Source organism: Schistocerca piceifrons, chromosome 5 (genome assembly GCF_021461385.2).
Source record: "Schistocerca piceifrons isolate TAMUIC-IGC-003096 chromosome 5, iqSchPice1.1, whole genome shotgun sequence".
NCBI classification, from domain to species: Eukaryota; Metazoa; Arthropoda; class Insecta; order Orthoptera; family Acrididae; genus Schistocerca; species Schistocerca piceifrons.
This window is the reverse complement of record NC_060142.1, coordinates 55,767,671-56,056,028: the sequence shown is the minus strand read 5'-3', so window position 1 is coordinate 56,056,028 and position 288,358 is coordinate 55,767,671. Positions and strand designations below refer to the sequence as shown.

At 43.8% G+C, this 288,358-nt stretch overlaps 1 protein-coding gene and 1 pseudogene across 1 annotated transcript; both read left to right on the top strand.

The window, feature by feature from the left end:
- The first annotated feature begins 73,739 nt into the window (after window positions 1–73,739).
- Window positions 73,740–268,586, top strand: LOC124798731. Its single transcript, XM_047262258.1, has 3 exons — window positions 73,740–74,127; window positions 213,685–213,818; window positions 268,482–268,586. Exons 1-3 carry the CDS (start codon window positions 73,740–73,742, stop codon window positions 268,491–268,493), a joined length of 534 nt encoding a protein of 177 aa, XP_047118214.1. The 3' UTR covers window positions 268,494–268,586.
- On the top strand, window positions 264,929–265,045 carry LOC124799450 (annotated as a pseudogene).
- Window positions 268,587–288,358: the final 19,772 nt, after the last annotated feature.

Here is a 288,358-nt window from a genome sequence, read left to right as displayed (position 1 = left end):
TGCTACTTGGACACCATTTGCAGGCATTTATAGACTTCAAGTTCCCAAACAACAATGGGATTTTTATGGATCACAATGCGCCATGTCGCTGGGCCATAATTGTTCACAGTTGATTTGAAGAAAATTCGAGTGAATGACTTGGCCACCTAGATTACCCGACGTGAATCCCACTGAACGTTTGTGGGCCATAATCGAGAGGCCAGTTTGCGCACAAAATCCTGCACCAGCAACATTTTCGCAATTATGGACGGCTATACACACAGCATGGCTCAGTATTTCCGCAGGGGACTTCCAAGGACTTGTTGAGTCTATGCGACGTCGAGTTGTTGCACTATGCCGGGCAAAAGGAGATCCAATACGATACGAGGTGCATTCAAGTTCTAAGGCCTCCGATTTTTTTTCTCCGGACTGGAAGGACATAGAAACATGCGCATTGTTTTAAAATGAGGCCACGTTCATTGTCAATACGTCCCAGAGATGGCAGCACCGTACGGCAGATGGAATTTTACCGCCTGTGGCGAGAATGAGAACTGTTTTAAATACTTAAAATGGCGACGTTTTCCTTACTTGAACAGCGTGCAGTCATTCGTTTTCTGAATTTGCGTGGTGTGAAACCAATTGAAATTCATCGACAGTTGAAGGAGACATGTGGTGATGGAGTTATAGATGTGTCGAAAGTGCGTTCGTGGGTGTGACAGTTTAATGAAGGCAGAGCATCGTGTGACAACAAACCGAAACAACCTCGATCTCGCACAAGCCGGTCTGACGACATGATCGAGAAAGTTGAGAGAATTGTTTTGGGGGATCGCCGAATGAATGTTGAACAGATCACCTCCAGAGTTGGCATTTCTGTGGCTTCTGTGCACACAATCCTGCATGACGACCTGAAAATGCGAAAAATGTCATCCAGGTGGGTGCCACGAATGCTGACGGACGACCACATGGCTGCCCATGTGGCATGTTGCCAAGCAATGTTGACGCGCAACGACAGCATGAATGGGACTTTCTTTTCGTCGGTTGTGTCAATGGATGAGACGTGGATGCCATTTTTCAATCCAGAAACAAAGCGCCAGTCAGCTCAATGGAAGCACACAGATTCACCGCCACCAAAAAAATTTCGGGTAACCGTCAGTGCTGAAAAAATGATGGTGCTCATGTTCTGGGACAGCGAGGGCGTAACCCTTACCCATTGCGTTCCAAAGGGCACTACGGTAACAGGTGCATCCTACGAAAATGTTTTGAACAACAAATTCCTTCCTGCACTGCAACAAAATCGTCCGGGAAGGGCTGCGCGTGTGCTGTTTCACCAAGACAACGCACCCGCACATCGAGCTAACGTTACGCAACAGTTTCTTCGTGATAACAACTTTGAAGTGATTCCTCATGCTCCCTACTCACCTGACCTGGCTCCTAGTGACTTTTGGCTTTTTCCAACAATGAAAGACACTCTCCGTGGCCGCACACTCACCAGCCGTGCTGCTGTTGCCTCAGCGATTTTCCAGTGGTCAAAACAGACTCCTAAAGAAGCCTTCGCCGCTGCCATGGAATCATGGCGTCAAGATTGTGCAAAATGTGTACGTCTGCAGGGCGATTACGTCGAGAAGTAACGCCAGTTTCATCGATTTCGGGTGAGTAGTTAATTAGAAAAAAAAATCGGAGGCCTTAGAACTTGAATGCACCTCGTATTAGGAGGTATCCCATGATTCTTGTGACCTCAGTGTGTTTGTCTGGCATGCGCTTTTATACGGAGGTGAAATGTCGACGATAAACAGTATAAGCAAGAACAGGATAGAAGCTTCTGGTGTGTGGTCCTACAGACGAATGCTGAAGATGAGGTGGGATTGATTGTATAACTAATGAAGGGTCATTTAATGAACACGCAGTTCATGTGTTGACGTAGATACAGTGTCACATGAGCTAACGTCATAAAGGTTAAGGTAACTGTAAAAGTTACGACAGTGATAGTAGTCACGATAAAAAAAAGTTAAAACAGCGGTAGCGAACAAAGTAAGTATCTTAACACATCTGATCTACGGGGAAAGAGGACGACAACACTGGGAAATTACGACAAGCTCTACGAAACGTGATACGTAAGACGCTACCATCAGAAAGTAATAGGTTATGCCAGACGGCATAATAACAAGGAAAACGCTGAGAATGACACATAAACTGATGAAATGTGTGTGGGCAGAAGAAAAATAAATTAATTGTGCCTTGCATAAATTCGGTGTAACATTACTTGATAGGTCTCTGTATCTCAGCTGTTCATTACTGTATCACACCAAGAGGTACATCTTGTGCCATGATATCTCAGTCAGACTATTATATGCATCACACCTATTTAAAAAATTGAATAAATCTCCACCCTTCGCCGTTGGTAGTTTAATGAAGACATTTCAGGAAACCAATCTGGCAATGTCAAACATCATCCAATTTTATGCACTGCTTGTTACGTTCACAGACTTGGAGAAGCTCCTGGATAGTCAAAACACTGCAAGAGTAGTTTTTTCTTCTTCGCAAAGCATAATCTACTGTAATCACACTGGATCATTTCTCCGAGATTTCATTTTATTTGCATCAATTGCACAACTCCTATCAAGTGCATATGGCTCAACTTGACCGTATTTTCTGAAAACGCATTCCAATTACATTTGCGAGTTTTACAACGATGACTGCAAAGTTCGGAAAAGGACTGAACAACTTGCATGAGTAGTAGCAAAAAATGTAGAACTTTCTAGAGGAGAGTAAGGTACGGGCAAGCAGCACAGTTTGGGGTCTGACACATGCGAAAATGCGCAATTTCACCGAGGAAACTTACGGTATGTGCACATGATGCGTGTTAGACAGAACGACGGTCTGTGTGCGGCACTGTAAAACGCAGCACTTTCCATTTTGTTGCCAGCCGCGGTCACCGTGTGTTGACGAGAAACGACGTATTGGAGCCTGGATGGAGCATGTCGCATGACACATGGTGTCTAAGATTGAGAAAGGACTTCGTTTACTGCAGATTACTGTAGTGCACGCCAGCTGAAGGACATCAAAAATGGTGACGACTAAGGTAATAAGTTAAGGTACGAAAAGCTGGGGCGTCTCTGCAAGAAATATGGTTGTAATGCGATGGAAGAAAAGACGAAAATCAATAAATTATCGACACCTTCCGTTGTGAATGTTGTGGGTTGGCAGGAGAGCCAACCCAGGACTACTAGAGGAAGCCGAAAGGCACGCGTTTTAGCTCACGCAGGCTGGCGTGAGGTCTGGAACAGGACAAGGAATTTAGACTTTAGAAAAAAACGGACGTAGCTGCTGGAATACTTAACTTTAATCCATAAATGATGAGCGTCGCTCTTGACTGTACATGATTCAGTATCAATAGTAACTGAACATGGCGCCTTGCTAGGTCGTAGCAAATGACGTAGCTGAAGGCTATGCTAACTATCGTCTCGGCAAATGAGAGCGTATTTTGTCAGTGAACCATCGCTAGCAAAGTCGGCTGTACAACTGGGGCGAGTGCAAGTAAGTCTCTCTAGACCTGCCGTGTGGCGGCGCTCGGTCTGCAATCACTGATAGTGGCGACACGCGGGTCCGACGTATACTAACGGACCGCGGCCGATTTAAAGGCTACCACCTAGCAAGTGTGGTGTCTGGCGGTGACACCACAGTGAACGTATAAACTAAAGAAAGACGGAACATCCCCCAAGAAAAGAGGAGGATGATTTGCATACGATCACACATGCAACAGTTTGGAATGTCACTATTTTCCTGATTGCTTGTACAAATTAGTGAAGAACATGCAAGCGTTATAATTTTACATACTTTGGAAACGTTTTTAAAAACTATGTTCCGAGATCTGGGAGTTCTACCGTACCTTCGTGAAGAATAACTGACACCTGTATCTAAAAATCCCAAAGTCACTTATAGTCGGTTTTGCCTCACTATAGTTAGGGCCTGTTTTTCCTACCATTGACATGATCTTATACAGCAATTTCATTAACGAAGTTAAATTGTCACTCAGCAATTTCCTAAAAGAAAATAATTGCGGGGTTCCGGACAAATAATTCTCATCGACTTCATTGTGTATTGTTTCTTTTTATTTTGCATTTGTTGCGACCAAGAACGCAGTACCGTCTGCAAAGACATGTTGCACTATTCCGATATTGCATCAATGGAGACGCGTGGTACAAAAACAGGCAGCTTATAGCATGCATCAGGCAACACATTTTCCTGACGAATAGCGACTTTGTATCACGAACCAAGAGGGAACAATAAGACTGAAAGACCAAACACGAAGTGCTCGCATGAAAAAAGATGTAAGACAGGGATGTAGTCTTTTCCTCTTGGTGTTCAATCTATACATGCAAGAAGCTATGACGGAAATAAAGAAAGGCTCAAGAGTGAATGAAAGGATATCAATGATAAGATATGCTGATGACATTGGTATCCTCAGTGGAAGTGAAAACGAATTACTGGATCTGTTGAATGGAATGTACAGTCCAATGAGTACAGAATACGGATTGAGAGTGAATCGAAGAACGACTCAAGTAATGAGAAGTAGCAGAAATGAGAACAGCGAGAAACTTTACAACAGAGTTGTGGATCACGCATACGCAAAGTTGAGGGATTCTGGTACCTAGACGGAAGAAGACAAACTTGAGGAATTCTGGTCAGTAGGCAGCAAAATAACCCATGATGGACGGAGCAAGGAGGGCATTATAAGCAGACTAGCACTGGAAGAAAGGACATTTCTGGCTACGAGAAATCTGTTAGTAAAGAACATAGCCCTTAATTTGAGGAAGAAATATCTGAGAATGTACGTTTGGAGCACAGGTAGTGACACATGGACTGTGGGAAATCAGAAACAGAAGAGAATAGAAGCATTTGAGATGTGGTGGAACAGAAGAATGTTGAAAATTAGGTGGACTGATAAGGTAAGGAACGAGGAGGTTCTCGCAGAACAGGCCGGGCAAGGCATATATGGAGAACACTGATAAGAAGAATGGACAGGATATGTATTAAGAGATCGGGGAATAGCCTCTGTGTTGTTAGAGGGATTTGCAGAGGGTAAAAACTGTAGAGGAAGGCGGAGATTGTAATACATCCAGCAAATAATTCAGCGCGTCGGTTGTGAATGCTACTCCGAGACGAAAAGGCTGGCTCAGGGGATGAATTTGTGGCGGGCCGCACAAAACAGCCAGAAGACTGACGAAAAAAAAATAAAAAATAATTATGTCGCACACCAAAACTTGGCACGGTACGCAACAAGTAAGATGCTAATTGTGGCTACGAGCGGCGCCTAGTGCCGACTCGGTAGAGTTCTGCCGTAAGACAAGTAACTGGCTGCAGTGACGAGTACAGCGTTACATTAAGTTGCAGGCTGTCGGAAGATGGTGTCTGTTGAGCTCCAACGACCGTCTGCAGAGCGGGGTCGTCGACTGGAGTGGAGAGCCGGGCTGCAACACAAAGGGAGAAGCAGGAGCGGCGAACGGAGGAGGAGGTAGAGAGGCAGAGAAGCAGGCAGCTGGTTAGAGTGTGTGCACAGGCCGCTGTTCCAACACGGGGTCAGGTCGCCACCTGCGGCCATAAAAAACCAAGTGGCGAGCCAACTGCTGCTGCTGCCGCCGCCGCTATACATTGAGCACACACAGGCGCGTGCCGCGGTCTCTGTGTTTGCCATGTTGTAGCCGGCGGGGCGCGCCGTCTTCCCGGTTAGGCCGTCCTCGCACGACGCGTGTATCGTAACACGGAGCACACCAAACGTGATATCCGTCGCGGTTGGTACACGCTCTGAAACGAATTCTGACGGAACGTGGTCCTCATCATGATCTGCGACAGTAGCGCTCTCCAGCGGCATCTGGCGCGCTATGAGAGCTATCTACTGCCTGTCGAATCTCTGGAACAGTTCTGAAGCGAATGCCACGAAGTGATTCCTTCATCTTCGGAATCAAATGTACAGTATTACAGTCCGTTTTTGGAGCATCACCTGCGACCAGCTCTGCGAAAGAAGAGGCGACACTTTCTGCGCAACCCATCCATCATTTTGCACGACAGTACGCGGGCGCATACAGCGCAAGCTGTGGCTGCTCTGTTCGGTCGATGGGACTGGGAAGTACTGTACCATCCACCATACTCCCCAGACTTAAGTTCTTGTGACTTTGATTTGATTCCGAAGATGAAGGAAACACTTCGTGCATGCGCTTCAAAACTGTTCCAGAAATTCTACAGGCAGTAGACCGCTCCATTCGCACCATCAACGGAACAGGCTCTGCTAAGGGTATACCATGCCTTCCACATCGCTGACAACGTGTTCTACACAACGCTGGTGACTACTTCGAAGGACAGTAACAGGTGCAAACATGTAACTCTTTTCTATCGCTTGTGAATAAATAGTTGCCACTATTTAAGTTTCAACCCTCGTATCTTTCCCTGTAGCTTACACCTATTTTCCTGACAATTTCGAACATTTTGCGCCATTTTACACTGCTGAACTCTTTCTCTAGGTCGACAAATCCGTCGAGCATGTCTCGATTTTTCTTAAATGTTATCAAATGCAGCTACAGAACCCCCACTGTGGTAGCTTCACCTTTACTAAAAGGAGACTGTTCGTCATCTGACAGATCCTCAACTTTCTTTTCAATTCGTCTGTAAATTATTCTTGTTAGCAACTTGAATGCATCAGATGTTAAGGTGATAGCGAGATAGTCCTCGCACTTATTTGACCTTGCCATTTTCAGGATTGTGTATATGAAATTTTTCTGCAAGTGTGGTACTCACAGATTCTACATCTGCATCTACATTGATACTCTGTAAATCACGTTTAAGTGCCTGGCAGAGGGCTCATCGAACCACCTTCACAATTCTCTATTACTCCAATCTCTTATAGCGCGCGGAAAGAATGCCTATTGCAGGCAGCGCATGAGCAATACATCGAAATTACATCTGCTCGGACCTCTTACATAACCCTCCAATGGGGGGGGGGGGGGCAAAAATTTGGCAGCGATGGTTAGTCAATTGGACTTGCCATGAGCAACAAATTTTTCTAAAATCTACTTAATTAAGTTTACAGTCACAGAGTATATATATATATATATATATATATATATATATATATATATATATATATATACACTCCTGGAAATGGAAAAAAGAACACATTGACACCGGTGTGTCAGACCCACCATACTTGCTCCGGACACTGCGAGAGGGCTGTACAAGCAATGATCACACGCACGGCACAGCGGACACACCAGGAACCGCGGTGTTGGCCGTCGAATGGCGCTAGCTCCGCAGCATTTGTGCACCGCCGCCGTCAGTGTCAGCCAGTTTGCCGTGGCATACGGAGCTCCATCGCAGTCTTTAACACTGGTATCATGCCGCGACAGCGTGGACGTGAACCGTATGTGCAGTTGACGGACTTTGAGCGAGGGCGTATAGTGGGCATGCGGGAGGCCGGGTGGACGTACCGCCGAATTGCTCAACACGTGGGGCGTGAGGTCTCCACAGTACATCGATGTTGTCGCCAGTGGTCGGCGGAAGGTGCACGTGCCCGTCAACCTGGGACCGGACCGCAGCGACGCACGGATGCACGCCAAGACCGTAGGATCCTACGCAGTGCCGTAGGGGACAGCACCGCCACTTCCCAGCAAATTAGGGACACTGTTGCTCCTGGGGTATCGGCGAGGACCATTCGCAACCGTCTCCATGAAGCTGGGCTACGGTCCCGCACACCGTTAGGCCGTCTTCCGCTCACGCCCCAACATCGTGCAGCCCGCCTCCAGTGGTGTCGCGACAGGCGTGAATGGAGGGACGAATGGAGACGTGTCGTCTTCAGCGATGAGAGTCGCTTCTGCCTTGGTGCCAATGATGGTCGTATGCGTGTTTGGCGCCGTGCAGGTGAGTGCCACAATCAGGACTGCATACGACCGAGGCACACAGGGCCAACACCCGGCATCATGGTGTGGGGAGCGATCTCCTACACTGGCCGTACACCACTGGTGATCGTCGAGGGGACACTGAATAGTGCACGGTACATCCAAACCGTCATCGAACCCATCGTTCTACCATTCCTAGACCGGCAAGGGAACTTGCTGTTCCAACAGGACAATGCACGTCCGCATGTATTCCGTGCCACCCAACGTGCTCTAGAAGGTGTAAGTCAACTACCCTGGCCAGCAAGATCTCCGGATCAGTCCCCCATTGAGCATGTTTGGGACTGGATGAAGCGTCGTCTCACGCGGTCTGCACGTCCAGCACGAACGCTGGTCCAACTGAGGCGCCAGGTGGAAATGGCATGGCAAGCCGTTCCACAGGACTACATCCAGCATCTCTACGATCGTCTCCATGGGAGAATAGCAGCCTGCATTGCTGCGAAAGGTGGATATACACTGTACTAGTGCCGACATTGTGCATGCTTTGTTGCCTGTGTCTATGTGCCTGTGGTTCTGTCAGTGTGATCATGTGATGTATCTGACCCCAGGAATGTGTCAATAAAGTTTCCCCTTCCTGGAACAATGAATTCACGGTGTTCTTATTTCAATTTCCAGGAGTGTATAAGTGCAGAACATGAAATGACATAGAGTGCACATGCACTGAGTGCAGAACATATCAAGCAATGACAAAATATATACGCAATGAGTACAAAACACATTAACAAATGGCATAAACTGCACACGCACTGTATATATTTTTTTACCATTTTACAAGAACTAGGAAAGGAAAGGGAAGGATTGCATCATGGTTCTAGCACAGTAGGTTGCACGTAGCTGCACTGAAAGTTCGTATCTTTCTACAGAAGCACAACACCAAGTGAGACAATCTGAAGTTCTCTTCCCTGAAGTATGAATCACTGAAATGTCATACACTGAAATGTCGTATTAATATTCAATGTTATCATTTTGGTAGTACATTAGGTACACCAAACAGTGGGACCATAATAACATCTCCATCGTTCAAGATGGTGGACAGCATGATGTGTCAACACCACACTCTTGTAAGGTACACCAACGTAGAATTAGTGCAAAAACCAAATATAGTGCTCCATGATCATGAGGATAGACAGGACAAACGGATATTGCAATAATTTATGGTAATTAGGTCAGAAGGTGAAGGACATTAAGTCTTATGCTAGTCATCATAGAGAATTACACTAGTCTATTAACCGATTTGAGTAATTGTTGGCACTCATTGCCTAGTTACTAAACATTTCTGTACTATGTATGGTGTATTACAGAACATTATTCATACATCATCTGATTACAGTGAACATTGGCACTCATTGGCCAGTTACAAACCATTTTTATGCATTATTCAAAAGTGATCATTCAAAGCAAGAGTTAATTAATGGCATAGCATTTACATAATTCATCTAGTTATAGTAATCATTGGCATTCATTGGCCAGTTACAAACCATTTTTATGCATTGTTCAGAAGTCATCATTCAAAACAAGAGTTAATTAATGGCATAGCATTAACATAATTCATCTAGTTATAGTAATCATTGGCATTCATTGGCCAGTTACAAAACATTTTTATGCATTGTTCAGAAGTCATCATTCAAAACAGGAGTCAATGAGTGTAGCATCAAGCTACTGGTATTCATATATAATAGCATGTAAGTGACATAAGACAAATTTAAAATATAAGAAACAGTGGCATTCATTGGCCAGTTACAAAGTATTCATAAAATTTTATAAAAGATTATTCAGTACTATTCAGAAGTCATCATTCAAAATGAGAGTTACATTATTGGCATAGCATTTATAGAGTATAACAAAAATATTATTTACAGAAATTATTGGCGTAGTATTTATGCATTATTACAAAACATCATTCAGTATTACTCAGAACTCATCATTCAAGTGACATAGGACATATTTAAAATGTAACACACTACAACTATTACTCAAGGTCTGTGGTTAGAAAACATCATTCAGTATTACTCAGAACTCATCATTCAAGTGACATACGACATATTTAAAATGTAACACACTGCAACTATTACTCATGGTCCATGGTCCAATAATACATAGATATAATGGATTCAATACATCTGACAAATTTGCATTATATTTAGTACTATAAATATCTCTTAAACTAGTAGCATTATTTGGGACTGGTAATACATTTTTTTTGTGCCAGCAATGCATTGCGTTGGGATTGATAATTAATTGCTGGGGCATTAAAATATTTGCTTTTGACTTATTGCTGCAAATAAGGATTAGTAACGTCATTCGTCATGAGTCAGCTGTAGCAAGGCTATGAAACACGTAGAGTATATGTGATCACATTCATGAATGACACACACAAATGGGTAATAAAAATGCAAGTACTAGAACAGGTTTAATAACTAACTGCTTATAGCTCATTACTTTCATGCATAGCTTCTCCTGAAAAAAATACAAAATGGATTATTAAGCTGAAAGAAGAAACGCATATTACGCTGAAAAGTAGTGAACTTTGAATTAACAGGTAATGAAACATGTACTCAATATGTATGTACTCTAGCTGTCCTTTCCAAAACATTCAGTCATTATACCATGTGATATAAGACATACTGTCAAAACGAACTGCAACAAATACTTAAATAACTACATAGCATTTCTTAACTAACAGTAAATATATAAACTTCATCATTATTCTCATCTGCAAAGAAAAACTTAAAAGTGGTGCATTAAGTGGCCATATAAAATTCATCACTATCATCACCTGCAAAGAAAAACTTCATTATTCATGTCACCATATTCTTCATATAACTATTCATCATCATTTATTATCATCTGCAAAAATACACTTCATTATTCATTATTCATATCACCATTTACTTCATACAACTATTCATAGTATAGAGTTTCTTATTTCTAGCATACTTCATCACTAAAACTAAGATGTGTAGTTCTGTCTAACAGCCTGCATCAATCGCCTCGTATTCTGAAAGATAAAATTAGTTAAGACTGCTATCATACGATGTGTATAGTATTTTCTTGTTAAAGCTTGTTAATTCTGATCCGTATACTCTTCATGACGAGGTATTGCATTTTATTTCGTTCATTCCGAAGGTGAAATTCCCATTTCATAGTAATCCACTGTGGTTTGTTTAATTTATTTCTTTTACACGTTATTGCTTTCTGAAAATGATGAATAAGGATTAATATCTTGCACTTAAATCATATACCCATTAAATAAAAACTGGTTTCTAGTGATATAATGAAGCATACAGCATAGCATGACAGAAAACGTATTATGTCAAAAACATAGATAGTGTTCAGGTGCAAAAATGTACACACAGTCTCATAATGCAATAGCCAAGAGTGTAGAATAGTCAAGATATTGAGATATCATAAGGAAAAATGTTAAAGTCAACTGGTGTTTGTTATATCTTAAAGATTTCGTAGTGCATACAAACAAAACAGGAAAACAATCATACGTAGACGAAAAATGGAAAATGTGCACGGTCTGATATATAACGACAAGAAATGACTTTCTTTGTGTTCAGCTTGTATGTTGTGTAGTTGACAGAGGCGATAGTTGAAGACTTTAATGGAGAAAGATTTTGATAAAATTAATATGTCACTAGATAGAATTGCATAATTGGTCATAAAATATGTAAGTTTATCTGGAAAAATGTGTATGGTCTGATGTGTAACGACAAGAAAAGCGACCTGCTAACCTTACCTTGCTGGGCACTTGCCAAGAAAAAATATGATAATCATCAGTAAGTAGTCGCATGACTACAAGTGCGTCATTGGTCATATAAAAATCAGAAAATGTCATTACAGTGTGATAAATCATAAAGTATGTTCATTCAATAAAGGGTTTAATAAATTGGAACATGGTGATTGCCTTTACTTTTTCTGGTTCTCAGAGTTTCGACGTGTACTACATTGGGGTGAGGAATGCTGCGAATTCTGTATGGACCTGCATATAGAAGCTCAAATTTACTGCATCTACTCTTTCCTCTGTTGGATAAATAATGTGTGCGTACTAATACCTTCTGTCCAATGTGAAAGTCACGGCGTGTACAAACCTGTTTTTGCTGTCTTCCCCGGCGCTCTGCGGCACGTTTGATGTTGTTCAGCGCAATGTCAATTATTTCATGGTGACGTAGTCGACGAGATGTAGGAAAGGATACTAATTCTTTAATTTTGTTAGGTGGTTCAACATTTTTCAATATAACAGTCGGAGATAGCATAGTAGATTCATTTGGTATTGAGTTAATCAGCCAGCCGCGGTGGTCTCGCGGTTAAGGCGCTCAGTCCGGAACCGCGCGACTGCTACGGTCGCAGGTTCGAATCCTGCCTCGGGCATGGATGTGTGTGATGTCCTTAGGTTTAAGTAGTTCTAAGTTCTAGGGGACTGATGACCACAGAAGTTAAGTCCCATAGTGCTCAGAGCCATTTGAACCATTTTTTTGAGTTAATCACATCCTGGAATGACAGTATGTGTGTGTCCCAATCAAAATGTTTTTTATGGCAGTATATTCTACTTAGTTTACCAATTTCTTTCATTAGACGTTCACAAGGGTTCGAAGAAGCGTGATACTTGGATATATAGATCGGAGAAATGTTTCTTGTTCATAACATACGTGTCCATATAGCAGATCGAAACTGTGGTCCATTGTCGGAAATTACTTTCAATACATGCCCTACATGAAATAGAAAATGTTTTGCAAATGCTTTCGAAACAGTTCCAGCAGCAGCCCTGCGCAACGGAGTGAAGGCAACAAACCCTGAAGTGAGTTCAACAGCGACAAAGATGTAGCAAAAACCTCTATTAGATCCGGGAATCGGACCAAAAATGTCTACAGCGGCCATGTGTCTCAACTTAACAGGTACAATGGGATGTAACGGAGGAATATGTGAAGTCGTGTCTGACTTAGCTTTCTGGCAGATTTTACATGACACTAAAACTCGTCGAATACGTTTCTCCATGTTGGCAAAATAACTTCTGTCTCAGTATAAGAAAACATTTTCTGGCTTCGTAATGTGCGTAACTTAAATGAGTGTACCAAATTAATTTGTTAACAAGCTCGTCAGGAATGCGTAGTAACCAACTGTTGCTGTCAGGGTGAGAGCGGCGAAACAGAATACTATTGCATACAGTGTAATGATTTCTAATGGTAACATTATTCCTATCTTGCCAAAGGTGTTTAATTTCTTTCCATACGTTGTCTTTACTCTGCTCTTATGCGATGTCTCGTAATGACGACGAAATGAAATTTTCGAATGCAACTTGTTGAATATACATGACGCTAAAATTTGCTTGGCAGAAGTTGGTTGCGATCTCTTGCTGATTGTTGCTGAGAGAACGGGATAGTGCGTCTGCTACAATATTTTGTGTGCCGGGAATGTGAACAATTGTAAAATTAAATTCCTGTAAATAAAGTTTCCATCTGCTTAATCTGTCATGTATAAATTTTGCTGAAAGTAAAAACTGTATCGCTCTATGATCTGTGTAAACGGTCGTATGTCTTCCATAAAGAAAATGCCGAAATCTCGTAAATGCCCATACAACACATAATGTTTCAAGTTCTGTGACAGAATAATTTCGTTCAGCAGGTGACAGAATGCGACTCGCAAAGCGATGTTTTTAATTACTGTAGAACCATCTTCTTCAATTTCCTGAAAATGTGTACGCATAAAGCAGTGTTAGAACTGTCGGTGGCAATGGAAAAATTTCTAGTAAGATCTGGATGTGATAAAAGTGGTGCATTCAACAAAGCTTGTTTCAGATTGACAAATTCAGACTGTGCTTGGCTATCCCAGGACCAAATAGTGTTTTTACCCGTCAACTGACATAATCTAGGGGTGTCTAAAGGAGAGTAATGAATAAATTTACGAAAAAAGTTAATTAATCCCAGAAAGCTGCGTAGTTGTTTCTTCGTCGTAGGAACAGTAATGTCACGTAAAGCTTGAAGTTTTTCCAGGTCAGGCGCAATGCCTTCTGCTGAAATTACATGCCCAAGAAATTTTATAGAAGTTTTGCCAAAGTGCGATCTGCTAAGATTAACTGCGAGTCCTTGTGCACGAAAAGTTTGCAACAGTTGTTCAAGAATCAAATTGTGTTCAGACCAGTTAGCTTCTGCAATAAGAATGTCATCTACATACGTTGTGATTCTGTCTTTTAATTCTGTCGGAAGTATAGTATTCAAACCGCGAATAAATGCTGCTGAAGAAATAGTTAAACCGAACGGTAATTTACAAAATTGATAACAGTCACCAAAACAGAGAAAAGCTGTGTACTTTCTGCAGTTCGGATGGAACTGAATTTGCAAAAATCCCGATTTAAAATCTAACGTGGAATAAATAGCAGTACCATGAAATTTCTGTAGAAATTCTTCTAGTGTCTGTGGGCGATCTGTTTCATTAATAATAATGTCATTGATGTGACGCGAATCAAGTACGAGGCGAAGTGAACCATCCCTTTTCTTAACAATATGGAGCGGGTTTATGTACGGACTAACTGCCGGTTCAATAATTCCTTGGTCAAGCATAGCTTGCAATTCTTTCTTAACTTGTTCTGTGTGAAAATATGGAATGGGATAATGTTTGGCTTTAAATGTGTCGTGCTGTTTAACTTGAAATTCATACTTAAAACCGGACATAGTACCAGGGATGTTGTCAAAAACTGGAGCTTGATGTAAAAGAATTCTGCGTAGCTCTGACCGTTCGTCGTCTGTATTTGCACTGCTCTGTTTAATTTTATCAGAAATCAATTGTATAACGTCATAGTCGGCTTCGTCTGGAGAATTATAGTTGTGTACGTACGTATCTGTGAACAATGTCAAATGACAGTCTATGTAACGCGATATAGAAATGACCTCTGTACGATTAATTGTTTGTTCTTCTGCAGATAAAGAGTGCTGAAATTCTAATGCCAGTTGTACATTTTCATCCTTTAACATTAAATAGGAATTTTGAAAGTCAATAATTGCGTCGTGTTGTACCAGAAAATTCGTACCTAAAATAACGTCTGTTGTCAATAAGGGAACAATCCAAAAATTTGAGTGAAACGTATGACCTACAATACAAAACGATAAGTGTGTCTGTAATTTTACATCTACTCCTTTACCAGATACTGCTCCTTTTACTTTAGTTTTTCCTAATGGTAACGTAGGATAGGTATTCTTTTTGTTACATTCGTTGAAAGTTTCCTCGTTTATAACTGACATAGGTGATCCAGAATCGATTACTGCTGAAAATTTGGATGATCCAATCTTTACTTCAATGACAGGGTGTGAAATGTTTTTTTGAATAACTGATCTTTCCTGCAAAAGAGTGTCTCGGATGTCGTCAAAAGTAATAACATTTTCGTGAACAAGATTCTCTGTGTCAAAAGTATTGCTTGCGTTGCTGGAACATGCAACCTGTACTGTATCTAGTCAAATTCTTTCTGACGTGCTGTTATTTGCGGGAGGATGCTGTGGCATTTCCACTATTTGTACTGTTCTGTTATTTCTTCCTGACGTATTACGTTCGGGATGATATCTACTGTCTGGTTCATTCATGATAATCTGTTGTTGCGGATGATTTTGCTGCTGGTAAGACCGACTGTTATTAAACGTACGCTGAAAATTGTGCTCATTACTTTTACGTCTGTCATGATAGTCATTTCTATACGGTGCATTGCGATATGAGTTGAAATGGTGTGTTTTCGGTACGTAGTTATTTCCTTGTCGCTGTGCGTTACTATTTGGCGAAGCTGACGCTATACGTGTAGGCGGCGAAACATTAAAGCTTGGTTGACCTTGCAGACTACATTATTGGTTAGGTATGCTAACCGACTGGTTTTGTTGATGTTGTTGGGAAAAACCTCTATTGTTACCAAAATGCGTTTGCTGTTGCTGATAATTTTACACATACTGATGATTAAATTTTTGTCTGGTATTAAAGTTCTCGTGGTTGTCATTTCTGGAGCGTCTAATGAAAACTGTCACTTTCGGAAAACTCTTCATATCAGATTTCTTTACTCATTCTTAATCCTAGATAGACCGATAGTTGAAGAGCTGTTTTGATAGATATAAAGGATAGTAGAAGAGAAGGCAGCAGTGGAGAAAACTAAAGATGAAATAGCACTACTACGGCTCGGGGCCCTGTGCAGGCTACGGCACATATTCATTGAAGTGTAACGAATCCCCTGAGGTCGATTGCGCGCTACAAATAAATTTTAGTTTCTGCGTTACAGGCAATGCCGGTGAAAATTCAAAAGCAAGTTGTTGTATCCAATCCAATTCTAGTTTCTGCGTTACAGGCCAAGTTGATGAAAATACAAAAGCAAATTGTCGTATCCAGTCCAAAGCGTGAATCTGTGTTCTGTCATTATTAAGCACTTTAAATTTCCTAACAGATAGAAAGTGTTTGTAATAGAAATTATCGTCTCTGTATGTCTGAGCAGGTTCAGGATTGCATGATAATCTATTTGTCTGTGACTGTTCGGAATCTAAGTCACGCAGTCCCTGTAAATTACTTAAGTTATACTGGCTGTGTGAGTGTGACAAATGTTCAGAACGTGGCGTATGCTGTGACGTGTTAGTGACTGAAACATTTTTCATTTCTGTCACTTTAAAACGTTCGTCAATTTGGCTGATCTGTTGTTCAAATTTCTTATCGACTTCCGTATCCAGAGTGCGTGAAACTTCTGCTGACATTAATTTAAACTCGTCACATACCTGTGTTGCGTTTTCTGAACATTGTTCAGTGACTGCACTAATTTCATCTCTAAGTAATTTCGTTGTGGCTACACGTGTACTACTTAATTCTTGTGCAACAGATCTAATTTCTTCACTACTGTTCCTAGCACAAGTCTTAGTATCCTCACGCAATTGTTCTTTACAATCATGACGTTGCACGGTAACGGCTGTAATCTGTTCACTAAGTTGTTTGTTCTGTTCGTTAAGGTTGTCGTGTTTTTCATTCGACTGTTTGAATCTCTCATTAAGTTGTTTCTTCGATTCATTAAGTTGTTTGTAATTGTTGTCTAGTTTTTCGCTCAGTTGTTTGAAATAGTTGTCTTGTTTTTCATTAAATTGTTTGTGCAGATTGTCTATTTTTTCATTGATTTGTAGTAATAATGCGATAACTTGATCCCAGCCACAATTAGCGGCTCTATTCCCTGTACTGTGTGATGGTGTATCTGCATGTGTCACGTTTTGTGTAACCATTTGGTTACTGTCTGATTCCCAAAAAGGTTTGCCAATCGGATGTGCACTGTTGGTCATTACACCGGAATCAAATAAATCTGACGTATTCTGACTACATTGTTCATCATCGTGAGAAAAATTTATCTGTTCACTATTCAAATTTTGCAAACCGGGTGTGTCAAACTGCGCAACGTTCATTGTATCGGAACGTGCCCCGTCATCAATTGTTACATTTACTATGGACATAATTGAATTTGTTTGCCATCATTAGGATTTAACTCAATACTAGTGATTGGCGGGCATTGATTATCTGTAATTAGGGGATTATCATTAATACACTGAGTGTCGCAAGTATTATCGGTCAAATTATTCGAGTCGGCTATTTCACTCATTTCACATCGCGATGTACTGTAAACAGTTTTTCGCGGCATTTTTCACGAATCAAAATTAAGCACAAAAATGAAACAAAGACGAAGTAAAAAATGGAACAAACACAATTACAACAAAGAGCAATAACTTGCTGATGATCTGTGAAAAAAGTAACAAATTAGTAAATGCGTTGCGCCAGATGCAAACTACATTTAAGTAAATAAGAGCAGATATATGACTACTTTTCAGAGATTCACAAAGAAAATACGATCCTGGCAGGATCGCCAAGTGTAACCCTCCCACAAAATAAAAATAAACAATATGAGTAATGATTCTAATTTACGGTAACCTCAAAACAAAATTCTTTCACAGTGTAACCTCCCCACAAAATTCATTTACATTTATAACCTCCCTACAAAATTTTTTTCACATTAACCTCCACACAAAATTCTTTCTGATTTAATATAAGCTCAAAATTCATTCACGTTTAGCGTAACCTCACAACAGAAAAATTCCTAAACCTCTCAACAGTAAAAATTATAATTGTGTCGTTCACATTCAGTATAACATCCCAATAAAAAATAAATTCAGTAACCTGGTAATAAAACAATGTAACTAACCTCTCAATTAAATTGTCGCTCACTTATGACTTTTCAATAATTCACTGTCAATTTAACCTGGTAAATTTTGGACGACAGCAGTGCTGCGTCATGGCCCTGAAAGATCATTCTGAATAAAAAAAGGAAAAATTCTTACCTCAACGAAGTCGCCTGATATATCTGCTCTTACAATAAATTTTTCCGGCACAGCTCTGAGCATTGCTGGCCGACCTATCTGTCATTTATGAAAGGGAGCAACTGATTTTTCTATTGCAATAATCGGGATGATCATGGATGGGAGAAATTAGTACATTCTTTAAATTGAAATGAATGGTTGTTAAAAGTTACTTTTTATGAGGAAGATTATTATTACGAGAGTTTTAAAACATTTACATGCGACTTGAGATAACATTACTAGATATGCGCGAGGCTGCTTTTTACCTTATACAATAATACTCAGGCTCCGGCATCGCTGCACCGCGACCGGCCCAGCCAACACGATACACCAGACCAGACCAGACCAGGCCAGAGCAGACTCCAGACTAGCAACGACTTACTGCTACAGCTACACAGTTCCTACTGCACTGCTCTCTGGTCAGAGATTCTCTTATACCTTGCCTATTGCAGGCAGCGCATGAGCAATACGTCGAAATTACATCTGCTCGGACCTCTTACAACGTAACTGCTTCGCCGGGGAACGACGTTTCGATAGTTTTCCTAAAGGTTATCTTCCCCTGACTATGACGAGTAGGAAACACGTTGAATCGTTGCCTCTAGGCCAAGACTTACGGCAGATGTTCCGAGAAAATTGAAGCTGGAATCTCATTTTCCGGCTTCTCTTGTAATTCTGAGTTTGCTGCTATTCTGAGGAAGTAAGAGTAAAGTAATCAAAGGCTACCAACCTTCACACCTTTCTCGGAAACGGTAAGACTGTGCAAAACGTAAAAGAGGTATCAAAAAGATTAATAAATGCAAGCAAAACCTGAAGTTAACAAGCAATCGGTAATAGGGCGAAAAACTTCCCGTTTTGTAACAAAATAGGGCGGAAAACTTCCCGTTTTGTAACAAAATGTATCCCTTGGAGAGTGCAGTCTGCTGCTCACCTGGAGACGCGCAGCGCTCTGGCGGAACCTGCACTGGGAACGCCGTTAATGTCCCTGAATGTGATCCTGCGCGGGATGACCTGGTTGTAACCCGAGGAAGCGGACTGAGGGTTAATTTCAGCAGGTAAACGGTTGGCCAGACCTGACCAGTAGCACAGGTATCGAGTTACGCAGGCTCCACCGATGTTCCCCGCAGAGTGACCTTGGACCAGGCGTCGCCTCCCATAAATGACGGAAGACCTACTTTTGCACTGAGGTTTAACTTATCCGTGGGATTTGCTCAGAGGACATTTCTGATCCTGCGTCAGTTCAACAAACGTGCTGAAAAAGTAATCGGTAGGGAATGTTCTGGTAGTAGCGGACACGTCAGCTTTATCGAAACTGTGATATTTTATGTAGGTTACGAGGGATCATTCCTCACACTCACCAACACTGTCGCTCAGCGGACTTGTAAAACTCTATGTCATAATAATGTATATTTCTTTTCAGTTTCTGCACCATTAGCCCTTTGGTCGTTTAAACTTTTGGAGAGTAGTGTCGTCATGAAATTGTAATCAAAAATGGTTCAAATGGCTCTGAGCACTAGGTCATCAGTCCCATAGAACTGAGAACTACTTAAACCTAACTAGCCTAAGGGCATCACACAAATCCATGCCAGAGGCAGGATTCGAACTTGCGACCATATCGATCGCGCGGTTCCAGACTGAAGCGCCTAGAACCGCTCCGCCTCACTGGCAGGCAAATTGTAATCAGTAGATAACTGTTTTTTGTGGTAAACGTTTTAATTAAATCGTAAATGGTTATCAACCTGTCCCTAAGCTGACGTAGCTTGTCAAAGAATCTGTCAACTTGTTCCTGCTGAAGCCTGTTGCTCGCTACACTGGACTCGCATTCGGGAGGACGATGATTCAATCCCGCGCCCGGCCTTCCTGATTTAGGTTTCCGTGATTTCCCTAAATCGCTCCAGGCAAATACCGGGATGGTTCCTTTGAAAGGGCACGGCCGACTCCCTTCCTCGTCCTTCTCTAATCCGATGAGACCGATGACCTCGCTGTTTGGTCTCTTCCCCCAATCAACCCAACCAACCCTTGTTGCTCGCTGCAAACTCTTGGATGCGGCAGTACTCCGCCTTAAGTCTTCTTGTCTTTCATGCAATCATTACAAATCTCTTTAACCACTTTCATATTTGTCTTAATGAACAGAAGACTTATTTTCAGCTGTACTGCATATCTGTACATTAGATTTAAGAACCCATCTTTACTGAAAGGTGTTAGTTAGTGATTTGTAACACGATTGGCCGTCCGCTATGGCCGAGTGGTTCTAGGCACTTCAGTCAGGAACCGCGCTGCTGCTACGGTCGCAGGTTCGAATCCTGCCCCGGGCACGGATGTGTGTGATGTCCTTAGGTTAATTCGGTTTAAGTACTTCTAAGTCTAGGGGACTGATGACTTCAGATGTTAAGTCCCATAGTGCTTGGAGCCATTTGATTATTAACACGATTGCATAATAATGTTTTCTGTCCATCAGCGAATATATTTGAAAGAAACTTATTACATCCTAGAACGGATTTCATGGCCACCTTCGTATTTTCTCGTAATTACCTACTGTACTTCTTGGAACTGAATACACAAATGGGAAAAAAAGCAACTCCAAAAAGTAATTAATGCAGAGTAGTAAAAGTTCGGGAATACATTTGTTAAGATAACATATTTAAGTGCCTCACATTGCAAGATCACAGGTTAATGTAAGCGCGAGCCATTGCAAGTGTGAAATGAAGATACATTAATAACGGTGTAACCACCAAAATGTTGAATGTAAGCTTGCAAATGTGCATGCATTGTGCTGTATAGGTGCCTGATGTCAGTTCGTGGGATAGAGCTCCATGCATGTTGCACTCGTTGTGTCGATACAGGGACGGTTAATGCTGTTAGTTGATGACACTGAAGACGTCGTCCGATTATGTCCCCTGTGGCTCCATTTGAGACAGTTCTAGTGATCGAGCAGGTCTAGGCAACATGTCAACACTCTGCAGGGCACGCTGGGTTACAACAACGGTATGTGAGCGAGCGTTGTCCTATTGAAAAACACCCCTCAGAATGTTGTTCGTGAATAGCAGCACAAAGGGTCGAATCACCAGAGTGACGTACAAATTCGCAGTGACGATGCGTGGGGTAAGCACGACGGTGCTCCTGCTGTCGTAACAAATCGCACCCCAGACCGTAGCTTCCGGTGTACGTCCAGTGTGTCCAGCACGCAGGCAGGTTGGTACAGGCCCTCAACTGATCTCCTTTAAGTGGCTCCGGAACGCCCTATACTTGCAACGTTAAAATAACGCTTATAAATTACATCTTTCCTCACAAAGTATTTGAGGTAGGAAGTTGAACTTTTTACAGATTATTTGTTGGAATATGGGCTACAACTTAACACAGGGATTTTACAAAATTTTAGTTCAGTTATTAAAGATGATTTTTTTCAATTGTAATGAAAATTCACAACATTTTTTTGCAATTTTTTATTTATATATTCAAAAATATACAGTTTTTTGGAAAAAGGCTGTGTTAAATTATGCAGAAGGTACTGTGTAACATTTACTGAAAGTTTGAAACAAATATGTTTGGAAGATCCTTAGAAAACATGTAATTAGTATGAGAAAATAAAAGTTTTGGGAATCGAGCGACAAAGATTGGATTAACTTTTTAGTGCATTCCAGGTCCATAGGATGGATTATCTTCATCCTCTGCAAACTCCTCCTCCAGCTTCCTCTTGTTCCTCCTCCTGTTTACTCTTGCTTGTATTTCTAGACTTTTTACAGCCCTGTCTGCAGCCCGAAGGCGTTCCTTGTCTAAAGCAAGCATCGCTCGTTGTTGTGTTCGTAGATTTTGCTACCATTTTCTTCAGTTGCAGTTACTGCAACACTGTTCCAAAAGGTGGTCATGCATGAACACTTATCACATTTCAGTTGTATTTCACTAGCAAGTCCTACGTGCTTTATTATGGAGAGTTCCAGACCAACTTCACTACAATGAATACATCTTACACAGTTTGAAAAAATTCCTTTGAGAACCGACATATCAAATATTTCATTCACATCCGATTCGCCCATAAAACATTCATAGTTTTCACTCATTGAACCAAGCTTCTTCTGTGAAGTATTTTCTTTCCCACTTTGACTGCTATGGGCAGGTGTACTTGAGAGGTTAGGTTCACTCACTTGGTTATCGTCTTTATTGTTTACAGTAATAACACATACCTTTGGCTTTCCAACATTTCTCCTTTTCTTAAAAGCCTTCAGAGGATTTCTAATAACTTTACTTTTACTCATTATTATACTTCAACAAAACAGAGACTCAAGAAACAGAATTAATTACGAATACACTCCTGGAAATTGAAATAAGAACACCGTGAATTCATTGTCCCAGGAAGGGGAAACTTTATTGACACATTCCTGGGGTCAGATACATCACATGATCACACTGACAGAACCACAGGCACATAGACACAGGCAACAGAGCATGCACAATGTCGGCACTAGTACAGTGTATATCCACCTTTCGCAGCAATGCAGGCTGCTATTCTCCCATGGAGAGATGCTGGATGTAGTCCTGTGGAACGGCTTGCCATGCCATTTCCACCTGGCGCCTCAGTTGGACCAGCGTTCGTGCTGGACGTGCAGACCGCGTGAGACGACGCTTCATCCAGTCCCAAACATGCTCAATGGGGGACAGATCCGGAGATCTTGCTGGCCAGGGTAGTTGACTTACACCTTCTAGAGCACGTTGGGTGGCACGGGATACATGCGGACGTGCATTGTCCTGTTGGAACAGCAAGTTCCCTTTCCGGTCTAGGAATGGTAGAACGATGGGTTCGATGACGGTTTGGATGTACCGTGCACTATTCAGTGTCCCCTCGACGATCACCAGTGGTGTACGGCCAGTGTAGGAGATCGCTCCCCACACCATGATGCCGGGTGTTGGCCCTGTGTGCCTCGGTCGTATGCAGTCCTGATTGTGGCGCTCACCTGCACGGCGCCAAACACGCATACGACCATCATTGGCACCAAGGCAGAAGCGACTCTCATCGCTGAAGACGACACGTCTCCATTTGTCCCTCCATTCACGCCTGTCGCGACACCACTGGAGGCGGGCTGCACGATGTTGGGGCGTGAGCGGAAGACGGCCTAATGGTGTGCGGGACCGTAGCCCAGCTTCATGGAGACGGTTGCGAATGGTCCTCGCCGATACCCCAGGAGCAACAGTGTCCCTAATTTGCTGGGAAGTGGCGGTGCGGTCCCCTACGGCACTGCGTAGGATCCTACGGTCTTGGCGTGCATCCGTGCGTCGCTGCGGTCCGGTTCCAGGTCGACGGGTACGGTCACCTTCCGCCGACCACTGGCGACAACATCGATGTACTATGGAGACCTCACGCCCCACGTGTTGAGCAATTCGGCGGTACGTCCACCCGGCCTCCCGCATGCCCACTATACGCCCTTGCTGAAAGTCCGTCAACTGCACATACGGTTCACGTCCACGCTGTCGCGGCATGTTACCAGTGTTAAAGACTGCGATGGAGCTCCGTATGCCACGGCAAACTGGCTGACACTGACGGCGGCGGTGCACAAATGCTGCGCAGCTAGCGCCATTCAACGGCCAACACCGCGGTTCCTGGTGTGTCCGCTGTGCCGTGCGTGTGATCATTGCTTGTACAGCCCTCTCGCAGTGTCCGGAGCAAGTATGGTGGGTCTGACACACCGGTGTCAATGTGTTCTTTTTTCCATTTCCAGGAGTGTATTTTCGAGATAACGACAGAGTAAATAAACATGAAACAATCGACAATCACACCAGCGATATATATTGAACCATCACAGGTTAGCCACAACACATACTTTATCTCACATCACTAAAATGTACCTGATGAACACGGACGTTAATAATAACACCATTTGACAGCAGTTTAACAGCGCCACAATGGGTCACGCCCATGTAGAACACATTTCAAAAACAATTTAAAAATAGTTGTAGTCTTCGGAATTGAGTAAATTATATATCTATTAAAAGGTAATAGTCTGCAGATTCAGAAAACGCAAAAAAGTAAAAATTGAACTTTTCATGATTTTGAGCCTTTCCGGAGCCCCTTAACCAACATGAGGCCATCACTGGCAACAGATTTCGTCAGAACACACAACAGACCTCCACCCTGCCCTCCAGTGAGTTGTTGCTTGACACGACTGAAGTGGAAACTGGCGTTGGTTTGAGTTCAGTGGAATGCATGCTGCTGGGCGTCTGGCTCGGACTGTCCTTGAAGTAACCGCTTTGGTAACAGTTTTACGTCACCGTGGTGCCAAAGCCGCTCAGATTACTGCTGCAGATGCAGTACGATGCGCCAGAGGCATACGCCAAACACTATGGTCTTCCCTCTCGGTGGTGCCACGTAACAGTCTGGAGACCGGTCTTTTTGCCACCGTACCTTCGCGTGACCATCACCGACAGCAGTCAGGTACGGTGGCCACATTCCTGCCAAGTGTTTCTGCAGTATCGCGGAAGGAACATCACCATTACAGCGTGTATTTAAAGCAAATCTGATTTTCACCCTCATCGTGGCGTTACTCTTATGCGACTGGAGCGAAATATGAGTAGATATCATCTCTCACATGAAGAAACACGTTTACCAGCTTCCGTTTATTTCGCACAATTCCTCGATGATGCGATTTTTTTCCTTGAATGTATTTCTCACCCGCTTCCCTGGCTATCAGTCAAGCAGTATATTGCTCCCTCCTACGTATATCTCGCGAAGAGACCACGAGGATAAAATCAGAGAGATTAGAGCCCACACAGAGGCATACCGACAATCCTTCTTTCCACGAACAATACGAGACTGGAATAGAAGGGAGAACCGATAGAGGTACTCAAGGTACCCTCCGCCACACACCGTCACGTGGCTTGCGGAGTATGGATGTAGATGTAGATGTATCATTTAAAAAAGTCCGACTTTTTCTACGCCTCCTTCATACTGTTTTCATCCTATTATGTCCTGACTTCTCCATCTTTGCCTGTTAGAGAAAGAACCGTAAAATAGTACTCTTTTACACTATCTGTTTTCTCCGGTGCTACCAGGTCGGACATACACGAACGTACCGCTGCGACAGTTTAACATTATCATTGTTATTATTATAATTTCTTGGCCTATACATTGTTACTGCTTACAACAACAAACTGTAGTAGAACCTTCAGGGATGTTTGACAAGTAAGGTGTGTACTTTAACACAGCTGCGACGAACCCATGCTTTTGGTAGAACTAACAATTATTTATTATTAAGCTATCATGTTACATTTGCGCTTACGAAACACATTACTAATAATTCAAAGATTTTGTGCACTTGCTTATTTTACTCCATATTCGTGTACTTCCTTTGATGAATAAGTATTTCATTTACTAATGCTGCATTAACCCAAGAGATAATCCAGAGGACGAATGCGAGTGTAAGAATGTCGAATACGCTGACATCACTGCATTCAGGAAAACACAGTGACAGATATTTCTAAGTGCAAAACATACTGAACTGAGCAGCCTGTTAAGCTCTCTACTGCTGATCCCGTTTTAGCTTGTTGTCTAGATGAACCAAGGAATTTTACTTGGTAGTTTAGAGGAATCTGTAGAAGGTAAAAACTGTACATTGAGACAGAGACTGGAATGATGTTGTTGTTGTTGTTGTTGTTGTTGTGGTCTTCAGTCCAGAGACTGGTTTAATACAGCTCTCCATGCTACTCTATCCTGTGCAAGCTTCTTCGTCTCCCAGTACCTATTGCAACCTACATCCTTCTGAATCTGATAGTGTAGTCATCTCTTGGTCTCCCTCTTCGATTTTTACCCTCCACGCTGCCCTCCAATACTAAACTGGTGATACCATGATGCCCCAGAATATGTCCTACCAACCGAGCACTTCTTCTAGTCAAGTTGTGCCATGCGGTTAAAGGCGCTGCAGTCTGGAACCGCAAGATCGCTACGGTCGCAGGTTCGAATCCTGCCTCGGGCATGGATGTTTGTGATATCCTTAGGTTAGTTAGGTTTAACTAGTTCTAAGTTCTAGGGGACTAATGACCTCAGCAGTTGAGTCCCATAGTGCTCAGAGCCATTTGAACCAAGTTGTGCCACAAACTTCTCTTCTCCCCAATCCTATTCAATACCTCCTCATTAGTTATGTGATCTACCCATCTAATCTTCAGCATTCTTCTGTAGTACCACATTTTGAAAGCTTCTATTCTCTTCTTGTCTAGACTATTTATCTTCCACGTTTCACTTCCATACGTGGCTACACTTAGTTTCATTACATTGCACAGCAATGGCTGTAATCTGTTCATTAATCTGAAGTTTTCATTAGAGTCTTTGATCTACCTGTCGTGTTTTTCATTCGACTGTTTGAAATTTTCATTAAGTTGTTTGTTCGAGTCATTAAGTTGTAGCAATATTACCATAATCTGATCAACGCCAAATTTAGCGGCTCTGTTCTCTGTGCTGTGTGATAGTGTATCTGTCTTTGATACGTGTTCTGTAACCATTTGGTCATTGTCTGATTCCTGAAAAAGTTTGCTGATGGGTTGTGCACTGTTGGTCACTACATTGGAATTAAATAAATCTGACATATTTTTAGTAAATTGTTCATCTTCATAACTAACATTTATCTGCTCACTGTGTAAATTTTACACATCTGATGTGTCAAACTGGGCAGCGTCATCAATTGTTGTTAAATTTACAGTGGACATAATTAAATTTGTTTGCTTATCTTTTAAGTTTGAATTGTAACTGGTGGTTGGCACACACTGATTTTCTAAAGTTGCAAGATTAGAACTATGACACCGAGTAGCTCTAATATTGTCAGTCATACTGTTCAGGTCGGTGTTTTCACTCATTACACTTCGCGATGTACTGTTTGTAGTTTTTCGTGAAATTTTTAACAAAATAAAGGTGGACACAAAATTAAAACAAGACAAAGCAGATACAAAGTGGAGTAAATACAATGACAGCAAAGAACAATATTTGCCGATGATCTGTGAAAAAGGAATGACAAATCAGTAAATGCGTTGCGTCAAATGCAAATTACATTTAACACTTGATAAATAAGAGCAAATATACATAGCTGACTACTTCTATGAAAATTCTCAGAATACAATCCTGGCAGGATGTCGACAAGTGTTACCTCCCAACAGAAAAATAATTATAATATTCATATTTAGTGTAAGCTGCCAACAGAAAAATCTCGTTTAAGTTCGCAATAGAAAAATTTCTTTCCAATAATAAAATTTCAAGTTTTAATGTGACTTTCCATTAAAGACTGGCTCCATAGCGAGATTAATAAGTTTTGATGTCAGCAGCGCTGCTTCATGGCCCTGTGAAATCATCCTGAATAAACTGAAAATTTCTTACCTCACAAAGATGTCGCTGAATAACGCTGTCTATATATCTACTCCTATAAGAAATTTTTGGCACAGCCCAGTGCATTGCTGGCCATCTGCTCAATTACATCTGCTCAAGTGCGCTAGCGAATAGCAATGAACCCCTTACAATACCATTGTACGATTCCTAATTAACGGGGATAGGTATTTCTTCGCAAACTTTCCGCGCTGGACGACAAAAGACTAAAATATGGATGGTCGGTGTTCGGAAGAACCTGTAGAGAGGGAGAATATTCCATGGTTTCGAGAATATGATTCGCCTTCTGTAATTACGAGTGAGGGGAGCCGAGCTTTGCTGCGAAGCCAGCAGTGTTAGACGGTCGCTCAGTATCAGCTCTTGTTGGTACATATGGACTTGCTGCCTTTGCTCTCAGGAGGTTTTATACACTCCTGGAAATTGAAATAAGAACACCGTGAATTCATTGTCCCAGGAAGGGGAAACTTTATTGACACATTCCTGGGGTCAGATACATCACATGATCACACTGACAGAACCACAGGCACATAGACACAGGCAACAGAGCATGCACAATGTCGGCACTAGTACAGTGTATATCCACCTTTCGCAGCAATGCAGGCTGCTATTCTCCCATGGAGAGATGCTGGATGTAGTCCTGTGGAACGGCTTGCCATGCCATTTCCACCTGGCGCCTCAGTTGGACCAGCGTTCGTGCTGGACGTGCAGACCGCGTGAGACGACGCTTCATCCAGTCCCAAACATGCTCAATGGGGGACAGATCCGGAGATCTTGCTGGCCAGGGTAGTTGACTTACACCTTCTAGAGCACGTTGGGTGGCACGGGATACATGCGGACGTGCATTGTCCTGTTGGAACAGCAAGTTCCCTTTCCGGTCTAGGAATGGTAGAACGATGGGTTCGATGACGGTTTGGATGTACCGTGCACTATTCAGTGTCCCCTCGACGATCACCAGTGGTGTACGGCCAGTGTAGGAGATCGCTCCCCACACCATGATGCCGGGTGTTGGCCCTGTGTGCCTCGGTCGTATGCAGTCCTGATTGTGGCGCTCACCTGCACGGCGCCAAACACGCATACGACCATCATTGGCACCAAGGCAGAAGCGACTCTCATCGCTGAAGACGACACGTCTCCATTTGTCCCTCCATTCACGCCTGTCGCGACACCACTGGAGGCGGGCTGCACGATGTTGGGGCGTGAGCGGAAGACGGCCTAATGGTGTGCGGGACCGTAGCCCAGCTTCATGGAGACGGTTGCGAATGGTCCTCGCCGATACCCCAGGAGCAACAGTGTCCCTAATTTGCTGGGAAGTGGCGGTGCGGTCCCCTACGGCACTGCGTAGGATCCTACGGTCTTGGCGTGCATCCGTGCGTCGCTGCGGTCCGGTTCCAGGTCGACGGGTACGGTCACCTTCCGCCGACCACTGGCGACAACATCGATGTACTATGGAGACCTCACGCCCCACGTGTTGAGCAATTCGGCGGTACGTCCACCCGGCCTCCCGCATGCCCACTATACGCCCTCGCTCAAAGTCCGTCAACTGCACATACGGTTCACGTCCACGCTGTCGCGGCATGCTACCAGTGTTAAAGACTGCGATGGAGCTCCGTATGCCACGGAAAACTGGCTGACACTGACGGCGGCGGTGCACAAATGCTGCACAGCTAGCGCCATTCGACGGCCAACACCGCGGTTCCTGGTATGTCTGCTGTGCCGTGCGTGTGATCATTGCTTGTACAGCCCTCTCGCAGTGTCCGGAGCAAGTATGGTGGGTCTGACACACCGGTGTCAATGTGTTCTTTTTTCCATTTCCAGGAGTGTAGTTAGAACTGTTAGGCACTGCACTGTTGCGAACTTATGCGATTCTAGACTTCGCCTCCGGGAAGGGAGTCGTCGTTGAGTACGCAGCGTTCAGTGACTGAGAGCACTTCTGTCTATACTCACGTTGAGACGTTATCTGAATTCTGTCCTTGTGCCTGTGAGTTCGCGTTTCTTGTCTGTAGAACACAGAGAGGAGAAGACAGTATTACATTATACTAGTCAGAGGACCGCCTTCTGCCGTCCTAGAGTTTGCATGAACTTTTATTTTGTAGCTGGAGTTCTTCCATCGTCGCAGATGTCTACAAGAACCATCACTCCAACGCACCGGACACAGTACATACGCTGATATTGCTAATTACTTTGACTTATTAGGGCTATAAACCTAACAGCTGTGATCACATAAGTTTTATTTCCACTGAGGTTGCACACCACTGTAGATCATCTTTGAAAGTAGTGTCTCCTAGTGTTTGGTACGTAGATGATGTCAACCATCTCGCATTATTTATATTAGATCGTGTAACCATAAAAAGGGGCAGATTTTGGCAATTGATTCATTTGTATCTCTTTATGTGCATTGGACATTGATATATAAACATTTGTAATATATAGAGGAGTTTTAATCTATGATAAATATATAAGCAGAAACAGCATTTACCATTTTGTAGTTAGTAGTTCCCTTAATCATTCATTTATGTTTATGTTGTAATTTATATGTTAAAGAGCAAGAAGGAGGAGATAATATCACCATTAAGAAATCCTATCTGCTTCAGGAGGCAGTCAGACAGGGCGAAATCTCCTTTTCGCGTTCAGTATTTTCCGTTGCGCACATTCATTTTACACCCGCCTGGAGTAGCACCTTGGAATCTCAGTAGAGTGTGGATTTAGTGTCGCAGGTTACAGCTCATCACTGGTTAGCTGCAACAATGAGAATCGAGCTGTAAAAGTTGGGGCATTTTTATTTGTTGGCTATCGTGATGACGTTATCCTCCAGTTGGGATGACCAAATGTGCTCCAGTTTTCTGAGCACATCACCGCTCTACATCACACTCTGATGTTGCAGCTCTTCCTCTCCGTCCTTTAGCCTATTTATGGCTGCTACGTGGGCAGCGAATAGTAATGAACCCCTTACAGCAGGGCTTCCCAGCGTGTGGTCCGCGGACCCCTTAGGGGTCCGCCGGCTCTTTCTAGGGGGTCCGTGGCCACCTTTCACCAAATCGTGTAAAATAATGAGTAAAATTATTGAATAAAAATGTGAAGATCAAATTCATCACTATTTTTTGTGTGAAAAACGTGTACTTTTACTTCAGGTCGTGTTTCAAGCAGCCTTTGCGGTTCCTAAGTGAGAACGCATACACAGTTTAGTGCCGGAGAATGCGGCTTCTCTGATCGACTGTTTTGCAACAATACGGGGGTCGTTTGTGCGCCGGCTCACGGCGCTAGATGCGCTGAAACCCATTACGCATGCGCGGAGCGACCTTTGTCGGCCAATCACAGTGCTCGCTGGCACGTATGCGGCCCCAGGCATCATTAAATGTTAAACTTGTTTTGTCAGTGCACTACCTGTTTCATAAGTCGATTTTTGACCAGTTTATTACTTCTAACATGGATCAGTGGTTGAAGTTTGGTTCATTGAAGAAGGGTGCGGTTTCTCCATCGCCTTCACAACAAGGGAAGTTTCCAGTTGAAATGAATGAGGAGGGAGGACGACCAAAGGAAGAACAATCACAAGAAGCTCCACAGCCGGATTTATTATGCGAAAAATCTGCAAGTACTCCATTGGTTGTAACATCCTGTGGAAGTGGAATAACCAATAAGCGTTAAGTACAACGAAAGCTATTTAGAAATGGGCTTTATGTCCTTCCGAACAGTTCAATGGTTCCAGTTAAATTGCGCCGTCATTTTGAAGGTACTCATCCGGATTTTCGGGCTAAAGACATCGATTTTTTCAAAAGGAAGAGTGCTGAAGTAGCTGCTTCTCGGGCAAAAACAATTAATGAAAATTCATTAAAAGCTTCTTTCTTGGTTAGTTATCGAGTGGCAAAAACAGGCAAAGCTCATACCATTGCAGAAAATCTCATAAAGCCGTGTGTTAATGATATTGTTTCTTGCATGCAAGACGAAAAGGCAGTAAAGCTTGTATCTTCGGTGCCATTATCAAACAATACTGTCAAGAGACGCATTGTTGACATGTCAAATGATGTGAAAGACACTCTTGTTTCTCGCATCCAACACAGTTCATTTTCTCTGCAGATAGAAGAATCCACTGATGTTGCTGGATTAGCGATTTTATTGGCTTTTGTCCGTTATGAATATTCTGGATGTTTTGAGGAGGACCTCTTATTGTGCAGACCACTACCGGCCAACACAACAGGTGCTGAAATATTCCGTCTATTGGATGATTTTTTAAGGACTGACGAAGTTTCTTGGTTTAATTGCATAGATGTGTGCACAGATGGTCCAAAAGCTATGACGGGTCCTACAGTCGGAGCAATAACGAAAATAAAAGAAAACGCCAAGAATTGCAGTAATAGTCATTGTGCTCTCCACAGATACGCTTTAGCTACGAAAAAAATACCTATTTCGTTCAAGAAAGTTTTAGACGAATCCATTCAAATCATTAACTACCTAAAATCAAGGCGGTTGAAGTCAAGACTTTTCACAATATTGTGTGAAGATATGGGAAGCCTTCATCCTTCCCTGCTTCTCCACACAGAAGTGAGGTGGCTCTCGCGTGGGAATGCACTCTCTCGGTTGTACGAATTAAGATTGGAAGTCTTAGCTTTGCTTTTGGAGCGTAACGCCAAATTAGCAGACCTTATTGACGAAAATTGGCAGTGTATACTTGCCTATTTGTCAGATATTTTCTCCAAAATGAACGAAATGAATATTTCACTGCAAGGGCAAAGTGAAACAAAGGTCACTGCTATCGACAAAGTTCGAGCATTCGAGAGGAAAATCAATTTTTGGGCAGAGAGTGTCGAGGAGGGAGAGGTCGAGTGTTTTCCTCTTCTCAAGGAGTTTTTGAAAAACAAAACATTGGCGCTTGCGAAGAATTTGTTTCATCAAATCCTGGAACATCTCCGAAGGTTGATGTCATTGTTGGAGCATTATTTCCCAACAGCTGAAGATGAGAAGCTGCAGAAATACGAATGGATGGTCAACCCATTCACTGTATCAAAATGCCGAACATTCTATCATCAAATAAATATGAGTTGTTGATAGAAATTGCCACAGACCCTACCTTGAAATCAAGTTTTGACATTGACAGATACTCACACATTTGGATCCGTTTGGCTAGCAAGAAATATTACCCCTTGTTGAAGAGGCAAAACGTGTACTTCTTCCGTTTTGCCACAACATACATGTATGAATCTGGATTCTCGATTTATGCTGCCCACAAAACTAAGTACCGAAGCTGTCCAGATGCGGAACCAGACATCCGCCTCCATTTGTCAAGAATTGAACCCAACTTTTAAAAACTGTGTCAGCAGAAGCACCCTCACCCATCACATTAGGATTCCATTATTATTCCTACAGACTCCTCTATAGTAAAGAAGAAAGCATTTTTCTTTGTAGACGCTCAGTGAACGTACCTGAACTGTGTAGGAATTTTGTTTCTATCTTCTATCATTTTCAAAATAATTGTTAATTGAATTCTGTTGGCATTGATATTTTTGTTACGAAAATTAAAATGATCTCTAAAGCTAATTTCTTTCCTTTATAATATATTCCGTCCTCTCAGTTAAAAATATGGCCTGCCTATACTTCAATTACAATTACTTGCTATTACTCTGACACTATATTGTGGCAAATGGCTGCGAGCGTAAACAAATGAGGACTTTCCACGTGCAACCTTGTAAAAAGTAAACCTCCTCTGCCAGAATTGTTTCCTTTGAGAAAAAAAATTCTTACGTTCTGTGAAGTGAATTGCCGTCTTATATAGAAGTAAGAGAGTCTGTTTGTTTGTTTTCTTAATTTGTTTACAGTCGAGGCTGACTGCCACGAAATAGTGTCCAATTATTAGTTGGAGTTGTCAGCTGTGGCTAAACTGTTGCCACGCCGCCTGCCAGTTGCCAGCTACCAACTGACAGTACATTGTAGCAATGCCGCCTGCTAGCTGCCGTTCAGTAGCTACGCAAAGGTGGAAAAATAACTAGACTTTCCGAGCTATTTACATGGGAACGAAAATCGATTGTGGAAATGGAAAACGGTTTTATAAAAGCAAATTTCCAGAATCGATTTTGAAGTGTTTACCTGACCAACTAAAAGCGGAATTGGGACATCGGCTTACGAAATCCAGGTTTGGAAACGCATGTAAACTGGGTGAATGTATTGGTTCAAATGGCTCTGAGCACTATGGGATTTAACATCTGTGGTCATCAGTCCCCTAGAACTTAGAACTACTTAAACCTAACTAACCTAAGGACATCACACACATCCATGCCCGAGGCAGGATTCGAACCTGCGACTGTAGCAGTCGCGCGGCTCCGGACTGCGCGCCTAGAACCGCTAGACCACCGCGGCCGGCGGTGAATGTATTCCCACACATTGCACAAACGATGTCACAATAGACCTTTAAAGGCAATTCCTTGGCCTCTTTTCTTTCGTGATGTGTTTGTATCCCAAATCATGGGTCTGCCTCTTTTCTTCACAGCCGCGCGGAATGGCCGCGCAGTCTAAGGCGCCATGTCGTCGTGGATTGCGCGGCCTCTCCCGCCGGAGGTTCGAGTCCTCCCTCCGGCATGTGTGTGTGTGTGTGTGTGTGTGTGTGTGTGTGTGTGTGTGTGTGTGTGTGTGTGTGTGTGTGTGTGTGGGTTGTCCTTAGCGGAAGTTAAACTTAGGTTAATGGTGTGTAAGACTAGGGACTGATGACCCCAGCAGTTAAGACCACACAATCACACGACTGTTACGAAATATGCATGATCCTTACACAACAGTAGCCAAACAGTGGAAGTGAACAGACCACAAGTGGCAGGTTGTCAACAACGAACACCTCTTGGAGGAAGGCAGCTCCAACGTGTGAAATGTCAATTACAAAGTAATTTTAATCAAGCTATAGTGTGTTGAACAAAGGAAGTAAATCCACTAGTAAGTGATACAGTGGGAATTCAAATTGGATCGTTAATTTCAAGTTGTTTTCATTCATCTCTAAACCAAAGACTATTCATACTTCAGAGTGGGGGGGGGGTCATTAAGAAGCTTTCATTTCCCATGGGTTTCGCTCTGAAATTTAAAGTTACTGTGCTCCTGACTGACTAGGGGTCTGCCATGGATTTTCGACTGAAGAAGGGGTCCGCCAGCTAAATCTTCGGAAATAACGCAACGCTTCCTTGTTCCTCTCTGCTGCGTCCAAGATTTTCTGGTTGTCCATCTGGCCTAGCTACAATACCGTTCGGCCGCCGCTGTGTTGTGCTTCAGCGATCAGTTGCCCGACTGTCCATTTTGGGCTACTTCCTGTTTTTAGCAGGACCAACACACCTGTGCGGGATTTTCCACCCAGGGCCTGTGTTACACCTGTCTTTCCATTTCCAGTGGCGTTCCAACCTCTGCTAGTATAGGCAATCATTCATTACGCCGTTTTGATAACAAAGACAATCCCTCACCTTTCATGCAATAAGCGCTAAAAACTATTTACTAGGTGTACGTGACAATGTCAGTCTTATATATATAGGAAGATGGTATCTGTTCTTTCGGACATGTCATCACCATCAGTACCATGCAGCTCGTTAGAATGAAATTACAATGAAATGAATACCCCTAGCTGGATACAGGTGTTGATATAAGTCAATACGGATAGTTGAAAATGTGTGCCCCGACCGTGACTCGAACCCTGGATCTCCTGCTTACATGGCAGACGCTCTATCCTTCTGAGGCACTGAGGACACAGAGGATAGTGCGACTGCAGGGACTTATCTCTGGCACCCCTCCCTTGAGACTCATATTCCCAACTTGTTGTCCCGCACTATATTCATAGTGCCCCTGCCCATTATACTCATTACTCGCGGCGTTTTGCCGATTCCCGTAAGAGTTCGGGCACTGTTTGTGCATCCGCACGGACAAAGATGGTCAAATGGCCGTTGAGCCTTATGAATATAGTGCAGGACAATAAGCTGGGAATATGGGTCTCACGGGAGGCGTGCCAAAGATAAGTCCCTGCAGTCGCACTACCCTCTGTGACCTCAGAAGGATACAGCGTCTGCCATGTAAGCAGGAGATCATGGGTTCGGGTCCCAGTCGGGGCACACATTTTCAACTGTCCCCGTTGACATATATCAACGCCTGTATGCAGCTAGGGGTATTCATTTCATTGTAATGCCAGTCTTCTTTGAATATTAATACATACGATGTACAACCTATCAAATGATACCTAATTCCGGTTGTAAATCACGCAAAGTATATAGATGAGTGCTTGAAAGGTGCGAAATTATAGCCACGTTACAAGACGACTAAGACATACGGTCCTACCGCCAAATAGATGTGATGGACTCTGTTGCCTCATCGTCACCTCCGCTGATGGAAAGATTTTGGTTTGCTTCCAACATCAGGCCCATGCAGATCTCAGTGTTGGTCCCTGGCGACCTAATGTACGACCATCGTCCTGGAGATCGGGTAGTGCAGTAATTGCTGTCCCCTGCCCCCCCCCCCCCCCTTCTAATCTCCAGCTACTAGCAGACTCCAGTGTACAGATCGTTGTCTTGCAGGCGGCATTCTTGATGGCTAAAGCTACTTTATGAAGAGCTGCTGAGTGTCTTTCCCTGAGCATGAGAATACCTTGGAAATTGGTTGGCAGAGCTACGGGCCACTGGGTGGTGCCAGCTGTGTTTGCGTCACTACGGGTCGACAGCCGCTCCTGACACGTCAGTCGCTCAGCAGCTACGTGAGCTGCTGCTACCATACTCTGTGGGGCACACCCGTGACAGAAAATACCAGGCTGATGATTGCTCTGTTGGTTCACCTGGCTGCTCGCGGTCTGAGGAGTATCGAACAGTACTTGTGGTCAATAACGGTGTAAACCGACAGTAATGTTACTCTAACTCTTCCAGGTGTCTGACAGATCCTCACCAGCACATTTCACATGGCAAATGAGGCAGAGGCCGTTTTCCTGGCCCACTATAATACTTAAACTCACAGTTAAATTATTCGATGAAAATTGCAAAACGATATGAACAAGGTTTTTACAGTTATACACTCCTGGAAATGGAAAAAAGAACACATTGACACCGGTGTGTCAGACCCACCATACTTGCTCCGCACACCGCGAGAGGGCTGTACAAACAATGATCACACGCACGGCACAGCGGACACACCAGGAACCGCGGTGTTGGCCGTCGAATGGCGCTAGCTGCGCAGCATTTGTGCACCGCCGCCGTCAGTGTCAGCCAGTTTGCCGTGGCATACGGAGCTCCATCGCAGTCTTTAACACTGGTAGCATGCCGCGACAGCGTGGACGTGAACCGTATGTGCAGTTGACGGACTTTGAGCGAGGGCGTATAGTGGGCATGCGGGAGGCCGGGTGGACGTACCGCCGAATTGCTCAACACGTGGGGCGTGAGGTCTCCACAGTACATCGATGTTGTCGCCAGTGGTCGGCGGAAGGTGCACGTGCCCGTCGACCTGGGACCGGACCGCAGCGACGCACGGATGCACGCCAAGACCGTAGGATCCTACGCAGTGCCGTAGGGGACCGCACCGCTACTTCCCAGCAAATTAGGGACACTGTTGCTCCTGGGGTATCGGCGAGGACCATTCGCAACCGTCTCCATGAAGCTGGGCTACGGTCCCGCACACCGTTAGGCCGTCTTCCACTCACGCCCCAACATCGTGCAGCCCGCCTCCAGTGGTGTCGCGACAGGCGTGAATGGAGGGACGAATGGAGAAGTGTCTTCTTCAGCGATGAGAGTCGCTTCTGCCTTGGTGCCAATGATGGTCGTATGCGTGTTTGGCGCCGTGCAGGTGAGCGCCACAATCAGGACTGCATACGACCGAGGCACACAGGGCCAACACCCGGCATCATGGTGTGGCGAGCGATCTCCTACACTAGCCGTACACCACTGGTGATCGTCGAGGGGACACTGAATAGTGCACGGTACATCCAAACCGTCATCGAACCCATCGTTCTACCACTCCTAGACCGGCAAGGGAACTTGCTGTTCCAACAGGACAATGCACGTCCGCATGTATCCCGTGCCACCCAACGTGCTCTAGAAGGTGTAAGTCAACTACCCTGGCCAGCAAGATCTCCGGATCTGTCCCCCATTGAGCATGTTTGGGACTGGATGAAACGTCGTCTCACGCGGTCTGCACGTCCAGCACGAACGCTGGTCCAACTGAGGCGCCAGGTCGAAGTGGCATGGCAAGCCGTTCCACAGGACTACATCCAGCATCTCTACGATCGTCTCCATGGGAGAATAGCAGCCTGCATTGCTGCGAAAGGTGGATATACACTGTACTAGTGCCGACATTGTGCATGCTCTGTTGCCTGTGTCTATGTGCCTGTGGTTCTGTCAGTGTGATCATGTGATGTATCTGACCCCAGGAATGTGTCAATAAAGTTTCCCCTTCCTGGGACAATGAATTCACGGTGTTCTTATTTCAATTTCCAGGAGTGTATTTTACTGCGTGGAGAGGCTTCAGTCCTGTCTTAAAACTTCACATTATTTGAAGTGCTACCCCCAAAAGATAACATATGTTGTTGTTGTTGTGGTCTTCAGTCCTGAGACTGGTTTGATGCAGCTCTCCATGCTACTCTATCCTGTGCAAGCTTCTTCATCTCCCAGTACCTACTGCAACCTACATCCTTCTGAATCTGCTTAGTGTATTCATCTCTTGGTCTCCCTCTACGATTTTTACCCTCCACGCTGCCCTCCAATACTAAATTGGTGATCCCTTGATGCCTCAGAACATGTCCTACCAACCGATCCCTTCTTCTGGTCAAGTTGTGCCACAAACTTCTCTTCTCCCCAATCCTATTCAATACTTCCTCATTAGTTATGTGATCTACCCATCTAATCTTCAGCATTCTTCTGTAGCACCACATTTCGAAAGCTTCTATTCTCTTCTTGTCCAAACTATTTATCGTCCATGTTTCACTTCCATACATGGCTAAACTCCATACGAATACTTTCAGAAATGACTTCCTGACACTTAAATCAATACTGGATGTTAAATTTCTCTTCTTCAGAAACGCTTTCCTTGCCATTGCCAGCCTACATTTTATATCCTCTCTACTTCGACCATCATCAGTTATTTTACTCCCCAAATAGCAAAACTCCTTTACTACTTTAAGTGTCTCATTTCCTAATCTGATTCCCTCACCATCACCCGACTTAATTCGACTACATTCCATTATCCTTGTTTTGCTTTTGTTGATGTTCATCTTATATTGTCCTTTCAAGACACTGTCCATTCCGTTCAACTGCTCTTCCAAGTCCTTTGCTGTCTCTGACAGAATTACAATGTCATCGGCGAACCTCAAAGTTTTTATTTCTTCTCCATGAATTTTAATACCTACTCCGAATTTTTCTTTTGTTTCCTTTACTGCTTGCTCAATATACAGATTGAACAACATCGGGGAGAGGCTACAACCCTGTCTTACTCCCTTCCCAACCACTGCTTCCCTTTCATGTCCCTCGACTCTTATAACTGCCATCTGGTTTCTGTACAAATTGTAAATAGCCTTTCGCTCCCTGTATTTTACCCCTGCCACCTTTAGAATTTGAAAGAGAGTATTCCAGTCAACATTGTCAAAAGCTTTCTCTAAGTCTACAAATGCTAGAAACGTAGGTTTGCCTTTCCTTAATCTTTCTTCTAAGATAAGTCGTAAGGTCAGTATTGCCTCACGTGTTCCAGTGTTTCTACGGAATCCAAACTGATCTTCCCCGAGGTTGGCTTCTACTAGTTTTTCCATTCGTCTGTAAAGAATTCGTGTTAGTATTTTGCAGCTGTGACTTATTAAGCTGATAGTTCGGTAATTTTCACATCTGTCAACACCTGCTTTCTTTGGGATTGGAATTATTATATTCTTCTTGAAGTCTGAGGGTATTTCGCCTGTTTCATACATCTTGCTCACCAGATATTAAATTATATTTTTATCCTTATTGGTCTTTCATTTGTTGTCCTTGTAGTCACGTTGCTGAGACATGCACTTTGCACAGAAAGTTTGTATTGGGTGGCGTAATTATTGCAAAAAATAACAGTTCAAACGAGACTGCAGAAAAACATAGTCCCTAATATGAACAAAAGCGAAGATCATCTAGTGCTCACTTGGCAAACGGACATCTGATAAAAACTCTCCTACAAATAATATCAAGATTGCCCAGTGCTTCCCTGGCACACTGGCATCAGATAAAAACTCTCACAACATCTGTAAGAAACTTCTAGCCAATACCACAGCACGTTCATTTGCTACTGGCAGTGTGCCATATTCATAAATAATAGTCTGCAGCACGTCCTTGTGACTCAAATCATCTAAGAAAAAATCTGCAAGTGTTCCAGATACAATATACCCCAGCCATACACCTCATTTATCAATGAATTCAGCCCTACCCTTCAAAACTCTGTACAAAAAGAAGAAACTATGGTCTCCAGAAAAATTTAACTATTGTTAATATAACACAGCTTGGCACAAATGACATTTCTACAATTTCAAAATTAAATAGAACGATACATAAATTTTTATTAGCTTTTCTGACACACTCTGGTGTGGATAGAAAGAAAAAGTATATATAGATGGGTCTCACTGACATTTCTCGTTGAACATTGCCATTGCACTTAACCTATAACATTTGAGAAAACAGACATGTACGTGTGTTCATTACGAGATTATCAAGCCATGCGGACTACTGGATGATAAAAACAGAAGAAACAACTGACAGACACAACAATGACACTTGTTCTGAGAGAAAATGTGTTTTTTCTGATCTTATCTCTTACTTTATAGAATTGTGAGGCACATCTGATTCCAACGTCCTACACAAGATTCAAATATAAAATTAAGACAATGTTTATCTACATGATCTATGACTTCAAGAGTCCCTATCAACATGTTTCTTCAGCAGCACAAAATTTAATCTTCTTGTGTAAGCACATCAAAGTATACATTTTTTTCAACACAAGCAGCTTAGTAGTAATAATTACACAGTGCCAAATGAAACCTAATAACTGACAAAGATACTGGAGCAGGTGTGCCTATTTGCAGCATCCTACACTTTTACAATCTATTATACATGGAATATGAACCTAAATGCTTATAAGATAGTTTTATCATTATGGTAGGACATGCCACAACTTTGACATTGCACAACTTGGCTAGAAAAGTCATCTTTGATCCCTTCATATGTCAACATTATTTAAGGTGTAAACCTTGCTCTTGTTTACACCTATTTCTTGCTCATGTGTAAGTCTGCCGATTCCTGCATGGGGCTGAATCCCGAATCTCAAACCTTTCCGCCCCTTCGTTCTCCTTCTCTCTTCGTTATTCTTACACAGAATCTGGCAGATGGAAACTGTTGCCATCCTTTCGTTGCCTCTAATGGGGACAGTTGCTCCTGCGGTTTTGGAATCTGTTTCTGCCTTTTCTCTCTACAAAAGCTCCATATGTGCACTCACTCCACTTCAGTTTTCGTGCTGGTTTCTTCCTGGATCAAATTTCTAATTTCTGTCACAAGGCTGCTTATTTGTTAAGGCCTTGATTGGTGCCATCTTTATTGATTCATGTGGCAGTTGATTCAGTACCAGTTTTAAATCCTTAGCAAACACATCTCAGAGGTTACACCGTTTGTTACAGAAAATGCAATAGCTCTTCCTACTTCACACATTACTCAAGCTACTGGGTAGGCCTGTGTATGGTATTTTGTAATGTATAGATACTGATTATGCTTAAAAGCTCATCTAAAAATACCAAATAGACTGTGAAATTAGTTTCTCATAAAGATGGGGATTAGATAATATCTATTCAGACTCTGTTTTGTTCCACAGTCCGCCTGTACTTCCATGATCTTCACTCCGAAACCAGCAAACGTCTTGCAATATCTGATTTCTGGCAGAGCTCATGCAATCACTCCGCCAATCGTGCGACTGCCCATGAATTCCAGTTTACGCTGAATCGGCCAGTTCGGCAAACTATCTCTTAACAGACCGATCCACATCTTTATGTGTGTATCTCCACCCACTGAGTAGGTGACAAACTTGTGTAAATAGAAAAGGTTTTGTCATCGAAATATTTTCCCCACAGTCGACTTAGAATAGATTACAAAATAATCACAATAGCTCCGTTTTGTACTGACGAAACTGTTGCCATCTCACTGCATGGCTGCAGTATTTCTTCTATAGCTGACAATATCTCACCATGATTTGCGGTATCTGGCTGTCCATTTTTTGTTCATCAACGTGTCTTCTAAGTGTGAAAAGCCCCTTGAATTCGGAGAAGTGAAATGTTTGAGTTATCTCTGCCACAGTATGCTACTCCAGTAGCTGAACCTTCAATGAAAGGGGACTTTATTTCCTCTGTATTCTCTTCTGTTAGTTAGATTCAGCCTGCTCAGACATAGACACATTGCTCTCAACAATTTCGTTTATGTCCTCCAATTTTTCATTGAGTAAATCTAACTTGAGGTCGAAGCTTTTGCGCAGTGCTTCCATATGACATGCTTTCCCTTCAGTGTCTGCTTTTCTACCTCTTATCTCTGCTTTTCTGTCTCTTTCTTCTGCTTTCTTTTTGTCTGCAATTGTTTACATATCTTTCTCCTGTGCTTCCCATCTATCACCCTCTACTGTCTGTAGTTTCTTCAACATGTGTATTACCCAACAAAGGATGTCACCCATGGTTTCACAATTTGGGCTGTACTGTGCCACAGTAGTTTCAATCTCGCAACCTGAGCTACTCTCAATCTACTGTGAAATTACAGCTGTTTGCTGGGTATCAGGCAATGTAAAGGACACTGATGCTTCTCCCTCACAAAAATCCGACCTAACCTCCCATAATTCCACAGATTTTCCTTATTAGTAATCTTTCTCGCTTCCCTCGAACTGGTGCTATTAGTCCTACACATAAAACAACTAAAAAAATTTGATAACAAATACTATGAAGTGTCGGTACACTAAAAAATTTATAATCAACAAAGACAAATCCTAAACCAGGATAAAAAAATTCACGCAAAAAATTGATGCGCAACACAAAACACAAGAATTAGAAGGAAGGTCAGCGTTGGTCGTAATATTGATGGTTTATTGATAGCAAGATCGATTTTCAATCACATAGTGGTCATCTTCAGTGCTGTAGTGTACAAATTAAACTCATAGGCACTGGTATCAAGTTATTATCAGTAACCAAAGCTAAAAAACGATCACAATAACTTATTATCATTTCTTAGCTTTGGTTGCTGATAAAAACATGATACCAGTGCCCATGAGTTTAATTTGTACCCCACGGCACTGAAAGGGGACCACTATGTGATTGAAAATCGACTTTGCTATCAATAAACCATCAATATTACGGCCAACGCTGACCTTCCTTTTAATTTCATGTATATAGCCGTTGTGCACACAGCACTCCATGGAGTGGCCAATCAATAGACACAATAAATACACCACCCAAATACCGGGTGATCAAAAAGTCAGTATAAATTTGAAAACTTAATAAACCACGGAATAATGTAGATAGAGAGGTAAAAATTGTCACACATGCTTTGAATGACATGGGGTTTTATTAGAACAAAAAAAACCGAAGTATTGCTAGACGCATGAAAGATCTCTTGCGCTCGTCGTTTGGTGATGATCGTGTGCTCAGCCGCCACTTTCGTCATACTTGGCCTCCCAGGTCCCCAGACCTCAGTCCGTGCGATTATTGGCTTCGGGGTTACCTGAAGTCGCAAGTGTATCGTGATCGACCGACATCTGTAGAGATGCTGAAAGACAACATCCGACGTCAATGCCTCACTCCGGACATGCTTTACAGTGCTGTTCACAACATTATTCCTCGACTACAGCTATTGTTGAGGAATGATGGTGGACATATTGAGCATTTCCTGAAAAGAATATCATCTTTGCTTTGTCTTACTTTGTAATGAGAATTATTGCTTTTCTGATCAGATGAAGCACCATCTGTCGGACATTTTTTGAACGTTTGTATTTTTTTGGTTCTAATAAAACCCCACGTCATTCCAAGCATTTGTGTCAATTTGTACCTCTCTATCTACATTATTCCGTGATTTATTCAGTTTTCAAATTTATGCTGACTTTTTGATCACCTGGTACATAAACACAGAAAATATTGAAACGTCCCCTTTGAACAATTTATACAAGACTGAGCTTAACCTGACACACAATATTTTTAGCGCAACGCAATCTGACTTTCAAAAATCCCTACAAAAAAAATGGCCCTGACTAACATTAACCTATGCGTTTCACAAATCGCTTACCTCACAAAAATCTTGGTTACTCGAACTACTGCAATACAGCAAGCGCCACTACTGCCAGCTAAATAAAAGATTCAAACTATGGAAGGCACTAACTACTGATAGGGATAGTTAGCAAATGAAAGATATTAATAGAGAACAAACAATGTATTTACCTTAATATCATATATATATATATATATATATATATATATATATACAGCAGTTCATAACAAATTTCAAAACTCCGCCATCTCTCTCCCCACATCCACCGCTGCTGGCGGATCACCTCCAACTGCGCAACGCTACGCGCTGTTCACATCCAGCTGCCGCTGCCCAACACTACAATGGCAGACAACAATGCAAACTAGCCACAGACTGCACACAGCACACCCAGTGATTTTCATACAGAGCGCTATGTAACATTGCCAATAAGAAAACATAAACAGCCTACTTACATAGCCCCCATGCTCCCCACAAAAAATTTTACAAATTGTTTTGGGCAGTGGCCAATAATGATTTGATAAAATTTTTCATAATTACAATAACAAAGATATCAAATGCACACACTTATTGATACATTGTTGGTCAAACGCTAAAATTTTCTCACAGTCCATAAAGACAGTCCTGAGCATTCATCACAGTAAAATTGCAGCGTTTTTCTCAAAGTCTGAGCAGTAAAAGAAAATGCACATGGAAGTGGTGGATTTCCATGCAGTCTTGAAGAAGTAGTGTTGTCCTTAGAAACGGAAAGACAGTGCTGACTCTTGACATGCAGACAGGTAATGGGCCACAACAGAGCAAACCCACCGCAGAGTCAGTCGAAGTTTTGAAGAATATTGGTAGGTAGGTCATCACAGAGTAGACCCACTGTAGTCCTGGTAGAGATTACAGTATTGATGGGCCATCAGAGGTGCAGACCCACTGCAGTCCTTGTAGAAATAATGGTATTGGTGGGCCATCAAAGATGCAGACCCACTGTAGTCCTTGTAGAGACGGCCAGCAACCATCTGTTGCGACTGTGCAGGTACACAATCACCATCAAAGAGTCTTGCGGACAATATTGCAAGTCCATAAACCACCACTCGTGCACTCACAAAAAATTTTTTTTGAAATGTCCTTAGAACCAGCAATGCTGTTATCCAGTCCCTTGCTGAATTTTTAACACACGTGCAAACACTAACAGTCCCAACTTCTCACATACTGTGCATATATTATGACCAACAGAAACGTGTGCAGTGAAATGTAACTTACAAGTTAATTAATTTGATGAACTGGTGTCAAGTACAATTTTATAACATAAGAACACAATAACAAAGGTACAAAACACATCATTAAAAACATGATAATACAGATAAAATTTGTAGTAATAGGGGCTTTACAAAAGAATAGAAATAAACATATACATCAGTGTTACAGGAATTATGACATAAGTAAATACATAAAAGATCAGAATAATTTTTGAAACATCAACTTCACACATGAGCAGTAAAACAGAACAGAATTAATAATGTCTAACATCTTTACAAAGTAAATAACATATTATTAGAAAAATTCTACAACATAACTCTTATTAGCTAAACACATAAAGACAGGAAAAACAGAAATATACAAGAGTACACAAACACATAGGGGGATAACACAAGGAAAGGACAGGGTTTCTTTTACTGCAGTATTTTGCAAACAAAACTTTTTTTACTTCTCGGAGATCTCCCTTCATTTGTCATTATTCCCAAAAAGTCCTATCTATACCTGCTTTCTGTATTCTATTCATATTTCTTTCAAAATAATTATTTCTCAGTGTACAATACTCATTTTGGCCCAAGTCTTTTTCATATAACTTCTCAATGCATTTTTTCCCTATTGTCCATAGTCAGTTTCTTATATAGTCTACCCCCTCTTAAGCTAACTTAAATCTACTGAGCTCAGACGCTAAACTAAGGGACGAGGCAATGCAGCAGCACAAAACAATTAACACAAACAGCAATGACAAAAAAATTCAAATTTTCAAAGCAAGTAGCATTATAGAAATTAGCAAAGCAATTGCAATATTACAACTAATATAAGGCAATGTGCAGCAAACAAGAAAAATAAATCTGGCTTAGCAGAGTAACACAAATTAAAATTCAGTAGCACTATGCCTGGCAAACAGCAGCAGTAAATGCTATAACGTATACCTAAGCATGACAAAGCTCAAGCAGAAAAAATAGTACACTAAAGATAACAATGGAGACAAGGGAAATGTATAATCACATCTTAATGTCTATGTAATTAAAGTGGTGCACCACAACAACTTATTGTAAAAAAATATTACCATGTACTTGAAAAGAATATTATGTATGCAGTTACTGTTACTAGTCCCTTCTTATTGTTCTTTCCTTTCCAAGTGCTCCTTTTTTGAAGAATGTGGATCACAAAATTATTATTTAATAGATCTGTTGACAGAAAGTGTTCACATTAGCAAATGCATTTAATTTTATTTTATGAAACCAATGCTGCAAGACAGCTGGAAACCAGATATCAAATGAAATAAGCAACTATGTACAAAGTAAAGCATAAAATAATCATTCAGTAGTCATGAGGCATTTCATAAGTTAGTAGAAATTCTCTCAATTCTCGTAGATAGACACTTGTCCTAATCAGGTGTGCAGATGTAAGAATGTTTCCAAGTTATGAGCGTGTCGTATTTGCGATGCTTTCTACAAAGGAATGTCAATAGCGAGGATAATGGCCTCCATTTTTTTTTACCTGTGCCTCTGAAATGGCACACACACTAATGGCTTTTTCTCCAGGCGTCTAACACAGCTGGGTGCCCACGACGCATTACGTGCAGGTGGTCACTTAACTTTCTTACTACTAAAACATGTTTTACTTTCCAGAATAATACAGAAAACTGTGCAGATATAAAACAGAAACACTGCAAAAGCAACATTGTAAATTGTCACTCATTAGTAGCATCGTGATAAAATCGTGTAGCTGTCACATAAACCAGCCACTGTGTCATCTGGTATCTCACTGAAAGTACTTTAAATCTAGAATGTTTTTTCGAGTAAACCAAAATGTTGCATTTAAATCTCATTAGCAGTACTGGTAAATGTTCTAAGTATGTGAGCCTTATAGTTGTTACGTAATCGTACAACTAACAAGCAAGAATGTACAAATAACAACATTGCGTTGTCTGTTCACTATAACAATGCATTCGTAATTTCTGTTTAAATAAGTTCTCTTGGTTCTTGATTGGATATTTAACTTCAAACATTGTTGTATGTTAACAGATTCTAAGTCTGACAAAGCATACTAGCAATGTAAAGTGAAAAGTTATATGTCAAAAACAAAGTTAAAAAGCAGATTATCTTTCAATAAACGGTTTTACATGTGAAATGTGGTGTAAACCTTTACTCTTCCTAGTACGCAGAGTTTCAACTTCAATGCAATTATCATGTGGTATACGTCGGATTCTATAAGGTCCATTGTAAACTAGAAAGAATTTGTGACTCAAGTGTTTCTTCTTATGTGACAATGAATGAGCTTCAATGAGAACTTTCTGACCAATATACAATTTCTTTGCATTTGCTTTACCGTGTAGTTTTCTCCTTTTGTCTGCTGCAGATTTTATATTTTTAAGAGCCAAATCAATTATGTCTTTGTGTCGAAGTTTACGTGTATTCGGGAAAGGTACAAGCTCTCTGATTCTGTTCGGTGGTTCTTCATTCTTTAGTACAAGAGTAGGTGGTAAAGCAGTGGAGTCATGAGGCATTTCATTGAGCACGTTTTGAAATAAGTGTAAATATCTGTCCCAATGCTGATGCTTTCTGTGACAATAAAGTCTGCAATGCTTATTGATTTCTTTCATAATCCGTTCAGATGGGTTACAATGTGGTGAGTACAATGAAATAAAAACAGGTTTGATTTTACGATTCCGAAGCATGCGTGACCAAACAGCAGATCTGAATTGAGGTCCGTTATCTGAAATGACTTTGCTAACGTGTCCAACTACACCTAAGAAATTTTTAACAAAGGCGTTGGATACGGACCGTCCAGTGGCTTTACGTAACGGTGTGAAAGAAACAAATTTTGAAGTAAGTTCAACAGCGACTAGAACGTACGGAAACCCAGTAGATGTTCTGACAAGCGGTCCCAAGAGATCAACAGCAGCAAATTCTTTTAATTTAGAAGGAATGATAGGAAACAGCGGAGCACGATGGGAGATAGTAGATGGTTTCGCCTTTTGACAAAGTTTACAAATAGACAAGACTCTTCGAATTCTCTTTTCCATATTGTTAAAATAACAAGTCGTTCGAAGAATATGATAACATTTTCGTGGGCCAAAATGTGCATAGCTGAAATGAATGTACCAAATGAGCTTATTAACAAAATCGTCTGGAATGCAAAGTACCCATAGCTTGTCATCAACAGTGCAGCGTTTGAAGAGTATGTTGTTTCTAACCAGGTAATAATGCCGAATCTGAGTGTATGTCTTTTCATGCCATTTACTTTTGATGTCTTTCCAAATCGGATCTTTATCTTGTTCATGAGCAATGTCCTTTAAAGATGTGGTGATGAATTTTTCAAAGGCGACTTTCTGAATGTAAAGAATACTAAAATTTAGTTCGAGGTTGCCTTCTGTGTTACTTTTCTCAAGACCAGCCGGTGCGCGTGACAGTGCGTCTGCAACAATGTTCTCCTTGCCGGGAATGTAGACTATTGTGAAGCGGAATTCTTGCAGAAACAATGCCCAACGTTTTAACGTGTCATGATTTAATTTTGAAGACATAAGAAATTGTAATGCACGATGATCACTGTATACTTTTACGTGCTTACCAGAAAGAAAGAAACGGATTTTGTTAAATGCCCAAACGATAGCTAAAGCTTCTAATTCAGTAACGGAATAATTTTTTTCAGATTTTGTTAGCACTCGGCTAGCAAAAGCAATGGTTTTCTGAACAGTAATGTCATTTTCTATGGCTTCTTGAAATAAATGGGCACCAAGGCCGACTTTAGAAGAATCCGTGCTAAGGCAGAAATCTTGTGACAGATCTGAATGAGCTAGTATTGGCGCGTTAAGTAGCGATTCTTTCAAAGAATTGAATTCCAACTGTGCTTGTTCGTCCCAGTTCCAAATAATATTTTTTCCAGTGAGAGAACAAAGTTTTGGTGTAACAAGAATTAGCATGTTCAGAAAACGACGGTAAAAATTTACGAGACCTAGAAAACTGCGGACTTGTCTTTTTGTGGATGAAACTGGAATGGCTCTGATTGCTTCTAACTTTTCAGGATCCGGCTGAATACCTTCAGAAGAAATAATATGTCCCAAAAACCTCACCTTTGACCTACCGAATTCAGACTTTTCCAAGTTAACTGTAATTCCAGATTCTGCAAAAATACGTAACAAACTGTTGAGGATGCGATTATGTTGTTCCCATGAAGCTTCTGCTATTAGAATATCGTCCACATATAAGGTGATGTGACGTTTTAAGAACTCAGGTAATATGGAATTTAGCCCACGAATGAATGCTGCCGAAGAAATGTTCAAACCAAAAGGAAGTTTCCGAAACTGATAACAAACGCCGAAACAAAGGAAAGCTGTGTATTTTCTACATTCTGGATGAAGTTCGATCTGATAAAAGCTGGATCTGAGATCAATGGAAGACAACACTTTTACACCATTAAAATTTTGAAGAAGTTCTTCCAACGTTTGCGGCCTGTCTGTTTCAGGAATAATGATAGTATTGATTTGTCTCGAATCTAAGACAAGCCTGATCGATCCATTTTTCTTCTCAAGAACATGTAATGGATTGTTTGTATGAGCTTACTGCAGACTCAACAATGCCCTCGTCATGCATTGATTGTACTTCTGTTCTAACACGGTCCCCATAACGTGCTGGAATTACGTATGGCCTAACACAAAATTTAGTATGCTCACGAACACGAAATTGGTATTGAAATCCCTTGATTGTTCCTGTTTTGTGAGTAAAAACTGTGGAATGTTCTTGTAAAATCTCAAAAAGGTCCTGCCTATCAGTGTCATTACAATTCTCAATTGTTTGAATTTTATTCTGAATTAACTCATTAATTTCAAATATGCCGTCGATATCATCCCTGTCAGTACTTGCAGAGTGATTGTTAGTGTCTAGTTCCGTAGAAAATTCCGAACTGTTGTCCAACAGAAGGTAAAGCCGATTAATTTCTTCGTCATGGTTTGAGAGCCAATCTTCAAATTTCAAAACTATTGACTTACCTTCCTTCTCTAAACTTATTTCAGCATCGTGAAAGTTTAAGATTGCTTTGTATTCATTCAAAAAGTCTACTCCCAATATAATTTCCGTCGACGATAATGGAACAATAAGAAAGTTCATAGAGAAGCTGTGGCTTTGACAAAAGAATTCTAAGTTGGTTTGTTGGCGTACATCTACACTTTTTCCAAAGATTGCACCTTGTAATTTAATCTTACGTAACGGAAGTGTGGGGCAATCGTTCGATTTGTTGCATTTGCTAAAAGCTGTTTCACTAATTACTGAAATGGGACTGCTAGAGTCAAGTACTGCCGTAAATTTTACGTCATTTACAGTAATGTGAATCACAGGATATGCAATGTTGTTATGTTTTACGTCGTGTTCCTGGAGTAAGATGTCTCTAATGTCTTCCATTTTTACGTAATTACTAGCTACGGCAGCTGCGTCGTCAGTTTCATAAGTACGTTTTGTGGCTGCCAGCGGTGTGAGTCATTGCCTATTGTCTCTTTGTTGGCGCGCGTCGTTATTGGGATTTGGAGACCTAACTTCTACAAATTCACCGTGACGAGAGGGCCCTGCCCTGTTTAAATCCCGCCAGTTCTGATGCAATTCAGGTCTGTCGTTACGATCACATCGTCTGTCGTCATGTCGGTAGTTCCTGTAGTTTCTTTCTTGTCGGTTAAGTGGTGGAGAATTTCTCCCTGAATCGTAACTGCGCGCTGGACCGTTGCGTCTAAAGTTATTCTGTCTCCCGTAATAATAATTATTTCGGTTCCCATATTGTCTGTTTCTATGATTGTCGTTGTGATAGTCACTACTGCGGAGAGGTTATCTTTCCCTGTAATTATTACTACTCTGCCAACGGTTGTCATACGGGTGGTGTCTGTTTTGGTCACGATTTACGTTATAAGAATAGCCTTGTCGTGTATTATTTCTGTCATCGCGGAATTGTGACAGATGTGACCTGTAAATGTTGTGCTCCTGTTTTCGCGTTCCGCGATTGTCAGTGTCAATTTCCAGTTCTTGTAACAGTCCCTGAAAAGCTTCAATGTCGTCTTTGCAACGTCCTGCTAAAATAATATGCCGTAAATGTTCAGGTAATTTGATTAAGCAAATGCGGATGAGTTCTGAGGGGCTGTATGGGTTTGAAAGATACTGATTCTTATGCAAAATGTCTTCAAAATATTTCATAAGACTGGAAAATTCAGATTGTTCGAAACGTTTCATCATTATGATGCTATGTTTTACTCGGTCTTGTGTAGCTTGAGACCAATACGCTGAGAGGAAGGCATGACAAAATTCTCCTTCTCTGTGACAATCGTGAATGACCGACCGCATTCTTACAGCTGGTTCATTCTCCAAGTAGCCACACATAAATGCTAACCTGTGCTCCAATGACCAGTTGGGAGGAAAACAATGAGAGAATTGATGGAGCCACGCTTGTGGATGAATGTCGTTGGCAGAATTCTTAAACGTTTTGAATTTACGTGTAGTAATGAACAGCTTATAGTCAAAATCATCATGTCGGCGAGTCGCATATCGGTCATTGTTAGGTCGTGTCGGCCGTTCCATCTCAAAATTCGGTGCACATTGCCAATTTCTTTCATAACTTCCGAAATGCCCTGTGTTATTATTTTGCGGCTTTTCCGTATTTCTAAGTCCCTCTTCCCGTGTTGGAGCGCGAGTGTCCTCTGAAATACGTAATTCTTGTATTACCTGTGTCAGCTGATCTTGTACTTCCCGGATTTCTCTTTAGTGTTGCATATTAATTTGATTCAGATTTTGTTTCAGTTTCCTAATTTGTTCGCTCTCTTCCGTGTCATTAAAGACTACCGGTTTTGTGTCATTCAGATTATCATCTACCTTCGTAGATAAATTATTTAGCTGATCTGAAAGTTCAACTACTTTCTTTAATAATGAACTAATTTCCACCATGTGTCTTTCTGAACCAATTTTCAGAGTATCTACTGTGTCCTTTAAGTTTTCTTGAGTTTTTGCAAGTTGCGTAACCGAATCGGTAGATGCAACTGAGTCAATTTTAGCTTGCAGGGTCTCATGATTTTGATGAACAATAGTTTGCAGTTCTTTTATGGCTGCTTCGTGATTCTGTAATGCATTTTCATGCCGCGAAAAAATAGGTTGAAAATGCTCACAAATTTGTGTTTTTACGTCATTACAGACTTTTTGACATTTCGATTCAATGTTCTGTAACTCAGTAGTTAAATCTTCACGTGTTTGTTCAAGTGTGGTGTCTAACGTTTGAAGATTTTGTTCCATTGTGTCTAACTTTTTAAGATTTTGTTCCACTGTGTCTAACTGTTGCTGTGTTTGTCTCTGGTGTTGTTCCATTGTGTCTAACTTTTGAAGATTTTGTTCCATTGTGTCTAATTTTTGTAGCCTTTGTCCCATTTGTTGCATTAACTGTAATAACAATGCACTGGTGTCTGAAACATGTTCCTCAGTGCTTTTCGGCAGTGAAGTTGCACCGGCAACATTCACATTTTGACAAGCAGAAAATGTTTCTTGACTCATTTGAGAAAACGGTGAGAACCCAAAACCTGAGTCTACAGTATTTGCAATATTGTGTTCTGTCATTCCCGATTCCTGAGGCGAGCTGTTGCCGACCGATCGATCGATAATTCTTCCCTGTTCACTACCTGTTTCACTGTCTACACCATTATTTGACGCCCGCTCCATTTCCCTATGCACAGTTACCAAATTACTACTTTGAATGTCTGTTAATTCATTACAGAGCGGTGGTGGTAAGCTACACTCGTCGTCACTATTATTTCTCAGTTTACTTTGGAGCATAGTGTTACGTTTTCACACGCCATTATTGTCACAATATTTCACACGATAACACAGAAAAGCACAATTTGAAGAGTAAAAATAAGAGAACACATTAACATAGCACTTAAAATAATATCTCGTTAATTGCAAGCGCAGCAGCGAAATACTTGGTGCAAATCTACATGCATGTCACAACTGTTTTACTGTACAACAATGAAAGGCTGCAACTATAAAGGAGATTCTCACTACAATTACGCGCTGGCAATAAACAGAAGCTACAGTAATTACACAAACTACAAGAAAAAATCAGAAGATTCCAGTGAGGTATCCTCGGCTAAGGGTCGACATATGAAACGTCCCCTTTGAACAATTTATACAAGACTGAGCTTAACCTGACACACAATATTTTTAGCGCAACCCAATCTGACTTTCAAAAATCCCTACAAAAAAAATGGCCCTGACTAACATTAACCTATGCGTTTCACAAATCGCGTACCTCACAAAAATCTTGGTTACTCGAACTACTGCAATACAGCGAGCGCCACTACTGCCAGCTAAATAAAGGATTCAAACTATGGAAGGCACTAACTACTGATAGGGATAGTTAGCAAATGAAAGATATTAATAGAGAACAAACAATGTATTTAACTTAATATCATATATATATATATATATATATATATATATATATATATATATATATATATATATATATATATATATAGCAGTTCATGACAAATTTCAAAACTCCGCCATCTCTCTCCCCAGATCCACCACTGCTGGCGGCTCACCTCCGACTGCGCAACACTACGCGCTGTTAACATCCAGCTGCCGCTGCCCAACACTACAATGGCAGACAACAATGCAAACTAGCCACAGACTGCACACAGCACACCCAGTGATTTTCATACAGAGCGCTATGTAACATTGCCAATAAGAAAACATAAACAGCCTACTTACAATATAATGAGAAAAATAAAACACAATATAGTCAACACCTGCAGTGACTGCACTAAAGCTGCAGTAAATTAGCAAACAAACTGAGTAAAAATAATTGTTTGCTACAACATCTGTACCCTAAGATCCACCACAATGTGATTTTCTAACTACAAGACACAGAGGAACCAGAGGAAAGTATGCTGGAAAAGGGTCACCATGAAATTAATCTGTATTATTAGTAACTGAGTTGTGCTTTTGAATAAAAAGATGTGAGCACCACCCATTCATTACCACACATACCAGCTATGAATATTCTGCAGCATTTCACTAATTTGGCCACTGCACACCATGGAAACAACACATTGAAACAAGACATTACTGTTTTCCTGATTATATTTGTTAAATAAGTGTTGCCTGATCATGGGGGAATTGTAGAAAGCAGGGTTCATAAATGGAAGAGAATTTTACGTTTACGAAGTTTTTATATTTATTTATTTGAATAACCCTTTTGAAGGGTATGTTAGTCGACCTTGTTTTTATTTATTTGTATTTAATTTTTCATTGTTCCTATTCTTTCTCTATACTTTGAGTGTGTCACTGCTTTTCTTCCTGGGTCCACTTTCTTCCTTTAGGAGACCTCTTTCCTTCCTAAAAATTTGCCTTTTGTATTGCTTCTCTAAAAAGTACTCTATTATCTATTACGTCCATTCTAATTCCTTTGTTTTTCATATCTTCGTCGATTACAACGAACCATGTCGGTCTGGATTTGTCGATATCTAGTAAATTGAAGATCTGCTTGGTTTGTTTGTTATTATTCATTCGGTATATGTGGCTACAGAACTGTAGTCTTCTTTTCCTCATACATCAGGTAGCTTTTCCTTTTTCAAACAAAACTCTCTATGTAATCTTAATTTGTATTGAACACTAGTAATACTTCTAGGTACCAGTATTTTCCTTATAATTCTACCTTCAACTTTTTCCAGTTTTCCAGGATCCCTACAACTTGCTTAAGTTTTCCTGCTGTATACAGTGTCTCAGGCCTTAACACTGTTTGATAGTGTCTTAGTTTTGTGTTTTGGTACAAAGATGTTATATTTGTTTTTTTTTGTCATTTGGAAAGCTGTTTCCATTTTATTTAGTCTATTTTCTATGGCTATCTTTTCTTTTGTGTTGTTTGTTATTTATTCTTATAGGTATTTGAAATAGCTTGTTTTAGATATTGTGCTGTTATGAATTATAACATTTGGAAGGGCATCACTGATATTTGTAATAAATGTGATTTTTCAATAGATATTCTTAGACCTATTGCGTCTGCTTGTTCTGTAGTTCTGTGATTTGTTCTTTGCACTATCCAGTGAGTCAAAGTAATGTCTGCAAATGGTAGACGATCTATGCTGATTTTATTTGGGTTTCTTCCTAGTGCAACACAGTGATGAAAGATTTTCTCCATTTTATTATTACTTTCTCTAATATGCAGTTAAAAAGTGGGAGTGATAAACCATCTCCCTGTCTTACTCCTAATTTTATTTCCAAAAATTTTGACAGTTCCCCATACATTTTGTTTTTGATGCTGTGTTTGTTAAACGTCCTGTAATTATTGTTTTATTGTCGAGTCTGAATTCGTTTAAAAAGTTGATCAGTGCAATTGTATCAATTGTGTCACTTGCTTTTTTTTTAAATCTATGGAAGTTATCACATATTTGTTCTAATTTAAAATCAATATGGACTCTTCCTGCAATGCTACGCTTGAAAAAGAAAAATGCAGAAAACTAACATGAAAAACTGAAGTGCTTGAAAAACGTTTGGGAGTTTGATTGACATCATTAGGGAGATTGAAAGTAGAATAAAATTATAGCTTCTTATCTAAACAACTTGCATTTTCAGACCAACAAGAGAAAGTAACCCAAGGAACTCCCCACACAACGTGTACAAAGAACCAGTTAAAGGTAAACTGTTCAGAATATGGACTCTGAAATATGAAACTAACACCGCATGTTATTGCCAATAGCGATACATACGTATTCAAACTGCACAGTCAGCATAGAACGAAAGTCAGAAAGCGAATCCTTGGAATTATAAGTTCTCTGTTCTCAATCTAAACTCTGCTGAAAGGGTGACACCATGTTATAGCAATGTGATGAATGTGAAAGTCGAAGGTGAAAGTGAAAATAGAGGGAAGAACTGGAAAAGTTTCACTGATATAACAAACAAATATGCATAAACAATTTATTGGTTTGGTGACAAGTTTGAACGGTCTTTTACTGTTGGTTGATTTAACACACACGGTGGCTAGTAGGGGAGTCAGTATACATTACTGGCTCGACACAAATTATTTTGAGATAATATAAAATTTCCCACGGTTTATGGGAAATGAAAAAGGTGAGATTCTTGTTGACATACGTATTGAATAGATACTTGCCACATCTCAAGTGGGTTGGTGACTAATCGTCCCTGTACGCAGAATGACCAGTCATCCAACCCCCTCCCCCCCCCCCCTCTTCTGGTGAGTCAGGCTGCCCTGACACCACTCCCTTGTTGGCTGATTTTACAGCAGTCGGGTCTGTGGCCTGGGTGTGTCAGTTTGACAGTGAACCGCCACCTGCTAGTCCTACCCGCTATCTGCTAGCCCATACTTTGTCCATGCAGACAGATAGGGACTGTATAACAGTGGCCATAGCTGACACACAGTAAAATGGTCAGTGAGCCAGTCAGCACACCAGACAGGCTGCAAATGGGTGGCTTAAGGTGCACTTGCAGCCATATATAAGGGAGTAACGCCTGGGAACCTCTGCTTCAGAGTGCGGTGAGCAGGATTTGGGAACCTTCCCAGACTTCCTCCCAAGACTTCGCATTTAGAAGTGGTAGAAATCTTACACTTTCAATTGACTGCACTGGCGGTCAGGGTGTTAATAACGTACCCTGCTGCTTAGCTGACGTTGCTAAGGCGCGCTTGAGTGTGCCGCTCAACTTGGAGGTAAGCTGGTTCGAAACCAGGTAGTGGATGAAGCTTTCACTGGCGTTACTCAGCTCGCAAGGGGAGGAGAGGTTCTGATGCATAATTCTTGATCACCAGTATTAGCGCCAATGTCCTGGATTAAATTACAGATCTCCCCACAGTGTACCATGAAGTGGAGGCATGCGATACTCTTGATGCCAATCCATCTGTCGGATGGAGACGTTAAGATCATGGTCCCCTTGTGCTACTCAAGAGGAGTAAGCTACATGCAGCACCAGGTTTTAAGCTCAGCCTTCTCACATCACCATCATTATCATAAAACACAAACATGACCTACACTCTACAAATACACAAACGACACACTCTCACATATCCACGTGGAAAGATATCAATGCGTAGAAGAATACTCTTTCCAAAAGTTGGGTGAACGTAACCCATGGGATAGCCCAGCCAACATTGCAATACGACAATTACATATACATTAATAACTGTCATAAATGAAGCAAAATGTTGTGTGAAAGATGTGAATGAACCTTCTCATTTTTGCTACCATGTATGTTGTTAGTCCATTGCGACATGCTAAAATTAAAAGGGTCTACTACACAATAGAATTAAGTAATGTATGTGTCTCTGTGTGACTTGTATAAACAAAATGCTATTGTGTAACATAGAGGACATAGTGTGGACTGACATTATTATGACAAACTTAGATTTTTTCCAATGTGCGACTGCTTTATTTGTTTAAAATGCGAAGTTTTAGATTAAGTGTATTATTTATTTATTTTATTGCCGTTATGCACTTCAGAGGTTAAAGCTCCATCATCAGCTGGATTAAAATAATTTAATGTCATGTATGTTGTGTACATACGACTTTTGGATCATAAGCTTAACAATCCACAGCTCTCTCATAATTTAACTCTGCCACATCTCTCTACCCCCTTCCCTCTTACACACACACACACACCCACACACACACACCCACACACACACACACACACACACACACACACACACAAATTCACACACTACCAATTTTATCTTATTACTAGCCTTTACCCCATGGCTTCGCCTTCATAGGTGTTCGACTCATGTTCTGTACACATCAACTCCTCTTCTCTCTCTGTTTACAATGCCCCCTCACCCTTCTCTCTATCCACCTCATCCTCCACATCCATCTGTCCATCTGTTGTTGTAATCTTCGGTCCAAAGATTGATTTGATGCAGCTCTCCGTGTTACTCTATCTTGTGCAAGCCTCTTCATCTCCGAGTAAGTACTGCAACCTACATCCTTCTGAATCTGTTTAGTGTATTCATCTATTGGTCTCTCTCTATGATTTTTACCATCCACGCTTCCCTCAAGTACTAAATTGGTGATTCCTTGATGCCTCAGAATGTGTCCTACCAATCGATCCCTTCTTCTAGTCAAAGTGTGCCACAAATTCCTCTTCTACCCAATTCTATTCTGTACCTCCTCAATTAGTAACGTGATCTACCCATTCAATCTTCAGCATTATTTCGTAGCACCACATTTCAAAAGCTTCTATTCTGTTCTTGTCAAAACTGTTTGTTGTTCATGTTTCACACCCACGTGTGGCTACACTCCATACAAATACTTTCAGAAAAAACTTCCTGACACTTAAATCTATACTTGATATTAACAAATTTCTCTTCTTCAGAAACGCTGTCCTTGCCATCGCCAGTCTACCTTTTATATCCTCTCTACTTCGACCATCATCAGTTATTTTGCTACCCAAATAGCAAAACTAGTTTAAGCGTCTCATTTCCTTATCTAATTCCCTCAGCATCACTTGATTTAATTCGACTACATTCCATTATCATCGTTTTGCTTTTGTTGATGTTCATCTTATATCCTCCTTTCAAGACACTGTCCATTCTGTTCAACTGTTCTTCCAAGTCCTTTGCTGTCTCTGACAGAATTACAATGTCATCGGCAAACCTCAAGGCTTTAGTTCCTACAACAAATTTTTCTTTGGATTCCTTTACTGCTTGTTCACTGTACGGATGAATAACATCGGGGATAGGCTACAACCTTGTCTCTCTCCATTCTCAACCATTGCTTCACATTCATGCCCCTCGACTCGTATAACTACTGTCTAGTTTCTGTACAAATTGTACATAGCATTTCACTACCTGTATTTTACCCCTGTCAAATTCAGAATTTGAAAAAGAGTATTGCAGTCAACATTGTCAAAAGCTTTCTGTAACTCTACAGATACTATAAATGTAGGTTTGCCTTTGCTTAACGTATGTTCTAAGTTGTAAAGTCAGTATTGTCCCGCGTGTTCCTACGTTTGTATGGAATCCAAACTGATCTTCCCTGAGATCGACTTCTACCAGTTCTTCCATTCGTATGTAAAGGATTCGTATTAGTATTTTGCAACTGTGACTTATTAAATCTGTCAACACCTGCTTTCTTGGGAATATGAATTATTATATACTTCTTGCGGTCTGAGGTTACTGCGCCTCTTTCATACATCTTGCCCACTAGATGGAAGAGTCCGATCGTGGGTGGCTCTCCCAAGGCTATCAGTAGTTCTAACGGAATGCCGTCTACTTCTGGGGACTTGTTTCTACTTAGGGCTTTCAGTACTCTGTCAAATCCTTCATGCAGTATCATGTCTCCCATCTCATCTTCATGTACGTCTTCTTCCATATTGTACCCAAGTACATCGCCATTGCGTAGACCCTCTGTATACTCCCCTCCACCTTTCGGCTTTTCCTTTTTTGCTTAGGATTGGTTTACTATCTGAGCTCTTGACAGTGATATATGCTTCTTGATTCTTACATTTGTTCTCTAGCCATTCCCACTTAGCCGTTTTGCACTTCCTGTCGAACTCATTTTGAGATGTTTTTATTCCTTTTCGCCTGCTTCGTTTATTGCATTTTTATATTTTCTCCTTCCATCAGTTAAATTCAAAAATGGGTGCAAATGGCTCTGAGCACTATGGGACTTAACTGCTGAGGTCATCAGTCCCCTAGAACTTAGAACTACTTAAACCTAACCAACCTAAGGACATCACACACATCCATTCCTGAGGCAGGATTCGAACCTGTTCCCTCCTGTCCTTCTGTCTCTACACGTTCCATCCTCTCCTTCCCTCTTTCTTTGCCCATCCTCTGCTCTACACATCTGAAGCCTCCTTCAGCTGTGCTCATCTGCATGTGCAAAACAGATCCTTCGAGCAGGCTGGTATTACTGCCATAGCACACATTTTGGACAGCATACGTTATCAGCTCTGTGAAAACTGTGCTTTGCCTCAGTATATAGGCTGCCCCAGAAAGCAGTTCGATAAGATATCCTAATACTTCCCCAATGCAACATGTCTGTCATACATGGCAGCCTAAATGCAGGGGGTTGGGAAACTATTTTTTGCACCTGTTGTGTGAGCTATCCTGCAAAGCAGGTCGATAAGGTGGGCCTATACTATTCCCACACAACATCCCTATCATGCAGATCAGTCTACACACCAGGGGCTGGAAAAACAGGCTCTTGCCTGCATCTCCACTCCTACAGGAGCTAGGTGGCTGTAAACTGTGTAATGTTGATGCTAATGAAGTTTGTTGCTTGTGTACTGAATTTGTATTAAACTGATTCAGGGCCAGGGGTTAGGAGGAGTCTGAGTATATATATATATATATATATATATATATATATATATATATATATATATAAAAAATGTTTGTGTGTATAATGTTATATGTTTTTATTGACAGTGGGAAACTTACATATAACATTATATTACACATACTTGGCAAACCTTAGCTGCTAATATACTGCATTCGCTTAGTTAGGTGTATACAAAGTTTATGATATAATCCTGATAGGATTGTCCATTTAAATGTTTCATTTTTTTGTTATCTGCATTACCGTTCACTTTACAATAAAAAAGCCATATAATCTTGAGCCATGCATTAATGTAGTGTTTTGTTTTTCTTTATCTGAAAACAGACAGTGCCACGTGTTCCCAAAAAGTGTTCCTTATTAACTGACACAAAAACTTCATTGTGGATGGAGGGTTAACCCTGCTGTAATGCGTAATACTTCATTTGAATATTTTTAGGGAACCATTTGTGTTATAATCTGGAATCCCAACTTCACTGCTTGTGTCTATGGTTGATTGATTTGTCCTGCAGATGTGTCTAGCGAATCATAAAAAGACAGCGGCGTCATTTACAAAGACAACTGTAACGTATCGTGGTTATTAATAAAAGAAGTAAAATGATAACTGTTTTGATTTTCTTCGATCATAAGCAGGCATTGATTTACAGAGAGATTCAGAGTGAAGGGAAGATGGGCATTGATGGGTCAGGTGTAGGTCAAAGGGGGAAGTGTCATAAGAGTCATTGCCCCACTAGTCCTCCACTCCCAAAAAACACATTTTCGTAGAATGGTTCAACACAAGACACTTTCCAGTTGTGCCCAAGTGGATGGGTTTACTGCCTGACAGCTAACATTCCAGCCACATGTTGGCGCACATTACCAGACTAACTGTACGTATAGTCAAACAAAAAATTCGACACAGTTCGTAAGTCCTCAGATACTGTAGAACCAGGATACCAAAGGCTGAGGAAGTCAAGGCAGAAAGGGAAAGACCTCCGCTCGCTAAGAGAAAAAAAGCAATAGAAAGCCTGACTTGCTGAAATGAGAGAAAGAAACTGCATTTACAAGCTAGCATCGACACAGTCTGCAGGCCCATGTTTACGGTCGTAGTGCTAAGTGAACTACTGCTAATTGTGACTGCGACCTTCAATTTTATATTGTCGAAGTTTTTACATACAGTTTTTGAATTAATTATATGATGCACGTGTTTCTGAACTGCAATTTCTTGGATGTTACGTTAAAGTGATGTACTAAGCACTAATGTAAACAGTTAATTAGTACTATATTCAAATATTTCATTACAGTTAAAAATCGTAGGAATATGTGGTATGTTTAAAGTACACTTTTTCAATGTGTGTGGGGGGTAAGGGGGGTTAAAATTATTATTATTTATTGTTTTCACTTGAAAAGAAAGACTGAATAATTCACTCAGTATACAAAGCTAAGACGAACTGTTTCCACTGCTTCATTCGGTTGCTCCTACTGACTGGTTTCACTCGGAACAAATGAACTAATAATGGTCCAACCGATATGTGAAACTATAAACGACTGAATCGCTTTTTGTCGCGCTGTTGTTCCCATAGACCGGTTTAATTCAGGAGAATAGGTGCATAGAGGAGTAGCTGTAGATTATGTAAATTATATAACTTTATTGTAATAACAGCAGACCAGACTGCCTCGCCATAGCTCCTCCAGTTAATGAATGAATGCGCAGCTAAGCTTTAGACTCGCAGGCTCTGGAGGAAAGGTCGAGTGGTTACACTGTTCAAGTCTGTTGCCAAACGACTATAAAAGCTTTCGTCCAATATCATTGTTGTGACACTGCACCAAGATCTTCGAACGTTTTATTCTTAACCGATTTAACAACATAACTAAAGGAAATTTCGTTCCTCAGCGAACTGGATTTCGATCTGGAAAATCACACTGTAGTCAGATACTGAATGTCTATAATACGTTGAAGATAGTTTCGAACAGGGTTAGAGACGAGGCAATGGGATCTGTGCATTGTATGGAAATATTTATTTAAATTACACACTTTTCAAAATTTTTCTGTAATGCTTTGGGTAACTATTTTTAGTTCTGATTTTAAACGAAATTAATCATCCCACAAATTTCATTTGTTTTATTTGGTCATAATCGGCATAATTTTCGCACTTTGCAATATTTTGGCTACGAAATTTCTGACAAAATGTAGTTATCCTTGAAAGCAAGAACTATTATAATTCTTCGAAATCGCCGGCCAGAGTGGCCGTGCGGTTCTAGGCGCTACAGTCTGGAGCTGAGTGACGGTCGCAGGTTCGAATCCTGCCTCGGGCATGGATGTGTGTGATGTCCTTAGGTTAGTTAGTTTTAATTAGTTCTAAGCTATAGGCGACTGATGACCTCAGAAGTAAAGTCGCATAGTGCTCAGAGCCATTTTCTTCGAAATCAAACTCGATTTTTTATTAAAAAAACGATCATATGAAAGAAAATATAAGATGTTTATTATTTTAGTAATGTGGCGTAATGTCGCAATTTTTAGAAAACTCTGTTCCAAAATTATATAAAATAATGAGTCTACAACTTTGCTTCCGCCGTTTTTTCTCGAAGTTCGGGACTTTATTGTGAAAAACTTACAAAATAATTATGATTCATAGTATTGCCCATCGTTGGCCACTACATTCTCCCATCTTTCGGATAGCATACGAATCCCGTGGCGAAAGCATTCGGCGTCTTTTCTGGGTATACATGAATCAATTCAATTTTGCGCTTGTTCATATGATAGGAAGTGCTGGTCAACCAGACTGTATGCCACTGATCGAAAAACGGGTAGTCAGAGAGAGCAATGTATGGAAAATACAGCGGGAGGGATAGTACTTCTCATTTCAACGTTTCCATGTATATTTTGACGAGTTTTGCGACATGGGATCGAGCACTGACCTGTTGCAAAATTACCCTTATGTGTCTATCACTGTATTGTGGCCGTTTGTCTTTCATTGCTGGGCTCGAACGCATCAATTGCTTTCGATAATGATGTCCTGTGACTGTCTTCGTCTAGGTATTTCAGTAGCTACGAACACGTTCTGTCTTCCACCGCCATGCCTGTCTTTGACATGAAAATCACCGTTCTTAAGGCGCTGAAAACACTCTGCACGTTCTTCCATTAATAGTTCCCTCACCACTGGTCTTACACAGCGTTTTAAGAGCCACAGCCGCAGATTTCTTCATGTTAAAGCAGAAAATTAAAACTACCCGCAAATGGCGAGAAATGGGTACGCAAGTTGACATACTTAATCGAGAATAACCTTATGATGCAATCACAAGTCGACTAATATTTTTATGGCATTTACGGATGCCTAAGCTTATTTTATTACACCTATGACCAAACGCCTGAACCCCATTTGCCGCTACTGCCGTCTATTGCAAAACGGCGGAAGCAATGTTGTAGACCTAATACATAATTACTTCTATTTTTATGAATTTTATTAACCTCAGGAGGGGGTCTTTTCTTTGTAACTGTTCGCTACCCATGCAGGAAACTATGTACAGAAGTTAATTCGCCCAACTACCTGTTCTAGGGTTGCTGTAGTATACCGTGTTGTTTGTCACACGCGCCAAAAATGGTTAATGTAGTGTCACTGCAAGGCACCACACTTGCAAGGAGGCTTCATATCGGCCGCGGTCCGTCAGTACACATCGGACCAGCGAGTCACCACTGTCGACGCAAGCAGACAGAGCGCCGCCACTCGGCTGGTCTTACGAGACAAGCTAGCGCACTGGCCAGTTCTACAGCCGACTTTTATAGGAATGGTTCAGTTGTTACAGCTTCAGAGATCTCATTTGCAGAGACCCTAGTTAGCATAGCCTTCAGCTAAGTCAGTAGCTACGACCAAGCCAGGTGCCACATACAATTTATGCATTGACAATTGATCTATATGTGTGAAGCAATCAGAATTGTAAAGAAGTTGTTGTGACGTAACAAGACTGTTACGCCACACTGAAGTAGCCGAAAGAAAGGCACGCGTACACACACGCCGACGGGCGTGAATTCTGGAACAAGATAACTATTGAATGGTAGCAAGAAAAGTACGTAGCTGCTTTATACTTAACTTTATTAGTTGATGACTACAGCGTTCTTCTTGAGACATTTATACTATAATTCTCAAACTATGTAAGGCTAATGGCGCCTTGCTAGGTCGTAGCCATGGACTTAGCAGAAGGCTATTCTAACTGGCTCTCGGCAAATGAGAGGAAGGCTTCGTCCGTATTGTCGCTAGCAATGTCGTCGTACAACTGGGGCGAGTGCTATATCGTATCTCGAGACCTGCCTTGTGGTGGCGCTCGGTCTGCGATCACACAGTGGCGACACGCGGGTCCGACATGTACTAAATGGACCGCGGCCGATTTAAGCTACCACCTAGCAAGTGTGGTGTCTGGCGGTGACACCACAGAAGTATTCGCCAGTTCAGTCTATAACTGCACTTGTAAATATTATTGTACAAAGTCAAGATCGACGTTCACCACTGGTGGTGAATTAAAGCTCAGTATTTAACTGTATTCCTGTCTACTAACTTTCTAATCACTTAAGATGTTCCAGATACATCCCGTCAAGTATATTTCATTGATCCTGACGTCAGCTTACGTGATCAACGCGTGCAGTTAATGGCCACACCTCGTGACAGACTAAGAGTCAAATTACGTGACTCAGCCGGGTCACCCTTTCTCCATGAGGACCATAGTTGCGCCTCATACATAACAGTTAGTTTTTATCACGGGCTCGAGTGGCACAGTCTTTGTTTGGACGTGGAATTGTAAATGTCTTTATGCTACGGACTGGACGTGCACCAAGCATGCGTTACGTATATTGGGAAGTGTAATTTGTAGTGAAAATGCAATCGGAATACTTTACGAACTTGTTGACTGAGCACAGTGATCATTATGACATTTCTGTATGCTCAAAAGCAGACTCTCTTTAGCGAAGTGCAGAAAACTGATGCATAAATTTCAGTGTTTTGTCATGCCTGGATGGGAAATAAAAGAAAATGTGATGAACGTGTGAATAAGAGTCTTCACCAATGTTAGACGGCCCAGGACCTTTACATAAACCCATGGACAAGAGGAAGTTTAGAGTCACAACTACATTCACGAAGTAAGGTGAGCACTATAATTTTTGCTCAATACATCATACAATTTAGAACCGTTTTTTAACGTTGCTGTTCGTCATACTTTATAACTACGCATTTACATAGCTCTACGACTAGCTGAAAGAATGCAGTTACTTATCGTGTAATTTCGTAACAGTGACTTGTAAATGGACACTGGGAGCAGTAGTGGTATAATGTCTCGACCTCTACATTTTAACCTGCAAGTTGGCTTCCACCTCCGGCAATTCAAATGTTTTAGAGTTTCGTAAGCAGAATGAAGATTGTTTGGTTCTGTTGGACACTCAACTGCGCGGTCATCAGCTCCCATACAGAGTCCCAATTTTTCACACAGTCCTATTTCTTTACGCAGTCCAATTTAGCCACTGTCACGAATGATGATGATGATGAAATGATGAGGACGACACAAACACCCAGTCCCTGGGCAGAGACTGAAGAACGTGATCTCAGACTGGTCTTGGGAGTGGCTTAACAGAGGATGTGGACCGATTGAATTTTGGGAAATGTTACTTGCATATCGCGATTTGGTTGATTACTGAGTGACTGATTCCAAAAAACTTGGCCTTCTTTCCTGGATGACTGCAGGTTCCGCACATACAAAAGGTAAGAATATACGTTGCAAATTATTAATGATATAACGCCAGTGGTGGATCAGTGCCACATGAAATGTTGCCTATTCCCTGTTCTAGGAATATTTAAACATACATGTGGATTGGGGGATATACAACAGCACTTAAGTAACTCAAAATAGGATAGTATAATTTTCAGTGCGATAGGGTCGGCGGCTGCGATGAATCTTTTGAGCGATTTCGTGATGCCTTCACCTGCCGTCTCTTTATTTTATGTGTGATTGCACAATTTCAGCCCTAGGCAGTTTTTAGGTATCTTATCATTATACATTGGGTATATTACTGACACTTGTGATTAGACATAGGACCTAGTGATATCGGTACTTGTACTAGGCTCATTATAAGTAACTTCAATGATGGTTCTTTAGTAGTATATTATGCCTTGTACTTCGTCACTCCTATAACTGCATGTAATGGTCACAAAATAAATCAGAAAGGTTTTTTGCTGTTTTAGGAGCACGTAACTTTCGAGCAGTTGTTGCAAATCTGTTATATATAAGGTCGATACTGTAACGTGCTTTACACAACGAAGATTATAATTACTTTACAGATATTTGTTAAGTGGCGTAAACAGGCCTTTGTTCTCAATTATAATTAACTATCGTTCATCACTGGTGTAAATATGACCGTATGTAATTACTTAAAAGTAACTTGTAAATATCCTAGACAACTTTTTACTACTTCTACAACAAAATATTAAAGAATCATATAATGTCGATAACAAAAATAACTGTAATGCGAAAGATCACTCTACCATAAAACCATCTTTACTCGCTTTTCATACTTTTTCGTACTGTTTCATTAGAGTACTGTGATCGATTTTATGTATAAGATATTTGTAACAACTATACAAAAGATGATATGCTTCCACGATAACAGAACAAGTATTTACAAGTTACTGTAAAGAAATTAGATACAGTCATATTTTTACACAGTGATGAACGATAATGAAATGTAATTGAGAACAAAGGTACATGTAGATTAATTAAAAAATTTATGTAAAATAATTTTAATCTTCCTCGTGCTAAGTACATTAAAATACCAACCGTATATACACTGAAACACCAAAGAAACTTGTATAGGCATACGTGTTCAAATACACAGATATGTAAACAAGCAGAATACGGCGCTGCGGTCGGCAACGCACAATCAGACAAGTGTCTGGCGCAGTTGTTAAATCGGTTACTGCCATTACAATGTCAGGTTATCAAGATTTAAGTGAGTCTTAACGTAGTGACATAGTCGGGGCACGAGCAACGGGACAGAGCACCTCCGAGGCAACGATGAAGTTGGGATTTTCCCGTACGACCATTTCATGAGTGTACAGTGAATATCAGGGATGTGGTAAAACATCAAATCTCCAACATCGCTGCGGTCAGCAAAAGATCCTGCAAAAACAGGACTAACGACGACTGAAGAGAATCGTTCAACGTGACGGAAGTGCAATGGTTCGGCAAATTGTTGCAGATTTCAATGCTGAGCCATCAACAAGTGTCAGCGTGCGAACCGTTCAACGAAACATCATCGGTATGGGCTTTCGGAGCCGAAGACCCACTCGTGTACCATTGAACACGACACAAAGCTTTAGGCCTCGCCTGGGCCCGTCAGCACCGATATTGGACTGTTGATGACTGGAAGCATGTTGCCTGATCGGACGAGTCTCGTTTCAAATTGTATCGAGCGGATGGACGTGTACGGGTATGGGGACAACCCCATGAAACCAGGTACCCTGCATGTCAGCAGGGGACTGTTCAAGCTGGTGGAGCCTCTGTAATGGTATGAGGGGCGTGCAGTTGGAGTGATGTGGGACCTCTGATACGTCTAGATACGACTTTGACAGGTGACACATAGGTAAGCATCCTGTTTGATCACCTGCATCCATTCATAACCATTGTGCATTCCGACGGATTTGGGCAGTTGCAGCAGGGCAATGCGTCGCCCCACACGACAGAATTGTTACAGAGTGGCTCCAGGAACACTCCTCTTTGTCTAAACACTCCCTCTGGGTTCCAGACTCCCCAGACATGAGCATTATTGAGCATTTTCTTGGATACCTTGCATTGTGCTGGTCTCCACCCCCTCGTACTCTTACGGCTTTATGGACAACCCTGCAGGATTGATGGTGTCAGTTCTGTCCAGCACAAATTCAGACATTAATCAAGTCCATGTCACGTCGTGCTGCGGCACTTCTGCGTGATCGTGGGGGCCCTACACGATGTTAGGCAGCTGTGTCTCTTTGGCTCTTCAGAGTATAAGAGATTGTTGGAAAGTAATGTGCTTCTAAATCAGCGAGAAACCTTTCTAATTTATTTTATGACCATTAAATACTGTCAGAGGAGCAAGGGCATACATGGCATAGTATAATACTAAAGAATCATCCATAAAGTAAGTTACAATGCGCCTAGTGGAAATACAGATATGAATTGTTCCCATGTCAAAATCACAAGTGTCACTAATATCCGGTGTATAATGCTTCCATTTTAGATACTCCAAAACTGCCTAAGACTGATATCGTACGATCGTACATGAAATAAAGAGAATGGCAGCTGAAGGCATTACGAAATCATTGAGAAAATAGGTTAGTATATTGTGAAATAACTGCAACTAGGGTCTACGAAGATTAGAAGTCAAAAACTGAAAGCAGAAACACAAGTGCGAACAGCCAGGCTCCTCCCAGCTGCTGATAGAACTTTGGAAGCTGCACCCTCTGTTATTACGCAGATAACACAAATATGAACATTGACTCTTTGATGTGAATGTTTACCCAAATCTTTACAAAAAATATGGTTTTTTAGGTTCGAAAATGGTTCAAATGGCTCTGAGAACTATGGGACTTTACTTCTGAGGTCATCAGTCCCCTAGAACTTAGAACTACTTAAACCTAACTAACCTAAGGACATCACACACATCCATGCCCGAGGCAGGATTCGAACCTGCAACCGTAGCGGTCGCACGGTTCCAGAATGTAGTGCCTGGAACCGCTCGGCCACTCTGGCCGGCAGGTTTTTTAGATTTTTTTTTTTTTTGGGGGGGGGGGGGGGGGGGTCATCAGTCTACCGACTGGTTTGATGCGGCCAGCCACGAATTCCTTTCCTGTGCTAACCTCTTCATCTCAGAGTAGAACTTGCAACCTACTGTAACGTTGTTGCTTTAATTTGTGGTGTAAGTGGTGTTGATAGCCAATAAAAGCGGGTTAAAAGCTGTGAGCTGTCTGGGGAAGTTAACCTTGCATTACTGAGCAACTGTTTCACCAGGTATCCAGTCTAGCTTACCAAATTCCCAACCAGACTAACATTAATTATAATCTTTTAATAGTCATACGACAACGGTGATATATATAAGAGAATTTAAGTAAAAAGAAATAAATCAGTTTATATTTGGAAATTTATTTTAACATTGATCATTGAAATTTCAGCATATTAAACTTGAGTTATAACTAAGCTGGTTCCTTATATAGGACTGTGAAAATGTGAGTTTGTAATCTTACGGAACACATCAAATATGGACCCAAGATTGGGAGACTGCATACAACACTGCATTCATAAAATAACACACGAAGAACATTGAAACATATGCAAAAGGAAATTAACCACAACCAACCGATTCAATTTTCACCCAAAGAAATTACGTTCGTAGCACAATCCTGTCCGTCATGAAATTACCACACACTGGTATACTAAATTCATACTAACTCTCTGTGAAATCTTCCCGAAAAGAATAGCTGAGGGCTATTTGATGCTTACACCACATGCTTCACATGGTCAACTTGGTTTACACAAAGGGTGTAACTCCACAATAATTTTGATAATTAAAATAAATTACATCGAAACGCAATTTACTAAAGAAAAACCTCGAACTGTTTACTATCGTCTTACTATTAACCTGATGGGTCAAACAACTGTATAAGCACGTGGTACTGATCTCACAAAGTACACCCCACGTGGGTTGAACATAAAGAAAAGTTGCTATATTGAAAAATAATGTCAAGACGAGACGTTATAATCTCACGCACATTCGCATTGAAGATTGATGATGCTAGTTAGAGTTACTGATCAACACGTGGTTCTACTTTACTCATAAAGTAGTGACAAAGCAACTACCGAAATATATTCTGAACTTCACACTCGAATTACACAGCGTTGCAATTTAAGATAACATTAGATATTTTAGAGTTAAACCTGAAATAAAGGTGATTAAATTTGCAGTTAGGCTGAACTTAAGAAATCCATTGTCCTACGGACTTAGCAGACACGCGCTTAGCTGGAGATCTTACCACTTCAGACGCTCGCCACGGACAGACTGACCTGGTCCCTTCCTGAGGGTGGCTCACAAATAACGCCACAGTAAATTTCGAAGAGGAATTTATGCCGTAAATGACAACAGATTTAAGAAATTAACATGAAAGGAATCCAACAGAGACCTTTCACAACGTCCTCAATCTCTGTCTTCCTCTACAGTTTTTGCCCTCTACAGCTCCCTCTAGTACCATGGAAGTCATTCTCTCATGTCTTAGCAGATGTCCTATCATCCTGTCCCTTCTCCTTATCAGTGTTTTCCACATATTCCTTTCCTCTCCGATTCTGCGTAGAACCTCCTCATTCCTTACCTTATCAGTCCACCTAATTTTCAAGATTCGTCTATAGCACCACATCTCAAATGCTTCGATTCTCTTCTGTTCCGGTTTTCCCACAGTCCATGTTTCACTACCATACAATGCTGTACTCCAGACGTACATCCTCAGAAATTTCTTCCTCAAATTAAGGCCGGTATTTGATATTAGTAGACTTCTCTTGGCCAGAAATGCCTTTTTTGCCATAGCGAGTCTGCTTTTCATGTCCTCCTTGCTCCGTCCGTCATTGGTTATTTTACTGCCTAGGTAGCAGAATTCCTTAACTTCATTGACTTCGTGACCATCAATCCTGATGTTAAGTTTCTCGCTGTTCTCATTTCTACTACTTCTCATTACCTTCGTCTTTCTCCGATTTACTCTCAAACCATACTGTGTACTCATTAGACTGTTCATTCCGTTCAGCAGATCATTTAATTTTTCTTCACTTTCACTCAGGATAGCAATGTCATCAGCGATTCGTATCATTGATATCCTTTCACCTTGTATTTTAATTCCACTCCTGAACCTTTCTTTTATTTCCATCATTGCTTGCTCGATGTACAGATTCAAGAGTAGGGGCGAAAGGCTACAGCCTTGTCTTACACCCTTCTTAATACGAGCACTTCGTTCTTGATCGTCCACTCTTATTATTCCCTCTTGGTTGTTGTACATATTGTATATGACCCGCGTCTCCCTATAGCTTACCCCTACTTTTTTCAGAATCTCGAACAGCTTGCACCATTTTATATTGTCGAACGCTTTTTCCAGGTCGACAAATCCTATGAAAGTGTCTTGATTTTTCTTTAGCCTTGCTTCCATTATTAGCCGTAACGTCAGAATTGCCTCTCTCGTCCCTTTACTTTTCCTGAAGCCAAACTGATCGTCAATTAGCGCATTCTCAATTTCCTTTTCCATTCTTCTGTATATTATTCTTGTAAGCAGCTTCGATGCATGAGCTGTTAAGCTGATTGTGCGATAATTCTCGCACTTGTCAGCTCTTGCCGTCTTCGGAATTGTGTGGATGATGCTTTTCCGAAAGTCAGATGGTATGTCGTCAGACTCGTATATTCTACACACCAACGTGAATAGTCGTTTTGTTGCCACTTCCCCCAATGATTTTAGAAATTCTGATGGAATGTTATCTATCCCTCTGCCTTATTTGACCGTAAGTCCTCCAAAGCTCTTTTAAATTCCGATTCTAATACTGGATCCCTTATCTCTTCTAAATCGACTCCTGTTTCTTCTTCTATCACATCAGACAAATCTTCACCCTCATAGAGGCTTTCAATGTATTCTTTCCACCTATCTGCTCTCTCCTCTGCATTTAACAGTGGAATTTCAGTTGCACTCTTAATGTTACCACAGTTGCTTTTAATGTCACCAAAAGTTGTTTTGACTTTCCTGTATGCTGAGTCTGTCCTTCCGACAATCATATCTATTTCTATGTCTTCACATTTTTCCTGCAGCCATTTCGTCTTAGCTTCCCTGCACTTCCTATTTATTTCATTCCTCAGCGACTTGTATTTCTGTATTCCTGATTTTCCCGGAACATGTTTGTACTTCCTCCTTTCATCAATCAACTGAAGTATTTCTTCTGTTACCCATGGTTTCTTCGCAGGTACCTTCTTTGTACCTATGTTTTCCTCCCCAACTTCTGTGATGGCCCTTTTTAGAGATGTCTATTCCTCTTCAACTGTACTGCCTACTGCGCTATTCCTTATTGCTGTATCTATAGCGTTAGACAACTTCAAACGTATCTCGTCATTCCTTAGTACTTCCGTATCCCACTTCTTTGCGTATTGATTCTTCCTAACTAATGTCTTGAACTTCAGCCTAGTCTTCATCACTACTATATTGTGATCTGAGTCTATATCTGCTCCTGGGTACGCCTTACAATCCAGTATCTGATTTCGGAATCTCTGTCTGACCATGATGTAATCTAATTGAAATCTTCCCGTATCTCCCGGCCTTTTCCAAGTATACCTCCTCCTCTTGTGATTCTTGAACAGGGTATTCGCTATTACTAGCTGAAACTTGTTACAGAACTCAGTTAGTCTTTCTCCTCTTTCATTCCTTGTCCCAAGCCCATATTCTCCCGTAACCTTTTCTTCTACTCCTTCCCCTACAACTGCATTCCAGTCGCCCATGACTATTAGATTTTCGTCCCCCTTTACATACTGCATTACCCTTTCAATATCCTCATACACTTTCTCTATCTGTTCATCTTTAGCTTGCGACGTCGGCATGTATACCTGAACTATCGTTGTCGGTGTTGGTCTGCTGTCGATTCTGATTAGAACAACCCGGTCACTGAACTGTTCACAGTAACACACCCTCTGCCCTAGCTTCCTATTCATAACGAATCCTACACCTGTTATACCATTTTCTGCTGCTGTTGATATTACCCGATACTCATCTGACCAGAAATCCTTGTCTTCCTTCCACTTCACTTCACTGACTCCTACTATATCTAGATTGAGCCTTTGCATTTCCCTTTTCAGATTTTCTAGTTTCCCTATCACGTTCAAGCTTCTGACATTCCGCGGCCCGACTCGTAGAACGTTATCCTTTCGTAGATTATTCAATCTTTTTCTCATGGTAACCTCCCCCTTGGCAGTCCCCTCCCGGAGATCCGAATGGGGGACTATTCCGGAATTTTTTGCCAATGGAGAGATCATCATTACACTTCTTCAATTACAGGCCACATGTCCTGTGGATACACGTTACGTGTCTTTAATGCAGCGGTTTCAATTGCCTTCTGCATCCTCATGTCGTTGATCATTGCTGATTTTAGATACGTAAACACAAACGCTGCACGCGCACTCCGTTCTTCACGTCTTACGGCTGTGTCACTACTGTGTGATCCCCACACTACTGAACTCTGGGTCCGAGGTGGGACAGGTGACGGCTGTTAAGGTTGTGGTCCGGGAGTGCACCGGGAGGACGGACGGGGTGTTTCGGTGCGCGCGGCAGTAGCCGCTGGATGAGGGGGTGGGGGCGGTGGTGGTGGTGGGGGGTGAGCGCTGGGCAGGTGTTGCGCTGCGCCGAGGGGCTGCTGCTGCGGCGGCGGTGGCGTTACATAATTGCGGTGCGGGAGGCTGCGGCGGAGCCCCGCGCTGCCCCCGAGACGTGGCAACGGCGCGCCGGGCGGCCGGCCGCGGGAGGCGGAGCGCGCTGTCACGCCCGCAGCACAACTCAATCGCGGCGCCGACGCCGGCCCGGCAACACGCGTCTCTCAGTCCGTCTGTGCGAGCGAGTGCGCGGAGCGTCGTGTCGCGTAGCGCGAGTGAGCGAGCCAGTGTCCGCCCGAGTGCCAGTGGGACGCCGCCTCCGGCCGACGCGACCACAGCCGGCTTCGCCCCACCTCGCAGGTCAGTACCACGCTCTGTTTACCTCTGCTCAGACGCTCTCCGGCGCACGTTCGTCCGCGCGCCTCCGGAACAGGAATTTGTAAAACAGCCGTCAGCCACTACATCTGCAACGACTAAGTGCCTGACAGAAGGCTCATCGAAACACCTTCAAGCTTCTTCTCTACTGTCCCATAATCGAACAGCGCGCGGGAAAACTAAACACTTAAATCTTTCCGTGACACCTCTGATTTCTCTTATTTCATTACGATGATAGTTCCTCCCTATGTAAGCGGGCGCCAGCAAAATATTTTCAAACTCCGAGGACAAATTTCACGAGAAGGTCCGGCAGGAACGAAAATCTCCTTTGCTTTAATGACTACCTCCCCAATTTGCGTATCATACCCGTGGCAATCCTTCCCCTATTTTGCGATACTAAAAAAAAAAAAAAAAAAAAAAAAAAATGAGCTGCCCTTCTTTGAACTTTTTCCGTCAATCCTACCTTACGCGGATCCCACATCGCACAGCAGTACTCAAGGTTCAAATGGCTCTAAGCACTATGGCACGTAACATCTGAGGTCATCAGTCCCCTAGACTTAGAACTACTTAAACCTAACTAACCTAAGCACATCACACACATCCATGCCCGAGGCAGGAATTGAACCTGCGACAGCAGCAGCAGCACGGTTCCGGACTGAAGCGCCTAGAACCGCTCGGCCACAGCGGCCGGCAGTGCTCAAGGAGAGGGCGCACAAGTGCAGTATAATCAGTCTGTGTAGTAAACCTGTTGCATCTTCTAAGTGCTCTGCCAGTAAATCGCTGTCTTTGGTTTGCTATCCCCGTAGCATTACCTAAGTGACCGTTGCAGTTTACGTTATCTGTAATTATAATCGCTAAGTATTTGGTTGAATTTACAGCATTTAGATTTGTGTGCTTTATCCTGTAACCGCAACTTAACGGATTCCCTTTAGTATTCGTGTTGCCGACTTCACGCTTTTCATTACTTAGAGTCAATAGACGCTTTTTGCGCCACGCAGATATCTCGTCTGAATCGTTTTACAGTTTGTTTGATCATCTGATTACTTTATATCACAGGAAATGATAGCATCATCTGCAAACAATCCAAGAGGGCTGTTCAGATTCGCCGGCCGGGGTGGCCGAGCGGTTCTAGGTGCTACAGTCTGGAACCGCGCGACCGCTACGGTCGCAGGTTCGAATCCTGCCTCGGGCATGGATGTGTGTGAGGTCCTTAGGTTAGTTAGGTCTAAGTAGTTCTAAGTTCTAGGGGACTGATGACCTCAGAAGTTAAGTCCCGTACTGCTCAGAACCATTTGAACCATTTGCTCAGATTCTCTCCTAAAACGCGTGTCTAGATTAGGAACTGCAGAGGGGTTCTAACATTTTCTTTGGGAACGTCAGATATTACTTCTGTTTCGCTCTATGAGTTTCCGCCACTTACTATGACCTGTGACTTTCGTCACCTGATATCAAGGATGCAGTCGCACAGCTGAGACGATACTCGATAGGCTAGCAATTTGGTCAGAAGTCACTTGTGAGGAGCGGTGTCACAAGCCTTCTGGAAATCTAAAAATATGGAAACAATTTGACATCTCCAGTCGATTCCACTCACTACTTCGTGAGGATAAAGAGCTAGTTGTGTTTCACAAGAACGACGTTTTGTCAATCCGTGTTGGCTGGTTGTCAGTACTATATTTTAATCTGTTGTTGTTGTTCTTGTTTTTCTTGTCGTTGTCGTCTTCATTCGGAAGAATATTTCATGCAGCTCTCGAAGCTACTATATCCTGTGGAAGCCTCTTCATCTTCGAATGACTACTGCAACCCATACACATATTAACCTGTTACTGTACTCGTCGTCTCCCTCCGCAATTTTTACCCCGCACGCTTCCCTCCAATACTAAATTGATAAACTCTTGAGGTCGTGTGTCTAGGGCCTTCCGTTGGGTAGACCGTTCGTCGGGTGCAAGTCTTTGGATTTGACGCCACTTCGGGGACCTGCGCGTCGATGGGGAGGAAATTATGATGACTAGGACAACACCCAGTCCCTGAGCGGAGAAAATCTCCGACCCAGCTGGGAATCGAGCCCGGGTCACTCCGTAAGTGGTTCAAATGGCTCTAAGTACTATGGGACTTAACATCTGAGGTCATCAGTCCCCTAAACTTAGAACTACTTAAACGTAACTAACCTAAGGACATAGCACATATCCATGCCCGAGGCAGGATTCGAACCTGCGACCGTAGCAGCCGCGTGGTTCCGGACTAGAAGCGCCTAGAACCGCTCGACCACCGCGGCCGGCTACTTCGTAAGTAGGCTTTCGTGTAATATTTGGGGTGTATCTTCAAGACTCAGGTCTTTCAGCATTTCCGTTACGGCCTCTAGTAAATCAGACAAACTTTGACGATTCGCACTCCCCTTCTTCATATACATTCAACATCCCCTATTAGTCCTCTTTGGTATGGGTCCCACATACGTGACCAGTATTCTGGGACAGGTCGCACAGCTGTTTCGTTAGCAATCATCTTTTTAGTGCCTTACAAGTGAACTGCTCTCCCATGTGTGTTCATTGCAGTTGATTTCCACACAAATTGTTACACAAGATATTTTTATCGGTCTAATTGTGATTGACTAATACTGTTATAGCATACTGCAGTTCTGTGTTTTGTGAACGCACGATTTGAGGTTTCTAAACGTTTAAAGAGGGTGTCAAGCCTTAACACAACTTAGAATCTTATCAAGATGTGACTAAATATTTGTGCAACTTTTTTAGACAGTAATTCGTTATGGACAACTGCATCATCTGTAAAAGGCTGAGGTAACTATTAATATTGTCCACCAAATCATTAACATACAATCCGAACTGCAAGGGATACGTTTGAAGTTAATTTTACATCTTTAAGTGACCCTCCATGTCTAGGTAACATTTTCCGCCCTCCCTTCAAATAAATCCTCAGTCCAGTCACAAATTTCGTTTGATAGAAATAAGTTCCCACTTTTCCACATGTGCATTTATACTCCGCAAACCATTATGGAGTGCATGGCAGAGGGTGTTCCTATCAATAGAAGCGCTGGCAGCGCTGGAGGGAGGATTTTTCTCACTAGAAACTGCTGATTAGGAATCGGAATTTGTAAAACAACTACCTAGCACGACACTAACATAACACGTAAATATTTTGATTGTCCTACACTATTACCGGTTTTGAATTTAAACACTTTATAATTGAGTTCCTTGTACTTTTTTGTGCTAAGCTTATGAGAAGCACTGTACATCCGACATACGTCCATAGAAGTTGCGCCACGAAACTGGTTGGAAATACACCTAATGAGGTGGCGAAGTCTCTTATTCGAAAGGATAACAATAACGCTTCCCACTTCCATTCTGCAAATGTGCAGCACAATGCAGTTAGGTAACAACTACGAAAATTGCTCCCTATTGTAAAGCACGGAATGTTTTTCCGCCAATTTCCTATTTTAAAATATTTAGTTCGAAGTAATTCATCAGCTGCTTACTAGCCATCTGTTCCTGATGAACAGATGTTGTAGATCCAGATGTGTGATCTTTGTCAGCTGCAGTTCTTATGGGATTACAACTCAAAACAGACCGAATACATCGGAATTTTTAGGAACAAATATTCAGTAAGTTTTAGACATTGTTTAACGCTGTGGTTTTGTTGAAAGTAAAGGATGGCTTAGGCACACACAGAAGTGAGGCATTATCATCTTGATACATTTATTCTTCCGTTTGGCAGCTTATAAACTCCTGCAGGCTCTCCAAATGGTGACATTTGCAGGAGCATTTACTTTGTGATTCCTCTGTAGTTTGCCGCCAAAGCCGTGGCACTGCCGAAAACTATTTAGAGGAGTACATCCAAGAGCAAGAATTATTTTTAGTCACAGAATCGTTATTAATTCTAGTTATGGTGTTGTATAATCGCGTTTTTTGAAAATTCGGTAGTTCAGCGGGAACGTAATTTGACACCGTCGATTTGTGGATGAAACACTTGTAGTTTACTGGTAGTGTACATACAGAAGCAACATTATCGAGATAATGAGGGACGAGCCATTATAATTAAGGCACTGAACTTGCAATAACCCATCTCGCCTTTTATATTTTCCGTTGCTACCCCACCTGTCTTAAACCAAATGAAATGCTTCAATTGTTGCTTTGAAAAGTACACGGAAGATTTCCTTAGCTGTCCTCGCTCTTCACGGGTTTCTGCTCCGTGTCTAATAATTAACCTCGTAATCGGCGACAAAATACCATTGTCATCGTTCCTTCAGTATTGTGATCTGAGATACTTGCAAAATAAATCGCCCTCTATTTTCCCGATAAACTTTCCCTGCTATCTCTCCTGTAGTGCTGGAGAAACTAGATGTAATTTGTTACAGTCGTTCTTTTCTCTCTAACTTCGCTTATCACTGGCTACATAAATCAGTCCAAAGCTCGGAGGAAGGCAATGCCAAACCGCATCCAATAGCACCATGCCTAGAAAGGGTTGTTCATTAAGGTTGATAACATCTTTTTTTTTTTTTTTTTCTTTACCAACAACTGAACAAGAAGATCGGTGCAAGCTTCAAATTATTGTTGCACAAATAATAAGACTTTTCCTGACAGTGAATCATGACAGATCATTTGTCGTAAGTCCGAATATTCCGATGCAGTTGCCGGTAATAGGATAGGAATTTGAAGAGTCAGATGAATACAATTTTTATGAAAGCGTACAGCTCAATAGAATTCTTTCTTTTTTTAAAATCAGACATAACAAGTCTGTGATTTTTAAAAATACAAGTCATGCTTAACTGAAATTAAAGCTGCTATTAGCTGTACTGCGTCTCATACTTACGAATATATGTAACCGTTGCGGGTTTAGAAACGGATACTTCAATCGACTGATTTCAGTACGCGTTTCTTAGTTTTATACGATTTATTATATTATTGATACTGTTATGTGCGTTCGTACTATGAGTACAACGCCACAGAAGTAGGAATTTTGCTGAAGTGAAGTTTTTGCATTGTTTCTGGATTGTTATGTTCCTTTGTACAAACTGACATTTTACCTTATTATGGTTTTCCTGTAGCTATATTATGTGTCTAGGCCGCAGTGTCACCATGCTGTAAATATGCACGTCGAAACTGCAATTACTTAGTGTAAATACGTAACTTTGTTGCATCTATATCGACTAAGCGTGTGTTAGTTTTAGCGCAGGTACTAACGGGCTACACAGATGCTGTAAGCGATAATATGAACGTGGTTGTACTCCGCCGAAACCGGTCATGAAGCTATTATGGCACAAACAAATAAAAAAATCTATTACGAAAGTAGTATCTCATTTTGCATATTGTGGAAAAAAAGACAACAAAACTAGTAATGACGGAAGGGAGGAAAGGACCACGTAAAGTGCACTCCCGTTCTTTTACAATGTGCTGCAGCAGTGAATCTCGTTCTTTAATAGTGACATTTTTACTATTATTATTACCATTATTATCATTATTACCGCATGTGGCTCAGTGGTCGAATGCAAGTCATTTCAATTGGACTCCACTTCGGTGGCTTGCGTATCCGCTAACAAACCCCAGCTATCCAACCGGGGAAAGGGGACGTACAGTAAAACGTGGAGTCCGAACCAAGTGTGGTTCCTGGTGACTTTTTACGTCTTTGAGAGCTGAAGGTTCTTTTAAAGGCACACAAGAAATTTCCGTGGTCCGGCCAGGATTCGATCCCATGACCTCTCGGTTTCATGCCACACCTTGACACAAGGTCCGAAGTGTTGACGCTTAAAAGTGTCGCTACGTACAACAGGAAATGGAAACGTTACGCAGTGAGAGGTTCAGGGTAGACGAGTGACGACCCCGTCTCCTTGCATATTTAGGACTTCCCACAGATTCACGCTAATGAGAATCTCAGGTTTGCTATATTAGTTTTACTGTTGCTGCTGTCAATTTCCACCTGCACATATAGCGGTGCAAGGCAGAAAGATGGCATGCAGTTGAGCGGTACAAGTTTTCGATGAGGCTGACCGTGAAACGGTGGTTTAGAGATACGTCCGCTTTGCTTGCAGGAGAAACTACACGACGCTCTGCCGTATGAAAATACTTAGAGTATTCAGAAGAGTAGCTTCAGTGTCGTTAACATCGATCTTTTTTTGCCGCGGCGGAATGAAACGTTATTACTGACTAGAAACCCGTGGAGGATAGCTGGTCAGTGCCACATCGCCAGACATTAAAGTCCTTTACCCTTCCCGCACCTGCAATTCACATCATGATGATGTGATGTATTCTTTAGAAACATTTTCCTCGCCGCACTGTCAATTGCTTGAACATGAACAGGTACAACGGTCCACTAGTCACTTCTTAATTCTCATTTTTCAGGAACAGAAAAATTTTAAAAAGTGGAAGACCTTTGACATATACTCCTTTCAAAACGCTTCAGCCATCTGAAGAGCTCAAGAAGCTGGTAGCTTTTATTCGGATTGACAGTGACCACGAGAAACTTGTTGATCAATGTTTTGAAATATCACTTTAGAGATTGGAAACTCTGTACATTGTGAATACCACAGCGTTTGAGAAAATGGCAGATAGCGCCCAGGATCCATTTGATGCACAAAAACGTGTAAAAAATTCAAAATTGCCGAATCTCGTTGTGTGAATATTGTTGTTACAGTTAACGAAAACTGGCTTTTGTTAATGTGATATTCGAACCAAGTAAGGAGGTAAGATAAAGGTGTAATATCCTGTTAACGAACAGTTATGAGAGGGCGGACTGGACTAGCACGCGTTAGGAAATGAACTGTGGCCTGTCAACTGCGGTATGCGGTTGAAATGGGTAAAGAAAGATATTTATGCGAATCGCCCTGACTGGGTATTGAAACCTCACTTCTACTGATTAGTGTGCCAGACTCCCAATCACCGTGTCACCATGCTCAGTACTGTCAAATCGTAGAGCAAGAAGTGGTAGGACAAACTTAACTTCTGCAAGTAAAAACTGCCAGTCTGTCCAGAAAAGAATGATGGCTGTTTCCTGCACTGTGCGTAGAATGACGAAACATGTAAGTCTGGCTCTAAAAAGAAACAGTCGCTAAAAAGTGATAGTGAAACAACGTCTGCCTCAAGTCGTTGGTGAGTAGCAAACTATTCGAGATCGAGACCAGAAAATCGATTTTTCATCACACAAAAAACCGCACTGTCAAGAAGTCTGTATTGTTCTGTTTCTTAATTTTTACGACACAATCACACGAGCATTTGACAAAGCCATCACCAGTTTTGACAAGCCATTGGTCATCTTTAGATTGTCAAAAGATAAAATGAGGAGACAAAAAATCATTATACAAGCTGCCAATTACTATGTGTGTAATGATAAAGAGGAATGAAATCAGACCTAATTTTATAAATCTGATAATGACTCTTTTTGTGCTCTTTTTATGCATTCGCGGTCTGACGATTATGAGACGCGTATGTGATTGTGTCGCAAAAGATATAGAAACAGTAAAATAACTTAATCAGCTGCCCCCACACAGTATGTCACTATTTTGCGAAAGTCTATATTGACTGGATGAAGTGAGCTTCAGTCTTTGAAGTGCTCTACATCTGTCTCATGTGCCTTGGTCCGATCCAATTTGCAGAAAATCGAAATTTAGGGATTGGTGGTTTAAAAATCGTCCAGACAAAGAATTAAAAGCCGGGACGCCGAAAAAAATCATAATTTCCAATCATTAGATGATATATTACGATCAAAACTACTGTTCTGTTTATCAAATGTACAAAATTTAGGTTCGTAATGCAAAAATATTTTGCAAACAAAAACTGGATTTCACATGATCCTCCTGACATTTGTGACATCAGCTTGTCTACAGAAAAATCGTTAACAAGAGAAAGCGAGCATTGCAAGGGTATTTTATTTTTAATTATACTATGCATTTGGACCCTGTAGGCCCATCATCATGTGCAAATCGTCTTAATATATAATTTAGTTCTGCTCTCGAGGTGACATCCACGATCCTTTTACGAGCACGTTAGACATTATATTTCATATTTAGTGAATCAACTGCAGAGCACGTTAGACATTACATTTCATATTTAGTGAATCAACTCCAGAATATATGATGAAAAACACTGGAAAAAATAGTAGAAAACTTATCAAACAGTTAAGGAAGAACTTTTTCTTAAGGTTTCCACACCAACAGACGTTGGTTTACTCTTTGTCATCGCTCATCACGTCGCTCCAGGGACACATTTGTTTATAGGTTTTGAAAACGCTTCACAGATGCAGCTTAACATGATATCGTCAAAGACGAAGTTCACCACGTAGTGTCAGAGATCTGAGTATTAACTAAATTTACCTATGCGAGGAATACATTTAAAATAAATCTTTAAAACTGATAAAATAATTATCGCTGGTGCGTGTATAAAGTATCTGGCTCCTGTTATCCCGTCCACTGTGTAGGGAAAACAGGCAAAATATCAAAACCCGCTTTCAGCAACACAGAAATGATTTCAGTCTCAGCTGCTTTGGCAAATCGCTTGTTATGGAGCATATGATGGGAATCAAACGCATTATGAATAAGAAAGAACGCAATTTCGCCGTACCACACAGTGAAGTCAATGGGAAGACCCTAAATCTGTTGGAGCAACTGAAAATATACGGCCATAAAATCAGAAAGCCTGAATCGATGTTAAATCAACATACAAATTTCTCTAGCCACAGTTGCTTTAGTAATTTTAAAGATTTATTTTAAATTTTTGCCTTGCATAAGTTAATTTAGTTAATACTCAGATCTGTGACACTACGAGATGAAGTCCATCTTTGATTATATCACGTTAAAATACATCTGCGAAGTATTTTTAAAATCTATAAACAAATGTACGCCTTAGTGACGTGGTGTGTCATGAGAGAGGTAAACCAACTCTGCTGGTGTGGAAAGGTTAATATCTTTCCTTAATTGTTCGGTAAGTTTTCCACAATTTTGTTTCCACTGATTCTCACCATATTTTTAGCAGTTGATTCGCGAAGTACGAAACTTAACATCTAACCTTTTCATAAAAGGAACATACATTTCACATCGCTCAAGAGCAGAACTAAATAATATATTAAGACGATTCGCAGCTGATGATGGGCCCACATATTCGAAATGCATCGTGTAATTAAATGAAACACGAAAAATCGTGACTGACGCCGTTTTTATTCGTACTTCCTGTGCACTGAATGCAGTAATATTCCTGAGCTGCAAAATATGGATCTAATTAAATAGGATGGTTTGCTTTGCTTTCTTAAGTAAACTAAGACAGGACGATAGTTTAGACTTGTTAGTGCAATTGCTTAATGTACCCTATTAGCATACAGCTTCATTCAAATTGTTTCTGTTCACTGTTTTCGAAATATAACTCTACGTATTCCTATAAATTACTTGCCAGTCGTATTTCCTCTTGCTAAATGAATTGAGAACGTCGACAGGAGCTGTGCACACATCTAAATTCACCCGCCTCCCGTGTTTTGATTTGTCACAGAGGCGAGAGGGGGCAGAAGTTGAAACACCGATCAGAAACCACCGGTGAGACGGTACTAATACAACATGCAAGTCTCGCGGCTGGGTGTTTTCGAAACGTACAGCAGAGGCATGCCCTTAGTTCATCAGCGGATGTGACCTCTTAGTTCAGCGTATTCTATCTTTCTTGGTTACCACCATCGACTCGTTCAGAAACTCATAACTGAACTTTAATGTACAAGACCATTTTAAAGGTGAATTTCAAATTGTCGTCAGTGCCCAAAGTTTGGAACTTTTGGAGTCCCGGGTAAGGCTTACTCGGGAAGGGTCGTGAAAACCTTAAAAATCGAGACATCGTGCGATAATAGGGACATCGATCAAAATTAGGCTAGGCCCAAGTGAAAACCCTGTTGGAAGAACCTACGGCTGGGGTGCTCTTTCATGCGCAAAAGAAAGAAGTTTGATGTCTGGTTTCGAAGCGAGAAGTGATGTCTTGGTGGAGTGGAGCTTATTTCGAAAAACGGAAATAAAGTGGCCTGTATCGTAAAACTTCTTTAGCGCCGTTTTTGTGGGCGGGCATCAACTTGTTTCCGAAGGACGAAGTTCATTACCCTCAGACTGCTGCACAATTTCCCTCGGAAACTGCAGAGTAAATTGAAGCTGCTTCAGTAAATGTGATGTTACATCGTCATAAAAGTGACACACACGCACACATACACACACACACACACACACACACACACACACACACACTACACACGCGGGAGAAAAGAGAGAGGCATTAAATTACACGCTCGCTGCGTTCAGAACCAGAAAAACCGGAGCAACTTTTGCCGATGACAAGTTCTAGTATTAACCAGTCACTTAGCTGTGCAGCAGATAATTCATCAGTCAGCTCCAGTGTACCCATAATTTCCGATAAATTTTTCTCTCATTATTTACTTTCTAATGTTTCCACATTTTGTACCATCGGACGATGTGATTTTATTTACGGACAACAACGCGTAAAAGCTTAGGATTTTTTTGCGTGAGAATCCAGCATCCATAGAACACTAAAATAAGTGCTGGAAAGGATTTTAGTAGAAGACGGTGAAGACACAAATGATTTAAATTGTAAAGTTCGGGAAGTGGCGAGTATTCTCGTGTTAAGAAGGGCGACTGCAGATGCAGAAAGCCTGGTTATGCGCCAAGTCTCTGCGAAGCCTAAATACCCCAACGACGTGCGCATACATCCTAAGTACGCGGCTCCTAAGTAGCTGACAAGCTGGCAAGTTTTAGTCTCATTGTCCTCTGAGAAATAAATGTTACGGCTATTTACACAGCTTTGTTCTTCTTGTTTCTTCATTTACAATTTACGTCTGAAGCGTAAAGTGCTAATAATTTGGAGTGAACACACACTGAAGTTGTCTGAGACCTTACCAAAGAGTTCGTGTTCAGTCGTTGTCATAAATAAAGGTTGAGGAAAGTTGTTAGATGCGCATCTTATTTCGTAAGTCTGTTTCAAAATAACCATCTCATCCGTAAATGCTTTAAAAGTCAAATATCCAGCACCAAGGTTGTAGTTTAATTATTCAGAATTGTTCAAATGCCTCAGTCTATATGCTCTGATAATCTGTAATTGCCGGCCGATGTGGCCGAGCGGCTTTAGGCGCTTCAGTCCGGAACCACGCTGCTGCTACGGTCGCAGGTGCGAATCCTGCCTTGGGCATGGATGTGTGTGATGTCCTTAGGATAGTTAGGTTTAAATAGTTGTAAGTGCAGGGGTCGGTTGACCTCAGATGTTAAGTCCCATAGTGCTTAGAGCCATTTGAACCATTCTGCAATTATTGACAAATCTGATTATGATTACCTTCATAGCACTGCGGCCTATCTCTCCTTCAAAACAAAAAAAAATCTTTGTAATCTCCCCCCCCCCCCTTCCTTCCTTATTCCATATATTGTCCATATTAGTCTTTTATGAAGATTTCAGAGGAGCGAAGATTACAATAAACTTTCTAGTTTACTTAGCTAGTCGTGTAGAGTTGGCTCCAGTTCTTCTTGTCTAGGGGTCTGATTCTTGAAGCTGAAAATGTCACATTGCAGGTTCTCATGTTTAGATTGATCGAAGTAAATTTGAAGATTGTTGTTGCAGAATTTTTGTTTGTACGTAAATATATTTTCTCACATTTCAATATACCATACAGTGGTTTGATTTTCACATTAACAAAGCCGAAATTTCATTACTCGCACAAAATACAAAAATACGTCCGATCACATCAGCACCATGCTTACGACTCTCACATTCTGTGGAAATAACCATATTCCAAAGGGTTTACAATTTTTCTTAACAAATGAATTTCAACTATTTTCTGTTAAATTATTACTTCAAATGGTTCTGAGCACTATGGGGCTCAACTTCTGAGGTCATCAGTCCCTTAGAACTCAGAACTACTTAAACCTAACTAACCTAGGGACACCACACACACCCATGCCCGAGGCAGGATTCGAACCTGCGATTGTAGCGGTCTCGCGGCTGCAGACTGTAGCGCCTAGAACCGCTCGGTCACTCCGGCCGGCTAAATTATTACTTTAGATTAATATTTCATAAATGAATCCAGAAATAAACATAGTAACCAGTATTACTATTGCGTAATTAATAATAGAAATTTTAAGTGAGCCAGTAGTTCGTAATTTAAAATGTTTCTGACATTAAATGAAACAATAAGTTTACTGTTACCAGGTACTGGTAACAGTAAACTTGTTGTTTCATTTAATGTCAATAACAGTCACGGTAAAGTCTAATCTAAAATGTTCGCATTTGAAGTTAAAATGTTTCTAGAAAGATAATTTTAACTGTACATTCAGCACTAGTACTTATCGATTGTAACTACGAGACTGAAATATTTTATAAAGTAATTCATTTTCATGATCTTTAGCTTGAGATATACCGTTTATAAAATTATATGAAAATTTTCAGAGTAGCAACTGAGATAATAGTGACTTGTCCAAAATCGGAAAAATAATATTGGTATCAAAAACTACTGTTGAGAAAAAATTTATGCTAGAGGAGGATGTCCCGTTACCGCTTGTCTGTCGTAGAAGTTTCGCCCTTTTTATTTATGAACCTTCATCAGAAGTGATTTCGTGCGGTCCCTTTTTTGGATTCTATGCCGCGAAAGCATTGTTGTCCGAGTAAACCCTAAATTAGAAGTTTCAAATGTGCACACAAATTTTCACAGTGGGACATTGTTCTTATTGCAGTCTATTGTCCGAAATCTGTCTCCACGCAGCTCTCAAACAAGGAACTCCTTTAGTGTGAGGTCGCAAGTTCAGTCTCTAGTAAGTGATGTGTTAACACTTACAAGAAAAATATTAGCTGCTAATGACTCATCATGGGCATCAGGAGGACGAGAGAAAATGTGTGTTCGGTAAGAGCAGAAATCAATTTTCTGTGGGATGTATGAATTACATTTCACAAAATGGACATCGCCTACAGACAAGAAATGTTGAAAGCAAACCATTAACTTGCCCCATGACCACGCAGTGGTCCCAAACGTGCGCACTGTCAAGATCGAAGGCGAACTCGTTGGGAGTTACAAACCGCGCGGAACGTTCAGGTAAATATCCACTGTTACAGAATGCATATAGAATCATATTGATGTAACGGGACGAGGAGAACTGATTAAATGTGATGGCATGCAACCGAATGCGAAAGTCTGTCGTGGAGCTTATGCTGAAACTGGCTGTCTTTTTAAGGCGTAGCTGCAGAATGTGCCGTAGTATGTTTTGCAGGCGCTGGAAAAACGAACATTCAGAGGCCGAATTCGTTCAGTGGTTGCAGATGGTGTGAACTGCAATGTCACACACTTTTCGGGAGGAATAGTTTGCTGTAAAGGAGTAATATTTTTGTACGCAGACTGGGAATCAAGTAGAGAAGTTATTTTGACCAGCTATTGACCAAAAGCAGTGCTCATAACACAGTAATTCTCTTACACTCATTTTCCCGCTCTTGCTTGCTGTAACGTAAATATTCCATACTGCCCTTGCAAGATGAGTCACATGAGAAAGAATCGTAGGGGGGCAGAGCACCTCTAACTTCTCGCAGTACAATAAAAACTCGCCAGCCAATTTACCATCCACATTAACAGCTGTCATAATTGCAAACGAATGCCTTAAGGCAATGATGTTCGTTGATCTTGATACAACTTTCTTGGTACCTGTAATTTCCAGGATTGCTTTCATATGCATATTCTCTTCAAATCCCGATTGGTCGGAGCTGAAAACAAATTCCTTGCTGAACGACGGCAGAAGTTTGTTTATCTCACCTACAAATTTTGGGGCCGATTGCCCAATTTTCTGTGCATAGTCAAGTTGACGATTTGTTCGAAATTTTGCTATCTTACGTCTTCCAATTCCTTAGCACTGTTTGTAGTTATACAACTACCCACTGTTTCCCTTGAAATCACTGCAATCAATTTCATATGCGTAACGTAGTAGATCACGCCAATATTTCATCTGCTATTTCTTCCCCAGTCAGCGAAATTCCTCGGGTTCCTTTCTGAGGAAACGTCAATTTCGCCAACTGTTGCTGTGAATATTTTGCAGTGTTTACTTTGTTTATCGTTGCAATTGCTCTGCTTTCTATCAACACCACTAGCACAGCAGCATCGTTGTGAGTTATTCGTCGAATAAGGAGTTCAGCTACGCTCCATAGTCATGCTACGCTCACAGCTGGATGCCTCCAGTCCAGTCCCGTCCCCTGTTGTCATTAGCAGCCAATATTATGGTTGCGCGGTAGGCAGTACGTGGCGTGTCGAATGACGTAAACTGCGTTCGCTTTTTTCGGTTTCACACTCAAAGGATTCCTTGTAAGATAGTGTATCGTGTCCAAACTTCTTCATTTCTGCATAATTGTTGCAACTTACACATCAAATGGCTCTGAGCACTATGGGCTTAGCATCTGTGGTCATCAGTCCCCTAGAACTTAGAACTACTTAAACCTAACTAACCTAAGGACATCACACACAGCCATGCCTGAGGCAGGATTCGAACCTGCGACCGTAGCAGTCGCGCGGTAACTTACACATCCATTTGAATCTGCTTCCGTAGTCCAACGTTGGTCTACCTCTTTAATTCCCCCCCCCCCCCCCCCCCCACACACACACACACACTAACTTTTATTACGAACTTGACTATACCTTGGATCCCTCGGAATTTGTTCTATGATCTCATCCCTTATCTTACTATCTCCCATATTAGTTATCAGATGTATCCATCTAATCTTCTGCATTCCAAAAGAGTCGGTTCTCTTCTTGTTTGTAACGTTTATGATCCACGTTTTACTCTCGTATTTCACACTGTAATGTTACAACAACAGAATACAGTTGTGGCGCGACACAGATGTGAAGAAGGGAGCTCTCATCAGCGTCACTGATGATGCTCCGGCAAGGAAAGAAGCGAAACGCATATGGAAAACTGGCAAAGAGCGTTCCTTTCGATTAGCCCAAGTGACAATGCTCGGTTACTAACTTAGGGGCTAAGGAACGATAGAAGACATACCGTCAGTCAAAAGACTTTCGAGACTGGATGAATAAAAATCAGAGGAACGTTAAAAGGTGTTTTAATACTTCACGTGTCCTACATAGTCTAATCTCACTTGTGTACAATGTACAGAATGTTCACACTACCACGTGAAAGTGCGAGAAAAGTCCTTCTTTGGGAAGTTGTTCAATTCGCTTGTCACAGTGGCTTCAGTGTCTGTTATATCGTCAGAGCGTTAATCCTTCACGTGAGTTTCTGCACGTGAGCGGTAAGTTCATATAAATAACACCAAGCCTCGTCACACGTGACAAGTCTCTTCCAGAGAAGACCGGCACGCATTTTGAGTTTCTATGAAGTCGCAGCACATGTCCACTTCTCGTAGTTTTAGACTGAAAGTCAAGGTGTGCGGGACAACCTTTGCACACGCCTTTCTCTTCTTCGAAACATTCTGGAGAACGTCTTGAATGCTTGATTCAGAGATGTTGCTTCACAGCGATTTGTGACGCAATAACGTTGACACACTATGTTCGTACGTTCGCTACCTCCCAACACTATCTGCTCATAACTGAATGGTAGAATGCAGATTTGTTGTTTGTAGCTGTTAGTTGAAGCTACCGTCGTAGTTCCCGCGCTGACGCAGCTCATATGGCAAGAATAAAATCCGCCTCGAAAGTTTTTAGACGGGCGGTTTAAACATTTCTCCTAAGTTCGCATTTAACATTTTTTATGACAAAAATCTTTTTGCCTAAAGATACCAGCTCAAACGACTAATTTGTTTTGCTTCTTGTATTACAGTTACATGACATTGCATTGAAATGACACTCATTCCAGTATTTGAGCGTTTGTGTTCATATATTCATGTTAATGGTATATTTTAACAAGTAGTGACAGAATACCGTTAACAGCAGGTCTGCCTAGAATTCATTTACTATTAACAGCTGCTACCAGCGATCACATTTTTTCCAACTAATGATTGAGAGAAAACAACAGCACGAAAAACTGACATTAACTAGTCGCTCTTGAACGCTTCCCTGAAAAAAAAAAAACTTGAATTCTTTGTAAATTTTTCAAGTTGATGCTTAAGAGACTGCGTCGGACTTCGACTATGTTGGTAATAGAGGCACATCAATACTTCCAGATGTAACATAAAAGCGGAACATTTCACGTTGTTCTACCACTGTATTAAACCAAAGATAAACACGTCTTTAACCTGAATTAATAATTAGAAAGACAGAACAATATTTTTATTTAAGTAAAGAAAAAAATTAAGACACTAAATTTGTTTCAGATTAAACTTCCGTTACTTTTACACAAAGACTTTTTGAACATTCTAACATTATCAGTTCATTTTTCTGTTCACTTCCGTAATTTTTTAAAATGTCAGTCGAGGGTGAAGACGAAACAATAGTCAAGAAACAATATTACAATATATTCAGACACAATATTACAATACATTCAATTTTGAATCTTTTCAGTATAACTTCCGTGAGTAGTAGGTTGCTCAGTGAACAGTTTGTAATTTTCGTTTACAAGTCATGATTTATGCTCTCTTCGGTGCTGCTCCCCGTTAGTGCTAACCATACTTTCGCTCGTGTCATGATATGAAGCTTTTATTGGCCGTCAAATGCTTCTTTAGGAACTCCACACCAAAACATAGCTGCATCCAAATAAAGAGAAAAGAGAATTTTAATTAAATTATCATACCATCTCTTATCCAAGCTAACTTCATTTCATTTCCACTGTACCATCTTTCGTATAATGTTCGAAGACATCGCCGGCCGTTGTGGCCGAGCGGTTCTAGGCGCTTCAGTCGGGAATCGCGCTGCTGCTACGGTCGCAGGTTCGAACCCTGCCTCGGGCGTGGATGTGTGTGATGTCCTTAGGCTGGCTCTGAGCACTATGGGACTCAACTGCTGAGGTAATTAGTCCCCTAGAACTTAGAACTAGTTAAACCTAACTAACCTAAGGACATCACAAACATCCATGCCCGTGGCAGGATTCGAGCCTGCGACCGTAGCGGTCTTGCGGTTCCAGGCTGCAGCGCCGTTAACCGCACGGCCACTTCGGCCGGCGATGTCCTTAGGTTGGTTAGGTTTAAGTAGTTCCAAGTCTAGGGGATTGATAACCTCAGATGTGCAGATTTGAACCATTTTTTTATTTTTTCAAAAACATCCTTTCGGAACTCGTTCCTTTTCGCAATGAACTTCACTAGAGGAAAAAAAAAAAAAAAATACGTGCGTTTCCTTATGAAACTTTTTATAGTACGTCAAGACAAAGCGTACTCTGTAAAATGAAAGTATTAAAGAGCAGACGTACTAAGCCGAGAAACGCTTGCACTTGAAAGTACTTAAAAGAAGAAAAGTTAATTTTTTACACAAAGGAACACGTAAAAAAGAATAGGGATGGTTGTTAATTAGCACTGGATGCGCCTTATAGCAAAAGAAGACACTTCAGAGAACACAAATAGTGAAGTATGTTTTAGCGACTAGTTCAAACATTTGTTTTACGACCCATCGAGACGTATAGCTTCCTCGTGTGTAGATACAGGCTCTGCGTTGTAATGCGCGTGTCGCATTTTATCATTCCTTACGCGTACCCTCCGTGCTGGAGCAACAGACCTCTGTAAACACACCACTAAATTACGCCGGCTTTATCGCGGCACTTTAGAAGCTGACGCTGCTGCGTCTCCTCGACGTCCCAATTTATTTCCACTCTTCAAGTGTGAGGAAGCGAAAACAGCAGCGCCGGCGTGTGTCATTACCTACTCCCTCCCGACTTACGCCCTTGTCTGCTGTGATGCCAACTAAACTTCATTTTGATTTCTTTTTTATTGCAGTTGAGAATGGCGCAGGCGGGTAATGCGGCTGTTATCGTTCCTATAAAATGAGCTCGAATTGCTGGGTTCACTCCCGTAAGAGGAACAGTGACTGATACTTGGCAAGTACGTCACTGCCAGACGTAATAATGAATGTATAGAATTCCATCCATCTGTCCGACAAGTGACGGTAGTAAGTGTAGAATAAAAGATGCGATATTGTTTGATTTCAGGATCTTCCTGCCACTACTCCAAACACTCACAACTGTCAAGCATCCGTAGGGTGCGATTTGAAGCGAAACGACTAATATAACAGACAGTTCCTTCTTTTCCTTTCACAATAACACTCTTTCTAACTTTTTATTGTAACAACGTTGGATTTGAATACGTTTTTAACTAACGTGGTCCACACTGAGTTATTCTGGAGCTTACCGTTGTTTACAAAATGTGTTGGGAAGCGTGGGCGCGTCTCTCTTTACACCCTTTACAGCTTCCACAAGGAGAAGACGAATTAGGAATTACATCTTTATCTGCATTTTTCATTTATTTTGAAGCAAATGCAAATGAGATAGCAGCAAAGATAAAATTCCTCAAGCGGACGCCTAATCGATACCTGATGAGGAAATAAAGACGAAAAGTTACATCAAATCACGAAACAGAACGAAGGGATATTCCTCACACTCTTCTTAAAGGGGTAGCCTTCTCTGAACGCATGAAAAATAATTGATTTTAGGAATTTTTTTCAAGTAAAATAAAAACTACGGTTAACTCTGATGACATACTTTCATTCCTCATACTTTTGTCTTTAAGAAGTCATTTTTGTGTCCACATCTGAGGCTCCCTGTAACCGCTGCGTCAGCTGAAAGGGCCCCTTGGACAAAATAATTGTGTACACGTGATTTTCAATATATTTTCTATCAGTGTGTTGAGACTGGGCGCTGATGACCGCGCAGTGGAACGCCCCACAAACCAAACATCATCATCAGAAGGATAAGATAATTGAAAAATATTAATTTGTAAGAAAATGGTGACGTGTTGAAACACATGTCCTTTTCTTCGCCCACAAAATCGAGACAAAAGCGTGCACCGAAAATCGGCTTTTGAGTTGTCGCAAAACATACCTCCAGTCAGCGATTCTTGGACAATACAGGAATTCTTCCAGATCTAAAACGAGGTCCCCCCCCCCCCCAACTTCTTTGTGGTCGTGATGGCTTTGCGGATCTCTCTGACAGCACCTACCATCTGTTGCTCTGCTCATTCGATACGCTTTTCGTACGCTTTTGTGTAGAAGTTGAAACGGACTGCCCCCGTATCAAGCTAGGGCACGTTCATAATTTCCACAATGCCTGTTAGGGCGTCGTTGAAATTTCGTGTCTACTATTTTATTCCCGCCGTTAGTGGTTTTCGGAGACACTTTTTTTCAAAAATTGCTATGTATGTCGGTAACGGAGTTTCTGGCGAACTAGAGGAGAACGCTGCAATAAAGCAGACATCGCTGAGAACATAAGCCAAAAACGATTATGGAAAAAGATGTTTTGAAATTTTCGAAGAGGACTACCCCCTTAATCGACTCGTGGAAACCAAGTAAATCTTAAATTTTGCATGGGCGAAGGCGAGTGTAGCGCCTTAACCACGACGTGACCACGTCCGCTGGTGTAGTATAGTGGCTTGCGAAAAGCAAGGATAAATAACGTGTATTTTGTTGTGATTACATTTCAAGTAGTCTGCAGGTAGTGTTTGGTACCATCAGACCAAAACAACAAAGGACAGTAGGTATTTTCTTTAGTTTAAAAAAATGATTTGATTGTGTGGACCATAGAATAGTTTGGCATTGGCGAAAGCTCATCTTTGCTTTCCTTTATACCTGTAAAGCAGGAAACAGAAAGTTTCTTCCAGTCTCGACAAAGAGGACAGGGAAGAGATTATGACGGATCATGCAAAGAGTATGTCTGCGTGTGGGGATGGGGAGAGAGGGGGTGGGGGGATACGGCAGGGTCCTGTTCTGGACCCGTTGCTTTTCTTGCATACCTCAATGATCTGCCACCGAACATGACTGATGAGTCATTACAGAAAAAGGCGTTTTTAGTTGCGACGGGATCTTCTCATGAAATTTCAATCACCAGTTTTCTCCTTCGGTTCCGAAAACATTGTGTTGGCACCAACCTACATGGGGAGAAATAATCATCACGACAAAATAAGAGAAATCAGGGTTCGCACAGAAAAATTTAAGTACTGGTTTTTCCCGCGTGCCGTTCGAGAGTGGAACGGTAGAGAAACAGCTTGAAGGTGGTACGTTGAACTCTCTGCCAAGCACTTTATTATGAATAGCAAAGAAACGACACAGATGTAGATGAGTCAAAAACTTTTCTCTTTGCAGTATTATTGCGAAAGATATGAAACGTAATGTAAGTGTTGTAGCTAATAAGGTAGTCATTAACATAAGGCGTGGCTCACAGAGATCAGATTAACGATTAACTGCAACAAAACGCAATGCTTGCCGTTTGTGGCACGGAACTCTCGGAAAAGCGAAACTTTACTGTCTGAAAATAGCCAGTCAGTGAAGTCGGCCATATTAAACTGATAGGACTGAGGGTAAATGGGAGCCTTTCATAAACGTATTACGTTCAAGATATTGTGTAGAAACTGATTGTTGGAAGTTAGCTTCACTGTAAGAATGGTCTCCACTGTGTGCGACACTGAAACGCGAAAGCTTGTTCACGTTGATTGCTCTCACTCTGTTATCTCGTATGGTGTTAAACTTTGGGCAAATTTATGCTCTCGCCCAGGATATCCTCAGCCCAGAAGAGGATGGTCAGCATGAACTGCGGTGTCAGTTCGTGGACTTCGCATAGGCAATTGTTGAGGCATGTCGGAATTTCAACTCTGCGATGCGTGTTCCATCACGAGATTTGTTATTGACAATACTGAATCGTTTAGAAGAAACTGCAACATTTGTTCACTGAAAAGCAAACAGAATATGATATGCACTTGGATAATATTTGCTTATGCATGATACAGAAAAGTTTGCACTATTCAGCGGGTTTCATTTTTAATAGGCTTCCAACGGAACTGAATACAACAAACACCAGGTCTTCAAATCTGATTTAAAACGTCGAAACCTTTTCTCTGTATTGTTTCGTTTATTAGCATAATCTGTCACAAGTATTTCGTGTATGATTAATTTTTTAAGTTTTTTGTTTATAAATATGCCAATCGGCATTATGAATGCTTTGGCCCGCACAGGCCCACAAAACGTGATAGATAAAACAAAAAAGTACTTCGACATATGTCACATTAATTAATTTTGTAATAAAAATGGTATTTGAGTGAGAGTTACTAGATAATAACCATCCGCTCATATGCTTTTTCTGGCGCTATAGTAAGGAGATTACGCATTTAGTGTTTTAATAACGCTTATAATTACCCAAAAAAGACGAATTACCAAAAATTTACAATGGAATTATAACGCGGCAAGGAAACTGACTTTAGACCTATTGACGCTGCAGTCTCTACGGATGAATAGTTAAACAGACGATTGTACGAGTATGTGTCTAACGACTATAATTTTCGTTATGTTTGTCTGCTGTGACAATACGTAATTAATTTCAAGATTGTATTACTTCACACACACGCTCGCCTACGTAGCCGGGATCACTAACGCACGGTTTTGAGGTGACACTCGATTCGGAGGCACCCAGTTCGTATCCTAGCCGTGTAAGAACTTTTCACCATGTATATTCGGCAGGCAACGGGAAGAGGCTCGAAGTTTCTGCTCACCAGACTTCCCAAATTCCCAAGATTTGAAATCTCTCCACCATCTTCCATGGACTTAGGGCGAGTGACACTGTTGTCGGTGTTCTTTCTGTCTGTTCGGCTGTCAGATTTGGGTATTTCGAGATTTCTCTAAATCGATTAAGACGAATTCCGTTATGGTCCTCGTGAAAAAGATGCGAACGATTTCTTTCTCCTTGTTAAAATTATTTGTCACATGTGAACATACGTTTCTTTCTCCATTGTCCCCTATCAGAACTTTTGCTCCGAGAAAGAAGTAAAACTGTGTGGTTCGTTCCAGCGGCCAGCTTTGTTCCAGCGCAGTTGACTCACTCGAGGTATTTATCCGAAAACTTCTAATTTTTGTCTGTGGTGGAATAACAGGCGACGGAAGAAACTCACGCACAAATCACATTGCACAGTTTTCTGTGGACATATCTACAAGCATTGTCGATTCTGTAACTGACAATTCGTCGTCACGGCACGTTCTCATTTACCATGGGAGTGGCTGCGACGCGGGCCTTGCCACGTTCTCAGAAAGCAACTGCGAAATTACTGCCCGTGCCGGCGCATAAGTGTACGTCGATATACACTGGCGTCGTCTTCTAGGAATCGCCTGACGTGCCCACTTCTCGTGTCGAAAACGAGTCAGTGCGCTGCTAACGTCTTCTGCGTATCGTTTTCAATCGGGGAAAGAGGGGGCCGGAAGGCCTCTCGTTACATCAGTTGCGCAGAACCTAGTGTCTTGTTCAGTTGGGTATACATGTGTGGGTGGGTTGTTATGACACTGGACTATCATTTCGGAATGCTGCTATCAACATGATTTGAAAAAAAAAAATATCTAACACACACTGTAGCTGAAAAATGAAGTAAAACTAATGTAGGGCTCCTGTCACCAATGGCCTGGACATCGACATTTTACTCTGTAACCTTCCTTTCTTTCCGGACATTTCACCCACTCCGTGGTATTGTCAGTGCTTTGCATCGTTTATTCTGAAAATAATTTAAATGGAAGCAAATGACCTGCTGGGTTAGCCGAGAGCTCTAATGAGCCGCTTTCCGGACTCGGGTAGGCGCGCCGGTCCCCGATCGAAACCGCCCGGCGGATTAACGACGAGGGCCGCTCTGTCGGCCAGCCTGGATGTGGTTTTTAGGCCGTTTTCCACATCCCGCTAGGTGAATACCGGGCTGGTCCCCATGTCCCGCCTCAGTTACCCGACTCGCAGACATTTGAAAACGTCCGCACCATTTCATGGCTTACACTAGACGCAGGCAGCTGAGGTACACTATTTCCGTTCTGGGGGATACAGGGTGGCGACAGGAAGGGCATCTGGCCACCCTCTGACGCTGTTGTTGTTGTGGTCTTCAGCCCAGAGACTGGTTTGATGCAGCTCTCCACGCTACTCTGTCCTGTGCAAGCTTCTTCATCTCCCAGTACCTACTGCAACCTACAGCCTTCTGAATCTGCTTAGTGTATTCATCTCTTGGTCTCCCTCTACGATTTTTACCCTCCACGCTGCCCTCCAATACTCGATTGGTGATCTCTTGATGCCTCAGAACATGTCCTACCAACCCAACCGATCCCTTCTTCTAGTCAAGTTGTGCCACAAACTCCTCTTCTCCCCAATTCTATTCAATACTTCCTCATTAGTTATGTGATCTACCCATCTAATCTTCAGCATTCTTTTGTAGCACCACGTTTCAAAAGCTTCTATTCTCTTCTTGTCCAAACTATTTATCGTCCATGTTTCACTTCCATATATGGCTACACTCCATACAAATACTTTCACAAACGACTTCCTGACACTTAAATCTATACTCGATCTTAACAAATTTCTATTCTTCAGAAATGCTTTCCTTGCCATTGCCAGTCTACATTTTATATCCTGTCTACCTCGACCATCATCGGTTATTTTGCTCCCCAAATAGCAGAACTCCTTTACTACTTTAAGTGTCTCATTTCCTAACCTAATTCCCTCAGGATCACTCGACTTAATTCGACTACATTCCATTATCCTCGTTTTGCTTTTATTGATGTTCATCTTATATCCTCCTTTCAAGACACAGTCCATTTGGTTCAACTGTTCTTCCAAGTCCTTCGCTGTCTCTGACAGAATTACAATGTCATCGGCGAACCTCAAAGTTTTTATTTCTTCTCCATGGATTTTAATACCTACTCTGAATTTTTCTTTTGTTTCCTTTAGTGCTTGCTCAATATACAGATTGAATAACATCAGGGATAGGCTACAACCCCGTCTCACTCCCTTCCGAACCACTGCTTCCCTCTCATGTCCCTCGACTCTTATAACTGCCATCTGGTATCTGTACAAATTGTAAATACCCTTTCGCTCCCTGTATTTTACCCCTGCCACCTTCAGAATTTCAAAGAGAGTAAACATTGCCAAATCCTTACTAACATGGCCGATCCCTCATTGAAGTGGGACAAAGGTCCCAGAAAACGGTGATGATGATTTTAAATGGAAGTAAATCCTAAAATGAAGAGCGGCGTTGTAGTAGGTTCAAAAGAACTGCGTACAACGACAATAATGACGAATAGACGCTATACATTACAAGCTTTTTCATTGTTGTAGAGGTATATTCTCACAAAAAATAAAGGTATTGACATAATATTCCGAGTAAATATTACTCCGTAACGAGCCACTGGAGAGCACGGGCCGGCCGGAGTGGCCGAGCGATTCTAGGCGCTACAGTCTGGAACTGCGAGACCGCTACGGTCGCAGGTTCGAATCCTGCCTCGGGCATGGACGTGTGTGATGTCCTTAGGTTAGTTAGGTTTAAGTAGTTCTAAATTCTAGAGGACTGATGACCTCAGAAATTAAGTCCCATAGTGCTCAGAGCCATTTTCAGAGCACGGGGCCTTTATACAAAATAACTCGGAACTGCGCAGTTTCCGAAATTTTGTCAGAACAATTCGGTTTCACACTGCATATCGGTGTACATACTTGGATGAGCCAAATCAGTATGATCGCCCCCTTCGTAGTGTGTTGGTCCACCTTTGGAATGCAGTATAGCAGCGCTTTTGCGAGACACGAATTCCAGATATGTTCAGACAGGTTCAGGTCAGGCAAATTTGCTGGCCAAGGCATCATCATGAGTTCACTATCGTGCTCCTCAGGCCACTGTAGCACGTCTCTAGCTTTATGACATGGCCAGTTATCCTCCTGCAACATGTCATTGTCGTCAGGGTAGATATTAAGCATGAAGTGATACAGGTGGTCCATAGTAATGTTCACGTGGTTCTCACCTACTACAGTGAATATCGACCAAAGCAGAACACTACCTCCCCCTGCAAGCGTCCATGGCACTGTGCATTTTTCAAACAGCTGTTCGCGTCCTAGATGATGACGCATCTGGGCACAACCATTGACCTGGTGTAACAAGTAATAACTGATCCACTCACCAGGCATTGACCAGTTTCGGTGGTCCCGCGCCTACTGCAACCGTAACTGACGGTGTACCGTTGGCTAAACGTAGAAACACGCTGGGGTGGTCTGCTGCAGAGCTGGGCCATGCCTCTGACGTGAAAGAAGACAGAGAGCGTGGTTTTGATCCTGGAATTGCTCAGGCGTGCCTTCTTGGGACGGGTCGACGACGGGGTGTGCCACTCTGAACTCTGCCTTTTTGTCTCAGGGTCCTACTCAAAAATCCACGACTCATCACCAGTGATAACTGAGTTTAAAAAATGAGGATCATTTTCACACATTTTCAACATTTCTCGGCATCGAAGCACTCGCATTGTGCTTGAGTTCGTCGGTCGACACTTTTGGGACGAGTTTGGCACAGACCTTTCTCATGTTTAAATCTTCGGAAAACGGTTGTTTTTGACAAGTTTGGAGTTTCTGCTATCGATTGATGGCTCAGCCGTCTGTCAGAGTTGAAATAATCGCGCACACGCTTCACATTTTCGTCGACTCGTGCGGTTGATGGCCGTCCACTGCCAGGTTCGTCGGTGATCTCTTCTCGGCCCTCCATTAACGACTTGTGCCATCGGAGTTCTGTCTCACTCAATGCCCAGGCGTATCAAGGCCGTTATTACGGTCAGAGGTGGTTGTTGTGGGTACTGATTTCTCAGGGTCTATGCACCCAAATTGCGTGAAAATGTAATCACATGTCCGTTCTAGTATAATATACACTCCTGGAAATGGAAAAAAGAACACATTGACACCGGTGTGTCAGACCCACCATACTTGCTCCGGACACTGCGAGAGGGCTGTACAAGTAATGATCACGCGCACGGCACGGCGTACACACCAGGAACCGCGGTGTTGGCCGTCGAAAGGCGCTAGCTGCGCAGCATTTGTGCACCGCCGCCGTCAGTGTCAGCCAGTTTGCCGTGGCATATGGAGCTCCATCGCAGTCTTTAACACTGGTAGCATGCCGCGACAGCGTGGACGTGAACCGTATGTGCAGTTGACGGACTTTGAGCGAGGGCGTATAGTGGGCATGCGGGAGGCCGGGTGGACGTACCGCCGAATTGCTCAACACGTGGGGCGTGAGGTCTCCACAGTACATCGATGTTGTCGCCAGTGGTCGGCGGAAGGTGCACGTGCCCGTCGACCTGGGACCGGGCCGCAGCGACGCACGGATGCACGCCGAGACCGTAGGATCCTACGCAGTGCCGTAGGGGACCGCACCGCCACTTCCCAGCAAATTAGGGACACTGTTGCTCCTGGGGTATCGGCGAGGACCATTCGCAACCGTCTCCATGAAGCTGGGCTACGGTCCCGCACACCGTTAGGCCGTCTTCCGCTCACGCCCCAACATCGTGCAGCCCACCTCCAGTGGTGTAGCGACAGGCGTGAATGGAGGGACGAATGGAGACGTATCGTCTTCAGCGATGAGAGTCGCTTCTGACTTGGTGCCAATGATGGTCGTATGCGTGTTTGGCGCCGTGCAGGTGAACGCCACAATCAGGACTGCATACGACCGAGGCACACAGTGCCAACACCCGGCATCATGGTGTGGGGAGCGATCTCCTACACTGGCCGTACACCACTGGTGATCGTCGAAGGGACACTGAATAGTGCACGGTACATCCAAACCGTCATCGAACCCATCGTTCTACCATTCCTAGACCGGCAAGGGAACTTGCTGTTCCAACAGGACAATGCACGTCCGCATGTATCCCGTGCCACCCAACGTGCTCTAGAAGGTGTAAGTCAACTACCGTGGCCAGCAAGATCTCCGGATCTGTCCTCCATTGAGCATGTTTGGGACTGGATGAAGCGTCGTCTCACGCGGTCTGCACGTCCAGCACGAACGCTGGTCCAGCTGAGGCGCCAGGTGGAAATGGCATGGCGTGCCGTTCCACAGGACTACATCCAGCATCTCTACGATCGTCTCCATGGGAGAATAGCAGCCTGCATTGCTGCGAAAGGTGGATATACACTGTACTAGTGCCGACATTGTGCATGCTCTGTTGCCTGTGTCTACGTGCCTGTGGTTCTGTCAGTGTGATCATGTGATGTATCTGACCCCAGGAATGTGTCAATAAAGTTTCCCCTTCCTGGGACAATGAATTCACGGTGTTCTTATTTCAATTTCCAGGAGTGTATTTGTACAATGAATATCCGTTTATCATCAGCATTTCTTCTTGGTGTAGCAATTTTAATGGCCAGTAGTGTAGGAATGAGAACAGCGAGTAACTTAATATCAGAATTGATGGTCACGAAGTAGACGAAGATAAGGAATTCTGCTACCTGCGCAGCAAAATAACCAATGACGGACGGAGCAAGGAGGACATCAAAAGCAGACTAGATTTGGCAAAAAAGGCATTCCTGGACAAGAGAAGTCTACTGATATCGAATATCGGCCTTAATTTGCGGAAGAAATTTCTAAGAACATACGTCTGAAGTACAGCATTGCATGGTAGTGAAACATGGACTGTGGGAAACCGGAACCAAAGAGAATCGAAGCATTTGAGATGTGGTGCTACAGACGAATGTTGAAAATTAGGTGGACTGATAAGGTAAGGAATGAGGAGCTTCTACGAAGACTCTGAGAGGAATGGAATATGTGGAAAACACTGATAAGGAGAAGGGACAGAATGGTAGGACATCTGTTAAGAAATAAGGGAATGAGTTCCATGGTACTAGAAGGAACTGTAGAGGGAAAAAACTGTAGATGAAGACAGAGATTGGAATACATCCAGCAAATAATTGGGGACGTAGGTGCTACTCTGAGATGAAGTATTTCATTTCTACAGGGGACTTCCAACGACCTGTGGATTCCATGCCACTTCGAGCTGCCTCATTACGCCGGACAAAGGGAAGCCCGACACGAAATTAGGAGGTCTCTCATGAATTTTGTCACCTCTGTGGTACTATTGTCAACACTGAGTACATCTGTTTACAGATAAGACGCACAGTTCCTACGGTCTATATCTGCACTGTTGTCCATTCGTTTTATGTGCATTATAGGTACAAATATAAATATGGGTGAGATATCAAACGAAATGCAATTATTGTGTAACGACCTACCGGAGATCACCTTACACAAAAATACTCAGAATTTATTCCTGAACAGCCTCGGCAGTTTTCTTGGTGGAATTCGGATTTGCCCTGAATACATAAATACAAAAATAACTCAAAACTTTTATTCAGTATGGTTGTGGAACCCCGTGACTTTGATAACTAAATGTTTCCAGAAATAACTGCAACGTGTAAGTTTTTGTGATGACAAAATATTTATTTCGCCATCGCCATTTCAAGGCGGCTGGCGACTGATCATCAGATGGTACACAGTTCTTAGTTACTGTTCATAGCATCGTGGAGGTCACTGCGTACTTATAGCAATACAGAAAAATCGAAAAAAATAAGCACTGGATTGGCGAGGCGTCTGAAATTACTCACATTATAACGTTGAGTTAATGGCGTTACAGGTACTTGAATCCATGAGGTTAATAGTTCACTACGGAAACATTGGTTATGTTCTCCAGTTCTGTTGATTGTACAGCATTACACAAACTTTGGCACGGGTAACAAATTCCATATTCTATGCAAGATGTAAATTAACTTGTGTGTGACACAGGCTAATAATAAAAGATTTTGTATAACTTCGGGACTAGGCGTCGCTGGAAAAAAATAACATTTATATACGTTACAAAATTTGGTCAGTTACAGACCGCTTAGAACCTAAGACTATGGTACAATTTTTCCTTCTTCTTAGTTTCTCAAAATATCTACATGCGTTGACTGAAGGCCTACCTCTGTTCATTTGACATCACACATCTAGGTTGTGGTTTTTGTCGTTGGATAGGAAACTTTGCAGTAGTTATAGGAAGCCTGAAATTTTTCCTGTCTTGTGTGGTGTCTTCTGCGACATTAAGTTTTCTCAAAGCCCTTCTTGTCTCCTTCAACCATTCCATGGAGTTTTTTAATTTGGAAATGGAATTAAAAATTTTCTTCGTTAGTCTGTTGTCATTTACGGTGTAAATATTTCTGTAAAACTTTAATTTTTTCTTCCTTATAGTGTCTTTGATTGTTTCTGTGTTTCTGAATAGATCTTCAGTTCTCAGTTTCGTCCAATTGTAATTTGTTTTGCAGTCACAAAATTTTATGAGTATTTTCCTTTCTTTCTTTTACATATGTTACAAAGTGTACAAATTGCAAATTGTAGGATTCAAAATGCCATTTGATCTAAATTTCTCGGTAATGAAATTACATTTAGTCGGTTTTTTCCTTGGTTATTACATATTGATTACGAACTAGACAGCAGAGCTGTATCATGGTACTCGCTTCGCTTAGCAATGTGAGTGCTTGTTGTGGGTGGGTTCTGTTTCTCTCTCTCACACACCCACACACACACACACACACACACACACACACACACACACACACACACACATACATATATATATATATATATGCGAAGACACAAACACGTGTTTGTGTGTGTGCCGGGCGGTGTGGCCGAGCGGTTCTAGGCGCTTCAGTCTGGAACCGCGCGACCGCTACGGTCGCAGGTTCGAATCCAAATCCTGCCTTGGGCATGGATGTGTGTGATGTCCTTAGGTTAGTTAGGTTTAAGTAGTTCTTAGTTCTAGGGGACTGCTGACCTCAGATGTTGTCCCATAGTGCTCAGAGCCATTTGAACCATCTTTTTGTTTGTGTGTGTGTGTGTGTGTTTGTGTGTGTCTTCGTATGTAGGCGAGAGAGAGAGAGAGAGAAATGTTGTGTGACTGGGACAGTTGTGTGTGTGTGTGGGGGGGGGGGGGGGGGAGGGCGTATCTTGGGGTATGTAGTGTCAGAGTGAGTGCTTAATTTTGCAAGGTTAAAAGTTCTTTAGAATTCTGAAGAAAAAGTTCCTTTGCTAAGCCAATTTGCTCATTTTGGATGATGTGGGGTGATTTACAGTTATGGATGAAAATGGCTAATTGTTGCAGAAGGTCCATGTTTGTTTCTGAAAACTTTGAACAATAATTTCACTAGAGTACATGTTCAGCATTAAAATACACAGTGAAGATAAAATAACTTCGACAGTATGGTCTCGTTCTAACGTCCGTATCCTCTTTCTGCTCGCTCGTTTGTCGTTCCGTGGCTTAGACGCTCTGGGCTTACCCCGGAATACGAGGTGAGCGGTACGGACGGTTTTCCTGTCGGAGCAGATGTCAGTGCGTTCGCCTCTCTTTCTTTCGCCGCTCTCTTCGTTTCCGGTCTGTAACAGTTGGCGCGCGCGACAAAAAGCGCGCGGTCTTCCGCGGCTGCGTCATGAAGCGCCAATCTGGCGCGCCCGGCCCCATCCGGCAGGTAGGCTGTGTATTCAGCAGGCCGGCGCGGACCTACCCGTAAATCTGGCCGACACTTTTACGGCGGCGATCCATTAGGCTCCCCACCCCCACCTCACCCCTGAAGGCCGCCCCTCCCCCCCCTCCACCAGCTCTGTCCCGGCGACGCCCCCGCCTCGGGACTGCCGCCAGCGTCCCGCGTGGGCGCGTAGCTGTGTGTCGCTGCTACTCGTGCGGTTGTCCCCTCGTTACCCGCTACGGGATACCGCTCTATCTGCGACGCGCGCCAGTGTCCCAACATCGCGGCAAAGCGGTTGGCAGGTGGAGTGGGCTACCATAAAAGAAGGCGACGTGGCGGCTATTCAGTACACTGAACGTGGCAGCCGACATGTGTGCTGCAGTACACCGCAAGATTTTATGCTGCGGTATTTTACACTGACATGACAAAGGTCATGGGATAGTGGCAGTATCGCGTACACGAGGTATAAAAAGACAGTCCATTGGCGGAGGTGTCAGATGATTCATGTGAAAAAGTTTCCGGTGTGATTATGGCGCCGGCCAGTGTAGCCGAGTGGTTCTAGGCGGTTCAGTCCGGAACCGCGCGACCGCTACGGTCGCAGGTTCGAATCCTGCTTCGGGCATGGATGTGTGTGATGTCCTTAGGTTAGGTAGGTTTAAGTAGTTCTACGTTCTAGAGGACTAATGACGTCAGATGTTAAGTCCCATAGCCGGCCGGGGTGGCCGAGTGGTTCTAGCGCTACAGTCTGCAACCGCGAGACCGCTACGGTAGTAGGTTCGAATCCTGCCTCGGGCATGGATGTGTGAGATGTCCTTAGGTTAGTTAGGTTTAAGTAGTTCTAAGTTTTAGGGGACTGCTGACCTTAGAAGTTAAGTCCCATAGTGCTCAGAGCGAGCCTTTTGATTATGGCTACACGATGGGAATTTAACAGACTTTGATCGCGGAATGGGGCACGCCATTTCGGAAATCGGTAGGTAATTCAACATTCCGAAATCCACAGTGTCAAGACCGTGCCGAGAATATCAAAGTCCAGGCATTACTTCTCAACACGGACAACACAGTGGCCGACGGTTCTGACTTAATAACCAAAAGGAGCGGCGTTTGCGTGGAGTTGTTAGTGTTGACAAGCAACACTGCGTCATAGAAATCAACGTGGGATGTACGACGAACGTTTCCGTCAGGACATTGTGGCGAAATTTGGCGTTATTAGGCTGTGGCAACAGACGACAGACGCGACTCTCTTTGCCAACATAACGACGTCGCCTGTTGCTCCACTCCTGGACTCGTGACCATATCGCACCGTAGACGACTGGAAAACCGTGGCCTGCTCGGGTGAGTCCCGATTCCGGTCGGTAAAAGCTGATGGCAGGGTTCGAGTGGGATACAGACCACACGGAGCCCCAGGTTGTCAACAAGGCACTCAGCAAGCTGGTGGTGGCTCCCTAATGGTATGGGCTGTGTTTGCGTGGAGCAAACTTGGTCTTCTGGTCCAAGTGAACAGATCATTCACTGCATATTGTTATATTCGGCTACTTGGAGACCACTTTAGCCATTCGAGGACTTCGTGTTCCCAAACAAAGGCGGAATTTTTATGGATGAGTATGCACTATGTCACCGGACAACTCGAGCAAATGATATGGTTACCCACTGTACTTTTATGAGGTTTAATCGACAGGTCAGTTCGTGCACAAAATCCTGCACTGTGCAACACTTTCGGAATTATGGACAGCTATTGAGGCTGCTGAGGCAATTAGATTAGGAAATGAGACACTTAAAGTGGTAAACGTATATTGCTATTTGGGGAGCAAAATAACTGATGATGGTTGAAGTAGAGAGGATATAAAATGTAGACTGGGAGTGGCAAGGAAAGCGTTTCTGAAGAAGAGAAATTTGTTAACATCGAGTATAGATTTAAGTGTCAGGAAGTCGTTTCTGAAAGTATTTGTACGGAGTGTAGCCATGTATGGAAGTGAAACATGGACGATAAACAGTTTGGACAAGAGGAGAATAGAAGCTTTCGAAATGTGGTGCTACAGAAGAACACTGAAGATTAGACGAGTAGATCACATAACTAATGAGGAGGTATTGAACTGAATTGGGGAGGGAGGAGTATGTGGCACAACTTGACAAGAAGAAGGGGCTGGTTGATAGGACATGTTCTGAGGCATCAGGGGATCACAAATTTAGCATTGGAGGGCAGCGTGGAGGGTAAAAATCGTAGAGGGAGCCCAAGAGATGAATACACTAAGCAGATTCTGAAGGATGTAGGTTGCAGTAAGTACTGGGAGATGAAGAAGCTTGCACAGAATAGAGTGGCATGGAGAGCTGCATCAAACCAGTCTCAGGACTGAAGACCACAACAACAACAACAACATAGAGACTGCATCGCTCAATATTTCTGCAGGGGACTTCTAACGACTTGTTGAGTCTATGCCACCTCGAATTGCTGCACTGCAGCGGGTGAAAGGAGGTCCGACACAGAATTGGGAGGTATCATATGATTTTTGTTACCTCCGAGTGATTTGCGTTAGAGCACAGATATACTGCGATTATTAACCCTTTTCTCGAATTCTATTTCGATATTTGCCCAGTAACTGCCTTATTAGCCGATTTCGCAAACTCCTGCCTGTACTGTGGCTCTTGAGTCGGTGGTAAGTTAGTTCGAATCCTGGTGATGAAAAATTTTCATTGCCTGTATTTGGCCTGGAAGGGAAGGGGGGATGGTGTTATATAGTTCCTGATTGCGCCAGTGGCATGAATTAATTCCAAAACTATGTATGGGAATGTGACAGTGTTGATGGTGATCCGTTCACCGGATAGGGGACTTCAGCTCGGTGGGCGCTTTCGTGTCATTCGAGAGGAACGGGCTGTGCGCCAGCCCTCTGCGTTTCCTTCATGTATAATAACACAAACCCGACCTTACACTCTACCAGCAGTCGTCCACAGCCTTTCACACGACACAGATACTCACTTGGCCATAACAGGACGGAGGGAGGCATCGGCAAACCACATCTACCTGGCCTAGAACCACTGAGCAGGATTCCTGCATTTACTCCCCTACCATCATTTCCTGAGTATCGCACTACCTTTATTTTGATTTGGCCAGTAATGACGTTTTCTATGCGTCCAGAGGTTGTTATCTTATCAACGGGCGGTCTGTACTGGAACAGCGTGTAGCTCAGAATACTTCAAATATGTCGCTCCGATTTGGATGCTGTAATGCTCCCAGTTCTGTAAGACCTATGCGTCCGGAAACCAATACCTGCTGAAGTGTGAGTCGCTGAAGATCTGCAGTTCACAGACTATTTTATTTGCAGCTGAGGCGGAATTCACAAGAGATGGGATAATTAATTACCACATTACGCAGGTGAGACCAGACACGAGATTTTTCTTAAAAGGCATCATAGTCGCCGTTGACTGTTGTGTCAGAATGCAACTTTTGCAGTTTACTTGAAAATGGCCATAAGGCCGAAATTGCGATAGTAACAGTAAATATTTTATACAGTCAACGGCGACTATGATGTCTTTTAAGAAACATTATATGACTGTGAATCCCAACCATGAGAAGTTAATCAGATACGAGATTCTTTGGCAATCATCGAGGTGCTTCGATATCAATTTATGGGCAGTAAATGTTGCTGACCGACTCACAGGGTCATACGCTTCATTAAATGGATGAACAGGTGTTGTGTATCACCGAATACACGTGATAAATTACGAGTGCTGTTGGAGAACGTCACCTTTGAAGATGACAACGATTGTGGTTTATGCACAAAGGGGCACCAACCCATTTTTTATAGATCCTGCGACAGTACATCACCCCAACATTTTCATGAGCGATGGATTCGTCGAGGAAGCTTGGTGTCGTGCACTCACCATTCTTCGGATCTAAATCCGTTGGATTTGTAGCTATGGGGATATTTAAAGACAGGTGTATGGCAAACCCATCGGCAAAGTGCAGACGTTACAGGAGCGCGTGATCAATGCTTGTGTTGAAAACCGAATGAAGCCAGGTGTATTTGAAAGAGTGCGCGCTTCACTGAAAAGAAGGGATGCAGATTTACTTATAGCATACATTTGTACGTATCATATTTTAGTGACTGGACAGATTGGGACGTATTTCAATGGGTATTAGTTTCCAGATATATAATTACATGAAATTACTTTACTTTTTACCAATACTACCTTCTGTAGGAACATGTGACAGTTTCTTAAAACATCACATTGTACAACGGTCAGCCAGAACTTTATGACTACCTACGTAAAACCTTTGGCACAGATAACAGGGGCGACGCGTCGTGGGATGGAAGCTTTGAGGCCTTGGTAGGTCGCTGGAGGGAGCTCGCGCCACATCTGCTTACTCAGTCCACGTAATTCCCGTAAATTCCGGGGAGGGCGGTGAGCTCTGACGCCACATTCAATCACATCCCAGATGTTTCCTATCGGATTCAGATCTGCTGAGTTGGGGGGCCAGCACATCAATTGGAATTCGCCACTGTGTTCCTTGAACCACTCCATCTCACTCCTGGCCTTCTGAAATAGCGCATTATCTTTCCGAAAAATGCCACTGCTGTCGGGAAACATGACCGTCATGAAGGGCTGTACGTGGTTTGCAACCAGTGTACGTCACTCCCTGCCCACCATGGTGCCTTGCACGGGCTCCACTGGACACATGGATGGCCACGTGAATGTTCCCCAGAGCATAATGGAGCCGCCACCAGCTTGTCTCAGTACCGCAGTACAGGTGCCACGCTGCTGTTCCCCTGGAAGACGACGGATTCGCACCGTTCCATCGGCATGATGAAGAATGTATCGGGATTCATTTGCCATGCAACGCTCTGCGACTGGGCCAACATCCAGTGCCGATGGTCACGTGCCAATTTCAGTCGTAGTTGCCGACGACGTGGTGTTAACATTGGCACATGCATGGGTAGTCGTTTGCGGAGGCCCATCGTTACGAGTGTTCCGTTCACTGTATGTTCAGATGCACTTGTGCTCTGCCCAGCATTCAGCTCTGATGTTAGTTTCTCCACATTCGGCTGCCTGTCCTGCTTTGCCAACTTGCGTAGCCTACGACGTCCAACATCAGTAATACACTCCTGGAAATTGAAATAAGAACACCGTGAATTCATTGTCCCAGGAAGGGGAAACTTTATTGACACATTCCTGGGGTGAGATACATCACATGATCACACTGACAGAACCACAGGCACATAGACACAGGCAACAGAGCATGCACAATGTCGGCACTAGTACAGTGTATATCCACCTTTCGCAGCAATGCAGGCTGCTATTCTCCCATGGAGACGATCGTAGAGATGCTGGATGTAGTCCTGTGGAACGGCTTGCCATGCCATTTCCACCTGGCGCCTCAGTTGGACCAGCGTTCGTGCTGGACGTGCAGACCGCGTGAGACGATGCTTCACCCAGTCCCAAACATGCTCAATGGAGGACAGATCCGGAGATCTTGCTGGCCAGGGTAGTTGACTTACACCTTCTAGAGCACGTTGGGTGGCACGGGATACATGCGGACGTGCATTGTCCTGTTGGAACAGCAAGTTCCCTTGCCGGTCTAGGAATGGTAGAACGATGGGTTCGATGACGGTTTGGATGTACCGTGCACTATTCAGTGTCCCCTCGACGATCACCAGTGGTGTACGGCCAGTGTAGGAGATCGCTCCCCACACCACGATGCCGGGTGTTGGCCCTGTGTGCCTCGGTCGTATGCAGTCCTGATTGTGGCGCTCACCTGCACGGCGCCAAACACGCATACGACCATCATTGGCACCAAGGCAGAAGCGACTCTCATCGCTGAAGACGACACGTCTCCATTCGTCCCTCCATTCACGCCTGTCGCGACACCACTGGAGGCGGGCTGCACGATGTTGGGGCGTGAGCGGAAGACGGCCTAACGGTGTGCGGGACCGTAGCCCAGCTTCATGGAGACGGTTGCGAATGGTCCTCGCCGATACCCCAGGAGCAACAGTGTCCCTAATTTGCTGGGAAGTGGCGGTGCGGTCCCCTACGGCACTGCGTAGGATCCTACGGTCTTGGCGTGCATCCGTGCGTCGCTGCGGTCCGGTCCCAGGTCGACGTTCACGTGCACCTTCCGCCGACCACTGGCGACAACATCGATGTACTGTGGAGACCTCACGCCCCACGTGTTGAGCAATTCGGCGGTACGTCCACCCGGCCTCCCGCATGCCCACTATACGCCCTCGCTCAAAGTCCGTCAACTGCACATACGGTTCACGTCCACGCTGTCGCGGCATGCTACCAGTGTTAAAGACTGCGATGGAGCTCCGTATGCCACGGCAAACTGGCTGACACTGACGGCGGCGGTGCACAAATGCTGCGCAGCTAGCGCCATTCGACGGCCAACACCGCGGTTCCTGGTGTGTCCGCTGTGCCGTGCGTGTGATCATTGCTTGTACAGCCCTCTCGCAGTGTCCGGAGCAAGTATGGTGGGTCTGACACACCGGTATCAATGTGTTCTTTTTTCCATTTCCAGGAGTGTAGATGGTGGCGCCATACCTCAACGACGTCTCGATGTGGTTTCACGTGTTGAAGATACTCACCACAGCACTCCTCGAACAATCGAAATGCTAGTGCCGAGCTTCGGGCCATCACAATCTGGCCTCGGTTACACTCAGATAGTTCGCATGCCTTCCCCATTCTGCACACGGACAGCACGCTCACTGATACTTATATACACAGTGCGTGTGCATGACTAGCAGTCATTCCTCGTCAGGTGACGCTGCTATCACCTGGACGGGTTTATGTCGAGAGTAGGTCGGTGGCCATAATGTTCTGGTTGATCAGTGTATACGTGGTGCAACAAAATTCACGCACTCGGACACCACATTGCTATTCCTTGTATTCTTACATAATGAAAATGTCTGTACCAAAATTTCGTTCCTTGTATGTTTTCGATAGGAAATTGACTTCAGAGCAAGAGAATATGGTAACACTGTAAAGAAGTCTATTATAACAAAGTCTTCATTCAGTGTTGTGTTGCTGTTCTGCCAGCTAATGCAGTGGCCTGAGTTTTGTGTTAGAAAACTCGAGTTCGACGCTTCCATCCCCGGCCAGCGTGCTGTGAAATGCGTCGTGCAAATACGTGTCAGTGAAACGTGACCGAAGCAGAAAAATTATCTTATGAATAATGAACCATCTTGAACGAACCCTTCCCATCCACGATGTTTTCCACCATAAATGGAAGTGGTAGAGCCTATTTCGAAACGTTGATACACGCTGATGTTTACTCCCTAGAAGTCTAAAAGAGAGGGCTTCTGTGATTTTAGCCGTGGCACGCATCAGCTACGCAATGTATCGCGCTGCCCGTTTTACTAAGAATATTCCAAAACGTCCCTGTGTCTCCAGTAATTCTAAGCGGCCTTTTTTTTTTAGCGATGGGCGCTACAGCTCATTTTTTCGCCCTTAATGCCGCGTGCCGGTACAGAGCAGTCGGTTCCTTTCGTTCTTTGCCAGGTGCCGCACGCACCAGTTACGTGCTATTTTCGGCTTGCAATTTTTTGTTCGAACGATCTTCAGAGCGCCTGTATTCAAACGTGACCGTCCTCGACTCTCTTTTTTTACTACTATTTTTCTTTACAGTAATAGCGCCTCTTGACGGTCTTAATTTACTTGGCACAAATGTTCCAGGTTGCCACACATGAAACGAGTTATCTCACACATTCGCGCGTCATAGTAGTCCTGCCTTTGCTTAAGCTCTGTCTTTCACAGCATGTTCGACAAAAGGCTGATTTCACAACTGCATACATGTGCGTCTGGTTATTTTTCTCTGAGAATTACTACATATGTATCGATGCAGTCCGCACATATGACTAATTCTGAAACATTACATTAAAAACTTGCTTCACATGAGTGATATTGTCCTCGATTCTTCGTAACCTACTTGGGAGAAGTAGAACGCCTCCACTCCTTTAACCGAGATACGTAATTCACGTTTTGGAAAGATTTGCAGGGTAACATCGACTACCACTATGAGAAGAACTCTCTATACTTCTTTTTCCTGTAGTTCTCTTACTTTGTACAACTCGCATCTTGTACATTGTTCTCCAGAGGTACACGACGATGAACCAGAACGTTACGACCACATGATTAATAACGTTTGGTCCAGCTTCGGAATGCAAGACAGCAGCGGTTCTACTTAGCATGGATTCCACAAGTCGTCGGTGGGGTTCTAGAGATACATTAGACGAGATGTCTACTCACGGGTCACGCACTTCCCGTGAACTACGCGATGCTGGTCAGTGGGCGCGGAGCTGGCGCTCGATAGCGTCCCAGATGAGTTCCGTCGCTTTCAGATCACGTGGATCTGGTGTCCGAGACATGAACATGACATCACTATGATGCTCCTCAAACCGCCGTACCACGATTCTGGCCCTGTCACACGGACAGATATCTTGCTGCAAGGTGCGATGAAGAGATGTGGGTGCCCCTCTAGAATTTTGACATAGCTACAGTTGCCATGATGTCTTCAATTACTACAACTGCTCCCGTGGAAGCCCAGGTGAATGTCCTCCGTACTGGCCCCATCGGCCTATGTCTGTTGCGCAGTGCATGCTTCAAGCAACCGTTCTTCTGGATGACGGCATATCCGGATACGACGATTGACCCGGTGTAACAGGAAACGTGAGTCATCCGACCATGACCGAGTGCACTGCACTCGCATTTGGGAGAACGGCGGTTCAAACCTGCGTCCGGCTATTCTGATTTAGATTTTCCTTGATTTCCCCTAACTCACTTATCGCAATTGCCATGATGGTACCTTTGAAAGGGCACGGCCGACTTCCTTCTTCATTCTTCCCCAATCCGATGGGACCGATGACCTCGCTGTTTGATCCCCCCTCCCCCCAACCAACCAACCAACCAACCGTCGGACCAGGTGAATCGTTTCCACTGATCCACGTTCCAGTCTCCATAACTGATCGTATTGTTGGGACAACGGGGGAACGCTTAGGGGGTGTCCGCTGCAGAGAGCCCATGTTCAACGCCACAGGTCGCCGCCTACCCTGCTTTACACAACGGTTAAGCCTCCTAAATCCAGTCCTTCAGGCACTTCCTGTAGATGCTCACGGCATTAGCACGCTTTGCTGTTTCCCATGTACCGGGGCACAACAGTCTGCCCTTCGTCACTTGTCTCAGTGGGTTCTCACATTTGTGGCCGGAACAGTCACAGAATGGTTCAAATGGCTCTGAGCACTATGGGACTTAACATCTATGGTCATCAGTCCCCTAGAACTTAGAACTACTTAAACCTAACTAAACTAAGGACATCACACACATCCATGAACCGTCACAAGAATGGTACTAAATTCGTCCGTTCTCCGCTGATCAGAAAATGTTTGAAACGCTTTTAGGGATGTTGCAGGGCAGATTGCATTGAGAAAAAAATGATACGTTGTGCCGTTCTCTAGTTATTTAGCACTAAAGTTAGCGAATCAGGTCGCCGCTCGCGCAAATTCGAGTTTCAGCTAATCTAACAAAGTACTCGTCGGGGAACACCGCCCCGGACGGTCCGCTTGCATGTGAGCGCTCGACGCCCCGATTAGCTAATTTCATTGCTAAATAACTCGGAAATCGATTTTTTTACTAACATTTAGGTCTCAGTACAACGTGCCCTGCAACATCCCTACAAGATTGTCAGACATTTTCTGATTACCCTATGGTTTATCGTTAGTGTTCGCAACGCCACAAATCTGCATTCACTTTCGTGTAGTAAAAGAGATAATAAATTAAAACGCCATGTCTGACATTGAAGTTTTACTGCATGAGCAGCTACATTGTAGTAAGCGATCAACTTTTTTGCTCTCATGGTGTTGTGAGAGGTGTCAGCGAGAATAAAATTTCGAAAAGTTTTGAAATTACGTGTAAATTAAGTTGGAAGTCGGATAGTGCTGTCGTTCTGAAAAACTGGATGAATGTAGTCTGGATAAGTTGCGCGCAGTAACGTCTCCTGCCTCAAGACGTATACACTGCTTCAAACTTTAATACTTGAATCTCTGTATTAAACCTTTAACGCAAAAGCACACTTGTTGATGAACTGCTTATGGCAGTAGTTAAATAATTATCTGAAATAGAGAAAACGGAATTTCTATTTCCCCTGGAAGCCGTTAGACAAGCAATCTGCGACAGGGCTGGGTGAACGTTACAGCCATTTAGTAGCATACATGTGCCGCATGCCCCTCTTGAGACCATAATGTGCCTCATTACTGTCTCTCTGGTAACCATTACATTCGTAACCAACTTATGTGATAACACTGCACGCCACTTCTCTGGCAGTCTCTGTCGTAATGTAGCCACTCTACCTCTTGTAACACCAGATAATTGTGGAATATGTGCTCATTGGAACAGTCTTTCTTGTTGGATGACGTCTCTTACAATTGTTTAAAAGCATGCATTAGACAAAAAAAAACAAAAAAAAAACATTGGAAGCAGTTTCCTTAACATCCTCAGCGTCGGCTAGCTGTTGTACTTATATGATTGAGAAATTGTTACTCCGGAATCCCCCGATATGTATATTGCGTACTGTCCAGAGTTCCGGTGTCGAAGATGTGAACTAGGTATGCATGATGTTACACTGTATGAGAAATCTGAATGGGAAATCGGCGTCCTTATTTGTTTATGTTGGAACATATTGTTCGTGGATGTTTAATTACTATTAACATAAAAAACAAACCAGTTATGGTAGTTAGTCGTTGATATTTGGTTACATTTGTGACTAAAGCGTTTGAAATCGGCGACAATTCATTAATTACATGGAGATTACCGTATAAAATATTAACTTTTGTTAAGTGGAGTACGATTTGACTCCTTCGTCTCCGAATGTATACGATGTTGCGATGTCGTCAGATTCTAAGGCTTAATAACAGGAAATGGTTCAAATGGCTCCGAGCACTATGGGACTTAACAGCTATGGTCATCAGTCCCCTAGAACTTAGAACTACTTAAACCTAACTAACCTAAGGACATCACACAACACCCAGTCATCACGAGGCAGAGAAAATCCCTGACCCCGCCGGGAATCGAACAATAGGAAATGGGTTCGTACATGTAAGAGGCGATATTGCAGTCCGTTGTAGCAGATGTCGATTGTGAAACTGCTTTTTATGGATCGCTTGTTGTATGTCGTAGTACAGCAATACCATTGAGACGCAGTTCATCTGTGATGATGCTGCTGGACTGTCCAATTGGAGTTTTTATAGCGTGAGTAATGGGTTAATATTTCATGGAAATACATCTAGATTTCTGAAAGTATTTGTATGGAGTGTAGCCAGGTATGGAAGTGAAACATCGACGATAAATTGTTTCGACAAGAAGAGAATAGAAGCTTTTGAAATGTGGTGCTACAGAAGAATGCTGAAGATTAGATGGGTAGATCACATAACTAATGAGGAGGTATTGAATAGAATTGGGAAGAGGAGGAGTTTGTGCCACAACTTGACTAGAAGAAGGGATCGGTTGGTAGGACATGTTCTGAGGCATCAAGGGATCACCAATTTAGTACTGGAGGGCAGCGCGGAGGGTAAAAGTCGTAGAGGGAGACCAATAGATGAATACACTAAGCAAATTCAGAAGGATGTAGGCTGCAGTACGTACTGGGAGAGTAGCATGGAGAGCTGCATCAAACCAGTCTCAGGACTGAAGACCACAACAACAACAACAACATCTAGATTTGGGTGATTGTGTAGTTTTGAATATATTCGGTCACAATAAACTATTTTTTGAACAGTCAGAAGTGACCTGTTTTGTACGGTAAGGATGTGTGGCAGAGAATAGCGATAATAATAAGCGTAAGAATAAGAAAGCTGGAAGTATATAGTGGGAAATTTCGTAGTCATACTAGTAGCTGGACAACAAGGCTTAGCAAAATTTGTATTTTTGGAACCGCAGAGGAAAGTGGTTTCTTTTTTGAATGTTGAGCTTACAGTATTTGTAGCAGGACCTTGCTCTTTAGGTATTGTGGCATGTAGCTTGTGGCAGAACCAACGCCCGTCCTGCGTCGTTCTCCGCCTGAGATTAATCACACTACTGAGCCAAAAAACTGTGACCCCCGCCCGGCGCGAGACTGAATGCCGCCTGGTGGAATATTGGACAGGCGACGCAATAAGTAAAGAATGTAAGCGGAGCAAAGACGAAAGGGGAACCATTCTATCGACGCCAAACACCACAAATGGTAACACTGCTCAGCCAAAAAGGAAGCTACACTGGCTCGTTCGTCGCGTAGTGTAGAAAGGATTGCCGTGGTTGCTGAGGATCGTGGGCAGTCATCGGCAACTGGACTACTCAAAAGGGACCGAAGAAAGCTTTCAGATATCGAGGGAGGGGACACGGAAATCAGTGCAGTCGTTGTCGTAAAGCTCAAACGGAGAGATTTTTTGACGTGTAAAAGGGCGTCATCATAGGCTATCGGGCGAAAGGTCGAAGCATTTACGAAACGGCGAAGTCAGCAAACTGTTCGCGTGCGTGTGTGGATAAAGTCCGTGCAAGGCAAAATGGCGCTATCCAAAACTGGCGGCTAAGTCTGTAAACAGTTCACGTACCTGTGTGGTTAAAGTCCGTGCAAGGCAAAATGGCGCTATCCAAAACTGGCGGCTAAGTCTGTAAACAGTTCACGTACCTGTGTGGTTAAAGTTCGTGCAAGGCAAAATGGCGCTATCCAAAACTGGCGGCTAAGTCTGTAAACAGTTCACGTACCTGTGTGGATAAAGTCCGTGCAAGGCAAAATGGCGCTATCCAAAACTGGCGGCTAAGTCTGTAAACAGTTCACGTACCTGTGTGGTTAAAGTCGTGCAAGGCAAAACGGCGCTATCCAAAACTGGCGCCGGGGAAACTGTGGTGCACCATGGGCCGTACATGGCAAGGGTGAATGACAGCTGCGTAGATGTGTACGGGTGAACAGAAGTTGAACACATGAGCAGCTGAATGCCTAGATGAACATAGCGCCTACCAACGGTACGTCTTCGACCGTTTAGCGAACGTTGCTCCGTATGGGCCTTCTCAACAGGCGCCTGGAACATGCATTTATGTTTAATGCTGTTCGTCGGTGACGAAGGCTGGAATCGGTACGCCAGTACCGCAACTGCATGTCCATTGAGTCGCCTTTCAGACGAACTGCGTTTTATGCTACATCGGACACATGGCCGATGTCTTGTACGGCGGGAAACGTCTGAAAGCAAACAACCTGCAACAGTTTTTTGAAGGGTACAGATCAGAGGAAGGAGCGTTATGGTGTGGGAAATGTGTTCGTGGCATTCTCGGGAGTTCTCGTCATTCTGGAAGGTCCAATGGATGAACACAAGTATGCATCTATCGTTGGGGGGTCATGTCCACTAGCACATGCAGTTTTTTTGTTCTCGCCGTGACGGCTACTACCAGCAGGACAACGCAACATGTACGCGGCTCGCAGTGCGTGTTTCGAGAAGCGCAAGGATGAGTTAACCGTACTGCCCTGGCCACCAAAATCCCCAGATTTAAACCCAATCGAAAATCTGTGGGACCACCTCTTGTGGAAAGAAATACAGTAACACTATACTCGACTCCGTGGCGTACCAACAACGGTAGTTGTGAAAAACAAAACCTCTTCAAACAGGTTTGGACCTGCTAGTTGATAGGTCTCTATTTGCCAGAATGATAGTTGGAATCTCAGGTACTGAAGGCCTGCCATCTTATAGAAATAATGAGTGAGAAATGCAGTATCTAACCGTAGCAGTCGTGGTTAAAATGTATAAATACTTACAAGGGAACCTCCCCATCGCACCCCCCTCAGATTTAGTTATAAGTTGGCGCAGTGGATAGGCCTTGAAAGACTGAACACAGATCAATCGAGAAAACAGGAAGAAGTTGTGTGGAACTATGAAAAAATAAGCAAAATATACAAACTGAGTAGTCCATGTGCAAGATAGGCAGCATCAAGGAGAATATGAGCTCAGGAGCGCCGTGGTCCCGTGGTTAGCGTGAGCAGCTCCAGAACGAGAGGTCCTTGGTTCATGTCTTCCCTCGACTGAAGAGTTTTCTTCCTTTATTTTCGCAAAGTTATGATCTGTCCGTTCGTTCATTGACGTCTCTGTTCACTGTAATAAGTTAGTATCTGTGTTTTGCGACCGCATCGCAAAACCGTGTGATTAGTAGACGAAAGGACGTGCCTCTCCAATGGGAACCGAAAACATTTGATCGCAAGGTCATAGGTCAACCGATTCCTCCACAGGATAACACGTCTGATATATACTATACGGCATGTGCGTCACATGACAGGAATATGTTGTCGACCACCTAACTTGTACACTTGGCGAATGGGTAAAAAGATTCTTCTACCTTGCCCGATTTAGGTTTTCTTGTGGATGTGATAGTCACTCCCCAAAAAGTGATGAAAACATAAGAGTTTGCCACATAAACTGCAACAAATGAATTGTCTGAAAATAAAAAAAATTAAACTTTTCGCTCGAGGGAAGACTTGAACCAAGGACCTTTCGTACCGGAGCTGCTCACGCTAACCACATGACCACGGCGCTCCTGACTTACTGTTAACTTTGATGCTGCCTATCTTGTGGATGGACTAATCAGTTTGTATATTTTGCTTATTTTTTCATAGTTCGACACAACTTCTTCCTGTTTTCTCGATTGTTCTGAGTTCAGTTTTTCAAGGCCTATCCACTGTGCCAACTTATAACTAAATCTGAGGGGGGTGCGATGGGGAGGTTCCCTTGTTAGCGCATTAGAGCCGCGCGGGATTAGCCGAACGGTCAGGGGCGCTGCAGTCACGGCCTGTGCGGCTGGTCCCGGCGGAGGTTCGAGTCCTCCCTCTGGCATGGGTGTCTTTGTTTGTCCTTAGGATAATTTAGGTTAAGTAGTGTGTAAGCTTAGGAACTGATGTCCTTAGCAGTCAAATCCCATAAGATTTAAAAAAGAAAAAAATTAGCGCATTAGAACACTTCCAGCTATAGGATAACGAATCAAAATACCGCATTGCTACAAGTAGCACACAGAAGGCGCTACATTGTTAGACGTTTGTGTAGCTGTGCCGGTGTCCGGAGTGGGGACGGGACATCTCGTGGCGTCGGATAGGCGGCCTCGTTTCCACTCGGGACGCGGCGAGTGCGCGCGGACAGCGCTTGTCATAACACGGCGCTGGCTGGCGGGCGTAAACCGCCACCCAGCTGCCCAAACAGTCGGCCGGCCCAGTTCCTGGGTGGCCGCAGCCGTATACACTCTGGGCCTCGATGGCTGGATGGCTGGTTAGCTAGTCCGGTCATTATCCCGACAGCCGGCGGTGACTTGCGGCTCCAGAAGCTGCAAGACATCCCAGGCATAAGGTGTGGGCGCACTCGCTGTAGCGTTGTGCGGAAGCGAATGACATCGTTCGCTTACTGGCAAAAAGTGCGCCGGTTTCGATGTATCACATTATGAGTGTTTATTTTTCAAAACACATTAACAAATGCAGAAACACCATCACACCTTTCTCCTTAAAAAGTTATGTCTGGCATATGACTTGTCCCGCAACGGCCTTGCCGCAGTGGATACACCGGTTCCCGTCAGATCACCGAAGATAAGCGCCGTTGGGCGTGGCCGGCACTTGGATGGGTGACCATCCAGCCGCCATGCGCTGTTGCCGTTTTTCGGGGTGTACTCAGCCTCGTGATGCCAATTGAGGAGCTACTCGACCGAATAGTAGCGGCTTCGGTCAAGTGTACCATCATAACGACTGGGAGAGCGGTGTGCTGACCCCACGCCGCTCCTACCCGCATCCTCCTCTGAGGATGACACGGCGGTCGGATGTTCCCGGTAGGCCACTCGTGGCCTGAAGACGGAGTGCTGATATGACCTTCTCAACTTCGCTGGCATTCAAGAACACCGTCAGAGAAATTCACTATGACTATTCCACTTGCATTACGCCACCAACAGGTCCAATTTCCTCCTTTAATTCGTGGATTTTTCAGGGTTTATTGACATTCATTAATGATTGAAGATAACCTCAAAGAAAAAAAATCGTAATGTTTTTTTTTTTTGTGTACGACTTTGCACAAAACAGTAGGAGTGGTGGGCTACAGAAGCAGAAATGAGTAGCAAACGTGTTAACACAAGAAAGAATAGATTTACTCTTATATCTCCAGACGTATGAAGACTCATTACAAATGATGCAACAAGAAATAGAGTCCAGGCTGTACAATAGCAACTAGGATGAGACTCGCTGTCCTGAGTACAAGTATGCTGTCGACTATGCGGCGTCCGTGTAGCAGCACTTACTGAGGTGGCTGCAAGCGGGAGTGGGCTGGGTCCAGGGTGTATACGGCCCGGGACATCCGGGAAAAACCCGGGAATTTTTTCATCCGGGACAAATCCAGGAAAAACCCGGGAATTTCTTAGAATTCCGGGATTTTTCATTGTTTTAGATTTCAGTTAAAGTTTTGTAGGTTTGACGTGTAAGATCTGATACTTTGACAAAGAACTTAAGTCCACTACTGCTGAATAATACTGCAGCAATGAAACATAGATCAGGGAATAACACCAAAATAAAAGTTTAGTTGCATAGAAAATGGGTAATTTACACAATGCACAGACCACTTTGCCGACACCGTAAAGTGTCAAAGGCTTTAGGCCGAAGATTATGCAGTACGTCAGTAACAACTAACGTGCATTCAATATGCGTGACGTCACAATTGTTTACATTTCTAACAGATCACCAGTAAATATTACGAATAGTGGCTTGAGATGCGTTACTTTCAAAGGAAATTTCCACGCAAGATGATTTATGTTACGTGTGAGAATGTGCAGTGAATTTCTTAAATCACAGGGCGTTATAACTCTCATTCAAAACGTAACACTTTGAGGATCAGCCATTTGAAAAATGTCGGGCCCAGAAGATAAGTCATTTATGCCACTATTTAAAATTTTACCGGCACATTTGTATTTGATATGACTTAACGTGTAACATACGCTAAAAAAAGACCGAGCTTCAAGTTAGTTTTCATATTTAATGTTGTTCTTACATAGATAAAAAATTATGCGATCGATGGCAAAAAGTGTAATTGACCTCCAAAAAAATTGTGCATAATGTGTTACTGAGTAATGTCACAAGTCTTTTCATGCCAGAACACCTCGACTTCTCTACGCAACTGATAATCATTTTGGCACGATTTTAATTGTTAGTAGGCCTACGGACTTCCTATCATTGTAGGACTAATAACAGTGGATGCCAATAGACGATGCAATTCTCGTTCGTACATACACATCTACTTACGAATTAACCGCTGTAGAAACGCACTTTCCTACCTTCGTAACGTACGCGCCGCGGCCTGTCTTTCTCGTAGGCCTCGTGCTCTGATTAACTGCCGTCATTCGCTAGCGAGATCACGTGACATGAGCTATGACTGGCTGACAAGAGTGCATCGCTCAACGCAATCTCTATTTTAGAGTTTTGAAGCTACCGTGCTGTAATTTGTGGAATTTGTGTGTATACTTTCTCAATACGAAAATAAACTCTGTGCATATTGTCTTGCATCAAACATCTTTCCAAACGTTATTGTTTTTTCTGGATTTCGTCTTCTTAAGTGCTGGGACGTCCTCCGCCGGTATAAGACCTTTACGATTCAAAGGACTGATAGGTTTTACAGCTCCCAGGGAAAGTATACTGTTGCTTAACACGGATGTATTTTCACCCGCTTTATACGTAATTTCATCCGGGAGAAATCGTGTTTTTAACCGGGAAATCCGGGAAAAATCCGGGAATTTTTTTTTCTTGTCCACGTAGACACCCTGTGGGTCGCTGCCACTGGTCTCGTATACAGCGGCAGCAGAGGACGCTCGATGTACAGAGCTGTTGGAGTTGTGGCTCAGCGGGCGCGCACCTTGCCTGATTGCCACGCGAAATATCGTCGAATGACGTCGACGTCATCCTATTGCAATCCCGAAGCCTCACGGACGCCTCGCGCGAGACAAAGTGGGAGGAGATGAAGGATGACGTGGGATTGAGGCTGCCAGTTCCGGCAGCGGCGTCAGCCTCCTCGCCCGTTTATTGCCCAGGTGTCTATCAGTGACTGCCAATAGGCTGACGAGGCTGGCTGGCGGCGACGTGGCAGCCGGAAGCGCGAGCGACCAACGTGCCCGGCGGCTGCAATCCGCCGGCTGACGCGTATGGATGGCCGCGGGCCGTCCTTGCGCCGACAGGGCAGGCGGGTGGGGTAGGAGCAGCGGCGCTGACGCATTCCGCGCACGGCCGGAAGCGGGCGGCGGCGTCGCGACCGCAAATCATCGCCAGCGCCGCTGCTTCCTGCTGCTCCCGCCCCCGCCTTCTCCTCTCCTCTCCTCTCCTCTCCTCTCCCGTGCTCTCCTCTCCTCTCCTCTCCCGTGCTCTCCTGCCCTGTCACAATCTAGTACTTACAGCCGTGTCACTCTCTGCTGCCAAACTTGTTACCGTCTGTCAGACGCAGCGACATTAGCGCTCCAAGCGGCGAGAAGGCAGTCACACGTGTTATAAGGATCGTTGTGCTGGCAGAAGAGCCAACACCGTGTTACTAGAGGAGGCCGAAATGCACGCATTTTAGCTCACGCAGGCTGGCGTGAGGAGGGAAGGACTATACTGACATGAGGTCTGGAACATGCCAAGGAATTAGAATTCAGAAAGCGGACGTACTTAGTTTGATACTTAACTTTAATCCATTAATGATGAACGTCGCTCTTGACGGTACATTAGTCACAATTTTATCCGTTCAGAAGACATACTAACTAAATATGGCCCCTTGCTAGGTCCTAGCAAATGACGTAGCTGAAGGCTATGCTAACCTGTCGTCTCTGCAAATGAGAGCGTCTGCAGACAGTGACCCATCGCTAGCAAAGTCGGCTGTACAACTGGGGCGAGTGCTAGCGAGTCTCTCTAGATCTAGACCTGCCGTGTGGCGGCGCTCGGTCTGCAATCAGTGATAGTGGCGACACGCGGGTCCGACGTATACTAACGGACCGCGGCCGATTTAAAGGCTACCACCTAGCAAGTGTGGTGTCTGGCGGTGACACCACAAGGATAGTGCTTGGTTTTCATCCCCTTTTCACGATATACCGAAGCGCCAAAGAAACTGGTACAGACATGATGCATATTCAAATGCAGAGATATGAAAACAGGCAGAGTACGGTGCTGCGGTCGGCAACACCTATATAAGAATATAAGAAAAGTGTGTGGCGCAGTTGTTAGATCGGTTACTGCTGCTACAATGCCAGGTTATAAATATGAAGCCGGACGAAGTGACCGAGCGGTTCTAACCGCTGCAGTCTGGAACCGCGAGACCGCTACGGTCGCAGGTTCGAATCCTCCCTCGGGCATGTATGTGTGTGATGTCCTTAGGTTAGTCAGATTTAAATTTAAGTCTAGGGCACCGATGACCTCAGATGTTAAGTCCCATAGTGCTTAGAGCCATTTATAAATATTTAAGTGAGTTTGAACGTGGTGTTATAGTCTGCGCACAAGGTAGTGATGAAATGGGGATTTTTCACCTGGATCCATTCATGTCCATTATGCATTCCGACGGACTTGGGCAGTTCCAGCAGGACAACGCGACACCCCACACGTCCAGCATTCCTACAGAGTGTCTCCAGGAACAGTCTTCCGTGGTTAAACTCTTCCTCTGGCCACCAAACACCCCAAACGCGAACATTATTGAGCATATCTGGGATGCCTTGCTCTTCTTCCTACTGCCATGGACTTTGTTTAAATCAAGACCTATTTTCTTAGCGTCTTCCATTAGGACACTCCCCATTTTCTCCAGGTCTTCCACGTTCTTCCCTATCAGCACAATATCATCCACTGAAGCCAGGACATTTGTCTCTTTTTCTATGCTGACTCCTGCACTTTCACATGTTACTCCCCTCAGGTTTTTGTTGAGGGCCAAATTGAACAGGGTTGGTGACATGCTCGTAATATCTCCCCCTGTATTGCTACCTGCACCAGCATTGCACTCAGTCCTCAGACCTGCCACAAATCGCCACCCATCCTATTTTACAGAGCTTCTAACTTCCACGTTTTGTGATTGGGCGTAGGCGTGCAACATCTTGCCGCGTATTCGTGATTTCGCCTTCCACCTAAGAACATCACACACGTCCATGCCCGAGACAGAATTCGAACCTGCGACCGTAGCAGTCGCGTGGTTCCAGACTGTAGCGCCTAGAACCGGTCGGTCACAACGGCCGGCGCTTATTCACTTCCTACGAGGCGAAAAACTTCTCCTGTGCATCCCAAAATTATCTGTACTAAGCATCCTTAGGACAAAACATGGTTCAAATGGCTCTGAGTACTACGCGACTTAACTTCTGAAGTCATCAGTCGCCTAGAACTTAGAACTAATTAAACCTAACTAACCTAAGGACATCACACACATCCATGCCCGAGGCAGGATTCGAACCTGCGACCGTAGCAGTCGCTCGGTTCCTGACTGTAGCGCCTAGAATCGCACGGCCACTCCGGCCGGCATCCTGAGGACATTTTCTCCCTCTGACTCCAATGAAGGTAACTTAGCAGATCTCATCCCACATTGTCTACGTCCTGACTGCGTCATGCAGGCCATATCTTCGTTCGAAGTTGATTATAGCACCTGCCCTGGGACGGGACACAAGCATAGAAGGCTGTTAAAGCGCACTCTAAAATTTAAACTGTGACACGCTGACAGTATGAACAAAATTACGTGTGGCACTGTAAGCAGACCCGTGCTGGTTCACAACATGTGAGTACGAACCATATGGCGAACCCGAAAACAGTAGTCCACTGCACTGACACAGGAATAAAAACTTCATCCACAGTATACACAGAAGCGAATCGCTCGTGTAGCCAGCGTGTGATTGTATTACGACATCGGTGAAAAGAGACAAGAGCATACTAACCACCAGACCATATCAATACCATTGGTAGGACAGAACATTTAACAGGGTGGCTGGCAAAGTACAGCGAAAACTTGCAATGATTTAACGTGCTTCATTACGTCATTAACGCTAGAGTAACAACAGCGTAACTGGTACGTAAGTGCCGGCCGTGGTGGCCGTGCGGTTCTAGGCGCTCAGTCCGGAACCGCGTGACTGCTACGGTCGCAGGTTCGAATCCTGTCTCGGGCATGGATGTGTGTGATGTCCTTAGGTTAGTTAGGTTTAAGTAGTTCTAAGTTCTAGGGGACTGATGACCACAGATGTTAAGTCCCATAGTGCTCAGAGCCATTTGAACCATTTGGTACGTAAGTGGGTCCTATTTTCAGTGGCGTCGCAACTTGTGCTCACTACACACGACAGCCAGTCGCCGAGCGCGCTGAGCAGGCGTTTGCTCACGTTAGGCTGAAGTTTGTGACGATCGGAGTACAGTGCGGTGGCGTGCCAGCGGACGCACATACCTGTCCGTATGTCGAACCTCTCATCTCCTGTCGGACGCAATCCTGACGGCGTCGTAAAGCCCTTCCTGTTTAAAAATAAAAGGAGAAGTGAGGGCTGCTCGCGTGTAGCGCCTTTTATTGTCCGCGAGGCGATAGCGTCAAGTAAACACCCTCGACGACCACTCGACGTTTCTTGCCGGACGCAATAAAGACTTGTGGCCATTACACTGAAGCGCCGCCGACAAAACTGACGAGTATTTATATTTCCTGGAACACGGTTACAAAATTGGTAGTTAGCCCAATTAAATTAATTTGGGTACTGGAAGCTAAATGCCGGCTGTTGAGTGTTCCGGTAACTGCCGTTTTTAATTGCCTTGCCGATCGTAAACAGCTTTCCTGACTGCTACTAACCTCTCATTTATTACGCTGGAATGCATCGTTCTTTATTTCCGCGCCAGGTGTGCTCGTGAGCCGTGAAATTTACATCCCCAACGTAGGCTTCGTCTTACATTTTCTTCTTTGGCTGTTAATTTTGATTCGCTTGTACGATCTTGGTTCTGAGTAAACGCTGTTTTCATCGGCACTCTTTTGTTCCCTTCTCGTGGTTACCATTTCAGGATCTGACCTTGAGAAGTATGTTCTAGCTAGAGATAGGCAGACTCGTTCATCTTAGGAAACCGGTTCACTGGTACTTTTTGTTTACAGCTCCATGTCTTAATCTAATGATGTAGTACTCTATGTCAGAACCATGCGACCAGTAATTAAAAATAAAACCGTTATTTTTATTGTTCTTGTTGTTGTGGTCTTCAGTCCTGAGACTGGTTTGATGCAGTTCTCCATGCTACTCTATCCTGTGCAAGCTTCTTCTTCTCCCAGTACCTACTGCAACCTACATCCTTCTGAATCTGTTTAGTGTATTCATCTCTCGGTCTCCCTCTACGATTTTTACCCTCCACGCTGCCCTCCAATACTAAATTGGTGATCCCTTGATGCCTCAGAACATGTCCTACCAACCGATCCCTTCTTCTAGTCAAGTTGTGCCACAAACTTCTCTTCTCCCCAATCCTATTCAATACCTCCTCATTAGTTACGTGATCTACCCACCTTATATTCAGCAGTCTTCTGTAGCACGACATTTCGAAAGCTTCTATTCTCTTCTTGTCCAAACTATTTATCGTCCATGTTTCACTTCCATACATGGCTACACTCCATACAAATACTTTCAGAAACGACTTCCTGACACTTAAATCTATACTCGATGTTAACAAATTTCTCTTCTTCAGAAACAATTTCCTTGCCATTGCCAGTCCACATTTTATATCCTCTCTACTTCGACCATCATCAGTTATTTTACTCCCTAAATAGCAAAACTCCTTTACTACTTTAAGTGTCTCATTTCCTAATCTAATTCCCTCAGCATCACCCGATTTAATTTGACTACATTCCATTATCCTCGTTTTGCTTTTGTTGATGTTCATCATATATCCTCCTTTCAAGACACTGTCCATTCCGTTTTTATTAAAAATTGTAATTATATATCTATTGATTAACATTTCAATTTGTTTATACATATATGTAATTTAAATAAAGGTAAAAAAAAACAGTTGCTACAAGTGGGACTAGAACCAGAGATTTTACTATCACGAAAGTTTTTTCCATCTGAATTTTGGTTGCGTTTCTCCAGCGCTACAGTCTGGAACCGCGCGACCGCTACGGTTGCAGGTTCGAATCCTGCCTCGGGCATGGATGTGTGTAATGTCCTTAGGTTAGTTAGATTTAAGTAGTTATAAGTTCTAGGGGACTGATGACCTCAGAAGTTAAGTCCCATAGTGCTCAGAGCCATTTGAACAATTTTTTTTCTCCAGCAATTCTGCAGGTGTGTCGCGTGATATCTCTCAGATTCCATCGATGAACATTTCACTCCGTTTCATCACACAAGGGGGCCATTCCCCTGACTGAACACACAGAGCTACTATGCCGGCACACAGCTTCTGGTGCCTAGGCTGACGTTCACGAATTGTTTTTACTTAACAGAGCTCAGGAATCTTGCAGGATTCAAAGCCGAATAATGGAGACTTTTGAGAATTGCTTTAGGAAATTGATGTTCATGCAACCACTTTCAAACCCTATAAATGCAATGAAAGTTGAAGAGGACCAGTATGTAAGGTGCTCATGTTAGGTAAATATTGCACATACGTTGAACTAAAATGGAATTATAGAAGTTTCGAAATTAGAGGTGTAAGTTAAATGAGCGAAACGTATTTGAACTGATACCTAGTACGAGTAGTCACACTGGCCTTTAATCCCTTCAAAGGATTATCCTGTTGTTCCAGAGAGGCTTAACAGTGAAATGGTACAGGGAGCTAACTTGGCGAATTAATTTAAATTCATTTTAAATTTTTATTTTTTCAACAATTACTAGGAGATGTTCACATATAAACTAAAATATTGCAGTTGATAAACATTGCACGTTAATCGTAAATCTGTAGTTAGGGCCAGCCGGAGTGGCCGTGCGGTTCTAGGCGCTACAGTCTGGAATCGAGCGACCCCTACGGCCGCAGGTTCGAATCCTGCCTCGGGCATGGATGTGTGTGATGTCCTTAGGTTAGTTAGGTTTAATTAGTTCTAAGTTCTAGGCGACTGATGACCTCAGAAGTTAAGTTGCATAGTGCTCAGAGCCATTTGAACCTTTTTTTGTGGTTAAGGGCACTATATTCCGAAACCAGCATATCAGAAAACGAGTTCCACTGAATGGAACATCTTTTGTTAATTTTAGTGTATAGTTATTAAAATTAACAAATGATCAGTTGTGGGTGCTGATGAACAGTGTACACAAACAACTGAAAGTCAGTATTTTGACAACAGTTTGAAATTGAAGAAGAACAGGCGATAGTAATGAACGAAAGGAACTACAGCTGAACGAAGAACGGTGCAGCTGGAACGAGGAACGACTGGTCATCCGAGAAAGAACGACATTGTTCGAGTGCCATCAAGGCAGGAATGAGAAACGGCGGAAGTGAAACAAGGAACGAAACTGACCGAATGACACCGAGACGGGAACGAGGAATGGCGGAACTGGAAAGAGGAATGAGAACAAAAGAATGACAGCGAGGTGGGAATGAAGAACGGGAACGAGGAATGAAATGTGCTGAAGAACACAGATGCGGGGAGGAGGAATGACCGAACTGGAACGAGGAACTAGACTGGCTGAGTAACAGCGAGACGGGAATGAGGAATGGCAGAAATGGAACGAGAAATGAAACAGTTAGAACGACAAAGACGTGCCAAAGAGGAATGGCTGAACTGGGACGAGGAACGAGACAAACCGAAAAAAATTGAGGTGGGAATGAGGAATGGTGGAACTGGGAAGAAGAACGAGACAAAAGGAATGAGTCCGAGGCAGCAGCGAGGAACGGCAGCACTGGTACAAGGAATGAAACGGACAGAACGACACAGGTGTGGGAAAGAGGAACGGCCGAACTGGAACGAGCAACTAGACCGACGGTACGACACCGAGAATGGAACGAGCAATGGCGGACTAGGAACGAGAGCGAGGCGGGGATGAGACCAACCTGAAGGTAATGCTGAATGATCATCCTGTAGAAGTCGTCCTTCCGTTAGGTTTAGTGGAGTGTTACTCTGGAGTCATATCTTTGGTGCAGTGGGTGCAAGGATGCAAATGGGAAAATTCTGTGAGCAATCCTAGTGGATTAGAATACAAGCAGTGCAGCCTTCGGGGCTGCACTTAAATGAAATCTTGGAAAGTGCATTTAAATACGGAGTATTACAGATGATTTTATGCGCCATTTTATAGTATGATGTTTTCTGAAAAATTGATCCAGCAAAGTTAGTACCCCTACTGGAATGGTTTAAACACTTTTTTTTTAAAGTACAGAGATGTGTGTGTCTTGTCGCCCATCAAGGTCATTTATCTGTAGAGCGCTGCATTTACACTCCTGGAAATTGAAATAAGAACACCGTGAATTCATTGTCCCAGGAAGAGGAAACTTTATTGACACATTCCTGGGGTCAGATACATCACATGATCACACTGACAGAACCACAGGCACATAGACACAGGCAACAGAGCATGCACAATGTCGGCACTAGTACAGTGTATATCCACCTTTCGCAGCAATGCAGGCTGCTATTCTCCCATGGAGACGATCGTAGAGATGCTGGATGTAGTCCTGTGGAACGGCTTGCCATGCCATTTCCACCTGGCGCCTTAGTTGGACCAGCGTTCGTGCTGGGCGTGCAGACCGCGTGAGACGACGCTTCATCCAGTCCCAAACATGCTCAATGGGGGACAGATCCGGAGATCTTGCTGGCCAGGGTAGTTGACTTACACCTTCTAGAGCACGTTGGGTGGCACGGGATACATGCGGACGTGCATTGTCCTGTTGGAACAGCAAGTTCCCTTGCCGGTCTAGGAATGGTAGAACGATGGGTTCGATGACGGTTTGGATGTACCGTGCACTATTCAGTGTCCCCTCGACGATCACCAGTGTACGGCCAGTGTAGGAGATCGCTCCCCACACCATGATGCCGGGTGTTGGCCCTGTGTGCCTCGGTCGTATGCAGTCCTGATTGTGGCGCTCACCTGCACGGCGCCAAACACGCATACGACCATCATTGGCACCAAGGCAGAAGCGACTCTCATCGCTGAAGACGACACGTCTCCATTCGTCCCTCCATTCACGCCTGTCGCGACACCACTGGAGGCGGGCTGCACGATGTTGGGGCGTGAGCGGAAGACGGCCTAACGGTGTGCGGGACCGTAGCCCAGCTTCATGGAGACGGTTGCGAATGGTCCTCGCCGATACCCCAGGAGCAACAGTGTCCCTAATTTGCTGGGAAGTGGCGGTGCGGTCCCCTACGGCATTGCGTAGGATCCTACGGTCTTGGCGTGCATCCGTGCGTCGCTGCGGTCCGGTCCCAGGTCGACGGGCACGTACACCTTCCGCCGACCACTGGCGACAACATCGATGTACTGTGGAGACCTCACGCCCCACGTGTTGAGCAATTCGGCGGTACGTCCACCCGGCCTCCCGCATGCCCACTATACGCCCTCGCTCAAAGTCCGTCAACTGCACATACGGTTCACGTCCACGCTGTCGCGGCATGCTACCAGTGTTAAAGACTGCGATGGAGCTCCGTATGCCACGGAAAACTGGCTGACACTGACGGCGGCGGTGCACAAATGCTGCGCAGCTAGCGCCATTCGACGGCCAACACCGCGGTTCCTGGTGTGTCCGCCGTGCCGTGCGTGTGATCATTGCTTGTACAGCCCTCTCGCAGTGTCCGGAGCAAGTATGGTGGGTCCGACACACCGGTGTCAATGTGTTCTTTTTTCCATTTCCAGGAGTGTATTTACAACTTACGTTTAAAAGTTAACTAATCTAAAAGCTACAAAGAACACGTAGCTGAAAATAGTATTGTATAACAGGCAGTTATGACAAGCAAATTCACAAGAGTCGTAAATGAGGTATTATTTCGCAAGAAGCTATTTATTTGCATGAGACAATGCTGTTGACTGGCGACTCCATGGAATTCTGTGTGCACAACGACCATATATGTTAAATTAAAAGAAAAGTCAGCGTTGTCCGTAATATTGATGTTTTATTGATGGCAGAATCTATTTTCGATCACATACTGATCATCTTCAGTGCTGATATGCACAAATTAAACTCAGACACTGGTATCAAGTTATTGATAACTTGATACGAGTGTCTGGGTTATTGATAGCTTGATACCAGTGTCAGAGTTATTGATAACTTGATACGAGTGTCTGAGTTATTGATAACTTGATACCAGTGTCTGAGTTTAATTTGTACATATCAGCACTGAAGATGATCACTATGTGATGGAAAATCGATTCTGCTGTCAATAAAACACTGGTATCAAGTTTTGATAACTTGATACCAGTGTCTGAGTTATTGATAACTTGATACCAGTGTCTGAGTTATTGATAACTTGATACCAGTGTCTGAGTTTAATTTGTACATATCAGCACTGAAGATGATCACTATGTGATCGAAAATCGGTTCTGCTATCAATAAAACACTGGTATCAAGTTATTGATAACTTGATACCAGTGTCTGAGTTAATGATAACTTGTTACCAGTGTCTGAGTTAGTGATAACTTGATACCAGTGTCTGAGTTTAATTTGTACATATCAGCACTGAAGATGATCACTATGTGATCGAAAATCGGTTCTGCTGTCTATAAAACACTGGTATCAAGTTATTGATAACTTGATACGAGTGTCTGAGTTATTGATAACTTGATACCATTGTCTGAGTTTAATTTGTACATATCAGCACTGAAGATGATCAGTATGTGATCGAAAATCGATTCTGCTATCAATAAAACACTGGTATCAAGTTATTGATAACTTGATACCAGTGTCTGAGTTATTGATAACTTGATACCAGTGTCTGAGTTATTGATAACTTGATACCAGTGTCTGAGTTATTGATAACTTGATATCATTGTCTGAGTTTAATTTGTACATATCAGCACTGAAGATGATCAGTATGTGATCGAAAATCGATTCTGCTATCAATAAAACACTGGTATCAAGTTATTGATAACTTGATACCAGTGTCTGAGTTATTGATAACTTGATACCAGTGTCTGAGTTTAATTTGTACATATCAGCACTGAAGATGATCACTATGTGATCGAAAATCGATTCTGCCATCAGTAAAACATCAATATTACGGCCAACGCTGACCTTTCTTTTAATTTTAATGAGACAATGCTGTCATGCTCCTCAGATCGCTGCAGTATAGTTGAGGCTTTCGGACAAGGACACTTATCCTGCTGGAAGATGCCAGTGCCGTCGGAGAAGACATGAAGCACGGAGAGATTCAGGTGGTCCACAGTGATCTTTACGCAGTCCACAGCTGTCACGATGTCTTCGCTTGCTGTCAGAGGGTTCACGGTTCACGCCTCCCGGCGCTACTGGCCTGCACCCGGGGCTCGGTGCATTTTTCAAGCAACTGAATGACGTCGTCGCCGGACACTACTGTAGACCCAGTGTAACGAAAAACGTGACTCAACCAACCAGACGAGCTATTTCTATTGATCCACGGTCCACGTTGATACCGTGCCCGCTGCGATCGTAACAAATGATGTAGGTCATGTGTGCTACGGAGCCCAGTGTTCAAAAATGCTTGCTGAAATGTGTGCTCCAAAATATCTGTACATGCACCAGCATTGCACTCAGTCCTCAGACCTGCCACAGATCGCCACCTATCCTGTTTTACAGAGCTTCTAACTTCCAAGTCCTGTGGTCGGGCTTAGGCGTGCAATATCTTGTCGCGTATTAGTGATTTCGCCTTCCACTTTCCGTAGATGCTCACGACGGTAGCACGAGGACATCTAAACAGCTTCACCGTTTTCGAGATGATCGTTCCAAGCACCGGACTATAACTAGCTGCCCTTTTCCAACGTCGCTTATGTCTGTGCGTTTCCTCATTTGCCGCGCCTATCGTTGCATAGAATGATTCCCATTTCTGTCTGCTCTCTTATACTGCTTACTTTCTTTGACGCATCAGATGCCTACAGTGGCACGTGGCTGCATTCAGTCTCCTGGTGGACAGCGGTATAATGTTTTAGCTCATCAGCGTATGTTAATACATGCAGTACTGCAGAGTCATTGTTCCCAAAATAGAAGTTGTTGTGTAGTCGTACGTGCTTTCTTTATTCGGCATCGAAATGCAGATGTGGCGTTTCACTGACGTAATTAAAGCTCATCGGAAGAGAGCAGTATACACATTCACAAGAGCAATGTGGGTCATGCCGCATCGTTTCCAAAATCTTTGTCACAGATTGGTTCAGTACTGGGTTGTGCACCATTATGTGGCCGGATGCTTCTGACTCATCTGTCTGAAGTGCTAAATGGCGCAACGAATTTCTCGGACTACTTTACAAGGCCTATTTCGGCTAAAACGGTTACGCCACACGGTAAAGTCTGAACAACGGCCCGCAGCGCAACGCCGAACATACTGCTTTATGTGCAACACACTTTATTGTTATATCCAAAACTACATATGCTCAGATTACAAATATCAGTCACCCCACTAAATTAGGAAACAGGTCGCTCTGGATCACAGCAGATTGTGTAGAACTGGTGCCAGTCATCAGACCCTCCGCTGCTGCCGAAATTCATGGCAGTGAAGTGTGTATGTGCCACTAGGTTCTATGATTGGTTGGTTCGTTTGTTGGTTAATTAGTTACATATTCTTATCGAAATTACGTGGAACAAGTCACTTTACACGATATCTATACATTATTAGTTTTAACATTTATGATCATATTATTTTTAAGTCCTACTCTAGGGTTACCAAATTATTTTCGGTGAAAACCGGGACACATTCACCCGGGTGCCAATGGACACCTCATTTCACATGTACCCAGGTTTCTTAATTTTAAATATTAATGTTTTGTTGATACATTTTGTTAACCCGATTATTATAACTAATAAGAGGATACAAAAGATTGATATAATGTAGAGTATCTGTATAATTAATGACATTTAATAAACGTATACAGTAATAAAGAAATGTATTACGATTTTACAAAATTTTACAGCCATTCAACTTTTAATCAATTAATATTAACATGAGCTTTAATATTACTGAGCACTTGTAGATGGAATTGACTGTCCTTGAAGAAAAGCGTATTTTTCACTGCATCCAGCCTTCTTGATCATGTCTTTGATCTTTGAGACACAGTGATAAAACTCGGCACAATCCATTTTGTAGTTGTACAGGATCTGCAGGATTGCTTCAAGAGAGTCCACCTCCATTCTTCCATCAGTCCACTGGATATTCATGAACGAAAATACTCTTTCCACATTGGTATTATGGGCTGGGATTGCAAATAAATACCTTGCACTTATTACCAACTCAGAGTAATGTTGAAGACAGTCACAGCTTTTAAAAAAAAACTCATCCACTTCTCATGACATTCCAATGGTGTTTTTTTTTTCATCATTCCACTTGTGAAGACTTTCTTCAACAAAATTTGTCAGTATGCCGAACTGATCAAATAGAATGGAATCATCGATTTCAATCTCTTTACTCTTCAAATAAGAAACAGTCTCTTCAACACTTTCCCATTTTGGCACTCTCTTCAGTAACATCCAATCAAACACCGGCGATGAGGGTAAATATGAGAAAAAACTATTGCAGTTGGTCTGACAAAACATCAATTACTGCACTGTTCTGACAATGAGTATGTGAGTAAGTGGCCGGACGGTTTCATAGCTCTGTTACAATAATACAACTTACTACTTGTTGGCCAAAGTACCGCTCAAAGTAAATTATTGCCTGTGTGTATCAATACTGATACTGTGATTACTAGTATGGGACAATGGAGGTTTTGGACAAATAAGCTAAAATATATTAATTTCTTGTGTTTTATTCCCTTTAATATAGCGAAATCCCAAAAATTTGAGAAAGCTTCACGAAATATATTTAAAAACTAAATTCCGGGACTTTTGAGCGTCCCGAAACAAATTTTCGGGACACCGGAACACAGGGATGAAAACCGGGACAATCCCGGTTTTCCGGGACGTTTGGTCACCCTATCCTACTCACGTAACTACAGCTGCCAGCTTTTAATAAAAATTGGTCTGTGGAATAGAAGGACTTGTCCACAAGAAATGATTTTAGGTCAGATTGAATACTTGCTTCGCTACCTATAAGACATTTTATGTTATTCGGCAAACGATCAAAATTTTTTGTTGATGCATATTCAACTCCTTTTTTAGCCACTGACAGCTTTAGTAAAGGTAATTTTTGTTGTAATTCTGTAATGACTCCGCAATTTTTCTCAAATTGCGCTGATTTATTTATGACGAATCTCATTAGCGAGCATACATAGTGGTATAGATATTATGAAGGTGTTGTTAAAATACATGATTGCTTGAAGTCATACCTACAAGATGACTGCAGGTCAATACCACATATTATTGTTATGTAAATTAAAGGCGGAGGGGGGAGAAAGGAAAGGAGAGGGAGGGAACTGTTAATGACAGCTGCGTCGGGAATTTATGCGGAATCAGCAGCGGCGAGTGAAAATGTCTGACGCACAAGGATTCAAAACCGGAATCTCCTGCTTACTGGGCAGTTGCGTTAAGCACTACTTCATCCGGACACGCTATTTATTGTAACTGTGTGGACTGCCATAGCGCGCCTCCCGGACGAGTCACATTCGCACACAGCGCTGCCTATGCGCGGTACTCGTCCATGTCCTCCATGCTCGCTGTATTAAGATTCCCGCAGGATGTCGAGCCTAGTCGTGCACGCACACTGAAGGTGGTGGATTCATTGCCCATCGAGGTGAATCAGTTATATGAACGTGTGGTGTCTGTCCTTTTGGACATGTCTGAAAGGACAGACACCGTTCATTCATATAAGATATTATTGTTGTTTCTCCCTTTTGTGCACTCAATACTTTCCTTCTAAGTGACGAGTTACCGAACGAAATTATTCCATAAGACATTATTGAGCAGAAATACGCAATATATGTTAAGAGGTTGAACCATTTGTTTCCGAGACCAGCGGTTATTTGAAGAGCAAAAGTACTCCGCTGGCTTGATGGGCTCTTGTTGCAGCTGCCCTTAATGCACTCAGCTCTGTCGGGTAGTACCCCGCCTTTACGTAACGTAATGAATGTTTATTTGGCTCGCCTGGACGGCGGCTGGGGTGCCGAGGACGGTACCGGCGCGCGCCGTCTGTCATCGCCGCCGGGGTTTGTTGTTGTAAGGTTGGCACACAGGGGCGCGGGCGGCGGAGTGTGGAGTGGGCGCACGTGGCCGGCGTGTGATGTGGCCGCCGGCGCCGGCCCACCGCCTTCTATTCCGGGGAGTGCTCCAGCGCTCCGCTCAGACGTTTTTATCGCCGTCGCAGGGCTGAGGGCTGCTCCAGCTATATATACACTCGTCTTACCGCGCAGCGCCGCGTCGCTCCAGCCGGCGGGCTCTCCAGCACTGTCGCCTTTGTCTGGACGCGCCACTCGACATCTGGAACAACAACTTTGTAACACTCCCGAGTGTCGGGGCAAATGCCATTCGCCATCTTTGTTTTCGAAAGCATTCCGGCCTTCTATTTAAACTCCTGACCTCTTAACTTTCATCAATGAAGTCCTCTTTCTCTTCCGTTACCCTTAATATATCACTGTCAACCGCACTCCACTCGCCTGGCCCATCAAGGAAGTCCCTAAAGCCGTCGGCACACGGACCGTGCATCTGAACGTTGAGCGTTGAGTGTGCCCAGTTTCTGACGTCATAGCGTGGAATAGCACGTTCGGGAGTTTTTCCGAACGTGCAGAGTAATATCTAGCATGTCAGATATTCCGAGCGTGCGTCTGAGCGTTGACCAATGAGATGGCACAACGCCACCTACGTCACACGCACGCCGTCTCCCTTCAGAACAGGGTTGTGAGGCGTCATATTGGCATTCATTTCAAGTCTATATGTATATATGCCGTTTCTGAGCACCAGCAAATTGAGAATCACTGGAAAACACGTTGTTCAGTGTGTGATTCGTTCCAATAAAATAATGAGAAACATCATATTCGTGGCAAAAAAATTATTGTAACTTGCATATTATGAGAGTAGGCTATTTGAAGTCAGCGACACACTGAAGATCCACCCAAAACGCATTGTTCTTGGTACAATTTGTTGTAATTAAATTTCCATTCGTAACATATATCCGAGTAAGGCTTTCAGAAAGGTCTAAGAAGCTATGATTAGGTGTAAGAGATGAGGTGTTGGTTTAGCATAGCCGGCACGGTAGCTCAGCGTGTTCGGTCAGAGGGTAATGTGCCCTCTGTAATAAAAAAACTGACTTAACAGATCAACGACGAACTTAAATGAATGTCTTACGACGTCCGCCCCGAGCAGATGCAACGAACTAAAGCGAACAAAATGAAAATTTAAATAATAAAAAAAAGCGTGTTAGGTCAGAGAGCCGGTTGGCCGCTGTAATAAAAAAACTGAGTGGAAAGATCAACCACTGAACTTAAACAGGATGTCTTGCGACTTCCGCAACGACCAAACACAACGATAAAAAAAAAAGGGGAAATGAGTAGCATCTCCGTTTTCTATGAAGTTGTTAATTAGGGCGGTGGGTCAGTTCTTGATACTCCCAATTTTTTTTCCTGACATTCGCGTTTTTATTACGTTCTCGTACTTTACTATTAGTTTAATATAAGCATATACTGTAGTAGTTGACGTTATGTAAATATAAGTTCACCTCTTTCTGAGAGATGACTGTTCGATTGGCTTAATCTACAGGACAGCTTGCGCTGCTTGTATAAAGATATTTTGCTCCTTTTTCTTTTACGCTTCGTAATTCACATGTTGCAAAGATTCTGCTACTGGGTAGGAACAGTGATCAAGTAAGACTGACCTTGGGGTTTTACTAAAATGTGGAAATGATGAAATAATGTTTATCTTATGAGGAGAAGTACTCCAAATGTGTACCGCACTGTTTGTAATGGAACTTTTATAAGTCTGTGTCCTTATTGATTGGACATGGTACTTTCCTTTTTAGTGGACGGTAGAGAAAATGTGCGTTTTAATAGAGGTAACGCGGGAATTTAACGCGCCCCCATTGAGTAAATAGTGTGATTTACGAACTAGAAAGATCCCGCAACTGCCGCTGGAGTGCGTTGTCATCGTGTGGACCACGTTGGGGCCCACGTACCGTATGCGCAAATCGCATCGTTCCTGAGCGTTCAGCAGCACGTTGAACTTAGCGCGCTAAACGTTGACGTTCGACTGCCGCTGGAGTGCGCTGCGATCGCGTATACCACGTTGGTCCCACGTACCGTATGCACAAGTCGCATCGTTCTTGGGCGTTCAGCAGCACGTTGAACTTGGCACGTTCAACGTTAACGTTCGACAGCACGGTCCTTAGAACGTTGAGCGTGACGAGTTTATGACGTCATAGCGTGGAATAGCACGCTCGGGAGTCTTTCCGAACGTGCAGAGCAGTATCTGGCATGTCAGATATTCTGAGCGTGCGTCTGAGCGTTGACCAATGAGATGGCACAAGGCCATCTACGTCACATGCACGCCATCTCCCTTCAGCACAGAGTTTCAAGCCTATACCTATATATGCCGTTTCCGAGAACCAGCAAATTGATAATAACTGGAAAACCCGTTGTTCACTGTGTGATTCGTTCCAATAAAATAATGAGAAACATCATATTCGTGGCAAAAGAATTGTAGTAACTTGCATGTTATGAGAGTATGCTATTTGAAGGCAGCGACACACTGAAGATCCACCCAAAACCCATTGTTTCTTGGTATAATTTGTTATAATTAAATGTCAACCAGTAACATATCTACGCTTAAAGTTTTTAGCATGCGGTAAGATGCTATGTTTTGTTACATGCCGGCACGGTAGTTCAGCGTGTTCAGTCAGAGAGCCGGTTGGCCTCTGTAATAAAAAAAACTGAGTGAGTGGAAGGATCAACAAAACGAACTTGAACGGATGTCGTGTGACGTCCGCAACGACCAAACAACGATCGACAACGAACAAAATGTATCCTAGGGCTGTGGTGCGCGTACCGAAACTTTCGAATTTTTTTCCTAACATTTGAGTTTTTATTAGGTTCTGATACTTTCTTATTAGTTTAAGTATATACTATAAAATTTGATGTTATGTAAATATAAGTTCACCTTTTTTCGAGGGGTGAGTTTCTTCGATGAGCTTAATCTGCAGGACAGCTTGTGCTACTTGTTAAAGACATTTTGCTCGTTTTTCTTTTACGCTTCGTAATTCATATGCTACAAAGATTCTGCCAATGGATACGAACGGTGATCAAGTAAGACTGACCTTGCGGTCTTATTAAAATGTGATAATGATGAAATAATGTTTATCTTACGTGGAGAAGCACTGCAAATTTGTATCGCACTATTTGTAATGGAACTTTTATAAACGTGTATCCTTATTGATTGGACATGTTACTTTCCTTTTCGTGGGTGATGGAGAAAATGTGCCTTTTAATAGAGCTAACGTGGGAACTTTATGGGCGCCCGTTTAGTAAACAGTGTGATTTACGAACTAAAAAGATCCCGCAACTGCCGCTGGAGTGCGTTGTCATCGTGTGTACCACGTTGGAGCCCACGTACCGTATGCGCAAATCGCATCGTTCCTGAGCGTTCAGCAGCACGTTGAACTTAGCGCGCTAAACGTTGACGTTCGACTGCACGGTCCGTGTGCCGACGGCTTAAGGATCCGTCCTATCCCCTGAGCTGAAGCTCCTTCCAACAGCGGAAATGCCAAATACAGAGTGGGGCCAATAAAAGTGGCCCGGAGAATGGAGTCCTGTGGCACAAAGACACACAGCAGAGGATAGTAAATACAGTACTAACTTGACTGTAGCAGATGTTGAAAGTGATCACCATTCATCTCTTGGCACTTTTGGGCCCTGGTCATCAAGTCGCGGAAGCCGGATCGAAGCTGGACTGTTGGAGTTGTTGCAATCTCATCCGAAATGTTCTTGAAGACTATGAGGGTTGTTGCGATACACCTTAGACTCGAGGGCTTCCCATACAAAGTAATCGCACACACACAAATCAGCTGATCTGGATCGCTACCAGACTGACCTCTACTAACAACTTAGTTAGGGGTGAATATTGTGTAAATGTGCTCCATGATTCGGCCGGCTGTATGGGCAATTGTTCCATCCATTTGGAAGTAACTGTAGGTCTATTGCCCGCATCTCGTGGTCGTGCGGTAGCGTTCTCGCTTCCCACGCCCGGGTTCCCGGGTTCGATTCCCGGCGGGATCAGGGATTTTCTCTGCCTCGTGATGGCTGGGTGTTGTGTGCTGTCCTTAGGTTAGTTAGGTTTAAGTAGTTCTAAGTTCTAGGGGACTGATGACCATAGATATTAAGTCCCATAGTGCTCAGAGCCATTTTTTTGTAGGTCTATTCCTCCCCCGCCAACGTTGCCACAAATGGTTTCAAAATGTTTCCCATGTAACGTGCCGAAGTCAGCGTCTGATGAAAGAACATGACACGAATAATGCGGAGTGCGGACACTGCACTGCAAACCCCAATCTTCTGATCACGCAGTGGTGTGTCGTGGAAGTTATGCGGAGTCTTCGCTGCCCAGGACATGTGGTCCTGTGAACTGACATAACCACTCGGATGAAATCAGGCTTCATCAGACATAAAGAAGGGTTCCAGCTCCAGGCCATTCATTGTTCTCTCAGTGAACAGTCACTCATAAAGTGGAGGCGGTGAGGAGCATCTGTTGGCTTTAATGCATGAACGACAGAGAGTCGGCAGGGATGCATGTTCAGGTCCGGGAGGAACATTCTTCAGCGTGATCGACGTGATATCCTGGTCTCTTGCGACAAACGACATATTTGTTTTGGTAGGACTCTGAAGCATTTTCTGGCGACCTCCAGCCTTGTTTTCTGGTGTGCCGGTACGTTTCGGAATGTTTTTTGACTTGTTCAAAACAGTTCCTGCCTGACGCCATTTTCGGACTAAGCGTTGCATGGCATTCTTTGGTGGCACTTTGACACCATCAAAATTCTCAGCAAACAACTGACAACCCGTTTCCACGATTCTTTCGTCACTTAGCTATCCACAAGGAACACCTGCTGCTCCACTGTGAATACCACCGTCCCCTCTACACTGGTCCACCCACACTGATGCAGCAATGACTACACTCTGAACCGGTGTGGATCACGCTGTGTGCCTGCCAATGGGTGTGGTTACATGCATATATTCACGCCCAATCGTATCCACTCGTCCGTACCACTTTTATTTGCCCCACCCTGTGTATACACTGGCCAATCTCATTAATGTGACACCTGTCAAACACTGAATAACCACATTCGCCAGCGCGTACCGTTGCGAGACATGCAGAAAGTGAGTTGATGATATTCTGGAAGTACCGACGGGGATGTGGAGTCATACCGACTCCACTGCCATGGCCAGCTGCGCAAGGTTTCTCGGTTGAGGATCGATGGGGCGATCAGGTCGGTTAAAGTGATCCTACAGATTTTCAGTTGCGCGAAAATTCGGGTAGTTAGGTGGCCGGGGAGTACAGTAAACCCATCATTGTTCTCTTTGAACCACGCACGTACGCTGCGAACTCTGTGACACGTTGCATTTTCCTGCTGCCATCGCACCGAGGAAAAACAAACTGCATGTGGGGGTGGACATGGTCCCCGACGAGAGATGCATACTTATGTTGATCCATTGGGCCTTCCAGAATGACGTGGTAACCCAGGGAATTCCACGCACACATTCCCGAGACCATGACGTTCCGTTCTCCGTCCTGGACCTTTCCGAAAATTTTGAGTCTATGTGATCGCCGTAAGCTTATTGACACCAGTGCTTACTAATTTAAGTTATATATTACAGCACTGAAGATGGTCACTAAGTGACCGAAAATCGATTTTGCGATAATAAACAAAAATATACGACCAATGCTGTCTCTCCTTTCGAGTATACCCATTATCTGGTCGTAGTGCACAGGACACTATGGAGTCTCCAATCAATATAATTACCGAAAATTGTTGCAGGGTATTTGCTTCAAGTCGTTTCTCGCTGCACCGGCCAACAGGCATCTGCCCGATGGAGCATATATAGGAATCCACGTGAAAAGGCCACGTGTCGCCAGTCAGTGGGCCGCCGCTGTGGCGGAGCAGTTCTGGGCGCTTCAGTCCAGATTTTTCGTGAAAACTTCGGGATAAAATCATGAGAAGTACTTGGAGTTAATATGTAATTTAATCATCGATCTCTTTAAGGGGCTCCGGAAAGGCTCAAAATCATGAAAAGTTCAATTTTTACTTTTTTGCGTTTTCTGAATCTGCAGACTAATACCTTTTAATAGATATACAGGGTGATTCAAAAAGAATACCACAACTTTATGAATTTAAAACTCTGCAACGACAAAAGGCAGAGCTAAGCACTATCTGTCGGCGAATTAAGGGAGCTATAAAGTTTCATTTAGTTGTACATTTGTTCGCTTGAGGCGCTGTTGACTAGGCGTCAGCGTCAGTTGATGCTAAGATGGCGACCGCTCAACAGAAAGCTTTTTGTGTTATTGAGTACGGCAGAAGTGAATCGACGACAGTTGTTCAGCGTGCATTTCGAACGAAGTATGGTGTTAAACCTCCTGATAGGTGGTGTATTAAACGTTGGTATAAACAGTTTACAGAGAATGGGTGTTTGTGCAAAGGGAAAAGTTCTGGACGGCGGAGAACGAGTGATGAAAATGTAGCACGCATCCAGCAAGCATTTGTTCGCAGCCCAGGAAAATCGACTCGCAGAGCTAGCAGAGAGCTGCCAATTCCACAATCAACTGTATGGAGAGTCCTACGAAAAAGGTTAGTTATGAAACCTGAACGTCAACTACCCGAGGCGATGGATCGGCCACCAGGCAGGCCGTGACAGAGCACTTCATCACTGGCCTCCAAGAAGCCCTGATCTTACCCCCTGCGATTTTTTCTTATGGGGGTATGTTAAGGATATGGTGTTTTGGCCACCTCTCCCAGCCACCATTGATGATTTGAAACGAGAAATAACAGCAGCTATCCAAACTGTTACGCCTGATATGCTACAGAGAGTGTGGAACGAGTTGGAGTATCGGGTTGATATTGCTCGAGTGTCTGGAGGGGTCCATATTGAACATCTCTGAACTTGTTTTTGAGTGAAAAAAACCTTTTTAAATACTCTTTGTAATGATGTATAACAGAAGGTTATATTATGTTTCTTTCATTAAATACACATTTTTAAAGTTGTGATATTCTTTTTGAATCACCCTGTATAATTTATTCAATTCCGAAGACTACAACTATTTTTAAATTTTTTTTGAAATGTGTTCTACATGGGCGTGATCCACTGTGGCGCTGTTAAACTGCTGTCAAATGGTGTTATTATTAACGTCCGTGTTCATCAGGTACATTTTAGTGACGTGAGATAAAGTATGTGTTGTGGCTAACCTGTGATGGTTCAATAGATATCACTGGTGTGATTGTCGATTGTTTCATGTTTATTTACTCTGTCGTTATCTCGAAAATATTCGTAATTAATTCTGTTTCTTGAGTCTCTGTTTTGTTGAAGTATAATAATGAGTAAAAGTAAAGTTATTAGAAATCCTCTGAAGGCTTTTAAGAAAAGGAGAAATGTTGGAAAGCCAAAGGTATGTGTTATTACTGTAAACAATAAAGACGATAACCAAGTGAGTGAACCTAACCTCTCAAGTACACCTGCCCATAGCAGTCAAAGTGGGAAAGAAAATACTTCACAGAAGAAGCTTGGTTCAATGAGTGAAAACTATGAATGTTTTATGGGCCAATCGGATGTGAATGAAATATTCGATATGTCGGTTCTCAAAGGAATTTTTTCAAACTGTGTAAGATGTATTCATTGTAGTGAAGTTGGTCTGGAACTCTCCATAATAAAGCACGTAGGACTTGCTAGTGAAATACAACTGAAATGTGATAAGTGTTCATACATGACCACCTTTTGGAACAGTGTTGCAGTAACTGCAACTGAAGAAAATGGTAGCAAAATCTACGAACACAACAACGAGCGATGCTTGCTTTAGACAAGGAACGCCTTCGGGCTGCAGACAGGGCTGTAAAGAGTCTAGAAATACAAGCAAGAGTAAACAGGAGGAGGAACAAGAGGAAGCTGGAGGAGGAGTTTGCAGAGGATGAAGATAATCCATCCTATGGACCTGGAATGCACTAAAAAGTTAATCCAATCTTTGTCGCCCGATTCCCAAAACTTTTATTTTCTCATACTAATTACATGTTTTCTAAGGATCTTCCAAACATATTTGTTTCAAACTTTCAGTAAATGTTACACAGTACCTTCTGCATAATTTAACACAGCCTTTTTCCAAAAAACTGTATATTTTTGAATATATAAATAAAAAATTGCAAAAAAATGTTGTGAATTTTCATTACAATTGAAAAAAAATCATCTTTAATAACTGAACTAAAATTTTGTAAAATTCCTGTGTTAAGTTGTAGCTCATATTCCAATAAATAATCTGTAAAAAGTTCAACTTCCTACCTCAAATACTTTGTGAGGAAAGATGTAATTTATAAGCGTTATTTTAACATTGCAAGTATAGGGCGTTCCGGAGCCCCTTAATACAATAGTCAGAGAGTAGGACACTGAGCTGACATAAGTCATGGGATACCGATTGTATATATAGACATGGCGGTAGTATCGTGTACACAAATATACAAGTAAAAGGACAGAAATGGTTTCCGACGTGGTTATGGCCACACGGGGGAATTAACTGACTTTGAACGCAGAATGGTAGTTGGAGACAGACGCACGGGACATTCCATTTCGGAAACCGTTGGGGAATCCAATATTGCGAGGTGCACGGTGTCAAGAACGTGATGAGAGTACCACATTACAAGGATTGCGTCTCACCGCGGACAAAGCAGTGGCCGACAGCCTTCGCTTAACGGCCGAGAGCTACAGCCCTTGCTTAGAGTTGTTAGCACTAACCGTAGAAATGGTAGACACCAATGCGGGAAGTACGATAAAAGTATTCTTTAGGACAGTGCGGTGAAATCTGGCGTTAATCCGATGTGGCAGCAGATGATCGACGCGAGTGCCTTTGCGAACACGACGACATCGGCTGCAGCGAGCCTGCGCTCGTCACCGTATCGGTTGCACTCCAGACTACTGGATAATCGTGGCTCGGTCAGGTGAGTTCCGATTTCAGGCGATAATAACTAGTGGCAGAGTTCGAGTGTGGTGCAGATCACAAGAGACAGTGGACCCAAGTTGTCAACGAGGACTGTGCAAGCTGGCGGTGGCTCCAAAATGGTGTGGGCTGCTTTTAGATGGAATGATCTGGGTCCCCTAATCCAAATGAACGATAATTGAGTGCAAATAGTTATTTATTCCGATGGCTTACATGGTCACTGGTGGGCTGCAAATGGTTATGTTCGGTTACTGGGAGACCATTTGCAGCAATTCAAGAACTTCATGTTCCTCAACAACGATGGAATTTTTATAGATGGCGGTGCGCCATGCCACCAGGCCACAGTTGTTCGCGATTGGTTTGAAGAACATTCTGGACAATGCGAGCGAATGATATGGCCATCCAGGTCACCCGACTTGAGTCCCATCGAATATTTATGGGACGCAATCGAGGGATCAGTTCGTGCACAAAATCCTGCACCGGCCACACTTTCGCAATTACGGGCGACCAAAGAGGCAGCAAGGTTCAATATTTCAGCAGGGGCCTTCCAACGGCTTGTTGGGTCGGGCTAAAGGAGATGCGACCCGATGAGGTATCCCCTGACTTTTGTCACCTTAGTGTCATATTCTGCCAAAGCACTTGCCATTGTATCACATATTAGTGCTCGCTCTTTCAAGTTGTCCGAAATTTACCTACGAAATACATTTTTGAATATTTCCGTTACGATGGACGAGAGAACCGCGATGAGGATGCAGAGATGTAGATAAAGACATCATTGCTTGGCCGTCACAGATACGTTCGGTAGTCGAGGTTTCGCGCGTATGCTACGGTTAGACGTCAGTAACTAGCCACTACTGTGGATGACCTACGGGAGATAGACAAAACAATGTGAACACCTCTACTTACTTGGGAATGTTTTGCAAAAACAGACATAATGTCTTATGGGATAACAGCAATCAGTGATTTTATAATGTTACTTAAAATCCGTCTTGATTGCAAATTTTTTTATTATTCATATGACCGGTTTCGGTTCATTCAGAACCATCTTCAGATCTGATATTTCAGTTACAGGAGTAACCCGTCCAAATCCAGCAACTTTCAGATGTGACGTAGCATGTGAAAGTTGCTGGATTTGGACGGGTTACTCCTGTAACTGAAATATCAGATCTGAAGATGGTTCTGAATGAACCGAAACCGGTCATATGAATAGTAAAAAAATTTGCAATCAAGACGGATTTTAAGTAACGTTACTTGGGAATGTTTTATTAATAACGAGCTCGACCCCCATTTGCCTGTAACACAGCTGCGATTCTTCCTGGAATACTGGCATATAATGATTGTACAGTCTCCAGTGGAATGTTATGCCACTCTCCGACCGGAACCTCATATAACTCCTGTAGTGACGAGGCAGGCGGACATCTGCTCCTGAGTCTGCGCTCCAATACTGCCCTCAAATCTTCGATACTGTTACAAGTCCGGGGTCTGTGCTCGCCAGGGAAGACGCTGCAGTTCAGCTGCATGCTCTTCGTACCACAACTGTGCGTTCCTGGCTGTGTGAATGGGTGCACTATCGTCCCGAAATATGGTATCATTGTCGGGGAACAACATTTGAATCATGGGGTGCACCTGACCACCTAAAATGTTCACATAATCGTTGGCTGTAACACGGCCTTTGAGAGTAATGATGGGACCAGCAGAATACCATTATATGGCTGCCCACACCATCACATTTCCACCTCCGTGCTTAACCGTTGGAATCAACCAATCAAATTTGTAGGCTTCTTTTGGCGTTCTCCAGATGTAAACCCGGATCGATGTCGGAAACAACGAAAACGTTGACTCGTCGCACCATATGACCTGTTTCCACTGATCAGCCGTCCATGATTTATGCTCCTGACTCCGTGTTTTACACTTCTTTGCGTTGTGTGTCGTCACTAATGGTTTCGGTATAGTGGCCTTTCCATGAATATTCGCTTTATGGAGTTCTCAGCGGACAGTGTCGGTAGATACGGGATCTCGAAGATGGCTATTGAGCTCTGGAGTCTACTTTAGTCGCCGTAGTTTTGCGCTGTTTTGACACAATTCGTGTTGGCATACGACAATCTCTGTGGTTTAGTTTCGATTTGCGCCCACTACTACGTTTACCCGACGATGTCTTTGCATGTTTTGTGTAGGCTGTCATGACTGTTGAAACAGTTGCTTTTAAAACGTTCAATAAGTTGGCTGTCTTACTGATCCATCTTACTGATGCTCCAGCTAATCGGGCCCCTACAGTCTGTCCTCTTTGGAACTCTGTTAGGTCTTCTCCCAATCCATTTGTGGCAAACAGCAAACCAGTGCTTAACAGTATTGGTTAAAAACAGTCTTGATGCAATTTTAGTTTTTTGTTTTTCAACGACGCGTTTCGCCTTATGTAGGCATCTTCAGCTTATCTTAATGTGGTATTTCTTAGAAGAATCCATTAGTCAGTGTAGCCGAAGGGCATCGTCGAATATACCAGGCCAACATCGCCTTCGTTAAACTCAGTAAAAACTTTTCTAGATGGACGCGAGTGACACCAAGATCTGCATAACAGATTCCCGTTCACAGGAGCTAGAAAAGCTTTTACTGAGTTTAACGAAGGCGATGTTGGCCTGATATATTCGACGATGCCTTTTGGCTACACTGACTAGTGGATTCTTCTAAGAAATACCACATTAAGATAACCTGAAGATGCCTAAATAAGGCGAAAGGCGTCGTTGAAAAATAAAAAACTAAAATTGCAACCAAGACTGTTTTTAACCAATTCTGTTACGTCTTTCTTTGCACGTCGAACTCAGACTTTGAATACCAATACGAAGTGTGCACTACTCGTAAACAACCTGCACTTATGTCTAGTCAGTACTGAACACTCACAGTCCAGCGCGACACGTGCCTTATCTGCGTTGTTGACCATGAAACACAACCATCCCATTGCTACCACTGCTCACATTATTTTGCCTATCCTCTCTACATGTGCTGCAGAGGCGAGAGGCTGGCAGCTCCAGGCACTCCTCGCTGGCGGCAGCAGCGCAGTGAATGCCCGGCCGTCGCAAAAAGCACGCCTCGCGTGTGTGCTGCGGTGCTCTGTGGTAGTTCTGTGGAGCGGCGCCCGCCACGCAAAATCGTCGCCGCAGGCCATTCCGGGTCCGGCCGCTTCTTGCCGGAGCTTCGGCGGCCGCTCTTGTCAACAGGCGCCGCGCTGATGCCGCGGCGGACTCAAGTGGGAGTCCGGTTCTGCTCCGTCCACTGTCTGCCACCGCGCCCCACACGTTTGTCTCGAGATCCGTCACCCAGAAACTCGTCGTTGGAACCAGTGTCCTTTTATATTTACTTCCTAGCTGAGAAACCCGGAGCTGTCTTCGTATTTATTTATTCCAGTATTCTCTTAGTCCATCTCTATGCCCATCTGGTCCCGCCTGTCCACCCACTTACACTCTTCCCCCTCTCTGCCCACCCCTCCTTTCTCTCTGTCTGTATCATCCTCCCCCCCCCCCCCTGTCTCTGTCCATCTCCCCTCTGTATTCATCCCGTCCTCTCTCTATCCAACTCCCTCTATCCACCTCCTCCTCCACCTCCTTTCGAAGGGCACCTCTTCCATCCTCCCTGAATCCGAGCTTGTGCTCCAAATTGTGATCTTCCTTCTTTGAAATTTCCTTGTACTATACGGTACAGACAAGCACCTAGCAATGTTGCCTCCGAAACAAAGGAAATGGAAACAAATGAGTGGCTTAATACAATATTAATTATTGTAATTACGATTTTGATGTATTTGCTTTTTTCATTTTAAGATCATAGATTTTTCTGTTCATTATGTTACAACCAATCTTTATTATTGAATTGGCTCTACGCGCTTCAGTCTGGAACCGCGCGACCAATACGTTCGCAGGTTCGAATCCTGCCTCTTGCATGGATGTGTGTGATGTCCTTAGGTTAGTTAGGTGAAACGTCCCCTTTGAAGAATTATACATGACTGTCCTTAAACTGATACACAATATTTTTTTAGCGCAACGCAACCTCACTTTCAAAAATCCCTACAAAAAAAATGGCCCTGACTAACATTAACCTATGCGTTTCACAAATCGCTTACCTCACAAAAATCTTGGTTACTCGAACTACTGCAATACAGCGAGCGCCACTACTGCCAGCTAAATAAAAGATTCAAACTACGGAAGGCACTAACTACTGATAGGCATAGTTAGCAAATGAAAGATTTTAGTAGAGAACAAACAATGTATTTACCTTAATATCATCATATATATATATATATATATATATATATATAGCAGTTCATGACAAATTTCAAAACTCCGCCATCTCTCTCCCCACATCCACCACTGCAATGACTGTCCTTAAACTGATACACAATATTTTTTTAGCGCAACGCATTCTGACTTTCAAAAATCCCTACAAAAGAATGGCCCTGACTAACATTAACCCATACGTTTCACAAATCACTTATCTCACAAAAATCTTCGTTACTCGAACTTCATGACAAATTTCAAAACTCCGCCATCTCTCTCCCCACATCCACCACTGCTGGCGGCTCACCTCCAACTGCGCAACGCTACGCGCTGTTCACATCCAGCTGTCGCTGCCCAACACTACAATGGCAGACAACAATGCAAACTAGCCACAGACTGCACACAACACAGCCAGTGATTTTCATACAGAGCGCTACGTGGCGTTACCAATAAGAAAACCTAAACAGCCTACTTACATAGGTTTAAGTAGTTCTAAGTTCTAGGGGACTGATGACCTCAGATATTAAGTCCCATAGTGCTCAGAGCCAGTTGAACCATTTATTATTGAATAATTTGGCTAACTTGGTCACTGTTATCTCTTACCTGTTAATTCAAAGTTCACTGTAGTAACTGGATATGTTGTAATTGAATGTTTCATGTCACCAGAGAGATTGGTCCATTCGCACTCATTAACAAAGAATGAAAATCGTGTGACTTCTCACTGTTATTTATTGATAGGACATTGTTTTACTTATAGAGAAAGGCTTCGTTCAGATTTTCTAACACAAAAGTTAAGTTTGTTGAACTACTTTTTAAACACTATTCAGGACATAGTTTTTGAACACAAGTAACAGTTACACAAGTCTCTCGTCTATGCCATCAGAACAAAAAGACCATTTAGTGACATTTATACAGGATATTCTTTTCGCACACAAGTTGCAGCTCCACTTACATAGATCTCCCGTACATGTCATCAGGACAGAGAGACCCTTTAGCGACATTTATAATACCCCACGCCTCGACAATCTTTCGTATACTATCCGATTCAGTGAATTATATTAAACTGCACGCGACGGTAATGATGTCTAATGTGGCAACTGGCTCGTGTTGGTACAGCGGGTATCACAATTAATAGCGTAAACGCATGCAGTTGAAACTAGACGATACTAAAAGGAAAAAGGGCTCAGTAAATATGGGCTCCAGAACGTATACCTTTAAGAGCTATAAGCACGCCTTCATCTTCGACACTGTGAAACAAATCTCTTCTGCTGCAAGCTCTTTGCTTTCCGTATTTGGGGAGGAGATGGTATGGACCAGAACAAGAAAAAGATGTCCAATAAACATGGGCTCTCTCCACCTTCTTCATCCCCAGCTCCACCTCACCCCTCTCGCTGGCGACCTCCTCCTTCCCCTCTCCATCCATCACCTCTTCCCACTCTTTCCACTTACTCCCATCCCCCTGTTCTCTGTCCATCACCCCTTATCTCACGCCCAAAGGGAAATTGCAGGTTTTTATATCCACATTTTTTTTCCATGTAGTAAGTAATACACACATCAAAAAAAGTCTGAATCACCCCGCTTCCCAGAACTCCTCAAGACAGATGTGACTGTGGATATTGTATCGCAGCCACAGTCCCTTTGGCTGTTCAGAGATGTCACTAAACCCGCCCAAAAGATGTAAACAACCATGCATGACTTCCAGTCATTCCACCAGGAAGGAGGTATATGCCTCGTGTTGACTCTAGTTCAACCATGCCTAGACGGTCAATACCGCGTTTCGATCGCGTCCGCATTGTTACTTTGTGCCAGGAAGGGCTCTCAACAAGGGAAGTGTCCAGGCGTCTCGGAGTGAACCAAAGCGATATTGTTCGGACATGGAGGAGATACAGAGAATCAGGAACTGTCATTGATATACCTCGCTCAGGCTATCCGAGGGCTAACACTGCTATCTACGGATTATTGCTCGGAGGAACGCTGGCACCAATGCCACCATGTTGAATAATGCTTTTCGTGCAGCCACAGGACGTTGCGTTACGACTAAAACTGTACACAATAGGTTGCTTGATGCGCAACTTCACTCCCGACGTCTACGTCGAGGTCCATCTTTGCAACCACGACACCATGCAGCGCGGTACAAATGGGAACGCTCAAGATTGCCATGACTTCTCTTTACCGATGAGTATCGCATATGCCTTCAACGAGACAATCGCCGGAGACGAGTTTGGAGGCAACTCGGTCAGGCTGAATGCCTTAGACACACTGTCTAGCGAGTGCAGCAAGGTGGAGGTTCCCTGCTGTTTTGGGGTGCCATTATGTGAGGCCGACGTACGCCGCTGGTGGTCATGGAAGGCGCCGTAACGGCTGTACGACACGTGAATGCTATCCTCCGAACCGATAGTGCAACCATATCGGCAGCATATTGGCGAGGCATTCGTCTTCATGGACGAAAATTCGCTCCCCCATCGTGCACATCTTGTGAATGGCTTCCTTCAGGATAATGACATCGGTCGACCAGCATGGCCAGCATGTTTTCCAGACATGAAGCCTACGGAACATGCCTGGGATAGATTAAAAAGGGCTGTTTATGGACATCGTGACCCACCAACCACCCTGAGGGATCTACGCCGAATCACCGTTGAGGAGTAGGACAATCTGTACCAACACTGCCTTGATGAACTTGTGGATAGTATGCCATGACGAATACAGGCACGCATCAATGCAAGATGACGTGCTACTGGGTATTTGAGGTACCGGTGTGTACGGCAATCTGGACCACCACCTCTGAAGGTCTCGCTGTATGGTCGTACAACACGCAATGTGGTTTTCGTGAGCAATAAAAATGGCGGAAATGATGTTTATTCAGTGGTATGTGCGAATAATGACTATACTCTGCTACACCTAGTAATGGTTGCTATTAGTGACACGATTCCATATTAGCACCAGGCCAGTCTGTCAGAACAGCGACTGTATTTTATCTAAGACACCGGCGTATTTAAGTCCCCAGTGTATTTCAGCGCTCTCTGCTGGAAATACTGAGGCTTCTGGAGGAGGACTGTGGTACGCCTGTTCATCATAATATGCGCTTCCAACGCTATCTTATGTATACGATCAATCTGTGTAGAGACGGTTCATAAAGGGCTAAGCTTTGCAGTGCTAGATGGACTTCTGTGGAAGAAATTAGTCTGTTGAAGAGGCGCTCTGATAGGTCTCACAAGTCGTAGGCGGAAAGAAGAGACAGGAAAAAACCAGAATTCTACAAAGAGCGGAACGACGCAGCCATAGTTAACACACGAAAAGCAGAGCTTCCATAGGACAAAGAAGTGTGGATACTTTGACGCTCCAGAATAGACATTAAACAATATGAACCGAGAACGACTGATTTAAGAAAGAATTATTATTTCTGCAGCGGAGTGTATGGTATTTTGAAACTTCGTGTCAGATTAAATCTGTCTGTCGGACCAGGATGCGAACCCAGAATCTTACCTTCCGCTGGCAAAGCTCTTTCCAACTTACTTTTGTTCTTCTTAATTTTTCTTCAGCTGTCCTGAGTGGACATGGTTCAACTTCCATCGATGAACACTTTAGTCTTCTTTTCTTTTTTTAGTTAGAGAATGCGACCAGTCCCCTGATCGAACAGGTTGAGCTACCGTACGGCACTAACTGAGCTACACAGACCTGCCCTTATAGCACTGCCCGCGAAAGACGTGGTTCATTTGTTGAGTGATGGCATCTACAGAAAGCGTAGCAGTGACTCGGCAGCTATGATAATGAAGATGGGAGCGTTCATCTCTGATCATGACACTGACAGGTGACTCGCTGTCTAAGTCTCAATGACGTCAATACCCACAAGAAAACTGGCTCTTGAGTCACCCACCCACGGTGTGGTGAGGTATCCGGGCCAGGGAACTATGTCGCCTTATGGTTCAAATGGTTCAAATGGCTCTGAGCACTATGGGACTTAACATCTGAGGTCGTCAGTCCCCTAGACCTTAGAACTAGTTAAACCTAACTAACCTAAGGACATCACACACATTCATGCCCGAGGCAGATTTGAACCTGCGACCGTAGCGGTCGCGCGGTTCCAGACTGAAGCGCCTAGAACCGCTCGGCCACACTGGTCAGCTCGCCTTGTGGTACAAAAACAAATGAATGTGGAGATTTTTCTCTTCCAACGCACACCCACACGTTTTACTGTTTCGTCTTTACTTCTAAGTAATACCCGCTGCGGAAAAACCCGCCGCTAGCAAAGCTGACTACCAGATGCGAATGGAATCATAGTGGTGTTAGTGTTGAGAAAGAGGCTGTACCTACAAGCAAGCCTCTTCTTTCGCGTGAGCCAAGCGCATGTGCACGGCGCACATGTTTACATGCACATTTACAAAGATTCTAACGTTCTCCAGCCGATCAGTTGCTGTATCGTGAACAGTCAAGGCCCCATGACGGCTGCTTCGTTACGCCAGAAGTTATTATTGCGTCTGACAGTTTCGCCTGGTTAAGAACGACTTACTGATCTAGATTTGCTGGTTTGTCCTCAGTCCAGTCGCAAAGCTTGTACGGTGTCTAATAACTTATCGACAAGATCTTGATCACAGGGAGAAGAGGGTGAGCAGAGATTCAAATGATCGGTTCTTGCGGAACCGATTTTGATTCCTATGTAGCTCATAGCTATAACAGACACTCAGAAATAAAATTGAAATACGCAATGTTAAAAATTACGAAGTGGAATTGAAGTCATCGAATTCAGTTCGGAGACGTACCTAACGGAATACGGTACTGATATACGAGGTGCATTCAAGTTCTAAGACCTCCGATTTTTTTTTCTCCGGACTGGAATGAGATAGAAACATGCGCATTGTTTTACAATGAGGCCGCGTTCATTGTCAATACGTCCCAGAGATGGAAGCACCATATGGCAGATGGAATTTACCACCAGCGGCGAGAATGAGAACTGTTTTAAATACACTCCTGGAAATTGAAATAAGAACACCGTGAATTCATTGTCCCAGGAAGGGGAAACTTTATTGACACATTCCTGGGGTCAGATACATCACATGATCACACTGACAGAACCACAGGCACATAGACAAAGGCAACAGAGCATGCACAATGTCGGCACTAGTACAGTGTATATCCACCTTTCGCAGCAATGCAGGCTGCTATTCTCCCATGGAGACGATCGTAGAGATGCTGGATGTAGTCCTGTGGAACGGCTTGCCATGCCATTTCCACCTGGCGCCTCAGTTGGACCAGCGTTCGTGCTGGACGTGCAGACCGCGTGAGACGACGCTTCATCGAGTCCCAAACATGCTCAATGGGGGACAGATCCGGAGATCTTGCTGGCCAGGGTAGTTGACTTACACCTTCTAGAGCACGTTGGGTGGCACGGGATACATGCGGACGTGCATTGTCCTGTTGGAACAGCAAGTTCCCTTGCCGGTCTAGGAATGGTAGAACGATGGGTTCGATGACGGTTTGGATGTACCGTGCACTATTCAGTGTCCCCTCGACGATCACCAGTGGTGTACGGCCAGTGTAGGAGATCGCTCCCCACACCATGATGCCGGGTGTTGGCCCTGTGTGCCTCGGTCGTATGCAGTCCTGATTGTGGCGCTCACCTGCACGGCGCCAAACACGCATACGACCATCATTGGCACCAAGGCAGAAGCGACTCTCATCGCTGAAGACGACACGTCTCCATTCGTCCCTCCATTCACGCCTGTCGCGACACCACTGGAGGCGGGCTGCACGATGTTGGGGCGTGAGCGGAAGACGGCCTAACGGTGTGCGGGACCGTAGCCCAGCTTCATGGAGACGGTTGCGAATGGTCCTCGCCGATACCCCAGGAGCAACAGTGTCCCTAATTTGCTGGGAAGTGGCGGTGCGGTCCCCTACGGCACTGCGTAGGATCCTACGGTCTTGGCGTGCATCCGTGCGTCGCTGCGGTCCGGTCCCAGGTCGACGGGCACGTGCACCTTCCGCCGACCACTGGCGACAACATCGATGTACTGTGGAGACCTCACGCCCCACGTGTTGAGCAATTCGGCGGTACGTCCACCCGGCCTCCCGCATGCCCACTATACGCCCTCGCTCAAAGTCCGTCAACTGCACATACGGTTCACGTCCACGCTGTCGCGGCATGCTACCAGTGTTAAAGACTGCGATGGAGCTCCGTATGCCACGGCAAACTGGCTGACACTGACGGCGGCGGTGCACAAATGCTGCGCAGCTAGCGCCATTTGACGGCCAACACCGCGGTTCCTGGTGTGTCCGCTGTGCCGTGCTTGTGATCATTGCTTGTACAGGCCTCTCGCAGTGTCCGGAGCAAGTATGGTGGGTCTGACACACCGGTGTCAATGTGTTCTTTTTTCCATTTCCAGGAGTGTACTTAAAATGGCGACGTTTTCCTTACTTCAACACAGTGCAATCATTCGTTTTCTGAATTTGCGTGGTGTGAAACCAATTGAAATTCATCGGCAGTTGAAGCAGACATGTGGTGATGGAGTTATGGATGTGTCGAAAGTGCGTTCGTAGGTGCGACAGTTTAATGAAGGCAGAACATCGTATGACAACAAACCGTAACAACCTCGGGCTCGCACAAGCCGGTCTGACGACATGATCGAGAAAGTTGAGAGAATTGTTTTGGGGGATCGCCGAATGACTGTTGAACAGATCGCCTCCAGAGTTGGCATTTCTGTGGGTTCTGTGCACACAATCCTGCATCCACATGGCTGCCCGTGTGGCATGTTGCCAAGCAATGTTGACACGCAACGACAGCATGAATGGGACTTTCTTTTCGTCAGTTGTGACAATGGATGAGACGTGGATGCCATTTTTCAATCCAGAAACAAAGCGCCAGTCAGCTCAATGGAAGCACACAGATTCACCGCCACCAGAAAAACTTCGGGTAACCGCCAGTGCTGAAAAAATGATGGTGTCCATGTTTTGGGACAGCGAGGGCCTAATCCTTACCCATTGCATTCCAAAGGGCACTACGGTAACAGGTGCATCCCACGAAAATGTTTTGAAGAATAAATTCCTTCCTGCACTGCAACAAAAACGTCCGGGAAGGGCTGCGCGTGTGCTGTTTCACCAAGACAACGCACCCGCACATCGAGCTAACGTTACGCGACAGTTTCTTCGTGATAACAACTTTGAAGTGATTCCTCATGCTCCCTACTCACCTGACCTGGTTCCTAGTGACTTTTGGCTTTTTCCAACAATGAAAGGCACTCTCCGTGGCCGCAAATTCACCAGCCGTGCTGCTATTGCCTCAGCGATTTTCCAGTGGTCAAAGCAGACTCCTAAAGAAGCCTTCGCCGCTGCCATGGAATCATGGCGTCAGCGTTGTGAAAAATGTGTACGTCTGCAGGGCGATTACGTCGAGAAGTAACGTCAGTTTCATCGATTTCGGGTGAGTAGTTAATTAGAAAAAAAATCGGAGGCTTTAGAACTTGAATGCACCTCGTATTAGGAGGTATCCCATGATTCTTGTGACCACAGTGTGTTTGTCTGGCATGCACCTCGTAAAAATTTCGTTTATTTTGTTTCCGATGTTTGTCTGTTAAAAGTCCACAATTTGTTCCTCGCGCTCGGGTTGTCAACGACCATCTAAAGTGTGGCGGTCAGTTGATAACAATTGCGCCTTCTGCTAGCTAGTAAAATAATTTCAGTTTTGCCAGTACCAGTACAAATTCGTAAAACATTATAAAACTGGAGCTGTTGCAGTAGTGTCGGTAAATCTCGATGTGAGCTCTAATTTTCTCGTCGTGTTCATTTCGCAAGACATATGTGGGAGGGAGTAATATATTGTCCGACTTTTCGTGGGACACACTCGCTAAGACTCTCAACGTTAAACTTCACTGTGATGCACTACGGCTCTCATGTAGCGTTTACCACTGTAGACTGTTGAACATCTACGTAACTCATTCGCGCTTGATAAAAAAAAAACCGTGACGAAACGCTCCGCTCTTCATTGGATCTTTCAAATGGTTCAAATGGCTCTGAGCACTATGGGACTTAACTTCTGAGGTCATCAGTCCCCTAGAACTTAGAACTACTTAAACCTAACTAATCTAAGAGCGTCACACACATCTATGCCCGAGGCCGGATGTGAGTGGTGACCGTAGCAGCAGCGCGGTTCCGGACTGTAGCGCCTAGAACCGCTCGGCCACCCCAGCCGGCCATAGGATCTTTTCTCACTCTTGTATTAGCCAAATCTGCCGATAGTCCGATACTGATTAACGGGACTCAAGAATCAACTGAATATGTCTTTTGTGAAGCAGTTCTTTCATGGACGAATTACGTTTCCGTAACATTCTTCCAATGAATTCGAGCGTGCCATCAGATTTGCGCACATTAAGTTTTATGTGACGATCTCCATCGCCATGGTGGCTCCTAGCTTTTTTTTTTTTTTTTTTTTTTTTTTTTTTTGGGAAAATCAAGCAGTAAGGAAACACCCCGTACAATTAATGTGCAATGATCGCATAAAAAATAATCAAGTGAATGAAGAGTTGCTCCTGAAAACTTTAGTCATGATAGAGTTATTGCTGACGAATCTGCATGATGGAGAATTAGTCATTTATTCATTCGTGTAGCTCAAGGACTGGTAGAATATTTTTTGGTTAGTACCATTTTGTCAAGTTGTGTTTCACTTCTGTCTTTGGTGTAGCTGACTCAGTAATGCGTTTGGAGCTTAACATTGTTTTTCTGCTGTTAATGATGATAATGATGTTAAGAGTTAGCAGCATCGGAATTGCTTGACAGTGTAGGAAATGTGTTTGTTAACCCTTTAGTGAGCCGTGGGAAACATGCTTCCCACTACAATGAACTCGCTCCTAGTCCCGTGGGATTCTCAGTTCCCACCTCTGTACGGTGCTACCACCTAGGGAACAGTATGGGGTACTACTTCCAATCGGAAGTTCCCGCCGTTTTTGCTGTACCTTCGCGCAGAGTAGAGATGGGCAAACTGAAACACGTAACTGTTTCGAAACAAATGAAACAGTACAATGTAATGTTTCGATACCCTGTTTCGAAACAGTGAAACAGTTTGTGTTTTGTAAACTAATAAACCTAGACATTTTATCATCTTGAATGTCTACTATATAGGAATGTCCATATAAACACTAATGAGGTGCGAGAGCGCTAATCATATCGCAGAAAACATGAAACTATCACTTAGGCGTCTTAGCAGTTTCGTATTTCATGCAGCAAATGCGCTGCTTTCGTGTCGTGTGACTTTCATACTTTTCAATTGGCTGAGGACAGCCATAGCTGAAGACAGAAGAACCATCACGAACGGAACTGGAGGTGGGAGCGGACTGCAGAAACAACGGATATGGTACTGGGATTCCCACATTCCGTTAGTATGGGAATATACCCATCCTGCTAATTCCCATGGACACAAAGGGAATCATTGTGGATAATAGGCACACTGACTATAGACTCACAAATAATGCCAAATAATTCGAATAAATAACAATATAACAGAAAAATTTTTGTCTTTCAAGGTGTTTCGAACCGTAACTATAAATTCACCATGCTTCCCAGCCCTTCCCGTTCACCATTACACTATCAGTGATATGTCAAAGAGATTGCTTGCAATTATACCTACATCAAATTTGTATATATGTCTAATAACTGTCACTACGCCTTTTTTTTATTCAATATGTTCTAGGCTTCCTTGCGTTTCTTAATGTGATTACTGTACTTGAACAGAGAAATGTATGTTATAAAAAAAAAAGTGTAATGTAACTGAATGATTTTCACATATTTATTATTTTGAATGTGAATAGTATGCGTTTTTTTATTGTTTGGTTAATGTTTATAAAGCAAATATTACGCCATTTCGGAATAGGACAGTCATCTAGAAACGAAGCTTTATTTTCGGATATCTTAAGCTTCATGCTATTGCTTGTCAAAATGATTTCGACACTCTTGAAAGTGTTGTGTTTCAGTACCTGTGCCGAGCCCGAATCTCGTCCGACACAGAGCGGAATGAAACATCACTGTTTCGATACAATCAGTCCGTTCCAAGCACAGGTGGACTGAAACAGCTTTATTTTGAAACAACGATACAGTTTCTGTGTCTGCCTCGAGACCGAATCTGGTCCGGATATCCGAGACAGGGGCGGAATGAAACACCACTGTTTCGAAACAGTGAACCACAGCCGTTCCGAAACACTGAAACAGTTCCACGTATCGATACACTGTATCGAAACATAGAAACAGTGGCCAAGTCTAGTGCAGAGGCATTGTATAGCTTAGTGTTGCTCTGTAGAGGAGCCTTTCATTGCTGTTTGCGTGACATTTTGTGATTTTTTCCTCAAAGCTATAGTATAAGGTAAATACTTTTGATTTACCCAAATTTATGAAGGAAAATTTGAACGAGGAGAATTCCAGTTTGAAACAAAAGGAGCCATTTCTGCAGTAAAATGGATGTATAACCGCCCAGTCACTTTCCAGTGAAAAGGAAAAACAAGGATGGTACTAGTACAGAGATTTCTTGTCCTGAAGTTGTGGCAGAATACAACAAAATAATGGGTAGTGTCGATAAGTTTGATCAATTACGAGAAAGGTATGCTACTGGCAGACGTTCTGTAAAATGTTGGCATAGAATATTTTATTTCCTGGTGGACGATGCTGCAGTGAACAGTTTTATCTTGTGGAGAATAAGTAAAAATGAAAATGGACAGCATGATCAGCTCACATACAGGATCCATCTAGCCAGACAATTGACCGCTGGCTTCTCATCCCAAAAAAGGCGTGGACAAAAACCTGTCTCTCTGGCAAAAAGGGGTAAAGTACCTGAAGATTTTCGTCATGTGGCTGTAGGGGAGCAGCAACCCATTTTAGGAGAAACCTACTGGAAGTGCCGTCGTTGTAGTACCAAAGCTGCGGAAAAGAGCACTCGCTGTGTTTGTACATATTGTCAAATACCACTTTGCATAGACCCATGTTTCAGAAAATTTCATGGCAAGTAATTGTGAACAATCACTGGAACAATAGAAGTAAATGTATCAAATAAATATGATATATATTGAAAAAGTTGTTTTTGTCATTTAACTCCAAGGAAGGGCAGTGGGAAGAATACTTCCCACCTTGTTGTGTGACCTCACTTTCACAGTTGGAGGAAATTTGATATTCTGTATGATAAATATACCTATCTGTTAACTACTATCTGCTCTCCATTCATTAAAAAAAACTGCTTGATAATTTTGCCCACGGAAGGATTGAGGGTGATGTGTAATGTGTAAGGCTCTGTAACGAGAATACTTTGAGGCTGACGCTAAGTACAGTTGAGACGGCAGTATGGTGCCGTTTTCTGAGCTCGTTTCGCCACCTGTCCCGTAAGGACGACAGATACGAGGCGACACTCAGGGCATTCAGGAGCGAGCGCGTTAGTCCTGCGCCCATACAATTTGGAACGTCTCGCCCACGGGTTCATTAGGGCAGAAGCCTTTGTGCTGGAGTTTACGAGCTCTAATGGGACTTCTTGGAGCGTCAGTCCCGGAATTCCAGCGGGGAGCACGGAGGCTTGCGAGAGATGTGCCAGAACGCACTGCAGCCTAACGAGACTTCATTGTGTCACACTGGGTGAGAGCGGACTTCCCGAGAAAGTGTCTGATGTCGAGCCAGGCTGTTTCCTGAGTACTGTGATACACGAGGAACTCTTGGTATGTAATGGCTCGCTACAGAGTCACTCTTTCTCTTTGTTAGCTAGTTACCATCACGACTGTAGCTAATTGCAGTGAGAATACCTGCTGTTACTTGCCAATACTTTCCACCTAGACTTGCACATGTTAAACACATATTTTGCAGCTTAACTTTTTTAAATCGAAAACTGGGACAAGAAAACTATTTTGAAAACGGTGTACTTAAATGATTTGGCTGCAGCCGAGTAGTTTATGTTAAAATCTCCAAGAACTGGGCTTTCAGTGTAGTGTTGAACATGAAAGTTCCAATGCATACATTTTCCATTTACTCTATTTTCCTCTTTGTCGCCCACCGTTTATACAAAATTCATTACATCATCTTGCATTTCAAAGATTTCGTATTTTCAGTTCAAACAATTTTTATAGTCATCCGCTATTTGTACGAAGCATCCGACCTTGGAACTGCTCGCTCTGAGGTCTAGAAGAGACTTATTGTGTGTACTACGTAGTGACTTAATACAGTGAGTCACATATGTCGTCCCACGCGAAGTCCATTTTGCAACAAGAGCTGCTCATTGTCAGAACAAAATATATTTTTCTTGTAGACACAGTTACACTGCGTTACACAAGTGCATTACAGCGTGTGACTGAAATGATGCAGGGAAAAAAAAGACGTCTAAATTGCTGCAGATTCACCGTGAAATTCTGGAGGTGTATGGACCAAATGCAATGTCCCGTAGAGCCGTAGTGCAATGGTGCCAACAATGGCGACAAAGGTTGCACACCTGTCTGATGCCGATCGTTAAATGCACATCTTGCACCATGTGATTTCCATCTTTTCGGTAAAGCTGAAATTACATCTGGCAGCAAAGAGATTTTTCGGCGACGAGGACGTTCGCAAAGCGGTCCTCAAATGGCTAGGTGGCCAAGGAGCGGATTTCTGTCGTCGAGGAATTGAGTAGTTGGTAGAACGTTCAGACCGTTCTTTATAGAGTCTTGGTGAATACGCTGAAAAATAGTGTCTTGTATCGGTGTCACTTCGAAATGTATTGCAGCATTCAATTAAAGTTACTTGACCTGCCACGATAATGCGCAACTTATTTTCTAAAATTCCCTCGATTTCCAGATTGTTCTCCCGAAGTAGCTCCAATCAAATTCCGGGATAATTCCTTTGAAAGGACACCTCTTCCATCCTCTCTGAAACCGAGCTTGTGCTCCAAATTCTGGTCTTCCTTCTTTGAAGTTTCCTTGTACTATACGGTACAGACCTGTCAATGTTTCCTCTGAAACAAAGGAAATACTAACAAATGAGTGACTTAATATAATATTAATTTTTATAATTAGAATTTTGATGTATTCGCTCTTTTGATTTTAAGATCATAGATTTTTCTGATCGTGATGTTACAACCAATCTTTATTATTGAATAATTTGACTAACCTGGTCACTGTTCTCTCTTACCTGTTAATTCGAAGCTAACTGTAGTAATTGCAGATGTTGTAATTAAATGTTTCATGTTACCAGAGAGATTGGTCCATCCGTACAAACAAAGAATGAAAATAGTTTGACTTCCCAGTGTCATTTCTTGACAGAACATTGTTTTATTTATAAAGAAAGGCTTTGTTCAGATTTTCAAACACAAAAGTTAAGTTTGTTGAACGACTTTTTAAACACTATTAAGGATATAGTTTTTGTACACAAGTAACAGTTCCACTTACACAGGTCTCTCGTATATACCATCAGAACAAAAACACCTTTTAGCGACATTTATACAGGACACTGCTTTTGTACACAAGTTACAGCTCCACTTACGTGGATCTCTCATATATGTCATCAGAACAAAGAGACCCTTTAGCGACATTTATAATACCCCACGCCTCGACAATCTTTCGTATATCCGATTCAATGAATTACATTAAACTACACACGAGGGTGATGACGTGTAACCTGGCAACTGGCTTTTGTTGGTACAGCTGGTATCACAATTAACAGCGTAAACGCATGCAGTTGAAACTAGACGATACTAGAAGGAAAAAGGTCTCAGTAAATATGGGCTTCAGAACGCATACCTTAAGAGCTATAAGCACACCTTCATCTTCGACACTGTGAAACAAATCTCTTCTACTGCAAGCTCTTTGCTTTCCTTATTTTGGGGGGAGGTGGGATGGACCAGAACAAGAAAAAGATATCCAGTACACATGGGCTCTCAACTGCATACCTTAAGGCTTAAGGGCTACGAGCACTTAATCAGCAGGAGAGATGTTTCACAGTAGCGAAGACGAAAATAATGATTATAGCTGTTAAGGTATGCGTTTTAGCGTCCACGTTTGCTGAGACTTTCTTGCTTCTAGGATAGTCTACTTTAAACTGCAGGGGTTTCGCCATTAATTACGATACAACCTGTGGAATGCATTTCCTGTGAATCCCAGTTAAAAATCCGGCCTTCATTCTGGCAACACTGGGTCGCTGTCTTGTGTTGAGAAACAGATTCTGTGTAAGTCTTCTCCGCTTGGTTGGAAGAGGAAAAATCCAAATAGAACCTAGTCTGCTGTTTGCTCCTAGGCAACAAACAGGTTAACGACTCACATAAATAATGTTTTATCTGTAACGGTACATTCTTGTGATCAAGAAATTAGTCTACAATGAGTAAATAAATAAATAAATAAATAAATAAATAAAGCTGCTCGCCGCCTACAGGTGGGAGATAATGACGAATGTATGCGGTGAGGCCATCCTCTCTCTCTCTCTCTCTCTCTCTCTCTCTCTCACTCTGTGTGTGTGTGTGTGTGTGTGTCAGAGAGAGAGAGAGAGAGAGAGAGAGAGAGAACTGAACGAATCGTTTACGACTGTCACGTCGCCGTGTGGGCTGGTACTGCTTGGAGCCCGTGTTTACGAAGGCCAAATTGAGTTTCCCACAACCAATCCGGCGCGCGTTTCACAACACGCACTGAGGCGGAAAGGCAGAGTCCTCAGAATGTCACCGACATGTCCTGTAGTGTTTCGTTTTTTATTATTCTCTCAGGTCGACCTAGCGGCCAGCCTTCCCACTCGTTCGGATGTTGGACCGAAAATGGGCGCAGCAGGGTTGCCACCGCTGCGTCTTCTCTCCTATAGTGATGAAATTCTTTCGTAGACGACAGAATCTACGTTACAACATTGATGGTGGAGGGCAAGACCATGCTGTAGAAGGCGGTTCTTAATTTTTACCAGCTACAGAACAGTAGGTGCTTCGCAGCTATTAGGCTTCTAATGCAATTGTGCACTGTCAACATTTCTCAAACAAAATAAATTGAAATAGATATTAGCAGCAAATATTAGCTTTGAAGTTATGCCTTAGAACACAAAACAAACTTCTAGCTTGGTGCCAACCTACAATAAAGCGTAATAACTCGTCCTCAACAGCGAAAGACGTCTTCCGATGTTCCTTACGCGCAGAAACTTATTTAGTTGATTTCCCAAGACTTCATCGGGTGAGAGGTATGGCTTTTCACTGAAATAGACCGAAATGGCAATTAACAACGAAATAACATTTTAAATATCCGGCTTGTCACATGATTGTATTAACGATGTAGCTGAAAAGCTGCACAAATAGCCGCGCGGGATTAGCCGAGTGGTCTTAGGAGCTGCAGTCATGGACTGTGCGGCTGGTCCCGGCGGAGGTTCGAGTCCTCCCTCGGGCATGGGTGTGTGTGTTTGTCCTTAGGATAACTTAGGTTAAGTAGTGTGTAAGCTTAGGGACTGGTGACCTTGGCAGTTAAGTCCCATAAGATTTCACACACATTTGAACATTTTTTTTGCTGCACACATATCCAACGATACAAGGAACAATAAACAGAGCACTTGACTACAAAACGCTAAGAGATCCAAAAATAAAATTTTATAATACTATGACGATTCATTATTGAGGTATGGAAGCCAGAGTTTGGGAAGAAAAAGATACAAGCAGCAGACAGGAGATTGTCGAAAAGAATGAACAGAGATGTTTCTGGAATGACATTTTCACTCTGCAGCGGAGTGTGCGCTGATATGAAACTTCCTGGCAGATTAAAACTGTGTGCCGGACCGAGACTCGAACTAGGAACCTTAGGGACGTAATTAAATATTAAGGACTTAATTAAATAATTGAATATGAAAACGCTGTTAATGAATTGAAAAAGGCTGAATCATAGATTGATGGAAAGACCGCCCAAGAAAATCCTGAACTATAACCTGGATGGGAAGAGAGACATAAATGGTTCAAATGGCTCTGAGCACTATGGGACTTAATTTCTGAGGTCATCAGTCTCCTAGAACGTAGAGCTACTTAAACCTAACTAACCTAAGGACATCACACACATCTATGCCCGAGGCAAGATTAGAACCTGCGACCGTAACAGCAGCGCGGTTGCAGACTGTAGCTCCTAGAACCGCTCGGCCACCCCGGCCGGCAAGAGAGACATAGATCGAGCAAGCAGACAGTGAAAGTTGTGGAGACGGAAAAGGGAAATGCCTAACCTTCTCTGCAACACAGTGACGACGCACTCCTCCAACACTGGTTTCTAAATGCACCCAGTAATATCTCACACTAACAAGCTCGCATCGTCTGGGTTCTACAGACATTTTACGGTTCCATGTGTCTGGTGAATTCCCTTTAAGTCTGTTGTCAGACCTACTTTACAAGTACCCCAAACAATGGAGCTGTACGTTAGAACAGTCCCAGAGTACTGGAGGGAAAAAAATAGCTAGGATGTAGGCACAGTCTGTAAGAAACTGAGAAGTAGCTGCAATTTTCTTTTATTTCCCCATAATTCTCATTTGAACATGTGTGGTTTGCTCAAATTCTTGAGGTCGCCTTGTAGATTGTGCAAGTTACACATTATTGTGGTAGGTCAAGTAGCTTCTATTGAATGCTGCACTTCATTTCAATGTGACACAGGAACACGACACTATTTTCAAAATATGCACCAAGTCTCTGTGTTCTATTGACCAAATACACTTGGTGTTAAACGCAAATAGTTGGCAGGAAGAGAACCCGATACCACGGAACGTAGCTGCTGTTGTGAGGTGGCTTGCTCGTACGGAGCAGCCAAACAGTTTCGTCAGAGGGCCAAACAGGGTTACGCAACATATAACGCAAAATGAGGAGAAACAGAGCAGGAACACTTTACAATAATTTTTTTAATGGAAACGTTACTTATTCAGTATAGCGACAGTGCGTGGCAGTAGTTCAAGGTTCACTTGCACTGATCTACCTTTAAAACCTTTTCTGGATTCGGTGAAAGATAACTACGACCACTTGTAAAATGACCAGTTCGACTCTTCTTGGAGGGGACTATACACACGGCCCTGCCGCTATCTTGAGGTTGAAGCTTTTCGGTGATATTGTCGTGCGAAGAGGTGTATCCACGTCATCGCAGGATTGATGTCCAGTTGAGGACTGTTTGAGTGATACATGGTGAAAGCACAGAGCACGTCTTGTGCAGTGGTGCCCTCTCGGGTGACTGAAAGCACCTGAGTAGTAGGGAGTTGGGTGCACGACTACGTATGGTTGTGTGCCTTAAGTTTCGGAAGACACATCATTCTGTAAACACAGGTCGTAGCGTTCTCCCAATCGTGCTACCGATCCTATGTGATAAATCTTTTACGTACAGTTTACTGAGAACGTTAGACGTCGTATTACGCTTTTCTCTAGTACACCTGATGTTGCTTTCGTATCTGCAGAACGTACACCATCCAGGGTAACGTATCGACTTCCGTTAGTGGTACACTGCTCACTGTAATTACACTATCTTGATTAGTTCAAATGGTTCAAATGGCTCTGAGCACTATGGGACTGAACATCTTTGATTATTAGTCCCCTAGAACTTAGAACTACTTAAACCTAACTAACCTAAGGACATCACACAACACCCAGTCATCACGAGGCAGAGAAAATCCCTGACCCCGCCGGGAATCGAACCCGGGAACCCGGGCTCGGGAAGCGAGAACGCTACCGCACGACCACGGGCTGCGGACTCTTGATTAGTAACCGACGATGTCATACAGTGCCGAACGCTTTTCGTAAATCTAGGAAGACGGAATTCACATGTTCACCTGCACCCTTACCCAGCCCACTCTTAACTCTAATGGCGTCGTCGTTGACGAGGTCTTAAATCCTCACTTCAAATTCAAATGGCTCCAAGCACTATGGGACTTAACATCTGAGGTCATCAGTCTCCTAGACTTAGAACGACTTAAACGTAACTATCCTAAGGACATCACACACAGCCATGCCAGAGGCAGGATTCGAACCTGCGACCGTAGCAGCAGCGTGGTTTCGGACTGATGAGCCTAGAACCGCTCAGCATAGGGAGACTCTTCATGGTCGAAAAAAACAAAAGTTCGCACTAATACGCCACAATAAAGGTTACGTGTCCTCTAAGTATTTCGCGATGACATGCTGCTATAAAATCTTCTCGTTTTACAAGCTGCGTTACTTCGAATAAAATACTCAAGCTACCATCATCGTGATCAGAACTTAACATCACTGAGTGCTGGGGCTGGCATGGCCCTCTTAAAAAGGTTCGAGACGCTGCTATCGCACTTACGTAAGCAGAGCACCGTGCCAGCACCGACAGGCAGTGCTTTAACTCCTGATGATGATGGCGGAGACGGCAACTGAAAGCTCGAGTATGTTACTCGAAGTGACTTGGCTCGTAAACCGAGAAGATTTTATTAACGTGTTAATAAGACAGCCTCGTTTTTTCTGTACTAGTTAATAAGAGCGGGCTTCAAAAGTTAAGTTTCACATTAACATGGCAAGCCAAGTAACATGGCAGGCCAAGTAACATGGCAGGCCAAGTAACATGGCAAGCCAAGTAACATGGCAGGCCAAGTAACTTTTATTGAATGTTGCACTGTACTTCAAAGTGATGGCCGAGCGGTTCCAGGCGCTTAAGTCTGGAACCGCGCGACCGCTATGGTCGCAGGTTCGAATCCTGCTTCGGGCATGGATGTGTGTGATGTCCTTAGGTTAGTTAGGTTTAAGTAGTTCTAAATTCTAGGGGACCGATGACCTCAGATGTTAAGTCCCATAGTGCTCAGAGCCATTTGAACCATTTTTGAACATAACACTATTTTTCAACATTGTCTCTGTAAGCAGTGGTCGGGTCGGAACGTTCTACCCATCGTTTGGTTCTTCGGCGTCAGAAGTCCGCTCCTCTGTCACCGGGCCATTCCAGAACCGCTTTGTGAGCGATCTCATCGTTGGAAAATGTCTTTCCCTCCACAGATGCTCTTCCAGCTTGCCGAAAAGATGGAAATCACGCTGTGCAAGACCTTCCTGTCTCCCTTATCGGCACCACTCACATCTGTGTGGCCTAAATCAAATTTTTGGCACCATTTCTCTACAGCTGACGCGAATTTTCTTTTGGCCCAAATAAAATTAGAATTTCGGTTTGAATTTGTGTGCAGTTTAGACACTTTGCAACACGGACCGTTCTACCTCGCCTAATTCAGCTTTGGAGGCCGTTTCCATTTTGCTGACACACTGTGCTGTGCCTGTTGTTTGTACCGCAGTAGAACTGTGTCTGCAGGAATTCCGGAACATGCGCTCTCTTCTGACCATGCGCCCCACTTACTGCGCAATGGTCTTAGCGTGGGACGGCTTGCCTAAGGTAAATTTGAAGTCCCTGCATATTCCAGTTTCTCACGGAAGCACTAAAAAGCACACAAACAAAATTTGCAAGAGGCAACTGATTTGTGACACGTGCGTTTCTATTTCTTTCGCACGAGCTTCAACTCTGCGGGTATGGTGTAGAAATCAGAATCTGGAGTGCAAGAACCTAGTCGAATGTACACGGAGTGTTGCATCGGGTGAAGTGCTTCTTTCTGATGCTGGGAGAGCAGCCAGCAACATACACCGTAATTGCCGTCTTGGAGTTCTCCCAGACCACCTGCCGACCACCTGCCGCACGGGGACTGTCTGCGTGAATTAAAAGCTGATTTCTGCTTTGTAGAAGTGAGCGCCAGTCATGTTTAATGTTAAGTATAGCATGTAGTTTAAGGTGGACCTTAGAAATAGTGCGGCAACGGGTTTTTCGACAAACTGTGCAACACAGTACTAGCAAGAGGAAGCCGATGTAAACCTGTGCTAAGCCGGCCGTTGTGGCCGAGCTGTTCTAGGTGCCTCAGTCCGGAACCACGCGGCTGCTACGGTCGCAGGTTCGAATCCTGCCTCTGGCATGGATGTGTGTGACGTCCTTAAGTTAATTAGGTTTAAGTAGTTCTAAGTCTAGCGGACTGTTGAGTCCCATAGTGCTTAGAGCCAATATAGCCAAACCTGTGCTAAATCTTGCACATTGTTTGTACTTCACCCAACAGATCGCAAAAAAAAAAAAGTTTTGGGAACGGTCGGTACTTAGTGCAATCACTACCTAAAGGGGTTGGACGAATATATGGAAACACCAAGGACCAATAGATCGAATCCATTTCCACGTGCCGGCCGGAGTGGCCGAGCGGTTCTAGGCGCTTCAGTCTGGAACCGCGCGCTACGGTCGCAGGTTCGAATTCTGCCTCGGGCATGGATGTGTGTGATGTCCTTAGGTTAGTTAGGTTTAAGTTCTAGGGGACTGATGACCTCCGATGTTGAGTCCCATAGTGCTCAGAGCCGAGCTATTTTCACGTAGGAACTCTGCATCCAATGAGTTGCGCTGGTTGTAGTTAGGTTCACGAGTCAGATTACGGTTGTGTGAGTGCTACAGGAAAAATTCGACAAATGTTAGATAACCTTGGTCCACACCTAAGAATCATTTAAGAAAGTACTTCGAATTTTTTTTTATTTTTGTTTAGAGGATATGATACACTGAACGTTGTTAGCAACATAGCTCTTCATTAAAGAGCTTGAGACTGTTCTTCGGCTGTAGCATTGCTCGGTTTGTTCCACTATTCCTTTGAAAGCGTCTCACAGTTTACATTTCTTGTTTCAGTCCCGCTACTTAAGGCGACGCAAAAAGGAAGACACTCGGCTGCCGTGTCGCTGTCTCCATGCTATTAGCCGACAAGCACCGCTGAGGTCAAGTGGCTATTGTGGACAGTGTGTGAACAGCGGTGTGCGTCGAGACAGGAGCCGTGTTTGCTGGCAAAGTGTTTGCTCACAGCTTGACAGTTGGACCACAGTTTCGCTGAGAGGTGTTCGCCTCTGCGTATCCGCCGCGTAACTGTTTAGTCCCTTTATTTGGCCTCCAGACAGTAGCGCGTTAAATCTGTTACCCACTCACGTCCCACACATATACACAGATGCTTACTCTTAACAAACGTCTTATTTGCATTTGCATCCATACTCCACGAGCCACCCTGCAGTGCGTGGCGGTGGGTATCTATGGGACCACCATCATTTCCTTCCATCCCTGTTCCATTAACGAATTGTGCGAGGGAAGAACTCCTGTCAATAAGTCTCCGCATGAGCTCAAATTTCCCTGATTTTCTCGCCGTGGCCGTTTAGTGGGAGGAAACAATATGCTGCCCGACTGTTATTGGAACGTACGCTCTTTGAACTTTAACAATAAACATCTCCGTGATGCAGAACGCCTCTTTCATAGCATCTGTCACTGGAGTTTGTGCGGCATCTATGTAACGCTCTCTAACTAATTAAACAATCCTGCGACGAAACTCGCCGCTCTTCATTGGATATTCTCTATTTCTTCAATTACTTCAGCGGTGTAAGGCTGTCAAACTGACGAGCAATACTCAAACATCGGTAGAACGAGTGATTTGCAAGACTCTTCTTCCGTGGATGAACTGCAATTGTGTTAGATTCTTCCAGAGGACCCCAGCGTGATTTTCTGACAACTAGTTTCATGTTGTGCATCTTCATATTTTCGCTGCGCAAATATTGTTCCATAAAATTTCGGGCCTGCAGTTGCATAAATTCGACTTCTCCCTCTAGTATTTCGACTGTATACCGTCCAGCCATCTTCAGAGTGAGCCGAGGTGACTGACGCTCCAGCACTTGCTCCGTCCTTTTAAACTCGAGGACCGAACCACTGCGCATGCTGCCACAGATACACAACGCACCAGAGACGTTGATCGGCGGCAAAGAGGTACGACATATGCATGGAAATAGATCTATGGCTGAGCATTCGATCAACAAGGTGACATCGATGTATCACTGCGAGCTGCACCGTCGCAACGTCTTTGTGACTTTATTACAGAAATTTCCGGATTCTATGATTTGTCCTAGCTGAAGCCGCTATCTCTATTAATTAAATTCGTCGCCAACCAAATTTCAATTGCTTCTTTCACTACTGAGTCCCAGAAAGATGAAGTCGAGGCTAGAATTTCGATGTTATCGCACACCATAAAGTGCCCGGTGTCTATACAGTACTCCGCCACCGTACATTTATTAGGCTGTAAGAGCCGGGTGTACCTGCGGTGCTCTGTGCATCTCCCCTGGACTGTACGTGTCTCCCCGATGTATGAACGGCCGCACTCACAGGGGATCTTGTATACCCCACGCTTCCGAAGCACCAAATCGTCTCGCCCGGGTTCCCGGGTTCGATTCCCGGCGGGGTCAGGGATTTTCTCTGCCTCGTGATGACGGTGTTGTGTGCTGTCCTTAGGTTAGTTAGGTTTCAGCAGTTCTAAGTTCTAGGGGACTGATGACCATAGATGTTAACTCCCATAGTGCTCAGAGCCATTTGAACCAAATCGTCTTTAACGGAGACCCAGGCGTGCTGCTGTCTTTGGTGGAGGGCGAAAAATCACTTTCACTTTGTGTTTACTGAGGATCCGTCCTATGTTTGACGACAGGATTCCCACTAGCTTCATGTTGTCACTCCACGTTACGTCGCAACAGACGGTTACAGCGCCGGCCGGAGTGGCCGAGCGGGTCTAGGAGCTTCAGTCTGGAACCGCGCGACCGCTACGGTCGCAGGTTCGAATCCTGCCTCGGGCATGAATGTTTGTGATGTCCTTAGGTTAGTTAGGTTTAAGTAGTTCTAAGTTCGCTTTTGGTTGGTCAGGTAAACACTTCAAAATCGATTCTGGAAATCTGCTTTTATAAAGCCGTTTTCCAGTTCCACAATCGATTTTCGTGCCCATGTAAACAGCTCGGAAAGTCTAGTTTTTTTTACGTTTTTGCGTATCTACTGAACGGCAGCTGTCCATAGCCGGCAGCTAGGAGGCGCCGTTGCGACCGTGTACTGTCAGTTGGTAGCTGGCAACAGGCAGGCGGCGTGGCAACTGTTTAGCCACAGCTGAAAACTCCAACTAATACTTGGACACTATATCGTGGCAGTCAGCCTCGACTGTAAACAAATTAGGAAAACAAACAAAGAGACAAAGCATTTCTCAGAAAGGAAGACATTTTTTCTCAAAGGAAACAATTCTGCCAGAGGAGATTTACCTTTTACAAGGTGGCACGTGAAATGTCCTCATTTGTTTACGCTCGCAGCCAGTTGCCACAATATAGTGTCACAGTAATAACAAGTAATTGTAATTGAAGTATAGGCAGGCCATAATTTTAACTGAGAGGACGGAATGAAAAGAAATTAGCTTTAGAGATCACGTTAATTTTCGTAACAAAAATATCAATGCCAACAGAATTCAATTAATAATTATTTTGTAAATGATAGAAACAAATTCCTACAGAGTTATAGTTCAGGTACGTTCACTGAGCGTCTACGAAGAAAAATGCTTTCTTCTTTACTATAGATGAGTCTGCAGGAATAATAATGGAATCCTGATATGATGGTTGAGGTTGCTTCTGCTGATACAATTTTGGAAAGTTGGGTTCAGTTCTTGACAACTGGAGACGGATGTCTGGTTCCGCATCTAAACAGCTTCGGTACTTAGTTTTGTGGGTAGCATAGATCGAGAATCCACATTCACACATGCATGCTGTGGCAAACGGAAGAAGTACACGTTTTGCCTCTTCAACAAGGGGGTAATATTTCTTGCTAGCCAAACGGATCCAAATGTGTGAGTATCCGTCAATGTCAAAACTTGATTTCAAGGTAGGGTCTGTGGTAATTTCTATCAACAACTCATTCATTTCATCATAGAATGTTCGGCTTTTTGATACAGTGAATGGGTTGACCATCCATTCGTATTTCTGCAGCTTCTCATCTTCAGCTGTTGGGAAATAATGCTCCAACAATGACATCAACCTTCGGAGATGTTCCAGGATTTGATGAAACAAATTCTTCCCAAGCGCCTATGTTTTGTTTTTCAAAAACTCCTTCAGAAGAGGAAAACACTCGACCTCTCCCTCCTCGACACTCTCTGCCGAAAAATTGATTTTCCTCTCGAATGCTCGAACTTTGTCGATAGCAGTGACTTTTGTTTCACTTTGCCCTTAGAGTGAAATATTCATTTCCTTCATTTTGGAGAAAATATCTGACAAATAGGCAAGTATACACTGCCAATTTTCGTCATTAATAAGGTATGTTTATTTGGTGTTACGCTCCAAAAGGAAAGCTAAGACTTCCAATCTTAATTCGTACAACCGAGAGAGTGCATTCCAATGCGAGAGCCACCTCGCTTCTGTGTGGAGAAGCAGGGAAGGATGAAGGCTTCCCATATCTTTACACAGTATTGTGAAAAGTCTTGACTTCAACGGCCTTGATTTTATGTAGTTGATGATTTGAATGGATTCGTCTGAAACTTTCTTGAACGAAACAGGCATTTCTTTCGTAGCTAAAGCGTATCTTTGGAGAGCACAATGACTACTGCTGCAATTATTGGCGTTTTCTTTTATTTTCGTTATTGCCCCGTCATAGCTTTTGCACCATCTGTGCACACATCTATGCAAGTAGACGGAATATTTCAGCACCTGTTGTGTTGGCCGGTAGTGGTCTGCACAATAAGAGGTCCTCCTCAAAACATCCAGAATATTCATAACGGACAAAAGCCAATAAAATAGCTAATCCTGCAACATCAGTGGATTCATCTATCTGCAGAAAAAATGAATTGTGTTGGATGTGAGAAACAAGAGGGTCTTTCACATCATTTGACATATCAACAATGCGTCTCTTGACAGTATTGTTTGTTATTCATTCAACTGGAAACTTCCCTTGTTGTGAAGGCGATGGAGAAACCACCCTTCTTCAATGATCCTGACTTCAGCCACCGATCCATGTTAGAAGTAATAACCTGGTCAAAAATGGACTTACGAAACAGGTAGTGCACTGACAAAGCAAGTTTAACATTCAATGACGCCTGGGGCCGCATACGTGCCAGCGAGCACTGTGATTGGTCGACAAAGCTCGCTCCGCGCATGTGTAAAAGGTTTCAGCGTATTTAGCGCCGTGAGCCGGCGCACAAACGACCACCGTATTTTCGCGAAACAGTCGATCAGAGAAGCCGCATTCTCCAGCACTAAACTGTGTATGCGTTCTCACTTAGGAACCGCAGAGGCTGCTTGGGAATACGACCTGAAGTAAAACTACACATGTTTTTCACACGAAAAAAAAAAATGAATTTGATTTTCACATTTTTATTCAATAATTTTACTCATTATTTTACACGATTTCGTGAAAGGTGCGCCCGGACCCCCTAGAAAGAGCCAGCGGACCCCTAAGAGGTCCGCGAACCACAAGTTGGGAAGCCCTGCACTATATTATTCTCCGCTTTTTCCTACAAAACCCTATTTTTCAACATTATGTCCGTTCAGTGCGACGGCCTCACCCCACCTTATCGCTAGGACCTGTATGCCCGCGTGTTACCACTCCACTGGGTCTAACTGCGTCAATAATCTCCCCATCATCCACGAACTGCTTCCAGGCCAAACAGATGGAAGTCGGAAGGTGCGAGATCCGGGCTGTAGGGTGGATGATGTAAAACTGTCCAATGAATTTCTGTGAGCTCCTCTCGGGTGCTCAGACCTGTGTGAGGCCTTGCATTGTCGTAGAGATGGAGAAATTCGTTTGAATTTCTCTGGTGGCGAACACGCTGAAGTCGTTTCTTCAATTTCCTGAGGGTAGCAAAGTATACTTCGTAGTTGATAGTTGCACCAGGAGGGAGAACATCAAACAGAATAACCCCTCAGAGTCCCAGAACACCGCCGCCATTACTTTATCGGCGGAGGGTAGGGCTTTGAACTTTCATTTTCTCAGAGGATAATTGATGTAGCGCCATTCCACAGGTCACTATGTTGTTTGCGGTTCGAAGTGATGAACACGTGTTTCATCGCATGTTGCGAAGCTCAACAAAAAATTCTCACGATCAGCCTCGAAACGCTCAAGCAGTTTCGCACAGATGGTCCTTAGTTGCTCTTTATGTTAGTCGGCGAGGAACCCAGTGGTCACACACCTTTGAGTACGCCAACTGGTGGACCAGTGAGTCAGCACTACCAAGAGAGACGTCCAGTTGTGCAGCGATGTGGCTGATTGCGATTCGTCGATCGCCTGGAATGAGAGTGTCCGCACGTTCCAACATTGCAGGAGTCACTCCTCTGTGCGGCCAGGCAGCACGTTCGCCGGCCTTGTTGCGATTATGACAGTCGTCTCGTCCGAAGATCTAGCGTCCTTTTGTTCATTGCCAGGCCTCGATAGACATTCTGCAAGCGCCTACGAATATTTACGATGCTCTGCGCCCAAAAAAAAATCACTGACAGCTCTCTGCTTGGAACGCCATTCTGAAGGCTACATATGGCGCCACCAGCTCTTCAAACTTTATAAAACTGTACGTGGTTAATCGGGAATATTCCACGATGCCCCGCAAGAAATTCCACACTTTTTCAACCGAAAATGATCGAGAAAAAAATGCCTTCCATTACTTATTGAACGGCCGCCGTAGGATTACGGAACACACACTACTGCCCATTAAAATTGCTACACTAAGAAGAAATGCAGATGATAAACGGATATTTATTGGACAAATATATTATACTAAGACTTAAATGTGATTACATTTTCAGGCAATTTGGGTGCATAGATCCCCAGAAATCAGTACCCAGAACAGCCACGTCTGACCGTAATAACGACCTTGATACGTCTGGGCATTGAGTCAAACAGAGCTTGGATGGCGCGTACATGTACAGCTGCCCACGCAGCTTCAACACGATACCACAGTTCATCAACAGTAGTGACTGGCGTATCGTGACGAGCCAGTTGCTCGGCCACCATTGACCAGATGATTTCAATTGGTGATAGATCTGGAGAATGTGCTGGCCAGGGCAGCAGTCGAACATTTTCTGTATCCAGAAAGACCCGTTCAGGACCTGCAACATGCGGTCCTGCATTATCCTGCTGAAATGTAGGATTTCGCAGGGATCGAATGAAGGGTAGAGCCACGGGTCGTAACACATCTGAAATGTAACGTCCACTGTTCAAAGTGCAGTCAGTGCGAACAAGAGGTGACCGAGACGCGCAACCAATGGCACCCCATACCATCACGCCGGGTGATACGCCAGTATGGCGATGACGAATACGCGCTCCCAATGTGCGTTCACCGCGATGTCGCCACACACGGATGCGACCATCATGATGCTGTAAACAGAACCTGGATTCCTCCGAAAAAATGACGTTTTGCCATTCATGCACCCAGGTTCGTCGTTGAGTACACCATCGCATGCACTCCTGTCTGTGATGCAGGGTAACCGCAGCCATGGTCTCCGAGCTGATAGTCCGTGCTGCTGCAAACGTCGTCGAACTGTTCGTGCAGATGGTTGTTGTCTTGCAAACGTCCCCATCTGTTGATTCTGGGATCGAGACGTGGTTGCACGATCCGTTACAGCCATGCGGATAAGATGCCTGTCATCTCGACTGCTAATGATACGAGGCCGTTGGGATCCAGCACAGTGTTCCGTATTACCCTCCTAAACCCACCGATTTCTTATTCTGCTAACAGTCATTGGATCTCGACCAACGCCAGCAGCAATGTCGCGTTACGATAAACCGTAATTGCGATAGGGTACAATCCAACCTTTATCAAAGTCGGAAACGTGATGGTACGCATTTCTCCTCCTTACACGAGGCACCACAACAACGTTTCATCAGGCAACAGCGGTCATCTGCTGTTTGTATATGAGAAACCGGTTGGAAACTTTCCTCATGTCAGCACGTTGTAGGTGTCGCCACTGGCGCCAACCTTGTGTGAATGCTCTGAAAAGCTAATCATTTGCATATCACAGCATCTTCCTCCTTCGTGATGTAGCAATTTTAATGGCCAGTAGTGTATTAGTCTTCATAGTTCTCGAATAACGTGGCAGAAGTTTAGTAAAATATACACGGTGATTTTACTAAATGCAGAAACGATCCCTAACAGAATAAGAAGTAAAAAAGTTATATGGGCATATCGTCAGAAATACGTTCCAAGGGAGGAAAACGCTACCTATTTAAAAGTAGAGAGTTTGAGAGCGTAGGTTTCAGTGATTGGAATTAGAACATCTCAGGTTAGTGGGAACGTTCTGATTGTACCAGTGTTTTATGTCCACACTCAGGACGGCAGTGAGCTAGATCACCGTCACGTAGTGACTAAACTACCCTTCGTATCGCCATAGGCACGTCTTCCAGCAGAAGAGGCAGGATCACCTACTAGAAGTAACGTGCCCCATCTGTGAGGTGTTGTGGAAGGATGACTGGTCCGAAGAGGCGGTCGCCAATAATCCCCACCCACACGCTGAGGCTGAACCAGTGCTGACTGTTCGCTGCTACCTGAGATGGGGCTTCCCCGTGGCCCACAGGTGGGTGTTGTGAAGGTTGACGATACCGACCCTCGTAAAGACAGCCTCGGATTGAATAGGGTGGCTGACAGGAAATCCCGGCATCATGGTGGACCGTGCGGCGAACTAACCACGAAGACAAGTCCGTGGGTAATGAGGCCTGCAGGTGTTGGAACGTGATAGGGATAGCGGAGAGCAACACGGTCAGAGTCTGGCCTAGCTCGTGCTGCTAGTTGCTGTCCCCGGGGTCACTGTCAACGATCTTTTATCTCCAACTTCAAGTGGGTGTGCGTCCTTTGGAAGGAATTTTCAGCCATGTGCCCAGGTAACCGTTTTTGCTCTTTATCCTCTCAGGATCGTTTCCTTCAGTTTGTCTCCATTTAACAAAATCATCCTGGATCATATAAAAAAGTTGTAACACCGTTTTATATGTTTCTTCAACATAATGGACTTATTTTATAGAAGGAAAAAAATTGAGAGAAAAGAGAAGAAAACTGGCGCAACAAAAAGTAATCTCGTACACCATGATTTTATTGTTAAAAGCGGATACAGAAACGTTTACTGAAAATCGTGGTGGTCCTCTTTCTCTCAGATACCCATCACTATTGTTCTCCGCAGGATGCGTCGGAAATAGCTTTACAAACTTTATTTTACACATTTCTCACTCCTAATATGTGATCAAAATGTCCTTCGCTTTGCCGGCCGTGTGGCCGAGCGGTTCTAGGCGCTACAGTCTGGAACCGCGCGACCGCTACGGTCGCAGGTTCGAATCCTGCCTCGGGCATAGATGTGTGTGATGTCCTTAGGTGAAGAATATCAGGACTAGTTTAGGCAGAGTTTGTAGCGACAAGTGTTTCGTGTGATTGTCGTTTTTCCGGTAACTGATTTTCGTGAAAGCATGAGGCTGCTTTTTGTTCGGAAAAAGTGGGAGAGAAACTCTTGAAATGTTGAAAACAGCGTACAAGGACGCTCCTGTGGGGGAAAACAGAAGAGTGGTTTTCCCGTTTCAAAATGGTGAAATGTCAATTTATGACAAGCATCGTTCCGATCGTCCTTCCACGGCCCGAACAGCTTCTCGCCTGAAATAATTACATTTCGAGTGCCATGTCGATTTCTTCCAGCGATGCCGCCAGTCTTCACTAGCCGTAAACTTTTTATTATCATTGTCTCCACCTTATTTTTCGTACAAAATAAGTGCATTTCCTTTATGCATCGTTGAGGCAAATGAGTTCCTCTTCCTCTCTCCCGTTCAAACCACATCCACGAAACATTGTCTAAAAAAAAAAATGGTTCAAATGGCTCTGAGCACTATGGGACTCAACTGCTGAGGTCATTAGTCCCCTAGAACTTAGAACTAGTTAAACCTAACTAACCTAAGGACATCACAAACGTCCATGCCCGAGGCAGGATTCGAACCTGCGACCGTAGCGGTCTTGCGGTTCCAGACTGCAGCGCCTTTAACCGCACGGCCTCTTCGGCCGGCAAACCTTGTCTAGATTTCACTTCTAGACTTCTTCAAAGTCTTGCGTATTTGTAGCCCTTTCGTATCATCAGTCGTTACGGTATGACTTTCACCAGTTTTCCAATTTTTTATCCAGTTTTTAACAGTTGCTATACCAACCCGTACCTCGCTTACAATGTTTTCATGAGACCCGGCTTTATCTAATTTTCCAAGCACAGCTTCTCCGCTGAGAACAGCGTCACATGTTTACTTCCAGTTTATAACACTATTACCGGCGTTCCAGTGTGTGTGTGCTACACTGTTTCCTAATAACGGAACTCACAAACCTGTCACAAGGAAGCCAAATATAACACGATCGCTGCAACTTGCCTAATTATGACTTAAACGCACAGTATGTGTACAACCCTCTGAGAGGAGTTTTGAATTTGACCGTGTGTCATCTAACAGAAACAGGGTATCGAACATGAAATTCTTAAGGATAGCAGTTGGTAGACATAAGGAAGACTAAAAATTTGGTAAGAAATTATAGTAACAGAATTAATATAAATGAAATAATAAAACGGTCGCCGGCCAAATTAGGCGTAATAATGTGAAAACATTATTTTCAGTGGATACTCTTGCAAACGATTCTTTCTCAGAAAAGTGCAATGAACACCTACAGTAACCAGACGAACTACACAGTGTGTAGCAGTAGTTGTCAACAGCACAGTTAAGCAATCACAGAAACAGAAAAGAGATTTTATCCCTGTTGACCATAATCTTCACTTTTACCTTTCACTACCTTAGCACAGAAATTGTTCCCAAAGGCTTACACAAGATTAAGTGGCATCTGATGAGAATTAAAGTTTGACTCACACACATATACACATCACAGATGCAATAAGATAACACAGAACGCATACCTTACATATATATATGATTACTTTAGGTTTCTTTAGCTAGAAAACAACTACAGGTATTCAGTTTGGTTTCTTCCTGATATAAAAGAATGAAATGGGGTCCCACAAACCAACCCTTCTTTGTACAGGCAAGCTATATACACTTTTCAGAAATATTTTGCATTATGCTAAAAGCTGAATTACTGCTCCACTTAAGATCATTTATCTTGCAAAGGTTTAACATTATTTTTACTGACAATATTCTCTGCAGCTTCAGAAATGACTTCAAGTAAAAGTTCAACTTCAAATAGCGCCAAAACCAAATACTTTATAACACCATTTGTGAAGCAAGTGATTTTCACTGACAACTTTTATACTGCTGCACATTAAAACACTGATATTTGTAAAATAGAAGCAAACCAAAACACATTGGCGTTTCTTATAAATTATCAATAAGTGTCTGCCTTGATTTCAATGAAACCATTAATGTGACTATCCACATTTATATATTTTTGCATTCAGAAATTAGGAATAATCAAATAACACAGATTATTATCAGTTTTCACACACAGGATACTCGTTGTTTAACAATTTTGAGGTACCATGAAAGGAGTAAACTCATGGTTCCAACACAAAGTTCTGCAATATTTGAATTATTATTGCAAATTAAATCACACAAACACTGTGGTTCATTCTGTTATACGGTTCTAACCATTTTTGAAGAAACACGCCTACACATTTTGCCTTACAATGTTCCACCAATAATGCGAAAGTTTCGACTAAATACTATTAAGAGTGAGTTACGATGAGAAACTGAAGAAGCAAGAGAAATGTGGATACAAGGCAAATTCAAGAAAACACAGAGAGGGAAAGTATGAAATGATGTGTTGATTGGCTAGGGAGACAGTCCTTAAAAGTAAAAGAAGGCTAACATGGAAATAGAAAGAGTGGACGGTATGTGGATGAGCAGATGAAAAGAATATGCAGAATGTCTGTATAAAATTGATCAAATACCAAGTGAAATAAAGCTTGAAGGGGAGGAATGTGTGCCGGAAGATGGAAAGGCCTATAGCATCTTGCAAACAGAAGTAGATAAGGCGCTGAAAGAGATGAAGAATCGGAAGGCAGGTGGAATCGGTACCTTGCCAGCAGAAGTGTTGAAGATTTTGGGTAACAGGGGAAAAAAGGACATAAACATTTTACCTCTATAATGAGATATACGACAAAGGGGAATAGTCTTATGGCGTCCTGGCAACAGTAATAATACCGACTGAGAGAGCATAGGATTATGAGTATAATTTCTCATGCAGGTTAACCGCTGATGAGAGAGTTGAGAAGGCTGTATTGCAAAGTGGACAGATGCATTCAGGATGAAGAGTTCGGGAGTTCGGGTTTAGAAGAGCAGAAATTGCAAGAGATGCTATTGGGTTGTTAAGAAACATAGGGGGAAGATATATTGAGAAACATAGAGAAATTTATGCAGTTTTGCTTTTATTTGGAAAAAGCATTTGACAGAGTACAGCCACGTGGTTTGAGGCGCCATGCTACGGATTGCTCGGCCCCTCCCATCGGAGGTTCGAGTCCTCTCTCGGACATTGTGTGTGTGTGTGTTTTTTGCTTAGTGTAAGTTAGCTTAAGTTACACAACTGGCCATTAAAATTGCTACACCACGAAGATCACGTGCTACAGACGCGAAATTTAACCGACAGGAAGAAGATGCTATGATATGCAAATGATTAGCTTTTCAGGGCATTCACACAAGCTTGGCGTCGGTGGCGACACCTACAACGTGCTGACATGAGGAAAGTTTCCAACCGATTTCTCTTACACAAACAGCAGTTGACCGGCGTTGCCTGGTGAAACGTTGTTGTGATGCCTCGTGTAAGGAGGAGAAATGCGTACCATCACGTTTCCGACTTTGTTAAAAGGTCGGATTGTAACCTATCGCGATTGCGGTTTATCGTATCGCGACATTGCTGCTCGCGTTGGTCGAGATACAATGACTGTTAGCAGAATATGGAATCGGTAGACTCAGGAGGGTAATACGGAACGCCTTGCTGGATCCCAACGGCCTCGAATCACTAGCAGTCGAGATGACAGGCATCTTATCCGCATGGCTGTAACTGATCGTGCAGCCACGTCTCGATCCCAGAATCAACAGATGGGGACGTTTGCAAGACAACAACCATCTGCACGAACAGTTCGACGACGTTTGCAGCGGCATGGACTATCAGCTCGGAGATCATGGCTGCGGCTACCCTTGACGCTGCATCACAGACAGGAGCGCCTGCGATGGTGTACTCAACGACGAACCTGGGTGCACGAATGGCAAAACGTCATTTTTTTTGGCTGAAACCAGGTTCTGTTTACAGCATCATGATGGTCACATCCGTGTTTGGCGACGTCGCGGTGAACGCACATTGGAAGCGTGTATTCGTCATCGCCATACTGGCGTATCAACAGACGTGATGGTATGGGGTGCCATTGGTTACACGTCTCGGCCACCTCTTGTTCGCATTGACGGCACTTTGAACAGTAGACGTTACATTTCAGATGTGTTACGACCTGTGACTCAACTCTTCGTTCGATCCCTGCAAATTTCAGCAGGATAATGCACGACCGTATGTTGCAGGTCCTTTATGGGCCTTTCTGGATACAGAAAATGTTCGACTGCTGTCCTGGCCAGCACAGTCGCCAGATCTCTCACCAACTGAAAACGTCTGGTCGATGGTGGCCGAGCAACTGGCTCGTCAGAATACGCCAGTCGCTACTCTTGATGAACTGTGGTATCGTGTTGAAGCTGCATGGGCAGCTGTACCTGTACACGCCATCCAAGCTCTGTTTGGCTCAATGCCCAGGCGTATCAAGGCCGTTATTACGGCCAGAGGTGGTTGTTCTGGGTACTGATTTCTCAGGATCTATGCACCCAAATTGCGTGAAAATGTAATCACATGTCAGTTCCAATATAATATATTTGTCCAATGAATACCCGATTATGATCTGCATTTGTTCTTGGTGTAGCAATTTTAATGGCCAGTAGCGTAGTTTAATTAGTATTTAAGTCTAGGGACCGATGAGCTCAGCAGTTTGGTCCCTTAGGAGTTCGCACACATTTGAACTTTTTAGCCGCGCGGAGTGTCCCTTGAAGCCGACTGCAGACGTGACCTTTTTGTGACCCCAGGTCGCCGTTGCGTACTCCCGGCGTGTGTCTGTCGGTCATCGGCCAGAGGCGGAAGCTGACAGCCCGTGTAGCGACGTCCGCTCGTCCTTCCCCCCGCGGCTACGGCAAGGCCGCGCCGCATCAGATGGGATGCCAGGGCGCACGCGGCGGCTGCCAGATCCCGCCCCAGGATACGCCCGCGACCCGCATGCCCAGCCGCGGCACGTGCGGCCTTCCTGGAACGAGAGCCACTTCACTCTCCGCTCGACACAGCACGTGATACCGTCTGCAGCACGACCCGCCGCGTTCGCTCGCCGCTCACGAAGCTACAGAACGTTCCTTGCCGTCGTGAATATTTAGAGCCACGCGGAGGCAGTTAAGCGCAGCCCGCAAAAGAGCGAAAGCGGAGATTCCCAGTTTCGTGGAAAGTGGTACTGGACGCTGACACTCTGACATCAAGAGGAGGAGGAGATTAGTGTTTAACGTCCCGTCGACAACGAGGTCATTAGAGACGGAGCGCAAGCTCGGGTGAGGGAAGGATGGGGAAGGAAATCGGCCGTGCCCTTTCAAAGGAACCATCCCGGCATTTGCCTGAAGCGATTTAGGGAAATCACGGAAAACCTAAATCAGGATGGCCGGAGGCGGGATTGAACCGTCGTCCTCCAGAATGCGAGTCCAGTGTGCTAACCACTGCGCCACCTCGCTCGGTGACATCAAGAAATTCGCGGAATAATAAAGGCGCTATTTTTGCGCTTACAGTAGAAGATTCAACACACGCACCAATACGGAGTCTTACAAGGAAGTGTACGCCCAACAGATGATCAATCTCACTCACGTTTCGGTCGATTTTAGACGTTCCTAAACGGAACAAACGCTGCTCTAGTACGGTGTAGGCCACAAGCATTTTTAAGAAATCGAGTTTCAAACAGTTACGAACCTTTCTTTAAAAAAAATTTATTTGGCCCCTAGAGTTCGCACTCTGTTTAACCATCAGAAGCGCTTGTTTACATTGTAGCCTGTACTTAACGGTACGGACAAAATATATACCCTGAAGCACCAAAGGAGCTTGTATAGGCATGCATATTCAAATACAGAGATAAGGCAGAATACGTCGCTGTGATCGGCAACACCTATATAAGGCAACAAGTGTCTGGCGCAGTTGTTAGATCGGTTACTGCTGCTACAGCGGCAGCTTATCAAGATTTAAGTGAGAGTGAAAGTGGTGTTATACTCGTCGCACGAGCGATGGAACACGCCATCTCCGAGGTAGCGATGAAGTGGGGATTTCCCCATGCGAACATATGAGTGTGCCGTCAATATCAGGAACCCGATAACATATCACATCTCTGACATTGCTGCGCCCGGAAAAAGATCCTGCAAGAACGGGACCAACGACGACTGAAGAGAATCGTTCAGCGTGACACATGTGCAATCCTTCCGCAAACTGCTGCAGATTTCAATGCTGGGCCATCATCAAGTGTCAGCGTAGGATCCATTCAACTTAACATCATCGATCTGGGTTTTCGGAGCCGAAGGCCCACTCGTGTACCCTTGATGACTCCGCGACACAAAGTCTGGGCCCTTCATCACCGACATTGGGCTGTTCATGATTGGAAGTATGCTGCGTGACCGGACGAGTCTCGTTTCAAATTGAATCGATCGGATGGACGTGTACGGGTATGGAGACAACCTCATGAATCCATGTACCCTGCATGTCAGCAGGGGAGTGTTCAAGCTGGTGGAGGCTCTGTAATGGTATGGGGCATGTACAGTTGGAGTGATATGGGACCTCTGATACGTCTAGATACGACTCTGACAAGTGACACGTACGTAAGCATCCTGTCTGATCACTTGCATCCATTCATGTCTATTGTGCTTTCCGGCGGACTTGGACAGTTCGAGTTGGACAATGCGACGCCCCACACGTCCAGAATTGCTACAAAGTGGTTCCAGGAACACTGTTCTTAGTTTAAACACTTCCGATGGCCACCAAACTCCCCAGACATGAACATTATTGAGCATATCTGGGATGCCCTGCAACGTGCTGTTTAGAAGAGATCTCCACCCCCCCCCCTGTTACGTATTTATGGACGGCCCGGCTGGATTCATGGCGTCAATCCCCTTCAGCAGTACTTGAGACATTAGTCGAATCCATGCCACGTCGTGTTGCGGCACTTCTGCGTGCTCGAGGGGGCCCTACACGATATTAGGCAGGTGTACTAGTTTCTTTGGCTATTCAGTGTAAATGCGTTGTTACAGCTGTAAAAGCTCGAACTGTCAGAAATTTTCCCCACAGTTAATTTTTAACAAATAGCATCATAAGTAAAGTAGACATTTTTGTGATATATAGACACGACAAAGAAAAATTTGTACAAGGATGGGATTTGGATCCGGGTCCCCTGCTCACAAGGCAGATGTGTTAACTGCACCACTGACACAGTGGCTTTGGATAACCACAAAATCTGGCTACTGCGCTTCCCTCCTAAATCTAAATTCCCATTCATGTCTCAATATCTTGTAGAACCCGGCCCTCCAAAACTGTTGTACGCACAGTCCGCTGCCTTCTTGCACGTTTGTATGTCTGAAAGGACCTACATTCACACAAGTATCCAAAAAGGGCATATTAAGTGATGTGGTTGATGTCTGTGGTGGTACTTGTTTCAGAACAGCCGTGCTGTGTCTCGACCGTTTTCATATGCATGGCCGTACACAAACACCATCTCGGTTTGTTCCCGAATGAATACAGGACCATTCTGCCGCTTACAGTTCGTTACGTCAATCACACAGAGCGCAACGCACAAGGAACACGGTACGTGGTCAGAGGAGCTTTCATTCGACAGCCCCATTTACTGTCTCAACGATGCATTTCAGGGCGCATTTCAAGGAGCTTTTTTCCTCTATTTCCAATCAGGAATCCGTTCCTGCAGATTGTCGCTTTTAGTGATGTTCACCCTGTATAATTATCGAGAAAGTTTTAAGAAACTTGAGATTTGCATTTCCGTTCGGAATAAAGAGACCTAGAATTGCAGAAATCGATGACTGGTTATATGAGAACATGAAGTTGAGGGTTCCATACGTACTTTCTTTTAAGTATAACTCGTGGAACGGTACGAAGAAAGATGAGCTATGTCTCTATGCATTTATCTCATCTCTTACTGTAAACATTAAGCGAGCAGGGGTGTTGCGTGTTTTGAAGATACTTAGCAATACATCTACACCGACCGAGGTTGGCAAACTGGACTCGCATTCGGGAGGACGACGTCCGGGCATCGTGATTTAGGTTTCCCGTGATTTCCCTAAACCACCTCAGGCAAATGCCGGAATAGTTCCTCTGAAAGGGCACGGCCGACTTCTTTCCCCATCCTTCCTAAGCCGATGGGACCGATGACCTCGCTGTTTGGTCCCCTCCCACAAATCAACCAGCCAACCAACCATCTACACCGCCCTTCCAAAAAGTTCCGAGACTGAATTTTTTTGTCAGCGCAGTAACTATGGCGGCAGCTTGTACTAACAACTGTAAACAACAGATGTGCATTGGACCAGTCAGTTGTGAGCGGGCAGTGTTAAGCAGTGGACGAGCCAACGTCGTGTGCGCACGTCATTGTGTCTCAAATCACAGTGGAGCAACGTCTCTACATTATACGTCCAACACGTTTTGCAAATTGTTTGCAAGAAGAGAAAACTGCTTGTAAAGTTTGTCCCGCACATCTTCAGTCCCGACCAAAAATAGTGACCCGTGGAAGCCTGCCACTACATCAATGAAGTGCAACACGCGGAAATTTCTTTTCTGGAAAAACATCAGCACTGACTAGGAGCCTTGGTGTTATCTATACGAACCTACAAACGACGCAGTACAGAAATTCGCATCTAGTGTCGACGCTCTGACGATATAACCGACATTCGAGCCAATGCGGCGTGCTGGTTGAACATCGCCTCACAAGACTTTGACGTGGCTGGATCAAAGTTCTTTGTGTTGCACTCAAGGGAAATGGTGAGGTTTGGCGGGGGGGGGGGGGGGGGGGGGGCATTAAAACCATTATCTTAATATATCTGGAAGGTGACTAGTAACAGCCGTAAAGTAATGCATAAAATGCATGTTTGACCATCACTTGCTTTTTGGTTAAAAGCCAAATATCGACCGGTTTCAGTCACAGAGCAGGACTCTGTTTTCGTATGTTATTAGTATGTTTGTCTTTAAAAGTCCTGTGTGTAACACAGTGTCGCGTCATCCCCAACGCGCTTTTGACTTTATATGCAGTTTATATGGCATAATATTTTAATTGACTGTATATAGTTTATTGTTGCGAGCACAACAGATAAAATGCGATTCTCACTATTAGTTTCTTCAGTTGAAAATATTTTAACTTTGTTTTCCTTGATCTATTACGTGGGGATGCGTACAACACTAAAAGATTTCCTGCTGTGCACGTATGATCTTTAATTTGCAAACAATTTTTATGTAACTCTTATCTGGCTTGTTAGAAATGGAACACGGTATCACTGCTGCAACTAATTAGGAATTTAAACATGTCCTTTACTACTTTCATCTCTGAAATGCACTGAAAATTAATCTTATTACACGTACAGAAGTTACAGTATGCTTTGTTCGCTAACCGTAAAAGCTGCAGTGGATTTTTTAGTATATGAACACTGTTGATTGCCACGACTAACACGAGAGTGTGAAACTAAAAATGAAATTTGATTTTTGTACTACTAGCCAAATGGTTCGAATGGCTCTGAGCACTGTGGGACTTAACTTCTGTGGTCATCAGTCCCCTAGAACTTAGAACTACTTAAACCTAACTAACCTAAAGACATCACACACATCCATGCCCTGCGACCGTAGCGGTCACGCGTTTCCAGACTGAAGCGCCTAGAACCGCACGGCCACATCGGCCGGCACTACTAGCCAGAACAGGTTTCATTACAGTAGTCTTTGATATGACACAAGTAAAATTTTATTGCTCTTATTTACGTCAGTGATATTGTAATAGCACCTGCCCAAGTCCCCCTGAAAATGATATAATAAAATCTACCATTCACCTCTGAGGTCTCCGGGAAGTTGAAAGAAATAATGTTAATGCACCGTTAGCTGCCCGCTGAACTGCGGGAAAACTGCTTTCATTCAATTTAATTTGATTTTGCCGCGGCAGCGGCTCCCGCGATCGCTGCACAGCTCTGCGTCATGAAAAATTCTAAAAACGCTGAAAACGGCTAAAAATGTGGAATGAAATACTGCGCAAGCCAGCAATAAATTATTACAAGTATTTCTAACAGTTTCTATATTCAAAAATAAAATAAATTTAAAGTACTTTTTCATTCATCAGCCTCCAATGGCGTCTTTCTCCAACAAAAGAAAGCTAACCAAGCATTCAGTCGAGGGTGACAGGCTATTACAACTTTAACGGCTACAAGAAGACAGAGAGTAATGTTTTAATCTCCACTATTTATTGGCAATTTAATATGCATCTTTGTTATCTTTTTAATTATCATTGTCTGCTTCGATTTCTATACTCTCTGACCAGAGATGTTATTTACGAAATATAGATGTATAATTATTGCACAAACATAAAAATTAAAAAAGATTATTTCTTTTTTTTTACAGAGTCCACATAATCGACAATCGTTCATACATAAATGATATAATAATAATAATAATAATAATAATAATAATAATACAGATAAATATTTCTTTTCTTCACACAAATTGCAACGATTTTGTGAATGTCTTATCAGGAGACGTCACAGCTGGAAATCATGGCATGCTCTACATAGTAGACTCGTAGACTCGGCCGTTTTTTAAGAAAAGGCAGATGTGATGGTAGCCTAAACTGTTTTAACCTTAATCCATGAATGTGGTCTGTGAAACCGTTCGATATTTGACGCTCAAATACGCATTTCATACATTGTCTTGACGTTTCCGTGTCGTTTATTAATCGAGTACCGAGACTCTTTGGACTTACGGAGTAATTCTGAATATACTGAGTGCCTATTGTTTCCATAAAAACAGCGAAGTATTTCTCAAAAATGAAAAACTGTCGAATAAAAACAGATTCTGGGTGTAGCAACTCTCCGATGCTCTGTACGATCTGCTACGTCGGGGACAACAGTGAGAACATATGTGGCAGACTCATCACAATGGGACCGACTACTCACATTGCGGCGGACACTCCTATACAGCTGGCGACGCCTCTGCTGCGTCCGCGCTGTCGACACGAATCCGCCCTCGTGCCGGCTCACGCCCACGCCCCACGCGACTGAGGCATGGTGACGGCGACCGCCTCTCTCTCTCTCTCTCTCTCTCTCTCTCTCTCTCTCTCTCTGAGGCAGCTGCTTGTTCCTCGCGGCAAGCACACCTCTCGTGTGCCCCTATCTCGCTGTTTACGATGCCCGGCAGACGACATAAATGTGAAGTGGTCTTCCTAGGCTGACAGGCTGTTACGACGAGAGAGGAGAAATAAATTCCCTCCACAGGAGATAGACTAGGGAACTGTGACTGCGTGTGTGCTTTCCCTGTTTTTGTAGGGCTTTTTTTCATGTGACTATCGTGCTCATTAGAGACTCAACACAAGCCCACGGTTGACACTGAACGGGATACGAGCCAGTGGCTGATGACTACGAAACCAAGTCGGCATGCATACAAGGTCTGTTTAAAAAATTCTGGAACTTTGTCCACAAAATATTTATACACTTACCTTTCACTTATTGTGCATGGTCTCCTTCGAAATCCTCTCCTCCACAATTGATACATCGCTCCCAAAGTCGTTTCCGCTTCCGGAAGCAGTCTTGGCACGCCACTTGCTGGATCACGCGAAGCGGCGTCTGCGAATTTTCTTTTATCTCGTCTGTCGTTGCAAATATTCGTCCTTGAAACGGGGTTTTCAACTTTGGAATAAAACGAGTCCGCAGGGGTCAGGTCCGGAGAGTACGGAGAATGTGGCAGCACAGTGATATCGTTCTTTTTTTTTTGCGATAGTCACGCAGCAAAAGGGATGAATGTGCGGTTGCGTTATCGCGATGGAAGAACCATGAATTGTCTCGCCACATTTTAGGCCGTTTCCTTCTCTCATTTTCTCGCAGGTGTCGCAACACGTCGTAGAGGCAAGATAATCAGGGATGATCAAGAAAGTTAATGTGAGAACACCACTTCTATATTGTCGTAACCAAAAGTCAGCATGGAATCCAGGCACTTTAAGAAATGGTTTTATGGCCAACTTGTCTCTGCCCTTACGAAGCACCTTAAAAAAATTAAAAAACTAAAGAAACTCTAAAACTGCGATATTGATACCTGGCAATGCGACATCTCATCTATCTGAAGATCAACTTTAGGACCAAGAGGTCACTGAGTGGCTAGAGAGGGAATATTGGTGAAAATACGTTGGACCAATTTAGACAGGGAACACAATGACAGCAGCTTGTTTCAAACGGGTAAATTAGTAAATGGGAGACTGTAACTCATATTGTTGCCGAAGCTTGGGAAGAAATGACGGCATCAACACTTGAAAAATTTTGGCGAAAACTGTGCCCAAAAATGACTGAAAGTAAAGATGCAAGGGAATCAAGATGAAAGAGTCCATGGAACAGGTGATGAAGGTCAGGGCGTAGACACTACAGCGATTTTGACGCATTTGCAAACGCTACAGCCGTACGATACAGTCGTGTTTCACCGTGCAGCCTCTACTTTATATTAAACTTTCGTGTAAGATATTCTTTTACTACGTCAAGCGTTTTTATTTCATTTTTGTTACTGTTATAACAAGGAACAATATTTCAGACAGTGTTACCAGTTGAAAACTAAATTTTTACTGTACTGTGTTGTGATGTTACGAGTTAATAAAAGTGTTCCTTTGATAATATGACCTTTCCTGCGTAACCTTCATGCTCTCGGTCCAGAAAGGGGACCGTTTGCCGAGATTCTACTGTAATAGCGTTAGGCACGACCTTTAATAAAGCTATGATGAACCTTACTAACCACACCGGTCATCAAATTGTATAACAACAACAACAAACGAACGGTCTCCTACCAATATCAAGACGCGGCACCAGTTACGGGAGGGGGGAGATCTGGGAAGAAAGCAGTACCATCCAGGCGAATATAGCATTCCCTTACACGGTGTCAGCTTCCCAAGGAATACTCAGCCACAACGAACCTCCAGCAGCGAATACCGCCGATGGATAAAGAGCATCAGCACGGAAATCATAAGATATCTATTCAGTAAAATCGAAATAATTGTTCTTTGTGGATTACTAATTTATTTGTTTTTATTTTTGGTTATCTCTATCACTATTCAACAAGTTCAAAATGTTGATTTAACCATACAAGGTTCATGAGATATCATGAAAAGTTACTTTAAAAAACTACCACTGCGCGTATGTGCACCAAAGGCAAAAAGCTCGTCCCGAAAACTAGGAGAATATTTGTGGGTGCTCCAAGTGATGGACAGACATTGACAAGTTAACTAAGGACAAGGGAAGAATGTTTGCTTCAGATCCAGGAAACGCAGAACTGTTGTGAATAAAGCCGAAACACTTTACATACTATGGTCTAGATAATTAGGAGCCATGTACGTTAATAACACGGTTGAGACCAATCTATCTTTAATAGTGCCATTCGTAGAATGCTCTAAAAACAGAGGCTTCTACGCTTGTGCTACCGAAGAGACTGCATGGAATATGATAGAGAAAACTTAATAGCAACTCATGCATTCGCAAGAAGGACGATGTGTGAAGCTTACAGTAATTTTGCAATCGGATCGCTTGACTACTTGGGGAATACCGCCTTACCTTTTACCCAATGTTAATACAAGTCGATTATGAAGTTACATTAGAATCACTTCACTTCAACGCCACTCCATAGCAAAAACCACATAATGTAATGAAAAAATGACAGCGTCGTCATCTACAGGAAAGACAAATATCAGCGATCTTTATGAAGGTTATTACCGGCTTTTTTTCTTTTTTATAAGGAAGATCACATAACTAATGAGGAAGTATTGAATAGGATTGGGGAGAAGAGAAGTTTGTGGCACAACTTGACCAGAAGAAGGGATCGGTTGGTAGGACATGTTCTGAGGCATCAAGGGATCACCAATTTAGTATTGGAGGGCAGCGTGGAGGGTAAAAATCGTAGGGGGAGACCAAGAGATGAATACACTAAGCAGATTCAGAAGGATGTAGGTTGCAGTAGGTATTGGGAGATGAAAAAGCTTGCACAGGATAGAGTAGCATGGAGAGCTGCATCAAACCAGTCTCAGGACTGAAGACCACAACAACAACAACAAGGAAGGCATGGAATCCCGTCGATTTGATACGGAGTAATCCGTTTCGATTTATTCTCCCCCCCCCCCCTTTTATCTTCCCGTCGACTTTTTGTACACGGAACAGTCCTGTATTGTTATGAACCGAACCTTGCGATAACATGATTGGTGCATTACTCTTTGTTTCATAGGGCTGAAACACACATGTATGTTCAATTTCAATTACGTGTGCTTGTGCTAATGTTACCTGAGCTACTTACTTGCTTGTGTTCTGTACACACTTCGTACAAGATGCGCAGATTGATCAAATATGATAACAAATCTTGTGTTATGCGTAGTTGGAGGCACTGGAAGCATAGAGGCTGGCTATGAGGCACACTGGTAAACAGTTAATATAGTTTTGACCCGCCTCGGCTTTACCCGCCTATCTACCATGAAAACATCTGTCCTATTGGACAAGTAGTCATAGCTTTTAAGGTATGCAGTTTAGAGCCCATGTTCCTAGACTTGTGCTCTTGTCCACGTTACCTCCTCGGAAATATGGAAAGCAAAGAGTTTGCATTAGAACAGATGTCTTGTACATTATCGTAGATGAACAAGTGCCTTAGCTCATAAGGTATGCATTATAGAGCCCATGTTTTGCAGATATTTAATTCTTATTTTGGTCCATATACCCCTTCTGATAGTTTGTCGGTGGAATTCAAATTCACTCTGTATACACAAACCGTCTTTATGAATCAGTCTGTTAGTGAAAACCATATCAAAATCACTGTATAGTCCTAAGGTTAGCCTGAACTTACAGACAGAAACCGCGGCGGCAGACTAATTTATAATATGTATGATAGAAGTAATTCATAGTAGAACCATATTGCAAGGAAGTGTCAGGAAACCAGCAAGCAGAAGAGAATGCCCCACTGGCCGCATGCTTGGAGAGCACACATCGAAAATATGCGCCTTAGATAACCACGGTCAAATAATTCTATCCCTTCAAAGCAGTTGGAGATTTGCCCAAACCCAAGCGGAGAAGCTAAGTACCTTCAATCTAAGACAAAATAACAAACGATGCACTACCAATGAATTACCTGAATGGGACGGAAATCGATAGATGAGATATATATGTACAGACAAACAAATGATTAAATTTTCAGAAATACTGGATGATTTATTCAAGATAAACAGCTCCACAAATTGAGCTGATACTGATTGACAGAGTCGCTGGATGTCGTCCTGAGTGATTTCGTGCCAAATTCGGTCCAATTGGGCGTTAGGTTGTCAAAATCCCAAGCTGGGTGGAAGGTCCCGTCCATAATGCTCTAAACGTCCTAGGGGAGAGATCCGGCGATCGTGCTCGCCAAGGCAGGGTCTGGCAAGCGTGAAAACAAGGCACGGGAAACTGTCGCCGTGTGCGGACCGGCATTATCCTGCTGAAATGTAAGCCGAGGATGGCTTGCCATGAAGGGCAAGGCAATGGGGCGTAGACCGTCGTCGACGTACCGCTGTGCTGTTAGGGCGCCGCGGGTGACAACCAAAGAGGTCCTGCTGTGAAAAAGAAAAAAAATGGCCCCACACTCCATTGCTGCTGGTCGTCGGACCATATGGCAGGCGAGTCAGGTTGGTATCGCACCGCTGCCTGGGGTGTCTGCAGACATATCACTGTTGGTCACTGGGGCTCAGTTCGACTCCAGTGAATGAGATTCCAGGTCGAAGACGTGTCTGCAGACGCCCCGGAGAGCCGTGGAATACCAACCTCACTGCCATCCACCCTGAGACCTGACAGACGGGAGAGACGGAGTGGGATGAGATTTCTTTCATATTAGGACTCCTTTGGTTGTCATCCGCGGCACCCTAGCACCGCGGTACATTGACGATATTCTGCGCCTCGTTGACTTGCCCTTCATGGCCAGGCTTCCTGGACTTAGATTGCAGCAAGATAATGGTCGTCAGCACAGGGCGACAGTCTCTATTCCCTTGCCTTCGTGCTTGCCAAACCCTACTGTGGCCAGGTAGTTCGCCGAATCTCTCGGTAATTAAGGAAATTTGGAGCATTATGGCCAAGGCCCTCCAACCATTTCGCGATTTTGACGATCTAACGCGCCATATGGACAGAATTTGACACTATACCTCTCAGGAGGGCGTCCAACAACTTTGTCAATCAATGCAGAAACAGACATAATGTCTGATGGGATAGCAGCAATCAGTAATTGTATAATGTTACTTATAACCCGTCTTGATTGCAAATTTTTTTTATTCATATGACCGGTTTCGGTTCATTCAGAACCATCTTCAGATCTGATATTTCAGTTACAGGAGTAACCAGTCCAAATCCAGCAACTTTCACATGCTGCGTGTGAAAGTTGCTGGATTTGGACGGGTTACTCCTGTAAATGAAATATCAGATCTGAAGATGGTTCTGAATGAACCGAAACCGGTCATATGAATAAAAATTTTGCAATCAAGACGGGTTATAAGTAACATTTGTCAATCAATGCCAAACCGAACAACTGCTTACATAAGGGCCAGAGGCCGGACCAACGCGTTATTGACTCGCTCCATTTGTGAAACCCTTTATCTTGAATAAGTCATCCAGTATTTGAAACTGTAATCATTTGTTTATCTGCACATGTACGTCACTCCTAACGATTACCGACCCATTCGGATAATTTCTTCGTGACGCGGCGTTTGCCTTAGAGTGTAGTTGCATGATAAATACATTGATAGGTGATGAAAGGAAGTGAAACATTTTCCTATCAAGTATCTGTTATGTGCTTTTCGGTTTCGAGAATCCGGATCTGGGTGGGTAATGGCAAAAGACCTTTCAACTACTAAAAGCTAGTGGTTTCATGTATCAGAAATTCAGGAAAAAAATCCTCCGCTTCAAGACTGCTTGTGTCGATATGTTATTCTACACCTTCTGTGAGCTGTCAAGGCTGTACGCCTGGTTGGTTAGGAAGGATTTGAGGTTTGTGATGTCTGAAGATGGGTGTAATCCCGAAACGCGTAACATATCTCATGACTTTATTGCGATCCTCTAAAAGTTTCGCGTGATAATATGAGCGGACCCAGCACGAAGCAAACTTTTTCCATTTGGTTTTGCCCGGCTTTCACAGGTGAGCCCCTCTAGTTTTTCCCATACTGCGCCCGCCTAGCCCACACGCGACGCTCTTCGCGGGGTGGTCTGCTGCACAAGGACGCGCTAATAGCGCCCGGCAAGTCACTCCCCGGAATGAGCGGCCCTCCAGCGGCGCGGACGCGGGCCGGATGCGCGGACCGGTGGCGAATGTGACGAGCGGCCAGCGGCCCCGGATTGGCACAAATTGGAGGCAGCAAAGGGCAGGGCGGTGCTTCTGTCTGTCTGTCTCTCTGGAGCCCCGCCAGGTGGCCAGCCGCCGAGCTAACGAACTGCCGACTGACACGGCTGCTGCGTTCCGGCTCACTGCCTGCCACGCATCACACACGCCTCCGACAAACAGACGTAATGTCCCCCATCCCCCCCACTCTCTGTCGCCTGTGTGCGTTCTATTCCTGGACTGGCACTCGCCGGGTATAACGCCCCCGATGAGTTTTTGCCTCAGTGTACTTGAGTGCCAAGGTATGGCAGTGGCGCAGCCATTCGCATGGACGCATGTTGGTACACGACATATCAAGATGAGACTGACAAGAGCTAAAAGAGCTGACAGCATCTAATGAACAATATTGCGGAGAGTACCTCATAAAATGACTATTATTCAATTCGGTAATTCACAATGAATGGAAATTTGAACAACGACAGTATTAAAAGAAGCTAACCTTGTCGTGGAAATGCTCAGTCACAGAGGCAATACATTACTTGTCGAGAATGTGTTCACGTCTTATTTATTTCATTGCGAATCACAAGTTAATCTACTTCCAAATGATTTCTACACTACTAGCCATTAAAATTGCTACACCTCCAAGATGACGTGCTACAGACGCGAAATGTAACCGATAAGAAGATGCTGTGATATGCAAGTGATAAGCTTTTCAGAGCCGGTGGCGACACATACAACGTGCTCACTTGAGGAAAGTTTCCAACCGATTTCTCATACACAAACAGCAGTTGACCGGCGTTGCCTGGTGAAACGTTGTTGTGATGCCTCGTGTAAGGAGCAGAAATGCATACCATCACGTTTCCGACTTTGATAAAGGTCGGACTGTAGGCTATCGCGGTTTATAGTATCGCGCCACTGCTGCTCGCGTTGGTCGAGATCCAATGACTGTTAGCACAATATGGAATCGGTGGGTTCAGGAGGGTAATACGGAACGCCGTGCCGGATCCTAACGGCCTCGTACCACTAGCAGTCGATATGACAGGCATTTTATCCGCATGGCTGTAAGGGATCGTGCAGCCACGTCTCGATCCCTGCGTCAGCAGATGGGGACGTTTGTAAGACAACAACCATCTGCACGAAGTTTGCAGCAGCATGGACTCTCAGCTCAGAGACCATGGCTGCGGTTACCCTTGACGCTGCATCACAGACAGGAGCGCCTGCGATGGTGCACTCTACGACGAACCTGGGTGGGTAATGGGAAAACGTCATTTTTTCGGATGAATAAAGGTTCTGTTTACAGCATCATGATGGTGGCATTCGTGTTTGGCGACATCGTGGTGAACGCACATTGAAAGCGTGTATTCGTCATCGCCATACTGGCGTATCACCCTGATGGTATGGGATGCCATTGGTTACACGTCTCGGTCTCGGTCAACACTGGACGTTACATCTCAGATGTGTTACGACCCGTGGCTCTACCCTTCATTCGATCCTTGCGAAACCCTACATTTCATCAGGATAATGGACGACCGCATGTTGCAGGTTTTGTACGGGCCTTTCTGGATACAGAAAATGTTCGACTGCTGCCCTGGCCAGCACATTCTCCAGATCTCTCACCAATTGAAAACGTCTGGTCAATGTTGGCCGAGCAACTGGCTCGTCACAATACGCCAATCACTACTCTTGATGTACTGTGGTATCGTGTTGAAGCTGCATGGGCAGCTGTACCTGTACACGCCACCCAAGCTCTGTTTGACTCAATACCCAGGCGTATCAAGGCCGTTATTACGGCCAGAGGTAGTTGTTCTGGGTACTGATTTCTCAGGGTCTATGCACCCAAACTGCGTGAAAATGTAATCACATGTCAGCTCTAGTATAATATATTTGTCCAATGAATACCTGTTTATCATCTGCATTTCTTCTTGGTGTAGCAATTTTAATGGCCAGTAGTGTATAATTAGGCCCTGATAATGTTTTACCTGCAACGGACGCTCACTGCTGTTCTGTATCACCGTTGCTGCCAATTACAACGCTGTTCCGACTTAGAGGGAGAGGAGGAATATAAACGAAAAGTAAAATTAAATAAGTTCTGATTTAATTTTACTTTTCGTTTATAATCCTCCTCTCCATTTTCTTAAATGACACACATTTTGAATGCAATGATACTAAAAGCACTGTGTAAGGGGCATTGTCTTTCTTGACAAGCTGTAAACTGTAGCATGCAAGTGTAACACTTTACTCCTTCACCTCCTTAAGTCGCAACAGCGTTGTAATTGGCAGCAACGACGATACGGAGCAGCACTGAGCGTCCATTTCAGGTAAAACATTCTGAGGGCCTAATTACAAAAATCGTTTGGAAGTAGATCAGAACGTATTTAATTTTCTGAGAATTGCAGATCTAGCATTTAAACTCCTCTTAACAAAATGACGCATTCTTTTTAACCCTATCGCAGACACGGGTCACTACTGAAGTATAAAATTGCTATCAGCTTTACTTTTAAATTATTAAATCAGAATTACCTTTTAATTAACATAAACACTTGCTACAGGCCGGCCGACGTGGCCGAGCGGTTCTAGGCGCTTCAATCCGGAACCCCGCTGCCGCTACGATCGCAGGTTCGAATCCTGCTTCGTGCATGGATGTGTGTGATGTCCTTAGGTCAGTTAGGTTTAAGTTCTAGGTGACTGATGACCTCTTGCTAACACGTTGGACGTACGACTGATAAATCATCTCCTTTGCCTAACACTCTAAATCACTGAACAATGAAAATTAACCAATTACAATAATCAGCTAATGCACGGAATGCAGTGCGACAAATACCTTTTGGTTTTCTAGGCGTGGGAAATTATGTCTCAATAAATCGACAAAAAACAAATACAGACAACAATCTACTTCCATAAATAAAATTTCTTCATCATATTAGTGGCATCAACGTAAAAAGATGCTGCTACAGTACAGGTCAAACTGGTCTATAAGTTGTTCCTATATCATGCAAAGTACGTGGCTTTCTTCTTACACGAACGTTTCTGAGTGGCGCACATCTGGTTTTCATGTAAGTAGCTAGCATCAATATCGTATTGATTGATAATGTTATTAATAGACAGTAAGTGGTGGACTACCCGTAGCAGCAGCTGATAGGTTAGGGATGTATGTTATTCATAACATCTCGTCTTCTGTCACTATTTTTATTTCCTGATTACTTTCCAATGCATTTCGGAGCTGCAACTCTATTTTCAAGAACTGTATAGACATAATGGGCATTACGTATGCTTCGGCTATTCATACAACTCTAACAGAGCGCTTGTGCAAGACGAGCCTTTGTTTGAAAATATTGTTCAGCTAGGTATCGAACTAAGGCCACCCATGCGACAGGCTAGCATTTTACTGCAGCGCGACGCGACACACCGAAAAAATTAGGCTGATCTAATGTATTAAAGATGTTCGGAAAACTTCAGAGTAGATATTCTCAAGAATTTTTGAGAGTTGCACCTAACGATCGACAGTCGAAGTCTGAACTTCACGTACCTCAAATATTAAAAAAGTTACAAAAATCCGATTGGCATGCGGTCTCTTCGTGAGATGTTTCTCAGATCGAAGAATGATACAGATGTAACGCTTACAATTGAGCCATGTCTACTAAGAAGAGTGCCTTTCAGGTATACAGTGGACAAAATAAATGTTGCATACTGTTTTATTGTCAATACTGGACATGATAGAAAACAAAATTGATTTTGTTCTGCCAGGTACAATCATCATAAAACAACCAAAAGGAAATGTGTTTAACAAAAAAAGCAAAAACAGAACGTTACAAAAGATTCCACTGCAGAACCTACAGTTTCTTCTCGCTGTCATGTTGCATAACGCATTGTTTATTAATCAGTTGGCCCTCCGTGTGTCTGGAAACACTTAAATGCGGTTAGGCATACTCCTTACAATGGTCGAGACACAGATAGGCATGTGGGATATTGTCGAATTCCTGAACAGCAGCCTCTGTGATGCCCTGCAAGGCGTTTGGTAGGACAGGACGATTGCAAACCGCTCGCTTTAGTTGTTCCGCGAGGAATAAGTTGACAAGATTCTGACGGTGGGGGCATGTCCCGTCGTCCATCAGGCTGAATCTCGCTCCAATGTGTTCACCAAATGGAGTCACAATGCGCACAAGCGTGACTTCCTGATTCTTCACACTTGTCATCCTCCCATACATTGGCACAAGGCGTGTCGTCCTCACATACGTGATTCCGCCCCAAAACATGACTAAACCACCTCGATAAGTGACGCGAACTACGACACAGCGTATAAACGTTATCCTCGTTGCCTCCACACACCAACATCAGTACTGTCACGGTGGAGACTGATACGCGTCTCACCAGGAAAGAACATTGTCTTCCACCGCTGCGTAGTGCACAAAGAGTGGTTTAGTGCCCGTTGGACACGAGACCCTCTCCGAACCCGGTTTAAAGGAGGAGCCTTGAGAGGTTTTCTGGTATGTAATCCATGGAGCCTTTTTTTATCGTTTGTGTTGACGCCTGCATTCCTGTAGCTGCTTGTATCTGCCGCCTTAGTCGTGTAGCATCGTGCTGAGAGTTCCTGCTTGTTGTTATATGCAGATATGCGTCCTGCACAGCTGTTGTTTTCCTTTCGCGGCCACTTCTCAGCTGACCCTGTCACCAGAAGCTTTTTCCAGATTCTAGAGACATCACTGATTCGCAGCGACATTCAGTGCGACGCCCACTGTCTCATTCCTTACTATACGGAGCCTAAGATTGTACGTTGTTATTGTCTGAACCATCCTGAAGCAATGCAACTCGTAATGACATGCAGCACAAGTACTGCGATGTTTGCAGATGAGACGGTTGGCATAGATTGCATGTACTGCCCCCTCAAATGTACAGATGTATTGATATTATAATGTATTTCTGGATTGTTTTGAACAGTAGTGCTGCTGACGAGATGAGTCTTGTATATACTATTATTTATATATATTTGACGATGAGGTTACCCTCCATTCAGAAGAGATTTCAGTATCAGTCGTCCTTTGGAATTTTTATTGGCAGATCTAGATTTCAGCTAGAAACTAGTAATTCTCAATGCACTATCCTTTTTTTGGTCAATGCCTATAATGCCTGTTGGTCTGGCTTTGTACACAGTTCGTTGAATACTGGCTAGTTTCTAGCTGAAATCTAGATCTGCCAACAAAAATTCCAAAGGACATCTGATAGCTGAAATCTCTTATTTACAAATATTTGACGATGCTGGCGCTGATTTTGTGTTTGGCAATGGACGATGCTACTATGGCTCCATCATATTAGGTATGCCTCTTCATACTTACAGCACACAAATGCACATGTATGTCAGTAATACTTTAAATTATGGTCTATTTTATTGTTTTAAGCTGTAGACAATCTGCTAGTGTATTTGTGTTTTTCCTATATTTTGTTACAGGTCAGAGGATGGTCATTATAGACCGAAACCGGTAGTCTGATGCCAAAAAATAAAGTTTCGGCAATATGCAACGTTCATTTTGGCGACTGTATTTTGAAATGAAAATGAATGTATTAATTAGTGAAAGCAAGTGCGAGCACCTCACTAAGAACGCGTCGAAGGTGTTTACACATTTCCGTTTGAATGATATAGCTTGTCTGTGCATTACGTCAACTGTAAGTTGATGAACTACTCTCAGTTTTGCCGGCCAGAGTGGCCGAGCGGTTCTAGGCGCTTCCGTCTGGAACCGCGCGACCGCTACGGTCGCAGGTTCGAATCCTGCCTCGGGCATGGATGTGTGTGATGTCCTTAGGTTAGTTAGATTTAAGTAGTTCTAAGTTCTAGGGGACTGATGACCTCAGAAGTTAAGTCCCGTAGTGCTCAGAGCCATTTGAACCATTTTATTTGGCTCTCAGTTTTGACACGGTGAAATGGAGATGGCACATTCAGTGTAGAATGCGACACCTGCTAGACTTAATTTTTAGACGACTTCCTGCCCAAGTGAAAAGTCGCTGAGGCCGAAATGTTGGAGTACCTTAACCTGCAAACTTGACAATATGGACGATACTGTTTAAGGCTCCGGCAAAAGTTTGCCTCGGAACCCATCAGCGTGTATCTTATCGGAAAGTACAACATCATGAGCAACATCGTCAGCACCATCAGTGTCACCATCACATATGCTTCGTGGCTAGCACTGCGGACCTTTTCCGATCCATTGGCCTGCTTCTCCCTTGATATTCCCAAACATCTTTTGTTTTTTGGTCGGTGCCAGAGCCACAGTTTCATTGCACACCGTTCTGCAGCGGGATGCTCAACGTTCCGAGCCCTTTCGATGGCCCCAGTGTATCGCCTGCTTTGTTGACTCATCGATTTAACTGGACTGCTTAATGCGGGCCCTCGAGACGGGCTGTCTGTCACGTGAGCAGCGTGGCGGCGCGGCCCACAGATAGGGGGGACAATTATGTAAGCAGCTCGTCCATCATTCGCCCCACTCGATAGCCAACGGCCGCGACCGCACACCGCCTAACACAGGGGCCTGCTGTCTGGTGAGAAATTAGTCTGCCGCATCAGATACGACGGGCACAGCCGCTGGTCGGCTGAGCACTCTCACACAGCAGCGAGTGGAGCCGCGAAATAACAAATACGGCGAAACATACGCGAAAGGCACCAAGCTGCACCCAAGTGTCCATCACTGTGGCGCAGTGCAAGGCATCTGAGACGCATTCAAGACGACCGGAACTGATGTTCCGCTCCGACTGTTAGTATTTGTGTTTCCCGCCGTCTTTCTAAATCAATAAGGTGATTTTTTTAGTGCCGGCCGATGTGGCCGAACGGTTCTAGGCGCTTCCGTCAGGAACCGCGCGACCGCTACGGTCGCAGGTTCGAATCCTGCCTCGGGCATGGATGTGTGTGATGTCCTTAGGTTAGTTAGGTTTAAGTAGTTCTAGGTTCTAGGGGACTGATGACCACAGCAGTTAAGTCCCATAGTGCTCAGAGCCATTTGATTTTTTATTAAATGCTGGTGCAGATCGCAAAACTTTTTGTTTTGTATTTAATTCTGGTTGCCATTTACTATTTTAAGTCCATCTTCAGACCAAGGCTCCAGATAACAAGAGGAACCCGTGCACGGACCCTGTGTGTAGTCCCGAATGGTGCTGTCACGGACTGCTTCAAAAATCAAAACGGTTCAAATGGCTCTAAGCACTATGGAACTTAACAAAAAAAAATGGTTCAAATGGCTCTGAGCACTATGGGAGGTCATCAGTCCCCTAGAACTTAGAACTACTGAAACGTAACTAATCTTAGGACATCACACACATCTATGCCCGAGGCAGGATTCGAAACTGCGACCGTAGCAGCAGCGCGGCTCCGCACTGAAGCGCCTAGAACCGCTCGTCCACAGCGGCCGGCCTGACTGCTTCTTGTTCACTAGCTTTGCAGTTCGGGAAACAGAGCCATCCTCTGAAGGTGGCGCTTTATCTCCTGAACTATGGGTCATACAGTGATGCAGGTATTGTGGTACATGTACACTGAAGCATCAAAGAGATTGGTATAGGTATGCGTATTCAATTACAGAGGCATGTAAACAGGCAGAATACGGCGCCGGGTCGGCAACGCCTGTATAAGACAGCAAGTGTCTGGCGCAGTTGTTAGATCGGCTGCTGCTTCTACAATGATGGGTTATCAAGATTTAAGTGAGTTTGAACGTGGTGTTATAGTCGGGGCACGAGCGATGAGACACGGTATCTCTGAGGATTTTGCCGTACGACCATTTCACGAATGTACCGTGAATATCAGGAATCCGGTAAAACATAAAATCTCCGACATCTCTGTGGGCGGAAAAAGATCCTGCAAGAACGGAACCAACGACGACTGAAGAGAATCGTTCAACGTCAAAGAAGTGCAATCCTTCCGCAAATTACTGCAAATTTTAATGCTGGATCATCAACAAGTGTCAGCCTCCGAACCATTCAACTAAAACTCGTCGATATGGGCTTTCGGAGTCGAAGGCCCACTCGTGTACCCTTGATGACTGCACGACACAAAGCTTAACAATATTAGACTGTTGATGACTGGAAACACGTCGCCTGATCGGACGAGTCTCGTTTCAAATTGTGTCGAGCGGATGGACGTGTACAAGTATGAAAACAACCTCATGAATCCATGGACCCTGCATGTTAGCAGGGGACTGTTCAAGCAGGTGGAGACTGTAATTGTGTGGGGCGTGTGCAGCTGGAGTGATATGGGACCCCTAATACGTACGTAAGCATCCTATCTGATCACGTGCATCCATTCATGTCTATCGTGCGTTGTGCAATCCGACGGACTTGGGCAATTCCAGCAGGACAATGCGACACCCCACACGTGCAGAATTGCTACAGAGTGGCTCCGGTCACACTCTCCCGAGTCTGAACCCTTCCGCTGGCCACCAAACTTCCCTGACATGAACATATTGAACATATCTCGGATGCCCTGGAACGTGCTATTCAGAAGAGATCTCCACCCTCTCGTGCTCTTACATACACTCCTGGAAATTGAAATAAGAACACCGTGAATTCATTGTCCCAGGAAGGGGAAACTTTATTGACACATTCCTGGGGTCAGATACATCACATGATCACACTGACAGAACCACAGGCACATAGACACAGGCAACAGAGCATGCACAATGTCGGCACTAGTACAGTGTATATCGACCTTTCGCAGCAATGCAGGCTGCTATTCTCCCATGGAGACGATCGTAGAGATGCTGGATGTAGTCCTGTGGAACGGCTTGCCATGCCATTTCCACCTGGCGCCTCAGTTGGACCAGCGTTCGTGCTGGACGTGCAGACCGCGTGAGACGACGCTTCATCCAGTCCCAAACATGCTCAATGAGGGACAGATCCGGAGATCTTGCTGGCCAGGGTAGTTGACTTACACGTTCTAGAGCACGTTGGGTGGCACGGGATACATGCGGACGTGCATTGTCCTGTTGGAACAGCAAGTTCCCTTGCCGGTCTAGGAATGGTAGAACGATGGGTTCGATGACGGTTTGGATGTACCGTGCACTATTCAGTGTCCCCTCGACGATCACCAGTGGTGTACGGCCAGTGTAGGAGATCGCTCCCCACACCATGATGCCGGGTGTTGGCCCTGTGTGCCTCGGTCGTATGCAGTCCTGATTGTGGCGCTCACCTGCACGGCGCCAAACACGCATACGACCATCATTGGCACCAAGGCAGAAGCGACTCTCATCGCTGAAGACGACACGTCTCCATTCGTCCCTCCATTCACGCCTGTCGCGACACCACTGGAGGTGGGCTGCACGATGTTGGGGCGTGAGCGGAAGACGGCCTAACGGTGTGCGGGACCGTAGCCCAGCTTCATGGAGACGGTTGCGAATGGTCCTCGCCGATACCCCAGGAGCAACAGTGTCCGTAATTTGCTGGGAAGTGGCGGTGCGGTCCCCTACGGCACTGCGTAGGATCCTACGGTCTTGGCGTGCATCCGTGCGTCGCTGCGGTCCGGTCCCAGGTCGACGGGCACGTGCACCTTCCGCCGACCACTGGCGACAACATCGATGTACTGTGGAGACCTCACGCCCCACGTGTTGAGCAGTTCGGCGGTACGTCCACCCGGCCTCCCGCATGCCCACTATACGCCCTCGCTCAAAGTCCGTCAACTGCACATACGGTTCACGTCCACGCTGTCGCGGCATGCTACCAGTGTTAAAGACTGCGATGGAGCTCCGTATGCCACGGCAAACTGGCTGACACTGACGGCGGCGGTGCACAAATGCTGCGCAGCTAGCGCCATTCGACGGCCAACACCGCGGTTCCTGGTGTGTCCGCTGTGCCGTGCGTGTGATCATTGCTTGTACAGCCCTCTCGCAGTGTCCGGAGCAAGTATGGTGGGTCTGACACACCGGTGTCAATGTGTTCTTTTTTCCATTTCCAGGAGTGTATTTACGGAAAGCCCTGCAGGATTTATGGAGTCAGTTCCTTCCATCACTACTTCAGACATTAGTCGAGTCCATGCCACGTCGTGCTGCGGCTCTTCTGCGTGCTCGCGGGGGCCCTACACGATACTAGGCAGGTGTACCAGTTTCGTTAGCTCTAATTGTGTATGTCAATAATGTCTGCGAAACATGCTGCGACTACAATTAGTTGTAAAGAAGTAATAAGTTGAAACGGCATTTATGATGCAGCAGTTTCTCACGCATCTCATTGTTTATGACGTCATATCTCCTAAACTATCTATCGTACAATGATACATTTTTGCACTTACATTCAGTGGTATATGTGAATACTGTCTTCAAAATAATTTTTGAATCGGACAGTAGTAAAGAAGCAATAAAATGGAAAGTCGTGCCCGATCCGGCATTTTTACTGCATGAATACCGATTTTTTTTCCCTTTCTTCATTTTGTGCAAGATGTCAGGGAGAAAATGTTTCGAAAGAGATTAGAAATTATGTGCAAAGTTTGTTGCAAGTCACTAACTAATCTCATTCTCAAGTAATGGATCAATAGTCTGGATCTCTGCGCTTCGTGACTTACATTTCTTTTTCTTCCCCACCCTTTAGAGGGGTTGTATGTTCTTATCACCACAGTCGTTCTTTCCTGGCAGTAAATGATATGTATACCATGTCTGGTTCAAATCGATCTAGTCATTTATGGGAAATTTGGAACATACATGCATGCATACATCCACTTTTACAATACCTTCTAGCTGAGAAACCTGGAGTTGGCCAGGTATTTCATTATTCCAGTCTCCCATTAGTCCACCTTCTCTTCCCTCCTCTCTCTGTCCATCTCTTCCTGCTCCCCCCCCCCCCCCCCTGTCCATGTCCTCCTCCACCCTCTAATTCCAGCTCCACCCTCGTCTTTGTTAATACCCTTCTTCCCCTCTTTCTGTGTGTCTCCTCCTCAGTCTCTCCCCTCTCTCTCTCTCTCCATCACTTCCTCCCTCTCTTCCTAGCACAATGGACTCGCATTCGCGAGGACGGCGGTTCAATCCCGCGTCCGGCCATCCTGATTTAAGTTTTCCGTGATTTCCCCAAATTTCTCTAGGCAAATGCCGGAATGGTTCCTTTGAAAGGGCACGGCCGACCTCCTTCCCCGTCCTTCCCTAATCCGATAAGACCGATGACCTGACAGGTTGGTCTCTTCTCCCCAAACAACCCAACCCTCTCTTCCTGTTCATTCCTTCCCCTTTCTTTTCTGTCCTCCCCTTATCTCTCTCTGTCCATCTCCTCCTTTTCGCCTCTCTCTCCATTTTCTCTTCCTTCCCCATCTCTCTACCTGCCCCCTTATCCTCTGTATTTGTCCATGTCTGCCTCTTTCCTTTCTGTCAATCTTCTCCTCACCCCTCTCTCTGTCCGTTCCCCCCTCCCCTGTCTCTGCCCATGTCTTCCTCCTCCTATTTGTGCCTATCTCTTCCTTTCCCTTCGTTGTCCGTCTGTCTCCTCCATCTCCTTTGATGTTTGTTCATCTCCTCGTCCTCCCTTCTCTCACCATGTTATCACTCTCGCCTCGGTAGGAGGCTGGTGTTTCTTACCTCTTTCGTATTTCTTTCGAGATGCTAACTAACATGCGTACAATATTTGGTTGAAATTGTTACAAGGATTTAGGATGAACTTTTAACCCATGACTTTGCGCATGTAAAATGTATTTCACGCGATTTAACATATTTCACGCGTATCAGTACACGCATTTCACCGGTACGTCTACCGAATTTCGCCGTGCAGTTTCACTTTCACTCAGCTTAGTGTTTATCTCCTGAACTATGTGTCGTATGATATATTTTTGTACGTATATTCATCAGCAAATGTGGATACTGTCTGCGAAAAGTATTGCGAATAGAGTTAGTGGCAACGAAGTAATAAATTTAAACGTCTTACAAGATGCGGTTTTTTTCACGCATTCAGTGTTCATGACGTCATATCTCCTGAACTTAGAGACGTAAAATGATGTAATTTTTCTGGCACGTTCAACGGTATATGTGAATACTGTGAGCAAAATGTGCCACACATATAGTCAGCAGTAGAGAAGTAAGAAACTAAAACGTCATGCTTCATATGACAATTTTACTGCATGAACAGCGAAAATATAGAAGTGACAGACCTATTTTCTTTCATTATTTTATGGAGGTCGTCAGCTAAAAAATCTTTCGTAATGGTTTAGAATTATGTGTAAAGTTTGTTGCAAGTCTCTGTATGCTCTCATTCCCAAATGCTGGATGACTAAAGTATGAGTATTCTCGCGTCGTGAACTACACTGCTTTTTCATTCCAACCCATTTGATGGGTGGGTGATTCTTACCCAACAGAAAATGACACTTTTAAAGATTATGTGAATAGAAATTGAGATGTAATGCTCTGAGCGTCAAGTATTGGGTAAAAAGTCTCCCATAAAATCACTGCAAAGAATAAGTTAAGTCACGAATTAGGAAAATAGAGAAGAAGACGACTACAAATTAATGAAAGGTACATATGAAAACTGTGTACGAATATTCACGTTAGGGAAACTGAATAGCATAACATTTGAAGAGACTAATATCTGAACAAAAGGAGAGATGGGATAGGTGGTGTTCCTCATCAAACTACTAGAGATTGATATAAAGGACACTGATGATGCAAAAAATACTTCGTTCTAGTGGTTTATGGGGTGTGTGGCTTCACCAGTGTGCGGAGCACGAGGATGTTAACCTACATGTAATCTCCTTCGGCTGAACTTATGTAAAAGACTTTTTATAAAATAAAATACATATGAGTCAATTAACCTTCACAGAACGACTAAGAACCTCCCTTAAGCATTTCTCAGTTTCAGTATTCATGAGTGAAATGATTTGTTTCGAAATGCTAAATAAATAGGTATCTAAGTCCCCGGCTGCCAGCTGACGAAATTTTATTGCCAGCTTTATCGCTGCAGTTTCCCAAGCAGAAAATCTGAAACCTCGCTGCGACGTCATTCTGAAATTTAGAAACATAATGTCACCATCACTTTTTATTTCTCGTACTTCTGTTATTGAGATACTGTTTTACCCAGAGTCTCTTGTGTTTTCTTTTTCTGTTACCTTTCAACACAAGAAAGGTAGCACAAACTAACGAGCAAAGAAATGGACAGATGGAAGACGGCTCGAGCAATGAGGCAACGTGTGGATACGAGAAGGCACATGCATACGTGCGTTCTTTCTATTAATTTTTGTGCATGTGCTTTTGTTCCCACGCATGAGCGATTGCGAACGAGGAAAGAAGCATCGTGTGGACATAACTCAAGTGAACGAGTTCCAAGGGTAAGGGAGAGAATGAGGAGCGAAAGAACAGATTTTCGCGATATTAGAATACAATTATGGAATAAGAATGTGAGTTGAGAGTCCTCGTAGTTGGTTGGGTTTGGGTAGTTGGTTGATCCGGGAGAGGGGATTAAACAGCGAGGGTACAGGTCCCATAGAATTGGGGAAGGAATACGACCGTGCCCTTTCATTTGCCCAAGGTGATTTAGGGAAATCACGAAAAACTTGAATCGGGACGACCGGACGCGTTTTTGATCCATCGTCCTCCAGAATGTGCTAGCCACTGCGTCACCTCACTCAGTATGAGAGGAAGGAGCCATGGTATGTAGAAAGCATTGCTTCAGATCTCGTTAGTACAGAGAATTAAAGTGTGATAAGGAAACAGTCAGTATAGGCGCGATTAGAACTCGCGCAATGTGGGCTTCGTACAAACTTAATTATTTATATAGATAGTTCATCCATCCCGGGAATCTAAAATTCCGATGATTTTTGCCTGTTATCGATATCAGTATTGGCAACATATCAAAATATGTGATATAAATGGACGCATTGACTTAGAAGCTTACAATTTTTACACCGCCAAGGAACCATGGAATTTAGTATGTAGCATAAATTTCAAGCTGTTACATATACCCCTTCCTGAGGAATAGGAGTTAACAGACTCTCGGACAACATGATAAATATTTTTTTCGTGTGATATAATTACAAATTAACAATTTTCGTATTTTTTGCTTTATTTGTACTGTGAAACTTCGCTTCTTGCCAAATTTAATGATTCTAGGTTGATACGCGCGCTAAATCCGCTGGGCACAATAGGTGATTGGGATTGTGGGAAGGGCCAAATAATGTTTCGATTAGTTTGACTCAAAATTGTATTTTATTGCAATTTAATAGCACCTTTAAACCAAGACGGCACATAACCGAACCTTTACAACTACGAGTTTCAAAATCCAATTCTTTCACGACTGAAGGCCGCCAAACAAGAAATCTTAAAAATCAACAAGATAAATTTCAAGTGACTGAAGACATGAAGTTAAATTTGCAAATATTATAATATATATCTCAGCTAGGCGGAAAGCCTCAAGGCAAAAGTGGATAGAACAAACATATACAAGGTGCAATACAAACTGCTGAAGGCCACAATCAAATTTCAAAATTTTAAAATATATTAACATAATTTTTATGCCATAAGGCCGCAATGTTTTCGCTTAAGGGGAAAATTTGAGAATAAGGCTTTAAGTGGCTGAAGGCCCACAGTTGATTTTCCAAAAATTCAAAAATACCTTAACTCTTAAGTTTTCAATGGCCAAACGCACACTAAATGAAAAGGCAACGCAACGACAATAACTAAATTTGAGAATAAGATTTTAAGCGGCTGAAGGCACACAATTGATTTACATAAATTGATTTGCATAAAACACAATAAATGTTTTTTTCTTATAAAGCACTGGCTATAATAGATTACCAACAGACCATTAAACACCCATGAAAAGGACAGTATAGACAACGGCACTCAGACGCCTCCAGTGGGGGAGGGGGGGAGGGCTGCCCTCGAAACATTAACGTTCACTTAGGTGAGACAGGTGGTGGGCCCAACTACACTTGATCCGTCGGTGACCAAACCAAGAGACAGTCACGGACAGACCGTCCAAACGTCTTGCTAGCCACCAACCGGTACATAAAAACTCAAAGACCAAACTGTTACGGACGTGATTATCCACAATGAAATATGTATTAAGCTGTCAAAACTATACACCGTGTTGTACAGCGACAACAGGTGATTAAAGGACGCTGCCTGAAATTACGTCAGTGGCCAGGGCAGGTAACCGGAACACTAACGGCCACAAGGCAGAACATTCCGCTGGTGCACTTGAATTGTAGTGACATAAATGGCCGTATTTTTTTATTACCTGGATTTAGAAGTTTACTTATATTACAACACCAAGGGACTATAGACCTTAGTATAAAATTTGACTTGATATGTCTACCCGTTCCTGAGGGAAAGGGATCTTAACAGACAGACGGACAGACAGACAGTCGAATAACAGCTCCATGGCGGCCAAGTTAATGCTAATATAAATTGAAAGGGTACCAGCCTGCAGACAACTTAATTCTCTTATTGAATGTATGCGATTACTTCGTTTCCGTGGCCTTCCACCACCTAAACTGGCTGGGACAGGGAGATAAGCTGCCACTCGAATTCAAAAATCTTAGCAATAATTCACGCGCTTTCAAATCGAAACTGAAGAGTTTCCTTATGCGTCACTTCTTCTATTCTGTCGAGGAGTTCCTTGAAAATGTAAGCTTATTCTTGTTGTATTGTTGGCTACGTTTACTTCAACCTCTTGATTGACTTTTTTCGGGTTCATAAACAATTTATTTTTATCTGTTATTACACTACTGGCCATTGAAATTGCTATACCACGAAGATAACATGCTACAGACGCGAAATTTAACCGACAGGAAGAAGATGCTGCGACATGCAAATGATTAGCTTTTCAGAGCATTCACACAAGGTTGGCGCCGGTGGCGACACCTACAACGTGCTGACAGGAGGAAAGTTTCCAACCGATTTCTCATACACAAACAGCAGTTGACCCTCGTTGCCTGATGAAACGTTGTTGTGATGCCTCGTGTAAGGAGGAGAAATGCGTACCATCACGTTTCCAACTTTGATAAAGGTCGGATTGTAGCCTATCGCTATTGCGGTTTATCGTATCGCGACATTGCTGCTCGCGTTGGTCGAGATCTAATGACTGTTAGCACAATATGGAATCGGTGGGTTTAGGGAGGGTAATACGGAACGCCGTGCCGGATCCCAACGGCCTCGTATCACTAGCAGTCGATATGACAGGCATTTTATCCGCATGGCTGTAACGGATCGTGCAGCCACGTCTCGATCCCCGAGTCAACAGATGGGGACGTTTGCAAGACAACAACCATCTGCACAAACAGTTCGACGACGTTTGCAGCAGCATGGACTATCAGCTCGGAGACCGTGGCTGCGGTTACCCTTGACGCTGCATCACAGACAGGAGCGCCTGCGATGGTGTAGTCTACGACGAACCTGGGTGCACGAATGGCAAAACGTCTATTTTTTCGGATGAATCCAGATTCTGTTTACAGCGTCATGATGGACGCATCCGTGTTTGGCGACATCGCGGTGAACGCACATTGGAAGCGTGTATTCGTCATCGCCACACTGGCGTATCACCCTGCGTGGTGGTATGGGGTGCCATTGGTTACACGTCTCGGTCACCTCTTGTTCGCACTGACGGTACTTTGAACAGTGGACGTTACATTTCAGATGTGTTACGACCCGTGGCTCTACCCTTCATTCGATCCCTGTGAAACCCTACAGTTCAGCAGGATAATGCACGACTGCATGTTGCAGGTCCTGTACGGGCCTTTCTGGATACAGAAAATGTTCGTCTGCTGCCCTGGCGAGCACATTCTCTAGATCTCTCACCAATTGAAAACGTCTGGTCCATGGTGGCCGAGCAACTGGCTCGTCACAATACGCCAGTCACTACTCTTGGTGAACTGTGGTATCGTGTTGAAGTTGCATGGTCAGCTGTACCTGTACAAGCCATCCAAGCTCTGTTTGACTCAATGCCCAGGCGTATCAAGGCCATTATTACGGGTAGAGGTGGTTGTTCTGGGTACTGATTTCTCAGGATCTATGCACCCAAATTGCGTGATAATGTAATCTCATGTCAGTTCTAGTATAATTTATTTGTCCAATGAATAACCGTTTATCATCTGTATTTCTTGCTGGTGTAGCAATTTTAATGGCCAGTAGTGTACTTTCATGTTGTAATTTCATGTACTGACACGTTCCATGACCTTGGAGATTTGCTCCTCAATTTGGTCCTACGGAACTTGACGTGTAAATAAATAAATCGTCGTACGGGCGAATCCCCACTTCATCGCTGCCTCGGAGATGCTGTGTCCTATCACTCGTGCGCGGACTATAACACCAGGTTCAAACTTACTTAAATCTTGCCACTCTGCCATTGTAGCAGCAGCACCCGATCTAATAACTGCGTCAGACACTTGTTGTCTTATATAGGCGATGAGGACCGCAGGGCCGTATTCTGCCTTTTTATATATCTCTGTATTTGAATACGCATGCCTATACCAGTTTCTTTGGCACTTCAGTGTATACGACGTTGCCACAGCTGTCTCTTATTCTATTATTATTATTATTATTATTATTATTTTGCGGTCTCTTCTGTCGCTGACGTGGCCTACTTCCACAACTAACCAAGCTCTTTCTTGTTTATTACAGGCACGCAAGATACTCCGTGGTGCGGTTTTCGTTCGCCGGGATCGAGCTGTGCTGGGGACTTAGCGCCTATGGACGTTCTGCTACCATGTCTGTCAGGGCGCTGTACCCAAGTTAGCGAGGAACGTCCTGCTGAGGTCAGTAACCTTCTGAACACAATTACCTATTGCTTGAAGGAGAGATGGAATATTTTAAAAAACATTTCACGCAAAAGCTAGTATTTGTTTGCATATTCTGCATTATACCGTCCTTGTGGCTGCTAGTAAAATGCAACGGAGATGGCAACTGTACTATTTTTGAAGTTTATCCCTAATTGAAATAGGCTGTAACGACTGCTTTTTGTTTTACTTCGATAACCAATCGTTAAGTGTGATGCTAATAGCTTTGTGGTTCCCGTGCACAAGTCTTCACTTTTCTGTTCTCGGTTAGTGTTTGTCCTTAAAATGAGCTGCCAACTTGCCGTCAAGAACTAATGTACAAAAATCTTGCTGTATGTTAATGTAGAAATAAGTTCATTGTGCATTTCGTTTAAGTGTAGGATTATTATTTGTCATATTTTTCGCTTACTGTGTTGTTTAGGATGCTGAAACTGAGATCGAATGTTTGCGCAGATTGCTCAGCTCTGTAGAAACAAACTAGACTGTTACTGTTTCATAACAAGTTGCCTCCACCAGTGACCATCTTTTACCTTGGAAAGATTGGAAGACCACCTTGTCGGATGGCCATTTAGGGACAAACACTTTTACATAATTACTGGATGAACAGAAGTCTATGGCAAAGTTGCCTCCTGCGACACCATTTGTCCAATTTTAAGGCACTGGTGGCACATTAGTGACGAACGACCCTCGCATAACACATTCATGCTACGTAATTGTCAGTCTTGGAATTTGCCAGAAGAGTATGCTTGTTACAAAATGACTAGAAGTGTACATTAATGCAGACAGGACTTTTGTAAGTTCTTTCTTGCCACAATATTCCTCGGATTTTGCGGTCATTTCGACCGCGACCGTGTTTCCTGCATAACGCCCCTTCCACGCACATTTCAGGGTTTGAAGCATTGTTTCGACCACCTGTGCAGAACCATCAGCATGAACTTGTCTTAGTTCCGACTACTCTCGCAACTGAAGCAAAGTATTCATTAATCCGAAGACTGTTTTGAACACGACTGTTCTTTACTAGCCGTGGAGGTGCTATGGCCTTGTCTTCCTCCGAACTATGAACTGACTCACCCAGCCTGTTACAGGACATCTACGTTTTAACGTGGATTTCGAACGACGGCGGAACTCAGCGTTTTTTACATCAACAAACATTGTCAGAGGGGAAAGGAATGATAAGTGACAGATATAAATCCTAGAAGTGAGCGGGGATCGAACCCGAGACCAGTGGATCTATAGCCTGGCACTTTACGATTGGGACACCGGTTTACACACTACTATGAAAGGCCATCATTCAGGATTATGATATGACACGACAATGTAGTGAGCTTGCAGTTGTCGGAAGATGGAAAACAAAAATTGTCAAGGCCATCACTCATTACGTCTGTGTGTCTCCTCCACAGAATCAATACACAGTGAGGCGACTTGCCCTGAACGAAGTAGGAGCCATTTACTCAGCGTGATAGCCAAGAGTTCCTAGTAACTCTACATGATTTGCTGCAAGAGTAGTCTGTTGGCCAGAGTATTATATGGGGTTATCAAACGTTGTAGGCATAAGTCGAGTTTACTTAGTTTCAAGAGGTCATATTCTGGGCCATTTGGGAGCTAGAAGGTGGTACGGAAGAACTGCGCAACACGGCTGCCACAAACTGTCAGTCGAGTATTAATTTGGTCCCGATAGTTCAAGGGAGGAGCACATTCCAATCCTGGTTCCCAACGGCGGGCTCAAGCCTGGAGCATCTCATACCGAGAACAGCCTTTGTTGTTCGCAAGGCTTCTGCGCCAAAAGACCAATGTTGCAACCACAGTGTCTGGTGGGACTGCCAGCAAACTGTTTACTGGAACCTTGGCTACGAGCGCAAATTGCCGCTAGTAAGGATTCTTCTTACACACATCGCCATGCGACCAGCATGCGAAGGAGCGTCGAAAGACTCTAGAGACATAAAAGGTGTGGAGCTTAATTTATGTCCTGAACTCCTGAGGAGCACCATCATGTAAAACTGAATGTATCTGAATCAGATATGGAACTGAAACTGTCTTACAGGCACTTAAGAAAATCAAGGGGATGTAATCTCTTAGGTTTTATCGGCGTGATTGTTTGAGGATGTGCTTCCGTGTGTTCTGCCAAGTTGTTGTTTCCATTCTATGCAGTTTTTAATAGCTCGATGACCGACCTAGCGGACTTCTTCAGGTGCTGCGATTTTGCTGTTATGTGTACTCGCGGCCTGGACTCGAACCAGCTTGCGAACAAGTGTTGGTCTCGCGCCGCTATTTGAGATGAGTTCGATACTCGTCACGGATTTCACGTTGGTGTTCTTTTGTTTTTTAGAGCCCGTGAAACGCAAATTCTTTCAGCGTTTTCCAGCTGTGTTGCCCAGCGAGTTAGTAAACTGAGTGCCGGATCCCAAGCGCTGTTTAAATCGAAACCTGTGTTCCCGTTTATTAGGTTTGGTGGCATGTTTATGTTGATAGGCTCATTAGTTATGCTGTCCAAGAGACTTGGTGTTTGCAGTACTATGCTGGTCTCGACGTACTACATTGGATGATCGTATTCGAGGCACTGTTCGACAACATATGATTTGTTTCGTTGTTTCGGTTGGGCGAGTTGTGCATCTCTCCTCTACTGTTCTGACAGTCTGTCCCAGGTAGGACATGCCGCATTTATATGGGATGGGGTACACACACACACAACTTGCGGAGACCTAGATCCTCTGTAACATTACAAAAAAGACTTTATCTTAGTTGAAGGGAGCGAAATGCACTGTATGCCTTGTTTCCTTAGGTATCTAACGATCTTTACCGATGTTGGCCCAGCATAAGGTAGAATAAGTGATTTTTTGCTTTTCTTCCTAGGTAATAGTCTCAACCACCTACTCTGGCAATTTTAGCCGCAACGTTCATTCAATTTGACGATCTGAGTACCAGTTCCTTCCTTAACACTATTCGTAGGTGTCGTAATTCTTCGACGAAGCTGCCGTCGTCTTAAAATCTTAGAGCTCTATCGACCAGTTTCTGTAGGACCGAATTTCTTCTTGAGGATTAGTGGTGGCTTGAGGCCTGGAGACAGAGATGAGTTAGTGTGCCTAGGTTTTTATATGACCTGTCTCACAGGGATGAGTCCGTTCTCTTAACTGATAAGTCTAGGAAAGGTAGTTGGCTCTCTTTTTCTATTATTTTATTAAACGATGGACGCAGTTTAAATGTTCCAGAAAGCTTCGAAGTTTTGCCGCTCCACGCGGCCATACCACAAAAGTCTTATCCGCGTATCGATAGAAATACGTTGCTCTCAACATGGCGGAAGGTAGCGGCTTTGCTTCTAAGTGCTCCCTGTATGGTTTCGTCACGACAGCCGATAACTCACAACCCATCGCCACGCCAAAGATTTGTTCATAATTTTGGGGTAGTACCTCGGTTACAGGGTGATTTTGCTAAGTGGGGACCAACTGCAGAGAACGATTTCTGAGACGATAAGAAACAAACAAGGTCATATGGACAGCTGACCGGGCCGCGCGGGATTAGCCGAGCGGTCTGAGGAGCTGCAGTCATGGACTGTGCGGCTGGTCCCGGCAGAGGCTCGAGTCCTCCCTCGGGCATGGGTGTGTGTGTTTGTCCTTAGGACAATTTAGGTTAAGTAGTGTGTAAGCTTAGGGACTGATGACCTTAGCAGTTAAGTCCCATAAGATTTGACACACATTTGAACAATTTTGTTAACAGATGACCGGAAATGCATGGTGTCTACAAAAATTGGTATTTGTTAATGCACAATGCCTGTATAGTACAATGCAGTGCACAACATGCAGTGATGATAGCACCGTTAGACAAGGTGTTCGAAGTGAAACATGCATGACGACGGTGCACTACCAAATGACACACGCAATGAAATAGCATCACAGGCAGCGCGAATGTACTATATCTGCATGACTGGGATGGGCTCCACATACACGACTTCTTCCAGGTGCTCCCAGAGGTGGAAATCAAACGGAACAGGCAGCCGGGCGGGACAAGCCACTGCACCACCTCGTCCGCTCCATCTGTCGGGGTACTAGTGGAGACGCTTCCTCGCGGAAATGCGGAAGTTAGCTGGAGCACCACTATGTGATAGCTACGTTAGTCTTCATATCACCAAAGGCACGTCTGCCAGCAGGGGTGGCAGGGTGACCCGCAGAAGTGGAGGAGACATGCCTCGCCTGCGAGGCGTTGTGGAAGTGTGACTGGTCCCATGAGGCGGTCGCCAATAATCCCCACCCACACATTGAGGCTGACCGCTGCTGACGGTTCGCTGCTTCCAATCAGGGTGATTCTGTGCAGTGGGTGTGTCCCTCGTACAGGTAGTCTCATCTCTGAATAGCACGGACAGATCCCTGAATCGTTTTGGCTTGTGCAACGAACAAGGGCCAAAACCATTGCCACGGAGACAAGTCCGTAGACAATAAGGCCTGCACGCCTTGTAAGTGATACGGAAAGTAGCATTTTTCGTGGGGAATGCTTCACACGGTCGTCTGGCTTATTCCATGCTGGCGAGCCACCTGTCAGCTGCTGATAATGGAATTTTGTTCTGAGTTATTCGACACCTTTTCCTCCAAGCCCTGTGCTGCCACCAGTTCAGTAATAGTTTTATAGTAGATGTGGCACATGATCTGTGTTGTATCAACACCTGAGATGGTGTGTGTGAACAATAAATGTGAATAAAAAATGACGAGCATGCCTGGTGCTGACGGAGTTACATGATGAACGGTGTAAAAATTCAGTTTATCCTCTTGAGTTTCTCCGCTGTCGGGACGACGGGAAGCTCACGAGAAGTACACGTAGTACACGGCTGTGAACTCCACCATTCATAGTTAGCACCTCCCGTAAACAAGCCTGTCATACAATCACACAAACGATGAAACACTATTGCAAACAGTTCACGGTGCGGTTGCCGTCTCGGCAGTGGTATTTTCCACTGTGCATCAGTGCTGCCGCCTCACTCCCCCTGCTCCCCTTTGCTATGTCCTGTGAAACACCCCCTTTAAAAAAATTATGAATGATTCTGCTGATAAACCCCTTACGTTATTTGATTTTCAAACAGCTGAGCAAAACTGAACGTACTCAGACATTTCTCTCTTTACTTATTCTGATCATCACTAAACTGACACACAATATTTTTAGCGCAACGCGATCTGACTTTGAAACATCCCTACAGAAGAATGGCCCTGACTAACAATAACCTATACCTTTGCCGGCCGAAGTGGCCGTGCGGTTAAAGGCGCTGCAGTCTGGAACCGCAAGACCGCTACGGTCGCAGGTTCGACTCCTGCCTCGGGCATGGATGTTTGTGATGTCCTTAGGTTAGTTAGGTTTAACTAGTTCTAAGTTCTAGGGGACTAATGACCTCAGCAGTTGAGTCCCATAGTGCTCAGAGCCATTTGAACCTATACCTTTCATGAATCACTCACCTCACAAAAATCTTCGTTACTCGAACTACTGCAATACAGCGAGCGGCAAGACTGCCAGCTAAATAAAAGATTCTAACTACTGATAGGCATAGTTAGCAAATGAAAGATTTTGATAGAGATCAAACAATGTATTTACCTTAATAGTGTTCAAAAGTTATAATATATATTCAGTTCATGACATCCAGTCTTACAAATTTACTGTCTCTGATGGACACACGTCCAGATCGTCCGCTCTCAATACTCCGCCATCTCACTCCCCACATCCACCACTGCTGGCGGCTCAAAAAAAAAAAAAAAAAAAACTTAACCTAAATTATCCTAAGGACAAACACACACACCCATGTCGGAGGGAGGACTCGAACCTCCGCCGGGACCAGCCGCACAGTCCATGACTGCAGCTGGCGGCTCACCTCCAACTACGCAACACTACGCGCTGTTAACAGCCAACTGCCCAACACTACAATAGCGAGTATTACAACAATGCCAACCAGCCACAGACTGCACACAGCACAGTCAGTGATTTTCATACAGAGCGCTACGTGGCGTTACCAACATAAAACCCTAAACAGCCTACTTACACCTAAACAGCCTACTTACACCTGGTCGATATGTAAGTACCATGTCCACCTGGTCCTGGTGGGTATACCGCGCCATGGTCTCGCACTGCATAACTACACACGCCTACATCAGAGTGAGTCGGCAACAGCAACGAAGCGTATGCCGTAATACCAATGTGTGAGCGCGTTGCTGTCCTGTAGAACATAACTCGTCTGTCGAGTGTTGACTCCGCCGCCGTGGCCGAGCGGTTCTAGGCGCTTCAGTTCGGAACCGCGCTGCTGCAGTCGCAGATTCGAATCCCGCCTCGGGCATGGATGTGTGTGATGTTCTTAGTTAGGTTTAGGTAGTTCTAAGTCTAGTGGACTGATGACAGCAGATGTTAAGTCCCATAGTGCTTAGAGCCATTAGAATCGAGTGTTGAGCAAAGCCACTAGTTCAGGCAGCACATTCGTACTTGCTTGGCCGGTTCTTGTGTGTTGTTTCAGTAACTGAAGTTTGCGCTGTCAGGTATCTTTTATGTGCATCTTAAAGTGAGTGTCATGTGCCCATGTAACTTTTTTTTTGCCCGTCTGAAGGATCGTCTCCTGCAATATATCTCTATTTAGCGAAATACGACTGCACGCATTGATTGTGGAAGATAGTCACATTATTCTATAATGAGATTTTCACTCTGCAGCGGAGTGTGCGCTGATATGAAACTTGCTGGCAGATTAAAACTGTGTGCCGGATCGAGACTCGAGCTCGGGACCGAGCACTTGCACGCGAAAGGCGAAGGTCCCGAGTTCGAGTCTCGGTCCGGCACACAGTTTTAATCTGCCAGCAAGTTTCAGTGACATTATTGCCAAAGACAGTCATCTATGTAGGTAGGATCTTCTGACTGTGCACTGTACACAGGACATAGTGAGCCGCGCCAGTAGGTTGCCGCTGGCGGCTGGTGAAGGCGGGCCACGTGCATCGCTGTTGCCCACACCTGGTGCCAGCCTGCCGGCTCTTACCGCCGGCTATTTACTGCTGGCGCCGCGGCCGCTGACAGCCGTGCCCGACAGGAAAAGGGGTCTGGTAACCGGCAGAGGGTGGGGGGGGGGGGGAGGGGGGCGGCACGCAGGCCGCAGCGCATCGCCTGTGATCGCATCGTGTGGAGCGCGCCACGCCCAGCCCAGAACACGAGCGCCAGCGCCCGCGTTTGTCATGTCTAGGAACACGCGCGCGCCGTGCGCCTTCTCACGTTCACAGCCGTGTCCTCCATGTACTTGTCGTGAGCTGCCCGTCGTCCCGACAGTGGAGAAACTCAGAGGATGGACACTGAATTTGTATACCGTTCATTATCCAACTGCGGAAGCACCAGGCGCAGCCGTAATTCTTTATTCACGTTTATTGTTCATTCACACCACCATAGGTGCTGATACAACACAGATCATGTGCCACATCTACTATTAAACTGTTACTAAACTGGTGTCACCAAAGGGTAGAACTTTTCCTACCAACAAAATACGCCGGAAGCCAACTGCAAAGTGCTCGCTGCACAAACTACCTGACCACGATATTATTGCATTATTGGAAACACACGGTGACGTTATAGTAAACAAGCGCAGTGGTGACTAAGGAAAGCACATCGCATTGTGAATGGTTTCAAGACAGTTGTGCATGTACCATCAAGTGCTGCAGCATGTCCTCGTGAAACATCACGAAGAAGCCTCACGATAAGCTGACTGGCATCACTCCCAGGTGCAATAATAACACTTGTACTCAGCGGTAGTTTGGGAGCACTATGGGACTTAACATCTGAGGTCATCAGTCCCCTAGAACTTAGAACTACTGAAACCTAACTAACCTAAGGACATCACACACATCCATGCCCGAGGCAGGATTCGAACCCCTCGGCCACTCCGGCCGGCTCAGCGGTACTTTGTTTACATTGTTTGGCACAACTGCGGTATATTAACTGCTGCGGAATGGCGTGTGGGCAGAACGATGGTCAGCAAATCTCCGTATCAGCTCTAATTTCTCTGCTTTCTTCTTGTTGCGGTCATTTCGCGAGACCGATATCGAAGGAAGTAATATATATTTCCCGATTCTACCAGTAACGTACTTTCACGGAATTTTGGTAGTCACTGCCTCTCTTGTAGCGTCTGTCACTGAACCGACTAAACTATTGCATGACGAAGCACACCGCTTCTCATTGGATCGTCTCTATCTCTTTTGAGTAGTCAACCTGGTAAGGATTTGAAACTGACGAGCAGTACTCAAGAAACGGTACAAGCGGTGTTTTGTAAACCATTTCTGTCATGGATGAATTACATTTTTTAAAGATTGTTGTAGTGAATCTCATCCTGGAAACTGTTTTTCCCTCTATTAGTTTTATATGATCCTTCCGGTTTAAGTTACTCCTAAGTATTTTACGATAGTTGTTGGTTACAGTCATTTGTACCCGATAGTTAAATAGGAAAGTAGTGGAAATCTTTGCTTATTTATATGCGCAAAACGCTACATTATGTTTAGGGTCACCTGCCAGCTCCACACATCACCGAAGGTCTACATGTCTTCCGGCAGTTCGAAACAGTGTTGGCAACATCCCCTTCAGGCAAATGCATAATCTGCGAACAGCGCCAAGAATATTCCGACGTTATCCACTAGACCGTTTACATACAGTGTATGCATTAATAGACCTGTCACACGTCCTTGGGACACATCTGAAATCTAAAAAAAAGAAGAGAAAGAACTTCACAAATTGAACAGATCAAAAATGCTTTGGTCCACATCTGCCCCTAATGCAAGATATTCGGCTTGGCTTTGATTGATGGAATTGTTGGATGGGCTCCTCAGAGATATCGTGCAAAATTATGTCCAGTTGTCGCGTTAGATCGTCAAATGGATGAAGGTACCTGCCCCTAATACTCCAAACGTTCTCATGTGGGGAGAGATCTGGCGACCTTGCTGGCCAAGGTAGAGTTTGACGAGAACGAAGACAAGTAGCAGAAATTTGCCGTATGTGGGCAGGCATTATCTTGCTGAAATGGATGGCTTGCCACGAAGGACAACGAAACGGGAGGTAGAATATCATCGACGTACTGTTGTGCTGTAAGGATGCCGTGGAATACGGCATCACTGTGGTAACTTTCGATTTAATTTAGCAAGGATTCACAAACTCTTCTTTCTGTGAATCAAAACCGATTTTTATACTCAAGATTTTCGCTCTGCAGAAACGTCATCGTGTGATAGAACAAAAAATGTTCGATTCTACTGTCATTATGTCCACCTATCCAACGATGTTTCTCGAAATCTGTAGTGACTTGTGCCTTTCTTTTTGCAATCGCTAGGAACCCTACGTTGCTTCAACGGCTTACGATAAACTGCTGCTAACAGGGAAACAAGTTCTTCCGAATAATCTCTGTAGGATCTCAAAGGTTTCTCATTCGATCCAGATTACTTTCTACTATTGGCTGGGATGACTAGACGACAGTCACTCAGAATTATTGAGATCGTTGGGAGAGCTAACCATGATAAAACTATTTCACTTTGCAAAAACAGACATAATATCTGATGAGATAACAGCAATCAGTGATTTTATGATGTTACTTATAATCCGTCTTGGTTGCAAATTTTTTTATTCATATGACCGGTTTCGGTTCATTCAGCATGTAAAAGTTGCTGGATTTTGACTGGTTACTCCTGTAACTGAAATATCAGACCTGAAGATGGTTCTGAATGAACCGAAACCGGTCATATGAATAAAAAAAATTTGCAGTCAGGACGGATTATAAGTAACATTACAAAACTATTTCACATTGTATCTGAGATATGTCAGACAGGTGATAAAGCCTCAGACTTAAAGAAAAATGTAATAACTCCTCTTCGCATAAGAGCAAGTTCTGACATTTTTCAGAGTTTTGGGCCATTAGTTTAGTAAGTCATGGTTGCAAAACTATGATATGAATTATTTACGGAAGGATGTAAAAAGGTGATAGAAGCCGATCTCGGGGAAGATCATTTTGGGTTGTAGAGGAACACAGGAAGCATACTGACCCTATGGCTTATCTTAGAACGTATCTTAAAGAGAGGCAAACAAACCTATGTTTATAAGATTTGTATTTTTTTAAAAAAAAAAGGCTCTGAGCACTATGGGACTTAACATCAGAGGTCATCAGTCCCCTAGAACCTAGAACTACTTAAACCTAACTAACCTAAGGACCGTAGCGGTCGAGCGGTTCCAGACCGATGCGCTTAGAACCGTTCGGCCACACCGACCAGCGTATATTTACACATAGCTTTTGACAGTGTTGACTGGATACAGTTCTGAGATACTCAAGGTAGCAGGGATAAAATACAGAGAGCGAAAAGTTATGCACAAGTAGCAACGAAACCAGAGCGCAGTTCTAAGAATCGAAAGACATGATAGGGAAGCAGTAATTGAGATGGGAGTGAGACAGGGTTCTTAGCTCTCACCAGTGTTATTCAAGGAGAAATTTGGAAACCAAATTAGAATTCTGAGAGCAGAAATAAAAAAAACCTTAAAGTTCGCTGAGGGCATTGTAATTCTACCAGATGCGGTAAAGGTCGTGGAATATCAATTGAATGGAATGGAATGAAAGGACGTAAACGACGGAAATGGAATGTAGTGGCATTAAAACAGGCAGTGCTGAGGAAATTATATTAGCAAATGAGACAGTGAAAATAGCACACGAATTTTGCTATTTGTGCAGCAGACTCGTTGATGACGGGCGAAGTAGAGAGGATGTACCAAGAAAAGAGTTCCTCAAACTGAGAAATATGTAAACACCGAATCTAAACTGAAGTCTTAGGAAGTCTTTTCCGAAAGAATTTGTCTGGTTTTTGCCACATATGGATGTGAAACGTGTAAGAAAATTTTGAAATTTGGTGTTACAGAAGAATGTTGAAGATTAAAGGGTTAGATGATACTGAGTCGAGTTGGGGAAAAGAAAGTTTGAGGCACAATTTTACTAAAAGAAGGCATCAGTTGATAGGACGCATGCTATGGCATAAAGGATTTGTCAGTTTGGTAATGGTTGGGGCGTAAAAATTGTAGAGAGAAATTAAAGCATGAGTGCGGTAAGCAGGTTCAGTTGGATTTAAGCTGTAGCAGTTATTCAGAGATGAAGAGGCATGACACCAGTCTTCGGGCTGAATACCACAACAACAACATCATCATCACGTCGCCGTGAACGTTCGGTGTGAACAAGCCGCATCGTTGCTGAGCACTGAGCGGCGCGGTGGAAATCCCGTCCCGTGGGAAGGCGGCTAGGGGTCTGCCAGGGAGGAGGATTGCCTGTACTCGCCTGGGGCGGGCTGACACGTGTTCAGCCGGTGACGGGCGCTTCATTTCTCATCCCGGCCGTCCCTCGTTCCGCATGCAGCGCGGCTCTACGCTGCCCAGGCAGCTACACCGTATGTACTGCCTGCCTGCTGCTGCGTAGAGGCCACAGATGCTACAGAATACTTACTGTCATCGAGATTGACGTTTCAGCGAATGCAGAGGTAGGCGGCAACCAACAACCAACCGTAGATCTTTCTCGAGCGCCAGTGCTACCTGTTTTGTACAATCTGTCAATGACGAAGCTATTTTATTTGAGCTATAATGGATGGACCACTTCGCTCGATATTTTATTTCTCGTGATGTTTGCATCGGCCTCAAACGTCTATTCTCTTTCCCTTTCCCTTTTCCTTTCCGTTTCCTTTCATAAATAAGTGTGGTACGCTTGATTTACTTACTTAAGCCAAGTGTATTAACCTAAAAGCGTTGTTAAATTCTATACTGTAGTATAGCGGTAGTTTCTTTTTTTTTCAGGGACATGATAAAGAAAGTCGTTAGTATCCAAGAACGAAGTAACAATTCTGAACTGGAAATACCGACGAGCGTACATCTTCTATCCGTACAGCGCCGCTCTTTAATGTCGAAAGACACTGCGAACAAAAATAAACTAGGAAGTACATGTACATTTCGAAAGGCTATAAATGGTGCGTCTACATGACTACCTTGACCCCAGGCCCTCAGGATGTTATGTGAGAAAAGTGCAATTTGGGTTTCACATGGCCATTGTTTCCGGAATCCACGCCGGTTACCGCTCGAGATACGGCTTTGCGTTTGACGTCAGAACATCTGACCCGTGCTTTATCCGACTGCCGGGCACAGTTTTTGTTCGAGAGTTTAAAGAGAGATTAAACTTCCGCAAAATCTTTATGCAATTTGATAGTGATTCCATCGAACTCTGAGTTTGTTTAGGTTTAGAGTTTTCGGCTGTTTCTCGACAGCAATAACACAAACATCCGTATCAATCATCTTTTTTTTGTAGCACTTCAAGAATTAAAAACGAGAAGTAACTCTAGATTGTCCTTCGTAAACGAATCTTTTAAAGCGGGTGTCAGATGTTTTACCCCTTCGAATCCAATCACGCCTCCTCAATGTTATCTGGGATTTTTTGTACCAGTCTTCGAAAATCAATAACAGTTAACTTTGCCATTTCTCGCACATCCTCTCTGGAAGGAAAATCTGTGGACAAAGTGTTGTGACTTGGCAAGACAGCCAAGTCACTATGAGAGGAAGCCGAAAGGCACGCGTTTAAGCTCACGCAGGCTGGCGTGAGGTCTGGAACAGGTAAAGTAATTATACTAGCAAGTAAAGTACGTAGCTTCTTGAATACTTAACTTTAATCCATAATTGGTGAACATCGGTCTGACGGTACATGCATCACAAGATAAATAGCAAATGATAATGGCGCCTTGCTAGGTCGTAGCAAATGACGTAGCTGAAGGCTATGCTATCGTCTCGGCAAATGAGAGCGTAATTTGTCAGTGAACCATCGCTAGCAAAGTCGGCTGTACAACTGGGGCGAGTGCTAGGCAGTCTCTCTAGACCTGCCGTGTGGCGGCGCTCGGTCTGCAATCACTGACAGTGGCGACACGCGGGTCCGACGTATACTACCGGACCGCGGCCGATTTAAAGGCTACCACCTAGCAAGTGCGGTGTCTGGCGGTGACACCACACAAACAGCTTAACGGTTGCAGCGGAGAGACTTCTTCGACAACCGCCGATATTTCGATAGGTGAACACCCCATATTTTGAAGGTGCAAATGCGGTGATAGAGCGCTGTGCAGTAAAACTTAAGGCTTCGGAAGGAAGTGCTGACCTAGACACACACACACACACACACACACACACACACACACACACACACACACACACACACACACACACACACACACATTCTGACCGCGGTGCCACACCACAGTCGACAGCTCGCATCGATACCACAACAGTCAGAGATGTCTCGCAGCAACCCAGACTGGGCAATCGGAGGCTCTGGTGGAGCGGCACTCTCGTTCCCAGTACTCATCGTCATTGCATGGACGTCCGATCAAGCAGACAACAACATTGACTAGTGTTACTCATCTCTTAGACGGAACTGTATTTTTTGAACATTGAGAACTTCATACTTCGAGAGAAGAGTTTAGTAAATGTGTGCTTGAATACATGCTTTAATGTTCAAAGACAGTGGTAAAAATTCTGCACATTCCTGTGGCAATGGACTGTATAAATTTTAATTCAATCTTTTTATCATTCTTGTAAGAAAGTGAACTAACATTCCGTGTATTGTAGTTCAGATCAACCATCTCCTGTAGCAGTCAAAGAATTCACAGTTATGTTATAGTTTCGTCATTTCATAACACACACACACACACAAACTGTAAACAACCAACGCCATCACCAACCAAAGGTGACAAATGGCTCTGAGCACTATGGGCCTTAACAGCTGAAGTCATCAGTCCCCTAGAACTTAGAACTACTTAAACCTAACTAACCTAAGGACATCACACACATCCATGCCCGAGGCAGGATTCGAACCTGCGACCGTAGCGGTCGCGCGGTTCCAGACTGAAGCGCCTAGAACCGCTCGGCCGCACCGGCCGGCCCAAAGGTGACAAACGTCGGAAGCTATAAACAGTGAATATTAATTACCAACGGGGGAACAAGTAGCATTGACTCCGTCCCTCTGGCGTCTGACCACGGGGGGCGGGGGGGACAGGATTCCCAGCAGAATATGAGCAGAATTCTCCGTCTCTTCTTCTTTTTCTTTCCTTGTGTCTTTGTCCGGCGTTGGCGCAGGGTCGACTTGGTTATTAACGGATTTCGCCAGGTTAATTTAAAGGGTGGTCGGCTACCCTTCCTTTCGCCACCTGGTTATCATCCACCTCCCCCCCCCCCCCCCACCCTGCCCCGCCACCGTCCAGGACGGAATATCTATACCTCAACATTCTGCGAGCAGAACTATTGATGTGAAAGTGAGAGAAATTTTGTAAATGTTTGCAAATTGTGTAACAGACGAAGGACTTTGGTAACAGCCCAGTATCCACATAGTGTGGTGTGGGAAACCGTCTAAAACACGGAAGCGGCGCTTTAACACGCACAGTTTTCCCAGCGGGGTGAGATATTTGATAATTTCATCTCAACTGCTCCACTCGTAACACTATCACAGTAGCAGGCAGTGCACGCCCGAATCTGTTCTGCTGTAACACATAGGGTGACAAAAGGCAGTGTTTTGTAATAGCAGATGTGCTCGCTGTTGTAGGCGTATGTGACGCTTATGCCCCATACACTGATTGTCTACGGTCGTGATGGACTGACCAATCAATTTATGACATGCTAAAAATGAGATCTAGACATCAACTTACCGAAACCAATATCGTCCTTTGCAGATCCTAAAGGTTCCCTAATGTTAGATGGTGGTCGAAAAACACTTTACATAGTGTTTCCACAGAATGCGGCCTCTCCTGATAGAAATGCTACCTGCGAAAAGCCTAATTTACACGACGACACTAGGTTGCACGCAACTGCTCTGCCGGCCACTGCGCATGCGCGCCGCGCGTTTGCGCAACTCGTTGGTGAAACTAAACACTCTCCTCGTGTTCCAACTTTGGCGCCACTAGTTGCATGAGTTTTGAGGTTATGTGTGTTCGTAGAGTGTAGACAAACTGAAATATGAAGTGGGGAACGGAGAATAATGTTCGCTTTTTGGATATCTATGCTTCACTGGAACGCGTGAGGCAATACTGACCTTACGACGTATCTTAGAAGAAAGATTAAGGAAAGGCAAACCTACGTTTCTAGCATTTGTAGACTTAGAGAAAGCTTTTGACAATGTTGACTGGAATACTCTCTTTCAAATTCTAAAGGTGGCAGGGGTAAAATATAGGGAGCCAAAGGCTATTTACAATTTGTACAGAAACCGGATGGCAGTTATAAGAGTCGAGGGACATGAAAGGGAAGCAGTGGTTGGGAAGGGAGTAAGACAGGGTTGTAGCCTCTCTCCGATGTTATTCAATCTGTACATTGAGCAAGCAGTAAAGGAAACAAAAGAAAAATTCGGAGTAGGTATTAAAATCCATGGAGAAGAAATAAAAACTTTGAGGTTCGCCGATGACATTGTAATTCTGTCAGAGACAGCAAAGGACTTGGAAGAGCAGTTGAATGGAATGGACAGTGTCTTGAAAGGAGGATATAAGATGAACATCAACAAAAGCAAAACGAGGATAATGGAATGTAGTCGAATTAAGTTGGGTGATGCTGAGGGAATTAGATTGGGAAATGAGACACTTAAAGTAGTAAAGGAGTTTTGCTATTTGGGGAGCAAAATAACTGCTGATGGTCGAAGTAGAGAGGATATAAAATGTAGACTGGCAATGGCAAGGAAAGCGTTTCTGAAGAAGAGAAATTTGTTAACATCGAGTATAGATTTAAGTGTCAGGAAGTCATTTCTGAAAGTATTTGTATGGAGTGTAGCCATGTATGGAAGTGAAGTGAAACATGGACGATAAATAGTTTGGACAAGAAGAGAATAGAAGCTTTCGAAATGTGGTGCTACAGAAGAATGCTGAAGATTAGATGGGTAGATAACATAACTAATGAGGAAGTATTGAATAGGATTGGGGAGAAGAGAAGTTTGTGGCACAACTTGACCAGAAGGAGGGATCGGTTGGTGGGACATGTTCTGAGGCATCAAGGGATCACCAATTTAGTATTGGAGGGCAGCGTGGAGGGTGAAAATCGTAGAGGGACACCAAGAGATGAATACACTAAGCAGATTCAGAAGGATGTAGGTTGCAGTAGGTACTGAGAGATGAAGAGACTTGCACAGGATAGAGTAGCATGGAGAGCTGCATCAAACCAGTCTCAGGACTGAAGACCACAACAACAACAAGAACATGCTTTGCATAGGTGTTTGTGGAATTTCAGTGATGCCGATTACAAAAATAAGCAACATATTGCTGCCGCTGAGACCTTCATGAGCGATCAGAACATAGATGGTTTGACAATATCTGAGCTGCAGTGCAGAATTTATTGCGTTAGGAGCAGATATACAACTGAATTAAGAAAAATACAAGCAAGTGTAATTCTAGCTGTGGAATTCTGTCGTCTACAAGACTAAAATCCCATCGTTCGAGTTGGCCAACTCTTTGTTAAGGAATATTGTTGACAGCAGAGAAGACTATACAAATTTAAGAAGCTGCATGCTTTATTCAATAGTCATGTATTTAAAACGTCTCTGCAGTGCTCCCAATGCACATGTGTTAAAATTTAGAAATATTGTCACTGTACATATCTATCTTCAAGAGAGTAGTTTGCAAACCATTCTCTTCTGAATGCGGCCTGCTTCGAATAATTATTGTTGCTAATGTTAATAATTATTACAGTTAATGTCAATAATTATTGATGTTCATGAAGCAGCGTCATCAGCAACTAAAACCGTATCTTACAGCATGCCGAGTGTTCGCGATTGTAATGCACGCAATATACAGGGTGATCAAAAAGTCAGTGTAAATTTGAAAACTGAATAAATCACGGAATAATGTAGATAGAGACGTAAAAATTGACACACATGCTTGGAATGACATGCGGTTTTATTAGAATGAAAAAAAAAAGAAAAAAAATACAAAATTTCACAAAATGTCCGACAGATGGCGCTTCATCTGATCAGAATAGCATTTATTAGCATAACAAAGTAAGACAAAGCAAAGATGATGTTCTTTACAGGAAATGCTCAATATGTCCACCATCATTCCTCAACAATAGCTGTAGTCGAGGAATAATGTTGTGAACAGCACTGTAAAGCTTGTCCGGAGTTATGGTGAGGCATTGGCGTCGGAATTTGTCTTTCAGCATCCATAGAGATGTCGGTCGATCACGATGCACTTGCGACTTCAGGTAACCCCAAAGCCAATAATCGCACGGACTGAGGCTGGGGACCTGGGAGGCCAAGCATGACGAAAGTGGCGGCTGAGCACACGATCATCACCAAACGACGCGCGCAAGAGATCTTTCACGCGTCTAGCAATTTTTTTGGTTCGAAAAAACCCCATGTCATTCCAAGCATTTGTGTCAATTTTTACCTCTCTATCTACATTATTCCGTGGTTTATTAAGTTTTCAAATTTATACTGACTTTTTGATCACCCGGTACGTGATTTCAGTTCTGGCGACAGTGCTTCATGCATTACAGTACCTTTATTCCTTATCGCATAATTAACGCTGTTTAGAAGAAACGTGAGCAGTTCTGGTGGCATTCTAAGATAAAAGAACTTCTTGGATTTTCCGTTATGAATTATTTCAGGAAGGATGCTGAGGAACCGAGCTGACATCTTTTCTTCATCCAGTCACACGTTTCTTTTTTTTCTCTCTCTCTCTTATGTAGCGATTCCACGCAACAAACTACATCACAACCCGTGCGACGTGCAGCTGCCAAAACTTTCATTTCAAACACGACTCAGGGACGCACAAAACGATGAAACTGAAGTGCGTACTGGTGTCGCCGCGTCTACAGTAGAGATGGGCAATCTCGTTCATCCTTGGGAACTAGTTCACTGCTGATCGTTCTTTTTTGGAAACCGTTCATTTTTACTCGTTCACCGTTCATTTGTGCTTGGTATATGGTTCTTGTGAAAAACTGAAAACTATTAGTGTAGGTGACTGAAGGATGGAGGGCACCAAGAGGGGCACTTGTCTCCCCCCCTGAAGTATAGAATTTTTATTCATTACAGAATTCTTACACACTTTTAGAAGTAATTTCTGTGATTCTGCAGAACCTGTCGTTTAGCAAACCGTAGCCTTGTGTGGCTGATCGCAAGGAAATAATATAGGGTGGCGCACGGAAAACCGGCCCCGAGTACAGACTGCTCGCCAATTTCGGACGATGTGTTGCCCGTTACGAGCAGATACAACAAACAAACAAACATGTAATAATGAGGCAGTGAAGAAATAACAAGCTAATGCAAGCAACAATTGCGAAACAATCGATGGCGATGTGTAGAGAGCTGGAGAAGGGAACATGAAAATCTCACGCGACGCGCGTGGGCTATAGCACATGCAGTCTTGTAAACCTGTTGGTGGCTGTTTCGCAACTTAATAGACCACAAGTATCTTGTATAAAATTCTTCGTTTCGACTTCCACTACATATCGTTTACACCCTATATATACTTCACGTTGTCTCTGAGTTCGTAGGCGAAGTAGACTTTATGGAAGCATAAAATAAAATGTGGTTTTCTCATCATACTTGCGTCACACGCTTAGTAAAAATTAGATTTTTATGTTGCATTATTAAAGTTAATACAGCAATAATAATAATAATAATAATAATAATAATAATAATAATGAAGTTCGCAGTAGTAAAGTTTTTGATTTGAAAGCTCTTTCTGAACAAATGTTTTTGAGATAATAAGTAAATACGATTTTATAGCAAACTATGTCTTTTCAAATGGAGAGGCACCGCTTTTGCTACTGAGCCAAAATGACCCACAACCCACTTTTTTTTTATTTTTTCAAAGAAACAAAACTGGCAGGTAATGCAAATTGGAAACAACCAAACTTAAAAATAATTAGAGCCTTCCTAAATGTTATGTTTTGTATATGAAAGATAGACGAAAATCGTTTTATATGAATTTTCTTACACTGAAAATTAAGCAAATAATTGAAAGTTAGTTGCTAAATCAAGTCGATGAAACCAAAAAATATATGAATAACAAAAAAAACTTGCCCTGTTACAAGTATGTGTTCTGCTGTTCATCGATGTAATGAAGTGAGCTGATATGCCCTTTTGTTACCTGAAAAGACATACGTATTACATACAACGTGATTTTTATGTAATTTACGTAACTATAAAATACTTTTTGATTACCGGTCGTGGACGCTGAAGAGCCAGACCCAAGTGCAAGAACAGTTTGGAACACATGTAAAATGGGCGAGCGCAGTGAACGAAACGAACAACTGGATGGATACTGAACTAACTAGGAGCAGTCGGCAGTGGAACTGAGACAGGTGGTCATGCAGAGAACGACGAGTGCGGCCGAGGGAGACCGAGACTGAGATGAGCACGCGACCGAGGCTGGAACGAGAACTGCCGAAGTGACCGCCGCGACCGAAGTGAACTAGTGAACTATGAACCGATCGTTCCTCGTTCCCGGGAACTATAAGTAGACCGCCGCGACCGAAGTGAACTATGAACCCATCGTTCCTCGTTCCCGGGAACTATAAGTAGACCGCCGCGACGGAAGTGAACTATGAACCGATCGTTCCTTGGAATTCGTTTCTCGGTCCTTTCGTTCATCTTGGTGAACCGTTCCTTTACACCCGTTCGTTCGCGAACTACCGATCTCTAGTCTACATTCATATATGAAACCACTTGCGTGCGACTCATTTCACGCAACGAGTGGCGCAACCCAATGTCGTCGTGTAAACCAGGCTTAAGGCAAAAAGGCCATCCCGATTCACGGCAGGTCGATAAGTCAACGCGCGTCTTGTCTAAGGTAACTTCGAAGCGGCTTAGCTCAACTGACAATCTTTCAGGGTCTGGGACGTGTGGTTGTTGCGCAGCCGCTGAGAACTGATGCAAGGAATGCGGCGCAGTCGCAGATTACGCTGCTGAGCGCGTCCCGTGTGGTCATTTCTGAGAGCGCACCAGCCACGTCGGAATCCGCGACCTCGTGTGGAAGGAAGGCACGAGCGCCGCAGACTCGCCAGCAGCATCCGCGAGGTGTCGCTGGCCGTAAACAGCGGCTGTCCCACGGCGTGACGCGGCGAGGGCGGGTCCGGCCTTGGCGCCCACGTGGCCAGCGTACCTGCTGTCCTGCTGTCCGGCCGGGGCCCGCTCTGCTGGTGCTGCTGGTGCTGCTGGTGCTGGCGGGCGGCGAACACTCGGCGTGTGTGCGTGTTCGCTTGGGGCGCTCGACGGGGAGTGACCTTGCTAAAATACACTGTTGTTGTTGTGGTCTTCAGTCCAGTAACTGGTTTCTACATCTACATCTACACCCATACTCCGCAAGCCACCTGACGGTGTGTGGCGGAGGGTACCCTGAGTACCTCTATGGGTTCTCCCTTCTATTCCAGTTACGTTTTGTTCGTGCAAAGAAGGACTGTCCGTATGCTTCTGTGTGGGCTCTAATCTCTTTGACTCCTCGGTCAAGGTATGTTCTCGAAACTTCAACAAAAGCCCGTACCGAGCTGCTGAGCGTCTCTCCTGCAGAGTCTTCCACTGCAGTTTATCTGTCATCTCCGTAACGCTTTCGCGATTACTAAATGATCCTGTAACGAAGCGCGCTGCTCTCCGTTGGATCTTCTCTATCTCTGCTATCAACCCTATCTGGTACGGATCCCGCACTGCTGAGCAGCATTCGAGCAGTGGGCGAACAAGCGTACTGTAACCTACTTCCTTTGTTTTCGGATTGCATTTCCTTAGGATTCTTCCAATGAATCTCAGTCTGGCATCTGCTTTACCAACGATCAACTTTATATGATCATTCCATTTTAAATCACTCCTAATGCGTACTCTCAGATAATTTATAAAGCTAACTGCTTCCAGTTGCTGACCTGCTATTTTGTAGCTAAATGATAAGGGATCTATCTTTCTATATATTCGCAGCACATTACACTGGTCTACATTGAGATTCAATTGCCATTCCCTGCACCATGCGTCAATTCGCTGCAGATCCTCCTGCATTTCAGTACAATTTTCCATTGTTACAACCTCTCGATATACCACAGCACCATCCGCAAGAAGCCTCAGTGAACTTCCGATGTCATCCACAAGGTCATTTATGTATGTTGTGGATAGCAACGGTCCTATGACACTCCCCTGCGGCACACCTGAAATCACTCTTACTTCGGAAGACTTCTCTCCATTGAGAATGACATGCTGCGTTCTGTTATCGAGGAACTCTTCAATCCAATCACACAATTGGTCTGATAGTCCATATGCTCTTACTTTGTTCATTAAACGACTGTGGGGAACTGTATCGAACGCCTTGCGGAAGTCAAGAAACACGGCATCTACCTGTGAACCCGTGTCTATGGTCCTCTGAGTCTCGTGGACGAATAGCGCGAGCTGGGTTTCACACGACCGTCTTTTTCGAAACCCATGCTGATTCCTACAGAGTAGATTTCTAGTCTCCAGTAAAGTCATTATACTCGAACATAATACGTGTTCCAAAATTCTACAACTGATAGACGTTAGAGACATAGGTCTATAGTTCTGCACATCTGTTTGACGTCCCTTCTTGAAAACGGAGATGACCTACGGTACACCGCTGCAAGAAGGGTTGATGCAGCTCTCCATGCTACTCTATCCTGTGCAAGTTTCATCATCTCCCAGTAACTACTTCAACCTACATCCTTCTGAATCTGTTTAGTGTATTCATCTCTTGGTCTCCCTCTACGAACTGCAACCTACGTCCTTCTGAATCTGCTTAATGTATTCATCTCTTGGTCTCCCTCTACGAATTTTACCCTCCATGCTCCCCTCCAATGCTAAACTGGTGATCCCTTGATGCCTCAGAACATGTCCTACCAACTGGTCCCTTCTTCTTGTCAAGTTGTGCCATAAACTCTTCTCCCCAATTCTATTCAATACCTCCTCATTAGTTATGTGATCTACCCATCTAATCTTCAGCACTCTCCTGTAGCACCACATTTCGAAAGCTTCTATTCTCATCTTGTCTAAACTGTTTACCGTCCACGTTTCACTTCCATACATCGCTACACTCCATACAAATACTTTCAGAAACTACTTTCTGACAATTAAATCAATACTCGATGTTAACAAATTTCTCTTCTCCAGAAACGATTTCCTTGCCATTGCCAGTCTACATTTTATATCCTCTCTACTTGGACCATCATCAGTTATTTTGCTCCTCAAATAGCAAAACTCCTTTACTACTTTAAGTGTCACATTTCCTAATCTAATTCCCTCAGCACCACCCGACTCAATTCGACTACATTGCATTATCCTCGTTTTGCTTTTGTTTAAGTTCATCTTATACCCTCCTTTCACTAAGGAGCCAAAACATTGCGACCACTGAATGGGGGTTTCTCGCGGTGGCATCCATGCATAAAATCTTCTCGGTTTTCAGATCGCGTCAAATCGCAGTTAAAACTCGAGTTTTCGAAGAATATCAACGTCTTCTTCGTCAGGTGATGACTGTTGCTGAGACTCAAGTCTGCTTCCTCCATAGTAGCGCTCAGGTTTTTGGACTTGATGGTCGAAGTAATTTCGACGGACGACTGCGTCATTCTGACTACAGGGAGTCGACTCATCCAGATCTTTATCTAAATGAGCGCAGTTTCCGTCATCCGCTCAAAAGCAGTCTGCCCTGAGCACTTTATTTTACAGGAAGGTTTGCGTGATGATGTCACAAACTTTCGGGGACGATGGAGAAGGCTAAAACTATCAATTTGGGGTCACGAAACCTGGTCTAAAAACGAAAGGGTCGGATGTTATAAGCGAAAATCGTTCTGATACAGATGAATGCATGTACCGGTACTGTTCTTGCTACCATTGTAGACTAGGCAACTTTCAGACGTGGCAGTATGAACCAAAACAAGAAAAAACATGGCCTCTAAATTGCATACCTTAAGAGCAATGAGCACTTATTCATGTTCGCCACTCCTCTATTGAAAACGTGATCATAGCTCTCAAGATCTGCATTTTAGAGCCCATATTTATCGTACTTTTTTTCTTGTTTCATCCGTATTACCGCCTTTAAAATGTAATAACCAAGCAGTCTGCACTAGAAGAGACTGTTTCATGGTATCGAAGGCGAACAATCGCCTTTAAAATATAATAACGAAGCAGTCTGCACTAGAAGAGAGTGTTTCATGATATCGAAGGCGAACAATTGCTCATAGCTCTTAAGGTAAGCATCTGATGTGCGCCGGCCGCGGTGGCCGTGCGGTTCTAGGCGCTGCAGTCCGGAACCGCGGGACTGCTACGGTCGCAGGTTCGAATCCTGCCTCGGGCATGGATGTGTGTGATGTCCTTCGGTTAGTTAGGTTTAAGTAGTTCTAGGGGACTGATGACCTAAGATGATAAGTCCCATAGTCCTGAGAGCCATCTGATGTGCTTTTTCAGCAGCACATTGTACATCCACATAGGCTGCTGCTACGCAACTTAGTATTCGAGGTGTACTATGTGTGACCAAGGCAAGCAAGGGCACCAGAGTTGTCACCAGCTAAACACGTATGGGTCCTTGTGCGTTCTCCAAGGCCAGCGAGAACCTTTGCCAAATCGCAGCAAAAGGCACCAGATGCTTGAGACAGTCTGTCGCAGAATGTCATTCGTCACCCTTATGATAGTTTACACGCGAGAGTACACCTCTGCGATATCACACTGTGTTTTGATGCGACTGTTTGGATACCATTACTAAGACTTGTGTGTTTCATTTGGTCTGCTATCATATACTCCTACAATGATGAACTACGTCTCATTCCACTTGTCAATAAAGTAACCTAATCCTTGAGGGTAGTGCATTTTTTCCGGCAGTAAATTAAATTCCTAAAATATCCAGGAACGATAAAGTTGTTCAACAAACAACATCTAAAAAAGTGGTATAAATGGAACAAAACCACCGAATAGAATAATTAAAAAAGTCTTTTTTGCAGAAACAATAATACATACCTAACGAGATATTACAAAGCAACTTTTAAAACTGGTCTGATCTAAATACTTAGACATTAGGAAACAGAACTAAGGGAAACAGGAATGAAGAAACTAGAGTTGTTGACGCCATAAAATGAAGCTGTTTTCAACAAAGCAACTGAACTCCCCTACACACACAAAAAAAGAGGAAAAAAGTTAGCTTCAAATCGTTCAAATGGCTCTAAGCGCTATGGGACTTAACATCTAAAGTCATCAGTCACCTAGACTTAGAACTGCTTAAACCTAACTAACCTAAGGACATCACACAGCCATGCCCGATGCAGGATTCGAACCTGCGACCGTAGCAACAGCGCGGTTCCGCACTGAAGCGCCTAGAACCGCTCGGTCACAGCGGCCGACAAAAGGTACATTCCGTAAATATGTTTCACAGAACTGTCGCAAACCTGCACTAATTTTTCACATCTTTTTGCACATTAATTTCGGTATCGTTAACGTTTCTTGCAAATATTTGACAATCTGTATCTTTGAAATAACTCGTGAGGGCATATTGAGTTGGTCGCATTTAGGAAACTGCAGAAAATGTAAACCGATATGCCTACTTAACAATTACAGCCCAGAACCTTTACGGCAGCTGCGGGGTAAGTTCCCCGACAGGTGTGCAAGTACGAGGCTTCACAGAGATGCTGCATTTTTTCAAAGGCGAACGTCGTCGTTGTGGCATGAGATCTTGTTATTACGGCACGTTAATTTTCTCAGCAGCCACGGAATAGGCCGCAGTTAAGCCATAATTAAACTCAATGAAATGCAGCGAGTTACTAGCGCCCTTGTCGGGAGCACAAGCGCTCGTCAACGAGGTGTGTCTAATCAGGTAGCGCAACAGCGCTAATGAAATCCGTTTTTATTGTGAGTATGAAACTTAAAACGAAAACAGGTACAAAAATTACAAACGATCTTATAAGGCTAGATTCAGACATTATGATGATACAGAGCCACTAGTAAGAGTGCATGCGTCAGAGTCTCTTATGCAGAACAAATTTAGGAAGCTACAAAAAAGAAAGAAAAAGCCTACGAGAAAAATTTTAGTACCACAGAAAACTATGGGTAAAACTTTTAAGAAGAATAAAAATGGGGACACACGAAAAATTTTGTAAACATAATGGACACACTATGGAAACGGAGGATGAAAATGTACGTTTACACTGAATGAACAAAAAGATACAGGATAGGTTGGTGCGAAATCAGAGATTATGCATAAAGGAATGGAGTTAAGAAACCGAGTTAACCTCACGAGAATTAAGGAGAAACTACCTAGAAGCACTTTCATAAAAATTTTTAACAAAGAAATAGAGGAAGATAAGAAGCGAAAGAATGAAGTCGTTTTGGGACGCGGTGACGGGATTAATGCCTTGAGCCCCATACGGCTGAAAATTGGAAACAAAGACTTAGACTAAAACAGTTATCCTGGAAGTGAATGAGACAACTTTATACACTGAGATGACAAAAATCATGGGATACCTCCTAAAACTGTATCGTGCCTCTTTTTTCCCGCCGTGGTGAAGAAACGCGACATGGTATGGACTCAAGAAGTCGTGGGAAGGCCTTGCAGGAATACTCGTACTGAACCATGCTGCCTCTATAGCCGTCCATAATTGCGAGAGTGTTGCCAATGCATGATTTTCTGCATAAACTGACCTTCCAAATACGTCACATAAATTTTCGATGGGATTCCTGTCGGGCGATCTGGATGACCAAATCATTCGCTCGAATTCTCCAGAATGTTCTTCAAACTACCCGCGAACAATTGTGACAAGACGCATTGTCGTCCATAAAAATTCCTTCATTGTTTGGGAACATAAAAGTCCACGAAAGGCTGCAAATGGTCTCCAAGCAGCCTAACATAACAATTTCAGTCAATGGTCGGTTCAGTTGGAGCAGAGGACCCATTCTACTCCATGAAAACACAGCCCACGCCATTATGGAGCCGCCACCGGCTTGTACAGTGTCCTGTTGACAACTTAGCTCCATGTCTTCGTGGGGTCTGTGCCACACAGTTTTTCAGTCGTCTTCGGTCCCAGGAAAGGCGCTGCAGCCACTCGCGTCTTTCTTCTGCTGCCATAGCCCATTAACGCCAGATTTTTACCATACTATCCCAACGGATACGTTCCTCGTACGTCCAACATTGATTTCTGCGGTTGTTTCACGCACTGTTGCTTTTCTCTTAGCACTGACAACTCAACGCTGCTATTCTCGGTCGGCTACTGCGTTGCCCCTGGCGAGACGTAACACCTGAAATGTGGTATTCTTGGTGCACTCTTGACACTACGCATCTCGACATACTGAATTCCCCAACTATTTCCTAAATGGAATGTTCCACCTATCTAGCTCCAGCTACCAATCCGCGTTCGAAATCTGTTAATTCCCGTCAAGCAGCCGTTATCTCTTCGGAAACCTTTTCACATCAATCACCTGAGTACAAATGAGAGTTCGGCCAATACACTGTCCTTTTACCTTATAGACGCGATACTGTCGCCATCTGTATATGTGCATATACAGATAGATGGCTGTCATCTCGGTGAATTAATCCTGATAAAATTATTACTGGAAGTAAAATAATGGGAGCGGATTCAGCGACATTTAGAGGAAGGTGCATATTTTTATTTAACAAAGCCTTCTGTAAACACTTTATCGAGAATATGTATCGAAATATTCGTACAATAATAAATGTGAGAAAGATGGTTGACATAATTGCGCATGCAGAATAATAATCAGAGAAAGCGAAGTAGGTCAGAATTTTTGCAGATCAGAAGGAATTCTTCAGTTCTCAACTGGAAAATGAGCCTGAGGAAAGTGGGGATCAGCAGTTTGATTCTGGTTGGCACGTACTTTCATTGTTGTAGGCATTGCAGTCTTTTCAGACTATAACTGCAATAACTTCATTAACTTGTTGTAGTTAGTGTGGTGTCACCGCCAGACACCACACTTGCTAGGTGGTAGCCTTTAAATCGGCCGCGGTCCGGTAGTATACGTCGGACCCGCGTGTCGCCACTGTCAGTGATTGCAGACCGAGCGCCGCCACACGGCAGGTCTAGAGAGACTTCCTAGCACACGCCCAGTTGTACAGCCGACTTTGCTAGCGATGGTCACTGACAAATTACGCTCTCATTTGCCGAGACGATAGTTAGCATGGCCTTCAGCTACGTCATTTGCTACGACCTAGCAAGGCGCCATTTTCATTTGCTATTTATCTTGTGATGCATGTACCGTCAGACCGATGTTCACCAATTATGGATTAAAGTTAAGTATTCAAGAAGCTACGTACTTTACTTGCTAGTATAATTACTTTACCTGTTCCAGATCTCACGCCAGCCTGCGTGAGCTTAAACGCGTGCCTTTCGGCTTCCTCTCATAGTGGCTTGGCTGTCTTGCCAAGTCACAACAGTTAGTACTGGTGGCCGAGCGGTTCTAGGCACTACAGTCTGGAACCGCGCGACCGCTGCGGTCGCAGGTTCGAATCCTGCCTCGGGCATGGATGTGTGTGATGTACCAACTGAGCTATCCAAGCACGACTCACGCCCGGTAGAGCACTTTACCGCGAAAGGCAAAGGTCCCGAGTTCGGGTCTCGGTCAGGCACATAGTTTTAATCTGCCAGGAAGTTTCACAGCATAACGATTCAGCCTTGCGAAATCTGTACTTGTGAATAAAATGTTATTGCATTAACTGACAGAACGTTGGTCCAGGACCAAAGTCCGCCTCACTAAGTAACTGAATTCGTTGATTGTGATACGGTTACACTGCAGTGCATACATTATTCTCTTAACGCTAGTATGGCTCATTCCAGGGATTTGTGAGGGAAGTTTCCTGTCGAGATTCGTGGAGAGTGTGCGCGACTGCTTCCAGCTCCACATCTTCAGGCACAGGTTTAATTCGTGCAGGCCCATCCATTCCCGCAGCATGTGCAAAGCTCCCAGGTTCTCGGGGGCGTTGACGCACCCCTGTAAGCGTTCGATTCTCGGGGTGTGCGCCGGCAGGGTATGGTTCTTATTTCGTACGTACTGCCTCCCATGCATTCCCGTTAGCCCTACCATACATGAAACGCATATCCGCATACTGCTCATTACTGTAATGCTCCCTGTTTTCACCAACAAGCGTACAGCACAACTGACGCTGCGCAAACAAATGACATGAGTGGCACTCTGACTGTGTACTGTACGCTCACATCCGTTCTGTTTACACAAACTCGCCTCGAAAGTTTTATCATGGAGCACACTACGGGTCGGCATACGGTATTTACACGGGATCACGTCAGTAGTGGCTGGTAACAACAAAGTCGTCATTATCTTGCAAATGGTTCGGTTGTGGACCTGTGTTTACTGAGACTTTGGTGCTTCTAGTATTGTGTTTTTTCAACTGCATGGGCTAATGACTTTAGTTATATACACTCTGTATAAACTACCTCAACTTGAAATTAATGTTTTAGCAGAGAATAAAAAAAAGACGTACCGGTACGTAATTGCACCGTTAATGGCGTGTATGCCACATCCCTGCCCACGTTTATCACATTTTTATTTCTGCGTTTTAATGCAAAATACAGAAAGATTTTGTTACGGGAGGCTAGTGTATGGTAGAATCACGGAGCCAACTCATCAAACGACGCGCCAGATGTCGCATATTAGCGTGAGAACAGCCGGATGGCAAGAGCAGTGTAGTACTGGAGCGGAGAGAGACAATGGGGATTCACCTACAACCTTGGGCACCAAGAAACGAGTCGTTTACTATTTAAATATTAACTGACAGATCGAACCGTGCCGATGATGTTGCTCTGAGAAATTGTTAATAATAATTACAGTGTCACTCAATTCAGAGTTTAGTTATTGTCTGTGCTTATCGATGGATAGTATGGACCAATCACAAGTGCCGTCTGAGAAGGTAGGCGCCAACTACTAAGAGACCTCATCACTAGGCTACCAATTGTTTCTGAAGAAGTACACTACAGGCCATTAAAATTGCTACACCAAGAAGAAATGCAGATGATAAACCGGTATTCATTGGACAAATATATTATACTAGAACTGACATGTGATTACATTTTCACGCAATTTGGGTGCATAAATCCTGAGAAATCAGTACCCAGAACAACCACCTCTGGCCGTAATAACGGCCTTGATACGCCTGGGCCTTGAGTCAAACAGAGCTTCGATGGCGTGTACAGGTACAGCTGCCCACGCAGCTTCAACACGATACCACAGTTCATCAAGAGTAGTGACCGGCGTATTGTGACGAGCCAGTTGCTCGACCACCATTGACAAAACGTTTTCAATTGGTGAGAGATCTGGAGAATGTGCTGGCCAGGGCAGCAGTCGAACATTTTCTGTATCCAGAAAAACCCGTACAGGACCTACAACATGCGGTTGTGCGTTATCCTGCTGAAATGTAGGTTTTTCGCAGGGATCGAATGAAGGATAGAACCACGGGTCGTAACACATCTGAAATGTGACGTCCACTGTTCAAAGTGCCGTCAATGCGAACAAGAGGTGACCGAGACGTGTAACCAATGGCACCCCATACCATCACGCCGGGTGATACGCCAGTATGGCGATGACGAATACACGAGCGTCAAGGGTAACCGCAGCCATGGCCTCCGAGCTGATTGTCCATGCTGCTGCAAACGTCGTCGCACTGTTCGTGCAAATGGTTGTTGTCTTGCAAACGTCCCCATCTGTTGACTCAGGGATCGAGGCGTGGCTGCACGATCCGTTACGGCCATGCGGATAAGATGCCTGTCATCTCGACTGCTAGTGATACGAGGCCGTTGGGATCCAGCACGGCGTTCCGTATTACCCTCCTGAACCAACGATTCCATATTCTGCAAACAGTCATTGGATCTCGACCAACGCGACCAGCAATGTCACGACACGATAAACCGCAATCGCGATAGGCTACAATCCGACCTTTATCAAAGTCGGAAACGTGATGGTACGCATTTCTCCTCCTTACACGAGGCATCACAACAACATTTCACCAGGCAACGCCGGTCAACTGCTGTTTGTGTATGAGAAATCTGTTGGAAACTTTCCTCATGTCAGCATGTTGTAGGTGTCGCCACCGGCGCCAACCTTGTGTGAATGCTCTGAAAAGCTAATCATTTGCATACCACAGCATCTTCTACCTGTCGGTTAAATTTCGCGTCTGTAGTACGTCATCTTCGTGGTGTACCAATTTTTATGGCCAGCAGTGTAATACATGAATCTGCGTATAAAATCTGATCTCATGTAAACACGGAACAGTTAGTTGAAAAATTGCCTCAGGTGACGTGGTGGTGGTGGTTAGTTTTTATGGGACTACTGAGGTTATCGGTCGCTAGGCTTACACACTAGTTACTGTACCTCAAACTAACGTACGCCAAGGACAACACACACACCCATGCGCGAGAGAGGACTGGAACCTCCGGGGGGGGGAGAGCCGCACGAACCGCGGCAGGGCGCCCAAGACCACGCGGCTACACCGCGCGGCTCGTGTGACGTACTTCGATGATGTTGTGTGAAATCCAATGCAGTCTGTGATCGTTTTTCGCGGTGGCAAAACGTGAACTAGTGTGTCAGATGAAAATCCGCGTAAAGACGGAATTACTTGCTAAAGTTGCCTCGGAAAACATTTTTGTGCGACCTCATGTTGATTTTAAGATGTGGTGGAGCATTTTTGTGACCTTTGCGGTGCTAGAGATCTAATGATTAATGATGAGAATCTTGTTATGAATATTAGTGACAGACTGGCTCTAGAAATCATTTTACTGATTTTGCGAATGGTGAAATAAAATTCTCTTCCTAACACTTTGCCATTGTTATTAGCATTTAAACCTGCCCACTTGACACATTGTGCACTGTTTTTTGCGTAAGCGTTATGAAGGAAACCAGTTGGGGCAATATCTACGTAAGGTAAGCAATGCGGCTACAATGCAGTTACGAGAAGTGGTGGCTGGGTGCACTATATTTCATCTGTAAATCACACGTAGCATCACCATGTGTCCCCGTGTACATACTGTGGCAGACGATATTTCGAACATTCATTCCCTTGTTTGCTGTGATAGTGTTGCAACCTGTACCGTGCCTGTGATGCAAACGGCAATGTATGTAGTCTGTGTAACTCTAGAGATATTCCGCGGAGAGTATAGACACGGTGTAGGACGGTCAGTGGCTGGCGACCGCTACGGTTGGGGTCCGCGGGACCGGCGCCAGACAAATGAATCCTAATTGGCCGTTAGCGGCGATTTGGGCCACGGGTCGTCCGTAGTGTTTTTGCAGCGGCCTGCCGCCGAGATAAACACTTTGTATCTGCCCCGGGGCCAGCAGGCTGGCGACCGTAACGCAGAACCGTCATTACTCGGACAAACGCACGAAAAGAGTTCTTTTGGCCAAGAAATGAGGCTGCTTTGATGTCTTCCCTTTGAGGAACTTCAAGCCCTCTGACCCGTTCCGGCTCCCATCACATACGCCTCTATCGGAAGAAGAAACAGAGATCAAATTTTCATCAACATCCAAATAATTCCAGACGGAGAAGCGTGGTGGAAAAATGAAGTCATATTCTGCTGAAGAGACTACCCCAAAAATTTGTCTAAGCTGGTCTGAGGAAACCAAGGAGATGCACCTCTGAAACATCTAACTAATTTTCGGACCTAGCTTGTCTTTAATTCGAATCCATTCTACACTGAAGCGCCAAAGAAAGTGGTATAGCTATGCGTATTCAAATACAGGGATATGTAAACGGGAAGAATCCGACGCTGCGGTCAGCAACGCCTGAATAAGACAACAAGTGTCTGGCGCAATTGTTAGATCGGTTACTGGTGCTACAATGGCAGGTTATCAAGATTTAAGTGAGCTTGACCGTGGAGTTATAGTTGGCGCACGAGCTATGGGACACATCATCTCCGAGGTAGCGATGAAGTGAGGACTTTCCTGTGCGACCATTTCACTAGTGTACCGTGGATATCAGATATCCGGTAAAACATCCATGCACCCGGTAAAAGATGCTGCAAGAACGGGACCAACGATGACTGAAGAGAATCGTTCAACGTGACGGAAGTGCAACCAGTCCGCATGTTGCTGCAAATTTCAGTGCTGGGCCATCAACAAGTGTTAGCCTGCGAAACATTCAACGAAACATCATCGATCTGGGCTTTCGGAGCCGAAGGTCCACTGGTGTAAACTTAATGAATGCACTACACAATGCTCAGAAAATTATTGTTAAATACTGTACAGAAAATGGTTCAAATGGCTCTGAGCACTATGGGACTTAACTTCTGAGGTCATCAGTCCCCCTAACTAACCTAAGGACATCACACACATCCATGCCCAAGGCAGGAGTCGAATCTGCGACCGTAGTGGTCGCGCGATTTCAGACTGTAGCACCTAGAACCGCTTGGCCACTGCGGCCGGCTGCGAAACAGTCAACGAAACATCATCGATCTGGGCTTTCGGAGCAGAAGGTCGACTCGTGTACTCTTAATGAATGCACTACAAAAAGCTTTACGCATCGCCTGGGCCCGTCAGCACCGACATTGGACTCGTGATGGCTGGAAACATGTTGCCTGGTCGGACGAGTCTCGTTTCAGATTGCGTCGAGCACATGGACGTGTACGGGTATAGACACAACCCCATGAACCTATAGACCCTGTATATCAGGACGGGACTGTTCAAGCTGGTGGAGGCACTGTAACGGTGTGGGGCGTGTGTAGTTGGAGTGATACGGGACCCCTGATACATGTAGACGCAGCTCTGATAGGTGACTCGTACATAAGCATCCTGTCTGATCATCTGCGTCCATCCACGTCTATTGCGCGTTCCGACGGACTTGGGCAATTGCAGCAGGACAATGCGACACGGCACACATCTAGAATTTCTACAGAGTGGCTCCAGGAACACCCTTCTGAGTTTATACACTTCTGGTGGCCACCAAACACCCCAGACATGAAAATTATTGAGCACATCTGGGATGCCTTGCAACGTGCTGTTCAGAACATCACACCGTCGTACTCTTGCGGATTTATGGGCAGCCCTGCAGGATTCATGGTGTCAGTTCCCTCCAGCACTACTTCATTGATCGAGTCCATGCCACGTCATGTAGCGGCACCTTTGCTTGCTCGCGGGTGCCCTACACGATATCAGGCAGATACACCAGATTCTTTGGCTCTTCATTGTACTATAGCTCTTTCAATACTCCTGTGACACCCTGCTGTTACTGGTATGTGCAATGCTCTGCTATCTTCCATTCTAGTGACGAGCTTGTCTCGTATTTCTCTTCCTTTTTTTTTTTTTTTGATTATGTTGAAAACTCTTCACTAAATACGTTACTTCATGATATCTGTCATCAGTAATCCCACCCCAGTTCTTTAAAGATGGGAACTGACGTGTATAAGAGAGTTACAAACGCCTGATTACTTTACAGGTCACCGAGCGAGGTGGCGCAGTGGTTAACACACTGGGCTCGCCTTCAAAAAGACGACGGTTCACATCCGCATCAGGCTATCCTGATTCAGGTTCACCGTGATTTCTCTAAATCACTTCAGGCAAATGCCGGAATGGTTCCTGTGAAAGGGCACGCCCGATTTCTTTCCCCATCCTTCCCTGATCCGAGCTTGTGCTCTGTCTCTAATGACCTAGTTGTCGATGGCACGTCAAACACTAATCTCCTACTCCCGTCTCCTTTACGATTGAGTTACTGTGTTAAATACTTGGCGATAAGCATGTAAAACTTTAATGCTCTGTTTTAGGACAAGCTAGTTTCTCACGCATCTCATTGTTTACGACGTCCTGTCTCCTTAACTGCGTGGCGTAGAATGATAGAATTTTGCAGCTACAGTGAGTGGGCCGTGTGGATACACCCTGCGAAGTGTGTTGCGAATACATTTAGTAGTAAAGAAGTAATAAATCAAAACGTCATGACTGACGCTGAAGATTCACTGGTTGAAAAACGAAAATGTAGTGAGCGGCAAACTTTTTTCCTTTCATTGTTTTATGGGGAGTTTCAACGTGGAAAGGTTTCTAAAAGCCTTGATATTGTCTGTAAAGCTTGTTAGAACTCGTTAAGTGTTCTCATCCTTAGATACTGGACGGATGAAGTGTGAGTAATCTGCGGGCAATGAGTTACACTGCCTCAATACGGATACACTGTTTCTAACTATAATACTTGACTTACTGTTTTAAATCATCAACGTCAGATTAATCGTCTCAATGCGCAGATTGTGACAGTATTTAAAGTTTTAAATTCGGTCAGTAATTATTTGACATACTGAAAATGAAATGTTTGTTGTTCCTGGCAGTAGCTGGGATTATGCACCGTTTCTGGCGTTTTGTAATACACGTGGGGCGTTCAATAAGTAATGCAACACATTTTTTTCTGAAATCAGGTTGGTTTTATTGAGGATTCCAATGCACTATATTATTCTCCACTCGTTTGGATACAAAACCCTATTGTTCTACATAATCTCCGTTCAGTCTTGCGCCATCTTACTAGGAGGATCTGTATGCCCACATGATACCACTCCATCGGTCGTCGTCGAGCCAACGTCTTGCCGTAAATTAACCTCCCCATCATCATCATACTGGTTACCGCGTAGTGTATTCTTAGGATCCAAACAGATGCAGGTCGGAAGGTGCGAGATCCGGGCTGTAGGGTGGCTGAGGAAGAACAGTCCAGGGAAGTTTACTGAGTTTCTGCCAGATGCTCAGACTAGTGTGAGGTCTTGCGTTGTGAAAGACAAGGAGAAGTTGGTTTGCATTTTTGTGGCGACGGACACGCTGAAGTCGTCCCAACAATGCAGGAGTCTCAGCTGTGTGCGGTCGGCCGACACGCGGGAGATCGGACGGGTTTCCGCGACCTAGTTGTGATAATGGCAGACGCCTCGCCCAACAACTCATCGTGCTTTTGATCGCTGCCAGTTCCCCGTAGATATTCTGCAAGCGCCTATGAATATCAGCGAGCTCTAGTTCTCATTACTGAGCATATGTCGGACGCCTTCAGAGTGGTGTTCACAGGAGATCTCCGCCCCGTCGTACGGATTTATGGGCTGTCCTGCAGGATTCGTCGTGTGAACTCCCTCCAGCACTGCTTCAGACATTATAGTTGTGTCGCGGCACCTTTACTTGCTCGCGGAGGACCTACACTGTATCAGGCAGGCACACCAGATTCTTTGGCTCTTCACTGATTTATAGCTCTTGCAATACTCTTGTGACACCCTGCTCTTACTGGTATTTGCAATGCTCTGCTATCTTCCATCCTAGTGACGAGCTTGTCTCATACTTCTCTTCCTTTTTTTGGCGATTATGTTGAAAACTCAGCTACGGACAAAGAAACCTCTGAAATTTTTTTAAAGCCTGAGCTGGTTCTTTTTATGGGTTCGTTACCATAAAGCTCGTTCATTTTCGTAGGCAGATAGTCAACACACACGTTCGGTCATTTACCTTTTGTTTTGCTGTGTTAATGGCAAGCTTACGCATGGGATGGTAATTCCCCAGTCCAGCTGCTGCTGGTCTACGACCAACGGTGCAGGATGGCACACAGATGTCGCAGGAAGTCCATTTCTGAGTTTCGGGTGGCCGAAGCAGGTATGAAGGGGTTACAATGTGCTCGGTGCACAGTACGGTGATCGTCTCTCGTGGTGGCCAACGCGGTCAACCGAAATCTTGACAAAGTATGTGCCTGCCCTGGCATTCCCATGTAGTCTAACAATGTGCCACTGTCACATACGAACGCACCACAAATCTGGACTTTGCACGATTCGACCAGGAGGCCAAATTAAGACCCACAGTGATATAAAACTTTATTTATATTGTGGACTGGCAAGACAGCCAATCCACTGGGAGGAAGCCGAAAGGCACGCGTTTAATCTCACGCAGGCTGGCGTGAGGTCTGGAACAGTTAAAGGAGTTGAGCCTAGTAAAAAAAGTACGTAGCTTCTGGAATACTTAACTTTAATCCATAATTGGTAAATATCGCTCGTGACGGTACATGTTTTACAGCAACAATAGTAACTGGTAATGGCGCCTTGCTAGGTCGTAGCAAATGACGTAGCTGAAGGCTATGCTAATTATCGTCTCGGCAAATGAGAGCGTAATTTGTCAGTGAACCATCGCTAGCAAAGTCGGCTGTACAACTGGGGCGAGTGCTAGAAAGTCTCTCTAGACATGCCGTGTGGCGGCGCTCGGTCTGCAATCACTGATAGTGGCGACACGCGGGTCCGACGTATACTACCGGACCGCGGCCGATTTAAAGGCTACCACCTAGCAAGTGTGGTGTCTGGCGGTGACACTACAATTTACCTATAACTAGCTCGGACTTTTAGTCAAACGTTTACGTAATTGTTGTAACTATGTCAAACTATGTCAGGTGCTGTTAATGCTGTCTCAAATGAGTACGTTCCATTTCCGTATCCTCATTAGTGATGAGTCAACATTCGACACAATTTACGCTCCTTCTATACCCTACCAGGCCTGGTAACAACACTAAACTAATGCATTATAGTGGCTTTTGCACGGGTAACAGACGATTGCAACCCTAATCATTTACGTAATTGTCAATGGTGCGTACGTGTAGGAAGTTGTACAGACATATGACCAGGTCTGCTACGTGCTTCACTTTTATTGTCGGGCAGTGTGTGAAAAAATCGTCTTAAAGTGTCACATCTGGCAAAGTGAAGCATCTGATTTTTGCCATTTTTTAGAACCACCATACATACTGCGTCTCAGCTACAGGCGAGCAAATCTCTACAAAAATGAAAAAATCAATTATTTAACACGAAGTTAATTCTTTTTTGTTTGTACACAGTCGGCACACACATGTAGCAGTTTCCATCATTTAATGTTATCAATGTAGGGAAAGTATTTTTTGAAATTATTTCCTTTCCTTCACTTCAAAGGTAGAGCAGACAGTTTGAGTTCTGACACAGTGTCTAGTGATAGGAAATCTCAATCGGGAATATTTTGGGAAGGGATGTATAGGCCGGCATTTGTCTTACAACCGAGGCAAGAAGCACGAAACCTCAAGCACAACACCACAGTAGCGAATCCAGAAAGTCTGTATGATAGCGAACCTCTAGTACTGAATTGCAGGTTTGAAAAATTAGAAATATTGAAAAAAAATTTCACGTAAAAGATCAGATTGTTAGAAACATGCGGCACGTTGCAAATTAAGAAGTAACGATGAAATTTGTTGTAACACAGGATAATATCAGAAACAATAAGGAAGAGGACATTACTATTTTTTGGCCATATTTAAGGGACAGACGACAATATACTCACCAAGGAGATCTTCAAATGCAATTTTGTCATATGTAGACATGGTTGGTGATCGTGGCTTTTATATAGAGTAAATTGTTGATGGTGTACAGCAGCCAGGTACCTGCTAATGCTAATGTATCAGATGGAGATTTCACGGCAAATCACAGCAAACCAGTGTATAATCTGCGTTGATGAAAGCATCAAGAAACCGTCTGGTGATTAATTGTAAAAAATTCGAAACGTGTTACGGTATTTTTTAAATAAAGTAACCTGGAACCATTTGAGGCTGGTTACTGTACACCATCAACAATTTAAGATCTTCAAATATCTTAGGAAAAAGTAATTAACAAGGACTTGGATTCAAGAGGTTAGGAAAGAGAGATTTTTACGGAAATAGTTTTAAAATATGGCAAGGAAACCGTTTCTGAAGAAGAGAAATTTGTTAACATCGAGTATAGATTTGAGTGTCAGGAAGTCGTTTCTGAAACTATTTGTATGGAGTGTAGCCATGTATGGAAGTGAAACGTGGACGATAAATAGTTTACAAAGAAGAGAATAGAAGCTTTCGAAATGTGGTGCTACAGAAGAATGGGTAGATCACATAACTAATGAGGAGGAATTGAATAGAATTGGAGAGAAGAGAAATTTGTGGCACAGCTTGACTAGAAGAAGGGATCGGTTGGTAGGATATATTCTGAGGCATCAAGGGATCACCAATTTAGTATTGGAGGGCAGCGTGGAGGGTAAAAATCGTAGAGGGAGACGAAGAGATGAATACACTAAGCAGATTCAGAAGGACGTAGTTTGCAGTACGTACTGGGAGATGAAGAAGCTTGCACAGGATAGAGTAGCATGGAGAGCTACATCAAGCCAGTCTCTGGACTGAAGACCACAACAACAACAGTTTTAAAATTGGAAGGATTCCGAGGCAGGAGGGAAATGAAAACTGTCACAAAGCAGTCTGAAGACAGGAAAAAGAAACTTTGAAGGAAACAGGAAGGAAATCAAAGAATAACAAAGGATTAAGACTTGGAGCGTGGTCGTTAGAAGGCCTTCACGCAAGAAGAAGAGTTAACTCGATGACTTTCTCGAGATCTATCGAGGACCAATGGCACCGCCAACTGCAGGCGATGCGATCGACGGCTGGGACGTGACAAGAAGGCGTACGTTTGAAACTCGAACCCGTGACCTGTTCTTCTTCTCTAGGAAGGCAGTGGTGTAGCATCCATCTCTCTGAACGCAGTATAAACACGGAAGTTTACAGACTAGAGAAGAGCCGGGTACTGTTTTGTTGCACAGCAGCGCGCTTCCGTGAAATATTGTAGTTCGCAGTCGCGTATGTAAGCGACAGTGTTCCGTGTACTTACTAAAAACAGTTTTACGGCCTGACGGGCGTCCATCATACGACAGAGAGCCCTGTGTACCGTTCTTTAACGGAGAACATGGCGGCTGAGGTCGGTGCCGTGACGTCAGCAGCCTACCCGGCGCCTGTTGGCATAAATCCCCCGAGAGGCGGCAGATAAGTTCGGAGAGCGACCGCAAGAAGGCCGCTCTTAGCCGAGCCCCGTGCGCCAGACCGGCTAGTAGCTCGGGAGACGACCGGCGACTGCAGTAGTTCTCCGTCCTGCTCTCGAGATCGCCCCCGTGAGCAACAGGTAGGCACAGCAAATCAGTTCCTTGTGTCAGTCTCGCAGTATATCATAACATTGACCACCTATAACAACAGGCGGTGTCGCGTGGAAACTACAATACCGGTACCCCAGTAGGCAGTAGAACTGCTTTCTGCCAATACTACAGTTCGGTAGTTTTGCTACAGTACATGAATGACCTATCAAGTGGTAGGATTCGCACGAAGTAATGGCCGCTATCGTCAGGGGATCTCAAGTTGATTCCGTATTTCTAGATTTCCGGAAAGCTTTTGTCACCGTTCCTCACAGGCGACTTCTAATCAAGCTGTGGGCCTATGGGGTATCGTCTCAGTTGTGCGACTGGATTCGTGATTTCCTGTCAGGAAGATCGCAGTTCGTAGTAATAGACGGTAAATCATCGAGTAAAACTGAAGTGATATCAGGTGTTCCCCAGGGAAGCGTCCTTGGACCTCTGCTGTTCGCAGATGATGCTGCAATTTACCGTCTAGTAAGGTCATCCGAAGACCAGTATCAGTTGCAAAGCGATTTAGAAAAGATTGCTGTATGGTGTGGCAGGTGGCAGTTGACGCTAAATAACGAAAAGTGTGAGGTGATCCACATGAGTTCCAAAAGAAATCCGTTGGAATTCGATTACTCGATAAACAGTACAACTCTCAAGGCTGCCAATTCAACTAAGTACCTGGGTGTTAAAATTACGAACAACTTCAGTTGGAAAGACCACATAGATAATATTGTGGGGAAGGCGAGCCAAAGGTTGCGTTTCATTGGCACAACACTTAGAAGATGCAACAAGTCCACTAAAGAGACAGCTTACACTACACTCGTTCGTCCTCTGATAGAATATTGCTGCGCGGTGTGGGATCCTTACCAGGTGGGATTGACGGAGGACATCGAAAGGGTGCAAAAAAGGGCAGCTCGTTTTGTATTATCACGTAATAGGGGAGAGAGAGTGGCAGATATGATACGCGAGTTGAGATGGAAGTCATTAAAGCAAAGACGTTTTTCGTCGCGGTGAGATCTATTTACGAAGTTTCAGTCACCAACTTTCTCTTCCGAATGCGAAAATATTTTGTTGAGCCCAACCCACATAGGTAGGAATGATCATCAAAATAAAATAAGAGAAAACAGAGCTCGAACAGAAAGGTTTAGGTGTTTGTTTTTCCCGCGCGCTGTTCGGGAGTGAAATGGTAGAGAGATAGTATGATTGTGGTTCGATGAACCCTCTGCCAAGCACTTAAATGTGAATTGCAGAGTAATCGTGTAGCTGTAGATGTAGGATTTCCGATAGTATTGGTAGCATTGGTAGGGAAAGAAACATGAATGTGTGAGAGAGAACCTTGGAGCCGACGACTTCTTGTTTTTTGTATATTTGTTTGTTTTCCACATAATTAGAACCGCACTCAGTAGAACATTTTTCACAATAATCAAAGGCAAGAATTTCCTGTTGTTACTGGTAAGTGCGAAAGTTATTCACCGGTAACAGAAATATGTTTTATATAAGCTTGATGAAGTATTGAAGTGACGTTTGATAAGTTTTTGTTTTGAGTTACTTTTTTATTTTTACCTTCTTTTAGGAAATTGTGTTTTCTAGCACTATAAGATACTTACTCACTTACTCACTGGTCATACCGGACTCGAGAGTCCATTACCGCAGCAACGTATTTTCGCCACCTGTCCCTGTCTTGGGCTATTTCCTTCCATTCACCTTCAATACCTAGGCTCCTCAAATCAGCTTTCACATTGTCCTCCCATCTACGCCTCGGTCTCCCCACAGGACGTTTTCCCTCTAAGTGCCCTACCAGTACTCTGCGCGCTACCCTGCCCTCATCCATTCGAGCTACGTGACCCGCCCATCGCAGCCTACGTGATTTAATAATACTGGTTATGTCAGGGCTTGAATAGTGTTCGTGAACCTCTCCGTTATGCAGTTTTCGCCACTCTCCGCTAATGTCATTCCTTTTTGCTCCGAAAATTTTTCCCAAAATATTGTTTTCAAATACTCGAAACGGTTTTTCATTTTGCACAGTGAGAGACCAAGTCTCACACCCATACAGCATAACTGGTAGAATAATAGTTTTATATATTTTAATCTTTAAATTCCTAGACAATATCCGTGATGAAAGTAATCTATTCAATGAGAAGTAGCACGCATTTCCCGCCCGTAATCTCTTCTTCAGTTAGGATTCAATCTCATTTCTCGAAGTGATGTCCACGCCTAGATACTTAAATGTGTTCGCTTTTTCAAACTGCATGTCTCCAACTCTTAACATTTTCTTATCTACTGCTGTTGGAATTCTAGTAGTAACCAGGTATTTAGTTTTGTCTTCACTTATCCTTAGACCTACATCTTCACTAGCCTTGATTAACGCATTCGCATTTGCTGTTACAGATTCTTTTCTATCACTAATGATGTCTAGATGGTCTGCATACCCTAATGTCTTAATATTTCCATTTAACTCCACACCCTCTGAATTATCTGCTGCCATTCGTACAATATATTCTAGGACCAAATTAAAAAGTATCGGAGACGGGGCATCTCCCTGCTTAAGTCCGTTCTTTATTACAAATTCTTCTGACTCCAATTTCCCCACGCGTACTCTACCTTTCATCTATAAGATAAACACACTTTTTATTACATACTTCTGTCTCACATTACAAATCAACAATTTTCGAATTAAACCTGAAGTAAACATAGACAGTTTCAATTGCCGGCCACGGTGGCCGAGCGATTCTAGGCGCTTCAGTCCGGAACCGCGCGACTGCTACGGTCGCAGGTTCGAATCCTGCCTCGGGCATGGATGTTTGTGATGTTCTTAGGTTAGTTAGGTTTAAGTAGTTCTAAGTTCTAGGGGACTGATGACCTCAGAAGTTAAGTCCCATAGTGCTCAGAGCCATTTGAACCATTTTTGAAGAGTTTCAATTTTGCTATAAATACTGTTTATTTTAAAGTAACAGGCAGGAGGATAACTATGCAAGACAAAAATGTTTCATGCTCCTTTATGTATCCTCGCTCTAGATGGTTCACGGCTTCCAGTTTCTAGGAGAATCTGCTAAGACACTGTCTGCATACGCAAATAAAGTGATCGAAACGAGGTAACGCCTGATAGATATGCAACACACCTAATGTACTGGTAATGCGGTTGCAAACGCCCAGTAGGTATGCAACATACCCAACGTACAGGTAACGTGGTTGCGATCTTACCGTATAATCAAGGTATTAATCAGGTTGTCATAATGTATTGGCTCGTCAATGTGTATTCAGATGAAAATAAATCGGTAATAACTGTAAGCATATCCTCTTAATTTCTGTCGCTGAAAATAGCAAAAAAAAAAAAAAAAAAAAAAAAAAAAGGCATATTATATTTGCCTCACGCTCGCGGGTTCCACAGATCAAATGACACCTCTCGTTGCTGTTTTATACCTATAGGAATCGGAAGAGGCCGTTAGTAGTCGGAAGTTGTCATGTTAATCGCCACGTTCAAATATCGAATGTGCACGATTAGCCACTGCACACAATTGTCAACTCTCCTTTACACGTAATCAGCATGGATCTAATTCAAGACACAAGCTGGTGTTTACTACTTACATGCTGGCAGGTATGGGAAGTGACAAAAGAGAAAGTAATAATCCTAGAACCCAAAATGCGGTCTGATCCCGAACCTCCGATATTGTCGCGTGGTTTGTATACATACAGGGTGGGCAGAATAAAGCTGGCCTGAATAATATTTGCAATAAGACTGACTCGAGGCTGATCCTTGGTACTGAACATTACGGAAGATGCTGGAAATGACCTCCATTGACGTTGACGTCGACGGTGCGCTGTGCTCGATTTATCACCTATGACAGAGGTAGCAGCTCTGCCTGAGGGTCAGAAACAATAGCGTTTTGAGTGTGTGAGGGTCATTTGCGTACATTTGATTCTTTCAGTTTACCCCACATGTAAAAATCATCGGGGGAGAGGGGGGGGGGGAGGAGACCAGGCGATCGACGTGCATGGCAGATTACACTGCCTCTGCAGATCGTCGTCTGCTCGCCGAACACCTCATGGACTCTAGGGGTGTGCGCTGTTGCTCTGTCTTGCTAAAAATATTGTTACAGTCGTTCATATTCTTAGAGTTGATCCACATAGGGATTAAACACTTTCTCTATATACCGGCTGGCATTATCAGTTGGTGAAAGTATGGTGTTACGGTGTAGTCACGAGGCACGGTACAGCAAACACCAATACTGAGATCATGCAACTACTCTTCAACTACTGATGACAATTTTCTGATACATAATGGCGCATGTTCCATGAGTTCACATAACCTAAGAGGCTGAAACACGCCTCATCTGAAGGAATCAAAAACTGAGGCACGAAAAGTCCCGATTCGACTTCACTCACAAACCACTAGCAGAACTCAACACAAGAAAGTCCGACTGAGCACTTTAACTCATGCAGAGCATTAAATTTTTAGGGATACAGATGCGGATTATTTTTGATTTCCACTTGTACAGAAAGAGGGCGTGGAGATTTTATCGGACTTTGTTTACTGGTGTTCGAGCTCATTTCGGCAATTACAGATTTTATTCTCTTTAAAGCCCGATCCACGCCATTTTGACACAAAAATTTTCATTGAAGCATTGCTAGAGGGTTCGGCCTATCACTTCCTGTCGTAAACTCTGACGCAAATAGTTGTGCACACGCTTTCCACGAATTAGGCTTCGCGTAACACTCGACAATGAACACGCGTCGTTTTGTCGTGAGCACCATCATGTGTTACATTCAACTGGTCACTAAGCTAATCTGCTCCTCTCTCACTCACTGAAGCGAATTACTGGGCGAAACACTCGGGACAGAGCATGCGAGAGGTGCGCATGAGCAGACACGTGACACTAGCAGACTGGTGCATCTAAAGCCAGCTTCCCAGCGTTTTCTGCGATGGGCTGTTCTTATTTTTATTAAGAGGAGTTAATTCTGCGTCAGTCTTTCAAATGTTTTCCAGACCAGTTACATTTTGGTCATCCTGATCAATGCCAAAGAGTATTTACATATTTTTTTTTGTAATGAGTTGTTTCATAAGTTGTTCGAATAGTCACAACTGCACCTATGACAAGAATCCGATGGCAGCCCGACATTTCTCTCTTGGAAAGATACTTTATCGGCTTGACTATCAAAATCTTTGTCAAGACGTCGCAACCTAGCAGTCAAGCAGCGGTGCCGTTCGTTTCACGTACCTGTGCGTACTTCACAGCTGCTATTCTTTATTGCGAAGTTCTCCTTGTCGGGCTTTTAAGAGTCTTGACCTACATACGCGGTGTCCCACAGGCCTTTATCAGAGCAAGAGCTCACGAGGGTAAGTGGGTGTCCACGACAGAAAACCAAGTCTGCTTCGAAAGTCCTTTGTTACCTTAAACTGTTTCCTGCCCACGTCGTCCTTCGACGAAGTTTCGGCAGCCACTCAGCAAACCAGCAAGCCACACACATTGCACGTCAAGGATCTGTTATGTCTGAACAGCCAGTGGTGTTAGCACTAGCCGCTGTGTGTACGCGCGCGCCGGGTCGTGTATGTGTGTATGTGTGTGTGTTTGCGAAGACGGAGTGGTGGGCGGGCGTGTGTAGTAGAGTCTGGAATTCTCTGCAAATATTTGTGCAGCTAAATTCTCGTGTTACACGGCGCCATCTGAGCTGCTGCCGGCGCCAAAGCAATTCTTGTGAGCGGCAGCCGCTAACACGTGACGAAAATCACGTTTCCACAAAACTCGTTTACGATCAGCTTATACTAATAGCCAGACAATGTAGCCAACAAAAACACTGTCCCTAGATAGTCTCGGGTTACAGGTTTATCAGAAAGTAGTTTTCCATTTCAGTCTACATGGCAGCCACGTTACCGGATTTTACTTCGTTATTTCTCCGCATAAACAGATACAAATCTCAGCAAATTGTAGACTTCCTTGAAACATAATATAGGTTGATTTTTTCAAAAAGAAGACATCAAGCTAACCACTACTGACAATGCTATTTATCTACAAAAATAGCGTGGTAACCGGTTTCCAACCGACAGGTTCATCTTCAGACGGCTGTTCATTTCAAGATGTCTGTTCGTGTCAAGATGCAAATTTGCTCAAGTTTACATACTTTTTTTGGCTCTTTATTCTCCCTTGTGGTGAAATATTCTTGGAGTGGTGGTGCCATACAGTAGAGAGAGATGTTGGAAAGTATAGTAGAGTACGTGCAGCACTTACTTGGTTTGTACGTAACCACATTGTGTAGAACAACACACACACACACCAAAAAGTATTTGCTACATAGGTAAAAGGAACACAAGAATCTAGCCCCTTTGACAAGAACATACAATCAGTAATCAAATATAAACACTACATTAACATATGCAGCCTACTCAGTCGCTCATTTTTCATATAATTTCTACTGTTGTAGTATTTATTTATTTCTCACGATTTATTTTATTCCCTGCGTATATTTAAATAATACCATTTAAGTAAGTTTCCCTAACCAGCTCGTAGCTTGATTTGTTGATATCATTTGTCATTAATGCTCTCTTAATGTTAAATTCATAAAATATAACGTTTATTCCCTATAAATTTTCTATTGTCAAATACACGTAAATATTTTAAGATCTGTGAGTGAGAATTACTTTGCTACTGATTTATTTGTGATATCACCATCTTTGTCTACATTTTCCCATGTGGCAAAAAATTTTTGGGTTTTGAGTGGTGCTTAGCGCAATACGATTATGTACCAATCACATAAGTCCTCCATATTCCACAGTATTTCGTGAATACAAGCCAACAACATTCCAACAAAATGGTGCGAGTTTTTCGACGTAAGTAAAATATAACAACTACTCAGTCTTAAAGATTTATTTACATTTTTTGGGTCGTTACAACGGATTTTTAGTTTAAATAGGTGGTTTCTAATATCGCTTTTTACTGTAGTGTACCACCATTCCAAGATTTTTTCACCTCAAAGAAGAATAAAGAACCAAAACTTGTGTAAATTTCAACAGACGTGCAGCTTGACGTGAACAGCATCTGGAGATGAATATGTCGATTAGAAACCGGTTACAGTGATATTTGTGTAAATAAATAGCATTATCGATAGTGGCTAACTGCTGGTTTATTCTCTGAAAGAATCAACCTATATCTTGTATACAGGCACGGACCTCAATGCTAAGCTAATAAAAATTAAATCAGCTAAATCTTGAAAAAACGTTTCCCAACTAGACAGGGCAAACGCTAGGGAAAAGAAAGATACATTAGAAATCTAACAACTTAAGTATCATCTTGAACCGGTAAGCTCGAATTACAGACCAAGTAAGGTGGCACTGGACTCGCATTCGGGAGGATGGCAGTTCAAATCTCCGTCTTGATATCCGTATTTACGTTTTCCGTCATTTTCTTAAATCTGTTAAGATTTGTGGTATAATTCCTTTCAAAACGACACGGCCGATTGCCTTCCCCTCCCCGTCCCGAATGATCTCGTCGTCGACATGACGTTCATGCGTAATCTTCCTACCTTCCTGTTTTCGATCGCAGCTTGTTCTTGCAGAGTGTAAACAAGCTCTGCGAAAATGTGATTCAATTCTTCATGGTCTCTTAGCATGTATACAATGCAAGTCACTGGCATAGGCGAAGACTTCCTGGCGTAGGCATCGCAGTGTGTATACATGCGCTGGCCTGAAGACGCGAAAAGTCAATTATGTCGCTGGCGAGTGTCTGTAGTACCATTGTATCACTGTAGCTTTTTCCATTAGTCTGCAGGTCAGCAAAAATTTCACTATCCCGTAAAAAATATCCAGATACCGCTATATTTTACGGATTTCAGTACATATCACGAAAGGTAGACCCGCCATTATAACAGGAGTCGGGAAGCAGTCTGGTGTCAGCAGGGAAGCAAGAACAGTAGAATGGGTTGGTCACGAGAGCTCAATAACCTCGAATGTGCACTAGTCATTGGATGTTACCTGAGTGGAGAGCTATTATAGATATGTCAATACGTCTAAAGCTCCCCAGGTCGACTGTTAGTAATTTGTCTGTGAGGTGGAAACGGAAATCACAGCTAGACCAAGACAAAGCAGGCCTCATGTAACGACGCACAGGGACCGTCGAGCAGAGCGGAGTTGGATGTAAAAAATCATATGAAATCAGCTGAAGGAATCACTAGTCAATTCCAAAATGCTACGAGCAGTCCTCCTTGCACAATTAATGTGCGTAGGAGTTAAAAAGAATGGGGTACAACGGTCGAGCCACAGACATTTCTGTAGTGAACTCTAAGCGACGTTTGGGGTGCTGTAATGTGGGACGCCATAGGTCAGTAGATGAGGAGTGACGACTGACATTATATCCTATGCCTATCCGATTGAAGGGTTAGGGCTTGGGCAAGTGCATGGAAAAAGTAACCCGCCACATGTTCACTGCCAATGGTGACGAAGAGGTGGTAGCAGTTAGATTGCTGTCGATTACTGCGTTTGAAAAACGCTAAATGTAGAAGGTTCAAAAATGGCTCTGAGCACTATGGGACTTAACTTCTAAGGTCATCAGTCCCCTAGAACTTAGAAATACTTAAACGTAACTAACCTAAGGACATCACACACATTCATGCCCGAGGCAGGATTCGAACCTGCGACCGTAGCGGTCCTGCGTACAGTAAAGAGATAGATTGAAGATGATGACTGTACCAGCATGACCATGCAACTTGTCATAAAGTGGCAACTGTGTGGCAGTGGTCTGTTGACAATAACGTTCCTGAAATGAACTGGCCGGCCCAGAATCCTGTCCTGAAGCCAGTGGAACACCTATGAGATGAGTTAGAACGCTGACTTCGCTCCAGGCCGCAACGTCCAACATCACTACCTTCTCTGGATTTGGGTTGTGAGGAAAAATGAGCTGCCATTCCATCACAGACGTTGAGACACCTCACTGAAAGCGTCCCCAGCAGAGTTCAAGCCATCATAATGGCAAATAGTGGACACGCCATATATTATCGGACACCAGTAGGTGTTTGAGTACTTTACATAAGATACTGTATGCACAACGAAGCTTCCGGAGTATGCCATGTAATGCAGTAGGATATGAAGTACGCAGATTATGGGAGAGATATCGGCTAACAAAAGATGACCCTGGAATGCTTTAATTAAGATTTAACTCAGTCTCGACCGTGGAAGGTAATTAATTTCATCTGTACTTACAGGGTATTCCAACTAATTAGGAGACTCAAGAAAGTCGGCCGGGTATTCAGCACTAATAAAACAGGTTAATGTTTAAAAACGAGATATATTCTACTACAGTGTATGTATATCTGAGAGCAGCCTTCACTGCCTTTCATGCTACTTAAGTAGAGAGATAGAAATCCGTAACTGCAGGGATCGGTATATGTAATTACAAAAGGTCTCAGATTACTCCATGATTATTAACGTGCCAGAGGGAATTCAATCCATGTGGGAATCCTAACATGCTGGAGTGAGCGATTATTCTGATACCGTTGTTCTTAAGAGTAGCTGGCAAACTAGGCTGGAGCGGCTGCGCTCTGGGATTTTACGAGTGTGGTGAGCTTCCGACCTAAATAGACAGTGCTGGTACCAACTGCTGGGAGGGGCAGTTGCCGAGGGTTGCTGTTGGTACTTAGAGAATCCATAACGTCCTCTGTCTGTAGAGGTTATTATCCTGTCTTAGACTCTAACCGTCGGAACATGGTCGCCTTTGTATCACTGTACCTCCTCGAGAAAGGAAAAGGTGAGTCGTTTGAATTTTTATTTAAATTTAGCATTTGCTGCCATCTTGAACAAATAATTAAATTCTCTCAAAATGAGCTCCTCTGATACCAGATTAAGGAATAATGTTCCTCAGTATGTCATGAATATGTGTATTAGCGTCTGTTTTATCTCGTAAGTAATGGGGTAATTTGCATTCACTGTTTCGTGGAACCTTGCAAAAGACTGATAACTTGATAGTAAGTTTACCAGTTAGTCACTTATTAAAAGTGGGATCTGGAATCTGAAATGATACGTATTATTTATTCATAATCTGGGATCTCTTTCTCTGTTAGTGGCTTCTCACAAATAACCATTTTGGCTAGGTTCGTTGTCTTACAAGATACGACTGTTATTGAGAAAGTAAGGTCGATCGGTCGCGAAATGGAAACCACTGTGAAAATCAAACGTATTTTATTTGCAACAGTTCGCTACACCTTCTAGCTATTCTCTACATAGTAAGCGTTCCAATTTAGAGATTTATGATAGCGTTGTACCAACAACTTCCATACACTCGTCACAGAAGGCAGTCACCTGTGCTTTCTGCCAATTCTCTACACTGGTCCACAACCCGTTGTATGCGCCAGAATGTTATTTTCATAGCCAGCTGTTTACATGAGCAGAGTTGAAACTCAGGTGGAGCCAATTACGAGCTGTGTTGTGGGTGACCAAACAATTCCCATCGAAAACGCTGCAGGAGCATCTTCATTGCCCCTGCAGATGGCGGCAGAGAATTGTCTTGGAGAATGAAACGCATGACAGTTATGTTACGTGGGCTGCGTGACGTAAGGCGACATCTCTCACCAGGTCCTCGCACTTGGCGGGAGAAACAGTTTTCTGGGCATCTCTAAGTGCACACTGCTCGCTTACAACTGAAAAGAGCGACGTGACGCGCGATCGGCGGGCATTTTAGTGACACTGCCCAAGACACGTTCACAAATCTTCATCGGACTTTCAGTGTGATTTCCATTTTGCACCCAATCAGACCTTTTTTTCCGAATAGCCTTCGTATATTTTTCTAACATGTTGTATTTTTCTTCTTCTTTTCCCTCCATGATTAGGTGAATACACTTTCTTATGAACAGGGTACAGCCACCTCTCCCGTGGTCTATCACTCTGTCGTTCTCTCTAGGAATGCAGTCAAGAATTTGTATTGAGCATCTATTTTCATGCATTCTATGAAGTTGTTCCCTCCATCTGCGTCCGGTTAGATCTATTTTCTTATGCGCTGGATCAAATTGTAATTCATTTACAATGTCTTCATGCCTGAGGCAATCTTCTCTGGTGCATCCTTTAATACTGTGGAGAAATCTCATTTCTGTAGCCTGTTCCTTTCGTGTGGGAACCCAGGATTCAGATTCATAGAGCATAGCATGTAGAGCTTCGTCTGTTCCTCTTTCGTGGTATACTTTGTAGCGTATTTTTAATTGTCCCATAGATTACGTTAAAATTTAGTATCTTGTTATCAGTTTCATTGTCGAAATTTTGCCCCTTGTCACACTCGAGAAAATGGGCTATCTGTTTCAGTATTATATTATTTACTATAATTTCAGATCTATAGCAAATTTTCCCCTAAAATGCCATAACCTTTGTTATATTAGTGGAGATGTTATATTTCGACTCCAACAAATTAAGGTAATAATCGGGTCTTTGAATTTTATCTTAATTTACTTGAATTTCTATTTGATCATCTGTGCGTAGCAGAATAATGAAATGTTTCTCCATTGACGTTTTAGCCACAGCTGGTATTTTGTTTCCGAACCCTGTACAGGTCGCCTATGTAGATGTTCAATGAAGTTGGAGACATCACGTCTGCCTGTGTCATTAAAAATTCAGACAACTTCATCTTCGATTATAACTTTTGTCTCTTTGTAATGAGTTTTAGTAGGGCTGATTAGAGGCTGTGGGAAGCCTTTCTTTCCCTAATCTGCAGTAATAGGCTTCTACTGACTTCGTGAAAAGCATTTTCGTAGTCTACAGATCTATCATGCGTCTCTAAGCTTAATTCCCTCTTTTACTATATATACCATCAATGCAGGATAGTCCTTTTCTAAAACGTATATGTTCTTCTAATAAAATTGCATCACAGATAGGATGCAGTTTATTATTTAGATCATCTAGCCTTCGTTAACGAGGCTAATTCCTCTAAAGTTAATTGGGTCGTTTCCGTTGCGTTTCTTGATCACGGAGAAAATTTTAGCCAGCTTCCATTTCTCAATTACCTTAAGCGCAATGCGACATAGTTTAATGACTTGTAGCATACGTTGATTGAGTCAGAGATCTGTTTTAACAATTCAGTATTTATTTCGCCTGTGCCTCTCGCTTTTCTGTTCTTAGTTTTTTGCTTTGCTGAATCTAGTCCATTCATTTCGGTGTCTGTTGACTGGGCAATTTTCACAGTATTACTCCACTGCTAAATCTACAACTGATAGTTTTTTGTAATGCTGTTCCTATAGTTCTAACGTTATTGTATGTATCTCCCCCTTTTTGGTTAGTTGGGGCAACGGCCTTGCCGCAGTGGATACACCGGTTCCCGTCAGATCACCGAAGTTAAGCGCTGTCGGGCGTGGCCGGCAGTTGGATGGGTGACCATCCAGCCGCCATGCGCTGTTGCCATTTTTCGGGGTGCACTCAGCCTCGTGATGTCAATTAAGGAGCTACTCGACCGAATAGTAGAGGCTCCGGTCAAAGAAAGCCATCATAACGACCGGGAGAGCGGTGTGCTGACCACATGCCCCTCCTGTCCGCATCCTCAGCTGAGGATGACACGGCGGTCGGATGGTCCCGATGGGCCACTTGTGTCCTGAAGATGGAGTGTTGTTTTGGTTAGTTCGTCTCGTTAATTCGTATGCTACTGACTGTCGTCGATAAATGTTATTTTCCACTTCGTCAATGTTAAGTAGGATATTTTATTTGAATTACCCTATACTACGACCTCCCAAGCTTCACAGTGCTGAGTAATGGAAGGGTCACTGTTTTTAAACACGTCACTTTTTCGTTTTGTGACGCAGAAGTTTGAAATTTGGCTGGAGGTCAGTTATGTTTAAAATCCTGCACTGGCAACGTTTTCGTAATTACAGGTTGAACCGTGAATTTACTTTCAAAAATTTTTCTTAAGAATTCACTTTATTTACTAACGATTCATGAGGAACATAAACACATTTAATCACACTATGTGAGCGTGGAAGTAGTTGCCAGTGGGTAACTGATGAAAGCAAATTTCTTTCAACAAATGGAAATTTTATTCCTAAAAACCCTTTCTTTTTTAAAAAACAGATTTAAAAATTATAATCAGAAAGCACCCTCTAAATATCAAGTTACAACTTATTCAGAGGCAGAAAGAACAAATTTTGACAGTATGAGCTTTCGGGCTGAGAACCTTGCCGCTCCCTTTTGACACGGCCGTAGTCACGACCGCTAACAACAGCCTCTGAAAGACTACACTGGTGCAAATCTGCAACACACCAGATTAATTTAAACTAAAAATTTTAACAACTCACACTAGCTCATAAACTATGCACCCCGTAGGAGGGATGGAAAGGGTACAAAACACTAACATTAAAAGATTAACTTGCCACCGAAGGTACAACTTGATTAAAAAAAAAAAGTCTTACAGTGCAAGGGTGGCAACTTTATATACTAAAGTGACCATTTAAATAAAAACCCATGAAATGCAGTCTTACATAAAATATACAAGGTTGGCCAAACATGCTCTACATTACGCATATGCCGCCTCTCAAGGTGATAGGCAAGATAAAAACATATTTCAGGAATTCGGTCGTTACACTTAAGCAATAAATTCGTTAACACCGAATCCGACAAACATGACAGAGGCAGCTATTAACGTACGGCAGACCGACTGACAGACAGACACTAACTGCCTAACAAATGCGGACGGGAGACAGAGACTGACTAAGAAAACAAGTAGAATTTAACAAGTAACTGAAACAGCAGATTACGAATCACTTAACTTCTAATAAACCGCGATTTCTGGCGAAGACCTGGCGCAGCACCCGCAAATCGCTCTCCCGAACCGTCTGCTGCCAGCCGCTTCAACGGACGCAGGAAGGCGCGCCGATCTCCCGTTTCACGGCGTCGCAGCTCGCACCGGCCAGACCGACATCGTGTGTTGACTCCTGTCGCTCTCGTGTCGGCCGCGAAACCACTACTGCTCGCTATATGGCGCGGCCCACTGGACCACGTGGCGACCTCACATGCACCGACGCTAAAGGCGGACAAGTCATCTTGTGTCCCAGTGCGCGACCGACCATCCGATCGATCCAACCGCCAATGACCATTGACTGAGCACACTCGAGCAGACTGGCGGCCTAACACATACTAGCACTCCGGACGACAGACACACTGACAAATTACTTCCCACGGAAAGTGCAACTTGTTTTTAAAAGAAAACTCTTACGGTGGAAGGGTGGCAACTTTATATACTAAAATGACCATTTAAATAAAAACCCATGAAATTCAGTCTTACATAAAATGTACAAACATGCTCTGCAGTGATTTCCCTAAATCACTCCAGGCCAATGCCGGGATGGTTCCTCTGAAAGGGCACGGCTGACTTCCTTCCCCATCCTTCCCTAATTCGATGAGACCGATGACCACGCTGTCTGGTCTCCTTCCCCAACCAACCAACCAACCAACCAACCATGCTCTGCATTACACATATACCGCCTCTCAAGTTGATATGCAAGATAAAAACATATTTCAGGAATTCGGCCTTTACACCTTAAGCAATAAATTCGTTAACACCGAATCCGACAAACATGACAGAGGCAGCTATTAACGTATGGCAGACCGGCAGACAGACACTGACTGCCCCACACTGACCCGGCTGACCAACTGACCAGACTCGCCGCCTAGCGCTTCTTTTTTTTTTTCCTTTGTTGAGTTTCGATTCCCCCCCCCGAAGGGCAGCTTAGTATGCCGCTCCGCTCTTCCGACAAACATGACAGAGGCAGCTATTAACGTATGGCAGACCGACAGACAGACACTGACTGCCCCACACTGACCCGGCTGACCAACTGACCAGACTCGCCGCCTAGCGCTTTCAGCCTACAGACTTTGTTAAAAAGATCAAGAGAATAAATAATATAACAGGCGATAAAATCGGAGACTTAAAGAGTAACATGGCGAAAAAAAATAATCGTGGAACTTAAAACATCAAACAGAGGGATGATGATGCTAATAAAAGACATACGAAGCAGACAGGTAAAACAATAGACAGAGAATTAAAAAACAGGGCGGCAGTGTGGTTTCTGTTCGCAAAAGACATAAAATTCACACCTAGCGACAGCATGGTTTCTGTTCGCAACACGAGAAAGACGAACAACACTGAACAGTCACTGGAACACTGCACTAAAAAGTTGGCAAACGTGACATACCACAGCCGAGAGCAGGTGGGGGGAAACTGGACAGATGATGGGAAAATAAAAAATGGGGGAAGGAGAGGAAAAGCGAAGGGGGGGAGGCGGGAAAGGAGCCGATGGAGGATTAGGACCGATAAGAGGGGTGGGGGGTGCTGGGCAGACGTGACAGGGAGTGGGGAAGGCAGAGGAGGGGAATACAAAAGGACTCGGCGGGGGGGAGGGGGAGAAGGGAGGTAGGGAGAGGTTTGGTGGAGAGAAAAGAGGATGGTGGGGGGGGGGGGGGGAGAGGAAGCCCAGGGAAAGGACGGAGGAAAGGAGAGCCTAGCGGGCTCATAGTGCCCCTTAAATCCACATCAACACGCAACCTTTCCCCTTTCCCACCAGAGGGAGACACCAAAGCTGCGATTGCCACAGCCAGAAACGGAGGGCAACTGCTTCACACAACGCGCTGCGGCGCGCTCTTCAAAACAGCAATTTTTGCCACGGCTCACGGGTGTTATAGATGCAGTATGGCTCAATATTTCTACAGAGGACTGTGGGCAAGAGGAGCTCCAACGTGTTATCGGGAGGTACCCAGCGACTTTTATCACCTCAGTGTATTTCTCATGTTAGCTGAGCATGACGGTCAGTGTTTGGCTATGTGTGACGGTGGCTGGTGGCTCTTCCGGCAGGCGGCAGAGTGATGTGGCGCCGGCTGCTGCTGGCGGCCGCCGCCCTCGCGTCCGGCGCCGCCTCCGTCGCGCCCGCCTCGTCCTCCGCCTCCGGCGCCGCCCCCGGCCACGGCCCCGGCGCCGCCCCCGCGATGGCGTGCGAGGAGGCGCGCCTTCGCTGCGGCTACCGGCGCGGCTGCCGCTCTGCGCTGCAGCTCTACCTCATGCACTGCCCGCCCAACGCCCTGGACCCGGACTCGCCGCAGCCGCGCTGCCCCGACGACTGCCAGCTGGCGCTCGTCGCCCTCACCTCCACGCCCGAGGGCCACCACCTCATGACGGTGAGCCGGCGTCCACTTCATCCCGTACACAGGGGGCGCGGCTAGACGTACAATCAAATGAAGCTACAGGGTGGGCAAAACAAAACTGGTCGTGAAAATACACTACTGGCCGTTAAAATTGCTACACCAAGAAGAAATGCAGGTGATAAACGGGTATTCATTGGACAAATATATTATACTAGAACTGACATGTTATTACATTCTCACGCAATTTGGGTGCTTAGGTCCTGAGAAATCAGTACCCAGAAAAACCACCTCTGGCCGTAAAAACAGCCTTGATACGCCTGGGAATTGACTCAAACAGAGCTAGGATGGCGTGTACAGGTACAGCTGCCCATGCACCTTCAACAAGATACCACAGTTCATCAAGAGCAGTGACTGGCGTATTGAGACGAGGCAGTTGCTCGACCACCATTGACCAGACGTTTTCAGTTGGTGAGAGATCTGGAGAATGTGCTGGCCAGGGCAGCAGTCGGACATTTTCTGTATCCAGAAAGGCACGTACAGGACCTGCAACATGCGGTCGTGCATTATCCTGCTGAAATGTAGGGTTTCGCAGGGATCGAATGAAGGGTAGAGCCACGTGTCGTAACACATCTGACATGTAACGTCTACTGTTCAAAGTGCCGTCAATGCGAACAAGAGGTGACTGAGACGTGTAACCAATGGCACCCCACACCATCAAGCTGGGCAATACGCCAGTATGATGATGACGAATACAAACTTCCAATGCGCGTTCACCGCGATGTCGCCAAACACGGATGCGACCATCATGATGCTGTAAACTGAACCTGGATTCGTCCGAAAAAATGACGTTTTGCCATTCGTGCACCCAGGTTCGTCGTCGAGTACGCCATCGCAGGCGCTCTTGACTATGATGCAGCGTCAAGGGTAACCGCAGCCACGGTCTCCGAGCTGATAGTTCGTGCTGCTGCAAACGTCATCGAACTGTTCTGTTGACCCAGGGATGAAGATGTGGCTGCACGATCCGTTACAGCCATGCGGATAAGATGCCTGTCATCTCGACTGCTAGTGATACGAGGCCGTTGGGATCCAACACGGCGTTCCGTATTACCCTCCTGAATCCACCGATTCCATATTCTGCTAACAGTCATTGGATCTCGACCAACGCGAGCAGCAATGTCGCGATACGATAAACCGCAATCGCGATAGGCTACAATGCGACCTTTATCAAAGTCGGAAACGTGATGGTACGCATTTCTCCTCCTTGCACGAGGCATCACAACAACGTTTCACCAGGCAACGCCGGTCAGCTGCTGTTTGTGTATGAGAAATCGATTGGAAACTTTCCTCATGTCAGCACGTTGTAGGTGTCGCCACCGGCGCTGACCTTGTGTGAATTCTCTCAAAAGCTAATCATTTGCATATCACAGCGTCTTCTTCCTGTCGGTTAAATTTCGCGTCTGTAGCACGTCATGTTCGTGGTGTAGCAATTTTAATGCCCAGTAGTGTATTTTGTGTGCCTCAAGGTAGGCAACCCAACGTGCATCATCCTTGCCTTAAGGTAGGCAACCCAACTTACATGATCCTTAAATTAGGCCAGGCAACCCAACTTGTCTGCTTAGGGAAGGATGTTGCATGATGGATTGTCTATCTTAGCTTCGTTTTGCACGCCTTGTTCAAATTACTCTGAATAGTCACAATTTATTTTTATTTCCACTGACCATTTCGGAGGGTTAAACCTAACCTCAATCATCTGTTAGATTTATGTCTATTAACCTTTAACACATGTGGTGACTTTTCTCTTATGTATACTACGACGTATGGTTTCTGGGGTCAGTGTCATTTTTGTATCCCGCCTGGAAGGCGGCGCGTGGGTAGGAGCAGCAAAATTTAGTACACGTCGGTACTGCAAATACACTTAAAGCACCTTTACTAGCGTATAAAGATATGCAAACATATTACATAACTTTAGGTGAAGACACGTAGGGGCAACGTTGTGGCCCGAACTGATGCAAAGTCTCAATAGCAAACTAAGCTGAAGCGATGTTTCCTGTTTGTCTGCACCTGATCAAATGGGGAGAATCTGTAGCGGAGCTCGTAGAGCTCCACAGCACCACCTAGAGTGCGCTGTCGTCGGTGTCTCATAGTGTCAACTTATGAAACTATGCCGTGGCATCGTTGCTATCGATACCACAGTCATAATAAGTTCAAAGACGTTTCCTGCTCTGACACTGTCGTTTAAGTCCATCCACTTAACATTGCTCCTTGTGTTACAAATTAGTATTCTACATAACACGACCTGATGTGTTACCAAGATCTTGTCTGAATAACGACTGTTGACTTCCGTTAACTTCGTATCGACTTCAGATTTCGAATATCCGTTAGTACACCTAAGTGTACGTGCGGGAATTGTAACGTCAGCTTTACAAAAGTTAATTGTTTTTGTTGATAGTGATATAATAATGTTTGCACGTATTTCCTTGAGATATCTTCTTTTATAATTATTGGCTTTAGTTCGGTTTTCAAATAGTAGTATTAAATGTTTCTTAGAATAGACCATATTTTCTATGCTCGCTACTGGTTACCACAGCTTGTTTCTAGCAAGTTATATGACAGTGTACCCTGTTTCATTAGTCATCATAAAATTAGAGAGAAAGCAGAAATAGCAGACAAATAGAAATTGAAACCGAAGCTGAAGGAAGGACTCATAAATTTTTCTCGTATCAACACCCTAAAATTGAAAACTCGAATGTGAGTCAAATCTCATCTATCGATAGCTGAAGCGGTAGCGATCTTTACTAACAACTGTTAATGATTATATTTTGCATGTTTGCGTAAGAGACTGTCACACCAGTCAAATGTATCGTAAGCGATTTGAGACACAATAAATTCTTCCACGAGATGCTAATACAAAAGCATTTTATTTCATGCGATTACTTACTCGTAAGACTTGGGGAATTTATATTTCCAACCTCCCCCCTCCCTCAGTATGACTGCACAATGAGAACAACGGTATACTGGTACTTAGAAAAATCGGAGCTGTAAAGATGGAGACAGACGAACAACAATAGTGCGCCACGCACTCTTCGCCTTGCACTTTACTGTGGCTGGCGTTATGTGGTCATAAATAAGCGATCAACATTTCACGCCATAAATTCTCTCTCGGTTTTGCTTCTTACTGGTTTTGTTTCCTCACGCGTCATGTTGAGGTGCTGTAGCTGGTATCTTTACGTCCAGAGAGCGTTCCGTAACGTGTTTATAATGTCAGAAAGTGCAGCTTAGCGGTGGTAAATGGAGGGGTCCCGCTGTAAATTTTATACGTCGGATGACTCACGCGGAGAGTGGGCTCCAGTCAATAGCGTGTCGCATCGGAGCCAGTTCCGAAGCTGTGGAGAGCGAGCGAGCGGGCAGTTCAGCTGTAACAATACAGGGAGGGGGGAGGTATGAGCACTGCCTTTGCCCACAGCCTATACATTTTTAAGGTGATCAATACTTGGCCTATCTGGTCCATGTTAATTGTACACTAAACATTTGTCCCCCGTGTGGGATGGCTAATGAACGTACAACAATGAAATTTATACTAGACATCAAGTACGTACTGTGCATATACTGAACTAAAAATGTTCTTTAAGTTGCTTTTCTCCAAAACCTTTTAAAATACGAAAGGATCCAAAAGTCTGACACATTTTTTCCTCACGTATAATTTTATTTAGAAGAAAATATTACAAAATTTCACATTATATGAGGTTCCATAGTTGAAAATGCTTGTTATCTAGTTGCACACTAAATTTCAATGAATTGCCTGGAATAATTCTTCCGAAAAAGGATCTTGTAGTAAAAAATATTATATCAGGGAAATCACTTGTAAAGAAAATTAGCTGAGCTGTAACACTTACAGATGATTAAAATCTGTCTGGTGCATATGTTTTGTCTTCTTCTATCTCTAGTATGTCCTCCCACTTTGTTTTGCATGTAGCTAACTGTCTTACATTTTTTGCCATCGCAGATCTTTCACCATCTTATATTGTAAAGTTGTCGTTCTCCCGGCGGAGGTTCGAGTCCTCCCTCGGGCATGGGTGTGTGTGTTTGTCCTTAGGATAATTTAGGTTAAGTAGTGTGTAAGCTTAGGGACTGATGACCTTAGCAGTTAAGTCCCATAAAATTTCACACACATTTGAACATTTTTTGGTCATTCTCCTCAGAAATAATTCCTAAGTCTTGTAATATGTGAGAACAGCGTCATGGACTATTTTTAATGTATTGATACCGATAAACGTAGTTGTTGGCAGACGATTCCAAGTAAAGCTGTTGAAACATTCATTTGGATTTGTGTTCGACTTCTTCGGTAGCTCAGCCCTGGCCACGTCTCTAAGTATTCGATTTATAGCACCAAGTACATCTGCTGGAAGACTATGCTTAGACACTGAAGATTCTCCTGTCACTTTTGTCCTGTTAAATTTGCGCCATGATGTGTCATCATTTCGGGAGAGACAGTGACATGGGCTTTCATCCGTGGAAGATGTAGAACTAACTTGCCCAAAAAAATGTCTAACTACATTTCAAAAGAACCTATAATTCTGATTAAAAACATCCTGACAGGGTACTGAAATTTCCTGCGAAGATGCTGCCGCCACGATAAACGCCTTTCTTTTAGTGACTGCCACCGCCAATTCGCGTATCATTTCTGTGGCACGCTATCCCCTATTTCGCGATAATACAAAACGAACTGCCCTTCTCTGAACTTTTTCTAAGTCCTCCGTCAGTCCTATCTGTTGCGGATACCACTCCGCACAACAGTACTGCAGAAGATGGCGGACGAGAGTAATGCAAGGAGTCTCTTTAGTAGAGCTGTTTTTCTAAGTATTCTGCCAATAAATCGCAGTCTTTGGCTTGCTTTCCCGCAACATTATCTATGTGATCGTTCCAATTTAAGTTATTCGTAATTGTAATCCCTGAGTATTATTTTCATTAATAGCCTTTAGAAATATGATTTATCGTGTACCCGAAAATTATCGGGTTCCTTTTATTAATCATGCGGATGACTTCACTTTTAATTATTTAGAGTCAATTACCACATTTTGCAGCATACAGATATGGTGTCTAAATCATTTTGCAATTAGTGTTGATCATCTGATAACTTTACAAGACGGTAAACGACACCATCATCTGCAAACAAACTAAGAGAGCTGGTCGCATTGGCGCTTTAGTCGTTTGTGTAGAACTGGAACAGCAGGTGGCCTATAATATTGGTGATCTCCATATAGTACTTTTGTTTCACTGGATGACTTCTCGTCAGTTAGTACAAAATGTGACCTTCCTGACAGGAAATGTCGAATCTAGTCGCACAGATCAGACGGCAGTCCATAGACACGTAAGACATACTTTGTCAGTAGCACTCATTACTTCGTGAAAATATAGAGCGATTTGTGTTCTTGCGAGTTACGTTTCACAAGAACGATTTTTTCTGAATCCGTGTTGGCTGTTTGTCAATAAATCGTCGAGGTAATTCATAATGTTCGGATACAGCATATGTTCCAAATCGACGTTAGCGATATGGGTCAGTAATTCAGAGGATTACTCCTATTCCTTTCATGGGTATTCGTGTGATTTCTGAAATTTTCCAGTCTTTGGGTACGAATCTTTTTACGAGCGAGTGGTTGTATATCATTAGTAAGTATGGAGGTATTGTGTCAGCATATTCTGAAAGTAATCTAGTTGGTATGCAATGTGAACTGCAGGCCATGCCTTTATTAAGTGGTATAAGCTACTTCGCTAAACCGAGGATATCTACTAAGTTATTTATGTCCGCAGTTGTTCTTGATTAGAATTCTGGAATATTTACTTCATCCTCTTTGGTAATGAAATTCCGGAAAACCACGTTTAGTAACTCTGGTTTAGTGGCACTGTCATCTGTAACATAGCCAATGTTACCCTGCAGTGCAAGCATGTGTCTGTCCGTTGGTGTTCTTTACATATGACCAGAATCTCTTTGGGTTTTTTGTCATTTTTCCAGACAGAGTTTATTGTGGAAACCATTAAAAACATCTTGCATGCAAGACGACTCTAAATTTCGAGCTTCCGTATAATTTCACCAATCTTCGGGATTTTGCGTTCTTTTAAATGTGGCACGCTTTTTTCGTTTCTTCTGCAACAATGTTCTGTGTTCGATAAGGAATCAGTACCATTTCTTATTAATTTATTTGTTATACAATATATCTCTCCGTTGTTATCGATACTATTTCTTTGAATTTGCACCAAATCTATTCTACGCTTACATAAATTGGAAGGGGTCAAGCGAACTTTTATCTGATTTTTTAAACTGATGCACTTTTGCGTTTATTTTTGTTGGGTTTACGTGTTACGGTATTCAGTCTCGCTACAACGACATGGTGATGACAAATCCCTGTATCCGTCATGATGCTCCCTATTTGCTCATGATCATTCGTTGCTAAGAGGTCCAGTATGTTTTCGCAACCGTTTACACTGCAAGTGGGCTGCTGGGCTAATTGTTCAAAATAGTTTTCTGGGATACCATTCAGTACGATTTCGGACGACGTTTTATGCCTAGCACCGTTTTTAAAACTATATTTTCGCCATCATATCGACGTTAGATTGAAGTCATCACCAAACACAATTTTGTGAGTGGAGTACGTGTTAGAAATGATAGTCAAGTTTTCTTTGAATTGTTGAGCAACTGCATCAGCTAGTCGGTTGATCGGTAATAGGAATCAATTATTAATTTATTCCGGTTGTCAAGAATATCCCAAGCGTTTTGAGGAGGAATAAACTCCTGCAGAAGACGCCAATAGAAACGCATTTTGTTTAACGCGAAATGTTGGTCCTAGAACTGTGAGACCTTATATTCACCTCGTACTTGTTGCCGTGACAACAATGGTATACTGGTACTCAGAAAAAATCGGAGGTGTAAAAATGGTCGCAGAGAAACAACACTGGTGCTCTACGAATTACAGTTGTGGTGATAAATATCCGATGAATATTTCGTGCCGTAAATTCAGCCAAAAGTCTTATTCTCTCATTCTTGCTTCGGTCTGGTTTTGTTACCTCACACGTCATGTTGAGATGCTGTAGCTGGTATCTTTACGTCCAGACAGCGTTCCGCAGTGTGTTTATTATGTCAAAACATAAAGCTTAGTGGCAGCAAATGACGAGGTTACGCTGTAAATTTTATGCAGCGGATGAATCACGAGGAGAACGGGTTCCAGTCGATAGCGTTTCTGGACGAGTTCCGAGGCAAGCGGGTGCTCCGTTCAGCTCTTAACACTTACGGGGGAAAGTCAGCACTGCACCGCTACGAACGTTTGCCCTCAGCCCCTGGGTGCTTAAGGGCTCGATGGCCAGCCAGTTTCTCTCATAAGTCTTGATAGTTATCTACTGGTTTCTTATGGTTTTGTAATATATTTTATTCAGAATCAAATATATTACTCTAGCTCGTATATGCTTTCTCAAGATATTTTTGAGTGGTGAAACACATATTTTAACGTGCTGTAGGCTTTATAGCTACACAACACAGCCATCACGTGGCAAAATGTACGCATAACGCTTGATATAAGGCGAGTTTAATGTGTAACCTTACAGTTTTCGTAAAAATAAAGGAAGGGAAGGAAACTTTACTATCCTCGCCAGACTCTGTCAAGATGGACGCACCACAGTTGGTCATCCAGAACTGTTTCCTTTCGAGGTCGCACTGCATGCCGCGTGGACTTCGCGTCAGTTGGCGAGGACCTTCTTAGTATCTTGTTTATCCATCTTTGGAACGAGATACATCTTTGATTCTGACTATCAGGGATCCGACAGCTCGTTGGTATGTTTTTGGAGGTACGTAGCATTAGGTGTCCACGCACAGGCCATGTAATTCGCGTAAATAACGGGTTACAGATTTGCATACGTGGTGATTGAATCCGATTCGGACCCAGATGGATTCCATTAGATTTACATCAGGCGAATTTTGTCGCCGAGACATCAACATGAGTTGACTATAATGGTCCTCAAACCATTGTAGCATGGTTCTGGCTCCAAGTCACGGGCAGTTATACTGCTGGAAGATGACACCGCCGTCGCTGAAAATGCATGCTTTTATAAAACTGAATAGTTTTAGTAACCTAGGATTGTTTTTTCTTTTTTGTACGCTAGAGTAGGTAAAGGATGATTCATGCTGAAGTAGTCTAGTTAATTTTCTTACCTGATGATGAACAGTTGTTTGAAACTGGTAATGAAAAATGGTTTGTTGCATGAGCAACTGTTGGAGGTTTCTTAACTGCGAATTTTTTAAAGTATTAGTTAAAGTACCAGAACTAACCTTCCGTTGTTTTGATACAATACCAAAGTGACGGTAGGATTACAAAGTAGTATTGATAGCTTTGATAGGGAAAGAAACATAAATGAATGCGTTAGAGAGAAACTGTGAGGCGTCATCTTAACTTTGTTTTATGTTAGTTTTGCACGTAATTATTTTTTAAAAGGACCAAAAGTTAGTAGGTCTTATAATGTCTGTGCTTTTAGGCCACTGAAGCTATTCACTTTGATGCAAAGACAGTTTTTTCACAAAATCATAAAAAATCTGTGTTACCATTGTTGTTTTTTGCACTCAATGGAACGTTCTTCATCATGATCAAAGGCGAAAGCTGTTGTTGAATAACAGGAGGATGGTTTTTAGAAGCTCAATGAAGTACTGAAGTGATGTTTGATATTTTCCTGTTTTTCATTTGTCTCAAATCACCCTTTTTTGAGATAATTGCATTTTATGTAATTTTTTTTTTTACTTTTGTTATAAAATCTGTCGGATTCAAGCTAGAAAATCAGCTGTTTTCGAATAAAATCTGAATTAAATATTGACATTTTCAGTTTTGCTGTACAAACAGTTTATTTTTAAGAAACGAAGATGAGGATAACTATGTAGAAGGAATATGTTCCATACGTTACTGGGCCCTTTGTATATTCTGACTCAGTTTCTAGACAGTTCACTGCTTCCGGTTTCTAGGGGAAAATAGATACTGGTCTCATACACTTATTCAAAGCATTTGATTGTGTGAACCATGACATTATGTTACAGAAATTACAATTCTGTAGTATAAATGGAATAGCATATGAGTGGTTTAGGTCATACCTGCAGTACAGGAAGCAAAAAGTTTCCTTATATGGGTCATGTGATTTAAACAAGTTTGACACTTCATCTAACTGGGGTGAAATTACATTAGGTGTTCCACAGGTTTCAGTCATGGGTCCCCTTCTGTTCTTCATATATGTGAACGACCTCCCTTCCTATCTGAAACAGGAAGCTGAATTGACACTGTTTGCTGATGATACAAGCATCATTATTAATCCAGTAAAAGAAAGTCCAATTGAAAATGACACAAATAAGGTCTTTGGAAAAGTCATTAATTGGTTTTGTGCAAATGGACTTGCTCTAAACTTTGAAAAAAACACAGTACATCCATATTTCTGCTGGGAAAAGTACAGTTCCTTCAATAAATATAACACATCAACAGAAGTCAATAAATAGGGTAGAGCATACTAAGTTTTTGGGTGTACATATAGGTGAGAATCTTAATTGGAAAATTCATATTTTGGATCTCCTAAATCGACTAGGTTCAGCAACTTCTGCGATCAGAATAATTGCTAATATTGAGGAAATAGAAATTAGTAAGCTAACATACTTTGCATACTTTCACTCTCCCATGTCATATGGAGTAATATTTTGGGGTAACTCAACATTTAGACAAAAAGTATTCACTGCTCAAAACAAAATGGTTAGAGTAATGTGTGGGGTTCATAGTCGCACATATTGTACGCATCTTTCTAAAAGATTGGGAATTCTTACAACAGCATCACAATACATCTACTCACCAATGAAATTTGTTCTCAACAACATGGACCAGTTTAAAAACAACAGTGACATTCATGATTATGATACCAGAAAAAGAGAATGACTTACACTATCCTTTACTTAACCTATCTTTGGCACAGAAAGGGGTAAAATATGCTGCTATAAAATTTTTCGACAAATTACCAGATGAAATAAGGTATCTGACAGACAGGAATAATAGATTAAAAAATAAATTGAAATCATATCTCCTTGACAACTCCTTCTACATAATAGATGAATTCATGAATAGGAATAAATAAATCTATAAATATAGTATATGCGTTTTGTGTCATTTAAGGGAATGGGCAAATAATAGAAATATTAATCTTTAAGTCTGTATTGTAATATACATATACCGGGTGTTACAGAAAGGTACGGCCAAACTTTCAGGAAACATTCCTCACACACAAAGAAAGAAAATGTGTTATGTGGACATGTGTTCGGAGAAGCTTACTTTCTATGTTAGAGCTCATTTTATTACTTCTCTTCAAGTCACATTAATCATGGAATGGAAACACACAGCAACAGAACGTACCAGCGTGACTTCAAACACTTTCTTACAGGAAATGTTCAAAATGTCCTCCGTTAGCGAGGATACATGCATCCACCCTCCGTCGCATGGAATCCCTGATGCGCTGATGCAGCCCTGGAGAATGGCGTATTGTATCACAGCCGTCCACAATACGAGCACGAAGAGTCTCTACATTTGGTACCGGGGTTGCGTAGACAAGAGCTTTCAAATGGCCCCATAAATGAAAGTCAAGAGGGTTGAGGTCAGGAGAGCGTGGAGGCCATGGAATTGGTCCGCCTCTACCAGTCCATCGTTCATCGAATCTGTTGTTGAGAAGCGTACGAACACTTCGACTGAAATGTGCAGAAGCTCCATCGTGCATGAACCACATGTTGTGTCGTACTTGTAAAGGCACATGTTCTAGCAGCACAGGTAGAGTATCCCGTACGAAATCATGATAACGTGCTCCATTGAGTGTAGGTGGAACAACATGGGGCCCAATCAAGACATCACCAACAATGCCTGCCCAAACGTTCACAGAAAATCTGTGTTGATGGCGTGATTGCACAATTGCGTGCGGATTCTCGTCAGCCCACACATGTTGATTGTGAAAATTTACAATTTAACCACGTTGGAATGAAGCCTCACCCGTAAAGAGAACATTTGCACTGAAATGAGGATTGATACATTGTTGGATGAACCATTCGCAGAAGTGTACCCGTGGAAGCCAATCAGCTGCTGATAGTGCCTGCACACGCTGTACATGGTACGGAAACAACTGGTTCTCCCGTAGCACTGTCCATACAGTGACGTGGTCAACGTTACCTTGTCCAGCAGCAACTTCTCTGACCCTGACACTAGGGTTATCGTCAACTGCACGAAGAGTTGCCTCGTTCATTGCAGGTGTCCTCGTCGTTCTAGGTCTTCCCCAGTCGCGAGTCATAGGCTGGAATGTTCCGTGCTCCCTAAGACGCCGATCAATTCGAACGTCTTCCTGTCGGAACACCTTCGTTCTGGAAATCTGTCTCGATACAAACGTACCGCGCCACGATTATTGCCTTGTGCTAATCTGTGGTGTCACCGCCAGACACCACACTTGCTAGGTGGTAGTTTTAAATCGGCCGCGGTCCATTAGTACATGTCGGACCCGCGTGTCGCCACTGTGTGATCGCAGACCGAGCGCCACCACAAGGCAGGTCTCGAGATACGGACTAGCACTCGCCCCAGTTGTACGGACGACTTTGCTAGCGACTACACGGACGAAGCCTCGCTCCTTTGCCGAGCAGATAGTTAGAATAGCCTTCAGCTAAGTCAATGGCTACGACCTAGCAAGGCGCCATTAGTGACATTGCTTGTATCTAAAGAGTCTCACTTGTATCGCCACAATCTCCAGATGTACCAAAAGGATGGATTAAAGTTAAGTAGTCCAGAAGCTACGTACTTTTCTTTATAGCATTCATTACGTATCCTGTTACAGACCTATCTCTTGCCTGTTAAACGCGTGCCTTTCGGCTACTTCGGTGGCGTGGCTGTCTTGCTACGCCACAACATAATCCATACATCAAATGGGCATCTGCCAACTCCGCATTTGTAAACACTGCACTGACTGCAAAACCACGTTCGTGATGAACACTAACCTGTTGATGCTACGTACTGATGTGCTTGATGCTAGTACTGTAGAGCAATGAGTCGCATGTTAACACAAGCACCGAAGTCAACATTACCTTCCTTCAATTGGGCCAACTGGCGGAGAATCGAGGAAGTACAGTACATACTGACGAAACTAAAATGAGCTCTAACATGGAAATAAGCTTTTCCGGAGACATGTCCACATAACGTCTTTTCTTTATTTGTGTGTGAGGAATGTTTCCTGAAAGTTTGGCTGTACCTTTTTGTAACACAAAATTTTGTTTCATATGTGCAATTCTTGTGCACTTGACACGTTTCACATCATAACGGCTACCGTACCGTGGGATTGATCAATGGAACACGCAACCAACTAACTAACTAACTACACACAAAAAGCTGTCAAAATGAGGTAACGCCTGATAGGTATGCAACACGCCTAACATACATGAAACGCAGTTAAAATTAACTGACCAAAACTACTAGGAGAACTACCGTAATGTACGCTTACTTGTGGTAGTCTACGGTAGTTTTACAACTATAGCCAGCAAATCAGGTAGCAGGCGTGGTTCGCCAGAACCAGCGCGCTGCGGGACGAACCCCGGGGGTCGGCAGGCGGGCGCCGGGCGCTCCCGGCCACGACCGGTCGCGCTCGACGGCCGGCTTTTTGCCGGCGGGCCGCCATCCGTCAGCGATATCTTAATTTATGGCGCATTCGGCGCTCGCCGCCGCGGCCCGGTATAAATTCGGCTTACGAGCTGCCGTGGCCGGTGCTGGCGCCGCGTGTTTTTGCGCGGCTGTCGCCAGCGAGCGCCACCGCGATTGAGTCCTTACCAGGCGTCTCCAGTGGGCAGGGCAGGGCCGCCCGGAAGCGGCCGCCGCCTGCCGATGCCTATCTAAATGAAGCTCCCCCTACCCTGCCGTCTCAATCTGCAAGTTTAATTAGGCGCCCACAGCGCCGTCTTAATCAGCGACGTCTGCGGAGCGCAGCGCGGGCTGCCGCCTCCGCAGCCGGCGTCTCTGGCGCTAGCTTGTGCGGTGGCTCTCGACTAGGAGGTGCGTGGTTCGATTTCTCGTAATAAATCCATGGAGAAGAAACAAAAACTTTGAGGTTCGCCGATGACATTGTAATTCTGTCAGAGACAGCAAAGGACTTGGAAGAGCAGTTGAACGGAGTGGACAGTGTCTTGATATAAGATGAACATCAACAAAAGCAAAACGAGGATAATGGAATGTAGTCAAATTAAGTCGGGTGATGCTGAGGGAATTAGATTAGGAAACGAGACACTTAAAGTAGTAAAGGAGTTTTGCTATTTGGGGAGCAAAATAACTGATGATGGTCGAAGTAGAGAGGATACGAAATGTAGACTGGCAATGGCAAGAAAAGCGTTTGTGAAGAAGAGAAGTTTGTTAACATCGAGTATAGATTTAAGTGTCAGGAAGTCGTTTCTGAAAGTATTTGTATGGAGTGTAGCCATGTATGGAAGTGAAACATGGACGATAAATAGTTTAGACAAGAAGAGGATAGAAGCTTCCGAAATGTGGTGCTACAGAAGAATGCTGAAGATTAGATGGGTAGATCACGTAACTAATGAGGAAGTATTGAATAGGATTGGGGAGAAGTGGAGTTTGTGGCACAACTTGACAAGAAGAAGGGATCGATTGATAGGACATGTTCTGAGGCATCAAGGGATCACCAATTTAGTATTGGAGGGCAGCGTGGAGGGTAAAAGTCGTAGAGGGAGACCAAGAGATGAATACACTAAGCAGATTCAGAAGGATGTAGGTTGCAGTAGGTACTGGGAGATGAAGGAGCTTGCACAGGATAGAGTAGCATGGAGAGCTGCATCAAACCAATCTCTGGACTGAAGACCACAACAACAACCACAACAACAGTTCAAAATTTCACCATCAGCCGGCAAGGGGTATCGTAACGTTCCTGATGGCCAGACTCTGTGAGTGGAGATAGGGCATGTAACACTGTTGATGATAGTCCGTCTGTCGATGGAGATATTGAGCCCGTCTCCACCTTGGTGCTATTCCAGAGAAGTAAGCACCGTCCCATTCCATTCGGAATCATGTTCATCACCTAAATCAGTATGAGGCAAGAATACACTGTTGTACCAGAATGAAAAATTCTCCTATCGTAGCACAAAAGAAGGCGAATACCTCCTGGGCAGACTTACGGATCTAAAAGGAGGGAATTATCTTTTGACTTATCAGGCGGCTTCGAAGACATTTAAATCAAAACATCTTGACTTGTTCGCTCTTTTCTACTTGTTAGCATTAGCACACATATCGTCTCTATTTACAAAATGGAATGTCTCGGCTGACTGACCAACTCACTGACAGCATCGCCCAGAGCAAACCGCTAAGAATAAAAACTTGAAATTTGCAAAGGGCGTTGATGTAGTGTAAGCGTCGTTTAAAAAGAGATTTTTCGATATTCGCTCCCTAAGGGAGCGAAATAGGGGATGGGAGGTTTTTAAAAATAAATCGCTACTAAGACATATTTGAAGTTAGACCTACGAAAATCGGCCGGCCAGAGTGGCCGAGCGGTTCTAGGCGCTTCAGTCTGGAACCGCGCGACTGCTACGGTCGCAGGTTCGAATCCTGCCACGGGCATGGGTGTGTGTGATGTCCTTAGGTTAGTTAGGTTTAAGTAGTTCTAAGTTCTAGGGGACAGATGACCTCAGAAGTTAAGTCCCATAGTGCTCAGAGCCATTTTTACGGAAATCGGTATTGGCTACTTGGACACAAATAAAGTAATACATGTTTCAGAATTTTTGGTAATTTAGCCCCTATGGAGGGGGGGAGGGGTGAAATATTGGGTGAAAGGCCGTTTTTAAATAAATCATTATAAGAAATGCTGAAGTATTTTTAAAGCTACATTATGAAAATTGTTATTTGACTCCTCGGTTACAAATAAAAAAATGCGTGTCTCATTGTTTTTGGAAATTCAACACCTTAAGGGAGTGAAACAGAGGATGAAAAATGTTATGAAACTGTTTTATTATGAAAGCATTTTCAAAGCTAAATCTATGAAAATTTGCATTTGGCTTCTCTGTTAGAAATAAAAAGTACGTGTTCCTACGTATCTGGGAGTTTAGCCCCTTTTCTTTTTGCTTGATCAGTCTTTTGAGTGGTTTGATGCGGCCCGTCACGAATTCCACTCCTGATGGGGTGAAATAGGGGATGTAAATTTTTAGGAAGTTAAGAAAGATAACTTAAATCTATGAAAATTCGAATTTCACTTCTCGCCTAGATAAAAGAAATGTGTGTTAGGAGATAAAAGTTTCTATGAAAATATCACCTCAAGAACTCAAAAAGCGTGATCGACAAAAACCTTGGATTTCAGCTACCAGAATCCTTTTTGATCAGAAGTGCATTCGGCAAAGACCATCCTTCTACGGTTGTAACTAGCGTGGAAAGTTCAGGTGCAGTAATTTGTGAACAATACAAAAAAAATCGATTAAATAAAACAAAAAAATCTGCGTAGACCAAAGTGTACGCGAAAGAAGCAACGGCCGCTAAGCTAGTATAATAAATACAATGCATCAAATGAAGGAAAATGATATGTCATCCAACTCCATTCGTACAACTCTGAAACACAGAAGTGGCGGCAAAAATATATCGTAATAATGCATTTGCTATGTCATGCAGTATACCAAAACGTGTCATTAAAGTTTAGGATGCATGCATCCCCCCTCTGTAGTACTTCCTATAATAGATACACCTCCACTGTTGGCTACTTCCTATCGTAGATGCATCCCACTCTCTAGGAGCACATAAGTTTGTGTCTTTCTGTTCTTACACCTCTCACCACACATTTAACAGGGGGTGGGTCTAAGTGAGCTCACAGCGCCAGGGAAGTAGTGGTTAACACGTAAAATAGCGCGAATATGTCAAGATATTTTGATTTAAATGTCTGAAGCTGGCAGCTAAGTCGAAAAGCTAGCTCCATTAATTTACATCCGCAACTCTGCTCAGGACATATTCGTCTTTTTTGTGGTACTATATGAGCATTTCTCATTCTGGTTCCCAACTTTTACTGTACCATAATGTTGACATTAGAGTGCCTTAGCTTGAGAATCGATGTAGATTTTTGTTTCCTCGGGCAACGTCTGATGCGGTATAGGTGCTTTTACTGTCTTTCGAACCATGTTGCTTACATCGAGGTAACGGATAAAGCTTTAACAAACCAAGAGGACAACCATGAACTACATGCGTTTGTCTGCCTTATTACAACATTTGAAGCCATTCGTACAACTCTGAAACACAGAAGTGGTGGCAAAAAAATATCGTAATAATGCATTTTTTTATTTATTTGATTAACTTAAAACATTTCCGCGCATCCAGTTCATGCAAGAAAGAATTGCACGTCCTACATTTAGCTCGACTTTAAATAACTCTATCTCTACAACTGGAGATTATGTCTAGAGTTTGTTGAAAGTCACTAAGTGCTCTCGTTCTCAAATATTGGGTGAATAAAGTCTGGGAATTCGCGCGTTGTAGGCTATATTTCTTTTCACTCCCACCCCAACCTCTATGATAGTTAGACGGTTCTTATCCCCACAGTGACAATTTTCCGACAGTAAGTGAAATGTGCACCCAGTTTGGTTGAAATCGGCCCAGTGGTTTAGGAGGAAATGTGTAACATACACACGTACATTTTTATAATACATTGAAGAGGCAAAGAAACTGGTCCACCTGCCCCGCGAGCACGCAGAAGTGCCGCAACACGACTTGGAATGGACTCTACTAATGGCTGAAGTAGGCTGGACGGAATTGACACCATGAATCCTGCAGAGCTGTCCACAAATCCGTAAGATGAAAAGGGGGTGGAGATCTCTTCTGAACAACACGTTCCATGGCATCCCAGATATGCTCAATGCTGTTCATGTCTGGTGAGACTGGTTGCCGGCGGAAATGTTTGAACTCAGAAGAGTGTTGCTGGAGCCACTCTGTAGCAATTCTCGACGTGCCCTGCTGAAATTGTCCAATGCACAATGGACGGAATGCACAATGGACGTTAATGGATGCAGGTGATCAGACAGGATGCTTACGTACGTGTCACCTGTCAGAGTCGTAGCTAGACGCATCAGCGGTCCCACATGACTTGAACTGAGCAGGCCCCACACCGTTAAAGAGCCTCCACCAACTTGAAGAGTCCCCTCCTGACATGCAGGGTCCGTGGATTCATGAGGTTGTCTCGATATCCGCACACGTCCATCCTCTTGATACAATTTGAAACGAGACTCGTCCTACCACGTAACATGTTTCCAGTCATCAATAGTCCAGTGTCATTGTTGACGGGCCTGGAAGAGGCGTAAAGCTCTGTGTCGTGCAGTCAACAAGGGAACACAAGTGGACCAACGGCTCCGAAAGCCCATATCGATGATGTTTCATTGAATGATTCGCACGCTGGCACTAGTTCATGGCCCAGCTCTGAAATCTGCAGCAATTTGCGGAAGGATTGCACTTCTTTCATTGAACGATTCTCTTCAGTCGTTGTTGGTCCCGTTCTTGCAGGATCTTTTCCCTGCCACAGCGATGTCGGAGATTTGATGTTTGTCCGGATTCTTGATATTCAAGGAGCACACGTGAAATGGTCGTACGGAAAATCCGCCCTTCATCGCTACCTCGGAGACACTGTGCCCCACCGCTTATGCACCGACTATAACACCACGTTCAAACTCACTTAAATCTTGATAACCTGCTATTTTAACACCAGTAACCGATCTAAGAACAGCGCCAGACACTTGTTGTCATACACTCCTGGAAATGGAAAAAAGAACACATTGACACCGGTGTGTCAGACCCACCATACTTGCTCCGGACACTGCGAGAGGGCTGTACAAGCAATGATCACACGCACGGCACAGCGGACACACCAGGAACCGCGGTGTTGGCCGTCGAATGGCGCTAGCTGCGCAGCATTTGTGCACCGCCGCCGTCAGTGTCAGCCAGTTTGCCGTGGCATACGGAGCTCCATCGCAGTCTTTAACACTGGTAGCATGCCGCGACAGCGTGGACGTGAACCGTATGTGCAGTTGACGGACTTTGAGCGAGGGCGTATAGTGGGCATGCGGGAGGCCGGGTGGACGTACCGCCGAATTGCTCAACACGTGGGGCGTGAGGTCTCCACAGTACATCGATGTTGTCGCCAGTGGTCGGCGGAAGGTGCACGTGCCCGTCGACCTGGGACCGGACCGCAGCGACGCACGGTTGCACGCCAAGACCGTAGGATCCTACGCAGTGCCGTAGGGGACCGCACCGCCACTTCCCAGCAAATTAGGGACACTGTTGCTCCTGGGGTATCGGCGAGGACCATTCGCAACCGTCTCCATGAAGCTGGGCTACGGTCCCGCACACCGTTAGGCCGTCTTCCGCTCTCGCCCCAACATCGTGCAGCCCGCCTCCAGTGGTGTCGCGACAGGCGTGAATGGAGGGACGAATGGAGACGTGTCGTCTTCAGCGATGAGAGTCGCTTCTGCCTTGGTGCCAATGATGGTCGTATGCGTGTTTGGCGCCGTGCAGGTGAGCGCCACAATCAGGACTGCATACGACCGAGGCACACAGGGCCAACACCCGGCATCATGGTGTGGGGAGCGATCTCCTACACTGGCCGTACACCACTGGTGATCGTCGAGGGGACACTGAATAGTGCACGGTACATCCAAACCGTCATCGAACCCATCGTTCTACCATTCCTAGACCGGCAAGGGAACTTGCTGTTCCAACAGGACAATGCACGTTCGCATCTATCCCGCGCCACCCAACGTGCTCTAGAAGGTGTAAGTCAACTACCCTGGCCAGCAAGATCTCCGGATCTGTCCCCCATTGAGCATGTTTGGGACTGGATGAAGCGTCGTCTCACGCGGTCTGCACGTCCAGCACGAACGCTGGTCCAACTGAGGCGCCAGGTGGAAATGGCATGGCAAGCCGTTCCACAGGACTACATCCAGCATCTCTACGATCGTCTCCATGGGAGAATAGCAGCCTGCATTGCTGCGAAAGGCGGATATACACTGTACAAGTGCCGACATTGTGCATGCTCTGTTGCCTTTGTCTATGTGTCTGTGGTTCTGTCAGTGTGATCATGTGATGTATCTGACCCCAGGAATGTGTCAATAAAGTTTCCCCTTCCTGGGACAATGAATTCACGGTGTTCTTATTTCAATTTCCAGGAGTGTATATAGGCGTGGCCGACCGCAGCACCGTATTTGAATACGAATGCCTATGCCAGTTTCTTTGGCGCTTCAGTGTATATATAGATAATATTCTGTTTTGTACAAAAGACTTATTTTCTGCAACAGTTCCAGTGTGTACTGTTGCATTTGTTTTGATTCGCAAACTATTAATATGCTCGCTAAATTGACGTATATCGTTTGAAAGTGAGGTGGTGCTTAGCGGGGACAAATTACACAGGAGCGCGTTATCATTGGTAGTCTAAGCCAGGGGTCTCCAAACTTTTTAGTTTGGGCCACATTGACTCCTCCACGAAGTCATAAGGGCCAAGATCTACCTAGTGGGATTAAAGCACCCTAGCACTCCATGATCGCCGTAATGT

Coding starts and splice junctions, on each gene's coding strand:
- LOC124798731 (XM_047262258.1), top strand. CDS start 73,740: ATGAGGGGGTGGGGGCGGTGGTGGTGGTGGGGGGTGAGCGCTGGGCAG. Junction 74,128..213,684: donor GGCTTCGCCCCACCTCGCAG/GTCAGTACCACG, acceptor TGTTTATTACAG/GCACGCAAGATACTCCGTGG.